The 288358-nt window shown below is 47.1% G+C and overlaps 4 long non-coding RNA genes across 4 annotated transcripts in view; 2 read left to right on the forward strand and 2 right to left on the reverse strand.

The window, feature by feature from the left end:
• Positions 1-561: 561 nt before the first annotated feature.
• Positions 562-184176, forward strand: LOC131811572 (uncharacterized). The gene is made up of 3 exons (XR_009345999.1): positions 562-798; positions 91868-91939; positions 183901-184176. It is a non-coding gene; the product is annotated as an uncharacterized LOC131811572 (long non-coding RNA).
• LOC131811571 (uncharacterized) lies at positions 84431-111800 on the reverse strand. Its single transcript, XR_009345998.1, has 5 exons — positions 111578-111800; positions 107362-107426; positions 97381-97431; positions 94878-94983; positions 84431-85422 (listed from the first exon to the last, which is right to left on the reverse strand). It is a non-coding gene; the product is annotated as an uncharacterized LOC131811571 (long non-coding RNA).
• Positions 184177-214783: 30607 nt separating the features above from the next.
• Positions 214784-221253, reverse strand: LOC131811863 (uncharacterized). The gene is made up of 3 exons (XR_009346141.1): positions 220230-221253; positions 216607-216844; positions 214784-214935 (listed from the first exon to the last, which is right to left on the reverse strand). It is a non-coding gene; the product is annotated as an uncharacterized LOC131811863 (long non-coding RNA).
• A 53139-nt stretch (positions 221254-274392) lies between these two features.
• Positions 274393-288358, forward strand: part of LOC131811368 (uncharacterized) — a 20609-nt gene continuing 6643 nt past the window's right edge. Inside the window, exons 1-3 of the long non-coding RNA XR_009345912.1 lie at positions 274393-274497; positions 276294-276397; positions 277261-277343. This is a non-coding gene — a long non-coding RNA (uncharacterized LOC131811368). The remainder of the gene's footprint in view (positions 274498-276293; positions 276398-277260; positions 277344-288358) is intronic.

A 288358-nucleotide genomic window follows, 5' to 3' on the forward strand; every position in this document is an offset into this window, starting at 1 on the left:
TGCTGTTGAGAACCAGAACCATGTGGATGGAGGAAGAAGGTTTCTCCCAAACTATATGTATGAGAGACAACTTTCCCAGAAACAAAGGGAAAAAGGGAGACAGGGCAGAAAATAACGCTATTGTCCCTGCAAACATCTTCCTTCCGGTTTTCTGCCTGCCTTGCAGGCTGACTAGGAATCTGTGTGTTCCGTAAACACCATTTCCGCCAGCAGCTGTAGAGTTGTGGACGGAGTGGGGTCAGTGAGGGCCTGGGTTTAGACAAGGCAAGATCAAATGCCGGCTTTTTCTGGCTGTGTTACTTTGGGCTGGGTCATTAACCCCTCTGTACTTCAGCATTGTAAAACGGAGATTAAAAAAAAAATATCTACCTTCTAGGACAGTTGTACCTAATGAAATCAAAAGGACTTTAATAAATGGTAATTACTATTTTCATAATAATAATTATTAATGTTTTGGGAGGTGAGGTGGGTGGTCAGGAAGGGATTCCAAGAAGGGATTTTAAGACAGACTCACGGTGTTAGAGATGAACTAACCCAGTTACTTCATTTTACAGATGGGGAAACTGAGGCCCAGCAGATGGCCGAGCTTGAGGTTAGTTCCGTGAAGTACTGAGGATCTGCAAAGACGAGACCTTTTCAGGAGGCTGCGTCTGGAGCCAGTTAGCCCGGCCAAGAGCTTTCAGAAATTACAAGGCCACAAAAATGCTTTTTGGCTTGAAGCATCCGAATGGGCCCCACCCATCTTGCTTAGAGTCAGGCCTCCTTCTTCTCACTACTGGACCCTGTGTTGCCAGGCTGGTGAGTATGAGTCTCTCTCTCTTTAAAAATAATTTGTTCTTGAAATCACTTAGAATGACTAGGTCTTTTTGTATGGGAGCTAGGGCTTTGAAAGCCTTGGTTTATGGCCTGACCTTTCCCTACTACTCATACATTTTCCTTCCTTCCTTCCTTCCTTTTTTCCCTCCGCTCTTCCAACACTGAAACATTCAGGGCTTTGTGCTAGGCGCTGTGCCAAGGGCGGGGTCAAAGAATCACTCATTTGCACATTTACAACATTTCTCAAGTTCATCTTATGTGCCTGGCCTTTTGCCAAGGACCCTGGGCACTTGGGATGCAGCAGGGAACAGAACATGCTTCGTTTCTGCACATATGGGGTGTACAATCTAGTATTTCCCATTCTAGAAATTGTGGATTTAGTCTGGGGTGTGTGTCCTTAGTGAGAAAGGCTGGTGTGGGGCAAGGTGGACAGGTGGGCAGGACCTGAAGTTATTTACCGAGGGGCTTGGAGTTGGATGTGAGGGCAGGGAGCAGCCTCCAAGGGGTTTCTAGCAGGTGAGGGCCACACCCAACACATGTTTGGGAGGGGCACGCATTCCTTCCCCCACTAGACTAACCTGTGTCTCTGGAACTGTCCATTATCTCTCCCTTGTTGCGGTGATCACAATTAGAAAAGAAATAATTGTCTCATTGTTAAATTTCACTTTTTGTGTGAGATTATAAGCTCTGTGTAGACAGGGCTGGGTTGGTCTTGTTCATTTTTATGGCTCCGGTGTCCCGGACAGTGCCTGGCACATAGACTGCACCATAAGTAGATATTAGTTGAATTACAAAATGAGGGACAATACAGGGACTGTATTGAGCGACAATAGAGGGACTGAGGAGCTGACTGATTGAGGCGGGGAGTGAGGGATGAGGGAGCGAATGAATGAGCAAATGAATGGATAGATGAATGAAATGCCAGCCACAGTGTTTGGACTGTGATCAGACAAGCAGGCCTAAATCCAGCTGATGCCACCTGCATTTTTCAAGGTAAACCCCCTCCTCTGGCCTAGTCTCTTAATGGCCTTTTCAGCAGGCACAGGCCTTATAAATCATGTATTGGTCTTACTCCATGTCGGGTGGAAAATCATTTTCATCACTGTGTCCACTCTGATCGATTGCTCTTGGTTGCGTCGCTAGAGCTCAGTGTTTGAGGCACCCTGGGAGGCTGCTTGGGGCTCTGTGGGGAACTCTGGTATCTGTTAGTAATGTCTGCCAGGACACCTTAGGAGAAACATCATCACCTGTGCTTCTAGTTGGTTGGCTTTGGGCCCCAGTGGCAGATGTCCCCTGGCAGTGGAGCTCCTTTGAATCCTGAAACCAATTTCTGTCTCATTATTAGGAGAACTTGCTGTTCTTTGAGGATGTGGCTGACCTAAAATATCAGTTCTATTGTTCCTGCGTGGCGTGAACTATGTGAATTTCATCCCTCTCTCCTCCTCTTCCTCCTTCCCTTCAACCCTGGTTTCTCCCGGGCTTGATCACAAGCCCCTTGAGGGACCACTTAGCCCCAGCCGGAGAACTCAATGCACAGATTCAAGAAGTTATTTAGTCTCCTGGGCTGAAACCAGAAAATAAATCAACTCCTCTAGGGAGAATTTCTCAAAATGTAGCAGCAGGAGGATCAGTGGGGGCTCCCAGCTAAAAATCCGCTTTCTGGAGCTCACCTTCCTCCCCTACCTCTCCGTTAAACATCAGGGGGTGGCATCATCCCGAAAAGGCAGTGGATGAGGTCTGATGAGGACAGTGATTTCCCCAGTGTTGTAAAATGAGCCAGAGGCGGGGAGGAGACCTCCATGACCTCCCGTTCCCAGTTCCCAGTTCCCTTCAGCCAAATGCTACTCCACTTATTTTTAGCACGCAGCAAGGAAGAAGCGATGGGCCAGCACTAGGGCCGTGGATTTCTCATCTCAGCTGTGCTCATTCTTACTATACAACTTTGGGGCCTCAGTTTCCCCAGCTGTAAACGGAGTCAGTTAGCCCCATCCCCATCACACTTTTCACTGGTAGAACCATCACCACCACCAGCGTTCTCATCGGCATCATCTTCATCACTATTTTTACCATGACCATCCCCATCTTCACCAGTGTCGCCAGCGCCAGCCATCATTCCCACCATCCTTGTCCACCGCCCCCCCCCCGCCATCATCATCCTGGTAACACTCACTGAGCCTCCAGTATGTCCCAGGCACTCTGGGGCATGGTCTCCTATAACCTGTGGGACATGTATGTACGTATCAGTAATACAGACACGACTTGTCTCATCGGGCTTTGTGGCTTGCACTTGACAGATACTGCGTTTTTTGCAGATGGAAGGTTCGCGGTCACCCCGCCTGGTGCTGTTGGCCCAGCAGCCTGTTCTCACTTCGTGTCTCTGTGGCACATTTTGGTAATTCTCATGACATTTCGAGCTTTTTCATCATGGGTCCATTTGTTGTGGTGATCTGTGATCTGTGATCACGACTCGCCGAAAATTCAGCTGATGGTTAGCATTTCTGAGCAAGAAAGTGTTTTTTGAATTAAGAGCTGTACATTTTTTTAAGACATGATGCTGTTGCCCACTTCATATGCTACGGTATCGTGTAAACATAACTTTTAGAGGCACTGGAAAACCAAAACAGTCATTTGACTCTTTATTGCGACGTTTGCTTTGATGAGGCCGTTTGGAACTGAACCCGCGATTTCTCCTCTGTATGTCCATTATCCTGGATTCCCAGGCGAGGACACGGAGGCTCAGAGAGAGGAAGCCCCAGTTTCCCAGTGAGTGGTCAAGCCTGAAGCAAACCCAGGCTGCTTTTGCTCTTTGCAACTAAATCATGAAACTTATCTGAATGATCTCTTTAAGAGATCCAGATTTTAAATCCACCCCAGATTTTAAAAATCCTGGTGTCATTTTGAGTTTTGGCCTCTCTGGGTACAGACGGAACACCCGATGATTTCTTTCTTTTCTTTTCTTTTTTTTTTTTTTTTTTAAGATTTTATTTATTTATTTGAGAGAGAGACGGTGAGAGAGAGCATGAGCGAGGAGAAGGTCAGAGAGAGAAGCAGACTCCCCGTGGAGCTGGGAGCCCGATGCGGGACTCGATCCCAGGACTCCAGGATCATGACCTGAGCTGAAGGCAGTCGTCCAACCAACTGAGCCACCCAGGCATCCCCACCCGATGATTTCTTAAGAACATGTTTCTTGGTCGAATCAGGAATATGGGGTGACAAGGTTGTTTTATGGAGCTATTGTTGGGGAACTTCCCTGACTCTGTCTAGGGGAAACTGAGGCTCAGAGGGACACACCTTGTCCACTGCCATACAGAAAATTAGGGACAGTCTTAGAAGCAATTCAGGCTTCCTTAGGCAGGGAGAAAATTGGCAACAAATCCATCGGCTAGTTTTCCCCATGCTCACAGAGGTGAAGAATTGAAAGGCAGGGCTTGGAATCATGGGTCTGGGTCCAAAATCTTGCTATTTTCTTTAGTATTTTATGGTCTTCATTGACAAGTGGGCCTCAGTTTCCTGACATGTAAAATGGGGATCCTAGTGCCCACCTCACTGTGGGACTGTAAACATGAAATAAGGTGTTCAAGGTACTTACTTGCCGCTGTACTTAGGACATAGGAAATACTCACTATACTGTGATTACATTATTATAAAGCAGTGTAGTTTATAAATATATATCGTATAAATGTACTGTCCCTCTATCTTGTATTAAATTAATTGAGTTCACAGCATTTTTATCCCTCTGCCCATCCTTTTCCTCCAAGATACCATTCCACTGGGAAGAAAAAGACTCATAAAAATGAACTGAACCCAGAATTCCTTTTTTTTTTTTAACTCAGCCTACAGATTTTCAGTGCAACAAGGTGATCCACTATTTGTGTTGCAAGGTTTTGAAGCATACGTTTTGAAGCAAGGCCTCAAAGAAGATCCCTGGCTTACATCTGTGTGTGGCTGAGAAATTGACTTTTTCCCTCCTGGTCAAATTATTAATTAGTTGCCTTATTGACTAATTTCTAAGCACTCAGTCAAATTGGGTAACCCATCCAATTTGGACGGGAGAACAGCAAAAAGCTTTAATTCATCCATTTTTCAACGGGAGGCATGTCATCGTCTGGCAACTGGGCCTCAAAACCTCCCCCGAGCGTGGAAAATCCAGGGACAGTGAATTTTGAGAAGTTTTTATCTTCATTCCTTCCTATAGTTAATTTCCTACAACTCCAGTTTCAAGATGGCAAGAGCAAGCTTGAAAAGCTGTGTGACCTCTATCAGGATTAAATATTCATTGTCGAATGCCTTCTCTGACTTACGCACTTTTGCCTCTGAGTGATAATGTTTAGGTGGTTTTTGTGTGGTTCCCGTATAGGTTCTTTGTCATCCAGACCAAGGAGACGTCAGGAGCAGAAGGGGCTGTCCTAGTAGTGTTTAAATCGCGGTATTTTTATATAGTTAATTGCTTTTAAGATCCTCCTTTTCTCTGATGTTTCCCAGGAGGAAGGCAGCGGATATTGTCCTTGTTGTACAAAGGTAGGGATTTTAAGGTGCAGAAAGTCTGAGCTGTCTTCTGAAGAGCGACAAACACTTCCCCAACCGCTCCTGTTGGCAGAGATCCTAAAACAGCCTTTGAGAGCGAAACAAAGACCAGACATCTACTGGTTTGGTTTGTCGACCTGACCTGACTCAGGGGCAGGTACTTTCTCTTTCCCTTCTAGGTAGTACCAAAAAGGCAGTTTAGTTCAAGGATCGGAGCCAATGAGTCCCCTCTTTTCCCTAATGGAGTAGGGTGGTCCCAACCCCAACACCCTCTTTGAAATCCTCCTGGGGAAACCAAAGCGAACAGGGCATGGCCAGCGGGCTTTCTGTCTCGGGGGGGAGCTGCCTGGCACCACCCGTCCATTTCAAACATGCTTTTGATTTGTCTTTATTGGCTAGTGAAAAGAATCATTTACTAGTCAAGAGCCAGGCAGTGACAAAGGAATTCAGGTAAATTAGTTTCAGTTCTTACGTAGACAGTCCTCCTTCTTTGGAATTTGAGCTTTAGAAAATAAAGCCTTCTTACCACTGATTTCCTTCACCCCCTCTCCCTTAAGCCTTTTAAAAAGGATTTTTCTTCCCTTTTAAATCTCTTCAAGAAAGAGTTTCTTTTCTTTCATCAGAGGGGTTGGGGGAATTAAATTCACCAAAATATCCTAACATCCGTGCATGCAGAAAATTCAATGAAATCCAAATTAGGTGCATTTAAAAAAAAAAAAAAAAAAAAAAAAGCTTTTTTGCTGGGACCCTTAAAATAGGCAGACATACACCAAGAGAGAGCTTCAAAGCCCATTTTAATAACTGACTACTTACCAGCTCAAAGAGCGACTCACAGCCCCTTTCGCCCCAGCCCCGATACTTAAAATGCAGTTAAAGTTTAAGCTTTTAGTCCCTGAAAGTAGCAACAGTCAACTCGTACAGAAGCAGCGTCCATAAAATCTACAAGCCCGGTTTTCCATTACTCCGCTGTAATTAACAACCCAGTAGTAAATTAATGATCTGGAATCCACAAATGGTGCAGAACTGGGGCGCTAAAACATTTAGAGAGGGCTCCTGACAGCATGTTGGGCTTTAGAATCTGATTTCGTAACTGGAACTTTCATAAAGGTGTGACTCCCTAACGGTTAATGTTTTTCTGGGTGCACTGACAAATACGGGGGCTCCCCCACGCCCAGTTCTCCACACTTACATTCTATCTGTCTTTTGCTTTTTATTTGCTCCATATCCTTGGTGGTTTTCCTCAGCTTGGAAGCCCCAGGATTCTGATTCTTTTCCTCTCCTCTCTTGTTAAGTTCTCTTCTGACTGAAAAAGGAATTCAGTTTCCCCAGAAAGCATTTGGTCACTGGGGTTAAAATACAATATATACATTTCAGGTGGGGCGAAAAAAAGTACCAGCAAAGGTAAAAAATATACATGGAGAAACAAAAGGACCAAAAAAAAAAAAAAAGAGAAAGAAAAGAAAAAAGAAAGAAAGAAAGAAAGAAAAATGGCAACCCTGTAAGGCCAGGGAATATTGTTTAAATAACAATTTGGTGTTTAGACAGGAGAAGTTGGCAGTCAGGAAATTTGAGGTTCCCCCAGACATTCTTGACTCTCAACTCAGTAAAGGGGTACAGTGGTGTGAATTTTTAGCAGAGCATCAGTCGAACTTTGAATTTCCTGGGTTTTTGTTGGATCGTATCACAGTGAAACATTATAGTCTTTTCCCCCCAAATATATATCTAATTTCCTCTACGGAGGGCAAAAAAAAATTTTCCCACAAAGGTACAAGAAAAACACACATTATCTTTCCCAATAGGGCATTATCTATTATTGGGTATTTTGAGAACTAAAAAACATGCACAAAAATAATGTCCCAGACCCGTTTATTGTGTTTTGTCAGATTTAAAAAAAGCTGATTTTGATTTATTATTTCATGTAGATACTGTGTAGACGTTCGTGTTTGACATTTCCTGAGAAATATTTCCGTTTCTGAGGTCTCTCTCAAAAAAACAAAACAAAACAAAACCCCCCAAACCCCCCCCAAAACAACACACACACACACATGCATATTTTAAAAGACTTTAGGTTCTTTTTCTGTGTGTGTGTATTTGTGGTGACAGATGGGGGGAGGTGTTTTCTAAAGCTCTTCATGTTGAAAATGTTTATTAACTTAAAAGAGTTTACTGGGAAATTATGAACTTATAAAAGACAGACTTTTCTTGAGAGTCAATTGCTTCCAATAATCCTTTTTTTTTTAAAGCCATTTTTCTAGTCTTTCTTCCTATAATTACCAAATGTTTTAAATGTAATTATACCTTGACGTATCTCGTGATTTAAAATGGACCTTTGAGAATGATAGTAAAGTGGTTTTGCGTTTCGTAGGTCAATAAAATCAAAAGCAGTTAAAAAAAAATAAGTATACAACTGGATTTGTTATTCTTTCAAAATCAGTCATACATATAGACCTTTTCCGAGGGGGTGGGGAGTGAGGGGTGGGTGAAATTTCAGATTGGAACGAAGTTATAACCCACATCAGGGAAATCGGCCCTTTAATGAAAGAAATGAAAAAGACTTAATCACCCAAGCCCCTCCAAAGTGACACTCCGAATTACATCAGAACTCTACCCGGTAATGCAAAATGAGAGCCTTTCATCTGAAAAAATGAAATACCTAATGATTTCAATGAGTTTGTACCTCCCCAAATTTGAGATCTGCATAGAGCATTGATTTCTTTTTTATCTCAAAAATATTTTGGGAAAGGACTCTTTTCCTAACTGGTTTCTGCCCCCCTACCCTATTTTGACATGAAGGTAATTTGTTTTCTCTGGAAAAGAGTGGCGGGGGGTGGTTGAAGAAGAGCAGTGTAGTTCTAGAAAATACCAAATGGCATTTCCCAGCTATCTGAGAATATTAACATTTGAGTGGGTCAGACCTGCCCAGAGGCAGAAGGCATAGCTTAAGATCATTTTTCTCAGCTGAGTTTTAATGATTGAATGGATTTGTCTTGGGGAGGGGGGAGGAAAGAAAAGGAAAAAAAAAATGATTTAAATCTACGAAGAGAGCCTAATGAACTAGTTAACATTCTTAGTATCAGGAAAGTCTAACCCATTCATAAATAAACAATTTTAAACCGCCTTTAACCACATGCATACACTCTCTCTTTCAGCTCCCTTTAGCAATTTGGAGTACAGGAGATTAAAGTCTTTTGGAAATTTCCAAGGTCAGACCTCAACTAAAATAGGATTAAGGGGGTAAGGGGGAAGGAGAAAAATAAAAGCACGAAGAGAAGGGTTTTATTCCCTCTTGCCCCCTTCTCCTAACTATCTGAAATAAATCGGAAGTTATTTCTTGAAATCCTCCTTTTCCCTGGCCAGAGGCAGCTCTTCAAAAGGTTCTGAGATTGTTTAAAAATTTTCCGATTCCCTCCTGCCCCCCTCTTCCCTCCCCATTGTAAGAAAAACAAGAAAAGAGTGGGGACGTTAGTTCAAGCTGGAAGTTAGGGTCCCTTCCAGACGATACTCCAGGGGGCACTGTGACATTAGGAACTTGGGCTGAAAGCCTGCTGGTTTGATCACTGCTCAAAGAAGAAAAATTCTTCAACTTTGCAGCCCGTTCTCTCCTCAAATGTACCAAGCCAGTATTCCAACAAAGGACATGAGAAAGGGAAACTAACTAGGTATCCCTTCTTTCTGTGTTTTATCCATAATGCTTAATTTCTGCACCAAGGACACAGCTTTGAATAGGAGAACACACAGAGATAAAACGGCTTGGTAAATGTTTTCCCCTTTCTCTCTCTCTCTCTCTCTCTCTCCTTCCTTCCTTCCTCCCTCCCTCCCCCCCACCCTCCTCCACCTTGTTTCTTACCCTCCTGTGTGTCCTTCTTTCTTTCCCTCTTTCCCTTCCTTCACCTTCCTGTCTTGCTCCTCCTTTCTGATGCCTGTTCTACGAATAAACAACCAAAACCACCACATCTTTCAGTCTACCTTGGTTGCATTTCTTCGTGTTCTTAATTTGATCCATTCCTTTAAAAAGTCTTCCTCGATCCTGCTTGCCCGTTCATTCATCAGATTTGAGCAAGGAACAGCTCTCTCAGGACATTTTGATAGATCTGAACAGTAATTATGTAGCAACTTCAAAGCAAAACTGTTTATGTGCATTTCTCTTTTTCTCTCTCTTCTGTGCATATTCTCTCTTTCTCGATCCTAACCCCACTAAATCCAAACAAAAAATCCTTTTCAAACAGGGCAGAAAATTGGGTTGAAGTTAGCAGCTGGTATTTCAAATGTACGATGATTGCGGGAACCTCCCCAAATTTCTGGGGAGGGGGGGAGTGGGAATAATGAAAGAACCCTGTAAAGAAATAGAACTTTTTTTTTTTTAAAGAGAAAAGAAATAGAACTTCTTATTTGACTCATTTCAATTAAAAGTGTTATTCGATCATGCCTCAAAATTTCAACATGTTAGACCAGGGACCATGAATAATATGTAGTGGTTAAGAGAGAGACTCAGACATATATTTAATTAAGATCTGTTGGAACTGAATCGGGTGCTGACATATCCTGGTTCCTAAAGTGAATGATTTGGTCCTAGCAAACTTGTGCCTTTAAAAAAAAAAAAAAAAAAAAACGCTATTTTACCACAGAGAGCAAACATTTTAAATAAAATCTTTACATCTTAAAACATTAAAAACAAAAACCCACCCAATTCTGCCTTTGTGTCTGCCTTTAAATAATCAGGACCGGGTTTCCAGGTTTCAAGGAAATAAAAACCCATTCATTCAATAACATAATGAACAGCAAAGTTGGATGTTTCATTGACGAAATGTTTTCCAGGGATTTTGACTTTATTATAAATGAGGTTTTATCTCAGGAACTAAAAATACTGGAAAGGAAGGAAATCAACGAAGGAGCTGAAAATACTAGGAACTCTGAACAAATCCTCCTCCTGCAGAAAAAACTGAAGCTTGTGGGTGTCTCTAAAAGCCTGAGCAAAGTACAAACAAAAGGAACTATTAGAATCCCAGTGAGTTGTTCAGTGTAGAAAGCTCATGTACATCCAGCCGGAGTCCTGGCTTTTTTCCGAGTGGGCAGTTCTAAGCACGGAGATGGAAACACGAACGTGTGTGTATGCAATTTGTACGGTCTTCCATGTATTTGTCTAAACTTATGTGAATGATCATTTAGGCAGACTTGCATACGGGGCAGTTAGAAAGAGAATATCTGACTTTTGAATGTCATCAACACGCTTCCTGGCGAACATTACAAATAAAAATGCGTCATGGGTTCTTTTGAAGAAAGGCGTCCCTTTCCCTTCTGTCAGTTTCACGAGCCCACAGTTTGGAACCAGAAGGAGCAGAGGCAAAGTAAAACTCTAAAGAAGCACATTTTGTTTTCTCTCTCAGAATTGGCAAAATTCTTTAAGAAGGAGAATCTCCGGTATTTTCTCTGGATTTTAATAGACTCCCCAAAATGTAATAAAAGAAATGAGCCCATACGATCGTAAGTAAAAATGCTTATTTTCCCGTGAAACGTATCAGCCTAATCCCCCAAATACACCTTCATCAGCTGCATTCTTGCTCCTTTGGAAACGGGCTCATTCATTTCAGTTTTATTTTTTCCCTTTATTTATTTATGCCTTTGTTGTGTTAAGCGCTCATAAACTTCCCGGGGATCATAAATCCCTTTGGAAATTATGGCATGCTGATTTAGGGGTCCTGATTATGGGTGTGTAAAACCAAAGTTCCCAAGACTTTATTATTATCATTCACCAATATAACACTGTAACAACCACCACCACGACGATAAAAAAAAAAAAAAAGGCAATTATAAGCAGAACCGATCGCTCCCAGATTTCTGATTTTCCTTTACATGCTTTAAAAAAAAGGTTAAAGAGAAGGAGGCTTTATTTCTAAATGCCTATTACAAAAAATAGGATATTAATAGCAATAACCATTTGTTCTCATGCCTGAAGCTACCATCAAGTTCTTTTGGCAGTTTTGAAATGGGGGGACATTTAGTTGTATGGGCAAAGCAGGACGCGGTGTTATGAAAATGGCCAGCAGATGGCACTCCACCCCTGGTTACTGTGGCTGGGACGGCTCTGGGTGCTGTTCTCGGTGGGAGGAGGAGGGTGTGGACATGCACTTGGGGGCTGATTCTGGATAGGCAGCATTACCATCAAGAGACCCTGAGAAGGAGGAAATTCAGCCGAGGAGCTATCTTTGGAGATGGTGGGGCTGGCTGGCTTTGTGCGAAGGTTGCCAGAGCTAGAAGAGAGCCATTTATCCCGGTGTGGATGTCTTCCGGCCTGCCGCCGTGGAGCAGAAAACGAGCCTGTGACTCTGGGATCATCCAAATCCTTGTAGGCGTTCAGGAAAAAAAAAAAAAAAAAAAAAAAAAAGAAAAAGAAAAAAGGATTCTTTGGTTAGTGGTATTATTACAACACCTTCCCATACCCTGTGGCCATACAAGGCAATTTGGTTTTTCTCAAAGCTTTTAACCAAAATTTTTGGTTAAAAATTTGGTTAAAAAGCAAAGACCAAGCAAGATCTACCACGTACACAGAGTGAAACGATCTGAACTGAAGCGGGATGCATGAGTTATCAAAGGATTTTTCTTGAGCACTTCTCGGTGTAAGAGGCAAGGCAGAGGAGCATGGTTTAGATCCCCAAATACTGTAATTTGGTCGACTGATGCCGAAGGAATCTTCGTTACAGAGCGCTTGAAATTGGACAGTCCTCCAGATTGGAAGGGGTATTTGGCCACTGGGGCCATACTCTGGGGAGCAAGGTGAAGAAAAGGAAGTTTTCATTTTCGTGGAAGCTCCAAGGTTTTCATAACATAGCTTCCAAATGCAGTAGAAAACCTCAAGAAATTGGAACTTGGCCAATCAGAGCCAAAGAGGCGAGTAACCAGGAAACAGGGGCTATCAGGAATGTATTAGCAACAGAAATAACACAACTCCTTCCCTGATGCACCCTGGAGGCGCTGTAAACCAGGTCTTTGTCTGTGTGCGTTTGCCGGGGCTCTCCATTTCCAGAAGACAGAAACATCTATTTTTGTTCATTCAACACACTATTTTAGGATTACCCAATCTGAGTGAGAAAAGATGGTGGTCTCACGCAAGCCGTTACTCAGAAAAGGAACTCACTCCGATGCAGTCGTAAGAATTGTTGGTGATCGCTACTTTGTGGCCACCCGGAGCCACGCATGGGGTTTGCTGTGTATCATCTCATTTAATCTTCGCGAACCTTCCCGAGAGGGCCTATTATTATCCCGCGCTAGAGACGAACCTCAGAGGGGTTAGGTCATTTGCCCAAGATCACACAAGATCCTGCAAGATTCGAAGGCAAAATTCAAACATTGGGGAGAGGGAGATTCAAACAAAAATAGCTACGCATGGTTTTTAAGCATACATTTTGAGGCAAGAAAGCGTTTTTTCGGTTAATGAGGAAAACTCATGGAGCCAGAAGTCCCTCACAGTTCCTAGAGTGATGGCCCCGGGAAGAGAGGTTAGAGGTCCCGAGAGAGCAGAAGTAGCAACTTCCTGCCCTACAGAGACCCCAGGCAGGGGGGCCATGGCAAGTCCCTGATAGTAGAAAGACACCAAAGCCCATTTATCTGCTAAGTACCACGGGTTTGAGCAAACAGGGGCAAGCTGGAGTTTTCCTGGGACTCTGAAATTCAGAGGGAAAAGACTCTCCTGGGTTTTAAGCCTTTGCCACCCGGTGCCCGCTGCCTGTTTTGTTCTCGGCTCTAGCTCTCTGGCAGTGGGCTGGGCAGAAGCAGCCAGAACCCAAAGCCGAGGAAAGCGAGCACTCCTTGCAAGAGTCTTTACTTTCCTACCTTCTTTGCCTGCTTTTGTCACGCTGACCTTCTGTATGACCTTGAAGCCTCTTTCCGGGTGGCTTGTCTTGGAAGCTGGCTCTGCTGGTTCAGACTGTGGGATAAAGGCAGTTTGCTCAGAGAACTGTGAGCAGTCCTGCCGGGCTGGCATTGCCTTGGAGGTACAAGCCAATGGCCCTATTGGGACCACGATGGGGGGACATTTGGTCTTCCGTGCACCCTGAGATCGTGGGTGGGGGTTCACACTACGTTCAGGATCGTGTTCTGCACTTTGCAGTTCAGCCCTTTCAATGAAGAAGAATCATTCTAAGTGTGCCCTCTCTCATGTGCTTCCTACCTGGATGCTCTGCTGCCTCCCCTGTTCATGTATTTTATCCTGTTCCCTCAACTGTTCATTGACGGTCTTGTGTGAGTCTGAGACTCACTTAAAGCATTCACGGAGGGTGATAGAAAAGGGGGCATTTATAATAGAGCCGTCAGTGCTGCAGGGGGTCCGCTGTGAGGGTGCTGGGAAGGGCACTTAATTCAATTCTTCCAGTGGGGCTGGAGGGATGGAGCAGGGTAGGCTTCCTGGAAGAGGTGACGTCCATCCAAGACCTGACACCGAGTAGAGTCAACCAGGTGAAGATGGTGGGACACAGAGAATGGTTCACGGAGACCCAGAGGAGCTCATGGGGAAGGGAGGAAGCAGGATGCTGGAGACTGCAGAGAAGTTCCTTGGCTGGAGCCCTAGAGGGGCAGAGTTGAGGTCAGAGAGTAGGCAGGGTTCAGGTCTGTGAGCCACGCATTATCCGGATGGCAGTGGGGAGCTATGGAAGAGTTTAGGGCGAAGGGTCGACTCGGCCCACTCCAGCTCTGCCTCAGTGGATTTGAAGAACTGTGTTTTCTTACGGAATATCAGCTTTCCAAAATATAGATGCCCTCTCTGCTTCACAGTGACGGTGGCCCCAGGCTCTAGGATCACAGAACGATCAAACCGAGCCAGGACACAAGGGCCACAGTGTCCATCCCAGGAGCCGCAGACATCGGGAAGAAATACAGCAAACCCAACGGAATAGTATCTTCGAGACTGTTCTCAGTACTATTTTGGTGGTGGTAGGGGGGTGAAGCTAGATGTCAATGAGAAATGATTTTTGGCAGTTCACAGCAAAGAGTCTATGCTGTTCGATGAAAGAAACAGATTTTTAAAGACACAGATTAAAAAAAGACAGGGAGGTTGTTTTTTTTTTTTTTTTTTCTCTTACCCCCTCCCCAAAAAGGACCTTCTACCATAAGCATCTTTTTTTACAAAGGGAAAACATCTTGCGTGTTGTGACCGATTTCCCGTCTGCCCTTCTCCCATGGAAGTAATTGGGGGAGAAAGGTCTGCAGAGCAGAAGCTTTGATGTTGGGGGGAGGGGGGCACCTTTTCAACAAATGTCCGCCGCAGACACAGTGATTGAGAAAGGCACATCCGTTTTGGAAAAAGCCTGCTAATTAAATGAATGTTTTCAACTGGAAAGCATGTCTGAGCTGTTAAGATACATCCCCGATGAAGCTGGAAGGAATGCTTCAGATGTTGGCCTGAAACGAGCGTTCACGTACCTTGGCCTCTTCAGGCCCTTGATGTGACATCTCGCTCATTCGCTCATTCATTCGCTCCTTCGACAAATGTTGAGCTCCCCGGTGCCGGGCCCTGGGGTAGGCACACTCGGCAGTGGACAAGGCTGCCACGGGAGCTTTGTTGTCTAGTGCACAAGACAGAGCTTCCTTATGAAGCTTCTGGTGTCTGGCTGACACTGGGTCTTCGGAGACGCATAGGACGTGGGTCCCAGGCCCATCTCCCTTGTGTATTTGCTGTGGGACCTTGGGCAGTTGCTCAGCTTCTACCAAGCTCAGTCTTTCCCTCTTGGAAATGGTCCTGACAACGGTGCCTGTCTTCCAGGGAGCGAGTGAATAGTACATGAGATGAGGCCTGGGAAGTGTTTAATTTAGTATTTGATCCATAGCAAGATCTTGACATAGATGAGTTATGCTTATTATTAAGACCAAGGACATCTACGTACTTTTAAAATTTAAATTTATACCCGGTGTGAAGAAAAATCTAAGAGATACAGAAGCCCCCGAAATAAAAGTTGGAGGCCACCTCCTTCCCCTACAGCCGGGGCCACCTGTGTATTCATGAAGGCTGCAAGTCACGGCCAACCCCACGTGGCCTCAGTGTGAGAGAGGGATCTGTTGACTTACTAGTCCGCAAAGTCCTGGGTAGATCTATGCTCACGTGCTGGGTCCAGAGCATCCAAGCAGACCGTCAGCTTCTGTTTCTCTGAAGATCTCTGTAGCGTTTTCAGTGCTGGGTCGTTCTTAGGCAGACTCGCCCTCCTGGCCTACAGATGGCCCCAAGGCACCTCCAGACTGACCTCCTGCCAAAGGAAAGAACGTTTCTTGCTCCTGGTTCTAGGCAAGGTCCTGGCTTGGCTCTGATTGGCTGGCTTGCATTCTGAGCTTCCTGGCCTGCTGGGAATGCTGGGCTCTTATTGGCCAGGCCTGGGTCACGTGTCCATCACGGGAGCTGGGGAAGGGAGGGGGGAGTCTCCCCATCCAAATCACCTGGACTGGAAGAGAGAGCGAGAGCGTGGAAATTAGCTGTGGTTACATGAAGATGGAGTCTCATGTTGCCAAGACCTGTAGTTGTTGATCATGGACATCCCTTAGGCTGTTACTTTTGTTAACCCTTGGTTACACCCTGGTGTGTGCACTTGTGGACTTTTCCTTTATGTGGATATCTTTCTCTAGTACTATCTGCTGTGTGTGCATATCTATAATCATGTATGTGTATATATACACATATTCCCAAAACGGGAAACTTGCTTTATCCATTTAACAAATGTATAATTATGCCATGGCCGCCTCAGTACATTTGGGTGAATTGTGTTAATTAATTTTAAAAAGTATTTATTTATTTATATATTTGACAGACAGAGGGCACAAGTAGGCAGAGAGAGAGGAGGAAGCAGGCTCCCCGCCGAGCAGAGAGCCTGATGTGGGGCTCGATCCCAGGACCTTGAGATCATGACCTGAGCCGAAGGCAGAGGCTTTAACCCACTGAGCCACCCAGGCGCCCCTGAATGGTGTTAATTTAAATAACATTTTTAAAACACGAAGAATCCTTGAGCTCATTTAGCCAAAGTGCCTCCAGTTCGCGGATGGGGAAACTGAGGTCCTTACTCTTGCTCAAGGTCGTACAGTAACTGACTCTATTCTGACCCTTGAGCCATGTGGCTTTCTTCCTGTTTAAGCTAATGCCCAGTGCCTTCCGTGAGCCCTGGGCAGCTGGGGTCCATGAGGGAGCTGTGCACAAGAGATACTGAGGACATCAGAGGAGAAAAGCTGAGTTTTATTATGAAGAGGGTTTTTTTTGGGGGGGGGGGCGTCTGCCTTCGTTGACTGTTACTGTATACTGAGAGCTGGATCTAGCTGGTATTCTGAGGATGGTAAATATTGAGCAAGAGAGTCTTTGATGAGCCTGGAAGTAAATGATAATTACTGGTAGGCTCATGTTAAGGGGAAAAAAAAATCTCTGTATGTGTGTGTGTGTTTTCTCCAACTGATTTAGTTGTGGGGGATGAGTAATCATGCACACAAGTCTATAAAGAATTTCTCTAACTAGGTGTTCGCGTCCTGAATTTTATTAATGGAAGAAGAGCTCATTATACCATTAGTTGTATGTGGCTGTTTAAATTAAAAATAACCAAAATTAAAAATTCCCTTTCTCGTTCACTAGCCCCATTTCCAGTGGTCAGGGCCCACAGGTGGGTAGTGGCTCTGGTGGTCAGCAGTACAGATACGGAACTTTCCTCTAATCGCAGAAAGGGCTGTGGGGCAGTGCTGCAGTAGGTCAGTGTTTCGTAAAACAGTACCCACTCTCCCCTTGCATCTGAACCATCTGGCAAGAGGGTGCTTGGTGAAAGGAAGATATCCAGGCCCCACGACAGCCAGATGGCACCAGAAGCTATTGGGAGATTGGCTGGGAATCTGTATTTTTAAAAAATCCATCCCCCAGGTATTTTGAATGCACGTTTAAGTCAAAAGCACAAAGAATGACAGAGAAAGATCCCTTTTTGAAGGGATCCACTGCCTATGACAGAATAATCACAGATGACATAGTCAGTTGGTCTACAAGGTCATGGATAGATCATATCTGAGGTTGTCACTCCATTGCCATGGAAACCTTCAAGGACGTACTCATTATGAAAAATTCATTGAAAGGATTTGCTTGGTGGGCTTAGGGGAGGCGGTGTCATGAAATTGGAAAGGAGGACCTGATCTGATCAATGGCTTCTGCCATTGCGCAATCTGTTCACTCAGGCCGGAACAGTGTTCTCCCGCCCATAGGAGAGGTGGTGTCTCACGACTACTCCCATCATCCGGCAGGCACCTCCGCCGATCACTTGCCTTCAGAGAAGTTTCTCCCACCAGCTCATCGAGGTAGGATCTCCCCTACCTCCTTGTTTTCCACCCCTGAGTTGGGCTCGCTTTTGTGGCTTTGGGAAAAAGAAAAAGGTGCATTTTAAGAGAGACAGAGAAAGCTTGATGATGATAAGGACAGGCAGGCAGGGGTAGAGCAGCAAGATGGAGAGAAACAAAAAAGATAGGAAGACAAAGACGGAGAAGCAGCACAGAGACAGAATGAACAAGAGGGTACATGCAACACAGAGAAAGAGAGCTCCCCCTCCCCCTCCGCAGTACAGGCCAGAGAGCGCCGTGATGAGCGAGGCACCCCTGTTTCTTTTTCTGGAAGGTACCACTCCCTCTGAAACTTAGACTTTTGGGGACTCCCAGGAAAATGAAATGTAAGCCCTTGGGGGCTGATAGCCAAACTGGCACCATCTAGAGCTGGGCTTTCCTCGATGGTGGCTTCTCACCCCCATGAGGCTAAACAGATCAAAAGGACACACTCCCTTCCTTCTTCCTTCCTTCCTTCTTTGCTTGTTTAATGCAGCTCCTAGAAAATGTCCAAAGGCGAATGTGGTTTGTATTGTTGTTCTGTTGGAGAGTGCTGACCTAGACCTTCACACTGTCCAGGCCCCATGACTGCCTGGATACTCATGCACTGAACAGAGAAACAGACAGGGCAAGCCACCCTCCCTCTCACTGGGTGGGAGGCCTCAGTCCACCCCCCACCCCTCCACTCCCCCCTGCCTTCCATGGTTGGGGGAGCCCCATCCATGGCTCATCAAGTGGCAGTGGGTACGAGGCCCCTCTGAGGCCACCCACCCTCCCCGATGTCCTGCCCGGGGCCCTGGGTGTGCACTCTTCAGGGCTGGGTAGCCCTTTCTTGGAAGCGGCAAGCTGCCTCTTGGAACAGCCACTCACCAGGTGATTCTTTGTGGCTCCGAGTTCATAAGAGCTTCTTTAGAAAGCAGAAAATGTTTCAAGTGAGTTTGGAGAGATGAGTGTATTTACCGGAAAAAATATTTTGCTCTTTGTCAGCCCTCAATTATATCTGACTGCACTTTTCTGTCTGAGCCGAGTCGGAGGAAAAACAGTTCATTTAAAGCTTGAAAATACTCATCCTCTCTCTTGTTCTGCCTCTGTCTTCCTCTCAACAGCAATGTTTGTGTTTGCCTCAAAGCCTGCTGTTTCCACTTGGGCACAACTTCTCTCCTTGGTTTGTTTTCCAGAACAATCTTACCTCCTTTTGGCTGTGTTCTGCTCTGGTTTCTGTATTTCAGTTTATTTTGTTCTAATCATCATCATCATCATCATAATAATAATAATGCATGATGATCTGTGTGAGTACTACTGTGGCATAGATTCTGTGTGAAGAGTTTTGCCAACTTTATGTCATTTAATGTCCCACAGCTTCAGCAAGTGGACACTGTCCCCATTCTATAGATGAACTGAGGCTCAGAGCAATAAAGTGTCTCCCCCATCCAAGGTCTTGCAACCAGCTAGAGATGGAGCACAGCTTTGGGTCTAGGTCTCTGGCCTCCAAAGTCTATGCTTTTAACAATTCATGTCCTCCATATGTCCATACCAGGACCACATGTGAGGACACTGAGGCACAAAGAGATAAAGATTTGTAATCTTTCAGGTTCAGGTGTTAGCAGACCCAACTGAAACTGGATTTCACACAAAAGGAAATGCAATGTAACTGAAAGCCTGACTCTGGGGGATGGGAGGGGTTCAGGCAGTGTTGATCTAGGAGCTCAGTGTTTCTAAGAATCTGATTTTACCATGTTAATTTTCTGAGAGACTCAGAAAACACTGGTTAGCGTGGACCGCTAATCCAGCCCTCTGCTAGATTCTGGATATGGATAAGATCTGGTTCCAGCCAGGGAGGTCTCAGCTCCTAAAGAGACTGATAGTTAAAACAGAAAATCCTAATAGAGCTTGGTGTCTGTTCTCTCTCCCCCCGCCCCCTTAGATACTTCAACACTGCATTACAGATACAGTTACAGATACAGTTGAATGTCCTGGTGAACCCCTCCATGCTTCCCTAATATGTAGAAGAGTTATAAATGAGCCTGCTCCAGATGCATTGTATTTGGAAGCCTGTAATCTTATTCGCCTGGCCCCTACCCTCCCGCTCAGGGTCTCCTCTGCACTAATGTGCTGCTTTTTGAGGAATTCCATGTGGTTTTCTGGGGTCTATGAAGCCAAATTTTAAAACTGCTTTTTTAATCATTAAGTTTATGTATTGGACTATAATGTACATGCAGAAGAAACACACATATCCTAAAGCAGAATCCAGTGAATTTTCACAAAATGCTTGCCTCCTTGGAAATAACACCCAGATCAAGAAACAACATTCCAGTCCCTTTCCCATTCTTGACCATGCCAACAAGAATGTTGCATCCCGCTTTCAACACCATAGATTAATTTCACATATTTCCCACCGAATGCAAATACTATCATGTAGTGTGTGCTCTTCTGGGGATAGGGTCTTGAATTTGACGTTATGTGTGCATGATTTCTGCATTAATTTTCATGGCTATATAATATTCTATTTTATGACTATCCCATAATTCATCAAATTGATCTTGCATTGTTATAAGTAACTAGGTTGGGGGTGCCGGGTGGCTCAGTGGGTTAAGCCTCTGCCTTTGGCCCAGCTCATGATCTCAGGATCCTGGGATCAAGCCCCACATTGGGCTCTCTACTTAGCAGGGGCCTTCTTCCCCCCCTCTCTCTGCCTGCCTCTTTGCCTACTTATGATCTCTCTCTCTCTCTGTGTCAAATAAATAAATAAAAACAAAAAAAGTAATTAGGTTGTTTGTAACTTTCGCTTCCTTGTTTTCCTTTTCTTTTGTTTTATTTATGGGGAATCATTGTGTTTGCCCAAAGCAACAATATTGATTAGACTGTATAGCTTGGAAGCTCAGAAGATCCAACTCTGGCTTGGTCCGGACAGTAGTAGGTTCATCATCAATGTTCAGAGGACTGAAGAGAAGGCTAAGGAACCAGGTCAGGAGAGGTCATGGGCAGTCAGGCAGTCCTACCAGGGAGTATTTGGCAGTACACAGAAACAGGGCAGAGGCTGGGTGGTCCAAAGCCCATGTCCCCTCTGGTACACCTTTTAGCCCTGCAGGAACCTGGGGTTGAAAGAGGTTTGGGGGGGAGAAAGTTCTTCCTGGTAACCCAGAAATACTGTATGGACCGGTTTACCAATTTCTAAGACTGCCTCCAGGTTGTCTCCCTGTGGCATGTCCCAGGATTGAGATGTTGGGTAGGTAGGAGTTCTCAAACTTTTCTTCTCAAGGGTTTCCATGGATATCAGCGGAGTGTGACAAGAATCTCAGGTGGACTTGAGGCTACTGTTTTCTGTTTGTCTTCAAAATCTTGGGCTCGGTTTTTAAAAATATGTGTGAACTTTGCATTCCACTCCATGTATATCTCTGTTTGTATGGCATAAGAATAACTATATTTTCTAAATTCTCAAATAAGTAGATACTAAAGGACCCTGTTACTCTAAGTGTGCTATGTGCACCAGCAGCCTGGATGTCACCCAGAGCTGCTATATCATTCATTCACCCATTCATTCATTCAACAGAGATAAGGTGCCTGTCACATTTATAGCCACCTTCTGCTTAATGCTGGGAAGCCCTGATGATGGTGACAGAGATGACTATGAGAAAAGAACATTAAATAGTCTGTTAAGTGTCTGACTCTTGGTTTTGGCTCAGGTTTGTGAGATAGACTCCCATGCTTGGCTTCCCACTCAGTGCAGAGTCTGCTTAAGGTTCTCTCTCTCTCCCTCTCCCCCTGTCCTACTCATGCATGCTCTCAATTTTTCTCTCAAATAAATAAATCTTCAGAAAAAATGGCCAGATATTATTCTAAGCTCTTTGCCTATGCTCACCTATCTACCGTCATCAAGAACAGCCCTAGGAGACAAATTCCACCATAGTCTCCATTTTGTAGGTGTAGGAAACGGAAGCAGGACAAAGTTGGCTAACTTGCCCACGATGACACAGCAGAGCTGAGATTCAAACCCATGAAGCCACGCTCTGGAGTTCCTGTCTTCCGTCATTCTGTTCTAAATAAGACAGGGGTCTACCCTGGGAGACCCTTCCTACCACCACTTCAGGCCCACTTTTCCCCACAAAATTTCTAGGATCTTCCATCCAAAGTAAATGTCCTGGTCTGAGCTTCATACATCAAATTGTTCTCTCTTCAGTGATTTGCTGGGGACCCAACGAGGCACAGCTCTGTGGGCTTATTTTCTGAGGATGATGACAGCCTCAACTGCTCATGCCTCTGTTTTCCCACACAAGCTCTTCCTGCCTGTAGAGCCCAGGCCTCCCTCTATCACTGGTCCCTGTGTTGGGACCTCTTGTGACTTTACGCTCATCCTCACTGCATGGTGTTTCCCTCTCGGGGTCTTCTCCTCCTTCCCTTCTTGCCTGACACTTAGTCCATCTTGTCAAATACCACCCCAGCTCCTAAGGCTCTTGCTGACTTACATGCACATGCACATGCACACACCCACATTCACTCACCTGTACACATAGATGTTCATGCACCCTTACACCCGTCCACTCATAGCCTCCTACTTACTACGTACATACGATACTGACACACACACAACACACATCCATCTATCCAATACACAGTCACTTACATACTGCTCATTCACATACACTCAAACGTTTACAGAAACACACGCTGTACACTTTCCTTAATGCACTCACTCAAACACACATTTATACACACACTCACACACACATACACACACACACACACCAGCAGATTCTCTACCACAGACATACATTGGGGCCTTATTGGCTGCCATTCATAAAGAACTTTGCAGTGATGTCAGAAAGGAAAAGTTCTAATGAAAATCAGATCCGGTAGTTATAGGATTTTTCTACATGCACATTTTTTTTTCTAGGGATGGACTTGAAAATGAATGAGGCTCAGGAGATGAGAGCCTTTCTTGGGGGTTAGGAAGTAAGTAAACAAAACCACATTTTAGAGAGTGAGAAAAACTCCCTAAAATGTTCTTAAGAACCACTTGATAAAGAAGAGGACTGTAGATATAACTTTGTTGTCAACCGTTAGGTTTGACGTTGGTGTCTTAGAGTGGTGACATTTTATGGGTTTTTTCAAGGACAGAGCCAAGTGCTTTCCATTTCAGGGCCCTGTTTCATCTAGAACAGGGCTCTGGATATCATGCAGATCAGTTCCTTTTTGTAAACATGCCGAGTATCTAATCTATGCTGAGCATTGGATAAGCCACTTAGGGTACACAGATAACCAGGGTTGTCCGCAGTGGTAGGGGAAGAGGTAAGTATAAGCCAGATGAATTGATTGCAAGGGGCTGAAAACTTACTGAAACTGGTAAGGGTGTCTGGCTTTAGACACTGTTGGATCCAGGGCTTCAGGCAGACATTTATCACGTAATCACACTAAAGGGGTGACATGGTCAGGTGTGATCAAATAGGGTTCATCATGAGTAGACAGGGATGAATGTGGAAGCTGGAAGGCCAGATTCAAAGAGCAGCCATTGGAATGGTCTGGGCAGAAAAGCATGATGGCTTGAACTAAGTAGGTGAGGTTGGGAAGAGGTGAATGGATGTAGAAAACAGAGAGGAGGGAGAATGCAATCACTTGGTGTAGCGGAGGGTGGCAGGTGTCTAAGGGTAAGGAAGAGGGAGGTATCAACAGTAATTCTTAAGTTTCTAACTTTCCATCTGGGTAGCTGGCAGAGATAGGTTATTTTTCTTACTTTAGCCAAGAGAGATGGGTATAAAAATTCAGACTTAGAAATGATGCATGATTGCAATATAACTGACACAACTGTAATATATTTAAAGCATACAATGTGACGATTTGGTACATGGACAAAGGATCCCCAACCACCGAATTAATGAACACGTTTATCACCTCATACACCTCATATATTTACTTTTTTGTTTTTTTGTGAGAACACTTATATTCTACTCTCTTAGCAATTTCAATTATACAACAAAGCATTATCAACTGTACTCACCATGTTGTATGTTAGAGCCTCATCAGACCTGATTCATCTCATAACTGAAAGTTTGTACCTTTTAACCAGTGTTGCCCTATTTCCCCAACCCCAACCCCTGACAACCACTGTTCTACCCAATATGAATTCAAATATTTTTAATTTAAAAAAAATTTTTAAGATTCTGCATATAAGTGAGATCATGCAGTAGTTGTCTTTGGCTTATACTACTTAGAATGCTTTCCAGGTTCATCCATGTGATTGCAAATGGCAGGATTTTCTTCCTTTTTAAGGCCGAGTAATCTTTTATTTTATGTGCATACCACATTTTCTTTATCCATTCATCTGTTGATGTGCATTTATGTTGTTTCCATGTCTTGGTCATTGTTACTAATGCTATGATGAACACAGAAATCAGATATCTCTTTGGGAAGGTGATTTCACTTTCTTGCATTATATACCCAGAAGTAGGATTGTTGGATCGTAGGGTAGTTCTATTTTTATATTTTTGAGGGACCTCCATACTCTTTCCCATGGTGACTGCACCAGTTTGCATTCCCACCAATGGCTCCCCAAGGTTCTCTTTTTCCCACATCCTCACCGGTTCGTGTTATTTTCTGTTTCTTGATAAGAGCCATCCTAACAGGTGTGAGGTGATATCCCACTATGGTTTTGGTTTGCCTTTCCCCAATGATGAGTGATATGGAGCACCTTTTCATATATCTATCAGTCATTTGTATGTCTCCTTTGGGAAAAAATGTCTATTCTGGTCCATTCTGTAATTAGGGTCTTTGTTACTAATTAACTAATTAATTTGTATTTTTGCTACTAAGTTGTAGGAGTTCCTTATATACTTTGGATATTCCCTTATCCACTAAGTGGTTTGCCAACATTTTCTCCCATTCTGTAAATTGTCTTTTCATTTTATTGGTCATTTCTAAGTGTCCATCCAACCAGAGAGTGTATAATCTCTACATCAGGGAGGCAGTTTTGCTTTTATGTTTTCAGTTATCCCCCACAGGAGTCGTGAAAGTCGGGAATGAGGAAAATGATGCTAAGAGCATGGTATGAGTCGTAGTAGCCACAGTAGCAGTGGGAGGCATTGGGGGACTGCTGGGAGCACAGGATCTGCAGCCAGGCTACCTACCAGCATTCAAGTCTCAGCACAGCCTTTTACTAGGTAGCTGACCTTGGGCAAGGGACTCATGTCTCCTGTTGCTCAGTGTCCTCATCTTGAAAGTGGAGTGGGGTGAAGTTACCAATCTCAAAAGGTTGTCCTGAAGATTAAATGAGACAAAACATACAAAATGTCTAAACTGATATGGGCATATAGTAAGTGCTCAATAAAGATGAGTTACAGTCATTGTTGTCATGCACACCTTCCTCCCAGATGGCGTGGTGTGGTGATAGTGGAGGTCCCCCTAGCTGCTCCATTTTTCTTGACCTTGATTTGGGAGGCTTTTGCATTTCCCTGCTGCTTGGAATTAGGAGTAGCCATGGCCAGATGACTTACTTTGGCCACAAAATATAAGTAGAAATGATGTGTCACTTCTGGATGGAAGTCTTATTTTATTTATTATTATTATTAAAGATTTTATTTATCTATTTATTTAAGAGACAGAGAGAGTAAAGCGGGGGGAGGAAGAGGGACAAGCAGACTCCACGCTGAGTATGGAGTCCAATGTTGGGCTCAATCCCAGGACACTGAGATCATGACCTGAGCCACAATCAGGAGTTGAACGTTGAATCAACTGAGTCACCCAGGCACCCCGGGATGGAAATTTTAAAGCCAGTATGAGATTTACCACATCTGTCTTTCTCTCTGCCATGGTAACCCATGAGGCTGGTAACCTGCAATGTTGGTTGCTTCATCAACCTGGTACCAGAGTGAGGATACAAGGGACAGAGTCCTTAGCCGACCTGTGATAAAAATAGACTGTGCAGGAGAAACCGAGTTTTGCTGTTTTAAGGCCCTGAAACTGGGGCTTGTTTGTTACTGCAGCAAAATCCATCCTACCTCGACTGATACAGTGGTGGCCACTAGAAACCGAACCATTGAAGATCTTTGTTCTTCAAACGAATATTGCAGAGGCTCACACCTCCATCACATTTTACAATGATTTCGTCATAAGGAATGGGGGGGTAAAAAACTTCCTTAGCTTTTGGAGAGAGATTCTACTTAGCTTTGAAATAATCTTAAATGGATTCTTACTGGGAAAAAAAAAAAAAAAACCAACAACAACCTGGGGCTTGATGGAAAGTACACAGCTTTCATATATAATGAAAATGGAAGCGGGTATCACAGCACATGTGAAAAGGAAATCTACGAAAACCACAGAGCGTTTTAAGAGGTTAAAGGTAAAAGCAAATGGGCTTATTATGTATCAGTTAAGTAAACACAGGCTTCTTGAACCAGAATGGGAGAAGGTCTGGTCATCATCCAACTTTTTGGAGATGTATTTAAAATATGGCATTAGGCGCACGTGGGGTTTTTGTGTTTATCACCCTCCTGAACAGAATGTGTAAGAGCAGAGACTGACTTAGAGCCTGGACCGAAAAACGGAGTTTTAGATATCTCAGAAAATTGAAATAAAATCCAGGATTCCAGGGGGGGGTTTGTGGATCTTGAAAAACTAGGGATTTTTACCCTAATCATGATCTATGAAGTCTTTCTTTTTTTTTTCTTTTTTTTTTTTTTTTTAAGATTTTATTTATTTATTTGACAGAGATCACAAGTAGGCAGAGAGGCAGGCAGAGAGAAAGAATGGGAAGCAGGCTCCCTGCTGAGCAGAGAGCCTGATGTGGGGCTTGATCCCAGGACGCTGGGATCATGACCTGAGTCAAAGGCAGAGGCTTTAACCTACTGAGCCACCCAGGCGCCCCTCTGTGAGGTCTTTCAGTTTCAGAAATGTATCTAATGTTTCAAGCATGTTTACTGTAGACCCTGGAAATGATGTTTTTTGAGGGATGAGATGCTCCCAGACCTCAAACTTGACAGTAGATATTTTGGGGTGTGTGATTAACATAGGAATTAATTTCTAGGTTTTGTGGCTTGGTTGCTGATGTCATCTGGTAACAGAGTGGAACAGATTCACTCTGGGCACTCGCATGGGCTTGGCTGTGTTTCGCATGCCATGTCCGTGGGAATGTGATTTCTTGGAGCCCATGTGTGCAGAGCCATGGCCTGAGGGACTGTAACAGTGAAGAACACTGCTTTGGCAAGGGACAGACCCTAGTCTGTGTCTTCAGCTATGCTTTGATTAGCAAAGGATCAGATAGCCTGTCTCTGCAACTAGATTCTTAAGGATAGAAGCCATACATATTTTTTGTGAGAAGGCTGATCTGAGTTCAAATCCTGTTTTTGCTACTTCCTTGTGAAACAAACTTACACCCACTGAGTGTCAGCTTCCCTATATGCAAAATGAAGGGGTGTTGAAACCGACCTCCTATGGTTTGTTGTTGCATGTAAATCCCTTAGCTCAGTTTCTGATAAATAATAAGAGGAGAATATATTGTATCTTAACGTTCTATATAAAACACAGGGAGATGCAAAGAGCCTTGGAACACGAGTCCCAGCTTCAAACCCATGTGTAGCTTGGAGGGGTCTCTCTTGGTTGTCTGTACAAATGTGCTTTATGGCCTCTGTCTTTGGTCCACCCCAGCTTGGGTTTGTGGTATTGATGTGATCACCTAGGTGACATGCTAGATATTTATCAGTGTGTATATCATGGGGATGGACCGGTTGTCGCACGTAGGATGGCACTCTGAATATCTGCCCTTGGCAAAGGCGTTCTGTGCAAGCGTGAATAATGGCCCAGATGCAAACATCCATCCCTGTTGTAGTTAATCCATGGGCACAGTGAAGACAGACATGGTTTCCACAAATATTAGGTATCTCATCATATTGTGGGCACCTGAGAAGGGGCTGGGTCAATCATGGCTGTCAGTCAAAGACAACAGAATCCCAACTCAGTAGGATAAGGTATAAAGGAATTTGTAGGCTTAAGTTACTGGGGGGAAAAAATCAGTTGACAGATTTGCATTTAGGTGTGTCTGCATTCACGGGCTCAGATGATGGATTAGAAGCTTAGTTGTACACTCTTTACTCTTCGTTTCTGCTTCCCTTTGTGTGGGCTCTGTTCTCAGGCAGGTTTACCCTTCATATTAACCTGACCAGATGGCACCAGCATTGCCAGGTTTATTGTTTTTAAATATTTTATTTATTTATTTGTCAGAGAGAGCATGAGCAGGGGGAGTAGCAGAGGGAGAAGCAGGCTCCCCGCTGAGCAAGGTCCCCAATATGGGACTCAGTTCCAGAACCCTGGGATCATGACTTGAGCTGAAGGCAGACGCCCAACCGACTGAGCCACCCAGGTGTCCCAACGTTGCCAGGTTTATAGATGACTCTCCTGGCTTGAAGTACACCAGAAAGGGAGCTCCTTTTTTTCCAGTAGACCCAAGAAAAGACCTAGAGTTACTTCTTTGAATGCCTTTCCATTGTCACTTGCCCATCTCTGAACCAACATCTATTGGGATGCGCTGCTTTGCTTGGCGGTGTCTGCTTTCCATATGTACCGCAGAGATGAGGGTCTTTAACCACATGGACTGGGGGGAGAGGCTCATTCCCACTGAAGGGGCAAGTTGTTACGGACAAAGCTAAAACAGCAGCTGTCCATTACCATGGTGTCACGCAAAGGAGCTAGGGAACTACGAGATCGTACTGTCCTTTTCAGTCTCGGTCACTCCCCATTCATCATGAATACACGGCTCTCAGATGAAAACAAAGACTGTTGTGTCTGAATTCTTTCCTCTAAGAATTCAGCTAGTCTGCAAGGCTCTGCTTCCACTCATCAAAACATGAGAACATGGATTTGTCATCCCACTTCCTTCTTGCCCACAGAGGACAGCCCGGAGAAGATGCTTCAGGGGGAGGCGTCGGTGGGATGTGGTGGCTGATGTCATATGGGTCTGACAGGCTCTTTAAGACTGTATTTGTAAAGTTTTGGAATCATAAAGGAAAGGAAAAACCACAGCATGATCATCCAGGCATTTCTTTCTTCCCTCTTATTTTTCCTCAAAGCTGTGGTACTTCGAGGGAAATTTAATCCTTATATTTCTGTTTAATTTGTAGTATACTTAGGTCATCCAAATGGAGCCTGTAAAGAGCTATTTGATGTCCAGGATGAATTATGGGCTTGTATATAAGTATCTTAAAATGTGTATGTGCTCATGCATGTGTGTGTGAGTGAATGTGTGTACGTATGTTAGGTCTGAACTCAGCAGCAAATGAAGTTCAAGCCTCAAAGTTAGATAGAAAGATGTATGCAGAGACTTTACTTCTTTTCTTTTTCAGAACTACATATGGGATAATAGAAACATAATGCATACTTCCTCAGACCAGACAACCCAAGGATGGGTATCACTTTCAATGGCAATTTTCGGGTAGCGTTTTCTAGGTTCATTGTCTGTATTTTCTCCCCTCTCACTCTTAACTCTCTCCAGTCTGACTTAGATCACCCGTGTCCATCCACACCCATCTCCATACTGTCCTTGAACTCCTCCATGATGCTGCTGAGTCCAATGGGCATGCTTCTCATACGGGCCCATCCAGTGGATGCTCTCTTTCTCCAGTGATGTGACCCGTCAGCAGCATATGATACAAACAAATACACTCTCCTCTTTTTTTTTTTTTTAATCTTTTCTCTTTTAAGATTTTATTTATTTATTTGATAGACAGAGATCACAAGCAGGCAGAGAGGCAGGCAGAGAGAAAGAACAGGAAGCAGGCTCCCTGCCGAGCAGAGAGCCGGATGCGGGGCTCGATCCCAGGACCCTGGGACCATGACCTGAGCCGAAAGTAGAGGCCTCAACCCACGGAGCCACCCAGGTGCTCCTACACTCTCCTCTTGATGTAGCTCCTCACTTGGTTTGAATAATTTCAGAATTTCCCATTAATCTCCTGCATTACCCTTCCTCTCCGGCTACTCTCCTCCATCCCCCTGCCTTGTCCTCCTCAACCCAGCCTTTAGATAGTGGAGGTCCTCCGGGCTGAGTCCCTCGATTCGCTCTCAAGGTGACTTCACTTCTGTGGGTTCAGTGCCATTTCTGTACTAGTGGTTCTCAAATTTCCATCTGTCTCCCAGGCAGCTGCATTGAGCTCCAGGGAATATAACCAGATGCCCCTGCCCATCTCCACGTGGGCATCTCAAGGCACCAGAACCATAACACTTTGAACTGAAGTCATCACCCAAGCCCTATCCGCCCAGACTGTTTGTTCCCTCGGGTCCTTGCCTTAGTGGAAGACACATTCTAGAACCTCATTCCTTTCGTCTCCCGCCACCACTTTAGTCCCAGTTACCATCATTTAGCACCTGGCTGGCCTCCAGTTTCGCTTCATGACCACGGTGCCCCGTTCTGGCGCTCTCCCTGCTCTGTAGGCACAGCTGTCTTTTTAAAGCTCTAATGACATCTTCAGCCGTCACTGCGTTTCCATGGTGCTTAGGACAAAAATGAAGATCCTTCACAGTGTTTATGCTACACGGGCTTGTCCCGTCCATGTCCCTAGCTTTGTGACTTAACACCCCCCTCTTGCATCCTGGGCTGCAGCTGTTGTGGGTTCTTTTCCTTGAAGGTGCCCTTCTCCTCCCACAATGCTGTTCCGTCTATCTAGAATTTTCTCTCCCTCCTCTCCCACGTACCTCGGTAACTTGTCATTCTGACCTCAGTGTAAGCATCACCACTCTGGGGAAATGTCCCTTGACCCCATGTCCTGTGGCAGATGACTTTGTTCTCTATATCCATGAAATTGTGCTCTTTCCCCTTTGAACGTTGATCTTGGCTTGCAATTATATTTTAATATTTGTATACAAATACATTATCTCATATAGGACAATACATTTATACTTGATAAATAATTATAAATAAATATATTATATGCATATTTGTATTTATGTTATATATAATAAATACTATATATTAATATAAATATAAATAATTTATTAAATTGTATCCTGATTCAATATTACATGTATAACATCTATTTCTGTATATTACGTGTATATATGTTAATATTTCTCATTAGACTTCAAGAACAGAAGCCATGTGTGTCTCAGTCATCATTATATCTTCAGTATAGTACATTTCGGGACATTTAGTAGGCATTCCAGGTTAGTTGGGGTTTATCGGTCTGGGTGGCTTTGAAAACGCACCACTCAGATCTCTCGCTATGGGACATATTATGGACCGAAGGTCCCAGCTGCCTTCCTTCTGAATCCCGCACCGTGTCTGCATGGAGCTCGTGCTTCCGTGGGATTGTCTCAGCCAGTAACAGCCCTTTCAGGGGAAAGCGATGAGGGTTGTTCCTGTGGGATGTGCATCTCCTCTACTAGGCGCCTTTGGTTCGAGGACTCGTCATTGGCCTGGCCAAAATATTCTGGAACTGAGCTGCAGTCCGAGACCCTTCCTCCCTCATTCTGCTTCCTTTGTTCTCTTTTTCCATGAGTGTTGGACCTCCATCATGGTCTGAAGAATCTCCCTGCTTTTTCCTGCTCCCTCTCCTTCATTGTTCGGACACTTCCCTGGCGAATCTCTAGCAGGTCTGTTCTTATCATAGTGTCTATGTTTTGGGGGGACCCAAACGAACACAGCTGATACCAAGAGTGATCCGAGAAAGCAGAGGGGAAGAAGGGGATTTGGGATTGGCCCCCCTCACAGCCCGGTTGACAAAGAGGACTTCCTTTCAAGTGGGATGAGTGTCACTGACAGTCCCTAATGCAAGGCAGCAGCCCCATCGCTGAAGATTTCACATGTGGTGACCAAGGAAAACATATCAGTGGAGGGGATATCATTGCCAGAGCAACGGTTTGGGGATTTGAAAGATATGAAGGCACAGTGCTTTCTAGGACAGTGGAATTGGCTGGTTATTGCCAAGTTACCTTGGTGCTCTGAAAAGGACTATTAAGAAGCTGATGGCCAGTAAAAACAGTTGAAGGTGGGGCACCTGGGTGGCTCAGTGGGTTAAAGCCTCTGCCTTCGGCTCAGGTCATGATCCCAGGGTCCTGGGATTGAGCCCCACATTGGGCTTTCTGCTCAGCAGGGAGCCTGCTTCTTCCTCTCTCTCTGCCTACCTCTCTGCCTACTTATGAACTCTGTATGTCAAATAAATAAATAAAATCTTAAAAAAAAACAAAACAGTTGAAGGCTATGTGTGAGAGCTAAGAGCCCTTTTACCACCTTGCAAGGAGACCTGTATTTCCTGCAGTGTTTGAGAGAACACAGGTGGAAATCAGATTGAGAGTCTGATAGAGTTGCAGAGCCCCAGAAAGGGTTAAGTGCTTAGCGATGGCAAATCTTTTCTGATAATGCCAGGGTCGTGGTTGGGAAGATCTAGGATCCTGACATATGGGATAGTGACATCTAGGTGGATGTCCCTGAAGATTTGGGCTCTCTAGACATTGAACCCCCAGAGTTTGAAGAGTTGTCTGGCCTCTTTCTAGGACGTGCTCCCAAATTCTTCCAGGCTGGAAGATGCTGCAGACATCTTGTCCTTGCTTCGATGAACCACCTTCTCCTTCCCTAAACTTCTTCAAAATGGAGATGAAGCTGGAACCCTCAGTATTTCACCTGCTCAGTTACTATGGGGAGAGGTTTGGGGCTCAGAGGTCTGAGAGAATAGATGCCCTGCCCTCACCCCACCAGCTACCTCATCAGCTGGATGTCACGCCAATAATGAGGGTTAAGTCCCAGCGTAACATGGTGGGGGGGGGGCGGATAATGGAGGGAGAGCCCAAGCTTGGCTATGTGTGAGTAGGTTGGAAAAGCAAAGAACCAGAAAGATTCTTTGTAATACACTGTAAGTGTGTTAGGGTTGATTTTTACTTAACTATAAATCTCAAAGATGGCTCATTCTTTTACCTGGTTAGTTGCAGTGCTAAAGGGGGACTCAGAGTACATAATATCAGCTGTCCTGGTCATCATCGTCAGCATTATCCAGTCATCGCTGGCACTAGAACAACTTACCTATTGAAAGAGCAGTTTGTATCAAGCCCTGCAATGGGCATTAGAACTCACTTCACGTCACAATAGCCCTTGGGTTGTATGTGAATAGTCTCTCCAGTTTCAGAAATGGAAACTGGGATTTAGAGACAAAGCATTTGCCCAACCTCATCATGTTGACAGCAGAACGAAGATGAAAACGAGTCTGCTGTTGGGGTTGGAATTCTGCCCTCGATGCTCCTTCTACGAACAGGCTGAAATTCTAATAAACCCACAGTATTTTGGATACTCTGTTTTTAAATTAAACCGAGCAGGAGAAAAATGACTGACTATTTCTCTCACTCCACAAATACAGATGCACCCAAGTACCTGTCAAACATCGGAAATAAAACCCGGACAGCCTCCCCAGGCATCTGGTTTGATGGGATGGGTCTACCAACACTCCCATTTTTTTCATTGGAGAAACTGAGTCTCAGGCCCCTTGAGGAGCTTGTGGGTGTTGCCGGGGCCATCACTCAGGCCTGAGGCGTCTCTGTCAGGGTTTTATTGAGCAGAGCTGCCTGCCGCCATATGCATTTAAATAATGAACAAGGATCAATACGTGTCTTTGTTCTTCTTGTCCACATTCCCTTGATGATGGCCGAAGAACAGGAGGCCAGATTCACCACGAAGCTTCAGCCTGCTGTGGAAGCTCATTATAGCCTCACTGGAGCTAAATTTTCCTCATCGAGAACCACGAGAGACATTGAAGAGGATAATAGGAGAGGTCAGAGGGAATTCACCAGGATCTAAATCTTGAATGCCAGTGAGCTAATGCGGCTGCGTTTCCATAAAGAGACACCGTGTCATCCATCAGCAAATGTTTATTCAATAGTTAACACCAACCCAGCTATGAGGCAGGCTAGCCCAGTAGTTAGAGTGTGCCCTGGATCCAGGTAGATCTGAGGTCAAACTCCATTCCTGCTGTTCACTAGCTGTGGGAATTTGGGCAGGTCCTTTTGCTTCCTCCCCTCCCTCTCCCTTCATTCTTTGCAAATTTACAGAGGTATAACAGGAAAAGTTGAGTCTTAGAGTGCGTGAATGAATGTTCGGTGATTATGGGTAGATATATATGTAATATATATATATATATATATATATATATATATATATATATATCACGTGTGTGTGTGTGTGTGTGTGTGTGTGTAATCACCACCTACATCAGGAGATAGCATCCCTCAGTGTTCTCTCATGCTGCTTCTGGATCTATATACTCCCAACAAGAGACGATCATTATTCTGACTTCCGTCTTCCATTGGCTAATTTTGTCTGTCCTTGAAATTCGCATACACAGGATCATACAGAAGAGACTCTCCCGTGTGTGTCTCAGTTCACTCCCTGTGATACCTGTGAGTTCCATCGGGGTGGCTGTGTGCATAGCAACAGTTCATTTCTTATTTTGACAACGTATTCCATTGTGTGAACGTAACACCGCGTCCTCATTCGTTCTCTAGATGCGTGTCTCCACCATTTCGGGGGTTTGGCTATTGTAAATAAACATGTTAGGAACATTCCTGTGCTTATTTTCTCATGACCTGTGCTGTCACTTCTGTTGGGAGCACAGCTAGGAGTGGAGCTCCTGGGCCGGTTTCCTTCTGTGTTTGGAGTTTCAGTTTCATTATTTAATCTGCTTGGATTAAAGGAGGTCCATAGCCTCACACATATCAATCACTCCAGAATTGTAAGAATTATTCCGATTACGTGTTTCCATGCTCCAAGCTTAGAGATCGCTGTTTGGACCTAACCTTTTCTCGGAAGTGGTGCAGACTCTTCAATCCAGGACCCAGTGTGACCGTGACATTGGGCTGAGCCGCCCGGTGTTTGTGCAGCTCTGCATGGAAAGTTGAGGTGTGGCACTGACTTCCCATCTGCCCGGGTCGACAGCGGGCTCCTCCCACCCAGACTTGCTAAGGGAGCACTTCTTCACCGTTGGCTTTATTTTGTCAGAACACAGAGAAGGCCCGTGCTTCACTGCCTCCTGTCAGCAAGCTGGGGCACGGACCGTGATCTTTGAAGATGAGCTCTCTTTAGATCCTTGTTTTCCTTTTTGAAATTGTTGCCCTAAAACAGTATCTAGATTAGCCAAGTGAGATTCTAAAAGAATCAAGACACAAATGCTGAAGGAATTCAGAGTCTTCCCTGGGCCCCCCCAAGTGGGGCCGAGCTAAAAACAGGGAACCTGAGAGTCCCTGGGACCCTCCATCCACACAGGACTGTGGCCATGCCCTTGAATCTACATGAGCAGAAACTCGGGCAGACCTAAACAGATTGTGGTTGGAGTCAGAAGACAGCCTTGGAGATGTAATAAATCAAGGACAATTGTAAAGGTGCTTTGTGTTCTAGGATGTTGAAACATCTCTCTCCACCTAATGGAACCTTCCCCAAGGCGCTATTAACTGTAGGCATAGGTTAACATGAAGAACCACTCTCTGCCCCATCCCCTTTTTCTTCTGCAAATAATGGGATGATGTTTCATCTCCAAAAATAGCCTGTTGGGCTTGGAACCTGTTCCCTTCCCCTCCTAGGACTCCACGGGATTATTGGATTATGAAGCAAAAGGCTTTTTCAAGCTTGCTGGCATGGCTGCCTGGTGTCAGAGGGCAGAAAGCCAACGTTCGCTGAATGCATGGGCTCTTTGAGCTTTAAAAATATCAAACACCGAAGTTGTTCCAGGCACAGTGCTGGGTGCCTTCATGGTCTCCACTAGTTCTTATGATGGCCTTATTATAAAATCAAAACTCCCTCTCCCCTTTTCATTTTGACACGAAGGAACAAGCAGGTCCTCATCTTGGCCCGTGCAGTAGGAAGGTAGCAGAGCTGGGCGGGGTGAGAATTCCACAGCCCACGCCTTTAATCGGGAAAATATGTCATTTGCAAATGGAAGTTACCACTGCTGAAGTTTAGATTTGGGATTCCTGAGATTTTTCCACCGACATTGGTTTGAGAATTTTATTGTTCCCCTTACATCTAAGCCGGTGCCCTAGAAAAGTGAGCCTTGGTAATTGCGGCCAAACCACCCTTCATCTGGTGGTCCACAAAAGGAAAGGGTGCTCACCCAGCCTGCTCTGCGTGTTCCTTCCCAGATGAAGAATTTATCTTTACCCCTGATTTCCCACTTGCCTGGAAGGTGATGGTAGATGTCTATTACTATTCTTGATGATCCGGTCTTCTGGACGGCTCTTCTTTGCCCCATGTTGGGAAGAGTTTCATAGTACTAAATGTTTTCCAGAGATATTTTTTTTTTTAGAGGTAAATAAGACAGCTTTTATTACCAAAAAGGTATTTGCACACCGTTGTAGCACTACTGCATCAATTTAGAAAATGGACTTCTCCAAAAGCAAATTAAAATGGGTTCTTCAGGTGACCCCAAATGAAAACCACTATTTTCACGTTGCCTTAAATCAAACTACAAAGCACAGTTAAAAAACATTTTACATTAAAATCTTGGCTTTGTATGTCTTTTGGGAAGTTAATACCTGGGGGGTGGAAATTACCAGTGATTTCTGGTTTTAGTTCTATTTCTCAAACCATTAGACCACGTGATATGTATAAAAATAGAAGTGTAAACACATTTATGTCCAGAAGTCACTCTATCCCACAGTGTATTACAACACATCGAAATTTTTCATATAATATTCTTTTAAAACTCATAAGTTTTACAGTATATTAAGCTCATAAGAGACTTCAAAGAGTCTTTCCCTATTCGGCCTGGCTATTTAAGGCCTGCACATCCTCTTGGATGTGGTGGATTGATTCAGGGTGAACACATGAGTCCTTTGCTGAGATCAGGGGCGATGCTGGGAGGCAGTGGGTTTCCCTCCTTTAGAAATTATGAGCTACTCTGGGAATAATCTAAGTCTCGTACTGCTGAGAGCCATCTTTGGTTTTTATGTCAATTAGGCCCATAAGAAATGTGAAGTCAATGGGGAGGAATGAAGATATGGGAGTTAGACAGACAGAATGACAGACAGAGACAGAAAAAGGAGGAGTCTAAGGACATATTCTAATAGAACTTTGGATTCTGCTATGCCTAACGCTTCTTTCTTGGTTACCTGAGGCACCACGGGGGTGTGCCACTCAGGTCTCCCCACCGTGAGTATCATGGTTGGAAGCCTCAAATGTTTGCAACTTAGAATCTGCCAGTGTTCACTGGGAAGCCACCCTGTCCCTTGGGCTGCTCCAGCCAATCACTAAACTTGGTGGGGGTCCCAGAACAGGACCATTTCTCTTCACTCTGGGGCTTCCATTGGTCTCAAACTCTGAAGCTTGATTGGAACTACCCTACCATCTGAGGCTCTTTCTACCCAATCCTGTTTCCTTTCCTCTCTCTTCTTCCGGCTGCCAGACCAGAGTGTCAGGGTCTGAAGGCTCTCCCTGGTCTAGTCTTTTGACCTTCACATATACCTCCCTAGTAGATCTTCTCACTGCCCAATTCTGTCTTGGCTTCTGCTTCCTGTAGGAACTGGGCAAACACACCACCCCAATGCATTCCATTTTGTTTCAGCTCATTTGAATCCGCTCCCTGTCATTTGCAACCCAAAGAATCCAGTTACAAAAATGGGATCTAGTATGTAAAGCAGCTTGGGAAGCCATAGGTCCTGAGCAGCTATTGGTTATGGTTCCTCTTATTCTCAAGCTTATCTACGGAGAGTCACGTGACTAGACATTAAGAGTAACTCCTCCGCAGGGAGGTTTCTGTTTCTGCAGGAACGCCTTGAGGGTGGACCAGCCATGGAGGGTAATGAGATGGTGGGCGGGGCTCCACACAGGGTTCTGTATTCCCAGGGGCTCTCTAAAGAGTTGATGGTAAACTCCAAGTCTCTTCATTTTGTGTCTCTCCTGGACTTGAAATCCTAGTTTTTGGCCGTTGGGGCTTGGATATCTGAGGCACTGGGAGCCCTACTAGTCTAAAGTGGCAGCTCTCTATTTTCCCCTTACGTAACCTTCCTTAGCTTAAGGAATGCCCTACAGTGAATCCAGTAGTTTAGAACAAAAATCTGGGACTCATTCTTGATTCCTTCCCCTCTTCCCTCCCCATTCCATCAATCGCAATTTCCCCTCTACGAAAAGACTCATTACCTTCTTTCCTGCCCCCTAAGTAAGGCACAAAGTGCATTAGCCCTTGCCTGCCCCGTGGAAGTAACTCCCAAACATTAACTGTTCATTTCCATTCCCATTATCCCCAAATCTGGCATCATATAGACTTTCATAAGTCAATAATCAGCTTTTAAAAAATTACTAAGAGATTGTTTATTTTAATGAAATTCAGAAGGTGGCTTATCCGCCTATTTTCTTTCAGGAAGAGACCCCCTCATACCCAGAATAAAAGGAACAACGCTTGGAGAAAAATCAACTTCACATGTCCAAGCAATGCTTTGTCAACCTTGGAATGTCACAAGCAATGTGATTCTAAAACTCACTGGGAGATTGGCATCGCGTTGCCAACTGTGTCTTTTGCCAAATTAAGTAATATTTTAAACATCGTTGTCTGCTCAAAAAAAAAAAAACAACAAAACTTGCCATTTACAGCAACATGGATGGAACTAGAGGGTATTATGCTGAACGAAATGTCAATCACAGAAAGATAATTATCATATGATCTCCCTGATATGAGGAATTTGAGAAACAAGACAGAGGATCATGGGGGAAGGGAGGGAAAAATGAAACAAGACAGAACCAGAGAGGGAGACAAGCCGTAAGAGACTCTTAATCTCAGGAGACAAACTGAGGGTTGCTGGAGGGGAGGGGGTAAGGGGGATGGGGAGTGGCTGGGGGATGGATACCGGCGGGGTATGTGCTACGGTGAGCGCTGTGAATTCTGTAAGACTGACAAATCACAGCCCTGTACCCCTAAAGCAAACAATACATTATATGTTAATAAAAAATAAAACCAACCATTCCCCCCCAAACAAACAAACAAACAAATAGAAAAAAACCCATCACTGTCTGCAGGAGCCATCAGTTCGTAAATGCACACCTTGATCAAAACTGTGACTCAGTATTCCAGTCCTGAGATGAGCTCTGCTTCAAGAAGAGTAAGTCCATCTTCCTTCCCACCCCGCTCCAGCGTGGTGCCATGCAGATCCCTTACCCTCCTGTCCCTTTTGTCCCTCCCCTTCCCCATCCTCCTGCCCGGTGGCAGCATTTCCCTCCCTTTTTCAGATGCAGCATCGGAAAGTCCCCCTCCCACCCTGTCCTCTGTCCAGAGGCCAAGTTGTGATAGACACCCACCACATGAATGGCCTGAAACCTTTTAGTACGGGGGAGAAGGAGAGAAGAGGCTGGCGGGCATTAGCCATTCATGTTCCAAAACAGTCCATGTAGGAAATCTTTGCAAAACAGTCCATGTAGAAAGAACGGAATCTTAGAATAAAGGCCAGTCTTCGATATTGACTACGTTTCCCTCTATGAGCGACTAGTGACATTTCTGTTCCTTTGCAGGTTGTCATTGCCTGGTGCAAACGTAGGGGTCTTCCAGTTATCTTCCGCAGGTGACTCCTGTCTCTCTTTCCAGATACACCGAACCCCTAGCGAGCAGAACCCTTTCAAAGCCACTGAATGGTCTTCCTCTTTGTGGAAGCCGGGGAGGGAAGTGGCTCAAACCATCCTGTCTGTCTTGTTCATCACCCACCTGGGCTGGAGCTCTGAGCAGAGCCGTTGATTACGGGAAGGTTAATGCCACGCTTCTAGCAACCATGGAGGACAATGAGAAGTCCGCTTCTCTGATGGGTTTTCTTTCTGACCCAAAGACAGAAAAATCGAGAAGAAATACAAGAGGCAGGACTGGATCCCTCGAATCTGTCTGGACTTGTCGGCTCACCTGAGTTAGACTGTGAGTTCAGGCCTCCTCCGCCCGGCCAGAGAGGGTCCCCCCCACTTTCTCTTGGGGGTTGACATCTCAAATGAGGTGACTGTCCTTCATGCTGCCGATCATGCTGTAACTCACAGCATTTTCTTTTCACGATGAAAATGACGCCTTCGTTTTCAACTCCCCAAATTTCTTAATTTCTCCCCAATCAGCTTCTATCATGCTGACTCTGAGAGGCCGAGCTGCCACTGTGTGTCTCATAAAAGTGCTCAGTGTTCGTGTGTAGAGAATAAGGCTCCGTAGTGAGCCGGGGTTTAATAATGTGATAATAGACTCATGGAGAGCCTCACGGTGGTGGCCGCTGTACATGCATGATTGCAACTCACGCTCATTACTAACGTGAAGACAAACATGACAATTGTGACACCGGCTTATATGCCACGGATAAGGAAACTGAGGATCAGAGAGGTTTAGGTTCTTTCCCAGGGGCACTCAGCTGGTAAATGGTAGAGCCAGGTCCAAACCCATTCTTGCGTGGACTCTCAGACCCATGTGCTTCCCGCAGACCCTGTGATGTGACTGTCCTTCCAAGCCATGTCTGTTACCTCTTCTTCTCTTTAACTTACGTCTCCTTTGACTGCGACTCTGGTCCAGGAGAAGCAAAGGAAGTTGTGCGTTGGAGAGGAAGCTCCCGACTTTAGGGGTTCCGTGTGAGGTCACCCTTTGAGTTTCCTCCTCGTGATATTGGCTTATACAACCAACTGCCCTTCTTCTCAACTAAACTCTTCCTTAAGTCTCCAAAATTTAGATTTTATTCAGTTAAGGCCTTCAGGGGTGGTGGTGGTGATGATGGTGGCAGTAGGAGTTGTTCCCATAATCTCCCCATTTTGCAGATGAGAAAATTGAGGCACGGCATTTGCCCAGACAGTGAGGGGCAGATACAGGATTTGTACTTGAGGTGCTAACTCCAGGGCCTAGGGAGGTGAGAAGGCTGTAGAGTGAGTGTTGGTGGCACAGGGGTAGGGTGCTGCCGGTGGGAGATCTTCGCTGCTTCCAAAGGTTGCCCTTGACCATGTGTGTGAGGGAGAGCCTGGGCCAACCCCGCTGCCTGAGCAGCGATGTTTATAGAGGGGACGTCTCCCCCACACCCAGGAGGCTGTGCCCCTGACACCCTTTAGGCTCCAAGAACCCAGTTCCAAATGGAGCAGCGACTTCAAAAACAAAAACAGAAACAGTTCACGCTCCGTCTCTTAGGAAACAGCAACAACAACAAAAACGCAATGAGAAACCTCTCCGCTCCATCTGTAACCGAATATATTTTGATCTTGGTTTCCTTGGGCAGCCTTCTCTTAACAGCTTCTAATTCACAGAGACAAAAAACATAAAACAATTTAAGGCATTGGCACTCTCAGCTCGGCAAGGCAGTTTACTCTCAGGGGAGCGTTGTTGGCCGGAGCCTTCATGGGATGAAGGAGGGAAGGCTTTTTGCTTCTGCTGTTCCCTGCGTGCCGAGCTGAGACGTGGTTGAGGGCAGCAGGCTGGCCGGATGATGACCCAGTGGGCAATTACAAGAGTGGTGCAGAGAGGGCTGTCTGGCGCCCCCAGTGCTATCCGGGCCAGCTGGGAAGAGCCCTCACCCGGGGATGGATTTATGGCTGGCCCTCAGAGCGGTTGTATGTTTTGGCTGGTGTGTTGGAGAGGGCACAGCTTCTCCGTTTTTCTTTCCCTCTCTCTCTCTCTCTCTCTTTAATCCTGACTTCAGAAGGCAAGGAGTTGGTCGTTAGTTCATTTGGATTTGGAATCTGGGCTTTTTCCCGTGAGAAGGCAGGAGCCACGAGGATTTTCGTGTCCAGTATACTGTGTTCCATTAATATTTACTGAGTGAAACGAATGCATCCCCAAATGAGCGTTAATATTAGCCAATATTTACCAAGCACTTCTGGTATGCCAAAGCCCCATTATAAATACTTCGCTTGGCTTGTGCAATGGATTCCCACTATTACCCGCATTTTACAGATAAGGAAACTGAGGCACAGGGAGGAGGGTGATTTACCCAAGGTCGCACAGCTGGAGTGGCAAAGTGGGTTTGCAGGCCCGGGAGGCTAACCACAACGCTATATTATGGATGGATGGATGGAAGCTTGACATTGGGATAATCGATGGATAACTTTGGGAGAAACTTGAACCAGTCCCACCTGCTTTCAGAGGATGAGAGAAGCATCTAAAGAAGCCCGGGTTTAAGCAGCAAATGTGTGGCAAAACCAGGTTTTCTGACCTGCCTGCCGGAGATCCTGCTGCCTCTCTCCATATGCCTTTGAAAAGTCTCTAAGCCTTAGAAGACTGAATTTTCACCTGGCCTGGGTGTCCCGAGGGAAGCAGAAACACACACCTGACCCCGTGGAGGGTGGCCGACCATCCCCACTGCCCCGGGATTGAGAAGTTTTCTGGAATGTGCTAAAACCGAGAGGGCATCTGGGAACCTAGGCCAAGTTGGTCCCCCATGTTTGTGTTTATGGAAAACTCTCACCAATAAATAAGGCCTTGAGCGAGCCCGTGTAATGTAAAGCCTTTCGGGAATGCCACCCAGTGCAGCGGTGGCCCTGGGTTCTGATATCAGACAGACCTGGTGTGGAATCTTACGTGCACCACTGCCTTATCAGCAAGTGGCCTCAGGGCAACTTACTGACCTCTCTGATCCTCAGTGTCTTTTTCTGTGAAATCAGACAGATGCTTAAATCTACTGCCAGGGATTGTGGTGGGGTTGGAATGGGACAATAAAACATAAGATCAACCACTCGATAAGTATGCTGTATACTAAGTTACCCCAGGACACATGGAATCAAGCCCCTAACTAGGGCTCCCACCATGTAATTCTAGTTAGATATCCCAGCTGACTCTAGAATGGTGGGCAGCTGGGACCATGCATGCTCTTTTGCATTCTTCCCCAGCCTTGCAGACCCAAATGCACACAGGACCTGGAATGAACTGAAACCCCCCATGCCCAGGTTCTCCCCACGGGATGCTGAGTCCCCTGACAGTCCCATGGAGGAGTGATGATTTGTATCCCCATTTTTCAGTTAAATAAACTGAGACCCAGAAAGCTAAAGAGACCTTCCCAGGGTCACTCATGTCATAAGTGGTCGAGGCAAGATTTGAATGCGGGCAGCAGTCTGTCTTCGAGCACTTGGCCACGAGACTTCGCCTTTTCCTGACTGCCTTGAATCCTTAACTCATTCCCTTGTATTTTGCATTTTGGTATTGTTTCATTGTTTTCAGGGTCTAAAATTTTATTTTATATCTCCTGACGTAAAATAAAAATTCACTGGGTGAAAATCTTTTGGTCTAAACCAGGGTTTCTCCACCTTCGTGCTCTGGACATTTGGGGGTGGGTGATTCTCCGTTGTGGGGGTTGGTACGGGGGCCCAGGCTGTGCACTGTAGGATGGTGATCCGCAACCCTGGCCTCCACCCAGCAGATGGAGGTGCCAGCAGTGCCCCCTCCCCTTGGCATGACTATATTTTGGGAGGAGCAGTATTGCTCCCAGTTGAGAATTGCTGGTTGAGATGTCCACCTTTGTATTTTGATGTGACCATTTCCTGGATCCCAGGGTGTGTGCTTTTTTTTTTTTTTTTTTTTTAAATGTTCTTAATAACATTAAACTGTCTTCCACAGTCATGCCAGTTCATAAGGCTGCCTGCTGAGCAGAAAAATGCTGTTTCTGCCACGTGTGCCAGTGGCCACTGTTACCCAGCGCATCTGTGGGAAATCCTTGAGCAGTATTTACGGACCTCTGGGCATGGAAAATGGAGGAGCCCTAGTAGATGACCCAAAGCCACCACTTGCAATAGGGGAATCTGCCCCTTCCTGAAGGGGCCGTGACTTGCCCCGGGTCACACTGGGGATGGGCACTCCAGCTGGGGCTCCTTGAGCATTGGTGCGGGGTACCTTGTAACTGTGCATCCCAGGCAATGGCCTCCTCCGTCATTCCCCATTACATGGCTTCACCGGGGCAAATGTTATTTCCAGGATTTTCCTCCCAGGTGGTGTGGAATTTCATAAAAAAAATTTTTTTTTTTTTATTGTGCTGGCTGTGGATAAAGGCAGTGCTTTGGTGGTGAGGCAGGGAGTGAGTTGAGGAGCCGGTAAAAGTTTACAGGCTAGCAGCCTGCCACGGACTGGGTTTATTGTCCTTTGTAAATTCTCTGCCATTTTCCCCACTTTGAAGTCAGGAGCAATGGAGTCAGGGGCCTAATTGATACACGATGGGAAGAGGCTTGGTGATGCTCCCAAGAGATAGGGCTGGTGTGTTCCTGAAACTGTCCACTGATAGGTTCCTGAGCTCCTCAAAGGGGAAGGATCTGTGGACCCTGCTCTACTTAGAATAAGCTCAGGTGCCCCCTAGGGCCTTACATGCCCCAACCTGCATCCACCTCTTAGACTTTGTCTCCCACTTCTCTTGGGCTCAGTATGCTACAGCCATGACAGCCATTTTTCCTTGCCGTCCTGTATCCTATCCATTCCTACCACAGGGCCTTTGCAGTTGCTGTTTCCCTCTGCTTCCCACAGCTGACTCTTCTGATTTTTAGAGGCTTCTGCTCATACACCGCCATCTCCGAGAGGCCTTCCTTTAAGGAAGTTTGCTCCTACCCTAGTCACACTTCATCGTATGGAATTAATTCGCCTCGTTTTTATGCTCGCTATGTGAAATGTCCTTACATGTTTACTTGTGCGTGACATGGTCTCTTTCCTGAGGTTGGGAACCTTGCCTGTCTGGTTTGCAGACTTATTTCTGGTAGCCGGGACAACTAGCATGTAACAGCTCCTCGTCAGCTGGTAGCTCAGGAGGGATTACTCCATGTGAGACAGCAGGGAGGGATAATCAAAGAAGGGAAATAAAATATGACACATAAAACACCCACAAGAAAGCAAATCCTGGGGGGTGCTGAATGCAGGAGGTGCTATGACCCTTCTGAGGAGGGACCTGGGGACCCTGGGGAGTTTCCCTGCAGGAGATGGCATTTGAATGGAACCTTCCAGAATGCAGAGTTTACATGGGTGGGAAGGAGTGGGGGGAGTATTTCAGGCCAGGGATTGGCTGGGGTCCTGGGGAAAGGCTGAGGTTTGCTCTGGAGACGGACGCACGGTGGTCTGGCCAAAGACACAGACTACCAACAGATGACACGCGACGCTCCGTATGTGTGTTGGGTGGGTTTGGGGACTTGAGTCTCATGGGAGGATTTGAATGGTGCATCATGAGGAATTTAAGAACACGACCCATCTGGAGTTAGATGGAACTGAGGTTTCTGTCTGTGTCCTTATGTATGTTATGTAAAGTAACTGTGCCCAAGTTACTTATCCTTTCTGGGGCTCACCTGGAAAACTGGGGCTCAGTCATATAGAATACCTCATAGAGGTTCTATATGGATTCGATGAGTAATACACATAAATTGCTTAGAATGGGATGAATAGGGCCCCAAAATGTCAGTGATCATAGTTAACGTCAATAATACTACCTAAATAGGGTATTATAACGACCGCTACCATGATTACAGATCTATGTAGTAGGCGGTGAGCTCCCCACTTTACAGATGGAAAAACTAAGGGCAAAAGCAACCCGTGGCTCACCCAACGCCTCGGGCTTGTTAAATGGCAGGGATTTGAACCTCCCCGGCCCTCCCCTTCTCCCTGTCTCCATCTGGACTCTTGCCCACGGCTCCGGACCTTGCCTCTCGTGGAGTTCTTGTCTCCACTCCTGGCGTGGCCATCCCTAGTTGTTATTGGATCTCTTCGCCTTGCCCAGACACTCCTCCGTTTGGGAGGTGACCCATGACTTTTTTATCTCTCTTGGCAATGCCCCAACTCCTCCCCCATTCCTTTGGGAGATTTCAGATGTGACTCTACCTCCCTTTCATGCCACTTTGTAGCCCAGTGCCGGGCTCTTCCCATCCCCTGTAGGAGGCAGCTGCTGCTCGGCCCTCCCCATGGCCTGGAACGGCTCACCTTCCCAGCTCATCTCTTGCCATTCTTACCAAGTCCCTTGCCTTTTCTTGTCTCTGCGCCTTTGCTCACGCCCTGCCCAGGGACTGGTGAACCCTACCCTGGTCTTTGCCTGTCCACCTACTAATCGCTCTTTAGGACTCGGTCAGCCCCATGCAGCGCTGCCTCCCAGGCAGAGCTTAGTTCTCGCCTCAGGCCTCCCCAGCTTAGGACTCATGCACTCTGCTGACGTCACGGACCCACGAGTCTTTCTCTGAACCCAGGGCGGGGACCAGACCTTGTTCGTCTATTTTGGCATCCTCCGTGGACTCAGCCTTATTATCTGTTACAGAGTAGGAACTTGGGTTGTTTGTAAACAACCCAAAATGAATGAATGAATGAACACTTGAATGAATTGAAGATAATACCGCCAAAGCCACTGAGAGACTGTGAACTGAGGAAGGATCCAGATCAGCACCTCGCTCTGGGTTCTCGGGGCCCCAGCAGCTCTTGGCACATTCCCTGAAGGTAGACATGGTTGCAGGGAGAAGCTGAGAACGGTAAGACTCCCAGGATCATCCAGAACAAGGAGGTCCTCAAAAGGCTCCTTTCTCCACACCTGTGCATGCAGGGTAATTGAATGAATTACTGACTGTGTGCCTGGACGAGGACAGCCATACATTAGAACTGTGGGCTCCTCTGGTCAAGAGACCGGTATGTGATCCGTCCTGTGTGCCCAGCTCCCAGGTAGGCAGTGGGGTCCTGGGATTCCAGAAGTCAGGAAAACTGCCATCAGCCCCAGCACAGATCAAGCCTCACCCGTAGCCTGAGCATCAGAGAGAACACGACTGCCCTTCAGACGCCATGGGCAAGGTTTTGTTCTGCCTTTGCAAAGTTCTTTTCACTTCTGTGGTCTGAAGCCAGTTCCTTAACATTGTGTAAACATGGTTTTGTGCGGTCGAAAATGTATTTTAAAAATGTCACTAATTACCCCGTGGCCTGTAACCACTCTTTCAGGGCCCTAATTGGCCTGTCATGTAAATACCTAATTAGGGGTCTTGGAAAATGGGGCGGATGGGAGGACCCGCTGTCCCGAGGCCTCCTGGCTACTTCTCCCTCTCCAGGCCCTGCGGGAGACACTGGGGTCCCCTGCGTCAATGGCCAGCGGAGGAGGGATGTTCTCAGGCTGCACCAGGGGCTGCGACGCTGTGGCCCCCTGGACGGGGCTGAGGCCGGCGCGCATCCGCACGCAGGGAATTTTCGAGCTACCAAGCTTAATGGGAACCAACTGCCCCAACCCCTCCTCCACCCTCCATGCCCAGAGAATGTGCTCATTTCAACTCAAATGACTCACAGATGTGTCTCTGGCTCCCCACTTTCCTTTTCCCCCCAAATAGCCCGGCTTGCTAGGGTTCTGCCCTTGCTGTAAGAACATCTCCTCTGAGAGTCACGGCAGTCCCCGAGATGTGGGCAACCTCCTAGGTGAACCCATGGTCAAGGCTTCAACACCGCCTGCCCCGCACACCTCGCTTTCCTCCCCGCTGATGCCTCGAAGGACGGAGATGATGTTCTGTTTGTTCTGGGTAAAAACAACTTTTCATCCCAGACATGATTTTGGGCACCAACTTTTATCTGCCTCCTAGGAGATTTCTTTTTATGAGTTCCCATCCGTGTGCAAAGGGCAGAAGTAGATCGATTGCATCTGGTCAGACAGTAGCCATTATTTCAGAGATGTGGCAGAAAAATGAGCAACGTCCACGTCCCCTGAGCTCGTTCCCGCTTCAAAGCTTTTCCCTGTAACCAGACCCCTGGCTCGGCAGTGGGGTGATTTTTAGGAGCCGGGGTTGCCCAGGCCTGGGAAGGGCTGGGCCCCATGGACCCGAGGCATGCTGATGTGAGCAGCAGACACTCTGCTTCGTCTCCTTGAGGTCATTCTCGGGGCACTTGAGATGATCTGCTCTTCCTTGTCATTGTCTGTTCTCTGGGAGGCCAGAGCAGGGGCCTGGGTGACAGCAAGAAGCAGTCATGGTCTGGATTAGAAGATGCTCCCTGATTGTAAGGGTGTGTGTGTGGGGGGAGGGCACCAGTTACCAAGCATCTACCCAGTGCCTATAAACTTGGAGGCTTGTGGGGGGAAGCATTAAATGAGAGACCTTTCTCTACCTTTGAGCTGGGTGAGCTTGGTCCAACCTTTTATCCTTCTGTGCCTCAGGGTTCTTATCTAGAAAATGGGTATGATAAAGGGCCAGCGAGGGAGTCATTGGAAGGATGAAATGAGCCAGGGTCTGGCTCCCAGGTGAGTGTTCCACGAGTGGTCATGAAGTCTTCCTGGTCTGTCTTCTCATCTGAAGACTTCACTGGATGTGGGGGGGAGCTTAAATAATTTGTGTGTAAAGCATTTAGCATAGTGTCTCACATACTATGTTAATCATTACTTTGACAACTCTTCCTCTTCTATTATCATCTTCTTGCTTAAATATTTTGACCACGAGCAGGCTCCGAAATTGCTGCACGGGGGAATTAAATGACTTGCTCAAGCTGGTGCAGCCAGGAAGTGGCAGAGCTGGGACTGGGATCCAGGGCCACGTGATTCTGAATCAGTGGCCCCTGCTTCGTGTCCAGTCATTCTCTCACATTCACGTAGAAGGGGCTGAGGCTGTGGGCAAGCGAGGGTCACGAAGGAAGTTCCCAGGGGCTCAGTCACAAGAAAAGAGGCAAAATGCACAAAGAAAGAGCACCATTCCTGGAAATATTAGGGGCGTGAAGATTTTGTGAGCAGGAGGGTGATACATACAAGGGCAAAGAGGAAAGAGACACATGGGGAAAAGCACACATATTTTTGTTTATTGCACTGAGAAGAAACCACAACGATAAATTCATGATTCTGATTATTTCCATTTTTTTGCTGATGTTTCTTTCACTTCCACGATGATAAAACAATTACGGAGGGAAGCGACACGTCGACACTTTTTGTAACTGTACCAACAAAAAACACCTTGTGGATTATCTGATTATCTTTCCTTGGATGCCTTTAAAAAAGGTGAGAGAATACTGTTTGTTTAGCAAATGATGAACTGATTGGGTGTGATTTTTTTAATCATCAAATTAACACATAATTTTCACAAAAATTTGGAAATATAGAAATAGAGAGGAAATCTTTAAAAATGACTCACAGTGCTCATATCCAAACATAACCACTCTTAACATTTTAGTGTGTTTTCATTTGAGTGTTTTTTCTCTAACAGTTAAAAAAACCCACATGATTTTAATAATACTATAAAGGTAATATTGCCTTGTGCCTTTTCCTGCAGTATTTTCACATGGCCATTTCCGTATTATTGCCTAGGTTTTCCTGAACCAACGTGTAGTAAGTCAGCCAAGGAGGGACACACCGAAGTTAATCATTCCCCCAGGGTTGATACTACCCCAACAATGTGCCAACGAAGGTCTTTTTTTGCATGAAGATTTTTCCTTTCGTCTCTCCCCTCCCTTTCTTCCTTCTTCCCTTCCTGCCTTTTTTTCCCATAATGCTTGGAATTCTCCTTTGGATGAATTCTTAGAAGAAAAATACCAAGATCAAGCTGTGAACAGTTAAGACCTAGATGGGTGTTGCCAACTTTTCCCCCTGGGGAGATCCCTTGTACCCTCTTGAGGTCCCTCTCATTTTTCAGTTTCGTAACCATGGGGACGACAGAGGGACACCATATAGTCATTCAGCACTCAAGGAGCAACGTCTGTTGACGGCTTACTTCATGCAAGGGCTTTGCTGGTGTTTTTCAAGGCTTCATCCTTGGGTCTTCCTAATGATGAGTCAGAAGTCGCGATGGAGCAAAGATGGGACTGACCTCAGATTGGCAACTTTTCTCTGGGAACTGGCTCTCACGGGTCTTTGAGGGGATCTCTGACTGTTCGGGGGAGTGCCCAGTGGTCCAGCATTTCCAGGAAGGCCATCCTGATGTGTTCGAGCACCCAGCTTCTGTGGGACAAAAGCAGCAAATGCTCATTGTTTGAGCTCCTTGGAGCGAACACTTAAGTATCCCAGTAAGCATTAAAGCACTCTACCTCCTCCCCACCACTTCTCTCTGACAAAGCTTTTATACGGAGTACAAGCACCCATAAATAACAGGCCAACCTATAAATAAATACAGCTGGGAGCCCACAAAAGCCCTTGACAAATGCTGTTTATTTAATTTCTCAAGTGTGGTCCATTTGAGATCCAATCGGAAAGGCCCGCTAAGCTTTTAAAAGGCCAGCTTATGTGCTTAATCTTGATTCGCCTTTGAGGGGCTATCCTGCCATCTCCCCACACCTGCTTAGCTCAATAAAGCACCATGGCCATCTACAGGGGCAGGGATCGGGGACAAAGACATGTTTGCTGGGTCCTCCCCAATGAGGGGACTGAGCTCTGGCCAGGTCAAAGTCACACCGTCATCATTAATCTCGCCCCAGCCTAGTGCCGGTCGGATCTATCCTCATTATTCATTTACTAGGTGGGAAGGTCTGGGTCGTCCTGAACGGCTTCCAGAGGAGTGAAAAAAAAAAAAAACCAGTGGTAAGAGCAACGTGGAGCCAGTGTGAGCCTCCTGCTATGAAGTGTCTGAAGCATTAATTATTTCACAGGCCAGCAAACAGGGCGGCGCGTCACAGGAGAACGTGTTACTAGGAGCATCCCAATGGCCGCACTTGCCCGTCTCCTTCCTTCCTGCGCCTGGACTCTGGCTCGTGCTCTCCCTTCTGCATCGGATGCCCTTCTCCTCCTCTTCATCTAACTCACTTGCTTCCTCCTTCAAAAAGCGGCCAGTACGCCACTTCTTCTGGGCAGCCTTCCTGGACTAATATAGGTCCCCTCCAAAGAAACAGACTATGTTTTTGTTATTTGTTGTTCATTTTTATAGCATCTTGGGCCTCTCTTGTAGTTCTGCCCACCAATTCAAGCAGATTATTCCCTGGGTAGGATTTGCTGATTTACCTGTCTTGCTCAGACACACATCACCTCCTGCCTGCTCCCCATCATCTTGCACCTGAGCAAATGCAAAATCTTTCCTCCTGAGTGCTCTCGGCTCTCCTTGGCCTCTGCCCCTCAAGTCTCTGCTTACCGCAGCATCCAGAGGATGCTTTGAAAACATAAGCCACATTGTGTCCCTCCTCTGCACAGAACCTCCCTGGGACTTTTGTCTCATCGTGAATGAAAGCCAAAGTCCTTACCAGGGCCAGCCGGGCTCCACAAGATCTGGCTCCCATGACCTCTTTGGCCTCATTTCTGGTCACTCCCCTCTTGCTACTCTGTTTTGGCCACTCTGGTCTGTCAAGGTTCTAGAAGAGTCTGATCACATTCCTGCGTCTCTCAAAAGTAGCTGTGGGGCTCTCTTTCTCATTGTCCAGTTTCTACTCAAAGAGCATCTTAACCGAGAGGCCCTCCCTGATCACGGACACCCATCGCCAGAAACTGTTCACTCCCTTTTATGACACTTCACATGTTCTACATTGTGGTCTTTGGCAAAGCACGCGGGTCAAGCATACTGCTCTGTCTCCACTGCTAGACCAGTCCCCGACACATAGTAGGTACTCTGTAAATATTTGACATAAATGAAGGACCGTATTTTAAACAATGAAGCTCTTTGCTTGGACAATATAAATTTTTGAGGGGCCTTTTTGATCTTGTAAAGGATTTATCATTAGATATCTATGCATCTTGTCTTTTTTTTTTTTTTTTTTTTTTTTTTTTTTCTGGGCAAAGCTTTTACAGTGAAGGTCTTAGAGATTTCTGGTGGAGTATGGTTAGGAGGCAGGTAGGCTCTCTCCAAGAAAAACCCAAGATGGGGAGAAGAATAGAATCATCTGGAAAAAAAAATGGAACCAATGAGCGGTGCTCATGTCTGGGTAGATAGCTTGGGATGCTGCCATGGGTCAGCTTGTCATGATGCTCTGTGGTGTGCAAGCTTGTCAGTCAGCTGCTGGGGGAACAGTGTAGGGCACAGCCAGCCAGTGGTGAGCTTAGCTCAGGCTGAGCTAAAGTGAGTTTTAGCCTTCAGCAGATTCCATGAGGGATTCTTTCATTAGATTCCCTGAGGGTTGAGGCCTTGTTTGCCTATGTGAAAAAGTCCCCACTTGGTATTTACCCTAAGAGGCAGGACGGGGCAGTAGATAGAGTGTGACTTTGAGTTCAGATGGTCGCTGGTTCGAATCCCAGCTCTACCACTCACTAGCTGTTTCCATGACCTCTTCAGGCAAGTCGCATCACCTCTTTGAGATTTATTTTCCTCAGAAGTCATTTTACTTCTCTCCAAGGATGCACTTTCCTCCTGGACTTCATGTGGAACTTCTCTTCTCTTGGTCACTGTGCGCCAGCCACCCTGGCTTCCTTTCTATCCCTTGAGGCCATCCTGCCTCAGGACCTTTGCACTAGTTCTTCTCCCGGCTAGAATGTTCTGCTCCCAGTCCCGCACAGCTGATTCCTTCTCATCATTGAGATCTCAGATGAAATGTCACCTCCTCAGAGAAGTCCTCCCTGACCAGTCTATTGGAAATTGCCTCTAGACAGCTAATAAGCAGTCACTATGTTGTATTTTCACTATAGCCTTGAACAGCATCTCCAAGTATCTTACACATGTATTTATTCACTTGTTTGTCTCCTATTCTCCACAAAAATTAAGTTCCATAGGAATAGATCCTTGCTTTTGTTCGCTCCTTGTGTCCTAAGCACCTTGGACAGTGCGTGGCATGCAATAGGTACTCAGCAAATATTTGCTGGAAGAATGCATAAATGGTTTATGTTAAGGAAAAACTGGGTTTTTGGTAGCATAATGGCAGAAACAACTGCAGTTCTCTGTCTTTCTTTACCTTTTGCAGGTATTTTGCTGCTCCTTCTATCAAAAGGTGGAGGTACTTGCCCCACCCCTGAATCTAACCGGGCTTGTGACTTACAACCCATGCAGGCTGTAGATATGACAGCATCCTTTTCCAGGTCTAGGCCCCAAGAGGTCTTGCGTGCTTCTAATCTAACCCTTGGAACTTCTAATCTAACTCTTGCATGCTTCTAATCTAACTCTTGGAACACTGACCTCACTCTGAGTCATATGGTCCTGTTACCCCTAGTACCTTAACAACCAATCGGTAGCCAGACATGTGAGGTCAAGAGATGGTAGCAGCCTTTAAACCAGCCTACCAGAGGCACACAGATGCAGGAGAGGACCCAGCTGAGATCAGGCAGACTCTGCCTACATCAGCAGCACCAACCAGCTAAGACAGAGACTCATAAAAAGCCACTAGGTTTAGGGGCAGTTTGTCAGGCGGCCGTAGCTAACTTATACATGGGATACACACACTCACACAACTTGGCCCTTTGTAGATGCTCTATAAATGGTAGTTTTTATTGACGTGGTAGATATGCACTACCTGGTAGACAAGTCCTGGGGACTTGAACAATAAGTTGAACAATAAGATGTGGAGCCTTAAGCTGACCAGGTGGTGTGCCTGCCCACTAGGCCCTGTGCAGCCCATTCCTGCTATTTGCAGATATCCCTCCAGTTTTGCACTTGGTCCCTTGACCCCAAGGTCAGAAGAGCAATTGAGGAGACTTATGCAGATCTGGCTCTTTGTTTGACCTGAAAAATACATGCATTTTCCTGTTTCTATGATGTTTTTAGGCCTCTGATTTATGGCGATGAACATGCCCCTCCGTTTGCCCTGGCTTTTGTTAATGACCTATCATGAATTATCCACAAAAGAAATGTTAAAGGAGCTAATTAGGCATTAACCTTACATTATAGATCAACCGCACAATTGGATCCTTCACAGCTACGATTGTGACAGCACAAAGCATTAAGTATTGATGGCCCAGGAAGGGCCGAGAGGATGAAGGGTGGTGGGGGGAGCAAAAGCCAGCACGGGAGGGAGGCAGTGAAGATGCCTCTGTGCAGGCCTGCGGCTGGCAGGGGAAATCAGTGGGACGCAGGCTGACCACCTGGGCTGGAACCTAATGTATCTGCTTACTAATCGTGTGGCTCTTAAGACAAGGACTGGTAACAGCACTCTCACAGGGCTCTGAGGAGTAGGTGAGACACCCTGTCGTAAGGGCCTGCCACATATTCTTCACTCAAAAAGTATCCTCTCTCTCCCTTCTCCTTTTGGAAGCTTTGTCTTTTAGAGCTCAGAACCGAAGATTAGTCACTCTGCCTGCTGGGGCCACTCGGTAAAGACAAACCGTGCTTAATTCCTAGTGGAATCAAGTAAGCTCCCTGAGCATGAGTGATGCACAGAGTAGTGGTATCAAGTTGTATAAAATCCTTTTAATAAGTAGCCAGGTGAGGGATGCCTGGGTGGCTCAGTTGGTTAAGCAGCTGCCTTCGGCTCAGGTCATGATCCCAGCGTCCTGGGATCGAGTCCCACATCGGGCTCCTTGCTCCGCAGGGAGCCTGCTTCTCCCTCTGACTCTTCCTTCCACTCTGTCTGCCTGTGTTCGCTCTCACTCACTCTCTCTCTGACAAATAAATAAATAAAATCTTTAAAAAAATAAAAATAAAAATAAGTAGCCAGGTGACCTTGGACAATCATGACATTATGTACACGTAATGTACATATTTATTATATAAAATATGTCATATATTTATTATAAAAAATAAAGTGTATTTATTATGCATAAGCAATACATTACATATTATTTATATACAAATATATTTATATGTTATATATTATTGTCTATATGTATGTATTTATGATGTATAAGTAACATTATATATATTTGTTACATAGAAACAACATATAATACATATTTATTACATATATCAAATATAAATATCATTACATATAAATAACATAATATATGTACTATACATAAATAATAGACATTTATACATATAATGTGAAATATAAATTAATTACAGATGAATAATACATATTATATATATTATATAAATTATATACATATTATTTTACAGCTTGTAGAACATGTTCGTATCAGCTCACTTCCATTTTCTGGGACACAGTCCTTGGTTATAAAATAGATATATATGGGGCACGGCTGGTCTGCCTGCAAGCCCTTCTAAGGGAAGCTATCCTGGCCCGAGTCTTCCCACGGTAGGTGGCCATGTTGTGCATCACGTGACCCCACTCTCTGCGTTCGCCCTGCCGTTGCTGTTGGATGAAAGGCGGCACCTGATCAAAGGCAGAGGCAGCCAGTCAGTAGGTTTGCCTATGAGCAGGCCTGAGACTAGTCAATCAGGTCATCCCTTAGGAATGGCACCAAGTGTGGGGAAGGGCAGAGGCCAAGGAGGGCTGGGGGCGGACGGAAGCCAACACAGGCCACCTGGTAAAGGACAGAAAGGTTACAGAGCGGAGGGGGATGGAGCAGATCGGTTATAGCAGAATGGATATGGCAGGGGGACAGGACGAGGAGACACAGGAAAGGAGAGAGGAAGGAGGAAGAGGAGGAAGGAAGAGATGTACAAAAAAGGAGAATAAGAATTCTCCCATGGGAATGGGAGAGGAGTCCGGAATTGAGAAACTGCTTTGGGCCCTAAGAGATTCTGCTTCCATCTGTAGCCTCTGGATCCTCACCTTCCCTTTTGTTGTGCACTGGTAGGAGAGGACCTGATATGGCAATTTTCCAGGTCAGAATGTTGGGCTTTCTGAGCCCTGCCTGGTGTATCTTTGGCAGCCCTGAGGGCAAGGGGGGCATGTATAATTTCAGGGAACCTAAGTGGGTTGACCTGCTATCTTCCAAACCCCCACGTGGATGGAAATGAACCGTGAACTCATGCCTTTTGCTGGCTAGCCTCACAGGGAAGCATTCTAGCGACAGAGGGGAGCTGGGTAGATTGCACCTTGGTGAGTGGAGGACCCGACGGGTGTGAGATGCTCCCCAGCCCCTCAGAAGTGGATGCCAGGCCACATCACGTGGGGTCAAGTGTCCTTGTGAGCTAAGCATCTGCAGAGGCCCTTGCCTGTTGCACCTGTGCCGATGATGTACTGTGGGACCTGAATACCATTGCTGCTCACGCTACCCACCACGTCCCTGGGATCAGACATCTCCCTGGGCCAGGCACCAGAAAGCATTGCGAGGAAGCAAACCCCTAACTGGGGTGGTGGCACAGTGGCTGGCGTCACGTATTGCGGGGACTTTTGGGGGGTTGCTGTGTGAATCCGTAATCAAGGAATCAGAAGTCAGGCTTCCTCGTGTTCCCCACGCTGGACAGCTAGGCCATTACGCACAATTTCCGCTAAGAATTCTGGGGGGAATGAAAATCTTACGTCCCAGGAGTTGCAACTGTGACACGTTAATAATGTGTTCTTGGATGCTTTGAGTTTTATTAACATGGAAAATAAATCTACATTAAGGACCCGTGGTGGCTAAATTTCATTTTGCAAAAATGTGCTGTGGTTTTTGTCCTTTAGAAGGGCTGTTTTCAAGGGGAAAGCGCTTTTGAAACCACAAAATCACTCTTATTACCTTTTCCTTTTTTTGAGTCCTAAATTAGTGAAGGCATTTGGAGTAGTAATTGAGCTCGGATGTTTGGATGCTTGTGGTGGGGTGGTAACTTTCCTCTCAGGTGTCCGGTGTGGGTGGGGGGAGGGAGCCTTCTAGAGAGGGCTTTCTGGGCAGGAATGTACTGAGAGGCCCGTCTCGAAAAAGGGAAGACAGAGGGTTCCAGAACTTGGTGGTCCTGCCTTGCTGCCTCCCCAAGTAAGCGCCTGTCTAGTTTCCTTCTGCCCGACTCCACTTCCCATCCGCCCCTCCCTTCCTTTTCTTCTGTTCTGCTTTGCCACTTGCTCCTCTCTCTTTCTGCTTTTTATTTACTTAGTTATTTACTTATTTATTTTTATTGTGCTAACCTACACACACATACAATTTCCCATCTTGGGGCATCTGGATGGCTCGGTCAGTTGAGCCCCTGACTCTTGATTTCAGCTCTGGTCATGATCTCAGGGTCAGGGGATTGAGCCCCAAGTGGGGCTCTGCGCTCAGTGCGGAATCTGCTTGGGATTCTCTCTCTCCCTCTGCCCTTCCCTCCGCTCAAACTCTCTCTCTTTCTCTATCTTAAAAAAAAAAAAAATCCCCCCTTTGCCATTGTTGAGGGTGTCATTCAGCGGCATGATCCCGACATTGGCATGCAGCCCACACCAGCACCCATCTCTAGAACGTTTTCGTCATCCAGACTGGAGCTCCGCACCCATTAAACACCAAGTGCCCATCCCCCCATGCCTTGTATAACTCACTGTAGGGAATCTGCTCACGCCGTCGTGGGCCCTGAGGGGTCTTGCTAACTGCAGTCAGCGGGCTGGAGAACAGGCACTGGCCATGTGGTTCCGTGTGGAGGCCGAAGGCCCGAGGACCAGTTCTGGTGAGAGCAGGCGAAGGCTGTCCCTGTGTCACAGTCAGGGAGAGAGAACAAAGCCCCCCTTTCCTCCGCCTTTTTGTTCCATGCGGGTCATGATGTTCTCAAGGGTCAGCAGGTGGAACCGTGTTCGGTGGTTTGGAGAGACTACTTCTTGCATATCCACTCATCTGTTGATGGGCATTTAGGTTGTTTTCATTTCTTCGCTGTCGTGGGTGTGCTGCTGGACACACATGGACAGCGTCTCTCTCTACCTTAGCTTCCTTCTCCAGAGACCCTGACACGATTGGCCGGTGTCCTTCCTTCCAGACTCACTCAGCGGCCTCCAAGGCTTCCTGGAGGAAGGGGTTTGGCCAGAACTGTTCAAGGAAACAGAAGATGTAGCCCAATTGGCTTGGGTTCTCATCCCACTCAGTGGCAATCATGGCGGCTGTATGTGAACATGCTACGGTCCCTCGGCTTGCTACCTGTGGGGGTGGGACATGGGCGATCGGATAAGGAAAAGACACAGTCCCTTCTAAGAAGTGGCAGTCAGAAGTGCTCCCCAGCGGGGCAGGAGGCTATAGAGGAAAGCCTGGGTGTGGCGTCACACGAGCTGGATCAAATCTAGGCCCTTCCCAGCCTCGGGTGCCTCAGCTGGAACATGGGGCTGATGCTTTCCACACTCCGGGGCCACAGCAAAGATGAAGGAGGAGCCACCCACAGTGAAGGTCAGGTGCCCCGGGATGGTGCACGGCTCTTGGCTCCTTCTTTGCTCCTGTAGCACAGACCTTATACAGCCCAGGACTGTCAGGATCGGGAGTTCAAAAGGCTGCTTCTTCCATTATGGTTCCGGGCAGAGAAACACTAACGTCTGAAATCAAGGCCTGCCTCGGAGGGGCCAGAGCTGACAGTGGCCTCAGGCCTCCCGTCTCCTCCAGGAACGTCTCCCTGTGTGGCTCCCTGCCCCGGGAGAGCTTGCTGGGGCCCAGGAGGCTGTGGCTGGAAAGCCACGTTTTTCTCCACTTTCACATTCAGATCGCGGCGTCTTCAGGCTGCAAGGATGCCCTTGAGCAGAGCAGATCTGCCTCCACTCTGGTCTCCCTCTCCTTTCCCTGCTGTTCGGCAGCAGGATCTCTCCGCCTGACACGGAGAAACTTGCGAAGGCGAGTCCATTGCAGCAGATGCGGGGAGGACAGAGCCCTGAGCTTTTGTGCCTTCAGCGAAGGTGGGACTTTTCCAGATCTGAAGTCCTCTGCTTTCTGCATCCCAGGTGCCGGAATTGGAGCCCCTTTCATTTTTTAAGCCGACAGAGACTGTGGGCCCGTTCCTGTGACTCACGGACAAAACCTTGCTGAGTGCCTGCCGTGTTCTAGGCTTACTTTCTCACAGCAGTCAGAGGGTTGAAGGAATGAGAGAGACAAGGCAAATGACTGGCTCTTCAACGGGATAAGGGGTATGACAGGGAGAGGCACAGGGTGTCATGGGAGCAGGTTAAAAGGGGCATTGAATGCAGGGAAGGCTTCCTGGAGGAAGGGGTTTGGCCAGAACTGTTCAAGGATACAGAAGATGTAGCCCAACTAAGAAATGCGGAGAAGACACGCCCAGTGGAAGGAACAGAAAGTGCACGGGCCTGGATCTGAAACAAAAGCAGGGCTTCTTGGGAACTGTAAGCCAATTCAAGCAATTCAGTATTGCTGAGGAGGGGAGCCAGGGAGGGATGGGGGTTGCGAGACACGAAGCTGAGAAGGTGAGCAGCAGCCAGGCCGGGAAGGCTCCTCCACGCTGTGTTAAGGAGTTTGGCTTTGATCTCAAGACCATGGGAGCTACGGAGAGAATATTGGCAGAAGAGAGAGAGGCACAGTCAGATTCGCTTCGGAAGGTTCCCCTCAGCTGCCACAGAGTGCGGCCGACGCCTGGCTGGATTGGAGAAGGGAGGAGACTGGGAAACCACCGAAGTTAAAACCAGTCCCTTCTGGGCCTGTAGCCAGCAACAGAGGTGAGGCTCAGTCAGCTCACTTGAACCTCTATTAAACACCAACGGTGTACCCAGCCACCCGCTTGGACGACAGGAATCAGCCCCAAGATGGCGGATGCCTGAGCGAGGGCCTCCCTGTGGAGACGCGATGGCCAAGGCGGAGAGAAAATAGATTTGAAGACGTAGACGCGGGAAGGAGGGGGTCGCTGGAGGGGACGGGAGAGAAAGGTAGAAAGGTCAACCAGGGCTTCAGCTTGGCATGAAGATTTATAACCTTCCAGCGCTTGCTCCGGCCCCCACCCCATGCCCGCCCCCTTTCTCTCTCTGGCGGCATGTTCTAGAGACACACATTATCTCTATTAATACCAGCCACAAGGTCATTACTCAGGCACCAACTTTTCCTCCAGCATAAATATTTATACAGGACTGACCTGTGTGACTGCTGCGTTTTGGTTTTATTTGATTCCTGCCGCCTTTTGTGTCTTGCTAGTCTGTCGGCTAACGTGTTTAGCTCCTCTGTCTGGAAGCTTCGGAGCCAGCCAAGTCTCTGGGAATGGAAAAGGAGGCGGGGGGGTGCGGAGGCCGGGCGGGTACCACTTGCCTGAGACCAGCAAAATCCAGCCGGGTGGATGCGAGGATGTCTTGGCAGGCTGTTTAGCAACAGGCTGGCAAAGCTCTAAAGGAAAAGCCTCTTTACTCCCTCATCCCTGTGATGCCCTCTGCACCCCCCTAAAACCGAGGCAGAAGCAGACTTCCCATGAAACTAACAAAGAGAATGCTTCAAGAGTCTGCATCTGTAAGACCCCTTTCTCAGGCTCCCAGGGCTCCCAGTGGGGGATCCAACAAAATGTGCCCAGGGTCATGGATTCTTATAAAATTTGCAACAGCCAGGCATTTTTGTGGGCTTTCTCTTACAGGTCCCCCCACCCAACTGAATGGGCTACAGGTCCCCCTAACTTAGATCTGCTCCTCTTTGTGGTGATTGGAATTACATATGGCTCTTCTGCTGGGAGTATATTCCAATGTAAATATTGCTTAAAAGAATAACAGTAGTATTAATACTAGCAGCAAGCATAATGGCAACTAGTACTCTCAGAGTGGGTACTGCAAAGCAGACTCTCATTGAGTTTTCACGATGACCTTGACAAAGGCCTTATCTCACCAGGATATGTATGGATGAGGAGTTGGGAGCTTAGGGAGGTTAAGTGTTTAGCCCAGGGTCCTATGGTTAGTAAGTGGGGGACCTGGGACTTGGACCCTTCTTTCCTCTAACCCTCTAAGAGTGGGAGTCATTGGGATCATAATGAGTGTGTCTTCTAGACACTGGCTACTGGATACATACATACTTCTCACCCCATATCCAACAGTTCTGCAAGGTGGGGAGGGCACACCAGCTCCATCCTGTAAGTGAGAAAGCAGACGCATGGGGAGGGGAGTGACGTGCTCAATCTACAGTAAATACATCAGAAGTCAGACTCTGACACCCGTCGTGGCTGGCTCTTCCCCAGCTCGCCCATCACAACTGCTACAAACAGCAGTTGGCCAGGAACGTCTCCAAAGGCAGCGTCCTGTTTGGTAGCTCAGTAAAGGGTGATGCTTTCCCCTCTTTCTTGTGTGCTGTTTTGACAGTTTTATTAAGGAAAACTTCATACATTGCAGAAAGGAAACATGGAGATGCTAGAGGATTTCTTCCCCTCTGCAAGTGGACTGGCCATGAGGCCAACGTGGGGATGGCCACATGTCAGAGTGGGGTGGGCAGTGGGGAAATCGCAGTGTGGGGCAGCTGGGCAAGAACAGAGGATGGGTGCTTGGAAGGGTTGTCTCCATGCTCCCTGACTTTCATCCACTTCAGCAGCCCACCCTGTGGCCTAGACCTCAGCCTTGCAGTGCCTGCTAAGACCTGTGAAACATGGCAACTTCTTCTCAGGCCAGAGATGTGTCTGGTGCCCTCACAATGAGTCCCCAGCATCTAGCATATTTCCTGGCTCCAAGAAGGTGCTTCATAAATATTCATGGTGTAGACGAATAAGGAGATAAATGACCTCTCACCAGGGACCACCTCTTAGAAGCATGTGAATGTTCATGGCAATTCTGAAAGTCAGCAATGTCCTGAAAGACCTAATGGTCCAGGGTACATTTCAAAGGATGCCCACATCAAGCATAGCAGGCGAGATCTGGGGACTTGGGGTTGGACAAATGGGTGTCTCCCTCCATAACTAGCTGTGAGACTTTGGGAAGTCATTCCTTCCCACTGAGCCTCTGTCTTCCCATCTGGAAAAATTAGGGGTGATCTGTATGAGTTCTCAGTGGTGAGGCTGGGTGGTGCCACGAAGGGTAGAGCACTGTATTTGGGCACAGCAGCAAGACCTCCTGGGCTCAGGTCACTGCTTCACCGGGACTAGTTGTGTGACCAAAATGCAAGTGATTCAACCTTTCTCCACCTGGGAATGGGAGTAGTTACTCATTGAGGTTCCACAAGGATTAAATGAAGTAATACATATGAAATGTAGAGGTCTTAGAACAATGCCTGGCATAAAGTACACGAGTAACACTTGTTGTATATGATTACCATTTGTATCTACAAATTGGGAGGTATTGTATTCATATTATATTCAAAAGAGCAATCATACTAGTCAGGTGTTTATAATATGCAAGGCATTCTTCCCTTCGCTCTTTGCCATATTCTGTAAGGTATTTACCTTTGCTTTCATGGGTTCCATTTTGCAGATGGAGAAATAGAGGTTAAGCCACTTGATTAAAGTCCCATAACATCTTGATAAGGTGGCAGATATCAACCTAAGTTTGACATCGAATTCTGCTTACATACTCAGAATTCACCAAGGCTAGGCAAGTAACTCCAGTGGCTGAAAGACCTGGCCTAAACAAGAGATGAGCCACCATGGGGGTTTTGGTCAGGCATAATTCTAGCCAAGTTACATTGTCTTTGAAGTTTACACTGGTTCTCAAGCTTTGCTACCATTTGAATCATGTAAGGATTGAAAAAAAAATAGTGATGTGGGGTGTCATCCCCAGAGATTGTAACATAATTGATGTAGGCATTGACACCTGAATGGCAAGATTTTGAAGTTCCTCAGTTGATTCTAATGTGTAGCCAGGATTGAAAGACACTGTTCAAGAGCACTGAGTGAGCCAAATAAAACATGCCAGCTGCCATATTCAGCTAAGGAACCACCAATCTGCAACCTTATATGAAGACACAGTGTCTTTGATTGAGATGAATCAATCCATCTATCCACTCATTCAACCGCCATCTACTCACCTACACACCCACCTGCCCATTTACCCTCCTATATATCCATGCTCTCAATTATCTCCTCTTCATTCCTTCCGTCCATCTATGCATCCACCAATCCAACCACCCATCCACCCATCCCCCCTTCCATCTGTCCATCTAACCATCCATCCATCCATCCATCCATCTACCCGTTCCCCAACCCCCTTTCCACCCACCCACCTATCCATCCATCCATCCATCCGTGCAGTCATCCATTCATCTGCGAACCCCCCCCCCATTCATGTACTTACCCACTAACCCACCTCTACCTTGCCCATTTACCTGCCCACTCATCCATCTGTCACCTATTCTCCCTTCCTCTGCCTCTTCTTTTGTTCTTCCTTCCCTCTTTCCATATTTTTTTCCCTCCTTCCTTTCTTCCTCTTTAATTCTGCTCTTCCCCACCCCCCAAGACTACAGCCTGGGCTGACCCTCAAAGCAGTTTTTCTTGCAGCATAAAGAGCTTCTTCCTCTCTTCTTCTCCTAAATGTTTCTCTTCCATGACTAAGGTGCTAGTGAACTTGGAGGTGCCTGGGCGGAAGTGAGCCAGAGAGAGAAAAGAATCTGTTTCTGGTTTTCCCTGGATGACCTTTCTTTCCCGAGGAAGTCTCTTATAAACACTTTCAGCACGGACGGATGCCAAGACTTTTGAATGGCTCCTCCAAGTCGAAAGGCAATCTCCAGTGCATACCTGGTGTGCGATGATCTGGATCCAGAGGGAGGTTTAAGTGAGGCGCTGAGCGTGCAGCCCAGGGCTGGCCCCAGGGGCTTCCTCCCCTCCCACAGCTGGCACACACCACAGCAGTGCAAGGGCCGGACCCCAAAGGCTGTTCCTGAGCTTCTGACCTGACCTTCTCCTTCAAAAGTCTGTCCCCTTCCCAACTTCTACAGCAGAGTTTGTTACCCTTAGCCCTACTGCTACTTCAGATCAGATAATTCTTTGTTGTGTGTGTGTGTTGGGGGGCGGGGGTGACTGTCCTGTGCATTGTAGAATGTTAAGCAGCACCCCTGATCTGTCCCCTGGATATATCAACAGCACCCTCCCTCTCAAGTTGTGACACCCCAAAATGTCTCTGGGGGTCGTCATCTTTCTTTCGGAGAGAAAATTGCCCCTGGTTGAGACCCACTGTTTTAAAGCAAGTTCATGGTATTTGGCAAGGTGTCACCCACTGGGACGTTCCCTTTCTTTGCGAATGATTACTAATCACAGCAATAGTTTCCAGAATCATTACAATAGGATCAGCATTAGACACGGGGTCCTCTCTAGTGAAAATAGTAACGATGTCATAACAATAATAATGATACCATTGATGATACTACTAATGGCTCTCATCATATGCTTGGCCTTGCATTTATATCAGACACTGGTTTATATCAGATAGCAGTTCTCACCCATGCTGTAGATCAGAATCACCCAGAGAGTTTGAAAGCTCACCATGCCCACGGAGCCCTGGATAGCCCAGTCGGTTGAGCATCCGACTCTTGGATTCAGCTCAGGTCGTGATTTCATGGGTGTCAGGCTCTGTGCTCAGTGCAAAGTCTTCATGGGATTCTTTCCCTCTTCCTCTCCCTCCCCCTCTTCCCCTGCTCCTACTTGCTCTCCCTCTCAAATAAATAAACCTTTAAAAAAACAGTAAAGTAGTATAAAATAAATAATTAATTAAATAGAATTTGTAATTCCCTGGAGCACCCCAGTTCAATGACATCAGGCTCCCTGGGGGTGGGGTACCAGCACAAGTATTTCTAGAGCCCCCCAGGGGATTCCAATGTAGAGCCACGCTAAAGAACCTGTGCTCTAGGTTTGCCTGGGACATTTACTGTTTATACCTGCTGTCCTAGAATGAGTGTAACATGTACTGCTCAGTGGGCTCTGGTTTGGACAATAGGTTATGCAGTCACCCATCCTATATCTCATGAAAGCTGACCGATTCTTACAGATAGGTAGAGCCGTTATCCCCAGATATGCCTGCAGAGAGCTGAGACCCACAGAGATGAAATAGTTGGTTCAACATGGCACAACTTGTAAATGGTGGAGTTAGAATTCAAACCTAGATCTGGTCTCACCCTAGAGCTGAGACCTGGTGAACCCTGGGCTCTACCGTCTCTCAAGCCAGCCTCCCTGGAGGGGATCCAGAGTGTATGAAGCAGATGAGTCTTTATGAAGACTTGGCCTGTGATAAGGGCCATTTTTCTTGTGTAATGACAACATTCCCATTTTTCAAGATCCTAAAGGGTCTTTGAGATAAGCACATGCATATGTCTTCCTTTCTGGAATATCCTTGTTTTTTGGTATGTAAAAACAACACACTGTTTTTTCAATTAGTGTAAGCTAGCTTGTGCCATGGTAACGAACCCCAAGCCTCAGTGGGTTTAAAAGCAAACAAACAAATAGAATACTTCTATTTCTCTTTTATGCTATCTGTCCATCTTGGATCCGAAAGTGGGGGCTCTGTTTGTCCTGGTCACTCCGCGTGTGACCCTGGCTGGCAGAGCAGGCTCAATCCCAGGCATGCCTGGTCTCACACTGGGCATTTCAATGCTGCAGCCTGGGAGTGACACACGCCACTGCGCTCATAGCTCATTGGCCAGAATTGGTCACGTGGCACTACCAGAACAGAAAAGGCCAGAAAAGAACACCTTGTTATATGCCTTGAGGCTAGAGAGCTAGGAACACAAGGTAAACAGCAGAGATGACAGCCACCTACATGTTTATCGAAGAAAATTCAGAAAGTGCAGAAAGCCATAAAGAAGATCAAATACTTGCTATGATTGGGATGTTTGTGTGTCTCCTCAAATTCATATGTTGAAACCTAACCCTCCAAGGTGATGGCATTTGGAAGTGGAGCCTTTGGAAGGTGACAGTCATGAGGGTGGAGGCTTCATGATGGGACTAATGTCCTTATAAAAGACACCTCCACAAGCTCCCTTGCCTGCTTCTGCCACGGGAGGGCACAGCAAGCAGGTGGTCATCTGTGAACCAGAAAGTGGGCTGTCACCAGATGTAGAATCTGTTGGCACCTTGACCTTGGACTTTCAGCTTCTAGAACTGTAAGAAGTAAATGTTGTATAAGCCACTCAGTCCGTGATATTATGTCACACCCGCCAGGAAAGACTAGATAACCCCTAATTCCTTCTCTTACTGGATAAGCGCTGTTACATTGTTAACATTTTGCTTTGTATCCTTTTCATTTTTCTTTCTTTGTAAACACACACACACACACACACACACACACACATACACACAGTGGAACTGAGATTATACTGTACACACTGCTTTTTCATTTAGCAACATACTCTCAACTAGTTTTCAAACACATGATCTTCAGAATTGAAAAGTACAGTGTTGGGCACCTGGGTGGCTCAGTGGGTTAAGCCGCTGCCTTCGGCTCAGGTCATGATCTCAGGGTCCTGGGATGGAGTCCCGCATCGGGCTCTCTGCTCTGCAGGGAGTCTGCTTCCTCCTCTCTCTCTCTGTCTGCCTCTCTGCCTACTTGTGATCTCTCTCTGTCAAATAAATAAATAAAATCTTTAAAAAAATAAAAAAATTTAAAAAAATAAATAAATTAAAAAAAAAAAAAAAAAAAGAAAAGTACAGTGTTGTAAGACTATACCCAACTTGATTTAATTGGTTCTCCGTTGTTGGATATTAAAGTCATTCTTGGTTATCTTATAACGGTACAATGATCACTTTAGACATAAATCTCTGTGTGTCAGGAGAGGAATTCATTACCTGATTAATATAAATATTTTGAATAAATGTGATAAATTGCTTCCATGAGGTTATACCAACTTATGTTTCTACAAGTAGTCTGTGAGAATGCCCTACTCCCTGCCTCTCCCCATTGTTAGCCAATACCATCACCTCTTTAAACCTATCTCAACCTTGGGAAGAAAATAAGTTCGGTCTCTGTTTTCTTTGCATTTCTTTACTTGCTAGAGAGGCCAAACTTGGCCAAATTCTCTCTCTCTCTCTCTATATATATATATTTTTTTTTTTTTCTAGTTTTTTGTAGTTTTGCTTTTATGAATTGGTTGTTGACATGCTTTTCTGATTTTTCTATTAGAGCATCTACCTTTTCGATTAATCTATACCACTTATACATTATTATTACTACTTATTATTTCTATATATTTTACATATTATTACTAATTATTATTATTACTTTTACATTATACATTAACCATTATAAGTTAAACCTTGCTCTCATAACTTAGAAATACTTTCCCTCAATTTCGTCAATTGTCACTGCCCCTCCAGGTGTTTTTATTTTTGTGGGTGAGTCCGTGGATTTTGATTTCTTCATGAAGTCCCATCCATTAACTTTCTGCATTATTTCCTGCCAGTACCTTTGTGCTTGGGAAGGTCTTCTCCATTCATAGATTGGAATCTCATTCATATTTAGATTCTTCACATGACCTGTTTAATTTCTTTAGCTGTTTGACTCTGGGCAAGTCACTTAACCTCTCTGTGCCTCAGTTTCTTTCTCTCTCACCTCGGAATATAATAGTACCAGTTTGTAAGGTGAGAGACATGGTTGAGCTAATTCATTTAATGCTTCGTTCCTCACACAAAGAAAGCCTATACATGTGAGAACTTTCTATTAAGGGTGTGATTAATTTTTCCCAATACTGGAACCAAGTAAAAAAATCAAGTATCCTAACGGCATTTATTGAACCATCTGGCTTTCTAATTTATTTATTGATTTGTCTATTTTCTTTATATTAGTACCACAGTTTATATTTTTGTAGCTTTAAACTGCTCTCTAACATGTGATGACACAAGCGTTCCCATACCCAGCTCTTAGTTTGGCTTCAAATCCCTTGGCTGTTTTTTAATTTGTTTTTTAAAGATTTTATTTATTTATTTGACAGAAATCACAAGTAGGCAGAGAGGCAGGCAGAGAGAGAGAGGAGGGGAAGCAGGCTCCCTGCTGAGCAGAGAGTCTGATGTGGGGCTCTATCCCAGGACTCTGGGATCATGACCTGAGCCGAAGGCAGAGGCTTTAACCCATTGAGCCACCCAGGTGCCGACCCCCCCCCGCCCCACTGGCTGATTTTATCCTTTCATTTATGTATTTTTGTAAACAAGTCTCCTTTTTTATCACATCTACAGAAACTCTAATAAAGAACTGATGAGTGGAAATATTGCCAGCACATTTAAGAATGGCCTCTGGTCTCTCCTTGAGAATGGAAGACGTCAGGCAGGCAAGACATTGATAATGTCACCTGATCTAGATTCTTGAAGGAACAGCAAGTGCTTGTAGGATTGCCTGACTGCCAGTGGAGTTCAGACCCTGTACCAGTAGCTCCTCCTGGGCAGGAACTATTTTTGAATGAGAGGAGCCTGATGTGGGAACATTTGTAGAGGTTGCTCCAAGGGTGGTGGGGTGGACTCCGCATGTGCACAGATGCTCCCTGCTAACGTCCGCACTCAGGTGGGGTACGAGTGCAAACCATGGGTTTAAAGTCAGATAAACCTGGGTCAGATCCTGGTTCTATCACTTACTTGCTGTGTGACCTTGGCCAAGTGGCTTAACCTCTCTGAGGCTCCAGTTTCCTCATCATACATCATTTATACTACATGTAACCATACTGCTCTTCTCACTGTATTTTTGGGAAGCTTAAATGAAATGATGCCTATGCCTAGCTGTTGTATTGTCCGTTCTCATTATTACCCTGATCACCATACTTGTTAGTGGTAAATGTCAATGCTTGTAGTTGTTCTTGTGTTTTCTTAGAGACCGTCAGACTGGCCTACCTCAGGCCTCTCAGCCAGTTAACACATCCTAGGCTGGCAGCTGGGAAAAGTGGGCAAGCCCCATTGACACTTTCCTTGTGGACTTCTGGCTTCCAGAACTAATAGAAGAAATCTCTGTTGCTTTAAACCATGTAGTTTGTAGTAATTTGTTACACCAGCCCCAGAAAATTATACTTAAAGAAAATTAATACTTAAAGATTAATAATTAGGGGCACCTGGTTGGTTCAGTCGGATAAGCAACCGCCTTCAACTCAGGTCATGATTCTGGGGCCCTGAGATCGAGCCCCTGCTCCCTGCTCAGGCTCCCTGCTCAGCGAGGAGCATGCTTCTCCCTCTCCCTAAGAGGGAGAGAGCTTGCTGCTCTCTCTGCTTGTGCTCTTTCTCTCTCTCTCTCTGTCAAATAAACACATAAAATCTTTTAAAATTCATAATTAAAAATTAATAGGGGGCAGCAGCACCACAAACTAGGAGAAGGAGGCCTGTGGTTTGAAGGCCAGCAGACTGGGTTCTAGGCTTGGGTCTGGCCTTTGCCTCTGGTTGATCTCGGATAGCTCAGTGTTTCCCTTTAGTGCTCACTGTCTCCATCTGTGAGTTAGGGAGTTGGCTTATTCATGTGTGTAAGCTCTTCCGAACCAGGAGGCTTATGCAAGTGTGTGAAGTGGGCCAGGGGTGGTAGCATCCTAGGGAGAAATGAGAACCGGGTGGACCGGGGGCCCTTGCCCCTCTAAAGGGCACAGCCTTCCCTCAGGTCTGCAAATTGGTGCCAGGCAGGAATGCTGGCCTGATGTTGCCTGAGCTCCTTATTTCTCAAGGGAAGAGAGAAATAAAGATTTTTATGTAAAAATCTGATTTTTGAATGTCTGCAATTAATTCGAAATTCTTACAAGCATGACATGGGCCAAGCAAAGCAATCCTATGAGCCAACCACGATCTCTAATCTAGATCTGCAGGCTCTCTCTCTCTAGCCCCCGGTGCTGTGAGTTTCTGACTTATGGGAACAGCCTTGGGTTCCAGAGCCCTGTCCTTGGCAAGCGCGGGAGAGTAGAATGCGGAGGAGGAGAACCCTGGTACAGGACGAACCTGGCAACACACTGCTTTGGAGCTAGACAGGACCCACTGGCAGAAGAAAACCCAAGGGGATTGGTCCACAAGTGTCCGATGGTTCATTTTACCTTTCCGGCTGAGCTTCTGGGTTTCAGGTAGCATGCTTGATTTTTTATGTGCAAAGCTGAAGCCCACTAGTCAGCCTGGGCTCCGTGGGGCCCCATAAATCATAGGCTGTTCTTATTATTAATAAAATCCAGCCAATGCCGAAGGTGCTAAGGAAACGTGACATGGGAGAAAGCAAGGCTTGAAAGTTGGTGGAGACCTGTCTCGACCCCATAAGCAAATGGTTTGAGAGTCCAGCATTTTCCTTGGGAAAATGGTTTATGTTTGTTTTCACCCATCACGTGTTTAAGGACACTATATGTCAAGCGCCGTGTGGATGCTGAAGATACAAGAGGGCATGAGTCAGACTCTTTCCTGCCATCTTGGAGTTGAGTCTCTAGGAGGGGAAGGGGGCTAATGAGAGGAAGAATCCCTCAGAGTTTGCAAAACACAGGAACTGGGCAGAGCTTGTGGGGGGATCTCTGGGAGGGGTCAGCGAAGGATCCCCATGAGGACTGATACTTAAGTTCTCCCCAGAAGGACGTGCAGAAAGTCAGCTGTGCAAGGAGCATGCACGCGAGAGCCGGAGGCCAGCCAAGGACAGTGGATCCAGGGTGGGAGTTCTGGGGTTGAAGACCCAGTGATGTGGCTACCTCCCTGGGCATCCGTATTCCCATAAGGGAAGGGAGAGGTTCTGGTCTGGACAGTCTCCTGGGCCCTTTGAGCTCTGTGAGCACATGACTCTTTGGTGACATGCTGAGATGAGTCAGACAGGGACATTTCCGTAGCACTATTTGGCCTTCGTCAGTCTGAATAATAATTTGAAGAGAACCCATGGAAGCTGTTGGGGGTGGAGCGAGACTTTTCCACCTGCTGGCTTCATCTCTGGTGGCACTGACCCTCCGCTCAATGTACCTCGAGATGTGAGTCCAGGCTAGGTTTCCTCTTCCTCCTGGTGAGTCTCAAAGGGACTATAGTGTGTGCACCATGTGCCAAGCTCGTGTGTCCTTCAATCACAAAACAAATGTTTAGCAAGTCCCAGGTGCTGGGCTGGGCACTGGGGATGCAGTCAGTGAGATGGGGAGATTCCAGACTGACACAGAGCTCACATGGAGTAAGATGATAAAATGAAATAGCGTGTATGCACTATCTCATATGCACGAGAGAGCAGGAGGGAGAGAGGGAGACAGAAGGAGATAAAGAGACAGAGAAGTAAGGGGAGAGAGAGACCAGCGAATGAAGAGTAGTACCTAAGGTTGTATCGTCACAGATGACCACCTTGAGAAGCTGACTTCTGCATGGAGACCTGACAACAGTCCAGTGAGGGAAGGGGAAGGGCATGGGGAAACAGCAAGTGCAAAGGCCCTGAGGTGGGAACAAGCTTGGCGTGTTCAAAGAGGAAAGGCAGTGGAGTGCTGCAGCTTGGTGAGCAAGGGAGAAGTTGGAGAGGGGTCAGGGCCAGAGCAGGGAGGAGCTTTTCTTTCCAAGCACAGCGACAGCCTCCTGAGAGGTGTTAAGTAGGAGAGTGAGATGTGCTGATGGATGTCGCATGAGAGAAGCTTGACTGCTGTGGGGAGCGGCAGGAGCGGAAGCTGAGGGTCCCGTTGGGAGCCTGTTGAAGTTATCAGGGCAGGAGATGATGGTGGCTTGGTGGCAGTGGAGACGGGCCAAGGGGTCACACCCATGACATCTTTTGGGAATAAAGCTGGCACAGCGTGCTATGGATTGGCAACAGGTAACCAGGGAAGGGGGAAGAAATCAAATAATACCCCTATATCAAATAATACCCCTATTTATTTATAGATGCATGCTTAAATTTAATTTCCACGAACAGAAATATATATTTACATAATATTTATTTACATAATATATTTACATAATACATATATGTGCATATACACGTGCAAATATAGATTTACATATATCTTTATATTCAATCCCCACAAATTTAATCCCCATAAATATATATATTATTTACCTTGAATCCACACAACCACCCCTGGAAGTGATATTGTTATCCCCATATTATGGCCAGGGAAACTGAGGCATCTCTAAAGGTCAGAACTTGAGCTCAGATCCAGATCTGTTTGCCCTTCGAGGCCACCTGGAATCCTCTCTGCTTGGCTTCCTCTCTCCTCGTTCGTGTGGCTCTGTTCCTTCCTCAGGGACCGGCTTCCACCCAGGATCCAGCCTTTCCCCTTGCTTGGGTGAGAGACCTAGTTGGTGCAGCTCAGTCGGGTAACCCCTGAAATGTCAGATCCTGTCAGCTCTCCCGAGGCAGAGATGAGCGCGGCAGAAAGTGCCTCTGGAACCCGCTCTGGGAAGTGTGTCTCACCAACCCTTTGAATGCTACCCAGGATCTCTGCACCCCCTGCCCCTCCGATGGCTTCTAGCTTTCTGCTGGTGACAGCTTCGATGATCTCCTGTGACAGGGGGAATATGCAGCCACAGGGATGCAGCTCCGTGCCCGGGAAATGTCACCTCCAATCCATGTCACAGAGGAGAGTGAAGCAATTAAAGAGCGGCCAGTTTTCTCAGCTCTGGCTCCGGGCAAACTGTGGGGGTCGGAGAAGGAGATGGGGAGGGAGGCGACGGGAGGGACGGTAGCAGGGGCGGGGGGAGCAGGGCAAGTCAGGGGAAGGCGCCCGCGTTCTGGCACACAGTAGGTACACCGGAAGTGTTTGTTGAGTGCATAAATGCCGTTTGGAGTGCCACGTGCCATCCAGGGCCAGCCCTTCAGAACCCACGGACTCCTTGCTCCAGCTCCGGAGACAGTCCACGTCTCTGGCTCCCAGCGGAGGCCCTCTGCGGGACCTGCCTGTGGCTGAAGGGAGCTGCTTGCCCGCTGTCCATGGGAGCCTCTACCCCATGGCTGAGCCCCATGGGTGGCGAAAGGCCCAGCCCCTTTGTGTTGATTTAAAATCATGCTAAGGAGCCATCCTAGCTCCCGAGCTCCCTGGAGGGCTGTGAGACCTTTGTTGTAATGCATCACAGCCCACGTGCCCCTCTCTGTGCAGCCCTTGCCCTCCAGGACAGGTGGTGTTCCCATGAGCAGTCCCCAGTGTCCCATCTGCCTGCCCATCTCGGCCTCGGAAAACCCCACCTCGGGCAAATACCTTTAGCAACAACAATCATCAGGGCTTGGCTGTTCACGGTGTTCACTGGTCCCTTTCCGAGGCAAACCCTGAGCTCTCTTTGTTGTGAAGAATCCGGCTAATGGGCGAGATGGAGAGAAAAAGAAAGAGTCACAGAGGCTTCTGCGTCTCCATAACAAAAATCCCCAGAGTCTAGGGAGTAGGAGAAGCCAGAAAACCCATGAAGATGGAGTTTCAGGGGTCGACACTTACAAAGGGGAGAGAGGGGGTATTTCCAGCTCTGAATGGAGGGTCCTGATGAGAGTAGAATTTTAAGGGTGTTTACTAAACATTTGCAGTGAACCACCCTCTGCTCCCTTGGAGTCTGAGGAAGGAGTGAACAGAGATGCGGAACACTTTTACTTGGTTTTCTGACTTTAGAGACTGGACTCCATGTGAGGCAGGGCCTCTCTGGGTTACCAGGAGGACCCAGTGGAAAGGGGGTTCGAGGCAGTTGAAAGAAAGAGCAGAGCTGTGAATTAGTGAGAGGGCTAGGAAAATAAGGAAGAGAAAACCTCCCCATGACTTGGAGAAGAGTTGAACCGAAGGAAAGAGAAACAGGATGAAACCAGAGCAAGAAAGATGGGTTCCTGCAGCACTGGGTACTTCAGCTGGATTAACAGAACTCAGCATCCTTTCCTTGAAACCGCTCTGCCTGCAGGCCTCTGGGAGCACAGACTGCTCCTTGCACTGGGGTCAGCACTCATCAGTCGAAGGTGACGTGTTAATTAGGATAAGGCCCAGCCACTACAATAAAAGCCAATCTAACAGTGACCTAAGAGAACTGAGTAGTTTATTTCTCTTGCAAAGGTCTAAACCTCCAGAGTCCTTTTGCTATGGTTACCCCACAGGGATGAAGTCCCAGTCCCAAATTTCTTCTCGTTCATTTCTCTGCATTAGCCCTTGGGATCCAAGGTGAGTGCTCCCATTCCTGCCATAAAATCTGCATTCTGTTCAGTGGGGTAGAAGAAAGGGGGCATGGAAGAGGGAGCCTTCCATTTAAGGATAAGACCCATTGCATCTGTTGCCTTCCTGTTGGATAGAACTTAGTCCCATGGTCATGGTTTAGGTTCAAGGGAAGCTGAAAAATACAGTCCTTATCTAGGTGGCCATGTGCCCAGTTAAACTTTATGGATTCTGTTACTAAAGAAGGAGTATGGAGGGATGGCAGTTGGGGGGTGACCCAAGCAGAGGCTGGGCAAGGCCGTGACGTGGCTCATTACAGACTAAGTTTGGAGGGAGACTGCTGGGAAGATTAGGCCTTTAAGAAAGAAAGAGGAGTGGAGTAGGCGGGTTCTGAGAGAGAATGGTCAGCTGTTGAGCTGTGAAATCCATCTCAGGTCTCAGTTCTCAATTTAAGTGTTGTTACATTTCAGTTAGGATGCTTTGGGCTGGGAAGAACGGAAGACTCAGATTGAAATTTAGTAATTTAAAAGTGCATAGTTCATGTCATGGGGGTTCAGAGGTAGGGTGGGTTCAGGCATGGATTATGGACAGTTCAATGATGTCTCTAATGGCTCAATGACCTGGAGTCATTCTTCAATCTGTCCTCTTCATCTGTGGCTTAGTCCTCAGGCTGGCTGGTTCTACTCATTGTCACGACACGGTAACTGACAGGCGAAGGCGAGAGGCTGCCTTGGTCCTACCTGGTAGCAGACATTGAGAGAGAGAGAGAAACTGTTGTACGCTCAGGCTCAAAAAATTCCTTCCAGTCAGTTACATTGGACCTGTTTAGATAATATTCTCTCCCTGCATAACAGAAGATGCTTATTAACTTAGACTCAGCAGCTTCCGTATCTGGAGACTTGGCTAAAATCAGAGTTCTGTTAGGTTTCTGTTGGGAACTGTAAAGCTTCCATTCACCCTACAATAAACTCCCTTCTCCAGGGTGGCCTGAGAGTGCCTTACCCCTGAAACCAGAATGCTTAATTAATGCACCAATAAAAGCTTCAAAGGCAAGATGCTCCAAAGGAGCTGAAGGAGGAAGCGGGGGAGGAAAGGATAGGAGGAGAGATGTGGGCATATGTGCTAGTGAGCTTCCAAAATATTGAAGGAAGACTCTGTTGCCTGTAACCTTTAAGGTCATTCAAGACAATTAGTGTGATGGAGAGAAGACACATGGGAAGCCACTTTGGAGAAAAATCTCTATGATGAGACATGAAAAGGGGGACTGGAAAACTCCTGCTCTGCATGGCCAGAAAGAGCGTGAGTAGGGCAACAACTTGCCATATTGGATAAGAGCATCCAGTTGATACCCTAGTTGATGGCTACGTTCAGGATGACACACAGGTATCACTCCAAGGCCAGTGTGACTTCTAGTGGCCCTTGGAGCAAACCTTCAGAAGAATTCAGAATCCCGATGAGTGACATCCCTGAACTACTTAGTCTCATTCCAGAACTTTCTTTCTCAGCTTTGCTCTCTGCCTTTGAAGAACTATCCTTAGTGGTGTGGATGCCTCTTCCCTTTTTTTATGAGTCTTCCTACTGATGGTCCGAGCATTTTCCTTGTCTTGTTCCTCTAAGGAGCAGCGTGTCAAAAGGACAGAGGATGGTCTCTAGAGTTGGGATGAATTCAGGGTTTGGACATCAGATTTCTCACCCAGTTTCATTTATTTCATTTGAAATAAAAAGAATAGTATCAACTTGAGATGCATGATCCAAGGATCAGCTTTAATGGATATAGTAAGTCCAGAGTGGTGCTCACTCTCCATTTTGGGGGAAATCACAAAAAGTTTCTTGCCCTGGTTGCTCCAGTCCTCAAGATCACAGACCACCTTCTGTTCTTCTGATTTCATTCATTCATTACTCATCTGCGATGACAACTTACATCTGTGCTGGGGAATAGCTTTGCCCCCATCTTGACATTCAGACGCGGGTCCAAAGGCATTCTTCTTGACACTACTGAGTTTAATTTTGCTCTTCACTTGAGTTCACTTTAGCCAGGTTCTGGGGGCTTTTTATGATCTTCTTTTAAATGGTGCACATTTGGACATGATAACTGAAATCATGGTATTTCAAGGGCAGATCCAGGTGATGACACTGAGAGTAACCCAAAGTGAAGAATGAAATTAAACTCAGGAATGTCAAGAAGTATGCCTTGGCACCTCGATCTGAATATTAGGATGAGGACAATGGGTTTTTAAATTAGTGTTTTTGTTTTTTATATCAGGCAATGGCTGGCAAAGAGTAGAGAAAGCAAGAGGGAGCGCAAGAGGGGTTCGTTTGAAATTTTCAGATTTTATACCCCCATCTGGATTCTCCCGCTGAGAAGCAGGCTGGACACTCAGACCTGGAAACCCATGCCAGACGTCTAAGCACTAGAAGTCCACTTCTGATGATGGTATTTGGCAACATTGGGCCTCTTTGGGCCAAGGGTTTAGTGCCAAGAGTAATTGTGATTTACGCCCCTAACCCATTTGGGTGCAAAATGGTTTTGATTAGATGCATACCATGTTTATTAAGCCTTGCACAAAGCAGGCTGGGGACTTGACTGGTCTGCCATAAAAGGGAGGGAGATTTACACGACTCCCTGCAGGATTCATTTAATCTCTTGGGGATTTACTGACCTTCAATTAGAACTGTTAAGTACTGTTTACACGGTCCCTAATTCATACAAGACCGATGTAAGGTTGAATTTTGCTTTCATTAAGGACCTATGAATCAGGGAAATAAAAATAAAAAGTCTTTTCCAAGCAAGATGTGACTTGGTTAAAAACAGACAACAAAAAAATTGAAAGCAAAAAGCCACTAGGAGTTGAAAGCCTTACTTTGCCATAATTTAGGAATAACCTGATACTAAACTGTTGATCTATTTTTAGGACAGGTTTAAAAAGAAAAGACAAAAAAACAAAACACCTGATCTGAGATTATTTGCATGAGGATTAGCTTAATAGTTTTAAAACTTTCTTACAGAGAGCTGGGGCAAGACAGATCCTTGATTTGTTTTTGGTTGTTCAAAAGTCAGGATTCCCTTTTATTTACTAGAAGGAAGAATGCAATTCACCCCTTATAGGAGCCCATCGTACACACAGAAATTGCCTTTAGCTGTGTCTTTGAACTACAGAACATGGACTCCCATTGGGTTTATAAAAGATACTGGGGCTACATAAAACCATGAAACATCATGCCTGTACGTTATTCAAGGACTTGGGGGGAAAACATAGTTTTAAAGGTACTGGGAAAGAAAAGGGAGGAAAAAAACACTACAGTGTTGGATGAGAAGTCATAAACTCAGATGCCCCCAAGGAACAAGCAGGTGGGAGAATGAGTGAATTAGCCTCACTGGGCACGAGTTGGGTAAAGTGAGGAGCCCATTTCCATTTAAAGAGCTCAGGGCTCAGCTACAGGCTCAGTAAATGCTGTTGCATGAATTGTTAGGTGTTCCCTGTTTTTCCTGGTGTTGGGACTTACTGTTGAAGGAGAACTCTGTGCAAAATGTTCAGAACCACAGCCTCATGCCAGGAGAAGTGACTTTGTTACATTTTTCTTTAAAATGTTTTTTATTTATGTAATCTCTACACCCAGTGTGGGGCTTGAACTCACAGCCCTGAGATCAAGAGTCACATGGTCTTCTTTTTATTTTTTTTTAAGATTTTTATTTATTTATTTGACAGATAGAGATCACAAGTAGGCGGAGAGACAGACAGAGAGAGAGGAAGGGAAGCAGGCTTCCTGCTGAGCAGAGAGCCCGATGTGGGGCTCGATCCCAGGACTGTGGGATCATGACCTGAGCTGAAGGCAGAGGCTTTAACCCACTGAGCCACCCAGGCGCCCCTCCCATGGTCTTCTTGACTGAGCCAGCCAGGCACCCACAGGAGGAGTAATTTTAAACCATTTGACATGTTATAGGCATAGCTTCCAATTTCTGTCTTGGAAGCAGAACCCTTAAGCTCTGGTGACCTAGGGTTGTACAAAACAAACTCAATCCCAAGGTAGCAATGGAGTTGCCATTATCACAGCCAACAGTGATCTTGTTTACATCATGTCCCTGAATACTTCCAGCTGTCCTGTGTGGTGTTTGAAAGATGGGGAAACTGAGGCTCAGCAAGGTGAAGCCGCCTGCTCAAGAAGTGGCAAATAAAGCCTCCCACTCAGTCTCAAAGCCCAGAGCCCGTGTTCTTGACCATCATGAAATGTCTTTAGAGACTAAGACAGAATTCTAGAGCTTCTCTTTATTATGTCATTTGGTCTTCATCTAGAGTGGGGACTGGAGGTGGGTCTCTACTCTGCCATGCTCACTTCTATCCATTGGTGTCTCTTGCTGTGGAATGAATTATTCCCTGAATGACGAGGAGCTTGGGGGCCAGTAAAGGAAGGAGAGGCCTGATGGCCCACAGTGACATTTTCTATATCCTGAGACCCGCTGGTGACGCTAGCGAGTGAGATCTCTTTTCCCACTGTCCAGAGAATAGAAGACTTTCAATGCCAGATGAAATAACGAGTTGGATCGACACCCACTTTGGTGACCTGGTGATGAGTTCAGCTCGTGCCCAGATAAAATGCGGAGGATATTTGATAGAGAAACTCCCATACCTTTACCCTCGGTGGCTTAAAGTCTCTGTCTTAGGGTGGGTTTTTCCACATGTAACTTACAATTTGAGGACAGATCGTTTAACAGGGAAGTGATTCCCGGAAGCCCTGGTAAAGAAATAAAGTGAAAAGAGTCATTAATAAGCAAGTGACAGCCCTGAGGTAGGGCTGCCAGAAAAAAGACACCCAGTTACATTTGAGTGTCAGAGAAACAACAACTAATTTTCTGTGTTTGTATGTCCCATTTTACATGGGTCACTCCTGTACTGTTATTCATTGTCTCTCTGGAATTCCAAGCTAACTGGGCTCACTATATTTTCACTTCTAGTATCTGACACCTTGCACTAGGGGCTTCTGGGAGAAGGTGTGGCACACACTGGAAAAGCAGGGAAGCAGGGCTGTTTACCTTCTATCTTAACATTTGAAATTGGTCAAGGGCTACTCTGGGTACGTCAGCTCCTTGGCACCTCGGGTCTGCTTTGCAGAAGGCTGGACTCATTCCTTCAAGTAGAGAGAGCCCCAGACAGGAAGACACAGGTGCTTGCTCCCTTGGGACTAGAGTGAGGGGAGCAAGGTGCCTGGGCTACAAAATTTAAGGAGCTGCTCATTCAAGCAGGGACATGCAAAGACAGAGTCAGCCTCATTCTGTGCACGCTGGCCTGGCCCTGGCTCTTAGGCAGAGGTCTTTGGCAAGCAGGCAGGCAGTGAGTGGATGGCGGCAGAGCATCTGTAAGGATCACGGGATAGAGGACGCCAAGTAGGAAATCCTGTTGCCCTCCCAGAGTTTTCGATTTTCCTTTAGTGCAGATTCCCAACATTTATAAAGACCTGCCTGTTTTATACATGAGAAAGAAAGACTCACTCTGGCCACTGAGCATCTAGTTCTCTCTACTCCTTGCTTATATGTTTTCCTTCATGTTCCTTTTCTATGGCCCAGTTATCGAGCACATCACATCTCTTGAATAATAATCATGTAATAACCACCTAGCCCAGCAAGCTAGACTGGCAGCTCTTTGGGGCTGCCTTCTTTTGTTCATTTGTTTTTTCTTGGAAGAGATGATACAGTTGAGGTGGGTCTGAACTGATGGAGAAGGACATGAGGAAGGGGAGCTTGCCCAACCTCAACGAGCAGCACTTCTCTCCATCTGCCCTGCATGGTGTGTGGAGGTGAGAAATAGGACCTCTCCTTCGCTCCTGTCTTTCTCCACCCTGCTGTTCATATACCAACATGCACTGAGTATCTTCTTGGCTCTGGATGCTACGGGGGTAATTTTATCTACAGCAATGTATGTGTAGGGGCAGGGGGTGGCATGCAGTCTGTTTTAGGCGACCGAGGGTTTCAGTTTCAGATGGCATGGTTTTTCCTTGGGTAGGCTTTTTTTTTCTTTTCTTTTCTTTCTTTTCTTTTCTTTCTTTTTTTTTTTTTTGAATGCAACCTTTTAAAAAAAATTTAAAATCAATTAGCTAACATATAGTACATCATTTTTGATGTAGTGTTCAATGCTTTCTAACATGCTGCGCTATCAACAGATTTTTTCAAGTTGTTTAGAGTCCTCTTGTATCTTCTTTATCTTTGCTTACTTTTATCTCTTTATCTATATGGTGTAATGGTTTGGAGCATGAACTTGAGACTTAGAACTGGGTGGGAGTCTAGCCCCGAACACCTGCCAGGTATGAGACTGGAAACCAGGCAGATCATTTAACCTTTCTGTACTCAAGTTCCATGACTAAGGCATGGGGATGAGAATGGTATTTACCCATACAGTGTTGTATAAGAGTCAAGAGAGGCAAAGTCATGCTCCAATAATTACCAGTCTCTAAATCTCAGTGGACTTAGAGCTCAGACAACACAAGCTTATTTTTTATTTATGCTACATGTTCTTTGCACATCTGCTGCTATCATCCTTATCCTTGGACCAAGAAAAACCAAAGATCATTTACAAAAATGGAAGATATTTCAAGATAGGTGGGAGTAATGAGTTAGGTCAACACCCACTTTGTTGATCTGATAGCGAGTGTAGCTCACCTCTAAATAATTCTAAATGGGATTTGCAAGATCATGGATTGAGATTGCTGTTTGGGAGTGGGTAATCCCCAAAGCAACTGGAATTTAAGTGCAAGAAGATTTTTTTGGGGGGGATTGGAGGGAGTGTTTCAGGAAGCACTGGCAGGGAAGTGACAAGATGAGAAAGGAAGGGAAGGGAGCCGGTGCAGGATGGATGTGTTAGTGGGCTACTGTGGGCACCTGGACTCAGTTCCCTTCTGGTAACGAAGGCCCCACCACCTGGAGTGGCTCTCCTCGTGTTGGCAAGGGGAAGATCGCATGTGTCTGGGTCATGAACTGGCAGGGAAATCCTCCAGCCAGGCCAGCAATAGGTGTAATTTTCTCCCATACTCAGTTGGCCAGAATTAGTGACATGGCCCAACCCAAATGCAAGACACCTGGGGAAGTTCAATCACCCTAAATGGTAAAAGAACCAGGTGTATTACTGAACAGCACTTACGTCTATCACAGGTTGTGTGGGATTCGATGAAATCATATTTATTAAGCATATAATGTAGAAACCAGCAGAGAGTGAATGCATGACAAAAGTTGGTTGCCCTTTAAATTAGGACTATGTACACCCTGCTAGATTAGGAACAATTTAAGGGGGAGGACCTTGTCTTACTTCTAATAATACTGACATCTACCATTGAATACTTTCCATGGGCTGGGCATTGTGCCAAATAGCATTCCCCCAGCAGCCCCCTGAGGTAGGTGACAGCTCTTTTCCACTCTGTTTTACAGATGGGGAAACCAAGTCTGAGCGAGATTAAGTCAAGCTGCTCAGGCTCCTCTAGCAAGTAAGTGGTGGCTCGAGGATTTAAACCCATGCCAGGGCCCGTGCATTTGGCACCATGCATCTGTGTCTCCTGTCTTTGATCTGCTAGCCTCTAGCCAAGCCCTAAACAGAGTGGGGCTCCATGAGTATTTGCAGAATTGACCGGAGTAACTTTTTTGGACTTCATAAGTACCTCAGAGACCTTCCATCTACTCCCTCTTCTCTCAAGCCTTCTGTCCCAAAATGGCCATATGCCCCATTGTTCTGCACTATCGACCGACACAACCTCTTCTTGCCATTTAATTACTCTCTGCAGTTCCGAGATTTGGCATCTCTCTTCACCTGCCCCTTGCCTCCTCTTCTCGTCCTGGTCAAAACTAGAGATTTCTTTGATGCCCCAGTGTTACAAGGCAGACATATCTGTGGGTACCATGACTCTTCTTCATGTCGAGGTTGGGCAGAATGTTCCAGAAATTTCCAAGGTATAAGAATAATCTCCTTAATGTTTTATCTGCCTACTATCACCTAAAATTGCTACTCTTTGAGGATTCTGATTTTTTTTTTCCTCTTCTGGTCATCTTAAAAAAAAGAAATGGAATTTCATGTAGGGGTCCCTCTGGGAATCTGACAACTTCTCCTTCCTTTTATTCAGTTAAAGGCTGAAAATATCAGGCTGACTCTTATCTGATTCCTTGTCTATTAACATTATGTTCTGAGGAAAGCCCCCTCCTGCTCTGCAATTTCTTAAAACTTTTTTTTTTTTTTTTAGTGGTGGTGGGTCATGGTAGACAAATAAAAATCATCTTGAGGTTATCTGAGACCTGCCATTCCACACAATAGCAATAAGAACGTTTTCCAAATTTAAAACTCTGATGGGGGAAGTGGGTTACAATAGGAGAAACCTTTGACCCTGATCAGTCATAATGGCTTCCTGGATTCAGGGATATTATGGGCTGGGGCCAAGGGTTTAAGCAGAGAGAACACAAGATGTGTTAAACTTAGAACACAATGTGCGAGTTCCGGGTGGGGCTGTTGGAGGGACATCTTTCTTTCTTTCCGGTGAAAATGATTCCTTTTCCAAACAAGGACCTGGATCTTTCTTGGGATCTGGTCAGTGCCTGGGTACTTTTGTTCTGCTGCTGGTTTGAAGAGGAATTTTGAGTTATCCATGAACCTGAAAGTCTTCACTCTGGGGACCATTTCTAGGCATTATTTACCCCCATCTATTGAGTGATTGCTGTGTGCCAGATAACTGTTCTTGAGGTCAGGATCTATCAATAGAGAAAAAAAAATAGCCCCAAAGCCCCATCTTTGTCAGGCTTCATTCCATGGCCCAGTTCTTCAACCTCTGGGCTACTGACATTTCAAGCTGGAGAGTTAGGTGTAGTGGGGGGCTATCCTGTGCATCATGGGGTGTTTGACAGTATCCTTGACCTTAACCCAATAGAAGTCATGAGCACCCCTCCCCAATCATGACAACCCAAAATATCTTCAGATGTTGCTAAATGTCTGGGGGGGCCACCACTCTTGGTTGAGAAACACGGTTATATGGGAGGGAGACAGACTATACACTGTGAAGGTATAAGTAGGTAACAAAGAAATAGAGTCAATCAAGACAGGTCAGTCAAGGAGGTCAATCAAGACAGGAGGGTCAAGTCTCAGTAGTGGGGTGGGGGTGCAAGATTGTTGTCATATAAATGATGTAGTTGGGGAAGTCCTACTGGAGAAGGTGACATTTGATAAAGACGTGATGGAAGCAGTGAAGTGAGCCACAGGGCCATGGAGGGGACAGCCAGTGCAATGCCCTGCGCATGCACGCTAGCCTCAGAATCACCTAGGGCATCTGTAGGGCGAGCGAAGGGAGAGTGCTCAGAGATGAGGCAGAGAGTTCAGGGGAGGGAGCATCCAGACTGTGCAGCATGGGGCCCCTGTGGCCACTGTCAAGACTTTGCTTTTCTCCAAGAGGAAGGGAAAATCATAGTCCCATTTCAAACAGCGGCATGAGATAGTCTCTTTCTTTCTTTCTTTCTCTTTCTTTCTTTCTTTCTTTCTTTCTTTCTTTCTTTCTTTCTTTCTCTCCCTCCCTCCCTCCCTCCCTCCCTCTCTCTCTTCTCTTCTCTTCTCTTCTCTTCTCTTCTCTTCTCTTCTCTTCTCTTCTCTTCTCTTCTCTTCTCCTCTCCTCTGGCTGCCGTTGGGTTGCGAACAGACTATGGGGGATAAGGACAGAAGTAGGATCCTAGTGAGTCAAACTGTGACTCCAGGCAACTTAAAGAGGAGTGTCACTGGGCCTGGCTAGACATCTGTCAGCCTCTCCAGACATCATCTGCCCTTCCAAAGATGCACACAGTGGTGGTTGTAGGTGCTCAACATGATAGAGCGTGTCGGAAAGACTGGACAGTGAATTTGCCTGGTTTCTCCGACACCTTTTCTTGTTAGACTCTGTCCTGGATAACATCCTGATTTTCATTTTAGAAACAGTATGTGCCAGGTGGAAGACCAAAGGCTTAGGTAATTATAATTACTAATCATGTATGATAGAAATAAGCTAACCGAGCTTCTATGCTCTTGTTATTTGCCAGAGGCTGTGCTATCCTCCTTTCAAGCATTATGTTCTTGAATTCAGGCCACAACCCTGTGAGGAAGGTTCCTGTCTCATTGTTTTCCTCCCAGTCCAAATGAGGATGCTGAGATCAGAGGGCCGGAGTGACTTCTCTGAAGTTGCAGGGCCTCGAACCTCACTGACTGAGAGGTGTCTGAGAAGGATATGCAGCTGACCGATGTGGAATATGGAAACTTCATGATTGCCTGGGAGCCCAGTTCCGTGTCTCAAACTGCCCCCTCCATGTCCTGGGACTCATCATGGGACGTTGGAGACAGGTGAGCTGCGGGCACAGGGCAGCGTAGAGCTAACCCCCGCCTTTAGTGGCTGGAAGCATGGAGTTAATAGCTCAGGCTCTGTCATCTACAGACCAGTTCAAATCCACCCACGCAGGACTCTGAGATCTGAGTCATTTACTTCACCGCCCTGAACTTCAATTTCCTCATCCCCAAGACTGGAGTAATAATAATGGTGTCCCAGCCATATCTCCTGGCCCCCTCCTACCGTCCAAGCTCACGTGGGCAGTTCCCAATATTCTGACGTTCACCTCCAGAGGCTTTCTTTGATTGCTCACCTGTCCCAGCTCAGGATGGGGCAGATCAGCAGTGCCAAGAGGTGATATCCCCAGAGATAACCTCAACCAACAGAGAATGATGTGTAGTAGATAAAGGTCCTACTTCCTTATGGGACCTCTCAGGAGGTCCATAGCTTGACCCTGCCCCAGTTACCCTCAGCACTGACCACTCACTAACACAGCTTTATTTCTGCTTTCTTCCCCGTCTCTTCCTCCCTCCCCATGCTGCCTGGGATCATCTCCCAAATAAACCATTTTGTGTGCATCTCAGGATCTGTTTGGGGGGGGACCACACCGGACCTCCTTAAGATTGTCGTGATGGTTATGAGAAAGCGAATGTGAAGTATTTAGCGTATTGTCACATACACGGCAAACAGTGAAAAAATGGCCCCATGACACTGCTGATGAAGGTGATGAGGAGGAGGAGGACAATGATGATGATGACAGAGGCAAAGAAGATGATGACGGGGAGTAGGAAGGAGAAGAGGAGGAGGAAGAGGAGGAAGAGGAGGAGGAGGAGGAGAGGAAGAGGGGGGAGGGCGATGCGGACGGAGAGGAGGAGGAAGAAGTGGAGGAAGAGAGGGAGGGAAGAAGGAGAGGCCGATGACTATGAAGAAACTAAGACCCGAAAGGGAAGAGCTAAGTGGCGAGTAGTAGATTGACAGGTCAGGGGGACCTGGGGCAGCTGCTCAGCCCAACCAGTCCTATAAGGGAGTCAGCCCCACAGTTTCTCCTACCACCTGATTTCATGGAGTTTCCTCCCTGTGGTCAGTGTACTCTGGGAGATAATCTGTCCCCTGGTTCCCCCTGAGCAGTTGACAGCCAATGAGTCAGTGAGCCCTAGCTAAGCACCAATTCTTTTTTTTTTTTTTTTTTTTAAAGATCTTATTTATTTGTTTGACAGAGAGGGAGAGAGACATCACATGTAGGCAGAGAGTCAGACAGAGAAAGAGGGAAGCAGGCTCCCTGCCGAGCAGAGAGCCCGATGCGGGGCTCAATCCCAGGATCCTGAGATCATTATCTGAGTTGAAGGCAGAGGCCTAAACTACTGAGCCACCCAGGTGCCCCTCAAGCACCAATTTTGTATAAAGTAGGGTAGGAGGGACAAGAAATTATAACATGTGGCCCTTTTCTGAGCAACTCCTCCTTCATGAGGAAAGCCAAATCTTCTGTTCACAAAGGTCCTTCATGGACTTCACTTCAGATCGTACCACTGGACAAGTGGACGCACAGCCTCGGGACTTGTGTGAATGTATTGTCTTGAGACCATTGCCCAGCTTCCTGTGTGGGATGGCTTATTCCCTGTTGTGCTCATTTGCTTCAGAACTCCCCGTTCTTAGATGAAAAACACGGAAGTTTCCAAGTCAATGCAATGCATGAAACATCGTGTGTTTCACCTGTAGAAAAGTTGCTGCACTTATCTCCAGGGTCCTCTTGGCCACTGGTGAAGAGATTGAATTTAAATCTTTAGAAGGGTGCATGGAGAAATATTGGCATTTGGTGGATGAGCTTTAGAAGGGTCAGAGCTGGGCTACACCTGGGAAGCCATTTCTTCCAAGCCTCTCCCTCCTTTGACAGTAGGAAAATGAAGACATGGAGAAATTACTTTACCATACGATGCCACACAGCTTGAGGATAACGCAGCCCAGAATAAAACTCACTTCTTTCCATCCCCACTCCATTGTTTTTCTTGCTCTATTATTATCCACCTCTTATAAATCAACTGTTGTCAGAAATGCACCAGGAGCGTCATCTGGTCAAGGACAAATCTTTTTGTGAAGTGAGCAGTAGCTTCCTCGTTCAGCATTTTCATTGGTCTTGATTTTCATCTACCAAATTAAAAAAAAAAAAAAGAAAAAAGAACAACTCCATGTTTTAAAATAATGAAGACTAAAGACTTTCTATTCAACCTCAATGTCACAGAAGCATGAAAAGCTACATGTCACAATGAATGGTGGATTTTTCACTCTAAATAAAATGTAATTCACCTAATTGATTTGGTTGAATCTCTGCCTTCTGAAGCTTTGTGTTTTCCAATAAAATGGTCAACCTGCTGAGCTATGTCTGGAGGAAAGAAAGCTAGAGAAAAGAGAGAGGCCCCAGGGAAAAGAGAGAGAGAGAGAAAAATCAGAGCATAAATATATCAAAACTCTCTTCTTTAAGATAGTAGAGAGAGTTCACAGAGAATGAAAGAAAACCACCTTTTTGGCACCCACTTGCACCTCAAAATTATTCATTTAGGTTTATTTATATCTTTACTCCTCCAGAAAGAAGGAGGAGAAATAGTGCCTTTCAGAAAAGATTATTAATACACAGCATTTATCGACCATTATCATGTGCCAAGAACTGCATAAACACGATCTCATTCAACATGTTTATCACAGTTACTTTGGGAGGCAAGGGTTCTCAGTCCCAATTGTAGTGAGTTAAACGGTGGCCCCCTAAGAGGTGGTCCACCTGGAACCGGTGTGTGTGAACTTATTTGAAAAGGGAATCTTGCAGATATAATTACAGTAGGGATCTTGACATAAAATCATCTTAAATTATCTGGGTGGGCCCTACATCTAATGACAAAGGCCCTTCATAAGAACACAAGAACAGACATTAGAGTGAAGGTCATGAGAAGAAAGAGGATAGATTCAAGGGACATGTCGACATGGATTGGTGGCAGCCACCAGAAGCTCAGAGGAGGCACTGAGCAGGTTCTCCTTCAGAGCCTCCAGAAGGAACACCCCTGCTAGCACCTTGATTTTGGGTCTGTCCTCCAGAATGCAGAGAGAATGGATTTCTCTTCTCTTAAGGCCCCTCAGTTTGTGAAATCTGTTCCAGCAGCCCTAGGAAACCAATACACCATTTTATAGATTAAGGGTCCAAGACCCAGAAAGGCTCAATCACTTATCTATCCCTATAGTCCAACGTGCTAGAGCTGGGTTAAAATTTGCAGATTCATAGCTGATCTCAACAGCAGGTTGGATTTTTAAAAATAGTTTAAAATGGATAGGGAGAAGCATGAACAGCTTCCCTAATGTTAATGGTAACTATCTCAGGATGCTGGGGTGGAGATGCAGGGCAGGGGGAGGAGTTTCACACAACGCTGGCTTTCTTTATTGTTTCTTTTTTAATATACTTTTCACATTTTCTATAGTAAACAATATTGACTATATAATTGGAAGAAAAAATTTAAGGAATTGTCCCTGAGGGCAATGTACATTGGCAACGTGGAGTGTTAACTGAAGAAAGTTGCCTGCAAACTTGTAGGTGGAAAATTATTACTGCAATTATATCAGTCTGTCCTTACCTTGGACTCAAAAGCTAGGTGCTGCTATATCCCCATTCTGCAGATGAACATTCTGAGTCTTGAGTTAGAGAGTACTGGGCCGTTGTAGTCAAGTCTCCACTGAAGAGAATATTCCCTTATCCTCACCATCCCTTTGGTCCTTCCTTGAGTCTAAATTACAAGGCATACTAGAACTACACATTTTTGTTTTTCCTTAGACTAGTCAATGATCAAATCTTCAAAGTCCAAGTCCAAGTTATGGAGGGACAGAGGGACAGAAGTAAGCTTGCTTTCTTCCTTTTTTTTTTTTTCTTTTTTTCCTGCAACCCATTCTCTCTGAGTGGAAAATCTGATAGTTCCCTGGTGTTGAAGACTCTAATCTGAGCATATGAAGAGAGAAGAGCAAATGTAAGATCCTCATTCTACTCTTTTGAGAAAACCTAGAGGAAACCTTGTTCTCTTAAGCTCACAAAAGAATGGGTATTTTTCACAGGTTTAAAGCTATCGTAAGCAATTAAAACCTATAGCCTAAGTCTTGGGGGCTTGGGACTGGCTTTTTTAGTGTCCACATTTTAGCTGAGAATGTAAAGGACCGAATCTCTTATTTTTTTAGATTCAATTCATCCTGGTTGAGTCCCATTGAGAACTCTGAGAGTTCTAGAACACACACTGCAGAAAACTGGCCTGGAGCACATCTTAGCCAGGACCACACACTGTCTGAAATCTCAGCCTGCACCCAGCACCTGGCCACATGCTTCATAGGCATTGTCCCAGGACAAACCTGAGCAGTGAGCATTCTCATCTCCGTTTTCCAGGTGAGGGAACTGCATCTTAATTGGTCAAGGAGCTTGGATGTGGCACAATCTTGGACTGAACCAGAAGCATCTGTCCTCAGGGTGCCTGGGTGGCTCAATGGGTTAAAGCCTTTGCCTTTGGCTTAGGTCATGATCCCAGAGTCCTGGGATCGAGCCCCACATCAGGCTCTCTGTTTACCAGGGAGCCTGCTTCCTCCTCTCTCTCTCTGCCTGCCTCTCTGCCTACTTATGATCTCTGTCAAATAAATAAATAAAATCCTTAAAAAAAAAAAAAAAGAAATATCTGTCCTTGGGCTGTTGTCCCCTTTGTGGTGCTGTATCTTCATCTCTGGATGTTCAGAACTATATGTAGATGAATTAGAACCTCACAGATTAAATGATCCTCTTAGATATCCAGGGACTGTGGACGTCAGAATGTGCATTACGGCAAAGGCATTGCCAATGGTCTGGGAAAAAAAAAAAAAAAAATCAAGGAAAAGTAACAGACTGGTGGTATTGACGATCAGTGTCCAGATCTGGGTACTTAACTGGACCACAGTCTACTACTCACAATAATGTGACCCCCAAAAGTAGTTTCCCATCCCGGGCTGATTTCTCCACTAATACATAAAGGCATTGTTTTAGAATCACCTGGGAAATCTTTAAAAAGTTATAAATTCTAAGATTTATCTTTGACTTTCTAAATCCAGGTCTCCTGGGGAGAGCTCATTAATCATTTAATTAATCACTTACTTATTAACTGATTTAGCAGATGCTTATTGCTATTGGACACTTGGCTGTTGGAGAGGAAAGGGTGCATTTGTCAGGGTTCCATCAGGAAACAGAATAGCCCACTCTGTTTAGGGTCCTTTAAGTAGTTTCATAAAAGGGGTAAGACAAGGATGTGGGTAAGATATTAGAGAAGCATATAGGACAGGGTGGCACCTGCAAACTAACAGCACTGAGGCTTTTCCAACCTCTAGACATGAAGGAAGGGGGAATGTTACCTGTATTGCCTGAATTTGAGGGAGACAGCTATGGAGGGAGGACCTCCTTAGGAGAGCTGGACCTTTCTTGAGAACAGACTTCCCTAACCTCATTGCTCTTAATATTCAGAGCTGCATCCTTCTGTGTTGAGTGGAGGGGGGCTTTAGGATTCTATGCATTAGCAGCAATCCTGGCCTCTACCTCTAGGAGGCCGGCAACATCCTCTAGACTTTGCCAAATGTCCCTTGGGAGGTAATGTCACCACCCCGAATTGAGAGCCACTGATCTGGAGATGCAGCCAGCTTTTAGTGACCTCCTGGAATAGAGATGACACCCTAATGCCCCACTTCCCTTTCCTTTCAGTTTCCTAGTAGGGTTTTCCATTGGCTAATACTCAACCAGAAGTTGGAAGGTGATGTACTCCAACAAGGTGACTGTGAGTCAATAGCAGGGCATAGAATTGTGGGTGGCAGGTGGAAACACAGACATGGCAAAAGTAGTCAGTACAACAGATAGGACGTTCTTTAGGAGCCCACAGCTCATAGTGATGGGTCTGGAAGATGAGGCAGACAATAAACAATTACATATACAAGATAATTTCTGAGCATGATTAGGAATACATAGTCAAATTAAAAAAAAAAAAACAGCAATGCAACAGTGAATGTCTGAGCTCTCTGAACATGTGAACATTAAGTGAAGACCTGAATGATGTTATGGAGCCAATGTCATAAATATTGTAGGGGGTGGGTATACTCCTGGCAAAGGGAATAGCATGTGCAAAGGTCCTAAAGTCTGCATTCATTCATTCATTCGTTCATGTGTTTGTTTTTGCAGCACTTTATTGGGATGTAATTTATACATAGTAAAATAAGCAAGTAATTAGTGTACTGGTTAATGAATTTTTGTATATGTAATCAATCCCATAACCATAATCCAGATTAAGGTATAGAATATTCCATCTCCCCAGAAAATTCCTGTATTCCCCAAATTGGGTCCCCCTATCCTATGACTGTTACGACTTCTGTTGCCATAGATTGGTGTTACCTGTCCTTGAAGTTCATATAAATGGAGTCACCCAGTGTCTACTTCCCTGTGCCTGGCCTCTTTTGCTCATCTTTGGGTCTACGTGAATCCATTCATGTTGTATGTATCAAGAGTTCACTTCTTTTTATTATTGAATAGTACTCCACTGTATGGACGTACCACAGTGTGTTTATCCATTCTCCTGCTGAAAGGATATTTGGGTTGGTTTCAGTTTGGGGCTGTTATGAATGAAGCTCCCACAAACATTTTCTTGTAAGCTTTTTTTATGGACATGTGCGTTCATTGCTCTTGGATGCAATTTGTGGGGTTGGGGGCAGGAGATATGTCTCTTTCCTAGAAATTACCCATTTTCTTTTTGATTCTGACATGAATCTAAACTGGCAAACCAGAGGATTAAATACCCCTTCCAGCTTGGAAATCCGAACACACATAGCAATTTCCCCCGATCACTGCCAGTCTCACCAAACCCATAGGTCTGTTTCTTGGTTCATCATGACCTCCAAGTACCATGCACCTCCAAACCAGCTGTGCTCGTGCTGGGTACCTGGGCAACCTTCCCCTGCCCGGCCTAGCCTCCCGCCTCCTCCTTCGGGGGTGTGTGTATTAAATCATGGCACAGCGGCTAATTCTTTGCAGCTTGCTGGTTGCTGCCTCCATTGGAGCAGACAGGAGGGCGCCCTGACACAGTTAAAGATCACAAGATTTGATAACCTGGCTTTCTGATTTATGATAGTCCAGGTCTGCGTGTTCCCCTAATGAGGGGAACTCGGAGTGTCAACCTGTTTATTAAATGCTCAGAACCATGTGTGAGCTGGGCCGAGGTAAGAAGTCAATCATATTTTCATTTATTCTGCCTGTCCCCTCCCGTTCGCTCAGTCCTCTCTCCCTGAGACTGTCAGCCTGCCAAATTCCTTCTTTTCATCTCGAGAGGGGAGGACTTTTGGACAGATCATTTGCGGAGACGGTCGGGGTCCGCAGTGTTTGCACTTTCCTACTGATTTCCTAGGTGTTTGGAAGTTAATGATACTCAGCACCTCATGATTCTTTCCTCTATGTCAAACAAAGGCATGAAAGGGAAAGTGGCCAGAGGCGAGAGGCAGGGGCACTGGTCAGGAAGGCACAGAAGCACATCCAGAGCTTTCTCTTCTCTTTACCCCAACCCTACAGAGACTGGTGTCATTGCCAGTGCAAGACGGATGAATATTCCTGAAGTTGTCAGGGACTAATGAAGTCTTAATTCATCTCCTGTAATTCTCTTTGAAATTTAAAAAAAAAAAAAAGGGCAAATCAAAATAATGGATGGCCCAGCTGCTTTAATCTGTACTACTTCTCACCCTTTTCCCCTTTGCAACTTGGTCAGTGTCATTTCCTTAATCTCTGGAGAGTCTACTCTGATTCCTTTCAAGTGGCATCAGCTCTGTCCCTTAGATTTGGTCTTCTGGACGTGGCATATATATCTCTGCCTTTCTGAGGCCCTGGGGCTGGATTCTGTCCTTGGACATGCAGTGGGAGGGGTCTGAACAGGTCACTGTAGAGTTTCCTCATGGGGAAGAGCTCTAGACAGCCCAGCCTGGAGACTCCTGAAGAGTTTAGAATGTTACAGTTGACTGGAAACTTTGTGCTTTAAGCATTCTTTAGTTGGGGTGCTGGTTTTTATTGTAATCCTGTCTATGCACTCTCATGATAAATGGCATTGTTCATTAAAATACCCCTTATTTAAAATAACCTTAGGAAGAAAAAATCATTAAAAAAAAAACCCTTAAGAAGAAGCTCAGGAATGGCTCAATCTGTTCTCCCATTTCTGTTCAATTCTTGCATCCTGAATCTTGCCCAGTTCCTGCATACATAGATGTTTGTTGAATGAATGAACAAGTGAATGGAATATCAAACAGAATAACCCAATTGTGCATCGCAAAGTTTTTAGCCTAGGTTTGGTCTTGATTTGTTTTCATATAAAATGTCTCGCTCTGTCTGTGCTAGTAACAGAACTCCATGTTTAGCTGGGCACTGGATCTCTGAAATAAAGAATCTGCTTCCCAGCTTCCCTTACATTGAAGTATGGCCATGGAGGCTCTGGCCATTGAGATTTGAGAGGTAATATTATATGATTAATGTCCTAAAAAAACAGCAGAAATAAGAAATTTGTCTCTTTTTCTTCCCTTCCTCCTTCAGTATGGGTGGAATGCAGATATAACGGATGGAGTCAAGCAGCTGTCTTGGACGATGAGGTGGGAAGCGAGAAAGGTAAGGCAGTAAGAGAAAAGTACCTTGGGTCTCTGTTGATTGTAAAGCTGACGTATCAGTCTGGACTGCTTGCCTCTGGATTAAATTTTGTGACAAAGTAAATTTCTAGTTTGTTCAAGCCGTATTTTCGGTTTTTCACCACATGTTCCTCAGCCTAATTTTAAAGAATTTAACATGTTTTGAGGATCTGGAGTTTCACCCATTAATATAGTCAGCTGCCTCAGTTTAAAATGTCTTCAAGATAAGACACCAGCATGTAGTGGCCACAGTAAAAATGGCACACAGTCTGCTGATGGAGCAACAAAAAATGTGATCAGTTAAAAAGAAATTAGTTTGAACCTTTGATAGAACAGAAATGGTGGACCCTATTTTCTGAAAATTAATCAGAGAACAGGGCAGCTGGGTGGCTCAGTCGGTTTTCGGCTCAGGTCATGACCTCGGGGTCCTGGGGTCAAGTCCCATATCGGGCTCCTTGGTCAGCAGGGAGCCACCTCCTTCCTCTGCTTGCTCTCCCCCTGCTTGTACACCTGCTCTCTCCTCTCTCTGTCAAATAAATAAGCAAATGAAATCTTTAAAATATATATATATATATATATATATATATATATATATATATATATCAGAGAACACCAATAAACACTATAAACCCCAAATCTAGGGTGAATAGATAAGCAAGTCATTTATAGGGGACCTGCCAGGACCAGTATAAGCATGAAGCACCCAGCACAGTGCTTCACATGACCCAGTGATTGGCAAGTATCAGAGTCCTTCATTCCCATCTCCTGAAACTTCCACATCTGCAGCTTTGCAAACTGGGCAGCAACCAGGTCTGGCAGGGCTTATTATGTAACGTTAACGTGTTTGGACGCTATTCTGAAGGCAAGCGAGAGACACAAAGAAGACTAGAGATTCTAATTTTAGGGGATGTGCATTTAGAACAATCACTGGCCCTTATGTCTGGGTTGCGACAACTCATCCCCGCCCTTGCAATGTGAGCGCCGCCAGAGGCAGTATGCAAATGAGTGGACATGCCTGTGTCCCAATAAACCTTTATTTATAGGAAGTGACAGTGGATTGGATTGGCTTACTGGTGGTTGTTTGCTCACCCCTGGTCTAGGTAGTTCCATGAGTAGTAAAAACAGCAGATAACAGGTAGGACCAGTGCAAGGTACTATGAAACACAGACCTCTTTAGGAAGGTGGTCAGAGAGGACTTCCCTGAGGAGGTGACATTTACAGAGCGGTGGAGAGGTGCTAAGCTGACAAAAGGGAGTTGTAGGGTGCTCCAACCCCAGGGAGGAGAAGGCATTCAGCCCAAGGAGCCGAATGTGGTCCACGCGGCTACAGCAGGAAGTGTGGGGGTCCCCTGAGGCAGAAGGGGACAGACGGTCCCAGACTCAGAGGCCATTTATGAGCACGGGTCTGGAAGAGCAGTGGTGCTCAGAGGCCAAGAGTGCATCTCTAGAGCTGCACTTGCATCTTGAGACAGAGTCCAGGTCAGGGCACAGAGGAAAGGAGAAGTGGGAATAGTGGCTTCTGGCTGGGGCTGCTTGCTTCCTCCCACAGACGCCCTTAAGCAGGAGACAGCTGACTGCTGGATAAGGCACTGTCAGTTTCTGATGGATCAAGGCAGCCAGAAGGACAATGTCCTTCCTGGTCTCTGGGAGTGAGCTCTACAGGCCTTCTCACCGGAGGCCCCTGTGGATGGGAGCAGACCATTCCCACCTGTCCTGAGGCTTCTCTCTATTTTAAGATGGAACTAAATCCTGCCCTTGGGGAGCTATCCCTTTGATGCTCGGTTTCAGGCAGAGCAGATTGTACTACCCACTACTCCTTTTCTTATCTACTCCTCCACCGCATGGTTTTCATGGAGTCTGGAGATTTTATCCAGCAATGTAAGGTGTGCTGGTGGACTCTGTTCTCACCTGTTTGTTCTAGCCACTTGGGTGAGGGAAGATGGCGTCAGATTCTGGAATCCTGTCTGGCCCGCCTCTTCTCCTTCATAGGGAGCCTGCAGTTGTCTCCTGTAATAATAGTATCTTGCATCGGTGTGGTGTGGCTTCCTACCCTCCCAGGAACGGTTGCCCAACGGCGGGAGAGTCAGAGAAGGGGAGCAACTGGGGTATTTCTACCCTGTCCCTGCCTCCAAGGCATCTCCTGTGGCTGCTGCCTCTCCTTCCTGCCCCGCTCGCACCCCCTCCTCAGCTGTCTCAGCCCCAGGGGCAGCCCTGGCCAGGGCTCTCCCACCTCCCAGGTGCCCCAGCTTCTGGCTCCGGCAAAGAGACCTTGTCTGGCTCTGCCTCCAGCCAAGGAGAGCAAGAGCTTCCTTTTCTGCTCTGGGTTGCTTCACAGTCCCTCCCTCCTCTTGGCCGTCTATCAAACTCTGTCCCTCTATCAAACTCCCTCAGCTTGAAAGACCTTTAAGTGGTTTCAGTTTTCTGATTGGACCCAGATAGATATGTAGAGCGTCTCACAATGAAAAGGAACTCTCTGTTCCCTGGTCTCATTCTTATTTTTATGTGCACAACTTCAGGGAAGACTTCAAGGTGGGTCATATTACACCATGCTGCAAACGGTAAAAAAGAGAGAGGGAATGCTATATTGCCCAAAGTCCCGTATCAAGGTCATAAGTTTCAGGGGAGACAAAGGCACCATTTTTTGGAATCTCAGCTTCACAGAATATCTGAAAGATTTCTGGAACATATTTCACTCCTCTGAGCCTCAATTTCTCTGTCTCGGAAGTGTTGTTACATAAAGAACTTAGATACCTAGTAGCAGCTCATCAGATGTTAGCAATACAGTAGGAACTTTCTACCATCCTCTGGTTAATTGGTCCAACAAATAACTGGCCTTTTCCGCTGTCTCTACAAACATACTGTTCTCCAAGGCTCTTTGCAGTTTACAGGTCTCAGATGCTCGAACATTCCTGCCTTCCTCACCTGAGGCCCGTATTCAGTAAACTTCAGTCAGGTTGGGTCCCAGACCTGGCTGCCTTCTACATCTTAAGCTTCAGAATCCCTCGCCGCTCAGACTCCTTCCAAAGCCCTGAGAGAAAGACGATCAGCAGGTTCAGATTTCTTTTTAAAGATCACGATTTCTTTTTAAATTTTTTTAAAATTTCAATTTCTTGGGGGACCTGGGTGGCTCAGTGGATTAAGCCTCTGCCTTCAGCTCGGGTCATGATCTCAGGGTCCTGGGATCAAGCCCCGCATCGGGCTCTCTGCTTGGCAGGGAGCCTGCTTCTCTTCCTCTCTCTCTGCCTGCTTCTCTGCCTACGTGTGATCTCTGTCTGTCAAATAAATAAATAAAATCTCAAAAAAAAAAAAAAAAGAAAGTGTAGCTTTAACAGATATACATATCCTGGATCTTCTTTTTTATTTGAGTAAATCATATAAAATAGGATTTATCCATTTCTGTGGCCATGTGCAGACCCCCATAAATGGTGAGAAGTTGCACGTGTAATATATTCCAAATATTTTTTAAAACCTTGATCAACGCTGCTAAGGAAAATGATGAATTACTCTAATCCTTCCATAGAAGATATCATTGCAAAAAGGTTGTCATATAAAGAAGTGATTAAGAATTTGTGGCCAGAAGTTACAAGAGAAAAGTATTTCAGCCTTTCGAGAGGTAGTTAATGAATAAAAACATGATCTTTTTCTCTGGGTTTCATAATATTTGCCATCTTTTCCCCTTTTGTAAAGGTGGAAACTTGCAGTTTCTCCTGTTTGAGATCAGTATCTATTTTTGTGTGTCATTTTCTATCTGTAACTTGGTTTTTTTTCAAAGGGGCCCGAACTTGGGGGAGCTTGCAGACCCCTCAAACTAGGATCTCCTCCTTCTTATGACTGTAATTACACAATTTAAAAACATTTCATGGAAGCCAGTGAAAACGGAGAGTGCAAAGAAAGAATCACATGCATGAAAATGAAATGGCATGCTGTGGAAACATCTGGTCAGATGTGAGATGTTGAAGACAAAGCAGTTCAGCATGGGTGAGACTGGTGGAGGCAGATAATCTAAATAATACTAGAAAGAGTCTTCCTTGAAGGTGTTTTGCAGTGACTTTAATATCTCACTAACCTCAAAGAAACCCCAACTGGACCTGCAGATAAGACCTTATCGTGTGTTTTATGCAAGATGGCAACCAGGCATGCAGGGAAGTAGGGGTTGGGGGGGTGGGGGGAGGGGGTGGCATTTTTCATTTGTTAATTCCCTTCTCAGTGAATGTTTCAGGTGGTCTCTCATTGCCATGTCTTCTTTTGGTCTACCTGCTTCACTGTAAGATAGGTAAACCGAGGCCAGAAAAAGAACATATATTTCCCAGGGCCGCACAGTCATGGAGCTAAGGCCCCAGCTTTCCGGCGGGCTGCCCTTCTGTCTTTCCACTCGCAGGGGTTAGTGCGCTTGAGGAAAGGGGAAGGTAAGCAGGAATTTGAAGCTCCCACAGGCTAAACGTGGTAGGGCATTCGTGAAGAGGACATGGGAGGGAAGTCTCAGAAACCCTCAAAGGCCCTCTGAGTAGCTTGTGCCGTGTCCTCTCCATGATAGGACTCTCACCAAGACTGTGCTGTGAGACCAAAGTAAAAGGTGGGAATCAAGATGGTAAGCTAAAGTGGCTCCCTTGGCCAGCTTCACCCCTTCCAAACACACCCACGTCCTCTTGGGTAGAGAACAAGGTTATAAACACTAAAATCAAAATCAACCATATAGGGCAGGTTGCCAAGGCAACCATCTAAGTTCTGGATGACTCGAGTGACCAACCAGGGAAGAATCTGGAAGGCGCCCTGCCACCCATATTGGAGGACAGGCCTTATTCCCAGTGCAGAAAGGTTACTGCCACTCCTTGGTTCACGGTCAGAGGCTGCCTCAGTCTGCCAGTGAGAATAGACAGGCGAGGGCCTGGGGTGTTCACACTTGGGGCTGTGGGGACCTGGCTGGCTGGGGGATCTGTGGTGGCATGGACAGGTCACCTCGGCTTGATGGATTCGCTATTGCTTCTTTGTGGAGATGACAGGCCTGGGCTCAAAGCTCAGAGGGCAACCGGGAAGCACCTCCTTCCTCCCTCCCTCTCAGGGGCACTAGGACCCGAGCTGGTCTGTCTGGAGAACCCACTGTTTTCCTTTTGGAGACTTGGGCTCTGATTACCCATGGGGATCAGCATTCCAGCTGTCTTGAATAAAACCCCCAGCTCTTTCAAATCTCCAGTTAAAGCCTGAGCCCCAATAAAAGTTGTCAGGCTGGGTTTGGGATGGGGGACCCACACCTTCTGCACAGTCCTGGGAGGCTGTAATTAGGCTTTGCCAGAAGGCCCAGACCCGCGGCTGGGGCCTGTTGCTGAGCCCCCTGCTCTGAGGACACATGAAAGTGAGGTGTGTGTGTTAGCGGAGACCCAGAGCCAGCAAAAGATGTCTTTACCCCTCCATTCACGAAATTCCTTACCAGGAGGAGTGGAGATGCAGGCATTATGGAGAAGTTCCATTTTCAAGGCTTCTGTAGAAAAGATGAAGAGTTAAATAATTAGAAGTGACAGCCTTCTGTGAGCTTCCTCAAACCGTATGTCACTTAGACAAAATTCCTTGTATGTGGAGGGGATACACAGTTATTTGGGAAATAAGTGAAGGAATGCAGTATGGCTTTCTTATCAGTGCATTTCCTGAACTGATGATCTGACTGATTCTGTAATCTATCCTGCAGTGGAAAAGGCAGGCAGCTGGCCGCAGAATGGGAAGGAAGATTTGGATTCAGAACACTTTCCCAAATCTGCCCTTTCCTTGCTCCCAAGCTCCCGTTTTGCAGAATCTTCAGAGCGGGGCTTGAAACTCCCAGACCTACGGGAGCCAGAGTGTGCTACGGGAGTGAAGCAGACAGGGGCAGGGAGTGGAGGGGACTCTGATGATCTGAGGAACCCATGTCCACTTCGAAGGGCACGTGTCCACTAACTGTTGCTGGGTAGGATCTTAGGTCCATGTTTCCAGATCTTCTGGCTTAAATTTTAAGAGCTACCAGAACTCCACATGATTTAGTGTGAAATCTGCTGCCTTTGAAAATATGGGCGACTCATTCAATTGTTTTAAAGCATCAGGTGGTCAAGCAAAAGCCTGGCTGAGGGCCACATCTGGGCTCGGGAGGTCCATTAAGAAGCTCGGATTTATCACTTGGCTTCAGCTGTTCGTTGCCCGTTTGTGGGGGGACATGCTCAGCCTAGTTCGAGAAGGGTGAGGAGGACTTGGGCAGTGGGCAAAGGCAGGGCACACCCAACATGCCAGGCACGGAGGGCAGAAAAGCCTGTTGCACCTGGGACATGGAATGCAAGAGAGAGTGCCTCGTGCGCATCTTGGGGTTGGGGACAGGTGGGTAATGTGACGCGAGCTGTCAGAGGGGAGTCAGCTGGGGCGGTGACATGTAGGTGCGGGTTGGTCATTACTTGCAAAGGAGACATTTCACCAACCAGGTGAAGAGTGGGTTGATGGGCTTGATAACCGCTGGAGTTGTCTTGAAACATGAAGCCAGATGGCTCTTCCTTAACCTCTGCTTCTGGAGCCAGACTGCCAGGATTCAGACCCCAGCTGCCCCCACTTACCAGCTGCATGGCCTGAAACTACTTATCCCATCCTGCCTCAGTTTCCGTGCCTGTAAAAATGGAGATGATCATCACAGACTGGCTGGGGACTGAGGGAACTCATCTACGTCGCAGGCAGGCGAGCACTCCGCCAATGTTCCCTCTTTCAAATACGACCCCTCCTTTCGCTGTTGCCTAGACAGCCAGACACGTCCATCCGTGATGTCTGCTACTGGCCCTGGGAAACCACGGCCGGTAGTCAGGGGTTTAAAAGCTCTTTTCCAGAGCTAAGATTCTGATTTCTTAGCTGTGCAGAGAGGAAATAAAGCCTTGCTCTTCTAAATGGACTGGGAGAAGTATGAAATTACGACTAAGTCCGTTTGGAGCTTTTGTGCAGGGCTTTCACGAAGGATCAACCATTAATCATGCGCAATTACTCTGACCTTGGGTGAACTGCAGTCTCTTGAACATGGACGATTTCACTCCCTGGGGGTCCGGAGATGCAAAGCCTTCTGCTAGCCATCCGAGCCCAGAGAACCAGGTCCGTGGCCTCTGGTCTGGATTGTCTATGTCTCAGCCTTGGACTCTCCCCCTCTTTCCAGGGTCTGCTTTCAGACCCAAATGCCCTCCCAGAAGGAGTGGGCAAGAACAGGTGAGGGAGAATCAGGTGAAATCGGTCTTTGCCCGAAGTGTATGACTTTGGACAGGTGGTGTATCCTCTCTCATTGCCTCAGTGTTTGCATCTTCAAGTTGGGGTGAATAACGTCTGTCCCATCAGTTTATTGTGTGGATGGGTAGGTGCTATGGATGGCGCTGATGTGACTGTCCCACTGGACAAGAGGACTCCACACTGTGGGGCTCCTGGTTGCTTCCTCGGGGATCTGACAGCCAGAGCTCAATGGATGATCGCTTCTCCTCTCTCTACCCAATGACTGGCCGCCCTTGGCAGCCCCCCTACGTAGGAACTGGGGCAAAAGCCTTCAGACCTCATCCCTGATAGAGGGTGGGATTTTGATTGATGGGCTTCCTTCCTCCTCCCCTTACCCCCATCCTTCCCCCGCTTCTCTGCCTTCCTCCGTCTCTCGCTTCCTCCCTTCCTCTCCTCTTCCCATACATGAGCACCTGTCTCAGCCAGACATTGTGCCTGAACCCGGTGGAACGTGAGTGTGTCTACCTTCATGCCATACCACAGTGTGACATCACACTAGTCATTTATATGTCGTCTGTCTCTTCTCTTGTGGGAATCATCACCCAGATGATTAATCCATCAAAAGTCCTTCATGTTTCAATTCTTATTTCTTTAAACTTTTCTTTAAAAGATTTATTTATTAGAGAGAGAGAGCACGGACAGGGGGAGGGGCAGAAGGAGAGGAAGGGAATCCTCAAGCAGACCCCACATTGAGCAAAGACAGCCCATGGTGGGCTCGATCCCATGACCCCGATGTCACGACCTGAACCAAAATTAAAAGTCAGGCGCTCAACCAAATGAGCCACCCCAGTGCCCCTCAAATCTTATTTTTTACAACAAAGTGAAATGAAGCATCTTCCCTGCCAAAGCATATTATTATATATACATTGGAAAACTGGGCCATGCAGAAAAGTACTGAGAAGATAATAGCCATTAATGCCACTGCCACTAAATTTGCTGAATTACCTCCCAGTCTCTTATGCATAGCCACATACTTATTTTGTGTAGTTGAACTCCTATTGGGTATATATATATATATATATATATATATATATATATACTATGTTTTTATAACAAATGTATTTTCTCATTGAACAAGGGCAGTGTTTTCAATAAATATTCACGTCTTCATTCATTCAGTCAACAAGTATTTTGGAAGCATGTACTACATACCCAGTAGTGGTATTCGGGGCCAGGGACCCAGCAGTGAGCAACATGAGCCAAAACACCTGCCCTCTCAGATCCTCCATTCAAGTTCAGGGAAATAGTATACAAAACAAATACATAAATTGTGGATGTGTGAGATGGTAATAAATGCCACAAGGAAAAAGTGGAAAAAGGTGTGTGTGTGTGTGTGTGTGTGTGTGTGTGTGTGTGTTTCAGTTTTAAATAGGATGGTTGGAGAAGGCTTTACTGAGAAAATAACATGTGGACCAAGAACTAAAGGAGGTGAGCAAAATGAACATCCAGACAGGGAACCACAAGTGCAAAGGTCCTGGGGCAGGTACGTTTGAAGACATATGTGGGTACATTTGAAGAATCTTGTGAGAGCCTTGTGGCAGAAAGAGAATGAAAAAGGGATGCTCTTGGTTTACCCTACCAGATATCCTGGGGTCCCTTTTGCCAGTTAAATATGCCCATCTCCCAGCTGTTGTATGTGTTGTTGTTAATGGCTCATATTTTCAAACCTTCAGAGAATTGCTTTTAGGTAACTGGAACCACCTTACCTGAAGGTGTCTGAGAGTTTATGTTCCTTTCCAGAGTTAATGTCCCCATAGCCAGTGACCACCTTGTCCTAGGGTATGAAAGTTAAGCCTGTTTGTTCTCGAGGTGGGACAATTCTGCAATGCTGTTAACAGATTAGAGTGCCCATAAGATCAAGTTGAAGCTTAGCTTCACCAGAAACCACATTCTTGTTTGACTTCCTCCACTTCCCTGTCTTGCTTCTCTGAGCCTGGCCTAGGTTTCTCTGGAGAATACTCTTGATAAATCACTTGACCTGAATCCTTGTCTCAGGCTCTGCTTCTGTGGAATCTGAGCTGACCTAAGCCAAGGCCATCTTGTCCTGTGTATACTCAACCAGTAGGAGTCTACATGTTCACATGATGGTGACATACTACTTATTTCGTTCTTTATCTATGTACTTGTCTTGATAGCAGTGTGCTCAGATATAACATTGACACTTGCAGCTGATTTCCAAATTCATATGGCTCCTGACAAAATAATGACACCCTTCCTAAATACAGAGAGTATGCACTGAAGCATTAGACGGTGTGGATTTGAACCCTGGTTTCTCTACATTGCTGACTCTACCCTAAGCAGTTCCATAAACTCTTTGAGCCTCATTTTTTTTTTAGCTGCAGAATGGGGGCAAAAGTAATGCATATCTCAAGTCAGGTATATGAGAAGCTTTCATATGTAAACTTCACAACTGTGAACAGTTATTATTGGCCATAAATATGGCAGTTGGAGATGATAGTTAAAGAGTATTGAACTGCATTTGTACAGATTCTCAAGACATGGTCCCACCTGGGCTCTTTTGCCCCTTTAGATTCATCTGTGAAAAATCTCTTTCCAATTCCTGAGTTTTGCCAGAAATTCAGGTTTGGGGTAACTCTGCCATCTTTATTCAATGGCTTCAGATGCAACATTACCACAAGGTGGTAGTGTGGTCATATGTCCTAAGCAAGGCATTTTGTCCCCCATCTTCCAAAGCTACTGTAAAAGTTTTGTGATATATCCCATGCCATACATTCTCCTCTCTGTAAAAACATAATGACGTTCTGTAGAATTCTCCAATGAAAACTGTACACTTTCCAAGGTATTTTTTTTTTTAATGCATTTGTAGAGTGACTTAGAAAAACTGTTGGAACAATAGCAATCAGATTCTCCTGAAGCAAAAGCAATAAACATCTCAACCAGGTGATAAATTGTGGACTAGAAAGATTGAAAAGATGTTTTCCCTGATGAATGTTGAGGAAGGTTTAGTGTAGGAAAAGAATGGAATCCAGAGTGTTGTGTCCTTACTGAAGCAGAAACTTGTCATTCTTGAAATTCCATTCCATGTAGAATCTGGCCTATAATAGGTGCTCGAGAAACGTTAATGGAATGAATCAGTCAGTCAGTCGCCCCATGCATTCACGAGTGAATGATTAAGGACAGTAATGGTGGAAAGAATTTTCTCTACAGCATGAGTATAAAGAAACTCATCTGAAATATATATGTGCTTCAGCTTTGGGGGAAATTGGACAAGCAATGTAAATGGGGTTAAGGTACCCAAAGATCTGTGAACTTCCTGTTATAGCTGAGTTAGTTGAGGAAGGAAATTGTTTGGACAATCCTGCTGAGTCTGTTAGGGTCTTGTCAGGCCCCTGAATAAAATCAATCTCCATTCCACCATGGTGTTGAGGAAGGGAGAAGTCATGATTTCCTTTCCCCCATGATACCAATTTCCCTTGGCCAGTCACCACTATCCACTCAATGATGTCTCCATTGAACAATCTTGCTTAGGCAGATCTACAACTCTCCTAATTTCTTAGAGCAAGTTAGAGACCAGGCCAGGCCATATCACTGAAGTCTCTGGGATAACACAAGCAAGATCAACTGAAGTGGCATCAAGAACAGATAGACAATCTGCTCTATCTTTGTTGCATTCATCTTGGTTTCAAGCACCATTGGGCTGTCGTTTTGCCTAGTTTCTCGCTATTGGTAAAGCAGGAATCAACATTTTTCCACAGTCTGGAAGTACTCTCAAATACATCTAGGCTGGCTGGAGTTGAGATTCCAGGTCCAAGGAGAAGAACTTCTCAGTCTCAAGTCTGTATTAGCTAGGAATGCAAATACTGTACATGATTGAAAACCTGAATCCAGTGGCTTAACCCACCCACAAGAGGTCTGTTAGTAGGAGGTTGGCTTAGTAAGCCAATAGGATTCTTTGGGGAGCTGCTGTGATTATCTTGGGCTTTCCTCATGGGAAAGACACTAACTTCCTGCATTGCCAGAAGAGGAAGAAGGATAAGTCAAGCAGAGAGAGTCCATTATCATATGGTTTCACTTATTTGTGGAGCATAACAAATAGCATGGAGGACAAGGGGTCTTAGGAGAAGGGAATTGGGGTAAATTGGAAGGGGAGGTGAATCATGAGAGACTATGGACTCTGAAAAACAATCTGAGGGGTTTGAAGTGGCGGGGGTGTGGGAGGTTGGGGTACCAGGTGGTGGGTATTATAGAGGGCACGGATTGCATGGAGCACTGGGTGTGGTGAAAAAAATAATGAATACTGTTTTTCTGAAAATAAATCAATTGAAAAAAAAAAAAAAAGAAGAGGAAGAAGTAAGAAGACACCAGGCGATAAAACCCACCTCCTTCCACGCAGGACATGCCCAAAGACGACAGCTTCTAGCTGCTAGGGACTTGTGTGCCAGGCACTGCACTAGGCACTTCCCATTTGCTAATTTAAAAAATCCTCACAATGACCCCTTACAGCGGCTCTGTTAAATCAGTCCCATCGTACAGATGCAGAAACCAAGGCTCAGCATTGTTGAGAGACTTGTCTAGCTAACAGGAGGCATATTTGGGATTTGAATTCAGGCAGCGCCATGAGCTTAGCTTCTGCGGGGCTGTGCTTGGCTGGGTTCACTGGAAGTTGCCCTTTTTTCTATAAGGGGCAGCCAGAGATTGCTCTCCGTCTTAATCATGGACATGCCTGGGGTCCCCACACCCCGCCCCACTCTCAGGGTCTGCTGATGCTATTCTTCTGGGCCAGCAGTAAAATGACATTTATGGGGATTTTTCCCTTTGAAGTGAGAGTGTTTGCGCACTTCACTTTAAAGCAAGGGAAAAAACAAGAGCTCAAGCAGATAAATGACCGCAGCCTTGGAGAAAGGACATGACGTCTGTGGAGGCACAGTTTCCATTTTGTCATAGAAGAGTCATCTTATAGAAAAAGATCTTTGTCTCTTTGCCAGTGGTTCTCTTTATTATCTCCTTTCCCCGCTTCTATTCCTTGTAATTAGGAAGAAGCTGTTTGTTTTCTCCTTCTTTTCTTCCTCCCTTTCCTTTCCTTGTCCAGCCCTCCTTTTCACTTAGATTTTCCTTCCTCTTCCCTGAATTTTCTTTGAAGTTGGAAGACACTCTTTCCAATTCTCAGGTTACAGTGTTTATGCTGAAGATTTCAAATGAGATAGGAGTTTGGAATACTGGTGCCGCTACTTCCTAGCTATTTGACCTTGGGTGAGTAGCAACTTCTCTAAATTTCAGTTTCTTCCTCTATAAATTGGATGTATTAATGTCTGCCTCCTGGATTCTTGAGAGGAGAGAATGAGTCACTCCAAATGCTGAATTTAATGAGAAAAGGGAGCATGCTGTGTCAACCCTCTCTAGGTGAAACCAAGAATGTCATTGATCCTTCCCAAGATTTTGATATATTTACTTACATATTAGGGATATTCTATCCTATCCGTTCAACTGTCATCCATCTACCCTCCCAGTATCCATCCACCCATCTCTCCATCTGTCTATTCATCCTTCATTCATCCATCCATCCATTCATCCGCCATTTTCCATCCACACATTCCCCATCCATCCGTCCATCCATCCGCCCATCCAGTAACTCCTGACCAGTTGGTGTTTATATCCAGGTGAAGGAAAGAGACAATAGATAAAATATATAACATGTTAAATGGTGATAAGTGCTAAAGAGGAAATAAAAAAGGTAAAGAAGTGACATAAGAAATGTTGGGGTAGAGGGAAAAATGAAACAAAATGAAACCAGAGAGGGACACAAACCATAAGAGACTTTTAATCTCAAGAAACAAACTGAAGGTTGCTGGCGTGGAGGAGGGTGAGAGAGATGGGGTGGCTGGGTGATGGTCATTGGGGAGGGTATGTGCTGTGGTGAGTGCTGTGAATTGTGCAAGCCTGATGAATCACAGACCTGTATCCCTGAAACAAATAATACAGTACATGTTAATAAAAAAAAAAAAGAAATGTTGGGGAAGAAAATGGATCTATTAAACAGGATCATCAGAGAAGACCTCCCTGAAAAAGGGACATTAAAGCAAAGACCTAAGGGAGTGAGGAATCTCTAAGGAAATCTGACAGAAGGACATTCCAGACAAAGGAATAACAAGTACAAAGTCCTCGAGGCATGAATGTGCCTGGAAGGTTCAAGGAGCAATGTGGGGCCAGTGTGGCTGGAGCAGAGAGAAGTATGAGATGAGGTCTGAGATATGGGGTATTGGGCCATAATAAAAACTTGGCTTTTACTAAGACTGTGGTGAAAACAACTGGAAGGATTGGAGTAGAAAATGAGAGGGTTTTATGTTTTTGTTTTTGTTTTTAATTTTATTTATTTATTTGACAGACAGAGATCACAAGTAGGCAGAGAGGCAGGCAGAGAGGGGGGGGGGAAGCAGGCTCCCTGCTGAGCAGAGAACCTAATGCGGGGCTCGATCCCAATACCCTGGGATCATGACCTGAGTTGAAGGCAGAGGTTTTAACCCACTGATCCACCCAGGCGCCCCAGGATTTTACGTTTTAGCAGAATAAATCTGACCTCTGTGTTAAGAATAGAACAGAAGGGGAACACAGATGGGAACAGAAAATTAGTTAGAAGGCACTGGAATAGTCTGAGGGACAGTGCCGGTGACTGTCGCAGGCGAGAGCAGTGAAAGGGGTAAGTGATTTTTTTTTTTTTTTTGGACACATAGCAGCCAGGTGGATCCACATATGCATACATACGCGGATAGGTGGATGGATGAGTGATAGACTGAGGAAAGAAGGAAGGAAGGGAAGATGGATGGATGGATAGACATGTTGAAAGGTATTACAGATGGTATTGTGTGTGTTTTTTCTTGGCCACATTTCTAGTAGCTTGAAAGTGCTTCAAACATAGTAGGTCCTCAAAAATATTGAATGAACGTGTGTGTGTGTGTGTGTAACAGGCACTATCACATAATGCTGAAGGGAAGGACTTTTCTCAAGGCAGTTTTATAATATATATCAGTCTTTACAATACGTATCTGCTAGGGGACAACAGTATCGTCTTTCAAATGTATCCCAGGAACGTTTTCATGGATGCATCTAACAATTAGCTTTAAAGATACTTGCTCATCTATGCATTATTTATCATGGCAAAAAAAACCAACAAAAAAACAACCAACAAAAGAACCGGAAAATAACTGAAATGTCCAGCAATTGGGGAATGGTTAAATAAATTGAAGGACTCCATATATAAGCATTACTGCAAAGCTGTAAATGGTCCATCAGTAGATGGACGGAGTATGTCCTCATCAGGTTCAAGAGCTCGTAAATGCGTGGAAAGATACACAGAAGACAAGGCAGCAAAATATTAACAGTAATTTATCTTGGGGAACATATCATTTTAACCTATTTGTGTTGTTTAAAATTCTCCTACCAAAAAACTTATATAAGTGTTGTAATTTTAAAAGTAAAGTTTTCGAAAAGAAAGTTGAAATAATAGAAGCACTATTTAAAGTGACGTAGAGTAAATGAGGTCCAGGCTAGATCTACCAAGCTTAGTAAAGTGATCGTAATAGACATGGAAGGCCAAAAGATTTGCATTTTATTAGCTTCGCATCCTACCTACTACAGTGTGTGTTCTTCCTGTTTATTCATATATATGCCTCCAGAGGTTAATATGAAGTAGACAGTGAAAGTAATTTATGGCGTTCACTCACTCAGACACATTTGGGGGCAGGGGCAGGGAAGGAAGAGAAAACATACTCTGCTTGTCTGACCATAAATAACTCAGGTTGGGGATTTCCATGAATATAGTTCACCCTGCGGCCACATCAGTCTTTGCTAGGCTGGTGCAGATACTCAGGAATACGCCGGAGCAATAAATGGTCCCTAGTGAAGTAGAGAGTGGAGATGCGGATGGTGTCAAGCGGGGATTGGCAAATGTGTTCTCTAAAAGGCCTGATAGTAAATATTTTAGATTTTGAGATCTTAAGTTCTCTGTCACAACAGTTCAGCTTTGTTACTGCAGTGAAAGCAACCATAGACAATATACAAATGAATGGGTGTGGCTGACTTTCAATCAGACGTTACCTACAGACACTGAAATTTGAATTTCATATAATTTTCACATGCCGCAAAACATTCTTCCGCTTTTTCCCCCCAACCATTTAAAATGTAAAGCCATTCTTACCCTCTGCACTCTGTGAAAGTAGGTGGTGGGCCGCACTGGATCCATGGGCCATAGTTTGCTGACCTCTGGTGTAAAGAATAGGACAGAGATTTATACCATTGGAATTAATATTTTTAATGATGTGGAAATACTGATTTTTTTTCTACCTAAATAACTCTATGCTTTTGATAACACAAAGTACCAGATGCCATGAAAATGTATATTTTTCTGATGCACGATATGTAATTTTAAAACTGGCTAGGATGTTGTGTCAGATCAATTGATAACTGCAATGTATAAAACATATGAAACTAATTCCAGGAAATACCTTATATTTATGTCCTTGGGTCTGAATTTCTGAGCTCTCTGTGTTTAGGGATGGAATTTGGTTTATTCAAGAAGTAGCAGGTTATATATCTTGATGGCTACATTAGCTCAATATTTCCTTCCCTTTCTAGAGCAGGTAAACCTTACAGATTGTTTTAGTTTGCAGCAATTACATTTGCTTATCGCTGTGAAACAGAATTTCATTTGAAGCCAGTTATTAATGTCCAAAATGCACTTCCAGGAAATAATTTTGAACATTTTATTTATTAAAAAGAACTCGATGTTTGTTCAAAGGCATTGATGTAATTTACGAAGTTCGATATTAGATATTTTACGAGGTATTATAAAAATGCCATTTTCCGAGACTCCCATTGCCTAATTGTACCGTGTTACGTTCAATGTCAGAATAAGGTGCTACTTTGCATTTGGTTTTCATGCCATGAATCACTATGTTGATTAAAGATGCAAGCAAACAAACAAAAAATTCTACTTTCCTCAACCCCAAATTCTTCTGATTTGTGGATTTATTTTTTATAAAACATTTTCAAAGGTATACCCATGAAGCCACTTTAAACACTGTTAATGGCTCACCTTTATGGGAAAAGAAGAAATTTGGGAATTTGAGAACCTATGAAAAATCTGGGATGTATACCACTACAACAGACCCTGTCAGGACCCCACCAATATCCTCTCAACTATTCTAGTACATTCCTCTGGTGCCAACTTGAAGCATCCAAGATTCTCCACCTGAGGGCTTTCTTTTGGCCACAGTGAGGGGCCAGCTACAATGTTGGGGTGTTAGTTTCTCGGGAGCAGCCCTCTACAGATGATGGCAGGACATTGAAGAGGGGGTCCCAGCTTCTTCACCCCTCATGGAGCACAACTCTAAAGTGTGTTTTGTCTCCCAGAGCTCCCTATAGGACTGAGCTCCCACTTGGCCTTTGGGGAAGCTATTCCATAATGCAATGTATTGCTGCGTAACAGATGGTCCCAAAACGCAGTAGCTTAAAGAAACAACTGCCTACTATCTCACGGTTTCTGTGGGGCAAACTTTCAGATGTGGCTTTAGCTGGGTGGCTCTGCAGATCCTTTGCGAGAGAGCTCAAATTCTCTTACAAGGGGTGCAGTCAAGTTGTTGGCCAAGGCCGCAGTCACCTGAAGCTTGACTGGACCATGCTCACTCCCACGCCTATTGGCAGGAGGTACTACTCAACTCACTCACTACTCACTGCTCACTACTCAGGGCTTTCCATAGGACAATTTAAGTGTCTCTTGACATGGTTGCCAGATTCCCAAGAGCAAGCCATCCAAAAGAGACAGAGACCAAGCTGGGAGTGGAAATGCCTTTTACGAATTAGTCTCAGAAGTCACACACCAGCCCTTTTGTTTTACTCTTCTCATTAGAAGTGAGCCACTAGATCCTGCCCACACACAAGGAAGAGGGAATTAGGCTTTAACAGTTTTAAACTGATTACTTTCCCTTTGCTCTCACTTCCCAGAATCACGTCCGAGCTAAACCGTCCTCCTCTTGGGGTCTACTTTGCGGAAGCCTGACCAGAGACAGCAAACAGCACCACTGCAGCTATACTAAGAATATCTATTGAGTCCCTACTGTGTGCCAGGCACTAGGTAGATAATTTTTTAAAATTTATTTATTTTGCATGATAATAAGGCACTTTTGTCATTGTTTCTAAATCAAACTCACAAAGATTGAGTAAGGCATTCTGCTAGCAAGTGTCAAAGCCTGGCCTTCACGCAATTATTCAACCAACCATCAGTCCCTGTTCTGGTTCCAACACATGAAATACTGAACAGCTGCCAAGAAAATATGTCATACAAATACTGATCCTGCCCTCCAGGTACTTACAATCTGGAGGATGGGGTGATAAATATGACATTCCAAACTGCAGTAAGTACTCTTATGGAAGAAAAAGACTGATCCTGTAAGACAGGCCAACTGGAAGATCTACTTTAGCTAGGAGGGCCTCCTGGAGGTGGTGACTTTTATTCTGATCCTTGAGGATGGCAAGATTTTGGCAGTTGAAGAGTGGTGGGGGAAGCATTCCAGGAAGAAGGAACCACATGTTCCATTAAGTCCAGACTCCACAACTTCCCATCTGGCCCAGCTGAGAACTACCGGGTCACAGGGGATTGATCCCTAGGTGAAGCTGACAGCCCAGGGCAGCCTCTGAGGCTGACCAGTGATGGTCCTTCCCACACCTCATCATACAACTTGTCCCTGGGGCCATGACCCCTGGCCCCCAGTGACATCTCTGATGCAGAAGGCAGTTTGGGATTGGACCATGAGCTACTCTGAGGGTAAAAGCTGCCCTGGAGGAGCAAAGAGCTGCTCCCATCTATGGGAGGGCTGGAAAGAGCAGGTAGGAGGCAATGACCATGTCCTTTTAGGCACTGTCACTAATGCACACCCAAGGTCTTCCTTATAACGCCTCTTGAGGAAAGTTCCTATGTGCCTCTCTTTCCCAGGGACAAAAGAGCCAGTCAGAGAGCTTCTGTTGCTTGACCAAGGTCACACAGGAGATACAAGTTAACTGGCTGAAGCAGCTGCCATTTCTGCCATTTGGCCTGGTGCTCCTCCTAGAATATGACAGTGGTCCATAGAAACCGACCGTTTGTCTTTCCTTCCGGCCTGGGACATTCTGTCCCCTGTATTAGGGAGGACCAGGAGCTAAAGCAACAACAACTCCAGAATGTCTGCGGCTTGACTCAAAACAAATGTTTCTTGCTCATTTTGATGAGGGTCCCGAGAGAGAGTTTTTTATAAGGGCCAGTAGGCTTGGAAGTGCCACATCCTACATCTGCTCGGGTTCCTGTTCCGAAATTCAATCCCGTGCCCGCCTCCGCTGACTGCAAGGGACGCTGGGAACTGTGGTCGAGTTGGGTGCCTGGCATGAAGAGCCAAGCGGATTTAGGGAGAAGCCAGCCAGTCTCCGTTACGTCTTCTAATCATCCCGCAGAGAAATGGCAATGACTGAACGCAACCTTCTCTACCAGTGTGCTTTTCCACATTCTGCCTCATTTCAGTCATAAAACATTCTGAGACTCTAAGAGAAGTGAATGCATATGGCGCTGGTCATGGGCACTGGTAACTTACTTCAGCCTCCCAGCAACTCTCTTAGGGGGCGCTATCGTAATCAGTGGTGTAGAGATAAGGAAAGAGAGGCACAGAGAGGTCTGAGCACTTGCTCAGGTCACACAGCTTGTCTGTGGAGGAGAAGGGATTCCAACCTGGCTGCCTGGCTGTCGCACTCTGCTTGCTCCCACAACATTGTCCTGCCTCCGAAAGGCAGGGGATGCCGTCATCGTTACCATTTTGGAGACAAGGACAGAAATCCAGAGAGTCTGAATTTCTTTCTTTTTTTTTTTCTTCAAGATTTTATTTACTTACTTGACAGAGAGGGATCACAAGTAGGCAGAGACGCAGGCAGAGAGAGAGGGGGAAGCAGGCTCCCCACTGAACAGAAAGCCTGATGCGGGGCTCGATTCCAGGACCCTGGGATCATGACCTGAGCTGAAGGCAGAGACTTTAACCCACTGAGCCACCCCGGTGCCCCCCAGAGAGTCTGAATTTCTTGCTCCTGGTCTGGCCCAGAGGTTAGATTTGAACCCAGGTCCTGTGTCCTTTCTTTTTTTAAAGATTTATTTATTTATTTATTTATTTATTTATTTGACAGAGAGATCACAAGTAGGCAGAGAGGCAGGCAGAGAGAGAGAGGAAAAGAATCAGGCTCCCTGCTGAGCAGAGAGCCCAATGTGGGACTCGATCCCAGGACCCTGAGATCATGACCTGAGCCGAAGGCAGCGGCTTAACCCACTGAGCCACCCAGGTGCCCCTCCTGTGTCCTTTCTAAGGCAGGACTGGAGGGGAGACGCCCAGGACAGGACTGACCTTGTTTTGATCCTCCTTTAGCAGAATGAATGTAACTGTGCTGTCCAGTGTGATAAAAATCTCGGAAGCCCGCTGGAGCTGCAGGAGGCTCTTCCCAGACCCCCCTCTTCCCTTTCCTAATGAGCCCAGAGACGCCGGCAGGACGGCGGGCGGCAGCCAATGGACAATTAGCGGAGAGGGCTGTCCCGCATGGGCTGGGCCCTGCATCAGGGCCTTAAGTGTCTGCTTATTAAATCACAGCTCGCCTGGAGCCGGTGCTGCCCCCCTCCTCCCGCCCCTGGGACGCCGGACACAGCTCTTGGCCAGGCGGCCCCTGGGATGCAACTCAGCTCAGCCCACAGCATCCGGGGAAAACACAGGCAGAGAAAGACAGGAAGACATTCCGGCCCAGCACAAAGGCCCGGCGTCAGCAGCAGGGCGGGCGGGGGGCACATTCCTCTGCTCAACAACAAAGGGGATCACGAGCACCTCCTGTTTTGGGCAGCCGGTGGTGGAGCCTTTCACCTCTCTGAGCCTCAGTTTCTCTGTACGGCAGGGATGGTTCCAGGATCTGACCCAGCCGCATTAAACCGAATGGTGCACATGAAGGCCTGAACATGTGCGGAGGGTCAGGGCGCCCACCCATGCCAGCAGCTGCTGATTGAAATGCAGATTTCCTGGGCCTACCGCCATACCCAGAAATCGGGGCCAGAGCCAGGGAATCTGCATTTATGGGTTCTGTAGCTAGGCTGGAAGCATGGCGAACTTGGCAAAATAATGCTCTGAAACAAGAGTCAGCACACTCATGCCCTGAAAATCCAAAGAGTTGGTGTTTTCCGCTTTGTCGGGCATTCTGCTGGTGCAGGGAGAAAGCAGCCACAGTCTGTCATCGAACGGGCCAGGCTGCCTTCCAATAAAACTTTATTTATGAAGACTGAATGTCAAATTTCGTATCATTTTCACATATCATGAAATATTTTTCTATTTCAATTTCTGAACCATTCACCATACCAAAATCATGGATCATAGAAAAATAAGCAGTGTGCTGGTCTCTTTGCCAAGCCCCACATCAGAACAGAGCTGCTGCTTACAAACATAATGAGCTACCTAGATAATTGCCAACTTTCTAGTGGCTGCATTTAAAAACAAAAAACAGAAAGCCAGATAAAATTGTCCTTAATGATATATTTTATGTATCCTATAGTATATGATATACTGTGCTTTTCACATATCATGGATATAGAAGTATTGAGATATTTTCCCTTTTTTGGGTTTTTTTTTTACACCAAGTCTCGTGCGTACGCTATAACTACAACACATCTCAACCTGGGCTCACACATTCCAAGCACTCCATAGCCACGTGAGCTAGTGGCCCCAGGCTGGATCGCTCAACTTTTAATTGTGTGGTTTCTGTCACGCGAGACTAGGGGGCTCTGACCAGCCTCCCATTTCATAGAACAGACAAATTGAAGCCCAACGAGGAAAAGTGGCTTCTCTGAGATCACATGGCAAGTCCATTTGCACGAAGTGTGTGCTGTGCTCTTTCAGAGGTCAGGGGCAGGGACAAAGAAAACCAACCTGAAATGCACCTGCTAGGGGCCAGGGGCTGGGGGAGCTCCCAGCAATTCCAGGAGGGCGTATGCCAATGGGTCACATGTTATAGACAGGGGGCTGGGGCTCAGAGAGGTGAGCTTACTCACCAGAAATCATTCAGCTGGTTAAGTAAGTGGTGGGGTGCGGCTGGCACCAGGGAGGGCCTGTTGCATACTCAAACCCACCACGCTCCTTTGCCTGCTTGGGAAAGGTGGGACATGGCAGCTACAACAAGCATTAATTAAGCAACTACTACATTCCAGACATGGTGCACTGTGGTTATCCACGAGAAGTGTAGGAAGCCCAGCCCATGCCACGGGAACCCTTTGTGCTCCTTCTGGTTGCTTCCACTTAACACCCCCGTGGTGCCTCCCCTTCCTGCCAGGAAGGTCCTGGCTCCCTTGAGCTCACTCCATGCCCTTCCGCCAATACCCCGTGAGCTCAATATCCACGCTGACAATGCCCCAGCACCACTGCTCAGTGCCTCGGCTTCCTCTGCTGCAGGGACATGATCCCCCATCCTGCAGGTGTCTGGAGAACAGCCTGGAGGGCGAGTTTAATGGGGAGTGTTCACTAGACCAGGCTATGGCACCCAGGGGCCCAGTCACACACCGATCTGGGTGCTGCCTTGAGGACCTTCTTTTGATGAGGTTAGCATCTCCAGTCCTCCGACTTTAAGTCAGGGAGGTCACCCTCCACAATGTGGGTGGGTTTCGTCCAATCTGTTGAAAAGTCATAAGAGCAAAACCAGGTTTCTTTCTAGAGACATGGAAATTCTGACTCAAGCCTATAGGTCCTGCCTGAGCTCCAGCCTGCCCTGCAGATTCCAGATTTTCGGCTCCACTACTGGTTCCCTAAAATAAATCCCTTGTTGGTTCGGTTTCTCTGGAGATCCCCGGCTCATACAATAACCCCCCACTGCTTTCGACTAACCATAACCTTTAAGAGCTGCCTTCGCTGTCAGGGAGCCTGGTGGACCTGCTACGTTGCCCAGACCCCCTCTCCTCTCCCATTGCCCCTGTCTGCATCTTTCCTTGATCACCTCCCCAAACTCCATCAACCTGCTCTAGGTTTCTGCATACCACCCAGCCTCACTGAACATCCTCGATCTCAACTTACATGTTTTGTTTAGTGTCTGTTTCTCCCATTAGATGGTGAAGTCCCATCTGGGTGGGGGTGTGGTTTCATTCACAGCCTGGAGTAGAGCTGGTCCATAGTAGACACTCCACAAAAATCATTTAAAACGTATTAGCGCATGGAAACCTCACATTTGCCTCATGAGGTGGGCACTATTATGAATCCCCATTTTATAGATCAGGAAACTGAGGCCCAGAGGCAAGAGAGCCAATCGTCCGAATCTGCAGAGCGAGGAGGTGGCAGTGCTGTCCGCCTGCCACGCCCGCTGTGGGTGGTGGAAAGCAGTTGCCCACCCCAGCCCAGAGGAAGAAGCCGGTCACACCAAAGTGCGGCTGAGGTGACGGTCAAGGGCTGTGGCTTACGGCTGTGTGACCTTGGCCAAGTACTTGCTTTGTTAAGCCTCAGCTTTCTCATCTGAACAATGATGATCATGGTACCTAAGTCACCAATGTCTAACTTTACTCAGTCTGCTGAAACCAGCTGGCTTCCTCAAAGCCACATCCCAGATACCCGTCTCCTAAGACTCTTTTCTATTCCTTTTCCAGTCCTGGCCCCCTTGGGGTCACAAACAGCCTCACTCTGGGCCCTACTTAATACCCCATCTGCCTCTAGCTAAAAGACCACGGTGGGTAATGACTGCTGTATCCCTGGTCATCTTGCCATCACCTGTCGCCTTGTGGAGGTCAAGGCCCGGAGGCCCCTCAGCACCTCCATTGTGTGAATCCACCCTCCTTGGAGGCAGGCCCTCCTTACTGAGGGCCTTACTGAGCACGGATGTGGATCTGGTCTCTGGCTCTGTGATCATGCACAGAGCTTCAGTCATGCCCCAGAGCTTTAGCTGGGCCATCTGTAAAGTGTGCGCAACACTGTGAGAACTGGAAACAGACATAAATCCTGGACCGAGCCTTGGGCCCAAACACTGGTACTTCTTTTTTAAGCCCTGGAACCAGACAGACCTGGGTTTGAACCCCAGCTCTGCCTTCTACTAGCTAGTATGGCCTTGGGCGGATAACAAGACCTCTCTGAGCTTGTTTTTGCCTCTGTTGTAGGTGGGTGAAAATGCTGCTTCTCTTCTTAGGTGTCAGCAGGATATTGTGAGGTCATGTCTGTGGCACCAAATACTTCAGTACTCTCTCTGGGCACATGTCTGGACTACATTTCCCAGCCTCCCTTGCAGTTAGGGTTCTGTGATGGAGTTCTGGCCATTGGAAGGTAGACTCGATCTCAGAAATTCCTCTATAGTCCTCCACCTGCTTTCTCCCCTCACCTGTCAGCTAGATGCAAAAATCTTCCCATGCAGGAGGCATGATTCTGAGTGATTCCCTGGACCAGCTGCGCCAACATCTCCCAGGAACTTGTTAGAGATAAAAACTTGGGGGACCCACTGTAGGCCTACTGAATCAGAGACTGTGGGGTACAAAAGTCTGTGTTTTTAAAACCCCTGCAGGGGATTGTGATGCACAGTCTTACTATAGAATCGCTAGTCTGGGAGATGGCAAAGGCACAAGTGAGAGGGAACCTGGGTCCCTCAGGAAGCAGAGCCCACCCCTGCTGACCTACCCGCAAGTCCCCGAGCTTGGGGGCTGCTTGTTACAGCAGCTGGCCTGCCCCGATGAATAGGATTGTTCTAGTAACTGGCTTAGACCAGGTACGGCAAAGTGGGGGCCCGTTATTACAGCGGTTATCACACTCTTCCGTCCTGCCTCGAGGGTTCTGTGTGGGGGTTCCAGGGGGACGCTGAAAGGCTAGGCCTCCACGGCCAGGGTTGAGTGAGGAGCCGTATGCCAGAGTCCCTGCAAGTTGCAAGTGAGACTCTGCCATTGGAAATGAACTTCTGCCCGTGTCGCAGAGGCTGGGGGGTGGGTAGTGGAGGGCTGGTGCCCACAGTGACCTCCCCAGGCCTGGTGGCAGGAAGCCGGAGACAGGCATCAGCCCGGCATCCTCCAATTAGCCGCCATCCCTGACCCCATCAGGGCGGGAGGAAGTGCTGGCGCTTTCCGGCACTCGGGCCCACCTGCCTGGAGGGCCGGCAGGCTCAGCAGCTGGGGTGGTGGCACCTGAAGGTCCCGGCCTAACAGGGCCCCACTTATTCCTGGGATCTGCAAAGGGTTAGTGGGTGGGGGGCCGGGCGGCGGGGAGGAAGTGTCAGGGAGTAATCACATGGGGTCAGGCTGACCTCTCGGCCCAGCCTCGGGGGCAGATGTGCCATGTGGGGCCAGGTCAGACCTTGTTTTCTTGGAGTCCTGGGGAAGGAAGTGCTCTGGCAGTTGGAAATGGTCCACTTCCCAGAAGCTCCGGCTGATCTGTCTGTGCCCTAAAGGGAAGATGCAGGCTCCCCGGAGCTGCCTCTCTTTGGGCAGGGGTGGGGGATGGAGGGCACGTTAGCAAGCATCTGCCATCCACAGCCTTGCTCCTGGACATCTAGGAGGGTCTGTGTGCTTCTCCCCTCGGTCGAGCAACATACAACACATTTGCTGACGGTGCGTTGGTGCCCTGATGAGGCTAAGCCCTCAGGACGTCTCTCTCCCATTTTACAGAGGAGCGGATGGGCGCACAGTGAGGAAGGGCCGCCTCCTGGGTTCCCACCTGCCCAGAGGAAATGGTGAGGCTGACGTTTGAGCAGAGAGGCAGACTCACTCTTTAATTGTGGTAAAACAGCTAAAACATAAAGATGGCTATTTTGACCATTTTAAAGCACACAGTTCAGTGGCAATAAGTAGATTCACATAAATGTAGCTATCACCACCAGCCGTTTCCAGAACTTTCCCATCTTCCCAACTGAAGGTATCCCCATTTTCCCAGCCCCTGGCACCCACCCTTCTACTTTTCTGTCTCTGTGACTCTGACTCCTTTAGGAACCTCGTACAGATGAAGTCATACAGTGTTTGTCCTCTGGTGACTGGCTTCTTTCATTCAGCGTCATGTTCTCAAGGCTCATCCCTGTTGTCGTGTGCGGCGGGGTTTCCTTCCTTTATAAGGCTGACTTTCATATATTTACCACATTCTGTTTACCCATCCATCTGCTGATGAACATTTCTGGGGCTTCTTCTACCTTTGGACTGTTGTGAATGGAGCTGTTCAGGACTTGGCGGTACAAATATCTCTCTGAGTTCCTGCTTTCAGTTCTTTGGGGCATAGACCTAGGAGTGGAAATGTGGGGTCATATGGTTGAATTTTTAAATTCGATATTTGATTTTTATTGCTCTTACTTATTATTATTTTCCTAAGACTTTAGTTTTAAATCATTTCCACACCCAGTGTGAGGCTTGAACTCACAGCCCTGAGATCAAGAGTTGCACGCCCTACCGACTAAGCCAGGCAGACACCCCTATATTCTGTTTAATGTCTTTGAGAAACTCTCACCTCCTTTTATGGGGCAGGAAACAGGCCCAAGGACAGGAAGATTGCCCAAGTTCAGGGAAGGAAGGTCAGCCAAGCTGGGATCGGAATCTTGGTCTTCTCACTCCCTCCCCATGAGATATCTTGAGCTGAGAGTGCAGAGACTTTTAGGATGATAGGCCATTTGGAGGGGGCCCAGAGGGGCCAGCTATGGGACAATCTGGCAGAAGAGCATCCCAGGCAGGGGGAAGGGAGGGTCTGCACGAAGTCCCAGGGCACTGGTCAGCCTGCCCTGCATGAAAGACAGAAAGGGGTCTCTTTCCCCATCCTGTGCTCTAGGATGATGCCAGTGAGGGGTGGCAGGACCTCATGGGATGGGGAGCCATAGCCCATGACCCAGCAATTATACTTAGAGGTATTTATCCAAAGGATAAAAACATAGTGCTTCAAAGGGTACCTGTACCCCAATATTTATAGCAGCGATGTCCACAGTGGGCCTGGAAAGATGTAAGGAGATGTAGGATAGGTATGCAGTGGAATGCCATCAAAAAGAATGCAGTCTTGCCATTTGCAAGGACATGAATGGAACTAGGGGGTATTCCGCTAGACGAAATAAGTCAGAGAAAGACAATACCGTACGCTCTTACCCCTATGTGGAATTTAAAGAACAAAACAGGAACATGGGGGAAGGGAAGGAAAAATAAAATGAGATGAAAACAGAGGGGGGCAAACCGTAAGAGACTCTTAACTCTAGGAAACAAACTGAAGGTGGCCGGAGGGGAGGCGGGTGGGGGGGGGATGGTTAAGCGGGTGTTGGGTATGAAGGAGCCCCTGATGGAATGAGCCTGGGTGCTCCATGCAAGTGACATATCACTAAATTCTACCCCCGAAACTAATAATACACTCCATGTTAACCTAATTGAATTCAAATTAAAAAAAAAATTTTTTAAGATTATTTTAAGCTGATGGGGTGCCTGGGTGGCTCAGTGGGTTAAGCCGCTGCCTTCGGCTCAGGTCATGATCTCGGGATCCTGGGATCGAGTCCCGCATCGGGCTCTCTGCTCAGCAGGGAGCCTGCTTCCCTCTCTCTCTCTCTGCCTGCCTCTCCATCTACTTGTGATCTCTCTCTGTCAAATAAATAAATAAAATCTTAAAAAAAAAAAAAAAAGATTGGGGCGCCTGGGTGGCTCAGTGGGTTAAGCCACTGCCTTCGGCTCAGGTCATGATCCCAGGGTCCTGGGATCGAGTCCCGCATCGGGCTCTCTGCTCAGCGGGGAGCCTGCTTCCTCCTCTCTCTCTCTGACTGCCTCTCTGCCTACTTGTGATCTCTCTCTGTCAAATAAATAAATAAATTCTAAAAAAAAAAAAAAAATGTTAAAAAAAAAAAAAAAAGATTATTTTAAGCTGAAAGATGTTCTGAGTAGACTGATACTTTGAAGTCACTCTGGCCAGTGGAGGGAGAATGCACGGGAACAACGCAGGCTTCGTTGGGGGTTTGGTGCCCACCTCTAGTTGGGGAAGTAGTGGGGGGGGGGGGAGTCAGGAGGTTGCTGCCAGCACCCAGGGGAGAGGGTGCTGGTCTCCTCTGGGAAGAGCGAGGCGAGATGCAGCAAAATAGGCTGAGGGAGGGTCCTTAGGAATCACACTCTTCAGAACAGGTGACGGATCCAACAGGGGCAGGGGAGGAAAAACAAGGAATCCGAGTAGCCCTGCTTGTGTATTCATCCAAGAAACAATCATTGAGCCCTGCCTTTCCTAGGACTCTGGGATAATGAGGCAGAAAGTGCGTCGCTTTTCAGCACTGTACAGTCTGACATGGAAATTCACTAAAAAGGGCAAAGCAGAAGGTGAAAGTTGTAGTCAGTGAGGTTTACGAAAATGTCCTGAAAACTAGTGATGAAAAAACAAAACAAACAAACAAACAAAAAAGCCAAAAAAAACCCAAAAAACCCCAAAACCTGTTTTTGTGCATTTTGTTCAGGTGCCTGGCATTGAACCCAGGATTTGACCCGTGCTTGTTGTGTGACCTCAGATGAGTCACTGCGCTTCTCTGAGCCTGTTTCCTCGTTTGTCATTGAGGGCAATAATGCTTTCTTCTCGGAAGTGTTGTGGGAAGTGAGTAAAACATATGCGCCAGGATGCCTCCAAGGGTAGAACATGTGTCTAGGTCATTTAAAATCATTCATATATACATATATATGTATATATATGTTGTCCATTTTATCAGTATATGTATATGGTAACAACAGTTTATACATATATATGTCTATAGTAATGCATTTTTTAATACATTTTTTAAAAACGAGCATTGGGATTTCCTAGAAGCTCTGAGTTAATGTGGGGGTAAGGGGAAAAGCTGACCGGCTTCGTGCTCCATGTAGGGTCCGGCCACCTGGGTTTAGGAAGCACCCAGACTGCCGATGCTGTGTTCAGCAGGCCTGGGTATGCAGTGGGTGCTGCAGAAATGCTGACTGATGGCTGCCTTTGGAGGAAGGGCTAGCAGGGGAACTCTGGCTGCTTTTCCACCGTCTCTGCCCCCTCCTCTTCCCTCCCCTCCCCTCCCCTCCATTTAGCCTTTACAAGTTTATGAAGACGGTTCTGGCCCCATCAGGGCTCTGGGCAGGTCCCCGAAGAAGATTAAACGAGATGAATATTTCATGGCCCTGACTGACAGCTGCCGAGGACCTGTTGTGGGTCTGGCGCCCACATCTAGTTAAGGCGGGGGGGGGGCAGGCGGAGGGGAGCGGAGGGGGGCCCGTAGACTGCGCATTGATCCGCTGGGCCCAATCCGCGCTGATGAAACGCTCTGCCTCCAGCTCCCAGCCAACGGCAGCAAGTAATGGGCTTTAAGAGGCCCGGGGACCAGGGGCAGCCTGGCCACCCTGCCCCCTCGGGGCCCGCAGAGGCTCCACTAGGCCCCCGAAGACCCATTTCCCTGTCTCCAGCTGTGGCCCCCTCTGTCCCCACGGTGCCAGCGCCGTCATCCTAACGAGCTAAGACTCCGCGTTTCTGACGCCTCCGGCTCAGCTCATCACCCCATTAGGGCCTGACGCCAGTCTCCCTTCTCCAGGGGACGCGGATGACAGGGTGGCCAGGCGCCTGCCATCCTGGAGACTCCGCAGAGTGGGTGCAGAGCCCAGGTAGCCTCGGAGTGAGCCCTGGGAGCTGACTCTGTCACGGTGGGGTCGTCCGTTCCATCTGCTCCTCTGATAGCCGGGCCAGGAAACAGGTCCACTCAGGGAGGCTGAAATGGGGATTTATTGCCCTTCTCACCCCAGTTGTTTCTAGATCCTGAGCTCTCCAGGCTACTTACCCTACTTTCCTTCCACAGAAATGCCTTCTAGTATCTCACTCTGGCAGGGAGAAAAAGCACGTGCTTGGCACACCAGGCTTAACCATGAATTGCAACTCACCTTTATTGCCTTCCACTTCTGGAGGACACAGATCCAAAATGGGTCTCATCGGACTGAAATCAAGATATGGGACGGGCAGTGTCCCTTCTGGAGGCTCAAGGGAGAGACTCCCGTTTCCTTGTGCCTTTTCCAGCATCTGGAGGCTGCCTGCAGTCCTCGGCTGATGGCTCGTAGCCTGTGGCTCTGTCCTCGAGGCTGGCAGCGCGGCATCTTCAAATCTTGGTGACTCTCCTTCTAATGTCATACCTCCAGAGCATCAGAGGGAGAGGGAGAAGCAGACTGAGCAGGGAATTGATGTGGGGCTCGATCCCAGGATCCTCAGATCATGACCTGAGCCGAAGGCAGATGCTTAACTGACTGAGCCACACAGGTGCCCCCTTCTCTAACTTTTATAAAGGACCCATGGGATCACAAGCGTGATAATTCAGGACGGTCTCCCCCCGCCCCTTCTCAAAGCCCTTAATCATATCTGCAAAAGCCCCTTGCTATGTAACAGGGATCAGGAGGCAGGCATTTTTTGGGTGGTCACAATTGTGCCTATTTCCCATGGCCTTGGATAAACCCGAGCTCTGTCACTCACCAGCTCTGTGACTTGGAGCAAGAACTTCGTCTCTGTGAGGTTCATTCAGCTTCCTCTACCAATGCGGGGCTGTGTGAGGGGACTTCCTTGGGCCCTGGCAGCTGAAACAATCCCTGGGAAGGGGCCCGGCATTTGTGAGTGGTCGGCGTTGGTAATGCAAGCTGATCAAGGCTGCCGTTCTCTGCCCAGGGTTGGAGGTACTAGTCTACGGTCTGATTAAGTGAGCTTTCTAGTTTTTAAATTTTAGCCGTGAACGCTCTGATCCATAACGGTCTTGTCGGTAATGGTCCGCAGATGTCATGGGCATTGCTCAGTAGGAAGGGCAGCTAGGGGACCTGGGAGCCTGGCACTGCCCCCAGGCCCACCCCAGTGACATCCCCAAGCCCTTGATGTCACCCAGGTTGAAAGTGCAGGTCCAGAAAGGAGGCTCAGCTTTCTTGGACATAACACAATCCATCCTCGTCGAGTGCCGGGCGGGGCCTAAGAGCGGAAAGTCTGGACATGGACGCCGCTGGTGCCTTTTCCAGGATTCGACCCTCGGATCTAATCCCAACACTGCCCTTTATGAGTTTTCCTCCAGCCTGGAATGAAGAGACGGGCTGTGGATGGTCTAGGCTGAACGCAGCAAGCAGTGAACCTGGGTTTTTCCGCTCAGATTCCAGCTGGGCTTGTTTTAATGCCCCTGCCTCCTCAGAACCCCAGCTTCACTGCCACGGCAGTCATGGTTGCCAAACCTCACATCCCTGAGAGGGCATAGGGTTTTCTCCCATTCAGTCCTGGAGAAGGGATATGAATGAAAATGGGCATCATGGTACTCTCCGATCCCCACCTCAGAGACTCCAGGGCGGGTCGGGGGAAATGTCCTTGGACAGCTGAGAGCCTGGCTGCCGGTGTGCAAATCTCTGCTCTGGATTCCCTTGGCTGTGTGTCGTTGGGAGAATAGCCTCACCTCTCTGAGCATGAGTTTTCTGGTTGCAGCGAGTCATGAAGAGTCCCTGAGATAATGAATGCAAGGGTATGTTCAGGGTCTGCTCTCCGTGGTATACGTTCAGTAATTCTAAGCAATTACATTTTATTATACTTGCTAGCAATTAATTTTATTATTAACCATGGAGCCGAGAGAGCATGAAAAGGAAAAACGACCCTCACCTGTGCTCGGTGTTAAAGCAATACCAGGTTTTCTTTTCACTGCTGCCTTCTGTGTAGGGAATAAACATCCCAGACTGCGCAGAGGGGCGAGAACTCCCATCTTTTGCGTCTCTGACTCTCCCAGAATCTCCTGCTATTTTCCAGTTGGGAACCATCTTAAGGAGGCACAAAAGGAGAAGCAGCGTCCAGTCCCAGACCTGCTGTTCTTGTGAGACCTCCGTCCTCGGCTTCTCTGTTTTCGGGGAGCCAGTGACCATTCTTGTGTGCCTGTTCTCTGGCCCTAAGCTTTAGCCCACGCCCAGGTGACTGTTGACAACAGCAGGTAACTCCCAGGCATTCAAAATAGTGAAGAAGGAAAAGAGGAAAATAAAGAATGAGCAGCTTGTAAGTTACCGGGATAACATCACCTATTTAAGGTTAATTAGTGTTCTTAACAACCAACTGCTGTGTCATTAACTTACAATAGCAGTCTTGGGGGCCAGCCAGCATGCTCCTACAGACTAGCTTGGACAGCCAGTCCAGGCTGGGTGTGCAAAGAGACTCAGATTGCAGACTGATTGGGAGCTGGCATTGCTTCCACGGGGTGCAGGGAGCTGGGGGCTGCTAGAGAGGAGACCTGAGGAGTAAGGCATCTCTCCAAGTGGATATTTATTTATAGCTGGGCTCTCCGAATAAATAATCCACCAAAGGGGCAGGAGGGGTGAGGCTGTTGGAAGTTGGCCAAGCCTGGATACTGGATCTTGCCAACGTGACACCTCAGGGACTTGGTTCACCCTGGGATCTGGGGTGCCCAGTGTTGGGGAAGGTGTGAGAAGCCTGCTCTGGGGTATAATGTGGTGGCAATTTCATTTCTCTGCTTTATGCTTAAAAATGTGGACCTTGGATCAATTGCCTACTGTCTGCCGACTTCATCCTCCTTAATGTTAAAATGGCACAATGGTCCAATAGATGGTAGGCATCATAAATGTAGTTTCCATGTCTTTGGATTCAGCAGCTCTGGTGGCCGGCCTCCAGGAGGCTCCGTATAGGATGCCATCTTTGGTAGTTCTGCCCTTTGTGTAGTTCATTCCCATACAGAGTAGGGCTGACCTGGATCACTGACAGGATATTGTGGAAATGATGTTTCTGGCTACAGAGCCTGGGTCATGGAAAACATTGGCTTCTACCTTATCCTCTCTTGGCTCACCTGGTTTGGGGGAGTCAGCTGTCGTATTGTAAGGGCACTGAAGCAGGCCTGGGGACCTGCGGCCTTGCACCATCAGCTGGGATCAACTTGTCAACCATGGGAGTGGTGACACTATAAGCCAATCCTCCAACTCCAGTCAAACCATCTGATGACTGTAGACCCCACTGACATCTTGACTGGGACCTCCAAAAGATCCTGAACCCAAACCACCAGTGGAGCCACTCCTGGGTGCCTTGTACACAGACATTATATAAGGTATTGTTGTAGTAAGCCACTAAGTCTTGGGGTTATCTGTTCTTCACCCCCAGATAATTCATTCACTAATGTGTTATCAGCTCTTAACCCAGTGTTGGCCATATGGGGGACATCTAATAAGTAGCTGTTCGTGACTATGATATTACTTCATAAGGTTGCTTTGCTGGCTACATGCGCTAACCCATGGAAGTCCTTAACATAATGTCTTGTACGGACAAAGAGTCCAATAAATAACTACCATTGGCATCACCATCATCTTCGTCATTATCAATATTATTAGTCCATGTTAGTTTCCGGATAGAAGTGGGTAGGGTCCTTGGGAATGGGATTCCCAAAGAGCAGTGTCTGAGGAAGAAAAATGAAGGGAGAAGCAGCAAATCATGAAAGGGTAGATGAACTAAAAGGCAGTTGATAAAGAAGAGAGGAAACTCTACGTGGCCTTTGGAGTGGGGATCCTGGATCCACATGCTGGCACTACCCTAGCAGCTATGAGTCAGTGAGCAAGTCCCATTGCTTCTAGACTTGGGTTTCATCACTGTTGAATGGATTTGCTCTTCCCCACCACCTTCCTGGGGTAGTGTAGTAGAAAGAAGAGCTGGGGGAGTCAGATCCTCTACTGACTTTACCCTTACTTGGTTGAGGTTGCCCTTCAACCCTACTTAGCACATGGTGAAATAAAGGACTTGGATTACATAACAAGGGGATTCCTTCCATCTCTGGTGTCCAACAACGGACTGTTTTTTTTGCACATCGCATTCCTGTGGGGACCGGATAAGGAGAATCTGCTTCGGAAAAGGGTCATCAGAGAGGAAATAGGCAGAGGGAGGTCTCAACACAATGTCGGGGTTCCCCCTCAGGGTCTAAAGTCCCCACAAGTGCTCTAAGGTGCCTACATAGGAAGCCAGGCAAGGGGACATATTCCCCCAGAAGCATTCTGTTGGCCATGCTTGTCGCATATGGCCAGATTCAGTTCCAGTTCTAAATTCCCATGCTTCACTGGTCATTAAAGATATAGCTTATCATTTCTGCCCAGAAAGAATTTTATAGAGATTTTCTCTTCTCTCCACTTCTCTCTGGCTTCTTCATCCCTTGCTCATGTTGCCAGCTACACATCTAGAAGTCACCAACTTGAGCATTGGCTGTTGAACATCTCTTCTGTGCTGGACTCTGGGAATTTAATGGTGACCAGGAAGGGCACAAGCAGTGGTCTCATGAAGCCTGAAGCTTTGTAGGAAATTGTTTTGGGGTATCATGAGTGTTGAAAATGGTGATATCATGGGAGCAATCATCAGGGGATCTGAAGGTTGAGAATCAGGGAAAGTCTTCCAGGGGAGAGGTGTTGACGATCCGGGCTCTGGCATTTGGAGGAGAGTCTATGTGCCAAAGGCAACTTTCTCCGGGGAGTCACTCCAACAGTGACTGGTGGTGTAGGACAAGAGGGCACTATGGCAGATCTTCAATGACCTTGGGGGAAGTGTCTCAGGTCCCCCCAAATTCATGGTCACAGAATCAGCTGATGGCTCAGTGAGAGTCTGGACTAGTTCAGATGCTGAAGATATTAATCTCCTCAAACTGGGTTAGCTGCCAAAGGGGATTTATTGACACATGTATCTGGGAGTCCAGAAGTGGGACTGACTTGAGAAGCAGTAAGTCTTCATGATGGTGCACGTTCTCTCCCTGTCTCTCCCTGTATCTAGGTTTGCCTTTTTCTGTGTTTGCCTTAGTCTGTCCATCAGAAGCAGGGCATTCTTCCCGTCCATGGACCTTGTAGTCAAGAAAAGGAGAGAGTGGCTACAGGTACTACGAGGCCTACTAGGCTATCTTCTGGCCTACTTGGCCAGAGTGCACACAGAATCCCGGGAAGGCCAGGGTCATCATCTAATCACAGGCCAAAGGTGGCACTGCTGTGAAAGCCACTTGGAGTGAGTGAAGAGGAGGAGCCCCAAAGAAAAGGGGGCACAGGGGAAACCGCCATGTTTAATACTCGCTCTCCTTGATGTACTTGGCCGAGGAAGATGAGTTCTTTGACTCTTTCCACAATATCGTAAATCCTTGTGATTTGTCTCCGTTAAAATGTCATTGTTGTGTTTGAAGTGTGTGTGTGTATGTGTGTGTGAGAGAGAGAGAGTTTCTGCTAAGACAGATGTTCTAAAGAGAGAAATTATTTTCTTTTTTTAAAATTAGGGTATAATCGACATAAACATGGTATTAGTTTCAGGCATACGCATACTGATTCAGTATTTGTATGGATTGCAAAATGGGCCCCACAATAAACTGAGCTGACACCTATCACCATGCTAAGTTATAAGGTTTTCTCTTGCAGAAAATTCTTGAGCTGGGTGATGGTTTTGTGGGTCCTTCTCTGACTGTAATGTGCATACCCCTTATTGAGGCACCCTGTTAATATCCAGGTTCTGACTCAGCTGGCCTGGGGTAGAGCCCAAGAGCCTGTGTTTCCAACAAGCTCTCAGGGGTTGCTGACTTTGTTAGCCCCACAGACCGAATTTCATGAGGCAAGGGTCTATTTAATCTATATTAATTTATAATAATTTGGGGGCTGGGGAGGTGGAGCAAGAAGCAATATGTTTTAGTAGAATCAGGTAAAAATATAATCTCAGATTAGATTTTTAAAAATCTAGAAATCATTTTCCTCTCTAGAAATGTTAACCCAGGGGCGCTGGGGTGGCTCAGTAGGTCAAGGATCCCAGGGTTTTGGGTTCGAGACCCTCAGCAGGGAGTCTGCTTCTCCCTCTCCCTCTGCCTTTCTTGCTCCTGCTCTCTATCTCCCTCTCTCTCGAATAAATATATAAAATCTTAAAAAAAAAAAAAAGAAAAAAAAGAAAAGAAACTTTGGCCTAGATTTTGAGGAGTAGTGGATATCCTGTGTCTGCCCGAGGGGGCCAAGGCCTTAGCTGCTCTCATGGGCATCCAGTCTGTTGACTGTGGATGAATGGTTGGACGGATCTGAGGGCAGGGCTATGAAGTGGCAATCAGGGGGCCCCAAGAAAGAGTTAAACCTTCTGGCAGGCCAAGCCCCACAGTCCCAGGCAAATGCAGACAGAAGTGACCCTGTTCTAAGGGTTAATACCATTTTGTTTTCCAAGACTATTTGCTCTATCAGGTTAGCGCAGGCAGAAGGTCAGGGGGTCGGCGGCCCCCCTCCGCCGCCCCCCTTCTCTCCCCATCCCCATGTCTCCTCATTTGCAGCCTCACTGTCTCCTTTAATCGGAGGACCCCAGACACTGAGCTTTCCGTGGGACGTTCCCACCGGCTCTCTGGGCTCCCTGGCAGGCCCTCAGAGCGGGGTGCAGGGGTGTCGGCTGAGGGGCGCTTTGTGCGTGGGCAAACAGGCCGCCGAGATCTGTGCTGTGGTTTCTCTGCACACAAGCAGGACAAGAAGAGAGTCCTTTGTTCCCTGTGCCTTTTCTTTCCTTTCTCATCCTTTCCTTTCTCTTGTGTAAGAGGGTTTCCCTTCTCTTTCTCCTTGCGGCCCTCACTCCCCCCTTTGGTCTTACTTCTGTGTGCATGCATTCTTTCTTTCCCTCTCACTTTGTCCTCTTCTTCTTTTCTTTATAAAACTTCGGTCTCGTGGAACTGGACGTTAAGTCAAGCTTCAAATCCCAGCTCTGCCCCGAAGCAAATGAGAACCCATCTCTGGGAGTTCAAGACTCAGTTTCTTCATTACGAAGTCAGGTTAACCATCCCAGCCTCTGGACTTAGAGTTGGCAGTTAACCCGAAAAGATATAAAGCCAGGATCTCGTATACAGCAAGTGTCCTATAAATGTTAGTCTTTCCAAGTCCTTAAGACTTTTCTCTTCCTTTTTATTCCTTTAGCTCTATTTCTTTTAATAATTTCCTTTTACATTTCTGGAAGTTTCTTTTTTTTTTTTTTTTAAAGATTTTATTTTATTTTATTTGACAGAGAGAGATCACAGGTAGGAAGAGAGGCAGGCAGAGAGAGAGAGAGGGAAGCAGGCTCCCTGCTGAGCAGAGAGCCCGATGTGGGACTCGATCCCAGGACCCTGAGATCATGACCTGAGCCGAAGGCAGCGGCTTAACCCACTGAGCCACCCAGGCACCCCTGGAAGATTCTTTATAGGTGGAAGACTTCTAGGCAGAAGGCAGGGTGATATGATGACAAGGACCTGGCCATGCTACTTTCAGAGCTGTGTTATCTTGGGGAGGTCATGGAAATTCTCTAACCTTTACCTCCTCCTTCCGTAAAATGGGGAGAAGAGTTCTTTCCCGTAGGGCAGTGGAGAAAATTAAATGAGGTGATGTGCGGCCATTGCCTACCACGGAGCCTGGTGTCTACTGCTTAGTTTCTGTCCTGCTGCTTGTTTCCATTACACACAACAGTGCTCAAGTGGGCAGCTTAACCCATTGGTGTTAATCCCTCTGGTGAACAGCTTCCTCCTTCACCCATCCACCCAGCTATTCAGCCATCGCCCGTCCCTTCGTCCGCCGTCCTCCTGTTCGCTCACCCATCCATTCAGCCATGCTCCACCCCTCCGTCGTCCCTTCCATCTGCCCACCTGCCCATCTGCTCATCCCTCGTCCCGCCTTCTACCCCAACATCCACCACCCTTTTGTTCGTCCATCCATCCAGTTACCCTTGGATCACCCATCCGGCCATCTGTCCACCCACCTACCCAGCTACCCATCCATCCCCCAGCCTGCTGCCTGCCTGCCAACCATCCAACCATCCATCCATCCATCCGTCATCTACCCAGCCAGCCATCTATCCACGTGTGCACACCTCCGTCCGCACACCCATTCATTCATTTATTCAACATGGCTACATAATACAATAATATTGGCCTAAAGCACGCCTTATCATAAAATTCTACGTGACACTTCAGAACTAGAGGGAAGAAACAAAAAAAGAAAGGAAAGGAAAACCAATAACACCAACATGATCTGGGAGCCATAAGGCCCTTCCTTCCAGTCTTCTCCCGGAGCAGGCGGGGAGGGGGGATGGGACTTTGACCTTGAGGACAGGACACATGAGGTTGGGAAGTTCAGTGGTTTTCAGGCTGGCTTCCCTGGCATCCAGGAGTTCCGTGCTTGTGCCAGAGGGGTGACTGGTGGAGTGGCTGCCACTTCAAACGGAGCAGCTCTTCGTCTTATCTGCCTTTTATATTGGTCTCTGTTTAAGACACAATTTCAGAAACATTGAAGAGTTTAGGAAGCGTTCAATGGCAGGGTCACCAGCTGGTACGGAGACTTGGCGTCACTCTGGTTTGCTGCAGGGGCTAGAGTGTTTGGCACACACGTGGCTGTCATTCTTTCCGCATGCCCCCCTGCCCCGCTCCCTTTCATTTATCTGTTCTGTGTTCTACCCTCCCTCTCTTTTCAGTGCCAACTCTGCTCTGTCCTCTAGCTTTATTAAAGCGGGGCGGGTGGGACTGAGGTCAGGAGTCTAAGTACCTGCCTCAGGCACTATTCCTTATACGACAAAAATATTAAATACCTTTTTCCTTCTTGGTAAAAGGATTAAAATTAAAAAAAAAAAAAGAAAAGTGTTCAGCTGCTAAGCACAGTTTTTTAAAGCACTTGAAAAGCTGCACGCTTTACATACCAAAGAAAACTAAAGAAAGAGCTGTTTTCTCTCCTGCTAACCACTGAGGACAGAGGTAATCAATCCCTCCCTCATGTAGATTTTGAGGGGTTCTTACCGCACACCAGGCACTGTGCTAACAATTACATGGATGGGCTCATTTAATCCAAGAACAACTGTATATGGTTGGTGCTATTATTATCCCCATTTTTCAGATGAAAAAGCTGAGGCTCAGAGACACCAAGGCATTTGCCCAAAGCCACACAGCAGTCAGAGCCATGGAACTCTGGTTTGAACCCGGGAATTATGACGAAGATACACCCTGCCTGCAGTGGAAAGCCACTTCCCTGGTATGGGGTGGCCAAAGGGGCATGAAGGAGGAACCCCAGTGGGGCTTTTGTTCTCATCCCCACCTCAGTCAGTTCGTAATTTCCTTTAACAGATTTTACAGTGAGCAGCGGAGGGGATTATGGGGCTCAAACATCCGACAAGCGAAAACAACCGATTCTTGGATTTAGAAGGAACCGAGGCTGGTGCCTGAGAAACGCAGAGCTGGCCTCACGTCGAGGGCTGGCCAGGCACTAATCGCGTGACCCTGTGGCAGCAGATTCCTTCCTGGAGACTCAGCTTCCTCATCTGGAAGAGAGAATGGAAATAATGCGTTAAGTCACAAGGTGACTCCGAGAGTTCTAGAACGTTAGGCAGAGTGCCCGGCATGCAGTGACAACCCCAGAATATCAGCTGTCGTCATCACCGTCATCCCGCTTTGTGGCTCCGTAGGAGAGTCTGCGTGACAGGCTCGTGCTGCGGCTGAAACTAGGGCTAGCACTAGGTCCTAGCACTAGGGCTGGTACCTGTAGGAATAGTAGTACATTTTATTTCAAGGATAGAGGTGAATGCAGATATTTGGGGTTGGTTTTTAGTTATGAAATCATGCCACTATCACGGATATCAGTAACCCCACTGTCTACTGAGCCCTAATCAGGTATCAGTTATGATCTAACACTTTGCATGATTTCCTTCCACACTCCGTCTGTGTAAGGCACTCTTTGACCCCATTTTACAGATGATGAAACTTGAGGCAGTCCCTCAACAATGATTTATGGAACACCCACGAGCTGGCATCTGCTGTTCCAGGCACTATGGATACAGGGGTGATAAGAACAGAGCTTCTGTTTTTGTGTGTGAGCTTAGTTTTATTTGGTGGATGGGTAGTTACAGATTAGGAACCTATAGTCCAGTGAGATCATTCCCAGCACTAGTAAATGCTGAAGAAGAAGAATAGGGTAATGAGACAGAGGGTAGATGGTTGAGGTCAGGGAGAGAGGGGTCCTGGGAGGTGATATATGGGTCAAACTGAATGACAGAGGCAATTGGAGATAAAAAGCATTCTAAGCAGAAGAAGCTGCCTATACAAAGGCCCTGGGGCAGGCAGAGGTTGGAGAGAGGTGGATTAAGGGATTTACATCCTGCAAGCTATTTGTGGCATTTGAGCCCATGATTGGCCCCGAAACCAACATCCTGAACTCTCTTTTTTTCCTGCCTCCCTGGATGTTCCATCTGCTGGCAAAGGCTGCAGTTAAGCTATGACCTTGCTGGGTGTTTGCAGGGAAGAATTCTCTGGAACTGTCATTTTCCAGGAAGCAAGCACAATCGCCAAGGGTGCTCATCTCAAGAGAGAGCTTCAAAACCAGGCTTCAATTCTTGCTTGGTCAATAACTAAAACTCCAATGAGAGCTCATGGTCATGTTCACTCTAAAGTGAGGTCGCCCCAACCCCTGGTAGCTGCCAAGAAGGCAGAGCATGAGCTGTGCATTTCTTATGTTCAAGATGTGGGGAGAAGACACTCTACAAGCGAGGGCTTCCTAAAGGGCAGTGTGCACCTGAATGTGTTGGGGATCATGTGAAAATGCAGTTCTGATTCCCTAGGTCCGGGTCTCCGGTTCTGCATTTCCAAGAAGCTCCCAAGTGAGGCCAGGCTGCTGCTCCCTGGAGCCTACGTCCAATAACAAGGATACGTGAGACTGAATCTTCCAGAACAGAGAAAGATGGCAAAGAGTATTTACTACTCACCAAGTGTCATATTTTGCCCTTGCTACACCACTGTGGGTCAGGCCGCATCATTCTCCCTGTTTTACAGATGACAACACTGAGGCAATGGACAGGTTACGTGTCTTGCCCAAGGGCACAGCACTGTGGAAGCCAGCTGTCTAATGTCAAAGCGTGCTTTGTCGCTCCCTCTTTTACTGCCCTGCCTGTCCCACCTGGAAGATGGGAACTTGGAAGTGGGTCAGAAGTGGCTCTCTGAAATTGGATGTCACGATCAGAGGAACAGACTGTCTCACTTTAAGGAAATGCACACCGGGAATTTTCAGGATCACCTGTCAGGTGGGAATGTTTCCCGGCATTAGTTGCCAAGACAAAACTTCTAATCCTCTAGAGAAGCACTCAGTGCTGTCTTTGGAGGGATTTTGAGAGCCAAGGGATTTTGTCTGTGTCTTTTGGGAATCCTAAAGTTCTCAGCTCACCCAGTTCTCCAAATACATGAAAGCCCCCATGGTCTGCATGAAGGAGAAGGAATAATTTGGGAGCAACCTGGCCTGTCCGGCTTTGTACTGCATTCTCTTGATCCTGCCATGATTAGCCGAGCCATGGTTTGGACCATCAAGGTGCCTGTCAGCTAGTGAAAAGAGCTGGGAAATGAAATAAGTTATCTCGGGTCAAGGATAGGGGGATAAGTACAGAGTCTCGTGGAGCACACACGGGGACCCCTAACCTAGACCTAGAGGGGCTCATGGACAAGCAGTGTCCTCCCAGCCCTGGGTTGGAGGATGTCCACCCTCCCATTTACTCACCCAGCCCCTCTCCATCAGCGGCAGCCTGGTCCAGCCAGGCCCCTTGTGGCCAAATCTTTCCCACTTTCTCAAGACAGCAAACGATAATAAAACATCTGCAGAGGTTGCCCCTCAGCCTCCCCCAGCAAAGGGCACAGTTTACAACCCAGAAAGACACAGTTTGCCAGGAAACTCAGAAGCAAGAAGGATTCCCCTCTCCTCCCCCTTCCTAGTCCAGCCTGGCCGCTGCCTCCCCCGCCTCGAGCCCCTCCCCATCCTTCCTCCCGCCTCCCCTGCTCGCCCCCCGCGCGCCCCCCCCCCCCCGCCCCGAGTGGAGGAACTTGGCAAGCCATCTCGTCGCCAATCAATCTGTGGTGTAACAATTAGCACTTAGGCACCACTCTTGCTAAACACACGCTTAGAAAACACTTAAAAAAAAAAAAAAAATGGAAGACGAGTCATCAGGGGTAGAAGCCGGAGCAGCACCGTTGGGGGGATGTCAGGGAGCAGAGCCAGGAGGAGGCCTGGGGAGGAAACGGATCAATGCGCTGCAGAATGGAAGGCATCTAATACCCTATTATTGACGAGGCCAAAGCACTTTGAAGCGTGTTTCCACCGTGAGCAATTAGTCTGCGAGACCGCAGGAGTTAAGCTCACACTGCCAGCCCCCCATCTCCCCTTCCTCCCCGCAAGCCGTTGGATGACACTTTCATTTGGTCGCGAGCCCCCGCAGCAGTGGCGCCAGCCTGCAGCCATAATGGGGCCCATCCGAGGCAGGCCAAATGCTCCAGCCTCCCAGAAGGCCCCCGCCGCCCCCCACCTGCCCCGGCCCCCTCCCCAGCCGCCTGCGCCCCGCGCTCCCGGTAACAGAATCCAGTCGACACGGAGTCTGTCTGCGCGCCTGCGAGCTGCCCAAATTGATTGTAATGGTTTTATCGCGCGCAGAGAGACCTGGCTGTTTTCTCGCCTCTGCTGCCGGCTTGCATCAACGCCCGGGCGGGAGGAAGCGGGTCCTCCTCGGCAGCAGTGGATCGGATGAAAGGCAACTTTTGTTTGTTGGCGAGAAGCTCACACAGCCTCCCCCACCGCCTGTCTCCGGCCCTGTTCAAGGCTGTTGTTTTTCTCCTGGCCACCCAACTTGTTGTGCCCACAAGGGACTCCGTGAACAGCCAACAAACAGCGGGGGGCTCCGCGGGGGTGGGGGTTGGCTCCTTCCTGGAGCCAGTTCTGGGCTCCTCTCTAAGCGCTGGAGTGTTTGGGGAAGAGGGTTCCAGCAGGGGCTTGAGAGCGAGAAGAGTTCATGACAGAGCTGGTCAGTACTAATCACCACGAAGACGGTGGTGACGGCTAGCTAGCATCTTTGAGGGCTTAGTGGGAACCGGCCCGGCCTTTACGCACATTATTGGCGGGGGTGGAGGGGGGTAGTTCTCTAAATTCTCACAGCAGCCCCGTGAGGTAGGCATTAATATCCCCCCCCCCCCATTTTACAGACAGGGAAACTGAGGCATAGAGCAGCGATGAGACTTGGACAGGGTTACACAGGAAGCTGGAAGAGTGCGTGAGGGAACCCGGAATCTGGCCCAGCTAATGCTTCATCTGGTTCATTCTCTATACTTGGCGTGGCGTCCAGGACTTTGTCTCAGGAAGAAGACGCTGGTGTAATGCGTCATTCCCAGAACCGGGTATTCCCCAGCTAGCACCTGTAGCAGTGCGTGGACAGCACCATGAGGACAAGGATCCCCTTGTGTGTTCTGGGGATGGGTGTGGGGACAGGGATGGGATATAGTCTCTTCTTAACATGTATCCCTTCTTTTTCCTTTGGGAACACTTCTCTGTTTGGGAAGAGGGGGCAACAAAGTTAAATGTCCGTTTGCGGGAGCAGCTTTATAGTCACGTGGGAGAGTGATCTTCTGCCTTGGAGGAAGGACCCAGTCAAAGCAATTAGGTGCAAAAGCTTTGGGGAGTAGTTGTGGATTTCACTGTTGAGGGCAGCGCTTAACCGCATGGGCCCAAAGAACCAAAAGGAGTTGTAACCAATGTCTGCAACATTGTAGACCGTGGGTCTGCAAAAAAGGACAGGAACGGGCAATCCTTTACATTGGACCAGCAGATTCATGGAAGTTTCCAAATGTTCTTGCAGATTTCTTTCCTCCTCTTCTCCCATCTCTTGCCCTGTTGGTTGCATCCTCATCTATTTCCTGTTCTCATGCTTCCACGCATTTCTGTGCTGAGTTCAGGGTGAGGTCGGCTGTCTTTGAGAGCAGGAGGAACTGTGGGAATTAGGTAAAGACAATGTCCGAATCCCCAAGGCAAGGTGCCCACCTCTGCATCTCACAAGAAGGCACAACGGCTCTCATGAGCCCCTCGGCATTGGTGGCGATCTCTTGCCTACGTTCTGGATGATACGCCAGCCACAAGCTTAAGGGATGGTATGAAGACCCTAATGGGTCCAAGGAAAGGAGGGTATGGCCAAGGACAGAAAGGAGACAGGAACAGGAGATGGGGTGGGAGGGAAAAAGCCAGGGCTCTTGCCCCACCTCTGAGCACGACCCAGGTCTGTGTGGTAGATGATCAAGCTCCGTTTCTCCAAGTGGAAAGTGGGAAGGACAGATTTTGATACTCCCAAGGGCCCACATGCTCTACAGGCCCAGCGTGGGAGGACACAAAGTCCTGTTCACCGTGAGAGCAGGTGCCCTGAAGGGGTGAGAATGGAGAGACGCTCCTGCCGAGGGAAGGACCTTCTCTCGAACTCTAAGAGCCGTGCAGGGAGCAGAGGTGTCTCGGGAACAGGGCTGGGGGAGAGTGGGAGGGCAGAACACTGATGGGTAGGAATGGGGAACTGCAACCAACACCGCTCCCTTTTACCACTCAAAACAGTGAGGTCAGGGAGCTCGATTTGAACCACTCCAGGACTCTGAAACTGGCTTACGTGATGGGTTGGTGAGCCCTTTCCCTGGGGAGGCACCGCAGCAACTGAGTCCCGAGCATGTGGCTCAGTGTCCTGGAGCTGCCGTAGCGCTAGTGCCAGGAACGGGGTGGCTTAAATAATCCAGGTTTATTCTCTCGCAGTTCTGCAAGGTAGAAGTCCCAAAGCAAGGTGTCATCCGGGCCTTGCTCTCTCTGGAGGCTCTGGGGGGAGAATGTGCTCCATGCCTTTCCCTTAGTGTTTGGGGTTGCCAATAAGCCTCTCTTGTCACATGGCACGCTCCGTGGGGGTCTTCCTCGGCTTCTCTTTGTACAAGTCTGTCTGTGGACACCAGTCATGCTGCATCAGGGTCCACTCTGATGGTCTCCTCTTACGTGGATGACATCTGCAAACACCCTATTTCCGAACAAGCCCATATTCACAAGTTTAGGGGTTAAGGCTAACTGGGGGGGGGCGCACAAAATTCAACCCCATCAAATCATGGAAGAAGTAAGTCCATCATGGAAGGAGTGTAGGCACCGGCACTGGATAAGGAGTTAGGGAGTTTTGGACTGTTCCGCATCACGTCCCACAGGCCTATCTCTGAACAAGGGACAGTCCTCGGTAAGCTGGGACTCAAGTTGACAGCATCCTGCTCTGGCAAGGGCCACATCCCCTGTGCAGCTGCGGGGACTGCTCAGGCCAAGAGTAAGAGTAGCCCAAAAGCCAAGGGAAGAGTGACCGTCCCAAAGCAACCTTCAACCAATGGGAGGGGCTAATGGGGGCAGAGGTTAAATGCCTTCCCTTGGTCCTCTGAAGGGACCCCTCTGGGATGCATTCTACACCCTTCTCAGAGGTTCCAGTGCAATTGGAATCCCATTCCCTACAGCAGCTCCTCAGTGATATGCTTGTCATGGCTTCTGCTTCTCCCTTGTCTAGCTCTTTCCACTCCCTTGAACCTGAGTCCTAGAATCACCTTGACCTCCTCCGCCCCGACTTGGCTCCCATCCTGCCCCATCACCAATACAACTATCTGTTTCCAAGTCCTCATCTCAGGCCCAACTTCTGGCGGATTCCCAACTAAGAGAGGCCTGGGCCCTGGAGAGAACTTGGATCATTTTTTTCCCACAATCTAGGGCCTAGCTCTGCCCCTTTAAGCACTGACGACAATAAAACCATTTTCCACATGCCTCATCTGTTTTAATCCTACTGTAGTGGGTTGAATTGTGCTCCCCCAAAGACACAATCTGGCTTCTGAAATCTCTAAATATGGTCTGATTTGGAAAAAGGGTCTTTGCAGGTAGAGTTAAACTGAGGATCTGAAATGAGAGCATAGTGTTTTATCAGCATAGTGGATGACAAGAATTATTCACTGGGACAAAATAAGAGACACACGGGAGAAGGAGATTTTAAGATGGAGACAGAGAAGGGAGTGATATGTATATAAACCAAGAAACACCAAGGATTGTTTGTTGGCACTCACCCAGCTGTAGGAGAGAGGCATTGATCCCCCTCACAGCCCTCAGAAGGAACCAACCCCTCCATCTCAGATGTCTGGCTTCTAGAACTGTGATAGGATCAGGTTCTGTTGTTTGAAGCCACCCTATTTGTGGTAGTTTGTGACAGTAGCGGTAGGAAGCAAACTCTCTGTTAGTTCTTGCCATATTAATGTTCCACTTGCGAAACGGAGGCTCAGAGAGTTTAATTCATATGGCTGGTAGACAGTAAAATCTGCTTTTAAAGTTATTTATTTATTTGACAGAGATCACAAGTAGGCAGAGAGGCAAGCAGAGAGAGAGGAGGAAGCAGGCTCCCTGCTGAGCAGAGAGCCTGATGCAGGGCTGGATTCCAGGACCCTGGGATCATGACCTGAGCTGAAGGCAGAGGCTGAAGGCAGAGGCTTTAACCCACTGAGCCACCAATGCAGATTTAAATCTGCATTTAAATCCAGCTTTGTGTCGGTCAAATCCTTCCCTTAAACATTCTTCTCTGCCTTCTTCCTCAGAGAAGTTACTGCATTTCCTCTGGGTTTGGGGGGGACTCCTGAGGCCTGAGAAATTCTGTTTTAGGGCCCAGGTGATCCAGGGCCTGGAAAGGGAAGATCATGAATAAATTTGGCAAATGAGGCTTCCCCCTGTGTACTCTTGAGCAGTAACTAGGAAAGACAGTGGCCTAGGGGGTAGGGAGTGAGGGGTGATGCTGAGGGTATTAGGGCCAGGAACTTTTGAGATTTAAATTAGTGTAGTCTCATAAAGCTCTGGAAGCCAGGAGAACTGGGGGGATTAGAATTATTTTTGCAACCAATATGGTGCACCTGTGCTGTACAGAGGTCTTCTGCAAGTCAGATTTCAGAGGGAAAGTTCACCGAGAGAGTGGGGGAAGGGCTGGACAGGGAGGTAATCTTCCATGTGACCAGAGGCCCGGAAGGAAGCAGGCACAGGTTGGGATTAGGACTTGGAAACAAAATGTAATTTCAGCTTCTTGTGGATAGTCACTGGGCCCTATGGAACAGTGACCATGCAGTCCTGTGGCCCACAGCCAAGCCAGCTGGACTCCCTGGGCAGAGACTCCGCACTGCATCTCCGTAATGGGCTACATGAGAATAAAGGGGGTTGAGTGTTAAAGGAAAAAGTTTAGATTAGCTGAAAGGAAAGTCTCTTTCAAGGTTGGTGTGAGTCGATGGAAAATTCAGCTTCTAAGTGGAAAGGCGGGAGTCCAATCCCCAGATTATAGGCTCCATTAGTGATGGATGCATTAAGGGAGTTCTATGAGCCTAGCATGGTGTTTGCAGCATGAGTCTTTTCAAATAAGAAAAAGAGCAGGTGTTGGGGGGGGGAGAGAGAGTTGCACAAGGGTGTGTTATTAAGAACAGAAGGATGTGTGTCAAACTCTGCCTTCCAAGGAAGAAGAGGGAAGGTGAGGAGAAGGTGAGCAAACTGGTTGCAAAGAAGAGACACGTCCGATTCACTGAAACCCTTGCTGTCCAACAGACAGCACGCATTGTTCCCTCTCCCACCACTGCCCATAGCAGACATCACTAATCTATCATTCTACTCTTTCCATCGGCGTCCCATGAAGGTTTTTTTTCTGAAGATGCTGGACGAGGCAGGTGCTAAGAGAGGTGACATGAGAGAGAAATAACCTGACCCTTTACCCTTTAGGTGATGAGGGTTTGTTTTAGAGAAAGGCAGGGAAGTGTGGAAGCATAGGAAGCCATAGAGACACGCGTACCCCAATGCTTCTAAGACCAAGGTACGGAGCAAGCCTCCTGGAGAACTGGACCAATGGCTCATTTCCATTCAGGTCCAGCAGTCATTCTAGCTATTTCCTCTGGCATCTCACATTCACCAAGAGGAGGGGACAGAGAGAAAGGGAATCCAGCTGGGATAAATCTTTGCCAGTCGATACGGTGTGCCTTTACAGGACATTGTTCTGTTCTCCTTGTCCCAAAGAGAACTGATAGACGGCTAACTCCTATTACAAATAGCCTTTTCTGAATGGCTTTTAGCTCAAGTGGCAATTCTTAAATTCGGTGGTCAGCAGACTTTCTGCGAAGGGCAAGATAGTAAATATTCAGGCCTTGTGGGCCATTCAGTGACTGTCATGGTGATTCAACTCTGTCACTGGTGCGCAAAAGCCTTCCTAGATCACACATTAACACATGAACACTGCCGTGTTGTGATAAAACTTTATTTACAAAACCAAGTACCTGTAGCTTGTCAACTTTGTTTTAATGGATCTGTTGCCACCAAGTAGCAGGATCCTTGATCACAATAATGACATCTTTATGCAGAAGAAACTGTCCTTCTCAGAAGAAAACTGTACTGTGCATGGGTTGAGCATCTTACGAACTCTCTGGGGTTGAGCTGAAGTCAGTATCTCCTGTTCTTCTTCTCATGCACAAGTTCTCAGAGTTCTGGTGCTTTCCAGGGAACCAAATTACATTTCTCTTGGACTTTTTTTTTCTGAAGCCCTCCTCCTGTGGTCATGTCCTTTTGTATATATAATAGGAATGGAAAATGTGCGTCAGGCCTACTGTGATCCGCCATTGCCTCACCCATGGCAGACATCACTAATCGATCACAAGACTCTTTTCCCCCAAGTCCGTGCATGCCCCAGCGTCCTGCCTAACCTAAAGCAGTCACAACCAATCCCTCAGACATGGCCCTCAAACTGAAACGTGTTTTCTATTATAGGAAGAAAGAGTAGAAACAAAATATTTTGAGATTAGACAAGTCCAAAATGGCATTCAAACTAGAATTTCCAGTTCCTCCCCACCACAGGCTGACACCCTGCTCTAAGAGACTTACAGTAGACAGACCTGGGGCAGAGTGATGAATCTCCTATTGAGTTGTTCAGTATTTTCCCCGTTTTGGAAGATGTTCTCACTCCGGTCATTCTTGAGGGGTCCCTGAAGCTGGGATCCAGCTGCTTCCTGGGGGGAGGCTTTGGGTGGAGTCTGGCAAATCTTTCCAGCTGAAGCTGGGAGGAACATTTCAGTGTAGACATCGGTGACCTGTCCCAAAGCTCCAGTGTTTGAAGCCAGACCCAGTGATATATTCAGTGTTCCTACACATCAGGCCCAGAGCCCAGGTGGACCGCCCCCACTGAGTTCTTCCTGCTTCTGGAACGCCCTCGATTCCAGGCCCACTGAGTAGAAATGGCACCCAGAGGAACATTGCTCTTAATGCTTCCCCTCCGGTCACCACCTTCCAGCTCACATTGCTGAGAGGAGGAGAAATCGGCTTTTAACACCATCCAGTGACCCTCTGTAAGCACCTTCTCCTGCATTTGATCTAACAAGGTGGGGACAGGTCAGTTCTGGCCTTGGAAGAGTGAAAGCCTTGTCAACAGGCGGTTCGAGCCGCGTGGGAACGGGGGTAATCAGAGGCCCGGCCGGCCGGGGCAGCCGGAGAGCTCACCTGGAAAATATTTCAGGAGAAGCTGTCACAGGCATTCTGAGTGCTGACAAGATGTGTCGGGGAAATCCACCGAGTGCTTTTAGGAAGCAGTCATTTTCTCGCGCAGAATCTTGCTGGCTTTCTAGTTAGGGGCCCAGAGGGAGCTGGCTGGCATTGAAGAATGAGCCAGAAGAATTGGAGCGGCAACTTGGGGGGAAACAGCATCTCTGGGGCTGGAGCAAAATCTTACCCAATTTGCTCTCATTTCTCTCCTCCCTGACTTTGCGGATGCGCGTAGCAAATGATTTGACATCCACGTCCCCCATTTGCAATGGTGGGGCAGTGGTTAGGAACCTGCGTTTAGATCTGTGCTCCTTGGGATTAAGTCCCAGACCCACTACCTACTATCTGGGTGATGTCTGGCCAGTTCCTCGACCTCTCTGTGTCTTTGTTTCTTCATCTAGTAAAATGGTAAGAGTACCAGTGCATCACCGATCAGGTTGTTATGAGGGATAAGAGTTAGTTCCAGGAAAGGGCTTAGAACACAAGATGAACACGGTAGGATTCATTTGGTTTATCTTTTTTTTTTTTTTTGAAGTCAAGCGTATACATGTGTAATTCACATCCAGTGAAATATATCCTTCCACTGATGAGTTTGACGAGTTCCAAAAGATATTTATATGATGTGACCAACACAATCGAGATACAGAACACTTCCATCATTGCCACAAATTTCCTTCATGCTTCCTACCCTACCTGGGGCCCCAAGCATCCTGGCAATCCCTGATCTGATTTCTGTCCCTAGAATTTCGCCTTTTCCAGGTCATATAAAGGATCGTTTTGTACGAAGCCCTGTGTGCTCAGTGTCTTTCACTTAGCGTAAGGCTTTTGAGGTTCACCCACGTTGTTGTGGGTACCAGCACTGTGTTCCTATGCATGGCTGAGCAATATTTCATTATAAGGGCCGTTCCACACTTTGTTTATCCCTCCATCATTGGATGGACATTTGGGTTGTTTCCAGTTTGGGGAAATTTCAAATGAGCCCACTGTGACCATTCACACGCGAGTCTTTGTGTGGACATCTGCTTTACACCTCTTGAGTTAATACCTAAGTGTTGCATTGTGAGCGCCCTTGATGGGAGGACATTTAACCACCTGTGGAACAGCCAGACCGGTGCCTGAAGTGGCTGTGTGTTTTGCATTGTGACCAGCAGCGTCTGAAGGTCGCTTTGCTCCCATCATGGCTTCATATTTGCCAGCTTCTTCTTTTCTTTTTCTTTTTAATTTTGCCTTTCTAGCAAGTGTATAGCGGCATTTCATGGTGTTTTGAACTTGAAGTTCCCATAGACTGGTAACGATGAGCATCCTCTCTTTTGCTTCTTTGGCAGTCCAATCTCTTCTTTGGTGAGCTTTGGGGTTTTTTTGGTTTGTTTGCTTGCTTGTTTGTTTGTTTGTTTGTTTTAGGACAGCCAACCACCTCTTTGTTCTCTATTGTCATGTATGATTGTTTGGAATCAGTCTGTTTTAAGGGACTGATGGACCTATGTGATGGGAGGGTCTAGGTCAGTAGTGGCTTTAGCTGCTTTAACTGCTTCCTGGTGGTGGGTGCTGTGTCCCGCAGAGTCAGCTTCATCACGGGGCTCTGCTAGGCTGGCCCTGGCAGCTCCAGGGGCTTTTCTCTTTGAGGAAAGATGGTGTCAACACCCTCGGAAACTCAATCCCACCTACTTTCCCCCTGGCTTTCCCAGACAGGACTTTCTGTAGCCAATCTGTGGTCAGAGATGGACTTGGAGACTGACCGGCTAATACCTAGCCTATACTCTTGTCCTTAAGGCTAGTAGAGGGAGCTTATGCTGGCTTCATGGACTGAGGCAGAGGGACAACTGGATCTGATGCCACCATTAGTCCTGGCCCTGTTCTTCAGAAAGCTCTACTCTGCCACTCTGGTTTGTGTCCCTTCCCATAAGAGGAAACGCCCACAAAGCCAAAGGGGAGGCTTTGCTCTGGGTATCTAGATTCCTAAATTCCATGCTCTCAATAGCTCCATGTCTTCCTCTGGGGTAGGCTTGAGGAGCGGTTGGTCGGGGATGGTAGGGTCTCAGTGGAGGTTGGATATATCATCTAGAAGGTCCATGGGTGTGCATTTTGAGGCCTTGGAGTTTGAGAGGTGGGGGTAGTCCGGGTGTAGGTGTCTTAGACCACCGGAGAGTTTAAGGAAGTTTGGCAAGGCCATGGGAAAGTCCTCTGGCCAAATCTGGTGGTCACTGGAGTCCTGTGCCTCCCGAGAGTGGACCTACCAGAGTGTGACTGCCATCCGCAAACACTGGTTGGAGGCAGCCCCCAGGAAATGGGGCTTCCATGAGAGGGCAGAGTTGGACACCAGCACATAGACAGCACTGGGACCCTTGGTCAATTTCATGGCTTGTAGTTAGAGGTCTTCAAGAGGCATGTTCCTGGCCTCTGAGCCCTGAGACCCCAAGTGTTAGGGGTAGGCATGTCCTGATCCCCAAAGAAAGGCCAACTCCTGGAAGAGTGGGGAGTGGACACAGGGGAGTCCTTCAAAGACCACCAGGAACCTAGGACATTGAGGATGACAAAACTGACACACTCTTGCCCGTGGCAGTGTTGGCCTGAGCTCCCCTTAGCCTGATGCATCGGAACTACCAATCTCCAGGGCACCTCTGTGGCTCCATCAGTTGAGTGTGGACTCTTGGTTTCAGCTCAGGTCATGATCTTGGGGTCTTGAGATCAAGCTTCACTGAAGCCTGCTTGAGATTCTCTCTCTCCCTCTCCCCCTTCCCACCCCCCCCCCTCTCAAATAGATGAACAAAATCTTAAACTAAATAAATAAACAAACTACCAATCGCCTTGACCCATGAAAGGAAAGCATGGACCCCAGGCTCTTGTCTTCTCCCTGGCAGAGCTCTGAGTACACCCTTTCCCTCACTAGCCTATGACCCGCTAGGCAGTCTTGTTAAACTATAGGTTCTGAGTCTGCAGGTTGGAAACAGGGGGCCACAGTGCTCCTGTCTGAGCTCCCAGAGCATGTAGCCCCCACCCACCGCGCCCCGCAAGTGCCTGGGCCACTCCTGGAGCCGCTGGGGAACGAAATAGGTGCCCAGTAGATGATCGCTATGATGACCGCCATTTTTTGCCCAGAAGAGGGCTGTGTGGGTCTTTCACTCAGTCTCCCCCAGACATCCCCCACTGGGGTCATTTCTGCAGAGTGGTGGCCAACTCAGGAACAATGAAGTGACACAAGGCGGTGGTGCAAAAAGGAGGTTAATGGCGGACACGTGCTTCCCTCGGCAGGTGTGGGGAGAGCGGGACCAGCTGAAGGGGAAACCTCTAATTGGCGAGGGAAGTCACTCGGCTTAAACAGGAAGCAGGCGGAAGGCCCCGTCCAGGCTCCACCGTGGCCTTGGGGTTGTAGCCACAAGGAGCGAAGTAAAGTGGTGTCAGGGGGTCAAGCCTTTCCTTAGGGCTGAGCAGCTGCCACTGGACTTTCCAGTGCATAAAGGGCGTCCCCTCTGCAGGGGGATTCTTCTGGAAAGACGCATGCCCGTTGAGACTTGTTTAAACAGCACCTGCCACTGGGCCGTGAGTCTATCAGAATTTTTAAAATTCTCTATTCACATCTTAGAGCTGCTGGAACAAATTGCCAGAACTTGGCTTCACACGGCAGATACTTACTCTCTCATACTTCTGCAGGTCAGAAATACACAATCAGGATCTGGGGTCAAAGTCAAGGGGTCCGCAGGGTCTTCTCCAGAGGCCAAAGTGAGAATCCATTCCTTACCTCTCCCAGTTTCCGGTGGCTGCCTGGCTTGGGTCAGCATCCCTCCCGGACTTCAGGACCAGCATCTTCGAAGCTCTCTGCTCCCTCTTCATGTCATTTTCTCCTCTGTGTGTGTACAATCCCCCTTTCTGTCTCCCTCTTACGATGCATGTGTTTAGAACCCACCTAGATAATCCAGGGATAATCTCCCCATCTTAAGATTCTTAACTTAATCACCTAGACTCCCCCTTTTTCCATCGAAGGTAACATTACAGGTGCCAGGAATTAAGATGTGGCTATCTCTGGCGGGGGACATTCCACAGCCTGCCACATATGTGTCTCCCCCCTTTAGGGTTTAAATACTCTGAAGGCAGGGATTTTGTCCCTCTTGCTCACAGTTCTAGCCTCTGTGCCTCTAACCGTTCCTAGCATACAGGGGAGGCTGGAAAAACATGCATCGAATGAATGAATCCGTAAGTCAGAGGGATAGGGGTTTGCTATTCAAACGAAGCCTGCACAGAATCCTTTGTGAAGAGCTGTTTGATCATCTGGGTAATTGCCTTCAACTCAGCTCTGAAAAAGTGAGCTTCCCAGCATCCCAGTTTCTGAGTGGCATGTCCCCTCCCTCTGTGGCTTGGGATGTTGGGATGTTCTTACAAAAAGCAGCAGAGAATTCGCGATGATCTTTTTTCGTTTGTTTGTTTCAGTCAAGTAAAAATAAAGGCCCTTAGCTAGTATCATGGTCCCTGTACTTTTTTGGACCTAAATTTCACTGAAAGTGTCCCAGCTCAAGCAAACATGCTAAAACATGGCCCTGAGCCCCGGTGGTGATGCTGGTGTTTGGAGCACAGACCGTCTGAGTTCAAATCTCAGCTCTGCCACTTCTCAGCTCTGTGACTTTCTCAGCAAGTTCCTTTTCCTCTCGAGTCTGTTTCTTCATCTGTAAAGTGGGGCTGATCTGCATATTTACCTCATTAGGTTGGGGTGAGGATTTCCTTGCTAGGTGACTATTGAGGACCTAGTGTGTGCCAGGCACAGGGTGCACAGTGTGAAGAAGACATGCATAAGCCCCGCTTGCCATGAGCTCACGTTCTCTGGGAGATCAGGAGTGTGAGGGCTCTGCTGGGTTGGGCCACGTGGCACTGCTCTGTAGATGTTTGTGGTTATTATTAAAATAGGGATAGTCATCACCATTTCTCTCCTCATTATCGGGTGCCAAATCTGCAACCGTGATCATTTTTCCTACCTGTGACTTTAAGAAGGGTCCTCACTTGTTGGAACCGAGGGACCGACCTGGGGCTCAGATGGAAAGATGTCTTGTCCTCGTGGGCCAGTAGAGACGGGAGAAATTGCATTGTCATTCGATTAGAGAGGAGGAAAAGAAAATGACCAGGTCGGAACATGTGACAAGAGAAGTGTACTAAGTGGATTTAGGCATCAAAAGCCTGAATCAACCTGGGTGTGTGATAATCTAGAAAGACTTTCCTTGCATGTGGTCTGAACTCTGGAATTTGTCACGGCAGGAGGGAAGCAGGCTGTGCACACCAGAGCAGGGACAGTCTGAGCCTTCAGCTGTAGGGAGCTCTCTTACAATCAAGGACTTTTGGATAAGGAAATGAGAAGAACTTTGGGATGGGTTTGGCACCTTGTCTCTGTTTCTCTGGATGATGACAACAGAACCATAGGTGCATGGCACTTAATTTACTGTTACTTCTTTTATTTTCTTTCTCCTCTCTCCTAACTAGATCAGGGGCTCCCTGAGGGGGAAGGGCTTAGTAAGCACTTACACTAGGAGTATATTTGGATACAATTAAGAGAAGAGTCAACTCTTACATGACTTCAATAAACAACGGTTTATTTTCCTTACATAATGGGAAGTCCAGAAGGAGATGGTATTGGAATTAGTTTAGGAGCTCAAGAATCCCCCGTGATATGTCATTTGTTCTTAATGCCTCATGGTCACAAGATGGTTTCTGTGACTCCAGGCATTACATCTGCTTCCCAGGCTAAAAGGGTGAGGGGGTAAAGGGACAAAAAGGGACAAAAAGCAGATATCTGTTTTAAATCCTATTGGCCAGAATGGAACCCCATGGCCAGCAGGGAAAACTAGGGAATATTGTCTTTTTTGTTATTACAAAATTATAACTGTACATAAAGTCCGTGGAAGGGGTGTTTGGGAATAAGTCTTGAGAATGAATGAAAAAAGGAAGGAATTGGGGGGCACCTGGATGAGTTGGTCAATTAAGCACCCAATTCTTGATTTCAGCTCAGGCCATGATCTCAGGGTCATGAGACCGAGCCCCAAGTTGGGCTCTGCCCTGGGTGTGGATCCTGCTCTCTCCCTCTCCACCCTTCCCCACCCCCAAATCCCTGCTCCCTGGCTCTCTTTAAAAAAAAAAAAAAGAAAGAAAGAAACAATTGGACATTGTCTTGAGGATGAGTGAGTGAATGAGCCATTCGGTGACTGAATAAGGCCATAGTCCATACGATCGGTACAGCTATTCATTGGGATCACATGTCTTCCTGATGCCCACCAAGACCGATGTGGATCCTGGAGCAACTAAGATCATCAGACATTAACACCCACGGATATTAGCATTGGATGACGTTTGATTTTAATACATGCGTTTGCTCATTAATCTTAAATGAGCTTCTCTTCAGGGTGGGTCCTTCCTCGACTTGGACAAGAAGGTCTTACTGTGGTGCATCCAAGTCTCTTGGAGATGCCATGGGGGATATCTGTGAAGGAACCGGGGAGATTCAGGGCTGTTGGGTGTCTCTGAAGTAAAAGGAGGCAGTGCTCGGGGTCCCTGTCTTGCTTTCAATCTTAATTAGTTCTCTTTTGTCCTTGCCCCGGCCTGCAGAGTTAGCCAGTGTTTTGCCCTTGAGCCTTGAGTCCTTGCAAAGGCAAGATGGAAGTTCGACTGGATTGAACTGGGGCATCTCTGCCCACCAGCTCCTTCTGCTGGGCCTTTGGGGATGGATGTTTAGCCAAGACCTTGTCCGACGGGGACATCTTAGTCCATCAGCCTTTTGTCGGAGGCCTTTGGGGCTGAAAGCCTGGCTACTTGGCCAGAAGTGGAAACACGTGTGACCTTGGCCAAGTTACTTGACTTCTCTGAGCCTCAGTTTTCTCCTGTGCATTGCTTGCTCTGAAATTCAAGCGAGACAATGCAGCAGGCACATCTACAACAGTGCCTGGCACCTAATAAGCACGAAGAACCCCAGGGCTCCTCTTCCTCTTCCATGTTATAATTAGGATGGTAACGCTCTTAGCTGGAAAAGCGTGCTTTTGGCTACATGATCAGGTTAGCTTGTTTTATAGTAACAGCTTTGTTAGGTGTAGAAGGGGCGATGGTAGAGCTCCCCGGGGTTGTGGGGAGTTAGAAATAGGTGCTGAACAAAGCCTGTTGATACACAGAAGACACACAGGTGGGATGAATGAGTATTCATCCCAAACTGAGCAGGAAGCTGGGATTCAGAGTGAGCTGCCGCATCTGGGGCTCTGGCTAGGAGAGTGCTGGAGAGTCCCCAGCCCGGGCTGGGTCAGAGGACAGGCATCGGAGGCTCTGTCCTGGGGGAGGAGGAGGTGTGTCTCATCCGCTTGCCCTTTCCCGGGTGAGCCCAGGGCTCGGAGAGTGGATCTTCCCGTTTGAGAATGCAGAGGCTTTAGGTGGAAGGGAGTGCAGTGGGGATCAGCAGAGCAGCACCCACGCCCCTGGGATCCACGGGGGCCCAAGTTCAAGGAGGTCAAGCCTGCATGGGCTCCAGCCTGAAATTCCCACCCCCCTTGCATTACTCCCTCTGCCTCTTTGCCGTCACACTACTTACTCCGTCTGACTGAATCTGGGATTTTATCTCTTCCTGGGGAGCAGCAAGCGTTTTAACAGGGAAGGACTTATCTTACAGAGTGTCTGTTCTCTGCCCTTCCTATGACCCCAGCTGACTCACCGCAGCCTTATGAAGCTGATACTCTATTCGCTTCCTTTGACTAATGGAGAAACTGAGGCACAGAGAGATGAGTTGACGCCACTGGTATACAAACCCAGGTGGGAGGACATGAGAGGCCCAAACCTTTGCCACTGGATTCTTCAACAAACTGTGGCACAGATCCTCCACCATCTGCAAATGGGATGCATTCTAAGAAAGAAATATTCAGGAACACCCAGAATTCCCGATTGGGGGCAGGGGTAGAGGCTGTTCTGTGCTGACATTTTCCATCAGGCACTCATGCCCCTGCCTTTCTGGTTGCACAGCTCCATTTCTCATGTGGAAACATTGAGGCTTGGAGGTAAGCTGGGAGCTGCTCCTTTGTGGTGTGATTTATAAGGCTGCGCAGTTTGGAAAGCCGCTGTCTGATAAAGGGTCGGAAGGGACCAAGCGTGACCTCACTAGGTGCCTGCCTGGCTGGGCTGAAGGAGATTTCTTGAGCCAAGATTGCATTAATTTTAGGAATGTAGCCAGAAGAAAGGAAAGGTGTGTCTGCACCAGGAAGGCACAAGAGGTGTGGCATCATGAGTAAACCTGTTGTCATCAGGCCAGAGGGAGAGGATCATTCTCCCATCCCCAGACTGCTGGCTCTTTGCATGGCCGCAAGGGTTCAAACCCACTGGCATCCCCAGGACCCTGGCAGGTGCGTGCAGAGCTCCCATCACTGACGCCCCCCGTCCACTGTCACACCTGCAGGAGGCCACGCTACCCACGGGCTGCTCCCAGCCAGTGAGTGTGAGCTGCAAAGATCCCAGCACTGCTCCAGGAGCCAATCCTGGCTCACATACCTCATGGAAGCTTCCACAGAGTGCTCAGGAGTCTAGCTACCCAGCCTTCCCTCCTCATCTCCAATGCAGGGTCAGGCTTGCTTTCCATCTGAGTGGCTCTCAGCCTTTCGTGCTCCCTCCTGATTTTTGTTCTCACAGACCTCTCCCCGAAGATTTAAAAAAAAAAAAAAAAAAAATCCTACTGTGATATCTATCTTCTTGGTACCTGCATCTTGGAGGACTAGAGCTAACACAGCCAGTGAAGAGAACAGTGTCCCGGCTGGAGGCCGCCTTCTCTCCACTCCTAATGAATTGAGAAGCCAACAGCACTTTTTAGTGACTTCCCCAAAAGTCCACACTTAACACTCGGAACAAAAGCAGATGATGAACAGTGACATTTGTCAGGTGAAGGCTGTGTACCCGGATCAGGAGTCGTTTATCCAAGAGGCCTTTTTAACAAACATGATTTTCAGATTTTATTTATTTATTTGACAGAGATCACAAATAGGCAGAGAGGCAGGCAGAGAGAGAGGAGGAAGCAGGATCCCTGCTGAGCAGAGAGCCTGATGCAATGCGTGCGGGGCTCGATCCCAGGATCCTGGGATCATGACCTGAGCTGAAGGCAGAGGCTTTAACCCACTGAGCCACCCAGGCGCCCCTACCCAAGAGGACTTTTTAAACACTTGAGTCTTTTTTGTGGCATTTGTGGGTCAGGCTGGACGGGTTCTGGCTTCTGGTTGACGGATGCTGGCTGAGCTCCTTGCTGGCTGAGTGAGGAATTTGGGCAAAGCACTTACCCTGCAGAGCCTCAGTCTGTCCATCTGTAAAATAGGGCTGATCCAAGTTCCCCTGGAAAGGCGGCTGGCAGGGGAAGGTTAGCAGGGTACCTGACTATCCTAGGTGCTCAGCAAAAGCTGCAACGAGTATTATTAAAATTGCCACCTTCCTTTAGTCTTTTCTCCAGGTGACCCAAATGGGGAGAGTTCTCCTCTTCCCATTTAACAGATGAAGACACCGAGGCTTGGGACGGTAGAGTCTTGCCCACAGGCACCAGGAGACGCTAGGACATCAAGATGTGAACTCCCCTTTCTTACAGACCATGCTACCTCCCCATCTCTTGTCACCAGCTGTCCTGCCCTCTCGGCATGAAAGATGGCCCCAGAACATGGAGGCCTTACTGACAAATTGTAGATGAGTCACTTTTCAGTGTGTGGCTTTTAGTTTCCTTTGGGGGAGGCCAAGAAGGAATACACGTCTTTCCTACTAGGGTTCACGGTCATCGACCCATGATACCGCGGCCACGCGGAGCACCTAGAACGGCGCCTGCACATCAAAGGTGCTTCGTATAAGTGGACACATGAAGGGCTCCTTCTTCAAAACCAAGTTCAAGTCTTCTCCCTGAGAAGACATCTCCAGTGTCCCCCACCCCCACAGACTTTACCAGACAGAACATTCCAGGCGGATGGAGATCCTGCCTCTCTGGTCACCACGTGACCTCCAGTGCCTGGCACAGAGTGGCCGTCCCATGCTGAGTGACTCCACGACTGACCCCCTTTGGCCTTGGGCCATCGCTGAGGAGCTCCGGGGGCTGATTCCAAGCTTGCACGTAAGTCACATCCCCCGCCGCTGGTGTGCATGCTCCGCCAGGGCAGCAGGTCCTGTCGGGCCGGTACTGCCCCATCCTTCCACCTGGCCAGGTGCACACGGGGGGTGGGCAAATGCCTGGTTCCTCCTGAGACCGGAGGCCAGCACAAGGTGACCCAGTGGCAGTTCTTGGGGGCGTGGGGTTGGAGAGTCTGCTCGACGTGAGCAGGGGGAGGACTGAGCTTCTATAGCAGACGCTCATCCCTGCCCCGGATCTTCCAGCTTCTTCGGATTGCTGCCTCCGCTTGACAAGGGCTTTCTTGGAGGCCTCTGGCCTCCACCTGGGATTGGTGTCTAAGGATCAGAAAGCACTTAATGATATCAAGCACTGTGTAAAGACATAAATAATCTCCAGTCATTTCACAGAGAATTGACTCTTTCCTAAGGGTGTTACATTGTCCCTGCCCAGGCTGCTTGGCTCATAAGCTGGAAGCATCACCATGTCAGCAAATGTGAGGGCAGGAAGGAACCTAGGAAAGGCTCCTGTTCTAGCGCTGCATTGCAGGGATGGGGAAACTGAGGCACAGAGCGGGGGAGAGGCTTGTCGAAACACGCACCCCTGAGCCCATATTGAAACTAAAGTGAAAGCCCAAATGTGCACCTGGGAAGGCTTCCACTTTGTGTTTTAAAGTTTCCGGCTTCAGATAAGATTTCGGAATCAGTGTGGGGAGAGTCACTAACACTATATGGGACATGGGCTCTGGAGTGGGAAAGGCCTGTGTCTGTCACTTCTGAGCTGGTGATCTTGGATAAATGCTTTACTCCTTTGAGACTCTGTTTCCACATCTGTGGAATGGGTTGAGGCATGAATGGAGTCGATCTCATTTCTGTAAGGACTTAGGGAAATGATGTTCATAAAGAAATGAGGACATATGAAGTACCCCATTAAATAACTAATAAACAGCTCCTAAGATTGTTACCTCCCTCTCCTGCCCCTCCCTCAGACTGTCACCTCCCGCTGTTTCTCCATTTAGGGGGTTTCATATCTGTTTGGTTTGTTTGGTATGCTGTGGACTAAGACTGGTTTTTACATTTTTCAATGGTTGGAGACGAAAGCAAAAGAATAATAATAGTTCATGACACACGACAGTTATACAAAATTCAAATTTCAGTGTCTGTAAAGTTTTATTGGCACAACGCCATGCCTATTTGTCCACATAGCGACTCTGGCTGGTCTTGTGCTATAGGGGGCAGAGTTGAGCAGTTGTGGCAGAGACCGTATGGCCCACAGAGCCTGAAGTATTGGGTATCTGGCCCTTTCCAGAGAACATTGGCCAACCACTGGGGTGGACTCTTCATGTGTCTCTTTATATTCTTGTTTCCCTCCCTACTGTCTGGTCCCAACACAACTTTGTGAGGGATCCTTTTAGTGCATTTGTTCTTCTGCTGATAGCCCTTTCTCGAGGCTCCCTGAGCCACTCAGAGTAAAAGCCAAGGTCCTCATAATGGCTAATAGGACCCTGTATAATCCACTTCCTTCCATTCTGATTTACTTTGCTCCAGCCACACTGACTTCTTTGCCACTCTTTGAATGTGACAAAAACACCTCTGCCACGGGGCCTTTGCACTGGCTGTTTCCTGGAAAGCTCTTTCCCCAGATATACACAGGACTCACTCTGTGAGCCCTCCTTCAAATCTCTGCTTGAATCTCACTGTCTCAAGGAGACCTCTTCCAGGACTCATTTAATTTTGTCCCTCAATCCCTCCTTGTGGCCCCGCCGACCCCTCTTCCCATGCTCTGTTTTTGTTTTCCTTTTCTCCTGCGCTTACTGTTTCCTTATGAACTAGCTAATATACCAATCCGTTGTGTTTACTACTTACTGACTGTCTCCTTCTATTAAAATGTGAGGTGCCTGAAGGCGGACATTTCTGTTCAAGTTTGTTCACTCCTGTACCCCAACTCCCAGATGGCCTGGCTTCACGGATGACACAGCTGTGTGGTTGCTGAGGGTCCCTGTGCTCGGAAGATCTCCTGCTCAGAAGGACCCCGCACTTGGCTTAATGCTCTGTGGCCATCGTTTTGAAGTTCTTAGTCATTTTTGAATAATGACTCTCCTGTTTGCATTTTTGCACTGAGCCGTGCCAATCATGCAGCCAAACTTGGCGACGGAAGCGTGCCAGGTACCCAGGAGGCCCTCCGTGAATATTTGTCCAGCGAGGGAATGAATGAATGATCCGTCTCGTGATTTAGCGCCACGAGTTTCTCCTGCTTCTCCGGACCACAGCAGCCTCCACCCCGTGCCTCCTTCCCTTCTGCCTTTTGAAGGAGTGTGTATTGATGGAAGCGGACAAGGAGGGGAGTCAGGCCCGGATCCGGGAGCCAGGGAGAAGATCACCTGCGGCCCGGAGAAGACAGTTACTCCAGCAACCGTCCCCCGACCGACCGACCACAGCTCGGAGCCTCCACTTAATGTAATTGAGTGTGAAGGCCGGCTGGAGACACAGGCGCCCCCGCCGCCCCCTCTCCATAATATAGACACTATTGGTTGCTAATTGGCGCCAGTGGGCTGGTGCTAATTGTCCTAATGCACTCGGCTTGATGGAGGACGAGGCTGCCCAGGCCGAGGGCGGGGGGCTCCTTGGGAAATGGTGGAGGCGGTGGGCGCCCGGCAGCGGCAGCAGCAGCAGACAATGCCGCACTGCTCATACAAGTTGGAAACGGGCTTTAATTTTGCATCAAATATTTACGCGGGTTTGGGGTGGGTATTGATGGGGAGGTGGACCATTGAGCTCTGCTTGCGGTAACCCACAGGGGCCCCAGGGGGGAATAGGCCCCCTGCCATCCTTATCAATGGGTTATCCGGACGGCTGTGTCCCCAGCATTGTGTAATTAATTGTGTGAATTTCTAATGACCCTTTTAGCCCCCAACACCCTCCCCTCCGCTCTCATTCGGGCCGCTCTCTCTTGTTCTAGCCATTTCTGAACAGCGTGCTTCAGGGATGTGACTTGGGTCCAAGGAAGGAGGCAGTATTGGACAGAGGGAAATGAAGAAAGTGAGGCTGGGGGCAGGGAGGACCCCAGACAGAAGATGGGTTGGTCTTTTTAAAAAAGATTTTATTTATTTATTGGATAGAGAACACGAGAGGGGAGAAGGTCAGAGGGAGAAGCAGACTCCCCATGAGGCTGGGAGCCCAGTGCGGGACTCCATCCTGGGACTCAGGGATCGTGACTGAGCCGAAGGCAGTCGCTCAAACAACTGAGCCACCCAGGCGCTGGGGTTGGTCTTGCTCTCCCTGTGTGGTCTCAGCCAGCTCACTCACCTCTCTGGGCTTGTTTCCCTAGTAAAGGACTATCAGGCAGGTGAGTGTCAATACTGCCCATCTTCTCTCATAGAACCCACGATCTATGGGGTGTAGGAGTATGTATACACACACAGGTGTGTAGGAGTATGTATACACACACAGGTCTGTGCACACATATATTTATATGCATGGAGATAGATATATATTTATATATAGAGATATATACTTATATATCTATATATAGAGAGAGAGATATACTTATATATCTATATATATATGTGCATGCATGTATATATATATTTTAAAATCTGTGGCCTTTTGTGGCTTTAGTATGTATTAGGGGAAATATATTCATATTATAGATTATTCTACATGCATAGTGTGTATTTAAGAATTACTCAAAGATGTGGTGTGCTGGTAAACATTTAACAATCCTCTCTCCAGGGGTGTCCGGGTGGCTCAGTTGTTAAGCGTCTGTCTGCCTTTGGCTCAGGTCATGATGCCAGGGTCCTAGGATCGAGCCCAGCATGGGGCTCCCTGCTCAGCAGGAAGCCTGCTTCTCCTTCTCCAGCTCCCCCTGCTTGTGTTCTCTCTCTCTCTCTCTCTCTCTCTCTCGCTGCCTCTCTCTCTGTCAAATAAATAAATAAAATCTTATTTAAAAAAAAAAAAAAAGATAATAATCTTCTCTCTAGGGGAAGAAAAGCCCTGGTCTGGAGCATTTGCCAAAGTCCAGGGTATAAATACCACTCCATGGTCGGCTTCACGCTGTCGCTATGTCCCCAAACCCAAACCCAGAAAGGTGCTGTGGCATGCTATGATAAAGTATTTCCATCACACAGATACAACAGGTGGAGTCGACCTCAGACACGGGGATAATAATAATAAAATGGGGCATGATAATGAGGAAAGGATGGGTTCCGAGTATTTATTACCTTTGTCTTTAAAATTACTCAATTGCTGGGGTGCCTGGGTGGCTCAGTGGTTTAAGCCTCTGCCTTCGGCTCAGGTCATGATCTCAGGGTCCTGGGATCGAGGCCCGCATCAGGCTCTCTGCTCAGCGGGGATCCTGCTTCCCCATCTCTCTCTGCCTGCCTCTCTGCCTACTTGTGATCTCTCTCTGTCTATCAAATAAATAGATAAAAGTCTTTAAAAAATTACTCAATTGCTAGCTAATATAACTTAATTTTTCCTCACAGCTGTATGTAACAGCTGGTTCCCAGGATCGTTGAAAAGGGAACAGTGGCTCTCATTAGCTCTGCGTCCCATTCTAGCGCACTATGGTGTGTGTGTGTGTGTGTGTGTGTGTGTGTGTGCATCTGTGCGTGTGTGTGTGTGTCTTGTTCACACATGCGTGCAGGCATGCATACCGCTTACAAATCCCATGATTTCTCAGATGGAATTGCACAGGACAAAACTGAGTTAAAAGAGAATTTCATTTAAAATCAGCTTAAGGGGTGCCTGGATGGTGCAGTCAGTTTAGTGTTGGGCTCTTGGTTTCGGCTCAGGCTCTGATCTCAGGGCCGTGAGATCGAGCCCCGTGTCCGTCTCTGGGCTGCGCGGGGAGCCTGCTTGAGATTCTCTCTCTCCTTCTGCCATGCCCTGCTCATGCTCTCTTTGTCTCTCTAAAAAAATAAATAAATAAGTAAATAAAAAGTTAAAAACAAGTTAAAACAGTATGAAATATTTAAATATTGTGTCTGCGGCACAATTAGCCAGCGACGATACTGGGAGCAAGAGACTGGATCAGGACCCGTCTGACAAGCTGTAGGGAAATCACGGCTGGTTTGTATCCAAAGGTGACTTTCTTCTCTCCCCATAGATTTTTGCTTCCCCATAGATTTGTTTTATGAGGCTGTTATGGCCGGTTTTCAGTTACAAATATGGTTTTGTGATTGCAAACCCAAACGCACCCTCCCAGGGGTGGGGGCACACAGGTACCATAAAAGCAGGAGGCAGGTCTGCTGGGGGCCATGGCGAACTGAGAAGTCTACACCAGCCCCAAAGGGGCTGTCAGTAACCCACGAGTCAGCGGGTGCTGCAGATGGCTGGAATTCCTCGTAGAAGGCAGAAAAAACTGATTTGAACACAGACTTTCTTAAGCTGAGAATCATGGTGAGAGCCAGACCCAGCAAGCCTATGGGCTGGGCAGAGCCTCTGAAAGTCTTAGAAGACAGAAAAAAATGTGAAGATAACAACGAAGCTTCCTCCTCAGAGATCACATCTTGGTATTTGGATCTGGTTGTCTAGAAATGTTTTGTTCTAGAATTTTCTTCTTTTAAACCTTCCTCTGTGCCTTTCAACTTTCTTCATTAACCTTATTTTTACTGATGCCATAACATGGCATTGTATGGTTACAACAAAACGGATCACAGGGGACTAAAGATGGCCCCAAATCCTTAGCTGTACCTTCCATCAAGGAGTCTTGGCCCCATGCCCTGAATCGAGGTGTGTTGTTCTGGGAGTTTGATCAGTAGATGAAGACAGAAGTAATACTGGGCCTCGTTCCTTCTGTCGCTTGAAACATTTGCTTTGGGAGACTTGAGCCACCACCGAAGACGCCAGCCTCCCAAGCCCAGCTTGCTGTATTGAGGACGCCATGTCAAAGACCACAGCTCCCCACTGCTCAGCCCTGAGCTTTCTGTGTCCACCAGCAGAGCCCCAGCCCTGCGTGGCCGAGAGGGAGGCATCCCCATCCAAAGCTGCCCACATGGCCAACACATTAGCCAAACAAGGAATTGCGGCTGCTTTAAGCCCCTAAGTTATAGGATTCTTTTTAAAAACACACCCAGAGAGACCATCAGAACAGCGCCTTCATTAGCAATCTCGTTTTTAATTCTTAACTTTTGAACTTCAAACCCCAATGAAAAGGTAGGGTCGGTCATCTTTACTCCTTTCCAGCGGATTGGCTTAAGGTGAGGTTTTCTGCAGCAGCAGCATTGGTGGACCAAGGAGTCTGGACATTGTTGGGGACAATGTCAATGGCCTGCCCAAGTTACTCCCTGCAAACGGGGTTGAATTTACACTCCCATGAGAAGTGGACGGAAGCCCCTGCCCCTTGGGGCACGTTGATGTATCTTGTTATTAGTTAACGTGGGTGTATTTCATTCCGATTTGCAGAAGGGAGAAGAGCAGTCGGAGGAGAGGGAGAGCCTTAAGATCTCAGGTCCTCCGACCAGACGAATGAGTGAACATGAAAATTCATTCCTGGTTGAGAATTCACCATCACTGATACTGGGCTACAGCTTCCCTCTTACCTGCAGCCATAAAAAGGGATTGCTGAGTCACTGTCTCTCAGAAATACGAGTTCAGGGCTCAAGCCTGACGCATCTCTCCATTAATTCATAAATTCGAATATATTTTCATTATCTTTTTTTTTTTTGGTTGTAGTAATCATAATAAAAAATAATATGAACCCAGCCAACCGCCGGTCTGGGGCACTGGATGCAAATGTTAGGCTTGGGGAGTGTCTGTGTGATAAAGATCCAGGATTTGACTGACGTGGCCAGGGGCACAAGTGCCCAGACAAGATGGGGCCAGGGAGCTCTGGGGCAAAGCACGGCAGCCCAGGAGAGGAAGTGAGCCAGAGGATCATAGCAACAGATAATGAAAATTTTTGCATCCCTCATGAGCAAAAGAACCAATTTGCAAGTGGAGCCTGGAGAGAAGACATTTTCAATCCAATGTTGGGACCTGTCTATGCAGTCAGTGAAACCGGAGTGGGTTTTTACGATATTACCATGATTACTATGACTACTGTTATTTGAAGGATAAAAATGCCATTTATCGGACACTTCCCCAAGGCCACCCGCAGAAACTAGCCCAGCACCATCTCACTTATTCTCCGGAGGAGGCTAGGAGGGAGCCTCCATCATGATACCCACTTTGTGGATGAGGAAACTGGGCCTCCGAGCAGTAAATGGAGTCACTCCTGTGTTGGAGTGGAGTTTCCCAGCCCTGACTGCCAGGGATGATGCGGCCGGCAGGATGAGATGTCCCTCCTTCTCCGTTGCATTCTCTTGCTTGTCTGTTCTTCCCCTCCTCGCTCTTACACGGAAGGAGGGATTTGTGAACACGGAGAAAAGAGGCAGAGCTTCTGTGAGCAAAATCACAAGGCGGGGTTACCGAGTCAGAGGGGGGTGCGGTACCAGCTGCATAATTTGTAGGGTGAACATGGCGAGGAGGGGGGACAGCGCGAGAGCCTAGGATGTGAACCTCAAGGCATGCCCTGTTGTCCCCCTGAAGTTCATGTACTTAGACCATCGATTTAACATAGACCACACGAGACGGGGAACCTCGATCATGGGATCCCGTGTAACCCCGAAGCTGGCCTCCGCTGGGGGATATGAACAAGAGAAAGTTATTAATACATATCCTCCAGAGTCTCAATCTTAATATTCATCCCCGTGTAAGATGTCCCCTTGGGCTGGTGCTCTATACTTTCATAATGGCCCACGAATCAGTATATAATGAAAGGGTGTCTTATGTGAGGTGCTAGACATTCTAATTTTAAAATGAATAACGCTGGTAGTAATAGGTAACATTTGCTGAACATGTCCTCTTTGCCAGATGCTGTGTTAAGGATTTTACAACACGCTGTGGTATTATTATTATCCCATTTTCCAGATGTGGACACTGAGTTACAGAGAGGCCAAGAAACTTGACACCCATCTCCAGCAGCTGTGGTCAAACCATGGCTCCAGAGAACACGTTTGCCCCGTACTGGGCCTCCCTGAGTGTTTGTTGAGCAACTGATGATGGCCTTCATCAAGGCTGGAATCGAATTAGCATGGGAGGTCGAGAAATGCCTCATTTATGGCCAGCACGCGGGCACAGTTATTAATGGAGTGCTGAGCCAAGCAAGGTTCTCTGTCCTGGGATTCTGGGAGAAGAGTGAGACAATAAGGTGTTTTGATGGGCTGAACATCCTGATTCCCATTGTTCCCGAGGAGAATGTAAGCCGGAAAGGAACAGCATCACCTCCTGGTCCCTTATAACGGTACAAGGGCCACAAATAGCAAAGGGAGGAGGGAGGAAGCCAGTGGAGCTTTCCTTGGGCTCTGGAGGTTAATACTGACGGCTGGAGCCTGCAACAGGATTGAGTGGGCGGCACAGATGCGTCCTCGCCCGTCAGGATATCTGGGCACCTGGCATGGGAGCTGACAGCAGCTGGTGTGACCCGAGCGTGACACGGGCTCCCCTTCCCCTTTCCTCAGAAGATGCTCAGATTCATCCTTTCTTAACACACCTTCCTGCCTGAGAATTTCCAATGTGGCTCCCTCCAGATTAACCTATTATTATCTTAGAGTGACGGGCACCAGCCTAACCATGGGGCTGAGCCTTCGCCCTGTGTCCAACCTGACCCGCCGAGCCTTTGAAACAAGAAAATAAAGTAGATTTCTATTATTCCCATTTTACAGATAGGAAAGACTAAACTATGGAGACCTATGGCTGATACTTAGCAAAGGCTAGACTTGAACCTGGGTCTGGTTCTAGCTTTAAAGCTCATGCATGTAACATTGAAGCCACACGGCAGGGCCAGCAACCTTATGAACATCTCTTTTGCTGCCTACAAACCTGACATGGCTTGCCTTAGTCTGGTGGGCTCTCCAGGGCACACAGCTTTCAGCATTAATATTGGCACTTTCCAGTGCCAACTGGGACAACTCCTTCCGGTCTGTCTCCTTCCATGGTCAAAGTGATGCTAGCCCAGCTCTTGGCTTTCTGTCTCTGTCCAAAGCTGTTGTCACCTTGTACCTTCATCATGAAGCTGAAGTCCCCAGCAGGATCTCCAGCCCATCCTTCCCCCCACTCCCCAGGTATCCCAGTCCTGGGTTCCAGCCTTAACTGGGGCACACATGGGGAATACAGGCCTGGAGGGGGAAAAAAGAACCAAAGGTTTTTGGAGAAGGTGAAAACGCACTGTTTTATTTTAAGATCCCTAAGTCTTGCTTGCATACAAATTGTAGAAGAAGTTTGTTTGCTGGTCACTGCTTGAATCTTGGAATATGATTCCATGCTGATAGAACCAATGGAAAATGTTAATTATTAATCTGTGTTCACCCATCAAAAGATAATTTGGCATCATTGGTAAAAATGAGTTGAATAGACAAAAACAGATCTTTCCTTGGTGGTCACAACAAAGGTCAAAATCTATACTTGAAAACTGCGGTTCACGGTAATCCTTCTCTCCAGACCAAAGAACTCTGGAACAACTATGGAATCCACAAAGGAGAGGGAAGGTGGCCTACCAGGAAGAAGAGGCTGTGTCATGTGATCGCTGTGAGCTGGTAGGGGGCTGGCTGTTTTAGCAAAGGTAGGCCAGCCCAGAATGCTAATCACGTTCCCTTATTGTGAACCAACGCTCTGCTTTTCCTCTGAAACATCTTACCAAATGTAAAGAATTTTTTAAAAAGTTTTTAATTTCAAGGATCTCTAAGATGATCACATTTTCCAAAAGAAATGTTTTCTATAATAAGTTCTGAATCACTGTTGGTTTTTTTTTTTTTTTTTTTTCCATCTGTCCCCCTTGAACACATAGGTGTTCTGGTTGCTTGAATTTCATTTTTTCTAGTCCTCGCAAGTCTGTGTCTGGCCCTTGTGTGTCCACCTCTGGGATGGATCCAAGAGATTCACCAGATTCTCAAATGGTTTATCTCCACGCCTCCCCACAAAAGGATCCCCAACCTGGGACTTAAAGACTCTACTCCCTTTTAGCGTTTCTCCTCCAGTTCCCTCCACGAAGGGTATCTGTCCCGTCTTCTCTGCCCTAGAAAATGTCCGCTTACTCTTTGAGGCCCTCACTTAGTGTGGGTCAACTTCTGCGTTCCAAGCCCTGACTAGGGGTGGGGAAAAACAATGGTGCGAATAACAGACAAGGCCTCAGCCCTTTGATTAAGCAGGTTTGGGGCGCCTGGGTGGCTCAGTGGGTTAAGCCGCTGCCTTCGGCTCAGGTCATGATCTCAGGGTCCTGGGATCGAGTCCCGCATCGGGCTCTCTGCTCAGCAGGGAGCCTGCTTCCTCCTCTCTCTCTCTGCCTGCTTGTGATTTCTCTCTGTCAAATAAATAAATAAAATCTTTAAAAAAAAAAAGCAGGTTTAACTGCCATCGGCCATTTCAGACATGAGCTTCAGAGAGGTTAAGTTACTTGGCTTGAACACACAGCCAGAAAATACCAGAGCTAAGACTGGGCCCAACGGGAATGCTGAGCTGCTCTGACTTTTTTATCTTTATGGCACCCGGTTGAAGGTGATGAACAATTTAATTACCCCATAAATATTTGTGGAGGGTCTAACATTCCTATTTAGAAGAGGGAATTTGGAAGAAGAGATGGGGGGGATAATGTATGTTTATTGCATATTGACCAAAGCTGTGTGGGTGGCTTATATTTCTCACTTCATCCTCTCTGCAAACAGAGGAGGTGTTACTGTCTGAATTTAGTGAAATGGAGAACAGTGGGGGTCGGACAGGTGAAGCTACCTGTCCAAGGTCACACAGCTCTTAATACTGCAGAGCAGGGATAGGAACCAGGCCCGTCTGCCTGTCGTGCTGCTAGAATTTCCTCGTTTCTGCAGCACGAACGGAAGCCTGAGAATCATGCTCTGTTCTCGGCTACCTCGGAGCTGGGAGGAGCCAGAGAAAATAGAGGGTCTCTTTGTCTGGTCTCAGAGGCAAATAACATGGAGTTCCCAAATTTGGGCCAATGAAGGCAAATTTGCTATGGCCGCTTGAGAGGAGGTGCGGTGGAGTGTCTGGGGGTGGGGGTGGAGTTGCAGCAGGCATGAGCCCCTGGAATGGCTAAGAGGGGGCCTGATTACTGTTCTATGGTGGAATCACACTATTTTGAAAGACCAGCAGGCACCGAGAGGAAACAAGCCAAGGAGCAGTACAGATTCATTACAGAAACTAACTGCTTCCATTTGTGCTTGTGGCCAAGGGCTCAGCCATTGAGCGAAGTGCCTCATTCCTTTATGTATCTCTCTGCCCTCTGGAAACCAGGCCCCGGCCAGGTCACACCTTGTGGGAGCAGAGAGGCAAATTGCTTAAGACTAAGCGTCTTGTTGGGGAAGGTGATGGCTGTCGCGATGTTGGGAGTCATGGCCTACCTGTCTTTGAAGTAAGCTTGTCTCACCTAGAATCCCTGATGCCCTGGGCCCTGGGAAGCCCTATTTTATGCTACATCACCCCCCACCCCTTGTTTGCAAGGCCTCAGGCACCGTGATTCATCCCAACTGTGGCCAGTGATTGGTTGGTCTGACTTGAACGGGTGAGTACACCGATCTGATTCTTATTTGGGCAAATTGGATCTGGGAAATGAGACATGGGACCAGGGGAGTTTTGAGTGCCGAGTGGAGAGCCCGGGAATTAGCTGCTAGGTCAGGCTGGCTATTCTAAACTTCTCACAACCAATGTTATGAGGAAGCCGACATCAGTCCAGGAGAAAAAAAAAAAAAAAAGGTGCAGAGACACAGAGAGAAGCAGAAATGCCATAATGGCAAGGTAAGGGAGAGAGTGAAAGAAGAAAAGGTAGGTGGTGGGATCTTAGTACCGCTTTCTTTCAAAGAGTTTCCCTTTCTTAAAGATCATTTGAGTGACTCTCTGTTTCAGCCAGTGGAAATCTAAGAAAGTGGAAGCCTTAGGGGCATAGGTCTCAACCTTATGCTCCTAGGGGCCAGGAAAATACTGTAAGCGCCAGAGGCAGACAGGGCATAGAGGAAATAGAGACCACATGCCCTGGGTAAGGGGAACCCTTACTGAATTCAGGCCGACATTTGCCGTGTGAAGATGTAGGCCAACCAGTGCTGGAAATCTGGATTTTATGTCCGCCCTCTAGTATTTCAGTACTGACAACTAAGAAATACGGGGAAGAACATACAAGCATGCTTGCAGGTTTCCCTTGGCCTGTAGCTCAGTCTTGGCAAAGATCTTTGCTATAGATTCTAGAATGTTCTCTATAGTTGAGTTGCATAGTTCTCTACAGGTGTTCAGCATTCAGTGGATCTGCCTGTGAGTTACCCACAGGTGTTCAGTTACTGAAGGAGCCAAAGCCATTGGTTGTAAAGTCCTTTGCCTGAAACTGGCATTATGGTGACTGTTTTCCCCCCTCACTGAATTGTATTTAATTCAGAACTCTGTGGTTTGAGAAATGTCGCTCACACATGGTGAATAGGATCCTTACGGAGTTGAAATAAAAATCAAACCAAGTGTCTTACGACGACTCAGAGAAGCTCAGCCTGGAATGTCATATCAGATGTGCTGGTCTGCAAAGTAGCCTATTGTGAACACTCCCCCCCCCCCACATCCCCACCCAACCATTAAACTTTCTTTGCTTATTACTACTTGATTTTTCCTCTAATAATTTATAACCTTACTAATCTGTATCTGAAAGCATCAAAACTAATTTCCTTCCAAATGCTTTCCTATTTACAGATTTTTTTCCCCATAACTTCCCTTTTTCCGGATCCAATTTAATTAGATTTTGCTTTATTTCCTTGATTCTGCTATTTTTTCCCCCAAGAGACTAAAAATTTCATAGTATGGTTTATTTGCTTACCAAGATGCCAGGGTGATGAAGTGAAACAAACGGTCATGTGTGCAGAGGCAATCTGCCTTTTTAAAAAAAAAAAATTATTTTGTAATTAAGGTGTATGGTCTTCAAATATGTACCTTCTGAGAGCACTTCTAGGCTGGTTTTTCTTGGTTTGGGAACCAGTTCTGAGACTCGGATTCTTGCATTGGTTGTCAACGAAACTTGTTCAACTCCTTCTGTCTTATTCTTCCTATGTGTAAAATGAGGGTAATGATGTCTCTCCTGGTTTTCATAAAAATGGAAAAGGAGAAGGAATGAGAAGAGGTGTTTAAGCTCAGTGGAAATAGCTGATAGTGCAAATGAAAAGCATGGTTTCTGGACACTCAGGACACAGTTAATATCTGCATGATATGGAATCGTGCACAAAGAGAAAATTCAGCTGAGCATAGAGAGAGGAAGACTTTCTGTGGCCTCCATTCATTCAGGAAATGTTTACATCCCATCTTCTATAGAAGGCCAGGCCTTTTGTGGATACAGGGGATCCAGAGAGAGTGATAGCAGCCGTGGTCCCGACCCTCACGGAGCTTACTGTCTGGTATGATCAGTGCTATAATGAAGGAAGTCAGGGAGGACTTCCTGGAGGTCGTATCATCTCCCCTAAGACCTGAGAATGAATTGGAATTTGCTGAAATGGACTGGCATTTGAAGGAGTGGGAAAAGCAATCAGGAGTTGGGTAAACATACCTTGTGCCTTTGCTCAGAAATAAGAGTCTATGAGTTTTCTCTGCCATCTGCTGCTGCATAACAAATTATTCCAAAATATAATAGCTTGAGACAACAAGCATTTGTTATGTCAGCATCTTTGGGTCAGAAATAAGCTTTGCATTTTCGAAAGATTTTCCTTTAGGAATAGATTAGGGGGAGGTGACTGTTGTTGCTGGAAGATCCCTGTAGTTGTCCAAGCAAGCAAGATGGCAGCCTCAAGTGGGGACAGGGTGAAGAGAATGGAGAGAAGTGGAGAAATTCCAGGGATATTTAGGAAGTTGAATAAGCAAGACTTGTAGAATGAAGGTAAGAAAAGTAAATGAGGGAGAAGAAGGGGTCAAAGATGCTTCCTAGGTTTGTGACATGGGTGGTTGGATACAAGGTGGTACCATTTCCCCAGAGAGGGAGACTGCTTATGAAAGGGTGAATCTGGGCAAGGAGATGATGATGGGGCTGGTTTAGGGCATGCTGAGTTTGAAGGGCCTGTGTGATATCCAGGAGAAATGGCCAGAGGGTGTTTGCTCGTTGGACTTCAAGGTAGGAGGGTGATTGGGTTGGATCAAGATTGGACAGTCCCCAACACTGGTAACTAACTGAATCCATGGGACCAGCCAAGGTCTTCCCAGGAGGAGACTGGCTTGCCTCAAAGAGCAAAGGCAAAGGTGCCCTGTGTAGGCCCAGGACCCTGGAACAGAACATATGGGACACGATGCCAAGATGCTGTGGGGATCAGCCGCCATATCACCTGTTGGAAGACAAGCATTAAAGCCCATGGCTCTCAGCATCTTTGCTACGAGCCTTTGTAGCTTGGCGGGGTGCTTTGCTTTCTGATTTATCCCATTACTGATGATTTGCAGATGGTGAGCAGTGGGAGAATTCTGTTTTTCTTGGTCCCACTTTCCTTTCTGTTCTTTGAACCCGTGGCTAGAAATCGGGGGAATGGGTGGACATAGGGCAGACTAGAGGGGTGGTTCATTTACCATTTCAGACTTGTAGTTTACTCTGGGCTTAACACAAGACTTTTTCAGGTTATTGAACACTCCTTCACTTCAATCTCTGAAGGGTATAGGGAGCTGGAGGTTGAAGATCACTGCTTCCTTTTACTTAAACGTGAGAAGCAGTAGAACATAATGGTGAAGAGCAGGAATCCTAGAGCCATACCTTGTGGGTTTCAAATACCAATGTATCCATGTACCAGCTCTGTGACCTTGGAAAAATTACCTAATGCCTTTGTGTTCCAGTTCCACATCTGTAAAATGGGCTGATAATAGAGTTTATCTCAAAGCATCGTTACAAGTGGAAGAAACATTTAGAACAGTGTCTGGCACATAGAAATAGCCATGTGAGAGATTTTTAAAATAAAAATAGACCAAGTGCAGTCATGGGCATCTTGGAACCATACAAAGCAGAGACTTCCTGAGCTGTCACCGACTGCTTACTTATGTGGTTCCAGTAAATTATTATCTCCTTGCAGGCAAGGGCCATGGCTTTTTGGTCCTTTATCACCAGCAACCAGCCCAGAAGGTGGCAAAGAATTGGTGCCTAAGAAATACTCACTGAATGAATGAACAAGTTAAATTCCTCACCCAGAACCTGATATGTCACCACAGATGTATGGCGATAAGACCCTAGAGCTGAAGTCAGGATATCTGAGCTTCTGCTAACCAGTATACTACTTAGAGTTAATCCCTTTGCTCTAGGGCCTTAGTTTTCCCATCTGTTAAATGGATGTAAAGAGTCAGATTGATTTGTTTTCCTTCCAAAATGTGTCTCAGAACAGTTGTCTTGAAAGATGCTTCTCAAAAAAAGATTCTGTGTCCAGATCAGCTTGGAGAGTGTGGACACCAAAGGCTCTGAGAAGTCCTGTAATTAAAAACAAAAACTAAAACAAAAACAAAAAACCTAAACACGGTTTACTTTATTCATGGTAGAATTTCTCATCTCTTTGCTCCCCACCTTTACCCCATTTTACATCCAATGCAGCAGCTGTTTCCTAGAACACATTTTGGGGCATGCTGATGCTTCTCAGTTTCTGCTTTTTATGGTTCTGGAAATCTACGAAGGTACCACTATGGCCGAACTTGACCTCTGGGCAAAAACACATTCCAGTATAGGTTGACCAGAGAAGTGTCTTCTCTATGGCCCTGAGAATGAGTGTACGTGCAGATGGACACAGGACGAGCCATGGGTATCCAGCCAGCCCTTCCCTGGAACTCTGCTGACAGCATGGAGGCCTGGCACGCATACCACACACATGTGCAATACCTTACACTTCCCCTTCCCATCTCAGATGTTACTGTCCAATTTAAAACATGTCCTTGTACACCTTCCATTGTGGACCACAGATGATCTCTGACACTATCCTGGACGCAGTCAAATATCTGGGGGCTGGACCATTGGAGAAAAGTCTAAGGTGTTTCACTTTTTTGACGTTGGCCAAGATTGCCTATTGATAGCCCATTGTTTTATCCTGTCTCCGAGGAAGGGAACTAGATGCATTTGAGGGAGCGCAGCCTGCCTGGAGAAATGTGGGTCAACGGATGTATTGACTTTTCCGATGGGTCCATATGGGTCTCGTGTGTGTGCATACAATGTTCCACATTTTGGTTGTATTTTCTGTGTGTGCATGTGTGAATCCACACAACGGCCTGTGATTCTTTGATCCTTTAACTTACTTTTGAGCTCTGAAGATGCAGATTTTTCCATGATAAATTCTTACCAGATTTTTCCAACATGCCCATCATCACATGGACACAAGTTGGCCAAGCCACAAGACCTTCTCAGAGATACACAGCCAGACATTATAATACGCCAGTGTGGAAATACCATTCCCTGACAAAAGACCCACTTTTGTCGGTGGCTTTGAAGGTCAAGTGGGTTGGAGGAGAGAGATTTTTTAAGGGGGGGGGCAGAGAAGAAGCAGAATTCACTAACAGAAGTGTCAGTAGCAAGACTTGGGGTGGAGGGTGAATGGGAACAGCCCGAGAAGTAGACCAGCCACCAGGAAATGGACCCAAACAACCAGATGGAAAAGTCAACAACCACAGAGCCTTCCCCACCCTGTTAGACATCCACTGGCAAGATGTAGGTTCATGGGGCCCACTCTGGACTTGCTGGCCAGTGCTCCATGCTGGACCCAGGCATCTCGACCTTGACCGCCTGCCTCCCCTGGATCTTGTAAAGCCGGCGGTCATGACAGGATGGGTCTGTAGGTATCACTGTGCGGGCAACGCAATCTGGTTAGTCTTCTGAGTACTTCTGAGTACTTCTGAGTACTTCTGAGTACTAGGTACTTCAGGTCTCCCCCCCGCCACCCTGCTCTTCATCACAATCCATGGCGAGAAATGCGACCCCTGGCCCCGGGAGTAATTTGAATGTGATCTATGATATTTGAGGATGTTGATTAGGTTTCATTTTCTGGGGTGGGAGCTTCAGGGCAGAGGATCCTGGCCCTGCATCGGTCTGTCTTTTCCTCTCCTATATTTTACATCTTTCTGTCTGGGTAGCCCGGAGCGCCTGCTTCCTGTCTTAGGAACTGCTCCCCACCTCTAAATATTCGGTGGCAGGTGAGGCAAGAAGGGGCGAAGGACAGCTGGATTCAAGGTTGACTCTGGCCAGGGGCTGTGTAGACTACGCCAAGCTTAGAAACGAAGTCTTCCACGTGGTGTGGCCCAGCCCGGGTGACTCTCCTGCTCTGCCTTGGGATTTGGCACCAAAGCCTTGTAATAACACAAGGCTGTTTTCTTTCCATTTGTCTGGCATTGTTATTTGATGACACCTCTTTGGAAAGGTCTTACTGTCAGAATTTGGTATTTCTGGTTCCCTGTCCAGAATGCTTTCTAAATTTACCTCCAGTTCTACTGAGATTTTTTTTTTTTAATTTTATTGATTTTTTGAGAGAGATTGAAAGAGTGTGTGGGTACAAGCAGGAGGGTAGGGCCAGAGGGACAAGCAGACTCCCTGTGGAGCCAGGAGACTGATGTAGGTCTTGATCCCAGGACCCTGAGATCATGACCTGAGCCAGAGTCAGATGCTTAACCGACTGAGCCACCCAGGTGTCCCTCTATCTAGATTTTTTTTTTTTAAGATTTTATTTATTTATTTGACACAGAGAGAGAGATCACAAGCAGGCAGAGAGGCAGGCAGAGAGGCAGGCAGAGAGAGAGAGAAGCAGACTCCCCGCTGAGAAGAGAGCCTGATATCGGGCTTGATCCCAGGACCCTGAGATCATGACCTGAGCCTATGGCAGAGGCTTAACCCACTGAGCCACCCAGGTGCCCCTCCACCCAGATTTTTAATGCAAGTATCCAGTAATTGGAGGAAAGAAGGAAGCAACGTTTACTGGAAGACCTGCAAGTGCCCAACACTTAGTACCAGTCACCTCTCCTGATCCCTACAACTATCCTAAAGGATTGGCATTTTGGCCCCTTTTTATAGAGAGGGGATTTGAAAGCTTAGTGACTTTCCTTTCTGGTTGGGTAGGTACATGGCTGAGGAAGGATCAAGCCCACATCTGGGCATCCTCCGTACATATTTCTTCCTGGACACCACCCATTTTCTTGAAGGCACTTCAGTCCTGGCAGCCCTACATTGGCACCCAGCAGAGCAGTAAGGGGAGATGAATAAAGGGACAGACTTGTGAGCCACCCGAAATATTTCCACGGCTCTTACAGCACCTTTGGCAGGGGATCGTGCCCCATCCCTAACTCACCAGTGTCTGAAAGTTGGATTAACCAAACCACAACTGACTCATGAGCGCTGGCCCTTGAGGAATTTTTGCGAGGGCGGAACAATGAGAGTATTTTGGGTTTTCGTCGGGTGTTGTACCTTATACCACATTGTCACCTGGTTTTGACACAATGTTTTCTTGTCATGCGTTGGGAAACACGTTTGCCGTCAACTGGCAGTTCGGGTGAGAACTGGGTGAAGCGAGGCCATGGATCTAGCAGGGGTTTTGCCGGGTACGGGTGTGGGCGAACAGAGTAACCACAGTGCAATTTTGAGTGTGGCCAAGTTCAAAGGGTACTACTGTATTGTTGCTTTTCTAGTTCTTCCTCCTCCGAGTCACTCCCAGGATATGAGAAATGCCTTTCAATGTCTCCCTTCCCCTGTTAGGTTGGCTGTTTAGGAATTTCTCACATTGTCAGAGAGCCTTTCTCTTGGAAGTGGGGTGAAAGGAGGTGGGAATCTTCCTGCCTTTGGTGGTGGTGCTCTGGCGACTTCCACAAAGACCATCAGCCCACAGTGTGAGTCACATGGAGCCATTTTAGTGGAGTGGTTAAGATCTTGGGTTCTGGAACACTGTCCCACAGAACTTTCTGTGATGATGGAAATGTTCTATGTCTGCACTATCCAGTATGGTAGCCACTGGCCCGCACGTCACGTCAAGTTGAGTACTTGAAATGCAACTGGGACCTGCAGTTTTAATTCTAAATATTTTAAAGAGTCTTGTGTGGCGAGTGACAGCCGTGTTGGAGAGCCCTGTGGTCTGTCCATTTCGAGAGTCTGACATCTTGGTAGATGACTTTAGCAAAGTTGCTTCACCATTCTGAGCCACAGTTTTTCCATCAATAAATGAGGATGAAATGGTACTTATTTCATAATTATTGATGTGAAGCGAGGTTATGTCTTGGGATTCTTAGCTTGGCTACCTGAAGTTGCAATGCAGGTCAGAGACCAAAGTCTCAACGAGGGACCATGTTTTGGTGAAGACAGAAGATGCTCTTTGTCGTCTCTTCAACAGAGAACTCTGTCCATTCTGCCTCAGAAATAGGGCTCTAATGCTTTCCACAGATCATTTGGTCAGTCCTGTGCCTCACGAGGACATGGGTCCCACCTCAGCTCCCAGTGGCGCAAGAAGGTGGGTCCGCTCTACGCCAATCTTAGTGGCTCCTTCCTGATTTCCAGTGATTGGTTTAGGTGATGTCATGTGGTGTGCTTGTGACCAATAAGAAACCAAGGGAAATCTGATGGGCAGTTTCTGAACTCTTTTTATCTCACTCCTGAAATGAGATACAAGGAACGGATGTTCCTTTTTCCATATCTGGAAACTGTTTTCCATAATGCTTGTACCTGAGCAACCTTTTGGAGCCATGTTCAGCAGCCTAAGAGGACACGTCAATCCTCAGATAATGGCAGAACACAGAAAAAAATCTGGGTTCCTGATGATAGGCTCAGACTTCTTCCCACTCCGATTCTTCCTCACTGTCCTCTTACCTCTGCCAGCTCTTGGTTTCAATCCCTGACTTGGAGCCCGAGTTCTAACACCCAGTGGATCTTTTCAATTGTGACCTAGATTTTTTTGCGCAATTTGGCCTTCAGGTCATCCCTTGGCTTTCTGATTCCCCCAGTCTTGGGCAAGGAGACTAGGTAAATCTCTCCGAACTCTATCCAGGGGTAGGTCCTAGGGAGTGATACTGCAACTTTACGCTCCATATTGCAGACATCGCTCTGCCTTTCCAAGTGTGGTAGAAATTGGCTTCTCACCTTTATCCCAGCCCTGAGCATCTCAGGACTTCCAAGGAGCCTGTCCAATGGACACCACCCGTTGCAAAGCCTGTCCGAACTGGTAGGGAGAACTTAATGGGTCTGTTTGATCCTTTACCCTGTGTTTGATGCCCACCCACCAGAACAGTCATCAGCACTATCTCAGCACCTATGATGTGCTGGTTAAAAACAACATCTTTAAGCACATCATCTCCTTTAAACCACACAGCTTCACTAGGGTAGGTGTTCCCCCAATCCTCATTTTGCAAACAAAGAAAAAGATTTCCAAAGTTCAAAGAACATGTCCAAGTTTCCATGGGTAATAGGTGGCAGGTGCAGCATTTAACCATCAGTCTGGCTCAGAACTCATTCTGAAAACCACTGTAAGACACCATCCCAAAGCCTCCCTTGCTCCTTGGAAGGTCCCAGAACAGTGTGTTAAATACTACCCTAGTTATCACACCCCAAAGCCAAACCGGCAATGATATTTTGAGGCCAAAGTTACTCTCCATCTAGCTCTTCTTTCTCTCTTTACCCAAATTCTGGTTCTGCTCTTTCAAATCCCATATATTTCTCCTCCTAAGTTTTCCCCACCATTTGCCACCAAATGACCATTGTGGAAGTCATTGTGCTTGGAATCCTGAGAGCGGGGCTATTGGTGTCCGTGGCTGGATGCAGCCCACGCGCTTCTAGAAGGTTGGAGGCAGCCAGTGGCCAGACCATCTTCTCTCTGCCTTCTCCCAGAGGAAGTACAGGCTTTGAGGGAAGGAAAAGGGTTCTAAATGGCCAAAGCCTGGCTGAGTGTGTATCCCTACGGCACAGCGTACTCGTGGTCAAGGAAGGCTTCCTGATCAGGCCACAAAGATGGGGTTCAAGGCAAGACGTGAAGACCCTTCTCCCCCAGGAGTCAAGATCATGTGTGTATGTGAGTGCAGGAGGTGAGTTGCAGAATCGAGAAGCACCAGAGAAGTGGATCTTTCGTGAGGGCAGCCTCATCTGTGACCGTTCATCTACAAGGTGGTTTACCTCTTATCTCTGTCCTTCTCTCCATGTCCAAAATGTTCATACATATTCAGGAGTTCACACTCACTTTAGCCTCCAATCATGCTGTCTGCTGTTAGAAGCGTTTTACTCAAAGGGGAGCACATGAGGTGGTGAACGCCAGGGTGTGGGGCTACTTGAGGTGAGGGCCACTGTCGAAGTCTATGGACCACGATCGGCAGGTGTCTTGAGCACCATCTCCCGTCTCACCTGCCAGCCATCATCAGAGCATCGTGTCGCCTGCCAGACACCAGGTTTTATTTACTATTGTGCTTTTCATTCATGGCACTCGACAGAGACCAGGTGCTCTCAACATGGCCCCCATTCTGTTCCTTTCACTGCTCTGGCTCATCTCCCTCCGTGCCTCCACTTGACACGGCGCATTCAGTGTGGGAGGGAAGAAAGATCTTTTTATTTGATACACTTTCCTGACTTAACCTGAGTCAAGTTCGGGGTCACGGTGGGTTCTGTGGGATCCTCATTACTGTTGCTCCTTCCTTTAAGCAAGAGATGATTATGAAAAGATCTCCCCGCCCCACCCTCCAGGTCCTCGGACTAGAAGTCAGTAAAATACCCCCTAACCTCGTCGATGAACTTCCCTAAATATCTAGCCCATGCCCACTGAGCAGAGGACACGGTAGTCCCCAGAAGACTCCTCTCGTTGAAGTATAATTTAGTGTATGGAGTTAGGGGGAAGGGGTCCCCAGTGCTAAAACCTCGATGATCCAAGAGCGTGTAGTTCCCATTATATCTCCCACTGAATCTCTATATTTGTGTATTAGAATAAAACAGCCTTGAATATCTATTAAATGGTACAAAAGATCATAACCTAATGCTGCAGCACAGTTTCTCCTAATACCTCAGGGGGGAAATAATTTATTATTATTTTTCTACATAACTCATAAAACGGGGAAATGATTTAATACGCTGAGTAGATCTAAATTGTTTCCAAAGTGGCCAATTTTCGCAATGTTTAAAACTACACCGCGCTCTCTAGAAGGGTTCCAATATCCTCTGACACTTTGGAAAGATCCTGGGGAATGTCACTTAGTCTGGCTTGAGCTCTGGACTCCCCACGTGTCCCTGCAGAGTTCCCGACGCTTCTGGGCCCCGGGAGGGAATATTGTCCAGGCGCCACCTGGAGTCAGACCGCAAACACGTACTCCAGTGGTTCTGTGACCTGTAATTTTTCCTCCAGGAAATCATCTTGCCTCAGCTCAGGTACCAGGTTTCACTGAAACCTTTTCAAAGTCCCAAACATGAAATTGGGTTTTGGTGAACATGTTGAGCCAATTTCTTAGGAGCTCTTAGGGGAGTAACGGAGAAGCCTAGCAGGCAGGAGTGGCTCAAACTTAAGCACTCGGTTATAAGTGACTATCTCGAGTGATTTCATGCCTGATGGTTCTTTGTATTTTTACGACAGCCCAGTGGGAGTATGGACTGTTGTTATCCCCATTTTACAGATGGGGAAAATTGAGGCTTGGGTCCCAGTCCATGCTCTAAACCTTGATGCCGGACGGCTTCTCTAGAAGACTCTCAAACGTTGGTGTTTATTCTTGTTATCTGGATATTCCTTGAGAATGTGGCAAATGTACATCCAGGTGAGAGACAGAGAAACAACCAAGTGAGAACATTTCTGCAGACTCGCCATAGATCCATGATCTCCACCTTGGGTTTTCCACTACGTTTGACGGATGATTTTCTACCGAGTTGGATGCACTGAGTGGGAGTTCTGTGCTAAGTTCAGCTTGGGAAATTTTCAGAATCTTGGACCAAAGGCTCTGAGAGGGTTTTCAGGAAGGGAGCTTGTTTTGTCTTATTTAGAGAAACGTTTTTCAAACTTCGTTGCGTGTGGAATTCTTTGGCTTAGCAGCCTATCTATTGCCTTAGTAGCCTATCCATTGCCTTAGTCTTCTGTAGGTCAGGGTTCTGCAGAGTACACTCTGGGAAACATGGCTGTGTCTATATGGGAAAGGCAATCATGCCTGTTCAGAGAAGGCTTTCGGTTCTCACCCTTACAGGATCTTCCAGAATGAGGATGGGTTTCATCAACCCCAAGCCTACCTTAAGGTTCTTAAAACAACAGTAATAGTAAAAGCATCCGCACCATCAGCCAGCTCCCATTCCTTCCCCCGCTCTCTCCAGAGGGGTCTGCCCTGCGTCTGGGTGCAGAACCCTCCTGCTTGCTCCTTCCCCTTCCCCTTAATCCTTCATGGACTTTTCCCTTAGTAAATTGCTTGCACGTCAAACCCCATCTTTGGGGCTACTTTTCAGAGGATCCTGACCCAGAAGCCCAAAACATCTTTGGTTTCTGTTGCCCTGTCAGAGCCTGATGGCTGCATTCCAGGTTGAGATCCTGCTTTTGTGGTCTAGAGCAGGAGCCAGCGGACTGTAGCCCTCGGGCCAAATCCGGCCTGCTGCCTCGTTTTGCAAATAAAGTTGCGTTGGCCCCCAGCCAGGCCCTTCCGTGTGTGCGTTGTCTGTGGCTGCTTCCACGGCTGCAAGGGCTGAGTAGAATCGTCTGAGCAGAGACCATATGGCCCGCGAAGCCTAAAATATCTACTGTCTGGCCCTTTGTAGAATAGTTTGCCATTAAGCGGTCTAGCATAACATACCTGCTTCATCGCATGGTGTTCTGGTGACAGCACATTCCCTGCTTTCCGTGTCTGTCCATCCCTTGACGTAACAAGGAATCTGAGAATTGGGGGTGATGATTCAGTAGACAAATGATTACTGAGCACCTCGGTGCTATTCAAGGCACCGGAACCGAAGGACTCAAGTGTTCAAATATAACCTGATCCCAGTGCCCGGCCAAATCTATCCTCACCACCCCCCACAGCTCCGAGAAACATGGTCCGAAAGATGCACCCTTCTCTACCTCCATGCTCTCTGGGCACTTGCTCTAATCTCGAACAATTTTGTTTTGTTGGCCAAAGCTTGGCCCAATAATTCAGGATACAAAAGGCAGACCAACCCAGGAGTCTGCAACCTTGAGAAGCTCCAGAAGGAGAGAAATCTGGTTCTCATTAGCACCTCGGCACCTCCTCTTGGAGCCAGTGGGAAGCTCACGGGGCCAGGCAACGCTTGCAAGGAGACCCACGCAGAGGATGTCCCTTCCAGCCCAACGGAGACCTTGCTCTATTGGGGAGACTGCTCTGGGACCCCTGAGACCTTGGCCGTGGTGGGGGTGGAGCGCTAGCGAGGTGGGGGTTAGATGAGATGGGTGATGGCTTATGAGGTCTGGGGGGAGGTCACAGGCCATACGATTGTCCCATTCACCCTTTGATCAAATCGCCTCATGTCCTGTCGCCAGGCAGTAAGTAACCCACGTGGCGAGAAGCCTTCGTTTTCCTCTTTGTTTTGCACGTTCTAGAACCATGTCGTGAGGGAGATATTAGGGTCACTGCTCTGCAGTGGAGAAGACGGAGATTCGGAGAGGGGAGTCCTTCCCACTTTGGTGCAGAGCTGGGGCTCACACGGCCAGAGGTTACGGTACGAAAGCCCATTTTACTCGCCACTCCACGCTTGCTCAAAGGCTTCCGGAGTTTCTCTCTTTCACCTTATGGCTTGAATCGGGAGGAACTGTGACTGTTGAAATGATCCCCAAACCCAAAAAAGCCTAATGTCAACACAACCATAATAATAGTGACCACAAGAGGACTGACAGTAAGAGCAGGGCTCCCGTTCGAGGTCTTATGCTGGGCCACATTCTGGGCTGAGCTCCCTCCTTGCGTTCCCCATTTCGTTCTCACGCCATCGCAAGGAAGAGGCAACGGGCATTATCTTCTGACACGAGGAAACAGAGGTTTTAATGGGTTAAGGGACCAACCCAGGGAGCCAGGACTTGCACATGGCAGATCTGGGACTGGTCCCACGTGTGTTTTTGCTGCAAGAACCAGAGCACGTCAACCTCACCGGATACTTCCTCTTGCCAGAATGCCTCTTCTTTGTCCTCCTCTCAGTCCAGTGCGCAGCCTCCTCTTGGCACTCCGTTATTTCCCGCTCCCCTCCCCAAATCCCTCCTCCCGCTGCTCACGACCACACCCCCTGTTCTTGGCCCTTAGTGTAGAGGCCAAATGGGCACATGCGCCTGCAGGCATTTGCCCGTTCTGTTTTCAGAATCCTCGGCATTTCGCCTGCCTTGGGGGTGTTGGTAATAAGAGTGGAGGAAGCAGGGGGTCCCTGGGGAACAGAGAAGGGGATGTTATTAACTACAGGCTTTTCTAGGGGGGCCCGTGTTAACTATTATGAGCTAGCAGGTCAAGTGCCCGAAGACTGGCACATCTGGTCAGCAGCTCAGCACGTTGCTTGCAATTTGTGGCTGGGATTTTTTTTTTTTTTTTTCTCCTCTTACACGGAAAAGCAATATGATCGCTGAATAGAGCTTTACGGGACAAATGCTAGAATAGCACACAACAACTGTGACACACGGAGGCACGACCTTCTTGGGCACCCTGCAGGCGGACATCACCTTCTTGTCATCACCTTCTACAGAGTTCTGCCTGCCCTTCCGGCTGGAGGAAGAAGGGTCTGAGCCAGACTTGCACCCTCCATGTTCTGCCTCCATGGCGAGGCAGGGTTTTCCTGGCTCCACACTGGGTTCTGGGGTCGGTCAGAAAGATGCTGGGTTTCCGGCTCCCTCATCGTGCGTTCTCAAACAAGCAGCTTTGGGGCTCTGGGCAGCGGGAAGGTAGTGGCAGTGCCCGTGCAGGATGGCTGTAAAAGGTGAAGGAGGTTCTGCAGACAAAGACGGTACAATGTTGGCACGTCATAGGCGCTCAATAAAGGATAGTGGTCCTGTCGTTGTGCTTTTTGGATTAAGAACCTAGTTTTATTGGCATCCCTTGGAACATTTCCCTGCTCATCCCATTCCGCAAGGAGGTTTTTCTAACAAATCAAAGATTTACTATTCTCAGGATTTTATTTTATTCTACTTTACTTTATTTTAAATATTTTTTATTTGTTCAAGAGAGAGTGAGTGAGCAAGAGCATGGGGTGGGGAGTGGGAGAAGGAGAGACAGACTCCCCGCTGAGCAGGGTGCCCGACGTGGGGCTCAGTCTCAGGACCTCGAGATCATGACCTGAGCTGAAGGCAGATGCTTAACCCACTGAGCCACCCAGGTGCCCCTATTTGCAGGACTTAAAATAAAAGGGCCTTTTTTTTTTTTTTTCAGATTTTATTTATTTATTTGACAGAGAGAGATACAGTGAGCGGGAACACAAGCAGGGGCAGAGGGAGAGGGAGAAGCAGGCTCCCCGCCGAGCAGGGAGCCCAATGTGGGGCTCCATCCCAGGACCATTTAAGGACTGAGCCATCCAGGCACTCCAAAGGACCTGTTTTGATTAGCATAAAAGTCACCGAATAGTCATTATTAGGAAAAAGTAGAGATTGCAAGAAATTTTTAAGAGTAAAATAATAAGCCTATACAAGCCAACTCTTGCACAGTGAACTGGCTGTCCTTCAGTGCTTGGTCAGCAAAATTTTTCTGTAAAGAGCCATCTAGAGATTCTTTCTGCTTCAAAGCCGTCTGCAAATTCTGAGGCAACTGCTCAGTTCTGGTGTTGTGGTGTGAGGGCAATCATTGATAACTACCTGAAAAAATGAGCATAGCTGTGTCCCAATAGAGCTTGATTTTGGAATGCTGACACTTGAATTCCACAGAATTTTCATGGGCTGTGAAACCTTCTTTTTAAAATTTTTTTCTCTTGATCATTAAAAATAAAAATGTTAAAGGGCGCCTGGGTGGCTCAGTGGGTTAAAGCCTCTGCCTTCGGCTCAGGTCATGATCCCAGGGCCCTGGGATCAAGCCCCACATCGGGCTCTCTGCTTGGCAGGGAGCCTGCTTCCTCCTCTCTCTCTGCCTGCCTTTCTGCCTATTTGTGATCTCTGTCAAATAAATAAATAAAATCTTTTAAAAAAATGTTAAGAAAAAAACAAAAAGCATTCTTAGCTCACAGGCTATTTGAAAAGCATCAGTGAATTGGATATTACCTATGGGCTGGTGTTTACCCATTCCAGAAACGGTGCCTAAATATTTGCAAGCATTGACATATGTATTATACATTTAGATTTATAATATAAAGTATTTGTACTCTTCTGGTTCCTGCTAGTTACAATTGTGTGTATGAGAATCCTCTCTAGCCGCCAAATCTGGGAAAACCTGATTTTTAATGGTTGCTCAGTGTTCCAGTATAAGGATCTATTTTTAATAGTTGTCTTTGGTTTGCAACATAAGTTGTCTCCCTCTCTTTGGTTGTTACGGGCAATGCTGTGATGAGATATAATCTGTATCTTCTAAATGAAAAAAGATGCTCTTACAAATTCTGAAGAATTCTGCAGCACTGTCTCTGAAATGCAGCACAATCTACCCATGGACCGTGCGGAAGGGCGGCTCTGGGTCCGTCTTTCTCCTCGGGGAGATTGGGTGAATTTCAGGATGACTCTGGACGTGCAGCTGGGTCTGTGGGTAACACAGGCCTCTCTAGCAAAATCTTGGGTCCTGAGTCCCATCTTCCGGCTCTCTACCCCTGCGGTCCTGTGTAAGCAAAGCCCCTACCAGATGCCATGGGAGGACTCTGGGCTCCCTAGAGGCTGAGAAATTTCCTGCAGGTCACCCTGCAAGCTGGTGGTGACATCAGGATCAGATCACTGGACACCTACATGTCTAGGGTGTGTTGGCCAAGTATCTTGAACAGAGAGGTTGTACTGTGCGGAAGGGGGTGATGGCAATGGTCCCCCTCTTTTGACCCACACACGCACACACATAAAAGGAAAGAGGAAAAGAAAAAATATATATACTCTGGCCCATCCAGTCTGTGCCGATTTCCTCTGCTGGGATTTAGCTTAATTCAACCTTTTGGCTTGTTTGCCGTGTTCGCCAATTTCCTCCTTTCCCAGAAACAAATCGAGATGTCTCTTGAACTCATGTACACTCGCACTTCGCTCACCTCTTGGTCTAACATTTTCCATATGTGTGCTAACCTAGCGGGACGCCGGCTCCCCAGGTCCCACGATATCCGATGCCTGGGTAATGTTCTCGAGTGTTTAAACATCAGCAGAATGAAAAGTCTCTCTCTTTTCCTTCTGCCCTTTCATAAACGGGGGCATTTCTTGGGAGTCTCATTTCCTTTGCGTGGGAGTCCAATTCTTTCGTTATTAGGGCACGTAGGCTGCCAACATTTCCTTTTAGGGCCTCTGAAATCACTGTGTCTGCACCATGAGGGGTGAAAAAGATCTAGAGACTATGGACAGACTCTGCGAAACGGTCTAAATCGGGGGTCGGTGATTCCGGCTACCTGAAGGATTGTGTATGGCTGAAAGAAACATTGGAGGTGATGTGACACTTTACAGATTGGGAAACTGAGGCCCAAAGAGGTTTTGCGGCTTGCCCAAGGTCAGCCAGCTTGTGCCGGGCATTTAACAGACATTCTGAGTCACCAGGAGAAATCTAACTTCAGTCCATTCCTGTGAGAGAGCCAGTGAGAAGAGAATTAAATTCACCCCCAAATTCTTGACATTAACGTGAGTAGCTATAGGCCCACCCCTGATGATTTATAATTTCTTAGCTGTCGCTTACCAGCTTCGTGCTGGCTTATGGGGAAAAATATACGTGCATGTATATATGTATTAGAACTCTGACAGGTACTTACTTAAAGACAACAAGTAAAGAGTGAGTTAAAATCAATGAGCATAATTTTTTAACATTTGGAATTAAAAATAAACTATTGTTACATTATTTATTGAACTGGGCAACAGTGAATTAAATATTTACATTATTAAAAGTCCCATTCTCAGAGCGTTTCACAGGCATGAAGTGTTTATTTGGAAAATAATAATACTGGTAATAAAGCTGAGAGCTGACGCGTGCTGGATTCTGCCCCCCTCCCTCCAACCCCAGGAATCTGAGGATCAGTTTCCCAATCTGCAAAACATTCCGTGAGTTATCAGTATGGAGCCCTGTTGTCTTTCTATCTATCCAGCGTTTTGTCCACACGTGGAGAGAACAGGCAGGAGTCTCTCTGGATGGGTGTTCCTGGAGAGAGAGTCCTCATTCTTTGATCTGTTTATCATTCAACAAACATTTATCGGCCATCGAGTAGGTGCTAGTCATTGAGAAAGATGGGGCAGAAGCCGTGGTATCCACTCTTGTCCACGTTTCTTCTGATCAAGTCTCAATTGCAAGTGGTCTGCCCTCTCCTTAGTCTGTCCAATGACCCCAACTTAGATATAGGAAAGGTGGTCCCGGTAGCTGGGTATCATCACTACAGTCAGGGACAGCCCTGCATGGTGACGTCCAACCCAGTGACAAAATCTATCATTCTGACCTTTCTGTAGCCATCCTTGGTGTAGCCCCAAAGCAAACCTCCTGATGGGCCTTGGGACTGGAAAGTGACTTCACTTAGGCCCCCGTTCCCGGGCTAAGGCTTTTGTTCTTTTATTCCCATCTTTCAGTGGCTGTGTTCTTGAAACTGGGAAAAAGAGCAGTTGAGCCCAACCCCTGCTTTCATGGAGGGTACAAGCTCATCCTGACCAGGCAAGTGTAAGTTCCATGGGGGTCCCTCCTCGAAGCTTCTAAACTCCGATGATGCCGCCGTCTTCCTGTGATTCCCCAGTCCCAGGGGTGGCAGCAGCTCCCTCTGAAATACCTTTGTGTGATCTTCCCAGTTCCTGGGTTGGTAATTCTTTATATTAAACTCTTCTTATGAAAATAGCTAGAGTGGGACTCCTGGGTGGCTCAGTGGTTTAAAGCCTCTGCCTTCGGCTTGGGTCATGATCCCAGGGTACTGGGATCGAGTCCCACATCGGGCTCTCTGCTCAGCAGGGAGCCTGCTTCCTCCTCTCTCTCTCTCTCTCTGCCTGCCTCTCTGCCTACTTGTGATCTCTCTCTGTCAAATAAATAAAATCTTTAAAAAAAAAAGAAAAGAAAAGAAAACAGCCGGAGATTTCTGTCTTCTGATTGAATTCTGAATGATGAAGCTAGTAATCATTAAATCCCACATAAATGTAGTTATAAAGTGGTGGTTGTGCCATCAAAGGTTCAGGAGGCCATGAGAGCATAGATGGGGAACATGGCAGTCAGGGAAAGCATTCCTAAAGAAGAAAGTGAGTGAAAGTTAGTGCCTTAGAGGAAGGCAGGGAACAGTGTTCTGAGTCAGGGAACAGCATGGACAAGAGCAGAAAGAGAACAAGGCACATTGGCCTTGCTGGCCAGTGACTCAGGCCAGTAAGCACAAGATTGGTGAATCTGGGATAGGGAGTGGGGAGGGCAGTGGGAGCTGTGGAGATAGAAGAAGGCAGGATCCTGAGCATGGGACAGCATGAAGGCCAAGTTATCATCAACTTTTAATGGCAGGGAAATGTATGAGTACCAGGGGCTCCAGGCATGAGAGAGACGGTAGAGCGTAATGGTTTGACTCTAGTCCAACGCTAGAGTCCAGTCATGGATGTCCAGGATGAGTCATGCAATTAAAAATTTCTCAATAACCACATGAAGAAAAAAAGAGGAACCAGGATGAGTGAACTTTAATGACTTACTTTATGGAACCCAAGACATCCAAAGTATTCTCGTTTTTAACATGGAATCAAGAGGAAAAACAATGAATGAGAACTTTTATATTACCTCTCTCCTCCCTAGCCTTCAAAATCTCATGTGTGTTTTCCACTCACAGCACATCTCAACGTGGACTCTCTATATTTCCTGCATTAATAGCCCCATGTGGCTGGTAGCTGCCATCTTGGATGGCAGAGTTCTAGGTCAAGACCACCTAGGTTCAAATTCCAGGTCTGTCGCTAATTAGCGGCTTCACTGAATTTCCACCGCAATCTCTTTTCTCCTCTATAAGGCAGAAATAACAACAGTGTCCACTTAATAGCACTATGGAGAGAACCAAATAAGTCAATATGTTTAAAGAGCCCAGAACATACAGTAACAATTATAATAATGATGATTTTAAAACAACCATTACCCAGGCAAAGGCATGGAACTGACTGGAAGGGCCTGGAGTGGTCATAGGGAGACAAATTAGACATTTGCTCCTGCCATCTTCCCAGTAAAAGGGCTCTGGGGACTAGAGGAGAGAGGATGTTTTCAAACCTGAGTCTTGGGTCTCGTAACACCCCAGATCCCATTAAATTCATAGGCTCTTAGGATAGAAAGTGCTAAAATCTGCAGTCTTCTTCTGTCTGTGTCTCGGCCATTTTGGAGTTATTTGGGGCAGACTCACTGAAGCTCATAGAGTTTGGGAAACATCAACATTGCTTATTCTGGAACTAAGGCTTGGGAGGAAGTGTTCTTGATTCACAGAGATGTGGTGGAGAGGCTATTCCAGTTCAATGAAATGAACATAGTTGTTTAAATCACGAGCAGGTTCCCAACGCAGTCACCCTGAATGTGTCCACACTGACTTGCTTCTGTGGGTACCAGATTGGCTCCTCTGTTGGACAAACCAGGCAGAGGAGCACCATCCCCCCTTCCTTCGAACCCAGGGACACACTCACGAGCACACCCTGAGCCCAGGCCTCGGGACTTATTGAAAATGTGGAATTCACCGGGATTCGGAGAGAAAATAAACTCTCTCTCTTCATAACCCCACCTGGACTCCCTCCTCCCGCCCGAGAGGTGGTAATTACTGAAGGCTTAACACCTCTCCTGTATCTTTATATACCCAGTCCTCATTGGGAGATGACAAAAGAGTTCTCGACATACTGCAGAGCACTTTTGCCCTGGAGTTCAGGCAGGACGGAGGAAGTTACTGACTCTTTCTGACTAACTGAAAGGAAGCGGTTGAGGGCCAGCTACCTGGGACAGAGCTGTAGGGTCAAGATTCTCCCTGATTCAGCCCATGCCATTGGTGGAGGAAGCTCAGGCCTGGGTAGGGCTTCTTAGAGAAGGGGAGGTGGACTTTTCTATTTAAGTCTCCCAAATGCATAACTGTTAGTGGCTTCCCTTACTCTTCAGATGAACTCGGTACTTTTTCCAGAACTAGCAATGCCCAACATCATCAATTCTGGGCTACTGCCACACTTACCTTCTTTCTAATTCATGGGCCTCAGGACCTTTGCATGTGCTGTTCTCTCCGTCTTGACTCTGTTTTCTTTCCTTTCTCTCCTGACGTTCACCTCTCTGCCTTATTTTAGGTCTCGGTTCAAATGTCACCTCTCATAAAGATTTTGAATAACCTTACCAGCATGGACTAGTGAAATAAATTATGGTGCAAGCAGGCAATGAAACATGATACAGTTTTATAAAAGAATAAGAAGCTCTTTCCTTGGGAACAGGGAATGGTTTCTAAGAAAAATAAGTTTAAAAAGAGAAAGAAAATTAAAGGAAAAGAAAACTATAGAATATTATATATATATCATCTATTACTTTTGGAAAAAGTATATATATATATATATATATATATATATATATATATATATAATGTGTGTGTACATTTGGTAGGATGTCCTTTCATTTTTATAGTGTATTGAGTGATAAAGGAGGTTACAAAACGTTTATTAAATGGAATCCCATTTTTAAGAAAAAAAAAATCATGCCTACAGGTACTCACACGGAATCAGACCAGACAGATATCGGACCAAAGTGTCTGAGTGCTGTGCCATGGCACGGTGTGCTCTTTGTTCTTCTGTTGTACTTTCTGATTTTTTTCTGCCCTGAGCATATTACTTTTATGATCTGAACCCCAAAACAAGACACGGAGGCAGCAGGAGGCCAGTTAGCCCAGAGGGGCAATGCATAGCTCCAAAGGCAGTTTGTTTCAGCCTAAGTCCCTGTGGCTGCTCCCTGGCAGCATGACCTTGGGCCTGGCATTTAACCTTAACCTCCATGCGCCTCTGTTCTTCATCAGGGAAATGGATGTGATCATAGTTCATAGCTCCCAGGGATGTTGTGAGGACTTCATGAATGTGCATGCGTGGGTATGTGTGTGTGTGTTTGTGTGTAAAAACACATATTAACTAAGTAAGTATGTAGAAATACAGCAATGCTGTCTACTATTTTTGTTATTTTTTAAAATGTTGGAGCATGCTTCTTGAAATATGTAAAATCTAAAGTCAACTAAATTTTAAAATATACATTATCATAGTGAAAGTATGTATGTGTATATATGTGTGGTTATGATTCATGTAAATTTATGTTACGTTTACCATATATCTTTATAATAATTTTCACATGCATTTTTTAACCTGCTTTATCCCTTAATATTTATTTTATTATTATTTTTAAAGATTCTATTTATTTATTTGGCAGAGTGAGAGCACACAAGCAGAGGGAACGGCACGCAGAAGGAGAAGCAGGCTTCTTACAGAGCAGGAAGCCCTATGTGGGGATTGATCCCAGGACCCTGGGATCATGACCAGAAATGAAGGCAGACACTTAACCAACTGAGACATCCAGGGGTCCTTCCCTTAATATTTTACAACTATAAAAGGGTTTTCAGGTATTCTGTGTCCCTTCTTTGGAAGCAGTCGATGTCTACCCTGAAATATTTTATGCATATACTACCAAACACACACACACACACACACACACACACACACACACACACACACACACACACATCAGCCTCCTCTCCTCTGACCTGGCCCGCAATGGAAACATCCGGTCTCCAAAGCATGGAACGTCACCTGCTCTCACACAGCGCTATAGAAATCCCAGCATAGACGGTGGCCCGTCCTGGACAACCCCCACACCCCAGAGCTGTGAAACGTCAGGTGCCAAGAACAAGTGCTCTGAGTTCACCAGTGTGGCTGATGCTGTTCGATCGTTTTCTGTGGTGAAGGACGTGGAAGGTTCTGGACAAGTCTGCCCCGGCATTCTCCCACGGAGCTCCGGTCCTCGCCTGAGCACACACTGACTCGGTGTGACAAGTGGCTGAGCAGCTTTGATTAATTAAATATTTCACCCCGAATTTGTAAAACATCATCTCCGGCAAGTCCATGTAACGCCTGTAACGCTGGGCTAATTAGCTTAGCAGGTCCTCGGGCTGGTGTGCTGATGTCTGTGTAACTCCAGGCAGGCAGAAAATGCTGGTTTTGGAAGGGAGGGGGAGGGTTTGGGATTTGACTGGTGTGCCATTTTGTATGGCACTAAGCGAAACAATTCCTTCCAGGCATCTTGAAAATATAGGAACTCTGTATGGGGGGAGGGCGTCTTACTACGTGCTAAGCGTTTTCCAAGCCTTACCATCTCATTTAATCCTATACATAAGGCAGCAATTAGGACTTTTTAGTTGCAAGGCCTAGAAAACCCAACTCTGGTTGGCTTGTGCCCCCAAAAAAGCGTAATTGCAAATTATGTACTTGTCCATTATTATTGGCTTCTGGAATTGAAAAGTCTCAGGATAAATGAGCTTCAGGAATGACGGGATCTAGGACCCAGTTGTCCGCGGGGCCTGGCTGATGCCATCTCCTCTGCATTGGTACTTTTCTCACACAATGTCTGTCTTCAGGGTCACAGGATGGCTGCCACAAATTCGGTTCTTACTTCCTCCCAGCTTTGAACCCAGAATCTCTTTCAGAATCCAGAATTTTACTATATCCCATTGTGTCTTAGAGAGCGGGTGGGGTGTCTATTTCCAAGCCGATGACGGGACCAGAGAGATGCATTGTGGTGCTGATGGTTTAGGCTAATCAGGGTCCATTCTTGTAGTGGGGGTGTGGAGAAGGGTCCCCCCACCCAAACCTCATGGGTGAGAACAGGAAAGAACTATTTCCTAGTGAAAGTCAGAGTCCCGCTTTTCAGAGGGGTGGATGGATATCTACAACAGAGAGGGATTATGAAAATCCCCATGTTACAGCTGAGAAAACTAAGATACCGAAAGGTTAAATTAATTGTCCTGAATAATGTTACGGGTGTCTGGATTGATTTCTAGTTGGCCTTACTTAGAAGCCCGTGCCCTTGACCAATGACCTCTCGCTGCCTTCCTGTCTGACCCCGCTGTGAAGTCCACCTGTTTCATCGCCTGAATCCCCATCTTTTTGATTCATCATGTTCTCATCCCATTGCCTTGATCTTTTTCTTTAAATGAAATTCATTGCTTCTCAACTGTGGAGAACACCTTTAGGGGGAAACTGTGCTAGGACTCTTTCTGTTGTTGCTGTTTGTTTGTTTGTTCTTACCAGATGTACCACATAAAATGGCCATTCATAAATTTTCCAAGTGTTTAAAATTCATTTTATTTATATGACAAACCACACGATCAAAGATGATGGTGAGCTATTATCAAACACATCAAACATGTAACAATGGTGAGAGTTATCTTGGACAGGCACAATGTTGATTGTGCCTACTTAATTCCCAGAACATCTCCATAAGGCAGCTATTACTGTTGTTAATAGCACAATAGGTAAACTATTATACAATGAAAGAAACAGAGGTCCAGAGAGGTTAAGCAACTTGTTCAAGGTCACACAGCTGTAAAAATAGCAGAGGGGAGATTCAAACCCAGTCATTCTGACCCTAGGCCTCCGCAAAATATTGCCTCTCATTACGTTAGGCTTGCAATTTCATGGGCACGGTTGCTGCGGATGAGGCTAAGGTTAGGGGAGAAAAGATTCACGGTAACACAAAAATAAATCTTAGAGCTGGGGCTTAGTGTGGTGAAAATGCTCAGGAGAGGCGCAGGGAATGGCAAGTGGATTCAGATTCACAAATCCCGCCGGTGGGAATGATCATTCCGAGCACCCCCACCCACCCCAGGGTTGGGCACGAGCCCCATTTGCAGAGTAGCAGAAGGATCTGTTTGGAATATATTCCCAGCACCCCCATAAGTCCCTCCTTCCCAGCTAAGGGCCCTGGTGGGCATTTTATGCCTGGCAAGTCTGTACTCATTGACTGTCCTCTAGACCTAGATGGTTACCCAAGATGTGCCCCTCAGAGTTCCTCCATGATCATTTAGGGCTGAGAGACAGGAATTAAAAGGACACACACACACACACACTCACTCACTCACATGCATACTGACTCCTTGTCTTTCAGTGATTGGACCCAAATTCTACAAAGCTGGGCACTGAGGGGTGGCCCAGACTCAGGAGAGATACCTGGAGTCTGTTTGCAGTTAAGGGGAGAGGTATGAAAGCAGCCTGCAGAGAGGGACAGAGACAGGTCGGGACAAAAGCATGACTGGATCCCTGAGGGCCCTTTTCCCTCTTCTTCCCCTCTGTCAGGGGCATCCTGATCTTAAAGCTCCGGAGGGCTCCCTTAGCCCTCTATGATTTATTCTACCTGAGGAACCTCAACCCGATTCCCATCACTTACACCCCGTGAGTCTGACCTCCCCGCCTGACTTGGCCTTCAGTGCCCAACTTCTCTGTCCTGAGCTGGGTCAGGTCTATGGGACGAAGGGGATGCTGAGGGGGAATCCCTTCAGGGCAGACCTTCTCCCTCACCCTTAGACTCAGCGGGCACATGTGGTTTCCGCAGCCCACAGGAGACCTTACCGATGGGGCCAGGTGAACCAACGTGGATTTCTTCCCCCCAACCCAAGGTCAGTGAAACCCAGGACAGCGATTTCCTTCTGTCAGCAGCCCAATTGATCATTTTCTCAGGCTGCCTGAGTCACTCCGATTCCTGAGCCTCAGATGCTCGCCTTGGAAGCCTGTACTCTCCTCCTGGATGCCCTGGGGCCTTGTTAAACCTCTCTCTTCAGCTCAAGAAGTCAATGTCCAGCCTCAGAAATGGCCCCATTTCACAATCCATCTGGGAGGGGGAAGGACGGGGGGCGGGCAATATTAAAATCCCTGGTGTGGCCACTGGAGTCTTGCTGTCTCTCTTTAGGGTTGATAGTTAAAAATTCATGGTGATTTTCAAAGGAGAAAAAATGCTTAAACTGCTTTCCTCTTTGCAAACGTTCCCTTTTTTGATTCAAAATCAAACTTTTGTCTAGACAGGCCAGGGCTTTTTGCTGACATCTCTTGCCAGCTCAGAAACCTTGAGGTTTTCCAAATGCAACACCCCCGCCCCTTCCTGGCGGCCGTCTCCAGCACCAGGTTCCTTCCAAACACATCCTCTGGGCAGCTCAGAGCAGACCTCACTGGGTGGAGAAGCCCAAGGTGGACGCTGGCAGGTTCTTCCTTTAGCTCTGCCATCTTCCTTGACAAGTTATCTACCCTGACAGCTACACTCAGTCCCTGGCACAGCTGAGCTTTCTTTCAGTGTCTGAAGAGGCTCTAAAAGGCTGCCCTCAGCACCCCAAAGCGGCTGCTGCTTTTCCTTCTTCCCACCTTCCAAGTATTATGTGTTCATTGTCTTAAAATTAGTAATCAGATAAACATGGAAGAAAATAAATACCCCATCTCATGATCTTAACCTTCTAGAAGTTTTCTCTCTTTCTCTCTCACCACACACACACACACACACACACACACACACACGTGCATAGGCGTGCACACACACACTCCACCTATATATGTATCTCAGACGTTATCCCAAACTTTGGCAGCGTAAGCAATACAAATGTATCATGTCTCCATTTCTGTGGACCACCAGGCATTCAGCCTGTCTGAGCAGCTGTGGTGCTGGGTCTCTGACAGAGCTGCAGTCAGTCAGATGCCGGCTGGGGCTGCTGCAGTCTCATCTGAAGGTTTGACTGTGCCTGGAGGATACGCCACCAAGATGGCGCACTGACTTGGCTTTCAGGTTGGTGCCAGCCATTGGCAGGAGACCTCTGTGTCTCACTGGTGGACCTTTCTCTCTGTAGGGTGCTTAGGTGTCCTCATGATACGACAACTGGCTTCTCCCAAAGTGAGTGATCCAAGACAGAGCAAAGCAGAAGCGGCAGTGATGCTTTTGACTTACTCTTGAAGTCATACTTTGTTGCTTCTGCCATATTCTATTGACCATGTAGACCAACCTGGATGCAATGTGTGAGAAGACTATCCAAGGGTAAGGAGATGAGGAGTAGGAGAGACCATGATGGTGGCTGACTACCATTATATAAATATATTACATCATATAATACCATGCAATTTTTAAAAACGGGCTTTGTACAATATATACTAACCGGCCTTGTGAGTGGGTCATCTTGATGCTGTGAAACCTTTAGATGAGATGACAGTTGTAACAACATCTGGCTGTAACTTCCTGAGAAAGTCTGAGCTGGAACTGACCAGACACGACACTTTCAAATTCTTGCCTGGCAAGAAACTATAAGTGAATAAACTGTTCTTGTTTTAAGCTGCTAAGTTTCCATGACTTGCTGTTTTCAGAATCAGTGTAACTCTGATCACCTTTAACCATGAATATGTACAATTTTATAGCATCATTTTTAATGGGTCCCTAGAGGGGTGTTCAGAAACATATATGTTGGGGGGAGGTATCTTAGATGGTTCTGATAATGGGCTGATACTCAAGAATTTGGTGGGAGTGGGTAAGATAGCCGTGAGAGATTATTGCTGCCCTCCTATGTTTCTAGTTCTCTTTCTCTATAGAGCATAAGAGGGGTTGCAGTCTCCTGCTCACCTGAAGTGAATGATGAACATAAGACATGCCTGGCCAGTGAAATGTCAGCGAAGGGGACAAATGTCCCTTCCAAGTGAAAGTATTTAATTGCTGGTGCTCCGTTTTGTTGTTCTAGGCCATTGAGATGAGAGGGGTTTTTGTTACCTCAGCACAATGTGGTTTGCCCTGACTACAACCAGGTCCAGGTCTCCTTCCCCATTGGTCCAGGACCCATCTGCTGTCAGATCCATACCTGAACCTTCCTATGTTCTGCTCTGTGTCTCAGGGGATGGCCCCTGCTAGCTGTAGTCCCCAGCTTTTCCCATCATTTTGCTTCTGCTGGCGGGACTCATGACGTATCAGAGGGCACAGAGAGAAGATCGTGGTATTTCTTCTCCATTTTTGGCTCAGATAGCAACCCCAGCAGGGACTGCATCTTCTCGCTGTCTCCAGTGCCCACCATGGTTCCAGCTCCCACCGGGAGACCCCAACCCTGGGCGGTGGTAACATGGCCTCTCCTTCTGGCCCTCCAGCCTAGGGGTGGCAGGAACCCCTTGCTGTTGCTAATCTCTGCTTTCCTCACCATCCACCTTCCTTTCTCAGATTTTCCATCCCTTGGGTAACCAATTCCCTGCACCAGAGACCCTCAGTTTCAGTCCACACGTGGACCCTGATTGCTACCAAGGGCCAGGTTCTGTGCTGGGCCCTGTGAGCATGTAGAGAATGAAACAGCAAAGAATGTGCCAGATCCATGTCTGCCCTACACTCTAATGAAGAAGATGGACTTGCATGGCGACTGGTCCAAGAAGGGGCAATACAGGGTCCTGGGATCTCTTGGAGGTGTGGAAAGACCTTGAATAAAGTACATTTTTGTGCTGAGTCTGGAGGATAAACAGGCATTAGGAATGGGGGATGTTTTTGGCATTCCCAAACTGGGAGGCAGGGGCTGGTGCCTTTGCCAACTACCATTAGTGGCATCAGCCAGCAGAGCGGGGCGAGGCTGCTCCTTGCCCTCCCTGTTTCTTGGCACTTGTGTTCGTTTTGCTTCCAGTGATTGATTGCTAGTTGCACTCAATGTGGGTGATCTGGATCCAGCCACAGACATTTCTGAGCACCAGCTGGCTCTGCAGCTTAAATGGCTGAGACTCCAAGAGAAGGCTGTCATAATCACTTTGGGTTCTTGGCTCCTTCGAGAAAATGCCTAGAGAATGTAGGGGAGACTGGCCAGGGAGCTTCCATCCATCCATCTTCTACTTCCTCACACATGTCCTGAGTACCTGCTTAGAGCCCAGCAACCTACTACAATCAAGCAAGATATTCTCCTTTTGAGGAAGACTCTGGAATCTGAGGTGGAGAGAGCAACGACAGAGAAAATAATTACAATCTATTTTGCAAAACATAAAAGTAATGAAGAAGAGGTTGTGATTGACTGCCTAAGCCATCAGGAAAGGTTTCCCAGAGGAAGTAACACGGAATTGGGTATTGAAGGATGAATAGGAGTTTGCCAAATAGAGGATGATGATGTATTCCAGGCAATGGAAATAACATTTACAAAAATAGAGAGCTGAGAATAATTTAAAAAGCATTAAATGTGTTATATTCAGAGCCTTGTGAGCTGAAGCAGAAGATGCTCCAAGTAGAGGCTGGGAGTGTATGAGGAGTAGGTGGGAGGGTAGAAGAGGACCTGATCATGAATGGCCCGAAGTAGCAGACTAAAGAATTTGGATCTAAATATTTTTGGAGCTTAGAATAGGAAACTACCACATCCAGTCCATATTTTAGAAAGACCAATAGAGCTGTTTTGCACAGGAAGGATTCATTTATCTATTCGGTAAGTATATATGGAGTGTCTACCTCGTGTCAGGCATTCTGCTAGGTGCTGGGAATAACTGTGAACAAGACAAATAAGCATCCTATCCTTTTGAGTTTTGATTCTAAGGTTCTTGTGTAAGAGACAGATAATAAATATTATAATTTATATTTTATATATTTTACATAACCCACACTACATATAATTTACATATAAATATAATAATGCATACTAGTTATATAATATTTATATAATAACATAGAAATATAACATACAGAAATTTTAGTGGTGTTGGTGTGCTGAGTGCTATCAAGGAAAATGAATAAAGCAATGTGATCGTGATTGCTGGGGGCTATTTAGATAATCCAGAGCTGGGCGAGGTGATCTGGGGACATGGAGGGGATTCCAAGAAGAAGTTCCTTTGCGATAAAGTCACCATCTGCAGAAAGAGATGGGACTGGATGGGGGACAGACTGGAATTAGGGGGAAGTGAGGTGAGTTATGCTGGGGGATGGGGAAGGTTAGGAGGCAGGAGAAAAGGATGCACATAGAGGTGCCGCTATTCAGTCTAAACCATCTATGACAGAGACCCTGTCTTGGTTTATTTTTTCCTGGCCACACAGCCAGACTACATTTCCCAACTTCCTTGCAGTTCAGTGCGATCATGGGACTCAGTTCTGTCCAATGGAATAGGAGCAACAGGGCCGTGGGTCCCATCTAGGTCTGACCTCTCAAGCCTCCCAACCAATCTTTGGTGCCTTCGCTGTGCTCACTTGCCAGCCAGATGCACGGTGTCCAGCAGCAGACTCTGATGTCCCAGAACAGACTTTCTCAGCTACAGCTATTGTAGAATGAATACTTTCTAGTTGTGGGGGACTGTCCTCTGTATGGAAGGACACTGACTAGCATCCCTGGCATCTATCACCTAGATGCCAGTTGTCCCTGCCTTCAGTGGTGACAACCCAAAACCTCTCCAAATACTGCCAGGTGTCCCCGTATGAGACCTCCTGCCCTAGAAGATGAGGCGGAAGCTGCCTGGGTCCCCAAGTGATACTGTGGAACAGAGCTTCCCCTGCTAATTTATCTAGACCCTGACATAAATGTGAAATCCACTGTGTCTGCGTCAAGATACAGAGACCTGGGGGTTGCTTGTCGCAGCAGCCTCACCTACCCTAACACCTCATTCACATCTGGAACTCGTCTAGGTTTGGGCTGGAGTTGCAGACTCCGGAATTATCACCCATCCAAGCTGTGAGAAACCCGAAGATGTGGCCAAGAACGAGTGCAAGGAGGGTGGGAATGAATGCTGAGGAACAGGACATTTTAAGATCTGGATGAAGGAGGGAGAGGAGGGATCCCCAGGGAGGCTGACAGTGGGAGGTCGAAGGACAGCATTTGGGGAGGAGCCGGTGCTGTGGACCCCAACGGCGGGGGTGGTGGGGTGATCGGGAGCCCAACAGTGAAGGTGAGTAACAGAGATGTGTTTGGGTTGAGGGCTGTTAGGTGAGTGTTAAATCTAGAGACATAAGAATCAGGGCAAATAAATAACCATCAACAGGGAACAAAGACATTAAAAGGTCAGGCAGCTGGCTCCAGTCTTGGCACATTCCTTGGTTCTGAGGCAAGTCTCTCTGCTTTCTGAACTTTGTCTCTTTTCCCATTAAAGACTGTCATTTCCAGCTCTGCAGGATAAATGAAGCAAAATCTATATAAGGCTTTAATCTGGCTCCCACCCACTTTCAGACCAACCCCGGGGCCCCCAAAGAAAGGTGTTGTATAAATAAGAAATACTGTCGTTACAACGTGCTCAACAAGTGTTTGATAAGGATCAGAGGAAGGCTGAGACCCTTCATGGCCACGGCAGTGGGGGACGGCCCGGTTCTATCTTTGTGTTTCAAGAAAGGTTTGTAAAGGAAGCCATGTGGCAGAGGCTTGCTAGGATGGCTTTAAAAATGAAGGAAATTCCCCATTTCCTGGTTGTAAGAAAATATGGGTGGAACAAGCCTTAAATGAGCTGATCAAGGTTCTGTCTTTGATGTCAGTTGAATGACAATGATCTCCAAGGCAGGAACACAATGTAATGAACTCACCCCGCTTTTCCATGAAAAACAAGATCACTGAAGGGGGGCCCTGAGTTGGAAAACAAAGACGCTAGCGTTCAGGGCCTCCAAGAGGAAGGCCTGGGGGTGTTCCCAGCCTTGGCCAGTGGGAAATGTAGACACACAGGCTCTTGGGCCAAAGTGGCGGTCCGTGTTGCGTTTTGTGTCAGTCCTTGTGCTGAATTTAGCAGACCCTAGAGGGAGAAGGCCTATTCTGTGTCTGGACCTGGATCTGGCTCTGTCCGTATAGTGATAAGAAGAAAATTCAAAATCCAGCGGCATAGTCAGAACATCTGACCTTGACTTCTTCCTTCTCTCCTGCCTTTATTTTCCTGACAATCTTTATTGAGCAACTACTATGTGCCAGGTGCTGCTGGGCAGTGGGATATGATGAAGACCATGGCAGTATAGTCCTGCCTGTGAGGAGGCCAGTGTCTAGGTGGGAAGACAAAGCATTACATGAGCCACATGATGAGGGAAGCATGGAGAACAGTGAGTGCTCATGGGAGAGGCCCGGAAGGGGAGTGGGAAGACAGGATTAGGCCATAAAGAAGTAGGCACAAGTTAAGAGTGACCCAGACAGGAATCAGCTTTCAGAGATGGAGAAGAGAATGATGCTAAAACTGTTTTTTTTTTTTTAATTAATTTATTTATTTGACAGAAATCACAAGTAGGCAGAGAAGCAGGCAGAGAGAGAGTGGCGGGTGTGGGGGGGTGGGGAGGCAGACTCCCTGCTGAGCAGAGAGCCCGATGCGGGGCTTGATCCCAGGACCCTGAGATTATGACCTGAGCTGAAGGCAGAGGCTTAACCCACTGAGCCACCCAGGCGCCCCTGAAGCTGGGTTTTGAAGGGTGAAGAGGAGTTGCAAAGTAGGTAGGACGAGGGAAGGGTGTTCCAGGCACAGGGAACGGCAATGCAATAGCACGGAGGCTTAAAAGAGTGCACAGTTTGCAGCACTTTCTCGAAGAAAGTTCGAGAAGCAATGGGAATAAGACATGGGTCAGATCATGAAGGGTCTTTTATTTTTTTTTTAATTAATTAATTTATTTATTTATTTTTAAGATTTTATTTATTTATTTGACAGAGAGATCACAAGTAGGCAGAGAGAGAGAGGAAAGCAGGCTCCCCGCTGAGCAGAGCACCTGAGGCGGGGCTCGATCCCAGGACCCTGAGATCATGACCTGAGCCGAAGGCAGAGGCTTTAACCCACTGAGCCACCCAGGCGCCCCATGAAGGGTCTTTTAGACCAAACTGTGAAGTTTGCCCCGAAGGCAATCGGGAGCTACTGAGGGACTGTGAGCAGGGAAGTGATGGGACCGGCCTTACCCTGGCCTGGAAGGGGAAGGCGGGAGAGAGGATTCCAGAGATGGTGTCCCAAACAACCCTGGGGGAGGGAGCAGTGGCTGGAAACACAGAGCGAGGGTCTGAGCACTTCCTACAAAGTTGCTGACTTTCTGTCTTGTTCTAGGCTGGTGGCAGAGGCCTGGGATAACCGGGTTTCAGTTCTTGTCCGTTAAAATACACAACCTGGGCCAGGTGGCTAGAGTGTGGGACGTGCGGTTTACTGGAGGTCTGAGATTAGACGGGGGTGAGAAGTAAATCCACTGTCCAATCTGCTGAGCTCTATGGCTTTGCACACACCCGGAGGTGGGGGATGGCGGGTAGGGGGGGCGCTGTGAGCCTGCTCCTTTCACACTGGAGGAGGACCTAATTCAAAGGGGAACATTAGCCTTCAGTCCAACTGCCCCCTTAAGAGATAGAAGCAAAGCATGTCGGTTAGGAGCCCAAGTTTTTTTTTTTTTTTTTTTAAGGATTTTATTTATTTATTTGACAGACAGAGATCACAAGTAGGCAGAGAGGCAGGCAGAGAGAAAGGAGGAAGCAGGCTCCCTCCTGAGTAGAGAGCCCGATGCTGGGCTCGATCCCCAGACCCTGGGATCATGTCCTGAGCTGAAGGCAGAGGCTTTAACCCACTGAGCCACCCAGGAGCCCCAGGAGCCCAAGTCTTGATGCTAAACAGACCCAGCCTTTGTTGGATAGCTGCTGTATCTGGGGAGCCTTCTGTCTCCTGCTGAGCCTCAGTTTCCCTCATCTGAAGAGTGGACACGTACGCAGCACGCAGGCAGTGCTCCCTCCGCATTTCCCGCTATTCTTGGAGGCTTACGGTCTTGAAAAATGACATGTCACTTGGCTTTTTTTTTTTTTAAATTTCTCTTTATGGCAATTCTCAATCTCTGCATGTCACTGTGCTCTTTTTCTTACGAAGTGTCACTATTAAGCAGGCTTCAGCGATGCCTGGGTGTGTTCCCCTGTTCACCGAGTGAGGTCGGATTCAATTAGAGCCTTTGTCATCCATGTCAACCAAGGCTTTCTGGAGAAACAAGATGTGTGTGTGTGTGTGTGTGTGTGTGTGTGTGTGTGTGTGTGTGCACGTGTGTATTAAAGGATTTATTTTAAGGTGTTGGCTCACACGGTTGTGGGGGCTGGCAAGTCTGTAATAGGACAGGCCCACAGGCTGTAAATCTTCAGGCAGGAGTTAACACTGCAGGCTTGGGGCAGAATTGAATACAGTAGAGTAGAAAGGGTAATGGACTTTGGAAAGGAACTGAGAGCCCATTGACCAGTACCCTACCTCGCCCACCAGAAAGATGTCCGCTGTACAGACATCACATATGCCCTGGATGTGGGATGTTCTCAGCAGCAAACGACTGGAAATGATTTAAATCCCTGCCTCCAGCATCATGGAGAAATGAGCAGCTGTATATATAGTCTTACTTTCTGTGGAATACTATACAGCCACGAACACGAGAGGCTGCCCCACACAACTGTTTGGGTGAATCACACATGCATAATAGAGAGGGAACACACCAGAATAAGGGCCTCTGATTCCATGTCCTGAACATTCAACGGTACATACTGAACTACGGAAAATAAGTCCGAATAGGGCCACCTTTGGGAAGGGAAGGTGACCAGGAGGATGGGGACGAGCGAGGCGTAGGGGCCCCTTGCTGTGGTCTACACTGCCATCTTAATGGGGGGTATAGGCTATGTTCACTTTGTGAAGACTCTTTTAATGGTTCAATATATTTACTGTTTGTATATTTTATTTCAGCTATAAGTTTATACAAAGAATACATTACATTGACAAGCAGAACGGCCCTTGGTTTGTGAGTTCAAAACTGTTGCCTATACGGCTTCTTGTTCCTCCTCAATGTGCACAGGAAAGGACACGTTCACTTTACTGATTGGGGAAACTGAGGCTTGGGGGCCGTGACCGGCCTTCCTAGCTGTCACTCCAAAGCTGTTGTCTGTGGGAGGGCTAAGTATGCTGTTCCTGGAACATCAATGTTTCTCTTTACCGGGCTTCTGTTCTGATTCCCATCTGCCCTTGACAGTCCAGATGTTTTAAGAAACACCCAGATGAGGCAAGCAGTTGGATCACTGCATGAATTCTGTACTTTTCCTTCCCCAAATCGGGGTTTCTTCACCTCATCACTCTTGACATTTTGGTCTTGGTATTTCTCTGTGGAGAGGGCTGTAGGTGTTCTGCGCCATTTCTGGTCTCTATCCTCCAGATGCTTATAGCACGTTCACCCCCAGTCCTAACGAGAGTATCTCCAGATCCTGTCCAGGATCCCCCAGATGAGAGCCACTGTCTTAAGATGGTGAGCTCTTAGAGACTCGAAACAAGGTTTTTTTTTCATCTCTGTGTCTGGAATACAGTAGGCATTTAAGTGTCAGCTGTGTAAAAAGAAAATGCACATGGTATGGGCACGGTCTCCAGAAAGCTAGAGCCTGTGCCCCATTCAGGGCCAGACATGCACACAAGTGGCTGGGCGCACGTACCAGTTAAGTCATTAAACACCTCTGAACCTTGGGTTCCGCTTCTGTAAAAAAACCTAAAATAGTGTCTGCCTCTCATGGTGCCAGTAAATGAGCTGGGTGAATAAAGTCCACACACACTGTGTGTATTAATAAGCGATAACTTTCCTTTTTTTTTTTTTAAGATTTATTTATATATTTCAGAGAGTGAGAATGTGGTGGGGAGGGGCAGAAGGAGAAGCAGACCCCCCTGCTGAACCTGGAGCCCCACGCGGGGTTGGATCCCATGGCCTGAGATCATGACCTGAGCAGAAGCCAAGAGTTGGACGCCACCTAGGTGCTCCAGTGATAACTTTTCTTACTCTGAGATTCTTGCCCCAAGACAAAGGGATCTGTCAAATGCAGAGAAAGAGAGTCTATGCTATCATTTGTCTCACTGATGTCCTGAAGGCAGACGTTTCTGCCTCCTGTAGCAGAGGAAGGAACTGAGGTGCAGAAATTTCAGGGAATCACCCAGGTCAAGAACTCACTGTGTCTGTGTGGTGTTCCTCCATCCTTCATCCTCCTGAGCATACATGGGGAGACTGGGGGTAGATCCTACGCAGTGGCCAGGCAGGACGAGACTGTCTCAGGTGGCAGCTGGGTCAAGGGTGTGTGGTTGTGAAGTGACATCTGTTGTTCATGCAGACCCAACACCCATCCTGCCTTCTTTCGGTAAGAGACCCTGATTTTCCCTGGGGATACTCCCCACCCACCCCCCACTTTTCATCTTTGATATTCAAAGGGGATGGACCTAGTGCCTATTCCAGATTTTGGCCAATCAGCATGTTCCATCCCCTGTGATAGGGCCCCAGTGATAGACTTAGGGATGGTCATTTGACCCAAGGCGGTCCAATGGGAACTCAGTATTCTTGGAACCCTCCTCCTCTGGGAAAAGAGGGCTCTCTTCTTCCCTGGAGGTGCGCACTCGCAAAACACCGGTCAGGAGCTGCCAGTGAGCATCGTGCCCTAGCGAAGGATGGGCCTGCCCAGGCGTGAAGCCAACACAAGCAGGGCTTGGAGATGGAGAGGGGCTGGCTTAAGGCAGTCTTTGTTGGTTTCTCTGTCCCCTTGTCCCACATCAGCACCTTGCTGGGGGAGGAGGAGGGAGTCAGGATGTAGGCAGAAGTGCATCATCTTGGTTTCTTGCCACTGTCATTTTTTCCTGCCTGGTATGGACTCTGGTAAAAATGACCTGAGCTCATCTGATACTACTGGTCATTAGAAGGTGCATCTCTCACCAACCCCCCCATTTTCATCTCCCAGACCTCCGCTTTCCTCCGCAGACAGACGCCTGCGAGGTGTAGCCATTCTGTCTGGGCAGCAGGTTAATTTCCATTAATTACTCATTTGTTTCTGCTCCTGACCTTCTTAAAAACTTCAGTCTCTTCATGGTGAGATACTAGCATTAGGCACTTGGTAAGCTTACGCTTTGCCAGCGTCCTTAACTAGCTGGGCACTCACCCTGTGAGGATGAGGCTGCGGCTGTCCCTGCTGTGTACGTGGGTCCTAGCCTGGGAAGGAAGGGCATGGCCAAGGTCACATAGGCTGTCACCCAAAGGCAGGCCAAGACCTTGCTTCCAAATTGGCACAGCATCACTGTTTAAATGGTTTTCCTTTTCATTTGGTCTTCACCTGATTTCTGCACTGGCGGCTGATTCCCATTTGACAGATACAGAAACTAAGGCTTGTGTCACTGAGGGGCAGTGCGCTTGCTCAAGCTACAGGGGGAGGAGGAGAGGGTAGTAGGGGAAGGGAGTGGAGGAGGAGGGAAGCGATAATTGATACCCTGCAGGGAGCCCTTAACTAGGTCACAATTACATTCGTTTGTAGCAGAGGGTGGTGCGAATATTATGTCCATCTTCCAGTTGGATGCCACAGCCCGTTCTTATAAGCACTGTCCTAGGCCATCTTTCCAGAAATAGGATCTGAAGCCTCCTGAGGCTCCTGGACCACACACTATCCCATTATTTCGAAAGAAACTCAGTAAGGGGAGGGCAGCGGGAGAATGGGTCCCAGTCCCAACTCCATTGTTCCCCACTTGGCAGCCTCCTCGGGTTCAGGTAAATAGAAGTGATTCTGTCATTGTTTGTCCCTAGTCCTAATGACTTTCGTCTTTGTGTCTTAGGAGCCAGACCTCAGCCCTGGGAAGCTGGCCTGGGGCCTGAGAGGCACCAGCCGCCTCTGTGAACAATGGCCTTTGTTCTTCACACTTTCCCTATCAAAGCCTCACAGCAGGGATGGCCTTCAGAGGCATTGGACCCTGTGATAATTCCCGTGCCAGAGCTCGGTGGGGGCAGGAAAGGAGGGGTCAGGTGTAACTTTGACCCAGTTAAACAACTCTGGGGTCCGCTGTCCTCCTGGCCTGGTAAGAATAAACCCTATGAATAGCTTGAGGTGATTAGCTCATCACGTCTTGTGTGAATTGTTCTCCTGTTATCTTCTGGGGAGTAACGAGTCTGGAAATGATATTGGTGGACAAGAACCACCAATAACAGCAGCAGTAATCACAGTGATGATGACGACAGCGACGCTAGCTATATTTATCGTGCACTTACTATGGTCTGGACACTCTTAAGTATGACATCCACACTAGCATTTAATTCTAACAATAACCCTGGAAAGGAAGACAGTTACTGTTATGCCTCTTTTCTGATGGGGAAAATGTGGCTCAGGGGGATTGACTAACTGACCCAAAGTCGCAGAGCTGGGCCTTGAACCCCGGGTCAAGTTCAGAGCCCATGCTCTTAACCACTAGGCTCAGGTGGGTCTTTGTAAGAATGGACAGAGCAGAGGCACTGAGAGCAGGTTCTGTTCTTAACCAAGCCGTGTGATCATGGGTTAGTAGATCTCTGAGGCTTTTTTTTTCCTTATCTGTAAAACGGGGTGCCCTCCTGCTCCCTTACCAGTCAAAGAGAATCTACCCTGCATGGTTCAACCCACGAGAGTTTAATCAAGTAACTTACGGAGAAGTGGGCAGGGTTAAGTGAACTGACGAGGGGTGCCGAAGTCCCCTTCATAAGCTGAAGGAGCAAGACATAAGGAAAAGGGGTTTCAGGTTCCCAGCAAGGGCTGGGGTCACGCAGGTGAGCCTCCAAGAAGGACCTGCATTTGGGGAGGGTCATGTCCCTGCCAGTGATGTGGTCCGGAGTAAGGGAGGAAACAGGAGAAATACCCCCCAGCCTCTCTCTCTCCTTTTAAGCCTTGATCTCTGGTCAGTGTGTCCCTTTCAGTGGTCCCAGTCAAAAGCCAGGGCACAAGGGATGCTGGGAGATGTAGTCCACAGGGGTAGGGGTCAGCATCTGTGGCACAGAGCAGGACAGAGAAGGGTAGTGGGGAGGGAGAGGGCAAGAGCAAATGGAGAATGACCAGGGCCTCTCTTCCAGGCTGTTCGGGAAAAGGGCACTGGGCGACGTAGGTGAAGCCCCAGGTCTACAGCGGCACGTGACAAATCCATTCAGCTTTGCTACAGGATGAGGCATGGGCATAGTTAGTTGTTGGTGCTCAAGGTGTCTTCTCTTCACAGGAAGCCAAACAGCATCCTGGGTAGATTCTGGAACCAGATGCCTCACTTCCAAATCCTGCTCTCCTGCCTACTAGTTAAATAACCCCAGGGAATTTATTTAAACTCCTAGTGCCTCAGTTTCCTCATCTGTAATACAAGTAGTACCTTTCTCTCACAAGAGTTCAGGAAGGGTCGAATGAGTTAAACACGAGAAGCTCTTAGAAGAAACGTCTGGGCGTGGGTCAGTCCTCAGTAAATGCTGGCTCTTGTGTTTCTGGATGCTTACTTTCAAGAAGGGCTGTCAGACAAATCAACTAAGAACAGAGTGATGTGTTTTCTCAATCTAAAAAGTAGTTATTGATTGGGGAGTAGAGACAGGAAGCCTGTTTCAATCAAGTGGGTCAAGGAAGGCCTCTCTGAGGAGGTGGCATTTCAGCTGAGACTGGGAGGATGAGTAAGAAGCCCCCAGCCCTGGAGAAGAATGGTCTAGGCAGCAGGAGGAGCAGATGCAAAGGTCCTGGGGTAGAGACAACTTGGGATGTTCAAAGAACAACAAGAAGACCATGGAGCCAGGGGTGAGAATAGAATTTGAGGTCAGGGTAGTGGCAGGGGCCATGAAGGCCAGCGTCAAAAATTTGGATTTTCTTTTGGTGAAATGAGAAGCTCCCAGAAGGGTGTTGTGTTGAGAAGGGACATGACCTTATGTATTAGTCTGGATGTTCCAAGAAGCAGATACCAAGATGGATTACATGTACAAGGGTTTAATTAGGAGAAGAGCCTGTTTGAGAGTAAACAGGGGGGCTGACAAAACAGGCAGGATGAGCACTTGGTCAGCCTAGCGGGTCTGAATCCAAGTGACGAGACAGGAATAGAAGGTTGGACGGCCACATCCCTCACTGCCAAGTGGTCAGAGAACAATTTTGGAAAGACATGAGGAGGTCTTGAGCCATCCAAGGAATTTTGTTTCTCCAGAAACAGGCCTGCCTTCGTGTCCTTGGCATTTTTGAACACTGGCTGAGATGACGCTCCCAGAAAGCATAGCCTGGAGGAAGTGTGGCCTTCCAAAAAATGAAGGGTGGCTTGCTGGGCCTGGTGGCTGAGCCCCTCTGTCTTCTGTACTCCCTGTAACTGCTGGTCGGCCAGGAGCATTCTTACGTGGCTCCGTCCAGCTTGGATTTCGAACTTGCACTTGGGCTATACCAAGAAGCCTGGTCAGAGTGGCCATAGGGCAGGGGGTGCAGAGGCACACTGATGACCCCCAAAATCTCCAGCTCCAAGGTCCGAGCGGGGCGGGGAGGGGGGCTCTGCAGGGGACCCCAGATGGAACTCAGTGGGAAGCCAGACAGAGGTGTGCGCCTCCCCGTGAGTCAGGCCTTGCCCGGCTCCGTCCCCGCCCGCCCAGCCTCTGACACCCCCTAAATCCCCTGTCTCCCCAGAGGAAGTCAGGCCTGTAGCCCGGCTTCCTGCCATTATGCCATTTTTACAGCCTGGACTTGATTTAGGTGTTACACTCTTGCTAAGAATATGCCCTGACACTTGAAAGGAACCTTTATTATTGTCCTAATTTGTGAAGAATTAGTTGTTACTTTTTTTTCCCTTTCCCTTCACCCCTTTCTTCTCCACAGGGTCAGGCTGGAGCCGTGTTATTGTTGTTAAATTTAGATCGGGAACTATATTGGGCCCGGCCTGGTGTCCCCATGCTTTCACTTCTTACAACAGGAAGGCAGGTCCCAGCTGGGGAGGCTCAGAGAGAGCCAAGAAGCTGCTCTGAAGACCTCGGGAAGTGCGTTTCGGTGGAAACCACTAGAGGTGCGTAGGAGGGACTGGGTTCAGAGAGCGTCTTTGCGTGGTGATTGCACTGAAAGACTTTTTCCGACCTCCTGGACGCCCTACTGAGCCTGATCTGCCTTCCCAGTGGGTTAGAGTGAGCCCGGTGAGAGCCTTACTGTGCGGGTTCAAATCTTGGCTTTGCCGCTCTCCAGCGGTGTGCTCTGGGACAGGCCTACGTGCTCGGGTTCCTCTTTGCTCTAGTGTCCCCCACCTGTGAAATGGGCACACTGCTGTCTGTCACCTCTCTGCTGAGGCTCCAGTTCCCCAGGAGACTGGACTGCTGTGTCCACTATGAATGTGTAAGAAAAGAACCCGGAGTCCATCTCCTTCTAGATCTGTGACCTCTCACTAACTCATTTTCCTCATCTCCTAAAAAAGGAGTAATATTTGTGCCTATAACCCATGAGGTTGAATGTTAAATGAGATAGTTTGTCCCCAGCATATAGGACGTGCTTATACACATTAGCTGAGTTTTATTATTTCCTGATACAAAAATCCCAATAAATCCTTAGGTCTTTGGGGTGCCTGAATGGCTCGGTCAGTTAAGCCTCCGACTCTTGGCTTGGGCTCAGGTCGTGATCTCAGGATCGTGAGATGGAGCCCCACGTCAGGCTCCCAGCTCAGACTGGAGTCTGCTTGGAGACTCCCTCTCTCTCTCTCCTTGGCCCTGCCCCCCACTCGTGCTCACACACTCTTTCTTTCAAATAAATAAATAAATCTTTGGGAAAAAAAAAATCCCTTAGTTTTACTGTCAATTACCAAACGGTTTCCTTGCCATTTCTCCAACACACCAGATAGCTCATGCCTCTGTGGCTCTCTTTGCCAGAAACCCTCTCCCTGTTCCATACCCACATGACTTCCTTCCTTAAAGTCTTAAATTACCACTTTGGTCATAGAAGGCCTTCTTTGACTGTCCCCTTAAGATTGCATTCCTCCCTTGCCTACAACAGACTATGCCAAACATCTGATTTTTCTACGTGGCCTTCTTTGACATTTGGATACATCTGGTCTAATGCAGTTCATTAATTCGTCTTGCTAATCACCCCCCAACACACACACACAGAATGTGGACTCCTGAGGGCAGAGACCTTGATCACTAGGTTTACGCCATGTCCCCAGGATGGTGACACACAGCAAGCTTTCAATGAGTGATTGCTGAATGAATGAAGATTGAAGAATCTGTATAAGGAAGGACAGGTCTGCCTCTCCCATTGCCATTGCCATGGGGAGCTCTGAGAAAGTTATTGGTCCTTCTCCAGCTGAAAGAGCTAAGAGCTCAGAGAGGTAGACACTCCTCAGGTCACACAGCTAACAGTAGCATACCGGTAAATAGTGCCCATACATGGCAAGGACTGTCCTAGACATTCATTTCCTAGGGCTACAGCTTGAAAGTGCTATAAACTGGTGGCTGAAATAATAGAAATATATTCATTCTCACATCGTTCTGGAGGCTAGAAGCCCGAGATCAAAGTGTCTGTGGGGCCATGCTCCCTTTGGGGGAACTGGGGAAGAATCTTCTCCAAGCTTCTTTCTTAGCTTCTGCATGAATCTGTACATGGTGTCCTCCTTAGGTGCATGCCTGTGTTCGAATTCCCCTCTTCCATACGGACACCACTCCTGTTGGACTAGGCACCCGGTTATTCCAGTGTGACTCATCCTAACCAACTACGTCCACAACAGCCCTATTTCCAAATAAGTTCATGTTCTGAGGTTTCGGGAGTTGGGACTCCAATGTATTAAATTTGGGGGGACGTTGTTCAAGACACAGCAAGAGGAAATAGACACCTAGTCATGAAGTGTTCTGCCCCAAGTGAACGCAGCTGGGATTCGAACTTGGGATAGTCTGATCCCATAGCCCATGCCCTGAACCACCACACTGAAGGCCAGCGGGGCCCTGAGTACTCAGAACCCGTCTGAGTGCCCTGTGCTTGCTGCACCTTGACCTAGAGTGAGAGGCTGGTCAGGAGGCTTGAGGGAGGAGAGTAACAGAGGGACAGGCAGGTGGCTGACGTCCAAAGGCTTGGCTGTTCTTCGGCACAGGGACGAAAGGAGCAAAGGGCTTCCCTGTAGAGAAGGCAGCAAGTGGGGAGTGCAGAGCTGATGGAGGTTGGCAGGTGGCGGTTCCCCTCTCCCCCTTCCTGCCTGCCTCATCCACCTGGACAGACAGCAGGAGCCAGCTGTCGTCGGAGGGGGGCATGGAGCTGAAGGAGGCTGCTGAGAATGGCAGAAAAATGTTCCTTCGAGGACCTTCTAGATTTCCCCTGCACGGAAAGACCTTCCCACTGCCTCTGGAGTGTGGGGGCAAGGCCCGAGCCGAGATAAAAATATCTCTCACCCTTCCTCATAATTCAGGAACCTATCAGTCCCCGAAGGGGACCCAGGTTGATGGTTGTGGGAGGTGCAGGGGGGTGTTGGGAGAGATGGAGAAAAGGCATCCTGGAGTCCTGACTCCCTGGCCACCCAGCCAAGGGACCAGTGGTGACCGCACCGGACACTCACCACCCGCCACGGTCCCGGCCGAGGACAGCATGAAGCCAGGGTAGTGTCCAACACAGACAGTCTAGGCTCGGCTGCTTTGGGATCCTCATCGAGATTTTAATGAGCATTTGCTCTCATGCAGACGTTGCCCCTGAATTAGCACACAGTCCTCCCCCATCCCCCAAGAAGTAGGTATTATTAGTCCCCAAGTACAAATGAAGAAGTTGATACTCAAGGAGAGGCAGCAAATCCAGGGGTTTTGTCTGGCCTCCAAGCCCATGCTGTTTACCCTATGGAAGCCCCTTTCTGAAGGTAGAAAACTTCCAGTTCACTTCCCCAGCCCCTTGCTTTTCTCTAAACAGAAGCCCAACGTCCCCGACAGACTTGGCTTGCCCTTCCGGTAGGCTCGCTCACCTTGTCTGTCTGCAGCCACCATCCCCGGCGGGTCTCCTCGTCTTTGTGTAACTGTGCACGGCCAGAGTTTGCTTTCCTCCCCTGGGAATCTGCGATACCTGAGCCATTGGGGACTCCCTCCGTGGGTCTCTCTGCTCAGCTGACGGTGTACCTCTCCTTGTTTATGTAGCATGAGCTAGATTTGGGCAACTGCTAGCTGGCATGTTCTCTTGGGGTCCCCGGGAGTCTGTGCGGGTAGCAGAATTGGTTTCCTCTGTGTGTGTGTAGATGTGTGTGCACGGACATGGTTCCCTACGTACTTCAGCGTCTGCATACACCAGGATGCTCAAGGTTCTGAAGAAGTACACTTGGATATTTATTATCTGAACGTCTGGGTTTCTGGCTTTTCCATTTCTCCGCGCACGTATACATGCTTGTCTGTGTACCCCCAAGTGCCTCTAGAGGATGTGATCTTCTGTGTCTATACTCCTGGATGCTTGTGTATCTCTCCCCCTCTTCCCACTGTCGCACGTCTTTGAACTTGTCAAGACGAGGCCCACAGGTTAAACATTCACGATCTAAACCGCAGCTTGGCAACTCCCTTAAAGGGTCAGATGGTAAATATTTTAGGCTTTGCAAGCCATGCAGTCTGTGTCATATCTACTAAGCTCTGCCTTTGCAACGTCCAAGCAATCATACACAACATGTACATCAGTTGTGGGTGTGCTCTCCTAAGACTTATTTTGTGGACACCGAAATTGGGATTTCTTAGAATTTTTATGTATGGTGAAATCTTCTTCCTTTATTGTTTACAACCATTTAAAAAGGTGAAAAACATGCCTAGCTCAGAGTCAAATACAAACAAGTGCTGGGCAGATCTGGCCCATGAGCTATATAGCTTGTGGATACATCAAAATGGCTCCCTTCCTGTGGTCTCTGCCTGGGTTGGCAGAGCCATGTGTGGACCTCTGGGGACCAGCCCCTCATTCTTGAGGGCAGCGATCCCCAGTCCCTGGGGTTTATTGAGGGTCCTGTTGGCTGTGCATTGAGGCAGAAATCTTGGTAGCCAGAGAACTTGTGTTGAGAGTAGAACGGAGTCCCAGCACTGCCAGCCTCATACCTTTGTGCAGGTGACCTCTCGAGATTCACTTTCCCCACTGTAAAATGGGGCTATTAACTGACCATTCTTCCTGGGTCATCGTGCAACCTTGAAGACATGAGGAGCACCAACTTTGCATAATTCCCACCGAGAAGACACTGCTCAGAAACTTTGGCTCCATTGATGGTCATGGCCAAGTACAGAGAACCCCTGCACTGGGGAAGAAGAGTATCTGTCCTGCTGGTCTGTGCTCCTGTGATTGTGCTTTGCTGCCCTTCTCAGGCTCCTCCCTAGAAATGTAACCCCGGGATTTCTCTTAGATTCCCCAGATAAAGATCCAGGCAATGATGGCCTTTGTCCCCTTAATTAGACGTTTCAGTAGCTGTTGCTAAGATAATAGAGCAAGTGTCTGTTAGAAATAACTGGCCCCTGGGTTTTCGTATCCCGACTTCTCTGGGGTGGCAGATGGGGGCATCTCTCTGCTCCCCTGCCCCATTCCCCAGGGAGGAGAAGCAGGGAAAGTCAGGGACCATGGAGAGAGTCTTGGGAAGATTCGGGCAGATGGGGAAAAAAACCGAGCCCACAAGCCTGCCCCACAGCCCTGAGGAAAGGCCTGTTCCTGGGACCATGGCTTCCTTCTGATGATCCTTTACCTGACATCGCCGCCTGCAGGGTTTCCCACACCACTCTCCCGTGGCATTCCCACTTCACTTGCAGCTTTTTACTTTTTACTGTGACTTGGGCCAACAAATGAGCCTCTCTGAGCCTCAGTTTTCTCATCTCTTCAGTGGGTCCACTAAGAACCTGGAGATTCCATTTTGCCCAGACAAAGCTTCCCCCAAATCTTCCTTCAATGTGTTACTATTCCTGCTCAGTAACCTCCAATGGCTCCTTCCTACCATGGGAGTAAAGTCTAAGTATTTTGTCCCTGAATTCAAACCTTTCTATTCTGTGTTTTGGACCTACTTTTTCCTATCTGAACCACCTGCTCTACCCAGACTGTTTTCTCCCCGCAGGGCCCCACCATGTCATGTACTTTCATCTCCCTGGTCTCTGCTCGCAAGGCCCCCGGTGCATGGAGGGCCTTTCCCCGCTTCTGCCGCCTCTGTTGTAACTTGTCCTCCCTGTCCCAAAACTAGCTAGAACAAGCCACTTTGCCTCTTGCATTAGACTTGATGTCTGTAAAGGAGAAATCACGAGACGGCGTCTTCAGAGCGCTGTATCCACGAGTCGGTAAAACATCACGCTTCAGGGCCAGAGCTCAGCACCTGCTCCGAGGTTCCCACGCGGTCAGCTGTTACTCCTATTGCTAGGGCTAAAATCCTGCTCTCTGTCTATCAGATACCACCTCCCCGATGTCACATTCGATTCTTCACAGCTCCAGGGGGAACCGGGTGTCTGAAGCTCTATCGAGTAGCCCAGCAGCCTGGATATTTTGCTTCCAAGCATCATGCGAGGCTTGAGGACAGCTCCTGGAGCCCTCATTAATATGCCCCTTTCCTTGTTCTGTGTCTTCGCGTGACTCCTGTGCCGCTGCTGAGATCCAGGGCCTGTGCTGCAAGTTCCTGAATTCCATCGCTGACAGGAGCCCAGTGAGCAGGAAGATCATTGTCAGGATCCTCAGAAGAGAAAGCTGGGTACGGCTGCTCGAGGGATCTAGTCCAGCTTTGCCAGATATTAGAGAAGAAAAGGAGGAAGGGAACATACTCTGTGAAGTACACTGGTTCTTCTCATGCATCCTCAGCTTTAGACTTGGCAAAGCAAGTGTAGTCAGACACCAACACTCCTCAGCTAAGACTCCAGCACTGCTCTGAAGCAAGTTCGATCCACCCTTCTGCCGGGGGAGCAAAGTGTGGCTCAGAAAGGTTAAGTGAACGACCTAGTCTCACCCAGCAAGTGAGGAACAGCGATGAGGCTTGAACTGAAATCATCTTCCCTCAAACACAAACACTTTCAAATCGTTGGACTTCCTGTGGCAGGAACCGGACATTTTAGCTGAGCGAGTGGCCGTAAATGACTACCTTGTCCCACTTCCCATGCGGCCAGATTTGGTCCGCAGGCTGCTCTGGCCAAAGAAATAAAAGCATAGGCAGAGTGTGGGACCCTTAGGAAGACTGCTTAATGGGAGCTGACCCAGCTGGGAGAAAACTGGTTTGCTCTCTGCCATCTTTCCTCCTTCTTTGGGGGCTGCATCTTGAATGTGATGGCTGGAGCTCCAGCAGTCATTTTGAACCATGAAGCAACCACGAGACTTGAAAAAAAAAAAAAAAAAAAGCGCCTGCATTCCTGATGTCACCATTCACCTGCCCTGTTGGCTGCAAACTGCTACCTCCACGGGCTGTTAGATGCTACAGAAATTAACTTCTGTCTTGTTGAATCTGCTGTCGTGTTGGTTTTGTTACCTGCAGCCTTCATCCTTCTATATCTGCTCTGATTCAGACTCTTTGTGTGTGTCCTTGTGGCCTTCTGTATGTCCCCTTCATAACACTCATCACCTTGTTACCTCATCAATACTTCCCATAGCATGCAGTTCCATTAAGGAAGGGACGGTGCATCTCCTTTATGTGCTGTCATCCCCTACCAGGTGACAGAGGGCTAGGCTCGAGGGGGTACAGATGATTAGTTACAGAATGAGCAAGTACTCCTTGTTCTGAGCCCCTCTACCAGGTCCCAACCAGTTAACCTGGGGAGAGAGCTCTGTGCCTTTTCCTTTTGGCCTCAGACACTAATATTTCCTCTCACCAGTTGGTTCTTGTTCCTGTAAAAGCCAGGACTATCAGGATGAACCAACCCAGCTGGGAAGAAGCAAATTCGACCTGCAGAAAACACATGCTTCCTTTTGTCCTCAAGTCTGCACCTGTGTCTTCTAAGTCACTTCTATGCTCAGCTGTAAGAATAAATCGAAGACAGAGGGTCCAAAGGAGTGACTTCCTTCTCTGATGTGCTTCCTGTTTACTACTAAGGAACAAGGTATACTTCCGGTATAAGTAGATGGAAGAGTTAGGGCTTCCTCAGGTCATTCCTCTGGCGTCACCACCAAGGCACAGCACTGGGAGTCAGTACTACCCAGCCTCATTCTCTAGATCTGCCGCTCCCTACCTGTGTGACCAGGGGAACCACGTGGACTCTGGCAGTCTCGGTCTTCTCATCTGCTGAATGGGAACAATTCTCGTGCCTGCCGTGCAGGTTTGTTGAGGGGATTTTATGAGGGAACTTGAGCATAAGACGTGGCACAGCATAAATGTCCCTAAACATGGACCTTTTCTCATGTTTGTATTTATTAGAATCTATTTTAAAAAGACTTGCTGCCGGGACTGTTTTATAACTCTGATCCCATTCAGGGGTTTCTGAAACCTTCCAGATGGGCTGAAAATTGACTGTGATGGATGATGGCGCCGAATTGGGAAGAAAGAATTCATTCTCTACCAGCCATACAGATGATGTACAATGTAAAGTGCTCCTGTCTAGCCTCGCTGCCCCTCCCCTGCTAAGCTTCTCTTATTCTCTTAGCAGGTGTTCATTATTCCCTTGCCACACATCCATACAAGCAGGTCTGGCTTTATCAAAGGACAGGGAGGGTTTGATGTTTGGGCTGGGCTGTGCATACAAGAGTCTTTCAGCAGACAGACCAGCTTTCATAGCGGCTTGCGGATGGCAAAGGGCTAATTCTTTTACCAGGTTCTAAGTTGAAAGGACTCTGATGTGGGTTTGGTGAGGGACCCCAGAATCCATCATTTGCTTTGCAGATCTCTGTTTCCCGCAGGCTCCTGGCTGCATTTTGTTCAGAATCAAATCCAAGTAAAGGGTTGCACTAAAACTCGGTTAAGGCCTGGGGCATGCTCTAGAAGCATGTAGAATAAACCGACCGGGACACTTTGGTTTCTCCGAGACTCCAGATCTTCAGCGGTGCAGGTCAGCCTATAGGAGATGGGGATACCCAACCGACGCTGACAAAGACAGTCGCATCTAACAAACACGGCGGTGCCTAACGTTATCTGGTGCGGGCTGATGGGAGTCTACCGTGCTTAATGAGAAAGTGTGGGCCTGCCATCCCAGCCAAAGAAGCTGACCATTTTCAAAATTGAGGTGAATTTGCATACCATAAAAGGAAACACTTTTAAGTGTACAATTCGGAGGCATTTATAATTCAGAGGCAGTTCACAATGTTATACCATCTCCACCCCTAATTCACAATGTTGTACAAACTCCATCCCTATCTAGTTACAAGACACGTCATCACCCCAAAAGAAAACCCTGTGTCCATTCCCATTTCCTTCTCCCCCAGGCCTCGGGAGCCACCAGTCTGCTTTCTGTCTCTATGGACCTATCTTTTGCAGACGTTTTATATAAACAGAATCATACTATAAATGACTTTTGTATCAGGTCTCTGTCACTGGATAATGTTGTCTAGGTTCATCCATGTTGTAAGACATGTCTCAGAATTCCGTTCCCTTTTATGGATGCAATATTTTGGATATTTTATGCAATATTTTATGGATGCACAATATTTCGTTGTATGGACATACCACAGTTTATTTATCCGTTCACCCATTCATGGCCGTGGGAGTTGATTTCATCTTCTGGTTATTGTGAATAATGCCTCTACAAACATTCCTGTGCAGGCATTTGCCTTGAGTCTCTGTCTAAGTTTTCTGGGGGTATATCCATAGGGGTCGAATTACTGGCTCACGTGAAAATTCTGTGTTTAACCTTTTGAGCAATCAGTAGACTTGTGTTTGTGCTACTGTGAGACACTCTCCAAAAAACCCTGAGAACTCGGTCTACAGAGAGCTAAGCCAAAGAAGTTGGGGTTATTGTTATGATCTTTTTGGATCCCACAGGTACTAGAGAAAAGTTCACCCTGGATATTCAGAATTTTCTATTTTGCACAAAACACTATCTTTTACCCTATTCACCCGTAATCTTCGCAGCAGTTGGTTTTGGGTAGAGAGCAGAAAATAGGTGCTAATTCTCCCGGGAATCTGTGGGTCTGGTGGGCTGTTCTCTACATGATCCCATCTGTTGCGATGCCAAGCAGGTGTCTGAGCACATCTCAAGTGCACATGGTCAGTAGGAGCCTGGAGCCTTCTGGGTCTATGCTGGCTGGAAAAGTTATCAGTGAGTAGCTCCTTACAGGGTAAGGAAGCCACCTGCCAGGAACAACAAAGTCGTTACCTCTAAGTGTTGAGCCATGAGCTAACTTCCTCACCCGGGAGGGTTTTCTCAGCCAGGAACTGGCACTCTGTCATGTAAGCTGAGATTAGAAGAAACCAAACAGAATCCTTCATGGATGAGGTCCTAGGAAGAGCCAAGATGAATATCTGTTGGCTTCTCCATCTTCTTCCATTTTTTTTCTCCTCACGAGACCATAAATTCATCAGAGGAATTTATTTAAAGGCCATGTTTTCACTGTTTTTATTGCCAGTTGCATGCACACAGCAGCTGCTCAATAAATGCATAATGAGTGCATGAATGTATGCCTAAGGTGCTTGATAAATGCATAATGAGTACCTAAATGGATTCATTAGTGACTTTTTATCTTCTCAAAGGCCTTGGATAAGTGAGAGGATAATATAAAATACAGAGCACATCCATTTCTATCAGGAAGAGGTTCTGAGTAGCTCCGTGTTCCAAGCTCTGATATAGACGATACAAATACTCCAAGCACTTAAGGCCTTTCCACCTGCTGATCCTGCTGCTTGGATGCTTTTCCCATTGGCATGGTGCACATTCTCAGTTCCTTCACTTCCCTGCTCAGATGTCAACATGAAGGCTTTTCCTGACTACCAGTATGAAATAGCATTCCCTCTTCCAGTTACTATTTGATCCATCTAAAAGAATCTATACAGCATCTAGCTAAATTCTGAAGGTGAGGTAATACAAGAAACCCCTGTGAGTCCACCACTTAAGAGCTGAAACACAGCTGTCTCTGTTGATCCCGCCTCTGGTCTCCACCCCAAGGCCATCCTTCTCCCCGACCCCCATTCCGCTCTGGTGGATTTTCACCCTTTGCCTATATTTAAGTATTACATCGCATTTATTGCCACCTGACACATCCCTGTTTGTTTGCGGGTTTGCTATCTTTCTTCCCCCAAATCTAAAGCTCCAAAAGGCCAAGGAAATTATCTATTTGGTTCTTTAGTGTATCCACAGAGTAAGCTCTGAGTAAATATTTACTGAATGAGTGAGTCTAGGTTGTGCAAATTCTTCCTTATCCATGATAGCCATTTCAAGGGTAGGGGGCAAGAGAGAACTGTACCTTGCCTTTTCTTTAAACCTGGGCTCCTTGAAGGCGGGCATTGTATCTGATGATGACTTTGGGAGTCAGTGGGAGAGGGACCCAACTCAGGTCCCATTGGGTTCTTTTGTCTCTGTGTGATGTTGGGTTAGTCCGTTTGGACTCCTTCCCTTGTAGAAGGAGAGAAATGATAGCATCTTTCGAACGAAGGGCACATGGTCAGCACTCGATAAACAACAGTCAGTTTTTATACCCAAGTCCTTCCCAAGAAATGTTTTTCTTGTGCTCAGAGGGGGTATTTGGGCAGCCTGAGGCTCACCACTGCTGTGGTTCTTTTCTGTAGGAAAGAGGATTAGAAGCAAGAACTTTCTAGACAGGATCTGGCCGTCCCTACCTCCCAGGCCTGCAGCCCCACCCCCACCCCTTCCCTGGCATCTTGGGGGTAGGCTACGTAACTCATCACAGTTCTGGAGTTCCCCTTGCTCCCAGGTATCTGTATGTATTCTGTATTTTTTCCCACAATACCTTCAACTTCCAGTCCCCAACCCCACCCATGCATATACCCATTGTCTGCTTGGTTATTCCTTCTTCTGCCTTCAAGACTCAAGCTGCTGCCTCTGGAATCAATTTCTCTGCTCTGTGCCCAGACTGGATTAGGTGTCTCTTCTGGGCTCCCCAGTTCAATCACCCAACCACTTTGCTGCATTGTATTTATTACTTCATTTTTCACTTCACGCCATGGGCACCTTGGTTCTGGGTCTGCCTTTTCTCTCCACCTCTCAGCATCCAGACCGCAAAGGTATCCCAAGCAATGAGTGGAGGGAAAGAAAGATAGGGGACCTTCTGCTTTATGTCATCACCCAATGAGGACATTGATGGGAACCCCAGGGAAGGGTGGGTCTCCAGCTTTCCATGAATACTGGCTGTCCTTCTGAGAAGCTGGTTTGGTTTGGTGCAGATATTGGGGATGATGCACCTTCTGGATTTGCTGTTTTCATGTTGGCTGCCAGGAAACTGAGAGCCAGCTGCCCTGCCTGCCTGGAGAATGAATGGATCCCCTGCAAAGGGACTGATCCTGCCCCTGATCTCCACTTTTGCTCTCAACTTCGGTGGTCTTAACTGTCTTCAGAAGAAAGTCTCCTGAACTAATTTTACCTTTGGTTACTTTTGTTGCATTTGATGTGCCATTGGAAGTGGCCTCAAGACCTTCCTCGAGTAAAACAGAGAATGAACTAATTGTCTAGATTCGTTTTTTTCGCTGCTGTAATGAATTACCACAATGTGGGTAGCCAAAGATCACCCAAATTTTCTCTCTTATGGTTTTAGAGATAAGAAGCCCAAAATAGGACCCATGGGGGCTCAAATGAAGATATCAGGAGGGTTATGCACTTCTGGAGGCTTAGGGGATGTCTGTGGGTTCCCTCTCATCTCCAGCTTCCAGAGGGCATCCCAAACCCTCTCTGACCCCTGCTTCCATCCTCACATCCCCTTCTGATTCTGCCTGTTCAGCATATCTCTTGTAAGGTCCCTGATGATTACATTTAGGGCCCATCTGGAAACTCCAGAATAATCTCCTTATCTCAAAATCTTTAAGCACACCTGCAATGTTTTTTAAGCCACATGAAGTCCCATAGTCACCCAGGTCCCCAAGGTGCCAGGAATTAGGGAGTAGACACCCCTGGGGGGCATTATTCTGCTTGCCACACAGTCCAGCCAATCTGACCTGAATGTGGCTCTGCATAGTGATCTGGGTTCCTCCTCCGGTAGCCATAGCCATTGGTCTTTAAGACCTTTTCATAGGACCAGTGATCAAAACCAACATGGAAATTTTACTTTTGTAATTCAGTCTTGCAGGGGAAATTGGAAAGTCATTTTCAATGAACTAGAGCAAGTCTGTCTGTCCTGAGCCCATGCCTTGGTGGCTTTCCTCCCCTTCTTTTTCTGTTTGTTTTACCAAGATGTGCCTGGGGCCCTGAAATAATCCCTCCCCCCCCCATCCCAAGTTCAAAACCTGCAAGGTTTCCCATGTGTGCCTTGAAGCTGACACCTCTGATGGTGATTTGGAAGCATGGCTGAAACCCAGTTTTAATTATAACCAGCAGAAGAAGTGTTGTCTTGGCAGAGAGACTAAAACATTTTGAAATCAGTTCTTAACAATTCAGCTCCCAAGGGAAAGCCCAGCTTGCCTTTCTGGTTTGCCGTGTTTAAACCTCCTTTTGATGACTCCGTGCAAATCTGACCTTCGAGGGTACTGTCAGCCAGGATGCTCCGAACAATTGGCCCTTCTCCTTCCTGTTGTGATTTTCTTCACCCTAATGCTCCCCAGGTCGCCCCTGGCAACCCTCCTTCCCTCCCCTGCCTAGACTTATTTGCTCTGTTGAATCCAGTCACTCCAATTGATCATGCAGATATTTCTAGATGTTGCAATCAGATTCCAGGCCCCCATGGGAGCATATAGCATTATGTGTCATCTCTGTTCCTGTAGGGCTAATTCCAGACACTGCTGTGATAGAGAAATCCGACGGTCCTTTCTGGAAAAAAAAAAAAAAAAGTTTAAGAACTCTGACTCTGACTGTGTTTCTCTTAGAAGATTGCACTTTTCCAACAGAGCCTGGTTTGAGTCTCTGGCTTTGCTTTTTGGCTGTACAATTTTAGAAAGTTACCTGAGCTGGTTAAATTTCAGTTTCTTTATCTGGGGGTGTGGTGGGAGTACGTGAGGGCAGCACACACACACATACACACGCATGTACATGTGTGACACACAAGGGCAGATTTCCATGGCAGCAAAAATGCATGCTTGAGCCTTGATATCTCCTACAAATCTTGAAGTACATACAGAGAAGCATGGGTGGGCAGGGAAAAAACATACTCAAATAACTGGGTTATGCTACTATTTATCAGCTGAGTATTAGGACTTGTTTTTTCTCTGCCTCAGTTGACCCATCAGTAAAATGGCCATGACAATGTTACCTTCAGAGCTGGTTGGGAGTGTGATTTAATTCATGCTGGGATAAGCCATTACTATCTTTATTATCATTCTACAGGGATAGAGGTAATCATTACAGATCAAAGGACTGGATGGTAGAAGGAGTTCAATAAATGTTGACTATCATTATCATGGACTAAAGTTCTTTGATTTGGGACTGGATTTAAGAAAAGGGTAATATGGAGAGTGTGGGAGATTGATACAGAAGATGTACATTTTCTAAAGTGGTGGAAATGCTCAGAAAAGACAAGAGGAACAAGAGTTTTCATATAGGTGGAAACCAACTGGCGCTAAGTGCTTTACAACTGTGATCGAGAAGCCTCATCCATGTGTCGGAGTGTCTGCACTGCAGAAGATAAATGATACAAGTAATTAAAGAAACATTGAGCTGATATGAACATTTTGCCTTTTAGCTCATCATAAGCTAGTAGCGCTTTTCGTTGGTCAATATTTACCTCCTGCATTGAGAAATGAGAGTCAATACTTACTTCCTATTGTTAGGACATCTATTTTCTGTACACTACACGTAAGCGGCCTATACACACAGGCACCAATACATTAATAGCTATATCAATAGAAAATCAACAATAATCATTTATTTTTAATGGCCATCACCACTGAAACACCAACAGTGCAATATGCTCAAGACAAAGAGGAACACTTAGCATGATAGATGTCTGTGGATAATTGATTTAGGTTAACAACTTCCTTTCCTAATGGTGCTAATTGCGTTAATCAACGGGCTGATTTCATCAGAGGCTTTCAGAGGCCCATCCTGGAGGTTGCCAGCTCTTTCTCTGGTTGATGAGTTAGTTCCCCAGGTGCAGACACCCATGCTCAATTTATAATCTTCAGCAGAACTGTTTTAGTGATGACTTAGAGTCTAACCAGTTAACCCATTCAGTAACCCATGGTCCTGCTATGATTTTGGGCCTGGTTAATTAGGTAGATGGGATCTGGCCCAGTGGATGGTTGGTGGTGGTGCTGCTATTTGTTTTGGGCTTCCCAGAGTTCCCTCCCCCTTTAAAATAACCCCTCCATTCACTCATCTTGGTTGGCTCTGTCATTTTGGTAAACATTCTATGCCACACCTGTGGACACTCTCTTGGGGGTTTTAATATTGAGAGGCAGGATTCAAGGACTGGGGAAAAAATATACTTAGAACACATTAATTTCAGTGGGGGTGTCTAGATAAACATGTCCACCAAGTAGGTACCTGTGCTTAAGGCCATCGGAAATTCCTGGTTCCTGAACATTCCCTTCAATCCTCTTGTGTTCTCCCATATTCTTTCAATGGAGTCTTGTTGGGCTTAGGTTACTTAGAGTCAGCTTCTGCTGCTTGCTCAAATAGTCTTACCTGGTCCGTTTGTCAGACCAGCTTCCCAGTTCCAGTTGATTGGTAGTGGCTAGAGGGAATGCTGTGTTAAGAAAGACTCAGAGGATTCATCCAAGAACTGTGGAAATAGTATAGCACTCAGTTAGCAATGTCTGCTGAAGGTAATTGTGGGGGGATTAGAAAAGGGGTAAAATATTATTAGTGTCAAAGATATGCCAAGAGCTAAAGATAGGCACAGGGATCCTAAAGCCAATGTGCCTGAGTTCACATCCCAGTTCTCCCTGTGTGATCTTGGATGAGTCCCTTAACCCCCTATACCTTAGTTTCCTCTACCCTACAGTGAGGATATCAGTTCCCCTTCCTCTAGGGTTACTATGATAATGAAGTAGGTTAATAACAAGTAAGGGACTTAAAACCATATTTGGGACACAGTAAGGAATAAATAAAGTGTTATTTGGCGCTACCAGTGTTGTGTTATTGTTATTTTGGGGGCACAGATATAAGAGTTGAGCAGTGAATAAATGCCTGAATTCACAAAAGGATGGATAAGTTGCTGTTTTGAGGTAAAACGATTCTAGAACATTTCACAGGTTAAGTCTGTGACCATTGCCATTATTTTACTAATTTAGTTTTTTGTTTTTTGAAGTTCTCTCTACTAGATGCCTCCATTCAATCTGGTTCGAATTTACCTTTCCTTGGTTTTCTATAGGAGGTTAAACCACATGATCAAATTCTCCCACGCCCCACCCCCCACTGCTGTATTTAAGCCAACTTTCCTTCTTGACACCTTATCATTATTTTTTCTTTAAATGGGTCATTTCAAAAGTATTTACTTCTAGTTGGTTCCTCTCGCCCCTTGCTAATATGTGCTGCTGTTGTTATTGTGATAATCCATTTCAGTCCTCTTTCTAGAGCAAAAGCAGGAAAGGACTTTACAAAACAATCTCCTGAAAGTTTCATTCACTTTATTCTTGATAGGATGCTTGTTTAACAAATTTTAATCCTGACCCAGGAAATACTCTATATATGTGTTGAATACGTATAGTATCTCTCTGTCTATTACTTATGAATCCTCTTTTCATGACAACAGCTAATGTTTATTTCTCCCTTCTTATTTGTCAACCACTGTGCTGACCACTTTACATATATTTTCTCACTGGAACATCCCAAAAACCTAAGAGATTTTTGAAAGTAACACTCTTCCCCCCACCCCACCCCCGGCCCCATCTCATGTAAAGAAACTGAGGCACAGAGCAGTGCAGCCATCCCACTGCTAACTGTAGACAGAGCCTAGGGTTTATTAGGAGGAGCACTGGGTCGGGAGTACAGGAGGCAAAGAGAAGGGAATGTGTGCAGTAAAGCAGGTCACCTCTGTGGGCAGCAAGGGCTCTATCCAACCCCCCCAGGAGCCACCCCAACGTGTGGGGACCATAATTCAGACCACCTCGCATCAGAGTCCAGACAGAGCCCTCAGGCTGAGTCTAGCGGACTGCTTGCGGAAAGGGTAGAGGCCAAGGACAGGTGGGGAGGCCTGATGGCATCTGCTACGCTCCGAGAAGTTCACTTCCTTACTCAGGCCCCCACAGCTACCACCTGCAACCAGGTTAAAGAGCCAAGTCCCAGATTGTTGAAATAATCTTAGGTAACCATCATGGCCTTCCTCTCTCCCTGGCCTTTCTTGTTTTTCTACCCATTGTCTCCCCTCCACCCTGCCCAGGGTCCAGTCTGTGGTCCCTGCCAGCTCCAGGAGTCCACGAAGGCCCCAGCTTCCCAGAAGTCAGTCATAAGACGCAACGGTGTTACCATGTTTTTCTTTTACCAGTTTGAGGGACTTGTCTGAGACGCTGGCTCCTACTGATTTCTGATTCAAAGGTGATCACGCTGCTATTGCTTCCCTTCTCCTGAAGGCTGGCCCATTACTATTAGTATGAATATTGATTTTTAAAAATGAGCCAGTTACTGAACCTATCTAAGAACTATTGAACGTTCCATGTTTAAATATTTACTCTGCGCGATCCCAGCCTGTGGGTCCTTCCTTGTTTCTGATGTTGGATGGCTTGTTCCTTCTCGCAGCTTCTATCTCTGCAGCTCCCTGAAGGGAACACTTGAAACCTTGCAACATTAGTGGACACGTGTCGGGAAGTGGGTGTCCAGCAAAGGTGGTATTCACGCATGACTGAGATTTAACATGGAATCTGGGCACCCGGCACACCCCGGCTCTTGTGGGGTAACCTTGATACCCTGTTTCTACCCACGGCAGCTGCCATTTGCTCCCCGAGCCCAGCACACAGTGTTGAGAAAGTCCGTGTAGGGAAGGCAGTTGCCTATTTGGTTTGTCTGACGATTGTCATTTTAAATATTTCTTCCCATCCAGGATTGAAGATGTAAAACAGCTTCTCAAAAATTTGGGGTGGGGGGTCATAGATTTTTTGAAAATGTGGTAGAAGGGAAGAGCTTTCCCGTGTGACAACATCCCTTCGCCTTCAGTTTCTGTTCTGGTGATGCCTGGGGAATCCAGGTCAAGAATTCAGGAAAGTTATTTCTGGAAGCTTTGTCGCTTTGCTTACCAAACCTCTAATAGAAAATTATTTTTTCTTCTTCTCATTTGTTTTCTAACACTTGAGCAAGGTAAAGGATATTGGTTAGCTGAACATTTTAGCTACTTAGGAATTTATGTGCTAAGTGCCAGCTTTGTGGGCTACCCAGCTCCTTACAAGTTCACCTTACATGGACAGTAAAAATCCTGCCGTCCGTTTGTAAGAAAAGAGCCTTACTTTATATTCATAGGACAAACACAGCAGGCCTGCCTATGTTTTTATTTTATTGGAAATTTCTCTACCAAGGTGAGAAATGATCCATGTCGGTAATCAACACTTGCTCTGACATATTAATTAATCACCGCCACCCTGCCAAGCCCAGTGCATTAATTTATGGGGAACTAACTTTATTTATTGGAAGGCAGTCTGATATCTGAGATCCTGATTTGTTTTTCAGTTGTAAAGTTAAAAAATATTTAATGTATATCTCTTTCTGATGCGACATGTAGTATATATAAGTTGTGGGAAGCATATTAGATTACCTATGCATAATATTTTATTACATGTACACACATTTATTAGCTTTTATTTATTAAACACTTATTACGCATTCTTATCTTAGTTCCTTTAATTCTTACAACAGCCCTATGAACCAGGTATTGCTGTGAACCCGGTTTTTCAGAAGAGGAAAAGTAAGAATATCAATTTTCCCAAAGCAAGTCAAGTAAAATTGCAGAAATCAAGATTTCATCAAAGTCTTTGACACCAAATCTCATTTGTTGAACTACAATGCTATGGCCTCTACCCAGAAGTAGCTTTTGCTGACATTTAGTGTATCTTTTAGATAGTTTTTTAAAAACGCACTTAAAATAAAATTTTATTTTGTATTCTGCCCTTTTCCCTAATGTTAGAAATATCTTTTGCATGTCAGTAAGAGCTTTTTGTATCTCCTTAATTGCTACTTACCATTTTCCTGTTAATGGACTTTTAAGATATTTCCAGTTTCTTGTATCCTAAGTAACACTGTAAAGGACATCTTCAAGCAGGAGTATCTGTGTGGGTTGATTTTGAAAATCCAATTGTGGTTTTGAGTTCTTTTCTTCCTTCCTTCCTTCCTCCTCTTGTTTTCTTTCACTTTTTTGGTAAATCATAGGGAAGCAAATATATTTCAGGTCAAGACGAGTCTGAATTTAATCATATCTCTCTCCTGAGCCCGTTTCTCAACGCTGGTCAATTAGAAACACTTGACTTACCCTCTTTTCTTTGCCCAAGTAGGTTTTCACTTCCTTTTCAAAAACTGGGATGATATTTTGTAAAACATCTGAAGTATGGGCAATCTCATGCCGTCTGTCTGTGCAGAGAACTGATGAGCAGATCACCCTCCAAAGCAGAAAGTCCAAACATACTTGATGATTGGCTTTGGAATGTGTCCTACAAATAAGAAGAGCTTGGACTGGTTTTAGCCCATGGTGAACTGGCTTTTCATTCTCCCAAGAATTTGCTGACCCCCGATGGGTGAAGGATCAGAGAGAGAGTTGCTGTGCAGCTAAAGCACAGCCACGTGGGTATTTGCTTAAAAACCCACCTGTGCTTGGCCACCATTGCATAGTTTCCTAGAGTGTACTGGCTTTCTGTCAGCCAGTCCTTATCCTCCAGTGGAGCGGGTGTTTCTAGAAGTCACGACTATACATCTGGGACACCGTAGGATCTCCAGGGCCTTACAGCAATACTTGGCCTGTGGTGGGCATTCAGGACATCGTGTTGAAAGGAAGCCAACAGGTGAGCGCCCTGGCCGTGGACTAGCTTGCAAATAAACACCAGGGTCATCGGAGTCATTGCAGGCTGGATGCCTTTTGGACTCCTTTTCCAAGTGTCACAAGGGAGGACCTTTTAGAACCATAGGAGTTACTTGGAAATGACTCTGACGTGGCCTCTGTGGTCATGATGACAACCTTTGACTGACAAGGCCGAGGTGAGTTCTGTCATTGCTTTTCGGTTGCTCTACTCTGCACACGAATTCTAGGCCCACCCGGGCGAGGCGGATTCCTGCCTGATCTGGGAGGTCCTGCCTCGTCTAAAACACCAGGGCTCCCTCCCCCGCTGTGATGGGAGCTGTGTGATGCTGGGTAGGACAGGTCCGACAAGCGTGCCCCTGCCTCTCTTCTCCATCTGTTTTCTCTTTCCTTCTCTGTGAAGCCCACCACGGATTGTCACATGGGACAGAAGGGTCTGAATGGAACCCTTCCCTGCTAGGAGGGGACACTTGTGGGTGACCTCCTGCTGCTCCGAGAGCATTGCCCTATGTTACCCAGGCCTCTGAGGCCTGTCTCACTTCCTAGCTTGTTTTTACCTTCTGTACCTTCACAGGTTGTGGAGGCCGAGCATTAATTTATGGTCCTGTGAAATGTGCTGGGTCTTATCAAAGGATTACAGGTTAATATGCTCCCGCCTCACCTCCCTTACCTTTGGTCCTGGAGGCCGTGTTTACCATGCGGGTTTGAACTTGAGGGAGGGGGCTGAGTGAGGAAAAAGGCAATTAAAGGCTCCCAGTTGCCTGCTGACCTGTTTGGAGCAGGTAAGACTGGCCCAGGTGTGGACAGAGGGGCCCTTCCCCCACGGCCCTATCTGTGCAGGGAGATAAATTCACAGTTAATAAAGATAAGGCCTGGACAAATGCTATGAGCTAGGACGGCATTGGCGGCCCTGCCGATCAAAGCTGATGGTGACTAATTCTCTTAGTGGGAAATATTGAGGGTCAGAGAAGGTTGCTGTTACGAGGTTGGTGAGGAAAAGCCACCCCAGGTAGAAATGGCTTTGAACCTTGCCTCTGTCACTTAACGGCATCTCGGGCCAGGGTCTTTTCTTCTTTAAGTCTTAACCTGCTGAACTTCCATCCATGCATTCCTTGGACATACCGAACACTTCCTGAGTGCCCGAATCCAGGCTTGGCATAGAGGGCATGATGGAAAAATATCAGATGTGCTAGCCTGATGAAGCAATGTCTAACGAGGAAGAGAGAGGTTAACAAGATTTAGAGCTCGCCCCACTCTTGTATTTGTCCGTTCAGTCCTCTTAACAGCTCTCTGACCCAGTATGGTCCCATTTTATGGACAGGGAAACTGAGGCATGGGTTAATGATATATAACTGACCCCAAACATCACAGCTGTGATCACAGTGGAAATTCACAAGCTAGTGGGAAAACACTAAGGTGGACGAGAGGACTGTTGTTACCCAGCTGCCTTTGGAAGTTTACCCGTTTGAGGGCTATTGGCAGATTCAGTCGATCTGGGTGTGTACACCCTCGCTTCTCCGAAGTGAGGGGTCCGTGGACCAGCCACGTTGTCGCCGCCTGGGAGCTGGTTAGGAGTTCAGAATCTCAGGCTCCGCCCCAGACCGACTGCATCAATCTTGCTTGACAAGGCCCCGGGGAATCCGGGTGCCCGCTGGAATTTGAGAAATGTTTGTTATATGGGCAAATTATCCTTTCAACAGTATAATTAAAATAACAACTAGAAAGAACCCATGGAAACCTAACCCGCTAGTGCCATTGTGTAACCTTGGAGTAATTGGGTCAGGAGGAACCTGCGAGATCCTTGTAGGACCGAAGCCTGAGCAACCCTACGTGGTTTCGGCCCTCGTTTCTTTGGTCTCCCCTGGGATTCTGACGTCACTGCCATGTCTTCCCTAGAGTGGGCCCTGGGCCTCAAAACCTTCTTGGCATGGAATCTCCTGAGCAGCTTCTCAAGCAGGAAGATTCAGGGCCCAATTCACGGAGACGCTCATCCCACTGGTGTGGGGCAGGGTCTAGGACTCTGCATATTTAATAAGCACCCCTCCCCCAACTGGATTCTGATGCCACGGGCTTGAGAAACACAAACCGGAGCCTTGTGCCTTTTTGTTGCATGCCTGAGCAGAGAGATTGACCTGTAGATCACACTCTGTTATGGGTGTAGGTAGGGTTAGGGTCAGTTCCTGGTCTAATTCTGCTTCATTTTTTTCTACCCTCAAGGAAGCACCCCGAATGCAATCAAGAGTCATGTTATTGCTTGAGAACCATAGAGCTTTTCAGAACATTATATAAAGGATCACTCAATTCAGTCAGAAACCCTGCAGTGGCTTCCCATTCACTTATGCTAAAAATCCCACTCCTTACTGTGGCCTGTAAGACCTTATGTGATCTGTCCCTAGCTCCCTCTTTGACCTCATTCTTTACAGCAGCCTCTCTGGGTTCTGTCACTGTTAGCCTAACTGGCCACCTTGCTACTCCTCAGACCTACCAAGCCGGTTCCTACCACAGCGTGGCCGTAGGATCTCCCTCAGGGCTTCGCAGGCCCATCTCAGCTCAAATGGCACCTCCCTCAGAAGCCATCACTGGCCTACATTTTATCATCTTTGTAGCCCTCATCACTATCAGGAATGATGATATGTCTCTCCATTAGGCATTTCCATCTTCGGATCATTCTCATCTGCACCCCCAAGGCAGGGAAGAGAGCCCAGCACATAGGAGATTCTCAGTGACTATTTGTTGGATGGACGAAGAAATGCAGGAACCTTGAGCATGTTTCTGTGCGGGGATCCCACATGCCTCAGAGGGCTGGATGGGATAGCAGCCCACCCTTGCCAGCTGGCTTGGTTTCCAGTTGCTGCTTTCACCACTGGCCACCATGCGCTGGCTTGGAATGACCGAAGTCTCCTCTCTTACAGTTCTAGAGATGAGAATTTCCAAAACTGTGGTGTCTGCAGGGCTCTACTCTTTCCACGGGCCCCCGGGATGATCTGTTTCCTTGCCTTTTCCAGCTTCAGAGGCTGCTCGCCTTCCCAGGCTCATGGAGCTCTTCCATTCTCCCAGTCCAGAGCTCTGCTTGCTGGGTCCTCCTCTTGGACCTGGATCTTAGTGATTACACCGCACTCACCCAGAGAATCCATGGTAGTCTCCCCATTCGGAGGCTTTTTCAATTAATGTGAATTAACTGACAGTTCCTTTTGTCATAAGAGGTAACACATTGACAGTTTCCAGGGGTTCTGGGGGTTTGACCGGACATCTTTGGTAGGGGGCATTATTCTGACTTCCGTACCACCCCAAAGAGATGACTCAGGCATTCTTGGGGCTGCTGTTTACTGTCTAGACCTACTGTTGCTCCCCTATCTCCAGGCTTCGCTCTCTCTTCCTGTGACGTGCCCTTCTGGGTTCCCTCCATTTGATCTACTCCAAGATGTCTTCCTGCCTCCTTCACCATCTTTCTTGGTACTTGGGATTTTCAGACAGTTCATTCTGGACACATATTCATTTTTATCATCCATTTTTTTTAACCTTAGGACAGGGTTCCCCAGCATTTAAGATGTTCGTAGTCATCATTATCCATCTTTGACTTGCCACCCTAACACTAGTAGAATCGATGAGTTTCATAGGAGCCCCACTATTTCTGTCTAAGAGAGCTCAAATGAATTTTTTTAGGGAAATGTTATTTGTGTAATTTCTATGTCACTCATGGGGACCTGTGACTACTCTCAGGAGGGTCACCAAACCAGACCAGAGTCTTGGAACATCAGAGAATAAACACAAAATCAATTCTTCACACCCATGAATAGATGGTTCCTTTTGCCCCATCTCATAAGATGCCTCCTCAGAAGGGAACAGGAAGTGGTTTGAGAAAATAAACCCAGCTCAGGGGTCCCATGACTGGCCCATCCTAATGCCAGGGAGTAGTAAGCTGGCTTATGAGAAACATCTCTTGGTGAGAACCATTTTCTGTGGAGTCCAATGGGGCAAACTACAGTCCTGACTGGTTTCAGTGAAGAGCTTAGAACTAAGTACTCACACTAAAACCGTGCTCTTAATACCCTCCAGTTCCAAAGTTCTAGAACCTTCCCTACCTCAGGCGCAGGCTTTTGAAAGGCCAGGTGGGATTTGTGGAGAAGAGGTTAATCCTTATTGCTCTCAGGTCATCTCTCCTCAGATCTCTTCATAATTCGTGAGATACCTGGCTCCCGAGGACGGTGTCAAAGAGGGTGTGGCGCCCGTCTCCAGGCGTCCTGTCTCTTGCTCATGGTGCTATTATGCTCTGATTAGTATTAATAATTGATTTATACAGCACCTTTTACAATCCTGCAAGTGCTCTCTACAGTCGGTCCCTGTGTGGACACACGCATCACTTCACTTCACCCTCAGATGATAAGCAACTCCCCATGGGGTGGGAGGTGGCGGCAGGCGCCAGTCACTCTGGTGGCGCCAATGACTTGACAAGGAGACAGTTTGATGCAGGAAGTAGGGCAGTGTCTTATCTCTTCTGGCTGGGGTGGGGGAGTGGGTGGAGGTGATTCTGGGCCTGTTATTAATTAGTGGAAGGATTCAACCCCCAAGAGGCCCAGGTGAGGGAAGTATCTTCTTGGCCATGGGATAGGGTCCATTTCCCTGAGTGACCCCATTATATAGATGAAAAACAACAAAACAACAACAACAAAAAAATGACATGCGGATGGAATAAAAGAATGCCTTGGCAGAGTTGAAGAAAAACCAAGGCACTCGTGAATCCTATTAGCATTTTGTATGGGGCTGTGTGCCTTGTTTTCCTATGCCCAGGCGAAGGAGAAGGTAGAGGTGGTCATCTAAGGCTCAGGCCATTGGCCGCCATATTTTGTGGAGCTTAAGATGCTTATATGGTATGTTTTGAGGCATCCTAAGCTAGTGTTTGGAGGGAGCTGAGGTCTTACAGGGCCTCTGTGGAAATCATTTTGATGTAATTCTGCCTGCGTGAAGTCATTTAAGATCTTTGCTTGTATTTTGAGAATCTCTGCATCATGCCTTTGAAGAACATGGGTTCTGGAATACGTCAATTTTCTGGGTGACTGCGGGAAAGTCACAGTACTTCCTTCAGGTTTCTCATCTGGAAAATAGGGACACTAAGCGTCCCCACTTTCCAGCTGTGAATCCCACTGCCGGGCACACAGTAAGCACTCTGTAAAGCTAAGCTGCTTCTTATTTTATCTTCATGATGATTATCAACATGTTTATCATCGTTCTCAAAGAGCAGTGCTCTCCTAGGAGAAATGACACATCCTGGTAGATCAAAAAGCAGCCCAGTTTCCCAGAAGGGAGGCATGAGACACGGAGCTCTATGGTTGTTCAGACACTGGTGCCGTGCACGGCAGTGGGTCAGTGGAGAGAACACAGACTCACCCAGGAGCAAAGGTCAAGCACACGACTGAGTCAGAGCTCTTGGGTGGCCAAGCAGAAAAACCCGGAGAACAAGAATAAAGTAAGTCAGGCGATGGGGTGTGGACTGAGGTGACAGAGGAGCTAGAATGTGTAGAGAAACATCAAGATTGGGATTTTCCAAGTCTGTTCTACCGAACACCAGTCCACTGGTTTGCGCTCCATGAGCAAAGACCACTGTGGCCAAATAAGTGGGGAGACTGCAGCATGTTCTCCCTTTTTGTGGGGGAAGCCACCAAGTTTATCCATGAAGCAAAAGCTCTGAGAAGTCCTGCACTAAGTTCACCGAATTCCCTGTATCTCAAAACCCATTCGGTATATCCCAAACCTATTTAACTCTTCAACACCTCCTTTCATCTGATTTGATTTCATAAAATAAGACAAACTTTCTCTGAATATACTTTGGGAGAGATTTAAATGAAGAGAATTTGGGAGAACTGTATTTTCCAATGTTGCGGGGGGGGGGGGACGATTTTGTTTCTTATCTCTGTGTTGTTAGCTAAATATCATTTAAAAAAAAAAAAAAAACTTGTGCCTGGAGGCATTAGTGTGAGACTTTTGTCACTGTTTTCAATGGCTCTCTGAAGGATGAGGAATGAGAAAGCTCAGTGTTCCCATTATGTGCTCATGTCGGCGCTATTCATGGCAGTGTCTCTACGGCAGGGAAAACTCTCAGCCATGACTATCGTTTATGAAGTCCTCTCTATGTGCCCTTCCCCTCACTGAAAGTAGGGGCCACACGTGATCTATTTAGTCCTCAAAAGAGGAAACTGAGGCTCTGAGGGGTTGGTACTTTTCCCAAAGCCTTATCACTAGAAAGTAGCCAAGCTAACCCTTGAATCCAGGACCAACCCTCTGAACAAGGGGAGGGCAATCATGGGGCCATCCCTCACAGACATGCTAGTCTATCTTTCCCAGTTGCTTCCAGATCCTCCTGGGGAGGCTCCGGGATCACAGCCAGGGCTGCCTGGTGTCCTAGGAAGATGAGGCCCAGATTCTTAAAAATCTTCTCAGTTCTCCTGCTTAGAAGCCTGTGGAGAGGCAGAAAGACCCACGTGGCTCCAGGACCACTAAGAGTGGACAGGAGTGGGTGTCACCGGCCCCTGCTCTGTCCCAGGGACCTGGTCCTCCGCGTGCCAGACCCAGCTGAGTGTTGTCCAGGACCTGCTTGCATTTTCAGATGCTTACACATGTGCACACACACGGAGACTTTACACGCATGCTATGAGGTCTGTGAAGGCCAGGATGGGGCCTGGCTCTTCTGTTTGCCTGGCACTGTCCTGTTTTTGGCACTGGAAGTCCAGCTGGTTGTCCTGGAAATTCCCCCAGGCCCTGCAGACCAGGGATAGCTGATCACCCTAAAAAATTCCTTTCGCCCATGTTGAGGTTGATGAGTAAGACCTGTCTCATGGCAAGGGGCCTCGAGAGCAACAAGCACAAGAGGAAAATGCAGTACAGGGGAGCAAGGCCAATTTGACTATTGAAAAAAAATAACAGAGATAGCCCTCGATAGACAAAATAGCTATCACTTGAAAGTGTTTGCCAGGCTCCTGGCTGGGCCCTTGGCATAGAGCCCTTCACTGAACTTGAACTACAACCCCATGAGGTAGGAGCTACTTTTATGCATAGTTTGACAGATGAGGAATCGGAGTTAGGTGAGTTAGAGGCCTGACCCAAGGTGACAGGTAGGGGGGGACTGCTGCAGGCAGCTCGGACTCAGGGGGCCTGCTCTCAGGCCCCCGCACCACCTACTTAGCCATCCTGCCCCCTGGGCTGGTCATGAGTGCATTGAGAAATAGACCTCTTTGGGTCCTGATCAGGCCGGAGTATAGGCTTCTTGAGGGCAGAGACTTGTTCAACAGTGTATCCTCAGAACCCCTGGTCACGGACCTTCAGCAGGGTAGGTGTTCAATTCATGTTTGCTGAATTGGATTGAAGTAAAAAAAAAATCAGTGTGTTCTTTGCATCTAGCAAAAAACATTCTGCAGAGAGCTCGAGCTGTTCACTAAAATAAAAGCTGTTTTAACAATGCCTGTCTCCCTGTTGGATTATCAGCTTTTATATTATAACACACACACACACACACACACACACACACACACACACGTGTATATAAAGAGAGAGAGGTACAAGGTCTCATATTCTCATATATATTATTATACATATATATTTATAAGGACAGACTCATCCTGTCTTATTCACCACTCCCCTAGGTACTAGTACACTGCCTGGCACATAGTGGGGCTCCATACATATTTGTTGAATGAAAGAATAAATAAATACAGGCTGTCCAACAAGAAAACACTGAACAGAGAGAGCTATATTGCTCCTAAGGAAAGTTCTCCACCCATTTTTTTTTAAAGGATTTATTGATTTATTTTAGAGAAAGAGAGCATGAGCAGGGGAGGAGGCGCAGAGGGAGAGGGAGGGAGAGACCAGCCAGCTTCCTCTGCTGAGCAACACGGGGCTTGATCCCATGACCCGGAGATCATGGCTGGAGCTGAAACCAAGAATGGGGCTCCCAATCGACTGAGCCACATGCACGTCCCTCTCTACCTACTTTTAAAACAACCGATGGGTCTTGTGTGAGTCCAGTAATTTCAGCATCCAGGGTCGGGCTCTCAGCTATGAGGATGTTGTCTCTGAGTTCTCACAGCCAAAAAAAAAAAAAAAAAAAAAAAAAGTGAAAAATGAGGATTCCCTCTCCTACTTTTCTTTAAGCCAGAATCACTGGTAACCTCTCCAGTTGGGGACACTGGGAAAATGGCGGTGGGCAGGCTCGTGGCGCTGCAGCGTTGAGTCACAGGGGATATCTGTCCATGAAGAAGCCACCAAGTGATAATAGCAAGAAAAAAAAAGTGATAATAGCAGATACGTGTACAGTACCTTTCTGTGTGTTTGTCATGCCATGCAGATGTTATATATAATTAACGTAATTATACTCCGTAACAACTCTGTACGGTTGGTAACATTTCAGACTCAATTGACAGATAAGGAAATGAAAGTTCAAGACTACACAACTTGCCCAAGGTCACAGAGTTTCTATATCTGGCTTGAGTCCTTGGTCTAAGCCCCTGCGAGGCATTTACGACTGCCTGCAAAACCACGGATAAAGAGTATGGGCATTTCCATGACACTTACTGTACGGTGTTTGTTGTGTAAGGGGCTGCCATTCCCAAAGAATCAAGGACCATAAGAATATTAACATTAAATAACAAAAATTCATATTAAATATTAATAACAGTTGTATAATTAATTACATTAATGGAGAGATCACCTTAGTAATGATAACAGTTACAATGATATGATGGTAAGAATGATTTCACTAATTCATATAACGAATATGTTTGGTGACATGGAGTATTTTATAAAATATTAATGATAATCAGTACTCATAGCCACCATGGTCGGGCACTTGCTAGATGGACATTTCTAGGTTTTTGCAAGGTGGTTTTTAATTTATACATCTTGTTTCTAATTTGTTTTACAACGTTTGCTTTATTGAAGTATAATTAAATGAAACTGTAAGATATGTAAAAGTGTACATTGTGGAGATTTGATATTTGTGTACATTGTAGAAAGGTTCTCTCCATTAGCTGATCAACATGACCAACATCTCATACAGTTACCTTCGCTTTTTGGTGAGAACATACATGTCCCCCTCTCTTAGCAAATCTCAGCTGTACAATACCATATTATCAACTGTAATCGTTGTTTTGCAACAGATCTTCAGAACTTACTCCTTGTAGAGCTGAAAGCTTGTAGCTTTTTACCAATGTCTCCCCCCGCCCATGTCCTCCCCACCCCAACCCCTGACAGCCCCCAGTCTACTCTCTCTTCTTCTACATATAAGTGATACCACTCAGTATTTGTCTTTCTCTGGCTTCTTTCACTCAGCACAATGTCCTCAAGGGCCATCCATGTTTTCAGAGCATCAGGCTTTCCTTCTTTCTCATGACTGAATAAAATTCCAATATAGAAAGGGACGAGTGTTTGAGCTTAATCAGGGAACATCTCCCTTCCCACCCGATCCCTGCTTTCTTTGGCAGTGGCACCTTATTCGTGGCAAACACCGTTGTGGTCATTTGTTCACCAATATGTGACCTCTACCCAATGGTGAGTTTTCTGCACCTGCCCTGCCTCCTCATGGTGGGCAAAGCGCTGGCATCTGGGTCGGTCAATTTTGGTGAATGCAGTGAATGAGGTTTCCCAGGCAAACCTTAACAGACGCAAAGCTGCAGAATCCTGGAGGCAGAAACCACGTAGAAGAGCATTTTTCCCTCTCTGTACCCTCACCGCCCCATTGGGCATTTGGCAGCTGTCACATGGTCAAATTATAAGCCTGCTTGCCATCAGTCTCCGTGGATGTGGGTGCCCCCGGGATGTGACAACTCCTGGAGATCATTGTCAGACCCATTTTAGCTTTTCTTTATAAATTCCCAGACTTCGTCTTTTTGGGTCGTCTCCAGAACCTTCCCAAGGGGGATTTTCCTTGCTCTTGTAAACTGGAGATTTATGTCCCGCATGTGGACTTTTCCCAGCTTAGCTGGTTCTCAGTTGTGGGTGTTTTCCTTCAGGCAGAAGTGTGCAAAGCAGAGGACGTTGGAGAAACTGCTTTGTAGTGAGATTCTTGGACTAGTTCTTACCTGCGAGGGGTAATTTGCAAGGAAGCGCGGTGTGGGGGAAAAGATGTTGGTTTCTGGAATCAGAAAAACATGCGGGTTGGTCTCTCGAAGCCCTATGACTTGGGGCAAGTCTTCTGCCCTTTCCATATCTCCCCCACGACCTTATCTACCAAAGAGGAAGATCGGTATCTATCTTGTAGGACAGAGAGGAGAGTCATTATTGCGCATGGCCTTCTCTTCAAACCCTGCTCCTGATCCTCGTTGTTCTGCTTCCCCTACCCCCAACCAGCTCTGTATGACTGCCATTCTGTCCATCCACTGTTGACCCTGTTTTTGGACCTTCCAGCTGTGCCCATTTGCTTAACTTTACCTTGCTCCTTTCATCCACTTGCTTGATACCCTGCATACCTCGTGTCTCCTTTTGGATCTATTTTTTTTTTCTCCTCTTAAATCTAAAGCTCTGTCTATTTTTGAAAGAAAAATCTCATTTTGTAACCATGGACATTAGTGGGCTTAATTAAAACCCAGTGAGTTGAATTGATCCAGCTGTTGGAGCCAAGACTTCTGCTGGAGAGCAGATTCCGATGTATATTTCGACCACTCTTCCCCTCTACTTGGCATGACTTTGATGGTTGGAATAATGTGAAACCACAGTGTGTGTCACTGAATATCAGCCGTAAATGGGTCTTGTTGATTCACACTTAATAGCTTTCAAAGAAAGCAGTCAGAAAAAGAACATCAAAACAAACCCAGCAAATGCAGAAGAGAAGAAGGGGTTGATAGGAAATCAGAAAACCGGGACAGAAAATGACCCCAATTTGGTAAGTTACACGTAAGAGGCTGTTCTTTGAGAAACAAACATATTTTACACTTGATCTTCGCCAAAAGGCTGAGAAGCGATCAAACAAACACATTCTAAAAGGGCAAGATCTTGAGAAGTTTCAAGGAGAAAAAAACAGGAGGAAGCATAAATATTCCAAGTCTGTAATGAAAAGCAGGATACGAAGTTAGGAAGGGGATATTTAAAGTTATGAAAGAGTACTATATGTACCTGTGGATCATGAGTTCTCAGCCTCAGCCCTCCTGACACGTGGGCTGGGAATTCTTTGTGTGGGGGGGCTGTCCTGTGCATTGTAGACGGCTGAGCAGTGTCCCTGGTCTCCACCCTTAGATGCCAGTAACACCTCTTCCCCCAAGTTATTTTTTTTTTTAAGATTTTATTTCTTTATTTGAGAGAGAACACAAGTAGGGAGAGGGGCAGAAGGAAAGGAAGAACAGATTCCCCGCTGAACAGGGATCCTGACATGGCGCTCAACCTCAGGTCCCGGAGATCATGACCTGAGATGCCTAACTGACTGAGCCACCCCGGAGCCCCATCTCCCCCCAAGTTATGACAATAAAAAAATGTCTCCAGAAATTGCTCAATGTCCCCTAGGGGCATAATCATCCCCTCCCCCCCGCAACATACCCAGTGAAGAACCCCTATTCTATATTAATCACTTGGAAAAATCTCAGTGACATGGAAGATATTATAGGGAAACATTAATGAGTTTACTAAAAAGTTAATATGTGTCTTTATGTGTGGATATATCTTTATACATGTATAAGCACCAGGGAAAACATTTGCAAAGTGGTCAACATGTCACCTCTCAAAAACAAAATCCTAGGTCAAAACAGTATCAGTGAGTCATATTCCAGGCTCAAGAGATAACACATTATCACCCTCTATGCCCTGCCAAGGTGTGCGTGGTTTCCTGGGAGATGAGACTTTCAGTACTGAAACCTGGAGAATCTCAACAAACTAGGACACGTTGGTCATTCTAACACCTTCCCATGAGTAATGGGAGAGAATAAGCCAATGTAACACTAAAAAGAGACCTTAGAGGCCACACCCACTTGTGAATATAAATGAGAACCTTGTAAACAAAGAAACATTTATGCGGAAGCATGTACTATATGAAAGGCGTATGTCTGTTTAAGAAGCTTTGTTCACATAAAATCATTTGTGAGGTCTTACTTTGTGGCAGCAAATTGGTGCGGGCAGCCCCTTCCTCTGGGTATCTCTCTAAATCTCCACATCCCTTTCTCCTTCCTTTCCTCCTTCCCTGAACCCATTCCTACATATTCCCTGAGGGGCTCCATGGAAACCTCCCTCCGCAACCCAGAGCACTGTACAAAATCCTATACTATAAGAAGAGACACCCTAGTGAAGTGGGTCTATATCCAAAATAGAAGACGGTTCAACAGGATTAGTTTGATGTAGATCAAAAAGGTATTTGATGAACTCAAGATCTATGTGATTTAAAACAGGAACAACAATCAAGCCTTCATTAAACTAGAAGTATGCTCCTCTCACATACTGATGACTATCTTTTTCAGATCGCTAGCAACATCATTCATAGTGGAGGACTTCCCATTAAAGTCAGGAACAAGGAGTCCTATGACAGCCCTTAATTTAATAATTTTTAAGAAGTTCTAGCCAATGCAATAAAGCAGGAGAAAAAAAACCCAGATGAGATGAAGATAAACTAGAAAGAGAGGGATAAAAACATAATTATTTGCAGATGAGCTGATTAAATCAAAGGAAAATTTTAAGAGAGAGTTTAGAAATGAATCAAAACCTTCTCTGGTTTTTAAAATAAACCTAATGAAATTCTCAAAAGGACTTTTAAAAGAACTCCTTAAAATTAGGTGAAAATGATCTTCAAGTTAAAATTAAGTGAGAGTTGGGGTGCCTCGGTGACTCAGTCGGTTAAGCTTCTGCCTTCTGCTCAAGTCATGATCCTGGGGTCCTGGGATCGAGTCCTGCATTGGGCTCCCGGCTCGGTGAGCCTGCTTCTCCCTCTCCCTCTGCCAGCTGCTTCTCCCTGCTGTGCTCGCTCTCTCTGGCTCTCTATCTGTCAAATAAAATCTTAAAAAAAAAAAAAAAAATTAAGTGTAGACATTTTCATCTGAAAACTGAGGGAGGAATTACACTACCAAATGTCAAGCATGTCGCCAAGCTATATTGACTCAAGTAATATGGACTTAATAAAAAATAGACATCTAGGTACACGGAATTAAATATAAAACCCCATCAATACTTCCACGCGTAGATAAGGATATAATCCATGATCAAGGTGGGAGTTCCAGTCAATGGAGAAATGATATTGGATGAAGCATGATAGATACTATGACCCATGAGAAACTCTTGGTCAAAATAAAGTCAAACTCTTAACTCTATGCCATGTGGCAAAATTAGTGCAAGTAGATTAAGAGTTACCTGTAAACAGTGAGACTATAAAGGCATTAGAAAGAGACATCAGTGAATTTTTAGCTGCACATTGTATGGAGAAGCCTTTTTTGATCATAAAAGGGAAAGCAAAGCTACAAGTGATATATTAAACCAAATAAAAACAAGAGCCAAAAAAAGCCCCATACAAATCCAAAGGAAGTGGACTCTAGAAGAAAATGCATACATAATGAAAGTAAAATGATTATTGGTTTTATTATGAAACATTTATTAATAGGATAATAAATTAATAAGAAGATAAATGTATGCATAGAACAGAACAGGCTGGGAACGGGCACAATCAGTTTCCAAGGAAGAACTCTAAATAGTGAGTGAAGCTATAAGAAGATATTTGACAGCATAATAATAAAATCAGTGTAAATTAAAACAATGAGAGGCTGTGTTTTGCCTATCAGAGGAGAAAAAATAATTTATAGTGACAATTATTGAGGTGGTAGGAAATACAGATAGTCAGAAATGTCACCAAGATGTATATGGGAGCATGATCATAACAACGTGATAGAGAAAAAGGAAATTAGTTCCTTAGCTGTAAATTCTTACGCAAAGCATGGTAATGCTATATTTAAGGGACAAGAATATACAGTGACAAAACCATGGCCTCAAGGAATAGGAGGGAATAGAAATATTAGACAGATAAACTAAAAAAATGTTCTAAAAGAATCTACAGTGCATATCACTTTTGCCAAAAACCACACACACACACACACACACTCCAGGGAGAGGAGTGTACACGTGGATAAATTTTGTGTCAGGGCTTCTCTGATTGGTGATTTATTTTCTTCTTTGCACATTTCTGTATTTCCCAAATTCTTGTGTTATGTTTTCATGAGAAGAATGTGTGTCAAATATTTTTTATAATTAATTTTAATATATATCTGATCAGGAAGCTGACTGCCCTTTAAGCTGACCTCTTCATTTTTAATCCATCAGCATCTATCCATTTTCCGTCAGGACTTGTCCAACCTGTAGGTCAGGGATAGAGGGCTTTCCCTGCGATGAGGAGGGTTCAGAGAAGTTTCCAACCACGACGATTTCCCTGTGGGGGCTTGGCAGGGCATTTGATGTGGATCAGTTTGAACTAAGTAATGCCCTTTCCTTTCCTCTTCAAAGTTAGATTTCTGGATGGGTCAACATTGCCTGAGCAATGGTAGGTGCTCCATAAATCCTGCCTGACTTGATCTGAATCAGAGGAAGAGACACTATGAATAATTTTGTTCATTACATCAGGGTTTCTTCCCTGAAGAACACTAGAGACACAGAGATCTCTACAAGATTGGACTCACGGGTGTGACTGATTTTATTTCTGAAGTTACTACAGAACTGGGGATGTGGAGAATAAGAGAGAGAGACAGGACTACTGAAAAGTAGGTAAAAAAGTGGAATATGGAATGCAGAGGGGGCGCCTGGGTGGCTCAGTGGGTTAAGCCTCTGCCTTCGGCTCAGGTCATGATCTCAGGGTCCTGGGATTGGGTCCCGCATTGGACTCTCTGCTCAACGGGGAGCCTGCTTCCCCCGCCTCTCTGCCTACTTGTGATCTCTGTCTGTCAAATAAATAAATAAATAACATCTTAAAAAAATAATAAAGTAAAATAAAATGCAGAAACCACACTGTTCTAAACATGCAACTGATCCTCAAACAACATGGGTTTGAACTGTACGAGTTTGAAGAACAGGGGTCCACTTGTATGCAGATTTTTTTTAAAATATAGTACAGGAATATAAATGTATTTTTTCTTCTTATGATTTTCTTAATATCATTTTCCTTTCTCTGGCTAATCTTTTTTTTTTTTTTTTTAAAGATTTTATTTATTTATTTGACAGAGAGAGATCACAAGTAGGCAGAGAGGCAGGCAGAGAGAGAGAGAGGGAAGCGGGCTCCCTGCCGAGCAGAGAGCCCGAAGCGGGACTCGATCCCAGGACCCTAAGATCATGACCCGAGCCGAAGGCAGCGGCTTAACCCACTGAGCCACCCAGGCGCCCTTTCTCTGACTAATCTTACTGCAAGAACGCAGTATAGCTGACAGATAACATACAAAAAACATGTGAATCGACTGTTTGCATTATTGGTAAAGCTACTGGTCCATAGTAGGCTGTAATCATAGTTCAGTTTTGGGGGGACTCAAAAGTTTGGGGTGTTAGTGTCCCCAACCCCCACATTTTTGAAGATCGGTATTTGTTTTCAGATTAGAGTAGCCATATTCTTGAAAGATAGACTCTTGACTGGTTGTTGGTCCAAGGAAGGCATTCATTCGCTCACTTACCATCTCAAGGCACTCATGAACTATGGGTGTCCGCCTCTGGTCCTCTGTCACTGTTAATAACACACAGAAAAGTAATTCCCCAGTGGCTCAAGTTCTTTATTTGTACCTCCTAGACACTGTGAAAAGGACATTAACCTATGAACCTGAACCATGGGCCTTTTTTGTTTTTCCTCTTCTCCTTTCTTGTGATTCTGTGAGCTAGAACCTGAAGTCTCAGTATGGTAACAGGTAATGGTAAGGAAAATAAACCAGATAGTGAGCCGGAATTCTCCATAGTATGTAGAAAGAAAGACCGCTACCTCCTAGGGTTAAATTCCATTGGAAGTCCTACTGTACCTTCTTGGGAAATTTCCCCACCTAAGATACAAGTTAGATAATACCTCCCCCGGTCCCCCTACTTGGCAGTTGAGGAGATGGAAGCTTATTTCAGACTTGAATACAAACTTGGATAATTCAGCATGACGATGAACATACTTCCCGCTCAGCTTGGTTCAGTCCCGGTTCACGGTGGCTGCCTGGGTGTAATTATTAATCGTGGTTCCTTACACTCTTAATGGTGTTCTGGTTGCAGGGTTGAGTAATTCAGAAGCTCAAAGAGCTTCCTTCTGTCTTTTTCCCTTGTCAGCCCTTCTAGTTGGTTCTCCCTGTTGGTTCTGCTTTCTCAAGCACCAATGGTTAAAGACAGAAAATGGTCCGTTTCTTTCTGTATCTCCTCAAAAGGACAAAGAAGGCTCTTCAAGTAGCCCCGGGTCACATGATCTGTCTTCAGTCAGTCACTAACTGGGAATGGGGGCGGGGAGGAGTGTGTGTGATTAGCTTTGGCCAATCGGGATTTTCTCAAACAATGTAGCGCTCTGGTAGAGAATGAAAGCAAACCTGGGGTATTCCAGAATGAAGTGGAAAGTAGCTATTTGAGGTCAGCAAGGAATAGTGGCTGCTCTAACTAGGGGTAGAAAGAGGTCAGCCGGTTTGAAGGACCGTACCCTGCTATTCGCACCACCCCAGGCCCCCTCTCTCAAGACTGTGACCTCCAAAGGGGTGATGCCTGTGGGTTAGAGGCGGGAGTGGGGATCACTGCTGGAAGAAAGCCCAAACCCAAATCTGTAACAATGTCAGACATCCTGTAGGCTCTTACGAAGGCATTTGGGAAAGTCTTCACCTGGCATTGAGCTGAATTTTAAAGAATCAGGAGGAGTTTGCTCTGCACCTAGGGGCAAGGGACACCGAAGGGCATCCCAAGTTCCCCAGAGGGGACCACATGTGCAAATGGCTGGGGATGAGAAAGAGTGCAGTGTTTTCAGGAAACTGCACATAGCTCCATGCTGGTGAGGTTCCACTGTGGTGGTGACCGGAAATGAGGTTAGGGAGTCAACAGGGCCGTGTCCCGAAGCGTAGGCATAACACACCGGGAAGACATTTTTTTCGTAGGGAGTCATTGATAGGTTTTAAACTTGGAAGTGGTCTTGCCATTGTTGCTTTAAGGAAATCCACTCACAGGGAGTAAAGACTTCCAGGGCAGATATTTTTATTTTTATTCAAGGATCTGGAAATCCCAGCTGGTGTGTTGTAGAAAGGTCACTTTGGGCCAGGAGCGAGGTGCACAGCTCTGAAAAACATGCTTACCCTTGAAGTTTGTCCTTGTTCCAGAAGAAACACATGTCTTTGCTCCGTCTAGGTATTCCTGATGCTTTGGGGCAGAACCTGCTTTATGTTCTTCAACATTTGGGGCTCAAACTACACTGTGTTTCCCTGTGTGTCCAGGATTTGGATAAGACCATGTGATGAAGTTTATGGCCATTCACAGGTGGACACTCAACTTACAGGCCTGACCTTTGGGCTCCCACACCATCCTTTGGGCTCCTTTCCCATCAACCTTCCAAGTGAGGAAGACTCTAGGGGCGCAGGGCAGGGCAGAGCTACTGAATGGGAGGAGCCTGGATCTCTGAGTGACTGTGTGGAACAGAGCCCTCTGTGGTCTTTCCTTGTCTTCAGTGTTATAGAGAATCAAACTTTTATTACGATAAACCACTGAGCCTTGAGAGATTTGTTTGTTATAGGAGCTGGTCTACCCCAACTGAGACAAGCCTCGTAGGTGTCCTTGCACCCTGGAAGGACGAGGGACAGCTTCTCGACAAAGTCAAAGAAAATGTACTGGCATCTATGGGAAGGGTCATAGCGTGAAGAAGACGGACAGGGGGTGCCAACTGTGGAGGGAGGACAGGAAGTCTTCTCTTGCCTGGCAAGGGCCCCACAACAATATGTCTGTAAATCCCCAACCAGGAGTTGTGTCTTTTTTTTTTTTTTTTAAGATTTTATTTATTTATTTGACAGAGAGAGATCACAAGTAGGCAGAGAGGCAGGCAGAGAGAGGAGGAAGCAGGCTCCCCGCTGAGCAGAGAGCCTGATGGGGGGCTCGATCCCAGGACCCTGGGATCATGACCTGAGCCAAAGGCAGAGGCTTAACCCACTGAGCCACCCAGGTGCCCCCAGGAGCTGTGTCTTAATGGAATAAGTTAAAAGAAAAGGTTTTTGGAGTTGGTAGCTATTAGACATCCTGGTTGAAGGGGGGATCGTAAGAGTAAGGATTGAGGGATTTGATGCCAACTTAGCACAGTGCCTATCACATAATTTGGAGGCTGCCCCAGGAGTGGGTACTGGTGCTCACCGACATCACTGCTGTGAGAATAGACTGGACTGAGGGCCGCAGGTTTCAGGAGGAGAGGGCAAGAGTGTGCCGGTCAGTATGATCAGAGGAGCTTCCAGAAACAGCGTGTGCTGGGAGTAGTTGGGTGGGGGGTGGGGGTACAAGGGATGGGGGGAGGGGAGGCAGGGGGAGGCAGATAAACAATACCAGGTGGCAGAACGGACAGGCTCCGTTTATAACCCAATGACCACGTCTGCCCAAAGTGAGCTTGGATCATTCCGTCGCCACCGGGCACGCTTCCCTGCAGCTCCCTGGCGCCTAATCATATCTGGTGTGCTATTTCCAAGAAGCTCAAAGGGCTTTCTGGAAGTTATCTGCTTGCTTGTCCCAACAGCCCTGCATTATCACTCCCATCTCACAGATGGAAAAACAGGACACTGAGTGTAAACCTACTTACCTAAGGTCAGAGCGTGACTCAGTGGCCCATGGGTAATCAGATTCCAGATTACTCCATCCCTAGGCCCCTTCTGCGGCACCTCTAGGCTAGCTGTGGGACGCCAGGCAGGCGGCATCTCTTTTTTCCTCAAAAAAAGAGCTGCCGAACACCCAGATTCCTCATGTGATGTAATAGTGAGATCTTGATCTCCAGCAACACGGATTCAGTTGAGACACAAGGATGAAAGGGGTGCTGGTGGACAGTCCAAACTTCTGTTCCTAGAATGTATTATAAAGATGTTCGAGCGAACAGAAAAGTCAATAGGATTTTACAGCCAGCACCCATACACCCGGCAGCTAGAATTCTGCAATGAAGGCCTCGCTCTATTTTGTCATTCGCTGAACTACTGTGGTGCAAAAAGGTCAAGTTCTTTTCAGTGACAGTCAGCGTGAGTGGTGCTAGTCAAAAATCTTTTTACCTGTCTGGGAAACATATGAAAACAGTTCCTAAAAAATCTGTCAACCTTTCAACTCCTCGCCAGGAGACTGTAGCCTTTCTTACCACGGTGAGATTATAGCTGACGGCAAGAATCTTTTCATGTTGAGAGTGTATCCTAGCATGAGTCTTTAAAATAAAATATGGTACTTCCCTAGGTTTGTCTGTGGAAGGAGAAGGAGGAGGAGGGAGAAGACCCCTCCTCTAGCTAAAAAATAGACACAAAACAAACAGGGATTTGGGACGGGGAGCGTGGCCTGCCACTCTGGAAGAAATACTTACTTTAGGGCCCTCCAAGGGGAATTATGTAGGAGGTCAGGATAGAGAAAGTGCCTGACCAGAGACTTAAAGGAGCCAAAGAAATCTCTCCATCTTATTTTAGAGATAAGGCCCAGAAAGGGCAAGAGACTTGCCTGAGGTCACACAGTGAAGGCCTCTCAGGGACAGTATTCGACCAGTAACTTAGGACACTGGAGTCTGAGCCGTTCAGAAGTGGGTAGAAGGTCCTCCTCAGATGGCCACGGCATTTGGCCACGGCATTCGACCAGTGTCCCTTTGCCCCCCATCCACACCATCCAGAGGCTCCAGAGAACACGCTCGTTACTTACTGGAGGTGTGCCCTTAAACAACACGCCTCAGTGGTGGCTATGGCCACCAGAAGAGATAACAGCAATATCCTTTTGGGGGGAGTTTGGGGGGCTAGGGGGCAAGAAGTTGGTTGGACGCAAATTGCTTTCCTGCAGCAGAACTTCTGTTGCCTGGTGAATATACTCTTGGAATCACCGTCTCAGCTCAGGGGCGTTGCCCTGGATCCCGTTCCTGAGTTGCCCATGCTTGCTCGGGCCCCTCGCTGTAGTATCTGGATGTACCCCCTTGATCAGAAAAATGAGTGCAGAAATAAAACCCATGTCATTGGTCTTCTCTCTGCTGCTCCAGATTTAGCCAAGGGCTAAGAAGCTGTGGTCCCACTGGGACCCCTGCCCGCCTCTTTTGGGAGGCAAGAGCCCCTCCATGGTAGACTGCTGGGGCCAGACCCACTCTCAGAAACCCTGCCTCCCTGCTGGACCCCAGGAGAGCTCTCAAAGTGGCAAGCAGGCTAGAAGCTCCTCGCAGAGGCCCCTGCGGCAGGGAGGAAGCTGCAGAAACTCCTGTCGGGCTCTATCGGTTTGTCATCTTTGGCCTGTGCAGCCCCGAGAGACCTTAATCTCTTGGGCGTCAGCGGGGATTCTGTCTCCAGCACTAAACTCATTTAAGGGAGAGGGGGTGCATATTAATAATGAAGATAACCAGCCCAGGCTGTGATGTTCCCTGACCTGGCCCCAGGCGGGCCTTAATGACTGTTTGTGAAGTGCGTGGAGAGGCTGGATGAAAGGCGCCCAGGTGAGCACAGCCCCGCCCACTGATGTCAGGACACCTGCTGAGCCCGCTGCAGGGGTCCAGCTGTTCCGGCTCCAGCAGGCGGGCAGGCGGTGGTGCCCTGGAGAGAGAGCCACACACACATAGGGAGGGACACAGACAGGGTGACTCACCCTGCCCAGAGAGAAACCAAAAAGGAGTCCCAGAAAAAATGATGGGAGAGAATCAGATGGTGGGAGGTAGAGAGGGGAGCCTGGACAGATAGGGCTGGGAGTGAGCAGAGAAAGAGACAGGAGGGAGGAAGAGACAGGGAATCACACGCGTGAGCACGCGCGCGCGGCAGGGGCGGGGCACAGACTCTTCCGGGCGCGACAGGCCGGAGCGAGATCTGGGGACAGCGCCGGCGGCGGGGAGCCGCGGGCCCCGGCGCCCGGCCCCGCCCCTTCCCCGCGCCCCCTCCCCGCGTCTTATCAGCGGCGCGCGGGCCGGCGGCCTTGGGCGCGAGGCGGCGGCGGCCGGGCCTTATTGCAGGTGCGTTGGCGCCGCCGAGTCTGCGGAGGCCGCTGCGTGGCCGGCCGGGCGGGTGGCGGCGGCAGGCACGGCGCGAGCAGGGGCGCGGGGGCGCGGCCTCGCCTTCTCACAGGGCGCTCGGCACCCCTGGCCAGGGGCCCTCCCTGCGGCTGGCCTGTGGGCGGCCCCAGCCACCCGCCTGCCCTGAGCTGGGAGCCAGAGTGGCACCTGCCAGCCCCGGGAGGGTGGTGGGGGGGGCTTGCCTTCCATGGCCTGGGGGACTGGGCTGGGGACTTGGGTCTTCACCAAGCCGCTGCCTTGGAACATACGTAGCTTGTAGAGTAAAAACGGTAACATTTTGCAGAGATGCTGTTGTTCACACGACCTGTATGTCAAACATTCTTTTTATTGGCTTTGCCGAAGTCGACAGAGCCCTTACAAGCAGGACCTTCCGCTACCCTGCCACTTTCAAGCTGTGGCCTTGGATAAGCGTCTTCCCTTCTCCGTGCCTCAGTCTCCTCCGCTGTGAAATGGGAGAATGAGGGCGACTTCACACAGGGCTGCCCTGTTAAAGGAGTGCAAAGATGCAATGCTTCAAGGGCGTGCACACACGCAGAAGCCGTTAGTAAGCCACTCTAAAGTCACCCCTGTCTTTCTCCCAGCCTTGCTGGGATTCTGGAGCCCAGGAGTGGCTACAGGCATGCCAGGTAGCCAGCCTGTTCTGGTAGTGATAGCTCGTTCCCTCCTTCAGTGTGTGTGTGTGTGTGTGTGTGAGAGAGAGAGAGAGACAGACAGACAGACAGACTTTGGACCACGTTGCCCCAGCTAGCTAAGACTCAGTTTCCTCTTCTGGAACACAGCAATGACAATAGTTGATCCCCAGGAGTTTTTGTGAATATTAAATAGGTACCACCGTAGCGGAGCAGGGCCACTGACAGTCTCCTGCTGACCCGACCCCGGGGTCCAGCACGTGTTCACACTGTCCCAGGGCTGCACACAGCTGACCACATGATGGAGGGACTAGAGCCTTCCTGAGAGACCCCCCAGTCTGAACGCTCTTCCTGCTCCCTGCCCCCTGGATCCTTTACAGGCTTCCCCAGATAAATCTCGCAACTGATTCCGTCTGGTTGTCTCCTTCCCAGAAGACCTAAACTGAGTCTAAATGAATTAACTTGTAAAAGAGTCACATACCAACCCTGGCCAATAGGCATTAAGTGCTATTACTATTTCGGCTATTACTATTATGCATTCCTGCTGTCAGCGTTCTGACTGACCCGAGCCACGAAGCCCTTTCGTCCTCTCTGTCCCATTCTGTATATTCTGCAAGCACTTGGAGACCCTGCTAGGTGCCAGGCTCCAAACTCCTGTTGAGTCTGCAGAGCTGAGACGCAGCCTCTCCATGCACGGACTTAGTGCTCAGCTGGGGAGACGGAGAAGAAACAGACATTTCAATGGAGGGTAGGAAGAGCGTGGATGGAGGAAGGAGACTATTAATAACAGCAACAAAGGAAGGTGCTTAACTTCTTTTGTAGGGGCAGTAAGGGGGAGCAATCAGGGAAGGCTCCACAGAGGAAGTGACATCTGTGTTAAGTCATTAAAAAAATGAATGGAATTATTCAGGTAACCCAGACAGAAAGGATCTGTTTTACTCAAATGAGTTAGGCAGATGAAACACAAACCTACAGAAGGACCAGGAGGAATTTTTTTTTCTCTCTCTGGGAGTAGGGGAGAATCTTTGTGCAAAGGGTGACTTTGATTTATTACTGTAGAATAAGTAGGAGGGCAGTATTGAGGGTAGGGGTGGGGTCCCCAGAGCTAGGCATGTCAGGAAAGTGATCGAGTGGCCAAGGGTGGCATTCCCCATCTAACGAACAGGGGCAGAAAATACCAGGCTAGTGGGCCAGATTTTCTGATTTTTTAAGGAGGAACTGAACAGTTTAATGTGAAATTTCCCATTTTTCCTTTCTCTTGGCTACTTACGAACAAAAAGCATTAAGTACAAAACCAACAAACGCTGGTTAGATTAAACACATCAGGGGCCAGATTTGGCCCTGGGGCCTCCCGTTGGAGACCTCTGGGAAATATCCCGGAAGAGAGGAAAACATCCCATTTACAGGATCTCCCATGGCCAACTGGTATGACAGCACTTCCCTTTATTCCTCAAGCCTTGACTAGGCCTCCAGCCACCCAGTCTGCCTTAAGTGTGGGCTCTGAGCCTTTCAGAACTGAGTGCTGAACTTTGCCACTTCTCTTAAAGTCAACTCCTCCTGGGACATCAGCTATTAGAATTCACAGTTCAAATGGGGAGCCCCAGAGGGGCCAGAGGCTGCCAAACATCCCGGTCTGACTCTTCCCTTCAGCTCTCTCTGTCTCCCAGAAGGCAGAAGGACGCAGAACCTTCTAGAACCCGAGGCTTTGCTCCTATTTCTTCCTCACTGAAGTGATGGCTCTCTTTCCTTAATCCTTTCTTGGGGCTGCTCTATCTTTTCTTTTCCAGTTTTCATCATCATTAGGATTGGGGCATGCTGACCCACACGCCGAAATGAAGCAAATCAAAAAAATGGAAAGAGAACTGTCCAAGTCCTTTCAAGACAGCCAAGGGGGAAGTTCCCCCAAATTAAGGCTGCGTCTGTGAGGGCAGAGTCCGAGGGAGAGAAAACCTTTTAGCTGAAACCAGGAACATTCCCGGGTGAGGTATTTCATTATAATAATGGCCTATCTTGGAGGAACAATTTAGGAGAAAGGTTAGCGGCTGAATACAGTTCTTACCATAAGAATACTGGGAGGCTGCAACAGGGACCTGTCCATTCTTCCTTCGAGGCAGGGAGTTTGATTTAATATGTGGAGCTTTTAGATTTATTTCCCTGGTTTTTGAGGCCTGTGCATTGTAGGTGATCTTTGTTTTCAAACTTCCAAAGAGGGCTTGGCTGTTGTATTCAGATAGGAGTCTAATTACCTCCAACCGGCCATTAGTCAATTGCTCCAGGGAGAGGTGAGAAGCTCCAGGGCTGACCCAGGATGATCCTCAAGGCACCTGTAGCAGTGGGACTAAGACGGTGAGTTAAGCGAGACACAAGTCTCCAGGCCCTTCTGAATTCAGAGTCCAGACTGCGTGTCCCTGTGAGAGAGGAGTCCAGTAGAAGGGTCCTGCCATGGCGGTGTGGCTCTGTGGGGATGACATCAGCAGGGACAGGTTTTGAGAACGCTAGACTAACATGGAGTGAAGGAGCCTCCATTAAAATATGCATGCAAGGACTATTTATGGAGCATGTACTTTAATGCCCTGGAGGGTATAGACAGACAGCAGGCAAGGCAGACTTGATGCTCTCTCATGGGGTGACACTTCCATGGCTGATGGCCATCACCGAAATACTCAGAAGACCCAGTGATTAATTCCAAGGTCTTCATAAACATGTGCTAGCATCCTCAAAACTGAACATCCTTCTCCATCAAACCAGAAAAATTAACTGGATGCACTTTTCTTTATCCCTAAGAGCTTGCTTTGTGCTAGATTTGTGTCTGGCATTGTGCACAGGCTCCAGGTGAAGAAATTGAAACCAAATCCCACTGGAAAGAATAAAATCAAATGGACAGTCCTCTTTGATTGTCCTCAGTGAGATGATGGAAGGCAACCAGAGAGATGTAAGAGATAGGTCTGCAAAGGGGATAAGCAGTCAGGCTCTAGAATGCAGAGAAATGGCCCCGAGTTCTCTGTATGTGGCTGCCAAGCTTCTATGAACGTGAACTTGGCCAGGTGAGTTGGCACCAACCAACAGGTCGGTGCCTTCATTTCCTATCAGCAGAATGAGATACTAATCCTTGTCTTTCCAGCTGGTTGTGCAGAATAGTCCAGAACAGGTGAGTTAGTGTTGGCAGAAGACCAACTACTGTTTTGGACCCATGGGAAGTACCCGGTAGATGGCCTTTATGACAAAGACCGAGCGAGGCAACTAAGGAGATGAAGTTTGCATCTGAGAAATTAAATCCTGAGAGATCGAAGCCTAGTATCAAGGTGGGGGGAGGAGAGATGTTACAGAGAATAATGGTATAATGGTATAAACCGTAGACATGGTTATAAACCATGTATAAACCATATATAAACCATAAACATGCAAATTGTATAAACCGTAACTGGCGTCAGAAAGAGACAGGGCTTGTGAGGGGAGATTTATGGGTGACGTGCACTTATAGGATCAAGGGAGGAAATTGGGGGCATTCCTTGCAGAGATAATGGGGTAAGTGGAGGCACGGAGTGGGCACGTTTTGAGTGTGTTTTTAAAATAATCAGTAGAGCAGGTTGACTGGGAGGCAGACTGCTCACTTGAAAAATGGGATCCTGGCCCATTTACAGGAAAAGGAGTTTAGGGCCAAAGTGCTTTTAAAATACACTCACGGATTCTTTGCCACTTCTCCCGTCAAGTGGGAAGTGTTTCATTCCCTCATGTCGAAAATGGGTGATCCTGGTGATTTGTCGTAGAAATGATGCTCCGTGGGTTCTGAAGCTACACAGCGAGACGCTGCTTCTGCCTGACCCTACCCTTCGAGACATTCACCTTGGGAGCTCTGGGTGTGTGTGTTTTGTTTTGCTTTTGTTTGTTTGTTTGTTTGTTTATGTGTGTGTGTGTGTTTAAAGAGTTTATTTATTTATTTGAGAGAGATCACAAGTAGGCAGAGCTGGGGGTGGGGCGGGGCTGGAAGCAGGCTCCCTGCTAAGCAGAGACCCCGATGTGGGGTTCGATCCCAGAACCCTGGGATCATGACCTGAGCCAAAAGCAGAGGCTTTAACCCACTGAACCACCCAGACGCCCCTCTGGGTGTGTTCTGAAGATGTCACGCTGGAGGGGACATGGAGATCTCAAAGAACAGGGAAAGATGTCCATGAGGCCAGAGCTGTGTACATTTTCCCAGCCCTGGTGCCACGTGCATAAGGGAAGAAACGTTCGAGCTGATTCCAGCCTCGGGTGCTCTCTGCCTCCAGGAACATGGGAGAGCCTGTGTGCAAACTGCCCTCCTGAGCCCAGGAACCTCCTAGAGAGAGAATATGTAAGAATTGTTCCGTTTCATTCCGTTTGAGATGATTTGCTCTACATTGATAGATAAACCAGAGCAGGACTGGGCAAGGCAAGTCAGCTGAAGAGGTGAGGTTTTAAAACCGTGGGCAGTGGGAGCCATGGGAGGTGTTAGAGCTGTAGCATGATCAAAGGAGGGCTTTGGGAAGATGAATCTGGAGGCTTCTTCCAGGCACAACTGGAGTGAGGAGAAATGGACAGGAGACACCTGTTAAGAGGTGAAGGTCAAATCCTTTGGTTTCTTCCTCTTGCACGGCCTAGGATCTGTCCCTGGGTGTTGGTGACTTGGCCAGGGAGTCTGACCGCAGGTGGAATCCTGCTTGCTACAGCGAAAGGGCCGTTGGCACTGCCCAAGAACAGATGACAAGGAGAAAAACCGGGCTGGAGGGATTCGAGGAGACATTGTGTGAGGAGACATTGTCTCGGGCTGCTCCAGCTCTGGGGTGTGGGGGGGGGGGGGGATGCGGGTTAGTGTCTTGAATGAGCTTAGGGTTTGAAGGTAAGCCTTGGGAAAAGTCTTAAGTGCGTAATTTACCACATGAATCACCTGGTAGAGCATTAACATAAAATTTATAGCCCGGGGTGGCAATTAGTGTAATTCAACAGCTTAAGATGGTTTGGAGTTAGAGACACCTCTGTACCCTTTTGAGACAGAGCAAATAGCCTGGCAGATAATAAGCTGGGGGAAACCCGGAAGGGTCAAAGGCCTTCACAGGTAATTCACAGGCTGGATTCCTGCAGAACAGCCACAGGATGTCCCTGATCCTTTTCAAAAACGTAGATTCCTTCTGGGAGCAGGATGGACCCTGATGTCTGGGACCATCCCCTCCAAAGCCACAGCATTTGGGTAGAAGCCAGTCAAAGGCATTGGCTAGGAAGATGTTTTTACCTGCAGGGCTCGCCAGCAGACAGGTCTTCTAAATGTGGATTCAGAGGCACTGCCCCCTCCCCAGACCCCCTGCAGAGCAGCCCGCAGGGGTTAGGCCTGGGGATCCCTCTTTTTAAACCAGCGCTCAAGGCATGCTTACTCCCTCTGCAGTTTGAGAAATCCGCATCCTGGAGGAAAGCTCTTCTTGGTTTTCTAGCCGGAGTTTGCCCACGAAGCTTTTTGTGTTTTTGTTTTTCGTCTTTTGTTTCCATAATTACAACAGCAACACAGGTTCACTGTAACCAATTAGGAAAATCCGGTCTGCTTTTCCTAAGTAATTAAAGATGGAAGATCCGCGGAAGGATCCATGGAGGAATGTTCACGGGGGCGGTTTCTACTCCACGAATCATCATCTCGGGATGGCGACGAGCAGCCAGGGTAGCCAAAGGAGACAAAGAAAGAAACATTTCTTGCTTTGCCTAAGTGGCCTTGCCCAGGACGGCTGCCACTAGCAGGAATGCAGTCGGACTCCTTTTCAGGTGAATGGGTAGGAAGGGCCTGCCCAGAAGGTTCTTTGTGATCGCCAGAAACCCAGCACGTTCCCTCGAGGATTCACCAGTTACTGAGTTGAACACCCACTATGGGCCCGCCATTTCCTAGACACTGGGGAACAGCCCCCAAGAGTCCCTATACTTCTGGATTCTGGCGGGATGAGAGGTGCTTGTTTTCAACCTGACCCAGGGAGAGCTGGCCTTAAGAAGGATGCAAAATCATATCCATCCACCTTTCCGGGAAAATCTGCCCCTGAAGCAGAACCTACCTTGGACCCTGGACAGAAGACAACTCGGGAAACGCAGAACCCCGTGTGTGAGGCTCTCACGCCCTTTGTGAAGCAGAAGGCCTCAGACCGTGGCCGGGGGCTAACTTGGGACCATCACCGGTGTCACTGGTACACAGCCACGCTCGTTCCTTTACCTGTGGTCTGGGGCTGCTTTGTGTTCTAGCAGGAGGGGATTGTTGCAAGGAAATTGTTAACGCTTACTCTCTGGCCCTTTGCAGAAAGTTTGTCACCTTTGCAGTAGAGAGCTTCATGGGGCCCAGATCGGGAGGCCCAGATGGGTGACCGCAGGAAGCACCAGTTCCTGTTGGCCTTCTGGAATGCAGCAAGAGGAGAGCCCTCTCGGCCTGTGCACTCTAGCGTGCGTCTAGCTTCCTGCGTGGTGTTTTCTGGGCTGGTCGAGGTCACAGGACAGCTCCATCAAAGGTCGCACACCTTCTCTGCCCTGTGGACTTCCCTTCGGGCCCCCAGGTGATGTCTGGGAGTCTTGCCTTAATCCTCCAACAAGCCCTGGGTGGGAATTTAAGCCTTGTTTGGTTTTTTAGCTGATCTGCAGATAGCAGGGGAGGACAGCTGCCCTTGGAGCCAGGGTTGATAGAGATCAGGCACTAGTTGTCTGGGAGGCTCAAGGCAGGGCCATAAACCCTGTTGACAAGACTCCCACGCCAGCGACAGGCTGGATTCTTCCTTCTCCCTTCTCACCAGGGTTCCTCCCCGTGGGGGGGCTGTAATGACAGGTAGCAGGGAGGCTGAAGGGTCCTTAATCCCCCAGATACACTGGACGGATTTATGCTCCAGGGAGCTTTTGCTCTGATGCTGGAGTCCGCTGGCCGGCTGCACTAGGAGCCCCTATTCTTGGTGCACTCTGCCTCCTGGAAGGTTACGGGCACTTTGTAAAAGCCTCCAGCTTCCGTGGGGACGAGTGAGCTTCCATTTCCTGAGCTCGTAACTTAGAGGGCTCTGACCAGGGACATGAGGAAGGAAAGAGAACCAGGCAGACCGTGGGCATGGGTGTAAATCCCACCTCTGCCCTTGGACACCAGGTAGCCTCGGACCAGAGGCTCTTAGTTCTTCCTTAGACCTGTTTCTCATCTATAAAACAGCCTAAGAGACTGGTCGAGGGGATTGAACTAAATGCTTTATACTGCCTGCCCTATCGTAGGTACCCAGGAAAGGTGCTTTTTCTCTCGCGTACCCCCTGCTCTGAAACATAGCTCCCTGCTCCCTGCCCGATCAAAGCTGGGGAGGAGATGCAGCAAGTGACGAATGGACAGAGAGAACAGTCAGGGCACAGACGCGTTCATAGGTGCTCATGGATGTGCGGTGCTTGAGAAACAGCTGGAGGGCCAGTGTGGCTTGCGAGAGGAAGACAGGTAGGAGTTTTAGCAGGGCCGAGTCAGGAGGGACTTCCAAAGGAGTATGGATCTGATTGGAAGAAAAAAAAAAAAATCCGGGGTGCCTGGGTGGCGCAGTGGGTTAAGGGTCCAACTCTTGGATTTGGCTCAGGTCACGATCTCAGGGTCGTGAGATCGAGCCCCACGTCGGGCTCTGTGGTCAGCCTGGAGTCTGTCTGAGTCTCTCTCTCCCCCTCCTCTCCTACCCCCATTCTCTCTCCCTATTAAATAAAATCTTTTAAAGAACAATCAACTGTGGAGGCTTTAGATACGGGATTGGTTTGATCTTGTACCCATTTAAGAGGATGGCTCCGAATGCTACAGGGAAAATCCTGGCACATCCTTTTTGAAAGCACTGGGTAGGTGCCTTTTCTGCGTGACCTGCCACAGAGCCTCTCTCTTCCAAAGAGAGAGAGAAGAGGTCTGAAACGGTTGGGAGGCAAGAGCAAAGCCTGTTGGTACTGAGAGCTCCCAAGGCCAAGTTCAAAGCCCCGGGTCCTTGCCTGGTGATGCATACAAGCCTTGCTATTTCCCAGGAAAGAAAGGCGGGGGGCACAGGTGCCATGCCTTGCCCATGTCCCTCTGGCTGGTTCCAGCTATCCGGGCTGCCTCAGCCCAAGGAGAGTGAAGCCCCCGCAGGGTGGGCAGGGTCTGAGAGGCGCTGTGTTCTGGGTGCTTTGGAGTCAGCCCGACTCCCCTCGGAACTGGGGTTCTGCCGCTTCCCGCCAAGGAGGCCTCTCTGAGCCACCGAATCTTGATTTTCTCCTCTGTAAAATGGAAATAAGGACAGTGCTGCCTTTACAGTGCGGGTCTGAGCGTTGAGAGAGGGATGCCGTGATAACACATGGGTACACCACTCCTGCTGAACCAGTGGTGGGTGACATGCTGCTGTGATTGTTCTTAGCTGCAAAGCTACTGGCCCGTATTTTTTTTTTTTTTAAGTTTTGAGAAATGTGAAAAATAAAGTAGAAAGATGATTACAGCTCTTGATAAGCCCAACATCCTGAACTGGAAGAAGGTTTATTACCTGTAGTCTTCAACGTTTGTGTGTAAAGAAAGTCTCACGAGCTTTGAAAATCTGGACAGCGACAGAAGCTCAGATATTAGACTTGGATTGATTTTGAGTTCCTGGGTCCCCAGCTTCCTAGCTGTGTGACTGTGGGCATTTCCCTGCACTCCCCTGACTCTGTTTCTTCATCTAGTAGATGGCCCTACTTCCTTCAGGACAGTGACAACGGATAGGAAAAAGGAACTGAATTTAAAATAGGTTTTATTTATTTATTTTTAAAGATTTTATTTATTTATTTGTCAGAGAGGGAGAGAGAGTGAGCACAGAGAGGCAGACAGAATGGCAGGCAGAGACAGGAAGAAGCAGGCTCCCTGCTGAGCAAGGAGCCCGATGTGGGACTCGATCCCAGGACGCCGGGATCATGACCTGAGCTGAAGGCAGCTGCTTAACCAACTGAGGCACCCAGGCGTCCCGAAAATAGGTTTTAAATAGTTTTCACGCTCGGTGCCTTTTATTCGAATCCTTGGAGAACTGGTCGTTCGTGGGCAGTAGATGGGAGTGATCAGAAGGCACACCCGATGCTCTTAACAAGAGGCTCTAGAGGCTGAGTGTCTGCCATGAGCCCGGCCAGGCATGCTGTTGGTTTCAGTCCTGTGATCCTTCCCCGGGAAGGACTCAGCTAGGACAGCTCCCACTGCCTTGGCTCTGCGAGATCATACTCTCCCATTGATCCTAATCCTCCTTAAAGCCTGGGCTCTCTTTCCAGAAAGGGAAAGGCCCTTTGCTCTGAGTCACAGGGCAGCCAGGATGTCAGCTTTGGCTCCCTGGAGCCAGCGGACCTGGGAGAGGAACCGCTCCCTGGCTCAGTGCCTGGAGCGCCGCCTGGGAGGGAGGATGCGTCAGGCCGGGTGCCCGGGACTGGCCAGGACTGGGGGAGCGCCTCTTTCCAGTCCTGGCGCCAAGCAAGATCCCCTGGGGGTCCCGTGCAGGCTGGGTCACTGGGGAAGACCTTCCTTCTGGTCTCCGTGTTCCACCTTCACACCTCCCATCTCCACACCAAGGGAGGTTTTGCAAAAACCAAGACAGGATTGTGTCTCTCACCTTTCAACCTTTTAGTGGATTTGATCCTGGCATAAAATTCAAACTCCTACCATGGCTCACAGAGCACAAGGCCACAGAGTGTTGCGACCCAGAAGCTTCTGCTGCCCTTTGTCCAGTTCTTATGGGGTGGGAGGCAGGGAAGGAGGGGAGGGTGACTCTGTTCCCTGGAGGACAATTTGGTCCCAGCCTGGGGAAGGGTTCAACTTACTGAGGTCTTGTGAGTGAAGGCCAGGGCCGCTGCTGGTCATCCAACAAGGCTCAGGGCCGCTCCCACGACACAGAGTTATCTAGTCCAAAGTGTCAGTAATGTCAAGGTTGAGAAACTGGTGGAGAGGTCACCTTCAGAAACTTTTCCTGAATCCCTGGATTGAGTAGCTACACAATCCCGATCGTCTCTGTCACTGTGGTCCTCGGATTCCAGGAGAAGAGCCCATATGCCCACCTACATCTTTGTGTTCCTTCCCCTCTAGCTTGTGAGCTGCCAGAGGTCAGGGATCGTGTCTCGTCCAGAGCCGTGTCTCCAAGATCTAGCATAGAGCCCGATCCATTGTGGGCACCCAGGAAATTGTTGAAGACATGAATGAGAGAATGCGTGCGTGAAGGAGCCCTCAGCTGGGCTCCAGAAAACTGGTCTGTCACCTTCCTTGTGCTCTCAGTGGACATGCCCTCAAACTTGCTCTGGGTTCCGGTCCCTGTGTTCCAGTTGGCTTAATGTCCCCAAAGACCCCAGTCTCTGGGAAAGGGCACAGCCCGGTGTGGATGGAAGTGCACCGAGCTCCTTGCAGAAGAGAAGACCCACCCTCTTGACCCCAGATAGTATCATTTTCATGTGTTACCCTGATAATATCTGTCATCCCGGCCAAGCCGAGCAGAACAGCCCTGGATAAAGCCTTTGTGCTGGCGCACAGCAAAGCTACAGTCTCGGGGATTTTAATCTCTTATCTATGACTTTATTTTGGAAAACTGTGCCGGCTCCGGGCTCCACCCTTCCCCCCCCCCCCACCCCAGTCCATGCTAATGCCATCAACAAAAATCCCTGGAAGGGGAAATAGGATTAAGTTCGTCCTAGCCAGGAATCATTCCCCTCCCCCTCAACACCCCCACCCCGGAGTGGGTGGAGGGACCAGTGGGTCCCACCCCCCATTCAATCTTGTACTATCAGCTCCCCACACACCCTTGAGAATCACGAAGTAGAGTCTAAACAATGGGAGTTTAAAGAGGCAAAAAAAAAAAAAACAAAAAAAACCCCAAAAAACCAACAATAGATGTGGGGTCTTCCCCTAAGCTAATTGCAACACTGTTGACATTTGGGGCTGGATCAGTCTTTGTAATGGGGGGCTGTCCATGTGTGCTGTAGGATGTCATGGAGGATATCTTCACTTCATAATGGCAAATGCTGGCATTTAAATTTGGATTGGGGGAGAGTATCACTCAGGACTTTCATCTGTGTCAATAATTTTGGGCAGATTAAATCTTGGGCTACAGATGTCAATCCTGAGGTCTGGCTACAAGTTCTTCACAAGCCAGCTGAGTGACCATGGGCAAGTCAGTGACCTCTGAGTGCTGGTGTCCTGGTGGATAAATGAAATACCCATTGACAGACTCATTCACGTGCATGGGTTCACCACTTAAAATCTGGTCATTACATATCTATTATGTACGTGGACCATACAATGGTTTAATTCTCAGGACTATTTTATAAAGTTAACTCTCTGAACTCATTCCTTACACATACACCCCCTCCCACTCTGGTTTCCCTGGTGTGATGCTAACTCACCAGGCACACTCCCACCTCAGGGCCTTTGCATGTGCTTTTCCCTTTGCCTGAAACACTTTTCACCAAGTATCTTCAGAGTTTGCTTTCTCACCTCTCTCACCTTGGATCTTCTCTCAAACATCAGCTTCTCAGGGAGGCCTTTCTGGATCATTCTATCAATGTCCCTCCCCAACACACACACATGCACCTCCCTCTCTCTTCTTGTGTGTTTCCCCACTTGACTTACTATGTAGCCTTTCAGTTTACTGTGTTTGTGACGGATCCTGCACAAGAGTGAGAGTAGAATCTCTGTCTGGTTTCTCTACCACCCCCGCCGATCTCTGTCCAGTGTCCAGAACTGTGCCCAGCCCAGAGTTAGTGCTCAAAAATATTAACTGAACAAGCAACAGGATGAATGAATGAAAACCATTTTTACGATCCTTGTTTTCCAGAAACTGAGCTGGAGAAAGATTAAATGATGTGTCACAGCCAGTAAAAAGCAGAGCCAAAATTGAGCCCGCGTTGCCCGCCCCAGGAGCTAAATGGCCCTTTGGAGGTGACAGCCCCTCTGCTTGGCCAGGAAGGAAGGCGGGACTTCCACGTGTTGTTATACACAGAATGAACTAATTATGAGTCTGTAAGAGCTGCCGAGGACAGATGCACATGCTCACCGAGATTTCATCAGGGAGCTGACTGCAACATTTAGGGTCCGTCTTAAGATCTTACCTTTTTTAACAAATAAAAGAAAAAGCCCATGTCTCCCCTATGGGATGTCTGTAGCCAGGGTCATTTCAAATGTGGGTCTCAACAGAAGTCCAAGCAAATGAAGGGCAAAACATCACCCACAGCATTTTGTTCATCTTCATTGTTTCAAACCCACCAAGTCACAGCAGTCTGTTTTGTCTTTTCTTTTCTTTCTTTCTTTTTTTCTTTTTTTTTTTTAGATTTTATTTATTTATTTGGCAGAGAGAGACACAGCGAGGGAAGGAGCACAAGCAGGGGGAGTGAGAGAGGGAGAAGCAGACTCCCGCCGAGCAGGCAGCCTGATGCGGGACTTGATCCCAAGACCCTGGGACCATGACCTGAGCCAAAGGCAGACACTTAACCGACTGAACCACCCAGGCGCCTCAGACATTCCGTTTTTTCAGACACTGAATTAAAGCCTCAATAGTAATCAATCACTTACTGTATGTCAGACCAGGTGCTGGATATTTTACATGTATTATTCTGTCCTTTAAACAATCATTTAAGTGACATCAAAAGCACAAACAATGAAAAGAAAAACCGATACATGGGACCTCACCAAAAAAGACTTCTGCACTTCAAAGGAACTATCAAGACAACGAAATGACAACTCACAGACTAGAAGAAAATATTCTTTATCTTAATATATGACAAATATTAGCGTGGAATGTAAATATGTAAATAACTGATAAATAAGAAAATACTTGCAAATCATGTATCCGACAAGGGACCAGCACCCAGAATATGTAAAGAATTCATATAATTCGAGAAAAGACTAATAACCCAATTAAAAATGGGCAAGGGATCTAAATCGACAGGTCTTCAAGGAAGTGACATGCAAATGACCGATGAACACAAAAAAAGGGTGTTTTCACATCATTTGTCATCAGGAAAATACAGATCAAAACATAATGAGATGCTATCTCACACCCATTAGAAAGACTAGGATCAGCAAGTCCAACAACAAACATTGCTGAGGTTGTGGAGAAATGGGAACCCTCCTCCAGCGCTGGGGGGAGTGGGAATGCTTCAGGTCCGCGCAGAGGCAGGTCCTCAGTTCAACACAGAATTACTACATGAACCAGCAATTAATTCCACGTCGGGGTATTAGAAGGGAGTGAAGTGAAATAAGAAAACCCAGGAGAAAGGAACAGATCAGTGGAAACACGTGCCCACCCAAAAACTTGCACCAATGTTTGCAGCGATGTTCTTCTTCTTCTTCTTTTTTTAAGATTTTTTTAGTTTATTTGACAGAGATCACAAGTAGGCAGAGAGGCAGGCGGGGGTGGGGGGTTGGCGGTGGGGAAGCAGGCTCCCCACTGAGCAGAGAGCCTGATGCGGGACCCAGGACCCCTGAAACCTCAGGACCCTGGGATCATGACCTGAGCCGAAGGTAGACGCTTAGCCCACTGAGCCACCCAGGCGCCCCTGCAGCGACGTTATTCTTAACAGCCAAAGTGTGCAAACAATCTCCATGGTCTTCAGCCGATGAATGGAGAAATACAGTGTGGTACATTATCCACATAATGGGTTGTGAGTCAGCTCTACAGAGAAATGAAGTAGAGATTCACATTACAACATGGGTGAACCTGGTGAATATTCTGCTAAGAGAAAGAAGCTGGTCAGAGAGAGGGAGGAGCAGGGCCATATAGTATTTGATTCCATTTGTTTGCAAAGCCCGGGACAGGAAAATGTAAACAGGAAGTGTCTTAGTGGTTGCTTCAGGCTAGGAAGAGGACTGGGGGTTTAAAGAGGTGATGGTTAACGGGACGGAGTTCATTTTTCAAGGGACAGAAATCTGAAATGGACTGTGGTGATGGTTGCTCTCCCTTGTTACAAAGATTGTCACTCAGGGGCGCCTGGGTGGCTCAGTGGGTTAAAGCCTCTGCCTTTGGCTCGGGTCGTGATCTCAAGGTCCTGGGATCGAGCCCCGCATCGGGCTCTCTGCTCAGCCGGGAGCCTGCTTCCTCCTCTCTCTCTGCCTGCCTCTCTGCCTACCTGTGATCTCTCTCTCTCTGTCAAATAAATAAGTAAAATCTTTAAAAAAAAAAAAAAAAAAGAGAGAACAAAGGTAGTCACTCAGTGTTTATGCTCAAAGAAACTAAAATCAGAACGGATACTGTTGTTAAATACAAGGAAGAATTTCTTGACTATTGGGGAAGATGCTACTGCTGATGGTAACACACCCCCAAAGATATTCCTCTTGCTGCTGTAACAAATTACAACAAACTTTGCGGCTTAACACAGTGTACCCTTATTGTACAGTTTCTCCCATCTGAGATCTGAGATCAGTTTCACTGGGCTCAGATCAAGGTGTCTGCAGGTCTATACGCGTTTTAGACGTTCAGGAGAAGACTCCATTTACTTGCCTCTTCCCAGCTTCTCGAGTGCACCTTGGCTCATAGCACCTTGAGCACCCTGGCATTGCTTTGACCCCTGCTTCCATCTTCAACGCTCCTCCCCTGACTCTGACCCTCTTTTTTCCCCCTTTAAGGACCTAAGGATACACTGGGTCCCCCTGGATACACTAGGATGATCTCCTTCCTCAAGATTCTACACATAATCCCACCTGCAGAGTCCCATTGGCCACGTCAGATAATGTGTTTATAGGTTCAGGGGATGTGGGCATCTCTAGGGGATCCTTATTCTACCTCCTACGAGGTGTTGGAGTTACTATCCCCTTAAGAAGGAAGTGGTCCCTCCCTGTCCCTTGTTGACAAGACAGGAGAATTTTAGAGGTCCCTTCTAGGAGGCTTCTGATGGCTTGTTTATGTTTCTGCCTTTCTTTGGTTGTATTCCTGCTTCTTCCATTGGAACAGGTGAATATGGGATGAGGGGCTTGGGCTCTCAGGTAAAGGTATTTGAGTCTTGGCTGGGCTACTTACTCGCTGTAAGGATGTGGGAGAATTAATGAACCTCTTTAAGTCTCAAATTCCTTCAAGTTCATTGTCATCAAAATGAGGGTCATAATATCCAGCTCTGAAAGTCACTGTTCAGTGTAAGCAGTGACTGGGGCACACCAGAGGGGTTTATTAGAAGCTGTTGTCATAGACATCTTTCCCTCTATTCTCGCTTCTATCTCTTTACTTTCTATCATGGGAGTCTTCACACCCTGTTGAAATATCTGTTCTGTTGTTGGTCACAGTGAGCTCCTTAAAGGAATGAACAATGGTCTTCTCTCTTTGAGGGCCTTGCAAAGAGCAGATGGTTGGATCGATGGATGGAAGGGTGTCTGTATGAACAGATTCATGGATATTTGGATGGATGCATGGATGGTTGAGTGTAGGGATGGATGAATGTATATATGGATGGATGCAAGGGTGGATGAAAGTTCAGATGATCGAATGAACGGATGGATGGGTATGTGTATGGACAAACATACGTATATGTGTGAATGCACACATGCATGCCTGGATGGATATAGGGGTAAACGGATGAGTGGATTGATTAAGGGATGGATGACAGAAACATGCACACGCGTGTAGGTGAGTGGATGACTGGAGAGTTTTATGGATCAATGGGTGATCATTTAAGCAATCGCATTCTGGCATTCAGACTATTATTTCCATTCTAGATCTTTGTCACCAATCTTTTCTCTGAACCCAAGCGTGGGAAAAAGAACATTATGGAACAACCTACTCTGTGTCTCATGAAAGGAGGCCTGGTGAAGTGTGGCACCATATTAAATGGATATGGACCAATATCACTGCAGAAATGTCCAGAGAATCATCTCTGACTACCTTCTCAATATGGTACCTTAGAGGTTGATTCAAAGCTTGGCCTGACCTCCTCAGCACAAAATGACAAGACCAGAAGGGATCCCAGATGGTCTTTGTTTCTACCTTCTCCATTTTTGGGTGTGAAAATCAAAACCCAGAGGAAGGAAAGGACTGGCCCCAGGTCATACAGCAGATAAGGGCCAGGTTGGAAGCAAATAAATCAGGCACCCAAACCAGGGCCTTCTGCTGCAAAGTGGCCCCTGCCTTCAGGTGTCCTGTCAAACATCCTAGTCCCCAGAGGCCTGTCACAGCCGGCCTCGGGCTCCACCCCCCAAGTAAAGATCTTCCCACTTTGGCTCCAACACCCACAGGTCCTGAGAGCCAACCTCAGCTTGTTCATCTCTTGTGTGACAGTCGTTAACTTAGCTGCCAACACCTGGCCGGCTGAACAGTTACAAGGATTCAGAGAGAGACAAGGAATTTGCCTTATGTGGGTAAATTCTGAAGATGCCCTCTGGGGTTTCTGCGTTGAATGCTTCCCTCTTGTCTCCTGATTTTCTAAAGGGAAATCTTTCTTCTCTTTCTCTTTCATTAGCGAAATAAAAGGGAGGAAGACAGACACACAGAGAGAGTTTGCCCTAGTTATTCAACAAAGGCCCACCACAAAGATTGTGTTTGTTCATCCCCGAGGCCGTGGGGGCCCTATTAGTCTTCCTGTAATCTTCAGAGTGGTTGGCAGTGATGAACCCGAGGCCCTTCCTGCTCCCCGGTTAAATCCCTACCCCCTCCATCCTGGTCACACCTTCCCTTCTGAGCTGCCCAGGGAAGCCAGGTGAGTGGATACTGGGCAGAACCCTGTGGCAGTGGTTTTGCAAATCAGCCCCACTTAACCCTGGATATTTGAACTTTCCAGTCTTGGAGAATCTGGACCCTTGGAGGAGGGGCCTGTGGGAGTCACCTCACCTGGCCCCAGGACCCTGTTCTGGAAAGCATCAGTAACAGCATCAGTAACCGCTCCCACACATCCAGAGCTGACCACGGGCCAGTCACTGCTTAAAGCCGCTCCCAACAGCTCAGTGAGGGGAGTACCTCTGGCAGGCCCACTAGATGGACAGAGATACTGAGACCCGGAGAAGGGCACCCAGCATGGGTCCTAGCACTGTGTTTAATTTCGGCACTAGACCTAGGCACCTTACCGAACACTTTAATCCTCTTTAAGGCCTAACCAGGTAGGTACTCTTTGTATCCCTATTCACAGAGATGAGGAGACTAGGCACAGAGAGCTTGAGTCACTTGCCCAAGGACGCACAGCTAGTAAATGACAAAGCTTTACGCTGTCTCTGCTGGGCAGTGACTTTTATAAATTATACTTTACGAAATTATAAAGTCATAAATATCCAGGGCTAGATGAGGTTCTAAGGAGTATCTGGCTAAAATATTATAGGTCTGGAAATAAGACTCAGAGAGGCAAAGCGACTCACCAAATATCATACAGCTGGTTATTGGCAGACTTCCTGGAAGAGTTGCAGAATTATTATTATATTTTAAATAGTCAAATTATTATACTAGTATTTAAATTATTATAGATTGCTGTAGTATTATTGGTATTTAAATAATAATAGATACAATGCATATATTTTAAAACTATTATTATTTTAAGAATTGCAGTAGAGCTTGGGGATTTTTTGTATATGCACACTGTGCAAATCAGATTACAAAGTCATTAAAATAACAACTACTTGTTTGACTGGCAGGGGTATTTGAGAGCACCACATACACACCTACACACTCACACACACTCAACACACACACACAACACACATACCTCACTTCCTTGGGTCATGCTCTGGGGTTTCAATGCATGAGGGTGTGTGAGTGTGCATTTGTTTCTTCTTGCCCCTTGAATGGTGCTCCAAAGGGAGGTGGTCGAGGGCCCCTGCGTCCTGGAGGAAACCATCTTTACCACCTCCTGAGTTCCAGCTTCCTGCGAAGAAGTGTGGCTTGGACAAGGCAAGGGAGGTTGTTGAGAAAGGGGCTTTGAAGCTCATGAATGGGGAGAAATGAGCGGGCTGGGCCTGCCTGGGAAAACATGAGGAATGGCATCTCTGTATCGCAGCCAAGAGGGGGTGCGCCCCCCGGGCTCCACGGGCCCGCGTGCTGGGGCTGGTGGAAGCAGGGCAGGATACGTGGAAGGCAAAAAGCACAATGCCAGAGCTGCTCCGGACGCCACGGACCCTGACCACCATGGATCACCTGACCTCATCTCATCTTACTGATCTTCCAGAACGAGATTTCTTAATCTGAGAGAGACTTTTAGGGGGGGGACAGGCATAGGACGTGATACAACCTTAAAGCTAAAACATATTCCCTTGTCTGTACCTTCTCATTTCTTTGGAATGGAGGAAGTAGGTAGCGAATCCTGGTTGGGTCCTCCTTACGGCTCCCAATACTTGCTACGCTCTCTAAGTAGCCCGAGGCTTCCCCTCGGGCCTCAAGCCCTTCCAAACGTATCCCCTTAACACTCAATGATGGTGGTATGGTGCTCTATGGTGTTCTTCGAGTTTACTTTTAAGTGATTTTCTCTTTGGCCTGAAGGACCCTAGACTTGCAATGACTATAGGAATACACAGCTGCCTTTTGAAATCAATGTATCTGACAACAAATGAATGGGTGTGAAGAGCATCATTAGGCCTTAATAGTGCAGGCCATATTGGCTGTGGCCAAAACTGTGAATCCAGTAAGGAATGACTATTGTCTTGGGAAATATCATTCTTGATGAGAAATGAAGATGGCAGAGGGGAGAGTGTGAGGAAGGAGCGTCTTTTCTTGACTCCCATTGTAGCTGCTACCCTGTTGGCTCTGGGCCTGAGAGTCAGCAGTGGTTGAGTGGTATGAGACAGGAACAGCTCGCTGCTCTAACAAGTAACCCCCAGACTCCAGTGGTTTCACTCAGTGAAGGCTGATCCCCGTCACACTAAAGGCCAGTCAGGGGTTCCTCATCAGTGAGGTGTTTCCATTTAGAGACCCACGTTCCCCATGGTAGCCACCTGGCCCATAGGGGTGCTCGAGAATGATCGGTTTCTTCTTCTCTATCCCCACTGGCCTACAGAAGACCTCCTTCTTTGACACTTTTTTAAAAAAATTGATCCCCCGCTCCAAATGCACTCTTAGGTTCTGATATTTAGGATTTTCCATTATGGGAACACCAAACTGGAGACAGACCCCATGGCTTACCCTTTTAGTCTCAAGTTGAAATATATTTTTACAGATGGGAAATATATTTTTTCAGGTTGAAAGGCAAACCTGAAAACCTGATCTCCAATCATTCTGCCCCTTGCTGGCTGTGTGACCTTGGGCAAGCCACTTTACTTCTCTGAGCTTCAGCCTTCTCTTCCGAACATTGCTCCCTACCTCTTAGGATAAATTGAGGCACAGTGCAGAACCTGGTCAACCCCTGATGCACAGTAGCTCCTCAATGGGTGCCGCTGGCTCCTCTGCTCTTCCTGCCATCTTGCTGTCCGCCAAGAACAGCAGTGACAGACATGTCTCAGACACACATACCGACTTCATCACCTCATCCTCCTGACTGCCGAATTCACTGGGGGCCAAGGCTTGTTTGCCTTGGAAGATGTGCTGATGGCTCCCAAGGTGGTTTGTTTAACTGATGGCCTTTGAGGGCTAGGATCTGGAGACCCAGAGGCCCCTGAGCAGGTCAAAGGGGCTTGGCAGACAAGTTGGGACAGAAGCCTGGTGACACATTGATCCAAAGAGGAGTGACTGCTTAATCTCTGTTGCTTTTGAAAAGCCTGCTCTATGTGCCACCTATGTAGACTGGGGAGGGCTTCTAAGTCCTTGTAGATGGCTAGAGCATTTAAACATACTGGACAGAAAGAAGCATATTCGTGAAGGGTGAGGTTTTAGACAGTGATTCAGAGACTCCATGGGGTTCCTGTTACGGCATCTCCTCTGTTCCAGATGTTGGATGGTGGACATTGGTAATGGGACTTACCATGGTGCATCTGGCCCAGATAGGCATGCAGTCTCTTCCTTCTTACCCATCACCTTCATTAATTACTATCTGCCAGACTCCCACGGTGCACTAAGCGCTAAGACCTAGATGCGGTTGCCCCTGGGCTCCCCTGTCACCTTGGTGCGCCCCTCATAAGCAAAGTGCAAGCTGAATTATAATGTTGAAGGCATGCAGGGACCTTATTAAAAAGGAGTCTTACGAGGCAGATATGTTGCTAAATAATTGTCTTTATACTTTGTCAATTTTATAAATTTGGTGGTTGCTCATCATCCATCGATCGGCCTGCCATCCATGATCCACTTTTCCCTCATTCCCTTCTTCATGTGGATCCTCCTTTACTTGTTCACCCATCCTCTGTTGATTTATCCATTTATTCACACATCCAGCCAGCCAGCCATTTGTCCATTCCTCCATATTTTATGTATCTACCCATCTATCTCTCCCCCTTTTCTATCCATGCAGCCAACCGGCCATGCATTTATCCATCCATCCATCTGTCCATCCATCCATTCGTCCCTCCATCCATCCATCTGTCCATCTGTCCATCCGTCCATTCGTCCATCCGTCCATCCATCCATCATTCCACCCATCCATCCATCCATCCATCCATCCAGTCCCCCATCTGTCTGTCCAAATACCCAGCATCCATTCAGTCCTTCACCAACTTCCTCCTCTATTCTTTAATTAATTCTTCCTTCAGCGGATGGTGAACGTGCTCTAATGGTAGCATTTGTACCACATGTGATGTCAAGACACGTAGTGCAAGGACCCACGGAGACATGGCCATTAGAGAACAGGTGTGGGTGATAAAGAGTTCACACAGCCTCCGTGCTTTGCTGGACACCAGACAGCTCTAGGCCACCTCTTCCTCAAATTCATCCTTGTCCCTGGTGCTGGCCCCCTGGTCCTGCTGGTACTTGGACACTAGATCGTTCCTGTTGTCCCCGGCCTTGGGGTGCTCTTGTCTGTGCCCTTGCCCGTGTACCCGTGTAGGAAGGCCTTGCATTTGAGCATGGCCATGGTGGTAAACTGCTCCGAGAGGTGCCCAAGCAGCTCCTGGATGGTCCTGCTCTTGCCACTGGAGGCAGCGAGTGTGTGTAGCCCCCCCACCCCTGGGGATGGGGTGTCCTAGATAGCTGTTCTCATATTATTGGGGATCCACTCAACAAAACAGCTGCTGTTCTTGTTTGGGATGGTAAGCATCTGTCCCAACGGTGGCAATGCTGGTCAGGTCACAGCCAGAGTGAGGGTCACAGCTAGCCATTGTGTTCTGGGCACACACCATCGTCAGGGGAACTGGAGGTACTGTCAGGACCTGATACTGCTGGCTGTCCTGGCTGTCAGGGTGGGTGAAGCCGGGCATGACGAACGGCGGGTGGGGGCATTGACAGCCAGCTTGCCCAGGTCAGCATCATGCTGGCCTGTGGAGCTCAGGCAAGCAGTGTCCCCGCTCACGCTGGCTGATGCCAGGAGGGTGAAGTCCCCTGGGTAGCCTGTTTTCAGGTTCTGAAGCAGATGCCATGGAGGGCCTCTTTATTGATGCAATAGATTTCGTCCATGTGTCCTACGGGTTGATGGATCAGGTTCCTTGACTTTGAAGGTGAAATGAACAGAGTGTGTACAACCAAGGGAAGACGGCAAGTTAACCTTTCACTTCAAAACCTTTAGCCCCTGGGGCACCTGGGTGGCTCAGTCGGTCAAGTGTGTCTGCCTTCAGCTCAGATCATGACCCCAGGGTCCTGGGATGAGTCCTGCATTGCGCACCTTGCTCAGCAGGGAGCCTGCGTCTCCCCCTGCTTATACTCGCCCTCTAGCTGACAAATAAATAAATAAATAAAATCTGTAGCCCTTTTTACACTGTCTGTTGGGTTTTTACGTAGCTCCCTTTTCTAGCAATCCGACTTCTAGAAATCAGCTTGGAAATAACCCACATATTCCACCACAGAGAACAGTTCAAATGGGTCAGGGTCCACGCAAACCATAGGGTACGTGCACCGTTTGAAATGCAAAAGGCAGAAGTTTAGGGCTGATCACAGAAAAGAGTTCAAGGGATCGTTTTAAATACGGAAAACGAAGCTGCTGATCAGTGTGTCTGGTACGATCGTTGTGAGGGGATGTGAGACACAGGGGTGTAACCTCAGCGCTTCCCTAGCCGGGGCCGCTCATTGTTGGGGACTGCAGAGAGAAACTTTCTAGAAGAACAAGGGTCAGCTTCTCCTCAGCATTGCATCCCCCAAACCTAGAACAGTGTCTGGCACATAGCGGGCATTCGAGAAATACTTGGTGAGTATAGATGTAGGATCAAACAACAAACTGTCCTTATTTACGTTGGGGCACACAATTAAAGGTCTTGGGGGGAGATTTTTGGCTTCTAGTTTATATATAAAAGACATGATGGGGCGCCTGGGTGGCTCAGTGGGTCCTGGGATCGAGTCCCGCATCGGGCTCTCTGCTCAGCGGGGAGCCTGCTTCCTCCTCTCTCTCTCTGCCTGCCTCTCTGCCTACTTGTGATCTCTGTCTGTCAAATAAATAAATAAATTCTTAAAAAAAAAAAAGACATGAACATTAGAATTAAAAACAAAGTAAAACAAATACACACACACACACATATATCCGGCAAAGCGCTCATCCTCCCCGCTCTCCAGAAAGGGATAACCCACTTCCGGTGACATGTCTCCATTTATCCGAACTGTTTCTCACGTCGTCCAATTAGGGAAGGAGACCTGTGTTTGGAGCTTCCCGGGTCGCACAGGGGGACCGCCAGACCTGTCAGGGAAAACAAGCAGCCACTTGTGCATGTGTGTGTGTGTGTGTGTGTGTGTGTGTGTGTGTGTGTTCCGGCCCAGGCCATTAGGCCTGTAAAACCCAGGTCCCCCCTTCCTGGGGTAGGAGCCTACATTAAGGAGCTGTTGACAGTCCACCCCCGCCCCCCAGCCCCCAGGTCTGACCTCTTGCACAATGCCAGGGACAGCTCAGCAGCTTAGAGAAGGGAAGAAAACAAACACAGACATCGTCAGAGTCTCTTCGTGCTGAAGAAACTCCCGGAGGTGTTTGACAGTCCGTCGACCCCCGCGTGGCCTTGTTTCCAGTGTCTAGTGAGGGTGGGAGGTGGGGGGCAGGCAAAGGCAGGGGGGCAGGCGGGAGGGAGGAGGGCGACACGGGGAGAGGTGGGGGCAGAGAAACGGCGCCGCTGGGTGGGGAGCGAGTCCTTCAAAGACTAGCGGGGCTAGTTGTCCCGTGGATCGGGGACCTTTGCAGGAAGTGGTTTGGGACTGCTCTATCGGGTCTTGGGGCCCAGGGACTGTGTGTGAATCCTCTTCTTTGTTCAGCTGCTAACCCACTTGGCGGTAGCCTTCCTTTCTCCTTCCTTCCCCCTCTCCCCCGCTTCCTCCTGCCCTTTTGCCCCTAAGTATTGAGCGCCTACTGTGTGCCCAGCACTGCTCAGGGGCCGAGACTGTGGCAGCAAACAAATCAGTTAAAGACCTTGCTGTCACATGGCTCTCCTTGTTGTGGCCACACGATACAAAGACGGAGATGGCCGAGAGAGCCGGGTAAGGACAAGGGGAGTCATGGGGGCCGTTCTAGAAAAGTGGTCAGGCGAGCCTTTCTGTGGACTTCGGACGAGAGACCCGAATGCAGTGCAGGAGAGAACCATGCGGTTCTGCAGCGAGAGAGCATTCTAGAAACACTGGGACGACGGTGCAAAGGCCCTCAGGGGAGAAGGCCTAGAGTGTGTGAGGACCGGCAAGATGGCACCGAGGAGAGAGAGGGAGAGAGCGAAAGGCAGATGAGGCCGTGAGGTCAGGGAAGAGAGCTGGACGCCAGACCGTGCAGGGCCTTGTAAGACGTGGTCGGAGGAGCTCTCTGGAGGGTTCTAGCAGGGCGGGAGTGGGATGTGGTATATGCCTTAGTAGGGCAGCTGTGCTTCTCCCCGAGGCATCAAAAGGGTTGGCAGCAGATGCACAGACGCTGCTGTGGCATGAAGCAGGGTCTGGGGTGCGGTGGTGTTCCGAGGGTGTAACCGGAGACCATCTTGGTGGGCTTTGGGCTGTGTCAGCGTGACCCAGAGTGGGTCCATCTTTTCACCTCCAGCGGCCAAATACCTCTGAGGCTTTGTAGGTGGTCTCTGACCTCTGGGGTCTCATTATCAAGTGTAAAAAGCTAAAATAGATGCTCTGAGACACGCGTAGTCCTAGTAGCATCCAGTGGGAGAGACGATACCCATCTAATTGGGATGGGACTGTAGGAACATGGGTCATTTTGATGGAGGAGGTCGAATTTGAGAACTTTAAAGGGGATGTCAGATCTTCTCAGATCCTGTCCACCCTTGACGAGGAATGGCAAATGGGACATTCCTACTCCATTTCCTCTGGGGATGTTAGAGATCCACAATCCACCCCAGCAGACTGGCTGAGCTGGCAGGTGTCTCTGGAATCCGCCCCAGTGTAGGGCTCCTAGTAGCCCAATTAGCTACAATGAGGTAGAACTGGTCTTCAGGATAGACCCTATCTGCCTGCCCGAAGTTAGAGGACGAGTGCCTCAGGGCAGATACCTATCTTGTTAACTGTTATCCTAGGCCATGGACCTGGCTCAGTAATGGCTTTGAGTATCACTGAATGAATGAATGGATGAAAGGGGAGAAGATGGGAAAAAAAATGGGGTGGGCAGAAAGTGGGAAACAGGACATTGCAGTGTGGGGACTGGGAACAGCTGTTAATGGATCAAGAGGGTGAATAGACCCTATTTTTGATGCCCTTGGATGCACCCACTGAAAACGTTTGAGAAGGAAAATAGCATGACGTGAATTACTCATATAACCTGGGTATGGGCAGTGTAATAGTCCACTGACAGGTGGGAAAAGTAGGCTAGAGATACTAATAATAATAGCTCATGTTTCTGTTCCATTATTGTGTTGGGGGCTGATTTTTTTTAAATCTTCCCAGTAATCCTTTGAGTTAGGTGCTGTTGAAATTGCATTGAACAGACAAGGAAACCAAGACATGTAGAAAAAAGTTAACTCACCCAGAGTCAAAAACATAGTAACCAGTAACACATATCAGAATGGGTTAAATCTATTTCTGAATGAAATTGAGCAAATCTGCCTCCCCCCCCCATCATTCCATAATATTTCAGCTACATTTTTTTTTTTTTCCGGTTAGAACCAAAGGATTCGTTCCCTGCTTTCTATAGCAGCGGGGGGTTAAGGAACTCATCTTTTATGAGCCTAATGGCAGCTGTTCTTCCTCCCACCCAGCTGTCTTCTCCTGAAATAAGATAGGGAAAGAATTAGAACTGTTCACAGAGAGCAGGGGACTAGCCCTGGAGCCGGAGAGCTGAGTTTGAATCTCGGCCCATCCGTCATGCTCTGGGTGACTCTGGCAGCCAGCTTGGCCACTCAGCTACTATGCCACCCTGATCTATCAGGGCAGACACGCCCCTCTCCGCTCTGCTTCCTGGGATCGATCACAGTGAAGAACACTGAGTCTGTCTGCAGGCACGGACACATTTTGTCTAATGTGCATATACATAGATCCTGTGGTCTCTTTGTCCTTTGCAGCAAGTATCATGTTTCTAACAACCTCATTCTTTCTATGACTGTTATTATGATTGGATTATTTGACTCCTGAACTCAGCCAACAAGTAGTTCACCCGGAGACCTCTGATGCATGCTTCTGATCATCTTGCCCCGTCTGCCTTCCGTTCCAGCCACCGTTCAGTGGTCAAGTTCACATTCCAAGCAGGTGCGATGCGCAGGGCTTCACCTTGGACCCGCTCTGTTGTACCTCTCACTTCTGGCTGCAAGTCAGTTCAGATGTCCCAGCATGGGACGCAGGGGAGAAGGCATCATCCTGGGAATGGTGGGAATTTTTCACCTGTTCGGATGGTCCTTTGCTCAAGGAGAGATACAAGCATGAGAGGAGATCTTCCTTCCCCTCCCTGCAGAGAGATGGGCCCAAGGTCCATTTCATGGCGTTTCTCAGACGGGATTGCTGCCTCGTGGTGGCCGGTCCTTGGCAGCCCGTTCTTGTCTTGGTTCTTTCCTTTGCATGCTTCCTGGGATCACACTTGCCATTCATGCACTAAAGTGTACATCTTGGCCTCTGTTTTCTGTGGATCCCAGGCCTAAGTAGGGTTAAATCTAGAATTTGGAGGTTGGATTATCCCCACTGCCACTCCCACATGTATCCCCCACTCAAGGGCCTCGCCCAGTGTCTCACACATAACAGGTGCCCAATAAGTACTTAGGAGGGCATGAATAAATAAATTAACATATTAATGAGATGCTGGTACTTTAGGATTATAACACAACACAGATTACAGATGGATTTATGGACCTAGATGGCAAAGTATCGTGGTTTCGGGTCAAGCCTTCAGAACTGAAAAGCAGGATTTGAATATTAGCTCTGCGACATTGTAGCCCTTCCCTCATGTAAGTTGCCTGGCTTCTTTACACCTTGGCCTTCTTAGTTGTGAAATGGATCAAATAGTTTGTCACACACAGAAGTATTTAATGACATCCTCTATGGAAAGTACTTGGCACGTGGTAATCAATCAATGAAATTATTATTCTTAGTAATAATAGTAGTACAGATACTACATGAGAAAGATTATATTAAAAAGCATTGGGAGAGGATTCCAAAGGCACATGTGTGATTTGGGGCTCATCACTGAATGGCACCCCCACCCCCCTTTCTTTTTCTTTTTTTTACTTTCTTTATACATATTTATACACATGTATATATATATGTATATACATATATATATAATCAATATATATATAATCATTTCTACTCCATTCACATTTTCCATGATAATTTGGAGAGCACTTTACAAAGTGTAAAGAAACAATTGTAGAGACAAAAGGGACATTGTCTCCTCCGTGATATTGGAGGTGGATGGTGCCATCCAGAATGCATGTCTGAGGGATGAAGAAAGGTCTTCTTTCGGGGAAAATGGAAATTCATCCGTTGTTTCCAAAAGGTGATCTCCCTCCCCGAGCCCGGGGTGATCGCCTGCTGAGATGTAAGTCCTGGGGAGTTGTGAGGGAAGAGCAGGTTCCTGGAGTCCTGAAAGCGGAAACCGGCTCCACATTTCACATGTGGCTTGAGCCCATGATGGCTGGTGAAAACGGGATTTTTAAAGGACACGTTTCTTTCACTCTTCCACCTTATTCAGTGGACCTTTGGCCAAGAGCCGGAGGTGTTGTAAGCAGGCAAAGAATGCCTGGTATTTCCTGTGATATCACTGGACTGAAGCATAGGAGGGATTTCTTTCACCTCATCTGCAGAGTAGAGGTAATCATGGTCCTCGTTTGACGACATGTTATCAACTTGGAATACGCCACACACCTCTCTTTCTTCATCGTATCGCATTGTGTTACATGCATTGTATTTTCCCTTTTTGCTTCATCCTCCATTCCCATCTACCTCTTCCCTAAAGGCATCTAAAGGCATTCACGTTCATATGCCCTGAATACGTCCTTAAATATGTTCCCTTTAAAAACATATAGTTTCTGTGCATGTACTCATTTTACATAAGAGTCCATGAGCTGAAAATCTCATTTTGTTAATTTTTTTTTGACTCAACACCAAGTGGTAAAAACTTTCACTGTCGTCCTATGAACATATTAAGACGTGTGTGTGTGTGTATGTGTGTGTGTGTGTGTGTGTAGTTGTTTCTAATGCCTGGGGCTCTGTAGTACACCTGCCTCGCATTTTCTGTATCACTCCCCTAGAGTTGGACACCTAGGTTGCTTCTAATTCTCTACCATGACCAGCATTGTAAAGACCTGCATAAGATTTTTCCTGAAGGTAGATGGTTGGATCTTAATATACATCTCATTTATCTCAGGACAGATTCTGTTCAACTCATGTTGAAAGAAAGATGTCAGAGCCAATGGGTGGGTAACTTTGCCCAAGCCCCTTGCCCCTCATGGTTGTATATCTCCCTTCATTTGTATAAAGAGGAGCTTTAGAGGAGAAAATCTCTAAGGGTTCCCTTCATTTAGCTTCCACTACTCATTTTTAAGCCAGCTGTGTTTATCAAACAAACGGAAGAAAAGTTGGACAAAATATGGTAGTCCGTCATCCAAACATTTGGAAGTAGGCAGATGTTTAGCATCTTGTAGACACCCCCTAGGAGGTGCTTACCCGTGTTCTGAGGTGGCTTTCTCAGGAGTATTTGTATTCTTTTAGGTTTCCAAGAATTCTGTTCCTCTTTCTCTCAGAGACTTCATGTAGATTTGGGTTTGCAGGGATCCTGCAGTCCCTTAGGAATCTGGGCTTCTATTTTGTTCACTGTGGGGCGGGCTTCTCTATCTACCTACCTAACTACCTATCTACCCATCTACCTACCTACCTGTCATCTGTCCATTTGTCTATTAGTCTGTCATCCATAGATTATTTGTCTACCTATCACATCTGTCATTTATTTATTTACTCTTTTTTATATATTTATGAGGGGATTCAATATTTATGGGGTTAACAAGAACATTGGCTTTGAAGCCGAATAACGTGTTTCAGACAGATGTGAGTTCAGATGACGAGCTGCTTGACCTTAGGCCAGAAACCACTTCTTGAGACCTCAATTTTCTTATCTCCATATTACAAAATATTGGCTTATTATGAATATCCCATGAGACCATGTGTAGAAAGAACTTCGCTTGGGACTTGGCACAGAATCAACCCTGAATAGTTTACACATACACAAAAACAGCCCACAGATATTTTGACACTCTTCTCCTGGGGAGATGACATCTGTGGCTCTTCCATTTGGATCTGGGTGGGCTTGTGAGTGCCTGGACCGGGAGGGTATGGCGGAAGTGACGTTGTGTGACTTCCAGGGCTAGGTTCTAAAAGGTAATAAACCTTTTGCCTTATTCACTGGAACGCTAGCCCCTGGGAAAGAAATCTAACCACCCTGAGGCCGCCATATTGGAGAAGTCCCTGGAAGACACTTGGGCTAACAGGCCCATCGGAACCCAGCCTTCCAGACCTTGTCAACAAGGTTCCAGACACTTAGAAACAGTCTCTCTAGTCCCAGCTGTTCAAATCTTCCTGACTCATGCCAGACATCATGGAACCAAGACCAGCCACCCACTCTGTGCCTTGCCTGAGTCTTGACTCACAGAGTGCACGAGCATGATAAAACAGTTGTAGTTTTATGCCCAGGAGGTGGATTGTTAACACAGCAGTGAGAATGAGAATACCCTGAATTCTTAGTATCACTCTACTTTGTGGAGACAACACTCAAATATTATGTCTTTTGGGAAGACACCTAATGTTATTAAGCTTCCCTGCGGTACTGACTAGAATAAAACTGTAAGATATCTATGGTGTAAATTCTGTTATTTGATGTATGGTTACCTTGTGAAAAAACCACTCCCCCCCACCATTGAGTTAGTTAACACATCCATACCTTATATACTTATCCTTTCTGATGTGTGTGTGCGCGCGCGCGCGTGCGTGTGTGTGTGTGTGTGTGCGTGTGTGTGTGAGTAAACGTCTAAGTTCTACTTGCAACCAATTCCAGTTATACAACACAGTGTTACCAACTATGGCCACCATGTTATCCTCAGACCTCATTTATCTAACAACTGAAGGTGTGTACCTTTTTACCAACCTCTCCCTATTTCCCCCAGTCCCTAGCAAACACCATTTTACTCTGTTTCTATGAAACTCTCTGTTTCTGTTTTGTGTAAGGCTCCCCGTATAAGTGACGCCATGCAACCTCTCTTTCTTTGTCTTGTTTATTTCCCTTAGCTGGATGCCTCTCAAGTTCATCCACATTGTTACAAGTGGCAACATTTCCTTCTTTTCTGAGATGGAGTAATATTTCAGTGTTTGTACACACCACATTTTCTTGACCCATTCATCTGTTGATGGACACTTAGGTTGCTTCCATACATTGGCAATTGTTAATAATACCGCAAGATAATGGTTTTGTTGGGAAGACATATTCTAACATTGACGGTGTCTGATATATATTTAGTGTTTGCTGTGTGCCTGGTACTATGTTAAGAGCTTTATAGGTATATATTCATTTAATCTCACAACAACACTGTGCTATAAATGCTGTGTTACTTATATTTTAGAGATGACGGAACAGAATCTTACATAATTTCCCCAAGGTCATATAGCTAACAAGCTGGTAAACTTGGATTTGAACCCTCCTCTTTCTGACCCATATCATGAGTGTTCATGACTTGCGCCACTGGGACATTGTACTTCCAGAGACGGCATTTATCTCCAGCTGCTTGTGAGATGGTGACTGTGACACTTGATCAGAAATTTTCCTGTCTCCCACTTCCCATTTGAAAACTTTTGCCAGAGAAACAATCTGGCATCCACTCGTCCAGAGGCAGGGGGAGGAGGTGAAGCTTCCCAGGGAAATCCAAGAGAAAGGGAGCTTTAAGTTTCCATCCCTGGGCGGCAACTTCATTGTCAAGGGGCAAAGGTATGCCGTTTCCTAAAATGGCAAGGACCTCCAAAACGGAGGGAGCTCCCCCAAATCTAATGGTGTCCGATGCTTTGGTCTGAGCAGGTCCGGAAATGGCTGGAAGACCCTTAGGCTGCTTCCCCCATGCCACCCCCTACCTTAAATCCATAACTTAAGTGAGCATAACCATAAAGCCACTAATGAAAACATCTCCACTGGCTGTATTTACCCAGCTGTGCCTCTCAGGATCTGCCGCTGACATTTTTAATACTCTCTTATTTCTCTGTCTTCCACGGGATTCATTTGAAGCCGCCTACAGGGGAGGGTGTCGCTGAGGAAACAAAACCCAGGCCCCCCAGGCCTCTGACGGAAGGGGCTGGAGCATGCTGGGAAAACACATCCACCTGAGAAGCACAAAAGACCCCAGGAGTAGAGGAAGCTGGCCCGAGGCCAACCGGAGGTATCAGAGTGGCTGGGCCCGAGGAGGGAGGTCTGAGGATGGGCTTCATCGCACTTAGCCTCCCAATGCTAAGGCAAACAGTGCTCCGGGGAAGCTTTGGCTCAGGAAGGGTACCACCCATTGAGGTCGGAAGGCGGCAACCGTGGGGGGTTTCTGATTTTTGTAAACCTTTTTATAAATTGTAGTGTATCTCTAGAAAGGAAAAAAAAACAAACATAAAACTTAAATGTGCAGCTTAATAAAATCACAAGATGAGCACCCATCCCACCATACTCGGTCCCTTCTGTGTCTTACCCACCACTAGACTTGACCCCTTCCCCACAAGGAACCCCAGTGGTGACTTTTGGCCAGTTCCATTACTGAAATGTATTTTTTTTTTCTCTTTTAAAGACCTTATTTATTTGAGAGAGAGTGAGAGAGAGTGAGAACAAAGCAGGAGCAGGGGCAGAGCGAGAGAGAGAAGCAGATTCTCTACTGAGCAGGGAGCACTACCTGGGACTCAATCCCAGCACCCTGGGATCATGACCTGAGCTGAAGGCAGACGCTTAACTGACTGAGCCACCCAGGAGCCCCTGAAATGTATTCTTTTGTGGTTGGTTTCTTCTGGGCAAAACTGATCATGAGCTTTGTCTCTGGTGTGTGTATGAAGCTGTTTGTTTATTGTTTGACATCATTCTGTTGTACGGGTCAGTTAGGATGCATTGGTGGGTTCAGTGTTCGTGGGCATTTGTTGTTGGCTTGCAATTATTGCAAGGGACTTCACCGGACGAACATCATGAACTGTTTCCTGGTGCATTCATTTCAGTCAGGTATATTCTTAGGGGTGGAATCGAACGGTGAAATGTATGTATGTTGAACTGTCTTCCAGATGTTTGCACCAAATACTATTCCTCCTGGCAATATGTAGGTGTCCTGATTGCTCCATATCCTTGCCAACACTTGGTATCATCCGTCTTTTGAACTTGTGGCCATTCTGGTAAGTGTGCAGTAGCATCTCATTGTTTTAAACTAGCATTTCTATGATTACTCTAGAGGCCGAACATCTTTTCATATTTATGAAATGCTTGTTCAAGTCTTTGGCCTCTTTTCCTATTAATTATTTCTCTCTCTCTGTTTCTGTTTCATTTTTTTTGTTTTGTTTTTAACCGACTCATTAAGCCATTTATATTCTGAAAATGAACTGTTACTAAGTTTTAAGTAAAAAATTAAAAAATTTTTTGTAATAGGTATGAAATACTATCTCAGCATATATTTGATTTGTATTACCCTGAAGATCAGTGATATCAGGCCATCTTTTTTTATATACTTTTTGGCCATCTGGATATCTCTTTTGGAGAAATATCTATTCAGGTCTTCTGCCCATTTTTAAATCAAGTTATATATTTTATTGCACTTGAATTCCTTATATATTCTGGATTTGTACTCTTTATCAGCTATAAAGGGTAAATATTTTCTTCCCTTCCATGGGCTGCCTTTTCATTTTCTTGATTGTTCCCTTCTCTGTGCCAGATGCTGTTAAGTTTGATGTCATCTGTTTTTTTTTTTTCTTTTGCTGTCCATACATTTGGTGTTATATCCAAGATATCATCAAGAAGTTTTTTTCTGTGTTTTCTTCTAGGGGTTTTACATTTTGGGGGCTTATGTTAACCTTTAGTCCATTTTGAGTTAAGATGACTCTTAATAGAAAAAAAAAAAACAAAATAAAACAAACAAACAAAACCCAACAAAACAAAAGATAACAAGTGTTACTGAAGATGTGGAGAAAAAGGAACCCTTGTGCACTATTGGTGGGAATATAAATGGCTATCACTATGGAAAAACAGTACAGAGCTCCTCAAAATATTAAAACTAGAACTACCCTATGATCCAGCAATCCTACTTCTGGGTATATATCCAAAGACATTGAAATCAGGACCTTAACGAGCTATCCACACCCCCATGCCCACTGCACCATTAGTCACCATAACCAAGACATGGAAGCAACCTAACTGCCCATCGGTGGATGAGGGGAGGAAGAAAATGGGGTATTTACATACAATGAATATTACTCAGTCTTTAAGAAGGACATCCTTCCTTTTGTGACGGAAGACATTCTACTAAGTGAAATAAACCAGACACAGAGAGACAACTGCCACATGATACCAATTACACGTAGAGTCCTAAATAGTCACACTCATAGCAACAAAGATGGCAGATCCCAGTAGCTGGGTTGGAGAGGGAGACAGAAAGGTGCTGGTTAAAGGGTAGAAAGTTGGTTGTGTAGGATGAATAAGCCTTAGCTGTCTACTAGTCAGCAGACTGCCTGTAGCTAACGATACTACACTAAATCCTTAAAAATCTTCCAAGGGTGTAGATCTTCTTATTAAGCGTTCTTACCTTAAAAAAAAAAAAAAAAAAAAAAAAAAAGATGGAAGAAAAAATACTGTAAGAGTTCTAATTAAAAATCAATGGAATGACAGTGAAGAAAGAAAAACTTAACAAGTCTATTTTAAGTTTCTCCTTTAAATTTTTTAAATTTTAAACATAATCAGATAAGATTCATGGTTGAAGTATCTTGTGTGCCCACGTAGAGTTATTAGTTAATTAATTATTAGTCAAAACTAATAATTTCGTATTATATGTGTGTAGCAGTGGATATTTACATGTATTTTCCTTTTCTTACTCTGTGACATTAGCTGCCTAAGCTCTGTATGTTTTGAGTTTGCAGTCTCTTTCGTGGGTCTTGTTTTCCATAAGTTAGATTGTATTTTTAAAATTTCCTTGTTATTTCAGAGAGAGAGAGTATTCTGAGTAACAGAGGAGCCTAATTTACAGGAGGGAATCTGAAGGTCTCCTTCTGCCAAGAACCGAATAGGAATTCACCAAGGGAAGCACAGGTAAAAGGATATTCTTAGCCAAGGGAATAGCATGTTCGAAGGCCCTCGGGCAGGAAAGGGTTCAACCCAAAAGCTGTCAAAACTCAGTGCGGCTGGAGTGCAGAGACTCAGGGGCAGTGGGCTGAAGCCACAGGGGTGAGGTAGGCATGAACCAGGACTGGGCTCCACTGGAAATCTGAGATTGAATCCTAAGATCTTGGCAAATCATTGAGGTGCCTTATACAGGAGTGTGACAGGATTAACTCCGCATCTCTGCCTTTAGCAAAAACATCAGAGCTCAGGACGTGGAAGGGGCGGTTGGTGATGAGGAGTCCAGTTCAGAGGCACTGGCCTTCACATGTGCCCATGACCTTTAGCCCTTGGCTCTAGGCTTAAACAGACGGCGGAGAGAGTCGGAGTGTGGCTACTTACATGAAGGAAGAACCCGACTTTGAGAGGAAGGCTGCTGGGGACGGCCAGGAAATTGAGAAGAAGTTGTCTTGAAACTCACCTTCTTCTGAAAGAAGCCAGATTGCTCCATTACAGTCTGCCTTGTGTCTCCTCCCATGGGGAGCTGTGGGCATTTAACAGCAGACATTCAACATACAACTCAGGGGCTTACTGGGTCAGCAGGCACCTGCTTCTGCCGTTCTTCCGTGGAGAGGGGTGGGTCTGGGTTAAAACATTCCAGCTCCCCCTCCAGGGTCCCGTGTTAAATTTTGAGGCTGCTGGGCCAAGCAAAGGGAGCAGGCTGAGGCTTAGAAGGAAGGCATCTTCGTCACCTGTTGACAGCTTCCTTCCCTCTCCCAGCACATTCTAAATGCATACTTGGCCATGTTCGCAAGGTGCTCGGGCCCTCACCTCTGTCTGTTTCACACTTACAGATGCTGGTTTTCAAATTCATCAGTGCACACTTGCGACTGCCACCGAGGCATGAAAGCAGCGAAGATAATACCCAAATGAACAGGTGCGTTTGTGTGCCAGTACAGCTTTAATTATAAAAAGAGGAGGTGACTGAATTTGGCCCGTGGGCTGTCCTTGCTGACTCCTATCTTGTTTCTAACTCAAGAGCCTCAGGATTCCGTTAATTCAGGGGTCGTCGGGTGGCTGAGAGCACAAAGTAACCTTGACGTTGAGAGATCAACACCTCCCAACCAAGAGTGCTGTTGGGAACCCCCACCAAAACACACCCTGCCTGGTTCCTGTGCCTTTCCTCTGTGCTCCTTGGGTATACTTATTGGAGGCTGTCATTTTTGGACTGCTTAGCGTTTTCTTCTAGAAACGTGCTGAAGACTGAGCGTTTTCTCGGGGTGGGAGTGGTGTCCCCGGGAGCTGGCACTGTAAGTGAATTACATGAAGCATTCACCCCACCCTACCCTTGTGAATGATTCACATCCATTGTGGGTCAGGGATTTGGAGCTCTGGCCCTGGATCTCTGCCCCCATGGGGGCTTACGAGAAATCTCAGTGATAAGATGTTTGCCTGGAAGGTCCTATCTGTGTTGGGGAGAAGAACCATCCTTATTCCCAGAGGTGAGCCTTTAGGGGCTTACAACCCAAGTGAGGAGTGTTTGGTTATCAGTCAGATGAGAGAACACAAGTCCTTTTTCCTGATCCTTTCTATCTGGCCTTTGGGACCATGGGTAAACAGCTCTGTTTACTGGAGCTTCTGCTCTTTCTTTCTTTCTTTGAAAACAAGTTAGTCCTCAACCTGGATGTGCCGTTTTTTTCTCCTTTAGTTTCTGGAAGCCTGGATCTGGAGACATTTGTTAGGTGAGCCGTCTCAGGGGGCTGGTGGGAGTGCCTGCACATTGTTAATTCTGGCTTTAGCTTCCAGGGCTCGGGCCAGCTTCAGGGAAGCACAGATGAGCAGGTGGAGGGAGGAAGCAGTTGACTTGAACTTAGGTGGGTCAGGACCTTGCATATGCGCAGATAATGAAAGTGACCGTCAATATTTACCCAGGGCTTCCAAGTGCTGGACATGGGACTAAGCATCTCCGTTTTACCCTCTCAACAGCCCTATGAAGTGGGCACTGACACTCATCTTACCTTAGAGGTGATGACACTGAGGCACAGAGAGGTTGAGTAACAGGTGTGAAGTCACTCAGCTCCGTCTGTGCTAGAGCTGCAATTTGAACCTCATGCCGGTGCTTTTTTGCTGCTGCTTCTTCTTCTTCTTCTTCTTCTTCTTCTTCTTTTTCATTTTAAAAAGAATTTATTTACTTATTTTTTGAGAGAGAGAGACAGAGCCTGACCAAGGGAGGAGGCAGAAGGAGAGGGAGAAGCAGACTCCCCTCTGAGTAGGGGATTAGGGAGCCGGAAGTGGGGCTCCATCCCAGGATCCCGAGATCATGAATGAATGAATGAGGGGGTGAGCAAGTGAAGAGAGGCTCTGCAATCTTGATTGATGGTTGGATATCTCGTACTCAGGCTCATTCTTATTCCGACCAGAGACACTTTTCTCCAGTGGTCTTGTTGTGTAACAAAGTATCCCCACATTTGGTGGCATAAATCAACCATTTTCCTTTGTAACATTCTGTGAGTCAGGGTTTGGACAGAGGACAGTGAAGATAGCTTGTCTCTGGTCCAGGTCATCTGAGGTCTTTGCTGGGCAGAGCTGAATGGCTGGGAGTCTCCCTATAGCTGGAGGCCGTCCTCCTTTGGAAGTGTCTCCACTTGGCACGTTATGTGGTCTCTCCATGTGGCCTGGGCTTCCTCACGGTCTGGTGACCTCAGACTTACTTGGACCTGTTTCTTAGTGTTTCAGGGGTCCAGTGTGAGCATCCCAATGGGCAAGATGGAAGCCATACTTCTCTTTAAGACCTGACCTCTGAAGTCACACCTTCACTTCTGCCATATTCTATCTGTTGGGCTCTGTTAGTTCAAAAGCAGTCATGGCCCACCGAGATTCAATGTGGGGGGCAGCATAGATCCTGCTGCTGGATGGGACATGGCAAAGACACATTGTATAAGAGCATATGGAGAAGGAGCTATTGTCATGACTCCTTGAAAGGTCTTGACATCCAGGAGATAATATTTCTCATGAGAGAATATTGCTAAGGGCCCTGCTACGTTTTCTCCCAATGCTCCCCCACTGAACTGCTTCAAAGTCTTGCTACTCGTTGTGTGGTCCCCGGACCAGTGGCCAAGTGTCCCCTGAGCAAACCAGCAGGGAACATGGAGAGTCTCCGGGGCCCACCTTGGACACTCCGAGTCAGGGGTCTGCAATCCTACAAAAGCCCCAGGAGATCGGCATGTGCATTAAAGTTTGGGATGCATGATTTTATGGTGCGGACCCATCTCTCCAGAAGGCCTCAGAGATTGCAAGAAAGGGTCATTTCCTTTTAAAAATTATAACAGAGGTGGCTCTGAGTGTGAGCGAGCCAGCACACAAATGCGGAAGGTGTTCTGCATCCCCAGTCACTAAGGCGGGGGGTCTGACTCGGGATGCATGTGGGGTTTATCATTGTCCCTTCCTGCTGTGTCCAGGCTGAGCAGAAGACAGCCCCCTGTGTGTTTCCTGTGTTTCCTCCAGCAAACATGTACCAGGAGAAGTTCGTGATGTTCTAGGAAAGGAGCCGGCACAAGGCTCCCTCAAAGAGTAAATGAACAAAGGAATACTCGTGTTGCCTTCAAAACAGTCATAATTTGATTTCTGGCTAGTGTCTCCTGGGTACATGACAGACTTCAGAAGCCGCCTGTTTTGTTGTTGTTGTTGTTGTTGTTGTTGTTTTTTGGTCACGCGATGCGGCTGCTTCCATTCAAGTTCTCCCTGAGTAAAGCCATCCCAATGCCATGGTTCTGGGTCTGCATGCTCCTGGGAACACAGACACATGGAGCGTGTGAGGGAAGGAGGCAGCAGGCGAGAGAAAGCCTGAAAGACTTCAGACCCAACCCATTGTTTAGGACCTCAGCAGAGCTGCTGCTCTGATTCCACACACAACGACCGTCCATTCCAGAAATGAATTCAGGCTGAAAGAGACACGAGGGGAGGAGTATGTCAGGGCACGAGCGGGAATTCTGGGGAATGAGAAGACGCCAGCCTCAAGAACAAGGGGAAATCCTTCCTTTGTCTCAAGGGGAAGATTGCTTTCATTTTCCAGTGTCCTATTTCCTTGGGGAACACGGCAGGCAAGGGGGAGGTTTGGATCCTCGGAGCTGAGAGCCAAATATAGCATCTTCATTAAAAATGTGTTCAGATTGGATGGTTGGATGATTCACATTGGGTTTTCTCTCATCCGGTGAAGACCCTTTTGGGGACTGTCATTCCACATGGGTCTGTAATTATTCAAAGTAATGAGAGAGGGATGCTTTGATTTAGAATTATTTGAAAAGTGGGTTATTTTAAGCAATATACTACGCACAACCCATGTAGGACCTGACCTAACCAATTACACAACCAACCAAATCAAATTACCACGAAGCCTGGTATGTAAATATGCAAACTCTTGGAGACTCCAGGATTATGAATAAGTTGGGAGACACCGATGAGTGCCAAACAGACTCTTAAGACTCTCTCCACGGCGTGGGGATGAGGGTTTTACACACATTTTCTCCCATACTGCTCATGACGTTCTCACGCCGTTGTGTTCCAGTTTGGCTGACGAGCTGCCCTGCAGGGAGCAGGGGCTCGTTTCCCTGGGGTTACAGAGGTGGTGGGAAGCCTGAAGCTGGGATTTGATGTCAAACCAAATCTGATCTCTAGAGCTTCTCTCATCGAAGTCCCACCACAAACCCTTGGTGTGGTGGTGTTGACCCATTTCCCAGATAGAGACACTGAGGCTTGGCGGCCATGTCACTCAGCTGTTAGCCGGCAGAGTCGGACCTCCAGCTGAGAACCACCCTCTGATCTCAACTTTGTTTTCTAGACTTTGTCATGGACTAAACTTGTCCTCTTGAGGACAGCTCTTTGCACGGATGAAACAGTTCCATATTTTGACGATGATACTCAGATGCACACCTGGGATGAAATGTCATGGAAACGTGCACATGACACACACATGGGTGTGCATGTGCATACACATGCCTGCATGTGACAATTGGAGAAATCGGAATAAGATTAATAAGCACTGGCATCAGTTTCCTGTTCTTGACAATATACTGTGGTTATATAAGATATTATCATTGGGGGAAGCTGAGTGAAGAGTAGGGAACTCTCTGTACTATTTTGCAACTTCTTATGAGTCTGACCAGGAGAAAAAATTATCTTCAACTCTTTGATGCTTCTCCAATGGAGAGATGGGATCTCTGTTTCCTCCCATTGAATCTGGGAAGGCTCTCTAATGTCTTATAGATAGAATACAGCAGGAGTAGGGCTGCACCAGATTTCAGGCTTAAGTTTCAAGAACCCAGAAGCCTCACTGCCTAGATGTTGCTGTGCCGGCTCTGGAAGCCCTGAGCCATGATCCATGGACTGCCAGGCGGAGAGGTCATGGACAGCCATTCTGGTCACCAATCCCGGATAGACCCAGCCTTCCATCTGCCCCAGTGCAATTGCCAGTCACAGATGAGTAAAGCTCACCAGGACCCTCCAGATCAGCCCATTCTCCCACTGATTAACACCAAGTGATACCCACCAACACCCTGCGGCATGGGAAAACACCCAGCGGAGCCCAGCTCAAATTCTCAACCCATAATAACCAAACTTACCTTGGGGGTCATTTTGTAATGCATAAAAATGTTGAATCGCTATGATGTACACCTGAAACTAACAGGACATGGTGTGTCAATTAGGCTTCAAAAAAAAAAAAAAAATGTCTTGAACCATGAAATCGTGAGGCAGAAGAAAATGGTTTTTATTGGAAGCCCCTAAGTTGTGGGCTATGGGTTATATAGTAACAGAAAACAAGATTGACTAGTCTTAGACAAAGAAAGGCAAGGCTGATGAAAGGTGACTTAGATGACATGATATAGTAGGCATGTTCCTTCCTCTATTTTGGTCTCAATAAAACTGGCTTCACCTTGAATATCACTTCCTCCAGGAAGCCTTCCTGGATTTTGTAGTCTGGATTAGATGCCCCCTTCATGCTCTTCCCCTTCTCCCCTGTGGTTAGCAGGCAGTAGAATTATCTTAAGACCACATTTTGCTTATTTCTCTCTCCCCCCGACCGGAGAGCAAATTCCATATGCGGTCAAGGACAAACTTAGAAGTCATTGCTACTTCACTCTGCCTAGGACATAACCTTCAAAAGGTGGTTGTTGAATGAATAAACAAAGAGACAGCATCCTGCTCGGCTCCCGCCTCCTACATTTCTTTATCTCTGGAGCCTTGGGGCAGGTGAGAAGGATCCAGACACTAGCTTTCACTCCCTGACTCCTAAGATCCTAAGTCCACAAATCCATCTGCTGGGCAACAGCTTAGCAGCAGCAGGAGCTGGGGAAGCAGAGAGAGGAGAGGTGTGTCTGCCAGTCCCCCACCAAGCTGGTGTCACCCTGGTTTGCTTATTCCTGCCCCCCTCCCCAGCTCAGCTGCTTTAGCCACAGGAGGGCCATCACCATGGGAGGTCTCCAGTCCTTCCCAGTGTTTGCCTGTGCAGCTGCCTCTGTGCTCATTGAGGCTTCGCTGGGGCGGGGTGGGGGGGTGATCTGGCTCCTCTTGGGCTGCCCTTGACAATTCCAATCACAATGACACAACAAATATTTACCGAGCATTACCCTCCAGCAAGGCTCTGGGCTGGACAAAGCATCAAATCTCCAGGAGCCCCAGATCTTGGCAGGGTGATTATCTGGTGGAAGCGGAGAGATGACAGAAAGGAAACTGAGCCCCTGGCCTGTTCCAGAGGGGGTTCAGTGGGGTGCCCGAGCCTGCATTCACAGGCTTTGAGAGACAACTGATCAGGATTTAGGAATTGCAGAAACCTGTTGTTAAACCATCAGTGGCTTGAGATTGACCATGGTGGGCATATAGACCTCGAGAAAATCAGCACACACTAGAACCCAGAACCCTGACACCAGCCGGTTGACGGGCTCACTGCCGCGAAATTCAGTTTCCCCCTTCTGAGGCTGTTTCCCTATCTGAAAAATGGGGATTAAAAATCCTTATCTGGAACGTTTTCACAAGTGTTGACACAGTATGGTGCTTGGCACATAACAGGTGCTCAGGAACGACTACTTCCCTCTCCAGCCCTCTCTCTTCTTCCTGAACTAATATTGAAAGTAAACAGTGGTTTCGGTTTTCCTTTGGATTTATGGGTTGATGAATAAATATCACTGAGTAGGAAAGAATACACATTCTAGAATGAAGCATGGGACTGTTTCCCAGGGACTATTCCTCAGTTTTTCCAGGAGAACTCCCCAACATTTTCAGGATCTTCTCCCCACCCCAGCATTGATAAGGGGGCAGAGAGGATACAATCAGGGAGAGATATTGAGGGGGTTCAACATCTGAGGGTCTGGGCAGTTTTGTAAGTTGCCCAGTCTGGGACAATCATGTGCTCATAGTGTTTCTGTTTGGTCATTCATTCACTCACAAATGTATTTATTGAGTGTCCCAATAGACCAGCTCATCTCTGAGCAAGACTCTGGCTATGCAGCTTTAAGCAGAATTTTACCCTGCCCTTATGGAACTTAACAGGTTATTGGTGAAGACAAATCGTGAAGCAAGTGATTCAAAGAGCGTAGGTGTCATTGAAGGGAAATGCAGGTCACCATGTGGGCCCATTAGGTGTGGGGAGTGATTTTAGTTTGAAGTTTCAGGGACGGTTTCTCTGAAGGAGTGACATGTACGCAAAGATGAGAGGGAAGATGATCTTTTGTCAGGTGAGATGAGGAACGTGGCAGACGGACTCCAGGATGGTCCTCATAATCCCTGACTCCTGGTGTCTGTGCCCTTGAGTGTGGGTGGGACCTGGGGCATTCCCCAATAGCAAAGGGCAAAAACGATGTGATGTCCTTTCTGTTATCCTGCTTCGTAAGACCGTAACTTCTGTGTTGCAAGTGGACCCTCTCTTTTGCTGTCTTGGCTTGCATGCACAGATGAAAGAGACATGCCAGAGTGTTCCCCGTGATGGGGGATTGAGAGCAGCCTCAGCCAACTGCCAGCAAGGAACCAAGGCTCTCAGACCAACAGCTTGTGAGAAGCTGAATCTTGTAAAAAGCCTAGTGAGCTTGGTAGTGGGTTCTTTCCTTGGTGAGCTTTCAGGTGAGACCTCAGCCCCAAGGTACTTGGTTGTAACTTTGTGGGAGACCCCAAAACAGAGGGCCCAGCAAAGCCAGATGCAGACCCTTGACCCACAGAGACTGGGAGGTAATAAATGTATTTTTCCCTTAAGTGATAACTTGTTATACAGCATAGCTAACTGATACAAAGTAGGAACAAGAATTTTATTCCAGGCAGAGAGAACCAGATGTGTGAAAGGGGGTTAAATAAAGCCAGTCTGAGTCCCAGAAGAAGGACAAGCAGGTTGGTGTGGCTGGTGTGAACATGAGAGCAAGCATGTACTGAGAAGTGAAGCAGAAAGGTTAGTCCAGGCCATGTCCTGTAGGCCCACAGAAGCCACAGAACACAACTCTGGGGGTTCTGCAGAGTCAGTGAAAATTTTGAAACAGTGAGCTTGATGAAATTTGCTTTTGAAAACACCAGTCTGGCAACAGTGTGGACAATGGATTGGAGGACACACGGGGAATATGGGAAGACCCTTTGTGATAACCATGTAAGGTGCTAGGATGGCTCAAACCTGGAGTTGATGGTTGACTCATAGAGCAGTGGACACTTTCAGGCAGTATTTTCCAGGTGGGAGGGCCAGGATTTAATGACAGAGTGGATTCAGGGGGAGTGAGAAGTAGAATCTTCTGTTGAAATGGAGGAAAAGCTTTATGGTTTGAGTCTTTTAAGGGAATTAGAACATTTCAGATCAGTCTAGGAAGATTAAAAATTGAAGTGGAAATTAGTCTTTTTGATCCCAACTTTTGTCTGGGTCGTTTTGACCTCCCTTGGGCAAGGCAGTTTAGGATTTGCTTAGCTACTGAGCCCAATTAACACACTGTGTAGAGATTTGATTAGCATGTGAAGAAGACGGGGCTGTAGAATAAATCTCCATGTCATTTTACTGATGCTAATTATTTCATCTGAAAACACTCAAGAGTGTGACTGTACATTGATCATTATGTCCCTGGGGAGTCAAGTTGGAGCTCAAAATGATATGGATTTATTGTGAATGTATGAAGTCATTTAGCGTCCCCTTGTAGATTTCACAGAGATGGATCTTTGCAAGATGTGAGTTAAGCGAGCTTGTTCTATTTAGAGAGAGAGGGCATTAGTTCATTCTCCCTCCATTCTTGCATTCACGCTGGTTTTTTTTTTTTTTTTTTTTTTTAATTCTTATGTGTAAGTCCCTTATAAAGGCTTTGATGATAATCCCAGAACATCATTAACCTTTTTGTGCCTTGGCTTACTCCTACGTGAGGGATGGAATGTCACACTTAAAATCCAGCAATCTGGGCCCAACACTTGACAGAGCCATGATAGATCTTCCTACAGAATGCAAGCTCCATGAAAGCAGGAATACATGTAGACTTTTCACAGCTGTGTCCCCAAGGACGTAGGAAATTGCCTACCCCCTAGTTATTTGCTGAATAAATATATGGTATAGTGTGTACAGCCTGTGGTTTCTACAAAGCTCTCAGAAAATAGCACCCACCTTCTTTCTTTTCTTCTTTGTTCTTCGTCTCCTGCTCTGTTCCCCTTCCCTCTCTCTTTCTTCCTTCTCCACTGTCTTTCTCTTGCGTTTGGGAAAAAGAGAGAAAACAGAAATTAGCTATCACTGCTGGGTTTCTGATTTGCTGTTGGTTTGTCTTGCATATGCATAATCACATTTACTTCTGTTTATATTATAAAATCAGAGGACCATCATGTTGGAGGAGAACTGGTTAGACTCAGCAGTAGAAACCAGTGCTAGGTGGGGCCGTACCTTTGAAAGGACATTTATATTTTGGGAGGTGGTTGGTGAGTATGACAGCTGTTCTTGGTTCAGATGCTTTTTGCCTCAGCTCAGGGAAAGTGAGAAGGTATCCTGGGAACTGAGAGGATGATCAGGCTAGACTTTAATTTCATTGCTTCTCAAGATGGGATACACATACTTCATTTATCCATCCATCTATCCGTGCACCCATCCATACATCCATGCTTCCATCTGTCCATCCACTTAGGTAGCCATCCACTCTATCATCCATCCATGTACCCAGCCATTTACCCATGCATCCATCAATTCATCCATGCATTCATCTGTCTGTTTACTCATGTATCCATCTATACCACCACCCAACCATCCATCCATCTATCCATCCATCCATCCATCCATCTATCCATCCATCCACTTACCTATCCATCCACTCTACCATCCATCCATGTATCCATCCATATATCCATGCATTCATCAATTCATCCATGCATTCATCTGTCCACCTACTCATGTACCCATCTGTACTACCATCCATCCATCCATTCATCCATCTATCCATCCATCCATCCATCCACTCACCCATCTATCCACTCTACCATTCATCCATGCATGCATCCATCTATCCACTTATGTATCCACCCATTTTACCATCTCTTCACCTCTCTTTCCATCCATCCACTCACTTACCCAGGAACTCTACCATCCATCTCCTGATTCATTCACTCACTCACTCACTCACTCACTCACTCAGTAGTTCATTCACTTTTCAATTCCAGGGATATTTGTTGAGTATTTGCTATGTGTTCAGCCTCATGCTATGAACTGGGGATGCCGCAGCAACCACATGGATATAAGTTTTTCCCCAAAGGAGCTCACTGTCTAGTGCAGTAATTCATAGGCTGCCAGGGAGAAGAAAATTCTGCATGAAAATGATGGCCAATCTTTCTGGCATTTAATTTTACTCAATAGTAAGTAGACAAAATGTTATTTTTATTATAAAGTAACTGGACTTTAAAGTAGAAGTCAGAGGTCACCAGAACTTCCAAGATAAAGTGCAGGACTTCAAAAGGATTTTCTTCTTGAGTAGCCTTCTTTGGGCTGTTCCTCATACCAGAAGGATCTTCTCTGCATTTGGAGGAGTTTCTGGAGGGGAGTTTGAAAAGCACTATCAGGAAACAGGTGGCAATGAGCTTTTGAAGACAATGGAGTGAAATACCCTCAGTGAATATTAATCAACAAAGAATGATTGTGTCCCTTCTATGCATACAGCTCTCTGCTGGGCATTGTGATGTGGGGAGAATAGCAGGCATAATGAGGTATCTCCCCAGCTCATGCTTCTTCTTCCTCCTCTTCCTCCTCAGAACCATCCCTCCTCCCACTCTTTCCAGAGCATTAAACTGAGGTAGGCATGCCTGTGACCTGGGATCCTTATCCTAATATGGTTAGTCCAAGTGTAGTCCATAGGCAAAGTTAACCCAATGATTCATTTTTAGGAATTGACCCAGGAAGTGCCTGTATGGTCACCAGTGTCAGGACCAGAGCCCTGCGATTGTTTATGATGTGCAGAAGAAGGAGCTAGAGTCTTTAAACGTAGCTGGTAGTCAGGGGAAGAGAAATCAAGGTGTCATACAGTCAAACTGAGCAGACACATGGCCCAACAGAGAGGGGCCCAGGTCCCATAGGGCTGGACTCTACCTCTTCATTGAGATCCTCCTGATTTTAATAATCCCCTTTGTTTTAGCCAACTTGTCTGTATCTACTTCTCAGAACCCTAATGAAGAACAGGAAAAGTGATTTAAAAAAATTCTAGGACATGATTCCTGTCCTCTGTGAGCTTACTAGCTGATACAAACAAAGTCAATGATCCCAATAACAATAACCAGCTCTCACTGAACTCATGATATATAGACCAGGTCCCTTGCATTATCACATCTGAGCCTCCCAGCCCTTGGAGGTGCAGAGGACTGTGATCGCTGTCATGTTAATAAGGGAACCTGAGCTTTATAGCTCAGCCTGCACTGAGGGAGACGCAGCGACCTGCCTGCCATCACACCATTAGCAAATGATGGAGTTGGGTGTGGATG

This window comes from Mustela lutreola, chromosome 11 (genome assembly GCF_030435805.1).
Source record: "Mustela lutreola isolate mMusLut2 chromosome 11, mMusLut2.pri, whole genome shotgun sequence".
NCBI classification, from domain to species: domain Eukaryota; kingdom Metazoa; phylum Chordata; class Mammalia; order Carnivora; family Mustelidae; genus Mustela; species Mustela lutreola.